A 288,358-nucleotide genomic window follows, 5' to 3' on the forward strand; every position below is an offset into this window, starting at 1 on the left:
CAGCTGGAAGCAGTGCAAGCTGCTAGGCGATGAAATAGAGTAAAAGTATGTATCAGCTACTGAAATAACCTGAATATCCAAAAAGATTTGATACAGAAAATAATCATTACATACATAGGACATTTTATTCCAGCTAACTTGCAGGATACTTAATTACTTGAAATTATGAATTAAATGTTCTAGTACTAATTATTGGCTGATTACTCAATTCTGGAAATCAGGTCTTTGGTTCAGCATATAATAAGAGAGCCAGGTCGAGAAGGCATTACCTCCCCACTCCAGGGCCAAACACTGGCTAATATTTCTCCACCCAAAGGCTGCCTTCTACTGCTACGGATTTGAGATCATTCAGCCATTAATAAAGTAAAATTTTGACTCCCCACCAAATAACAATAATAAATTATATTAAATATAATAAATTACTATTAGCAAAATGAATAAAGCATGCAGAATCCTGATTATACTATTAAGAGCATTTACCATGGAATCAGAGACCCCAGTTTGAATAGTTGGTTCTACTAAGTAGCTATGAGAGCTGGGAAAAATCACTCAACATATCATGTTTCTTCATTAAAAAATGATGAATAACTATACTTTACTCATGGGTTGTTATGAGAATGAAATTGAGTTAATATTTCAAGTTAGTTGGATTTGAGTACATATTGTCTTAATTAATTCATGTGTTTATTCATTAAAATTTTATCATTCTTTAAAGTTTTCTATCCTCTCACAATAACACTGTGAATAGCTTTTCCATGCTTCAGCTCTAAAAAGTGCTTTATTTTAGACAAATTAAGCATATAAGTAATTTGAATGTTTAATTTATAGAAGAAACAAACTAATGAAACTCACTCTTCAAAAATATTATACTTACTATTAACATTCATCTCTTATTAAATCTCATGACCACTTCTCCAAACAGAAGTTTTAAAGTAATTTTTCTTGAACTTCAGTTGAATATGACTCATGAGCAACATGCCAATAGACAGGCTGTGCTAAAGTATATGATGTTTCAGAATACTATTAAATTAGAATAAACATGCAATGAAATAGCTAAATTTATCCTCATAAATAATATAACTGTCAGCAAACTCAATCTTTATTTTTAATAATATGTATTAAGGGATTAGAGATTATTCCAAGCACAATTACAATTTTAGAAGATAGAAAAAAGTACTTCAGGGTGTCCAGTGAATGCCAAATATATATGGCAGTGGGTGAGGCAGTAAATAATACGAATACGTGGAAATAATATGGGCCAATCAAAGACTAAAGAATAGTTAGTCAAGCATAGTATTATTACTGAGTAAAACTTTATTTTCTTATCTTAAGTTATATTCTAGTTGTCTTTCCTGATATTTGGTATTTAGGCTGCAAAATGTTTCTTAAATTAGTTGTAAAACTATATTTCAACCTTTCAGCACCTCAGAATAAAATCCCTACAAAAATCAGGAAATCTATGAATACCTCTTTTTCCTGTGTGAACAGCTAGATAACATGCTTCCTGGAATCTGATTTTAATTTTCTCTTTACATCAACTCAATTCTTCTGTGCTTGTTCGAATTCCAAAGTTAAACAAGTTACTAGTTATGTTTAAATATCTAGAGGAGTGTTTCTTAAAGTATGTTGGTTGTCTTTACCGTATTTATTAGAACCAGCTGGGGTGTTAGTTCAAATGCCAGCTTCCTGTGTTTCACCACCCCAGTCCTACTGTGGGAGGCAGAATAACGACCTCCTAAAGATATCCACACACTAATCCTAAAATCCAGTGACTATGATATATTACATGGCAAGGGAGAATTATATTACATGTACATAGAATTCAGGCTGTTTGTCCACTGACCTCAAAATATGAGATTTGCCCTGACCTGTGTAGTTCAATCGGTTGACTGTCATACTGCGAAGTGAAAGGTTGCTGGTTTGATTCCTGGTCATTGCACACGCCCAAGTTGAGGGTTCAGTCCCACATCAAAGTTTTTATCCCTCTCTTTCTCCTTCCCTTCTCCTCTCTCTAAAAAAATAAATAAATAAAAACTTTTTAAAAATATAGAGATTATCCTGGACTATCCAGGCAGAATGAAGGTAATAAAAAAAAAAACTTTAAAAATGGAATAGCAGGCAGAAGAGGAAAATCAGTAAGAAGAAAATGTGACTACAGAAAAAAGGCACAGAAAGATACAATGTTGTTGGCTTTGAAGATGGAGGACTGGTCCATAAACCAAAGAATATGGACAGTTTCTAGCAGTTGGAAAGGGTAAGGAAACAGATCCTCCTCCAGAGGCTCCAGAAAGAAACATAGGTCCTGCTAACACCTTGATTTAACCCAATAAGACCAGTGTTAGACTTCTAACATACAGAACTGTAAGATAAATTTGTGTTGTTTAAGCCACTAAGTTTGTGGTAGTTTATTACAAGAGCAATAGAAAAATAATGTACATACCACCTCAAAATCTCTGGATATGAGGTCCAAGAATTTGCTTTTTAATTCATTTCCAACGTGATTTCTTTGTACTCTAACATTTCAAAACCTAACATTAGTTTTGAGTTCTAACATTAACGTTGAGTCCCTTTTTAAAGAATTAAAGATATTTTAAAAGAAGGTTAATTTCCTACCTTAACCTTATAGGCAAAAAGAAGGAAAAGAATAATCAGACTTCTGTTTAAAAGATCTACAGACTTGGAGAAGAAATAAGTTGATCGGTTTGTTCATGGGTATATACTAAACACTTCTTACCAGGATTATTAAACACGTTTTAAAAGAATAAGATCTTATGGGAGTTCATTTTGAGGGGCCATGATACTAACTTGATTAACATGTGGCTAAGTGGAGCTGTGAGAAAACATTGGCTATAGTAAGAAATTCTGGGAAATAACTTCAGGTGGTTAATGTAGATGTTGATTATAGAAAGCTTTGTAAGCCAAAGATTTTTGCCTGAACTGTGGACAAATTGTTGTTGAATGGAATACTGTTGGGTGTTTCTAAGCATGGGCACCTGATAAAAATGGTCTTTAAGGGAAATGGATCTGCTACTGTTATGTACAGTAAATAAGGAAAGGCGCTAAGGGGACCATTCGGTCAGGAAGCTTTATAATAACTTATGCTTTTAGTGACTAAGGCTGGATTCAAAATAATGACAGATGCTAGATTAGAGTTGGAGACTCAGGTATGAACTCATGTTTAGATTAGCATCAATACACATAGGTATGTATAGAAATGTTTATGGATGTCTGTATACTCATGGCCTAGCATACATACATATATTTCCTTGCTCATCATTTGAGAGGGTATAAAAGCAATGGACCTAGTAGCACTGGGCATACCCAGAACCCACATCTTGGTTTGTAATATTATTCTCCAATAAAAAAACAAAATAACAACAAAAGAAACAAACTAGGAATCCTTGGAGAAATGGTTGATTCTATGGCTGTGGCAGTGTGAGAGGAAAAATAATCCTAGCCCCCAAATGTCCACATCCTAATTCCCAGAACCTGTGAATATGTTATTTTAAATGGCAAAGAGGAATTAATATAACATTTGGGTTTAACTTTGTTAATCAGCCAACACTAATGTAGGGAGATTATTGTGTGTTTTCAGGGTATGCCCAATGTCATCACAACGGTTCTTAAATGTGAAGAGGGATGCAGAAGTGGAGAACCAGAGAGATGGCAGCTTGAGAAGAAACCAAGCTGATGTTGCTGGCTTTCTAATTGGAGAAATGGGGCTGTAAGTCAAGGATGCTAGCAGACTCTAGGAGATAGGAAAGGAAAAACATAGTTATCCCCTAGAGCTTCCAGAAGAAATACAGTTCTGCCTATACCTCAGTTTTAGCCCAATGAGATGCATCTTGAAATTCGGACCTTCAGAATTATAAGATAATTGTACTCTTTTAAGCCACTAAGCTTGTTGTAAGTTTTTATAGTAGTAATAGATAACTAATACAGGCAGGAAATATACAGGATGAGCCTACAGCATCTTACAGTGCCAGAAGGTAAGGAAGTGTTTAAAACACACACACACACACACACACACACACACACACACACACACACACACACACACACACCCACATACCCCAAGGAGTTATGTCAAAGAAACACAGGAGCTAAGTGAAAGATCTCCCAATGGGTAAAGCTGAAAAAATTGAACAACAAAATAAATAACATGGGGATATATTACAAACCTAAGTGTAAAATAAAGATCCAAGAGCCCATGCTAATATAAGTAGCTCAATTCCATAAATAATTAAACAGCAAAGAATATACAACTGTTTATGCAGAATTCCAAACAATTCTGTAGATGCTCTGTCCTTAAGAAAGGGGATTATGACTACGCACTCCTTAAGTGTGGACTGCACGTAGTGACTTTCCTCCAAAGCATGCAGTATGGAAAAGGGAAAGAGAGAATAATTTTACAGTGCAGAAATCTGACAAACACAATTTCAGCCAGGTGATCAAGGTTCATATGCACAGCAATAAGGCCCGTTGGCAGCATGTACTCTTGATATGATGTGATGAGAATGGCACATTACCTCTGCCATCTTCTTTCTCAAAACTCATTGTGACAGTCTAATCATGAGCAAAACTTCAGAAAACCCCAATTTGAGGAGAATTCTACAAAATACCTGACCAGTAATGCTCAAAATTATCAGGGTCATCAACAATAAGGAAAGTCTGGGAAATTGTCACAGTCAAAAGAAGCCTAAGGAGACATAATTAGATATAATGTGGTATCCTGGATAAAATTCTGAAACAGAAAACCTATCAGGTAAAAACTAAGAAAATCTGATTAAAGTTGTACTTTCGTTAATAATGATTTAATATTCTTTCATTAATTGTGCCAAATGTACCATACTGTGAGATGTTAACAATAGGGGAAATTAGATATTGAGTATAATGGAATTCTCTGTACTCTCTTTGCAACTTTTCTGTAAATCTAAAATTATTCTAAGATTTTTTAAAAAGATTATATTTTAAATTTCAGAGAGATTTTAGAGGAAGAAATGTTTTATGCAAGATCTTAAAGGAAGTAACAACTAGTTTAGCAATTAATTGCATAAAGTAGATGAAAAAATAATGAATGAGTTAGGTTATGCCAGTTTTAGGCCTGAATGGTCAGGAGAATATAATGCCAGTGACAAAGACAAAAATGAGAGAGGAAGCGTGCTGGTAGTTGAGGAAATGATAAGCCTGGAAAACAAAAGATTTGAGACAAAAGTGGGTAATTCAAGTATAAATATAACGAACAACTGGAGATAAAGAATTTGATGTTGGCTGAAAGTTCATGAATGGAAACATAGATTTAAATTTAATCAATCAAGCAGTAAATATACATGAAAAAGCTGCTTATAAGGCCCTGTATAGAGAAGGGGAAGTGAGTATATACTAAGATGCAAATTATTGGAGAATCAAGGCATATGTCAGCATGAAAGTAACAATAAAAAACAATGCAAAGCATCAGATAAGACAAAGCAAAAATAAGCAGTGTAAGGGTTCTGTATAGAGTTCCTAAAAAAGCACACCTTGTCAGTATAAATGAGATTGTTGAGAAAACAGATACTGCTAAAAACTGAATGTTTGTGTCTGCCCAAATTTTATGTGCTGGAACCCTAATCCCAGTGTGGCTATATTTGCAGATGGGACCACAAAGGAAGTAATTACAGTTAAATGATGTCATAATAATGGGCCCTGATCCAATAGAATTGGTGTCCATATAAAAGACACTAGAGAGCTCTGTCTCCCTTTCCCTTCCCCGCCCTGAGAATGAACCTATGAAAAGCCATGTGAGGACATAGTGAGAAGGTAGCCACCTGCAAGCAAGGAGTAGAGCTCTCACCAGAACCAAAGCAACTGAAATTTTATCTTGGCCTTCCAGCCACCAGAACTGTAAACAAATAAATTTCTGTTGTGTATGCCTGTGATATTTAGTGATGGCAGCCTGAGCAAATTATACAGATGGTTGTAAGAAGGTAAATGAGGAAATGTGAACAGGAGAACAGTAAGAAGAAACCTGAGATAATCTAGCAACAGGAAACCAAAGGCAAAGAAGGCTTAATTTATTTCTTTATACATAGTTATTGAGAATTTATCTTGTGCCAAACACTCTATTAGACCTCAAGAATACATAAAAAACAATACACAACTCCTACCTATATAGGACTTACATTCTGCAATGACTCATAAACAAGAAATAATAGACAAACAAATAAATAGAGATCATAAAAGTGCTGTGAAGGGAGATACGATGAAGAGTAATTATATATGGTATAGGTATGTCTTGAACAGTCAAAGAACTTTCAGGAGAGATGGCATTTAAGCTGAGACCGAAAGAATGAAAATGAGCTTGCTGTTCAATAATGCTGAGGTAAGAACTCTGTAGGCAAAGAGAAAAGGAATTACAAATGCCATGGCATCAGAAAGCACTTGGGGAATTTGAGAAACAGAAGAAAGGCCAATGGGGTTGGAATACTGTAATCAAGAACATAATGGAGGTGACTTTGTAGAGGTAGAGAGAAACTACATTATATGGAGTTTTATATGCCAGCCTAAGAAGTATAGATTTATTTGTAAAACAATGAGAAGCTATTGTATAGGTCTAAGAAACAAGTGACAAGGCTCAATTCATATTTTTAAATAACTCTAATTGCTAAGTGAAAAAAAATTTGAATAAGAACAAGAAACAAAGCAAAGAGACCAGTTGGAGAGCTATTTCAAATAGCACAGAATGGAGATTATACTGGCTTAATTTAGGATGATGGTATATATATGGAAGGAAGTGGTAATGTTAGAAACAAAAGAACTGGGTTATAGATGGTATGTGAGGAATTGCAGAGATAAATTAAGGCTGATACTGAAGTTTTATTTATGAAAATGGATGAATGATGGTGCTAAATAGGGAGATGAAGGAGAGTAGGAAAAAACTAGACTTGTGAAGAAAATCAAAAGCTCAGTTTGGGATGGTAGGCTAGAAATTTAATTTTGAAATCCATTAGCATATACCAGGTATTTCAGTTTATAAGACTGACTGAGATCACTTAAGGAGAAAGATCTGAAAAAATTGAAGAAAGGACTAGCTCTGAGCCTTGGAAAGATAAGGAGCAACAGTGAAGTAAGAGGAAAAACAGAAGAGTATGTCACAGAGCCAATGGAAGAAAAAGTTTCCAGGAGGGTGTGTTTGGCTGTGTCAACAGCTGTCAAGGCAACAAATCAGAGAAGAACACAGGAGTTAGGTTTAGCAAGGTAAGGATTGTGAGAGACCTAAACGAAAAGGGTTTCAGTACACAGGTAAAATAGAAGGACACTTAGAAAGTGCTTAAGACTTAATTAGAAGAAATAAAAAGGTAATAATAAGCAATATCACATTCAACATGTTTAACAGAAAGATATAGAGGAACTGGGCAATATCTGCAAAAGAATGTGAGATCAAGAGAATGATCAACAGAGATCAATATAATTTTTTTTAACATGGTACAGGTTAAGTATGTTAATTTGTATGACCTGGAAGACAGTGTGAAAGGTAGAGGAGTAGGTCACAAACCACAAGAAAGAAAGAATTAAATCCACAGAAAAATAGAAGGATTTGTATTTGATAGGGACAGAGCTATTTCCTTTACTTTAATCAACAGGGCACAAGTTCTATTTGGTTAAATTTAGGGTGGGAAGATAAGAGAATTTACCTTTATGGCCTCTACTTTCTTAGTTAAGCTCAGGGAAGGTGTGAGAAGGGAAAAGTAGAGAGAAGGTTTGAAACAGTCATCTGAGAAAGTGAAAAGCAAATTCACTATACACTTGTATGAAGTATGTACATATACTTGTATATATTTGTATATACATATGTATATACTTCATATACAAGTATATGTATATGAAGTATATACAAGTGTATTAATAGAAATAAAGAACAATTTACAGGGAGTTAGCAGTAGAATTGATGAAGCTGAGCATCAAAACAATGATTTGGAACATAGGAAGAAAAAACAACCAATCAAAATGACAAGAAGAAAAAAGAATCCAGAAAAAAATAAGGATAGTGTAAGGAGTCTCTGGGACAACTTCAAGCATACCAACATTCACATTGTAGGAGTGCCAGAAGAAGAGAAAGAGCAAGAAATTGGAAATCTATTTGAAAAAATAATGAAAGAAAACTTCCTTAGCTTGATGAAGGAAATAGACAGCAAGACTAGGGAGCACAGAGAGTCCCAAACAAGATGGCTGCAAAGAAACCCACACCAAGACACATCATAATTAAAATGCCAAAGGTTATGGATAAAGAGAGAATCTTAAATACAGCAAGAGAAAAGCAGTTAGTTACATAGAGAAGAGTTCCCATAAGACTGTCAGCTGATTTTTAAAAGAAACTTAGCAGGCTAGAAGGAGTTGGCAAGAAATAGTCATGAAAAACGGGGACCTACAGTCAAGATGACTCTACCCAGCAAAACTATCATTTAGAATTTAAGAGCAGATAAAGAGCTTCCCGGACAAGAAAAATCTAAAGGAGTTCATCATCACCAAACCATCATTATATGAATGTTAAAGGGGCTTATTTAAGAAAAAAGAAAAAGATTAAAACTAGATAATAAAATGGCAATCAACACATACTTATCAACAATTGAATCTAAAAAACAAAGTAAACAAGAAGAACAGAGACATCGATATAGAGAGTGTTTTGATGGTTACCAAATGGAAGGGGGCTATGCGGGACTGAGTGAAGAGGTGAAGGGGTTAAGAAGTACAAATTAGTAGTCACAGAGTAGCTATGCGGATGTAAAGTACAGCATTGGAAATGGAGTAGCCAAAGAATTTATATGCATGACCCATGGATATGAACAAAGGGGTGGGAATTGCCTGAGGGAATGCAGGATGCTGGGTGGGGGGAGCAAGGATGTAAAATTGGGAAAACTGTAACAGTTTAATCAATAAAATATAATTTAAAAAAGATATTGTCCTAAAGACAAAGCAGGATGACTCTATAAAGAAAAATATATATATACTATTATATAATTTCTAAAATAATTGTCTTTATTTTTTTCAAGACTATTTTTATTTTTTTAAAGATTTTATTTATTTATTTTTAGGGAGAGGAGAAGGGCAGGCAAAAGAGAGGGAGAGAAACACCAATGTGTGGTTGGTTGCCTCCCACGCACCTCCCCACTGGGGACCTGGCCTGCCACCCAGGCATGTGCCCTGACTAAAAATCAAACTAGTGACCCTTTGGTTCACAGGCTGGCACTCAATCCACTGAGCCACACTAACCAGGGCAAATGTCTTTATTTTTTAATTACATACTCCAGTCAATCAAGAACTTTGAATTGTCTAACAGTGCACTATGCTGTATACTTGAGATTAATACAAAATAATATGGAATGTAAAATGTAATTTTTAAAAATTTTTTAAAAATAAAAATAAATTACATTAGAAAAGAATTTTGAGCATATATTACAACATATATTTATTTATAAATTACATATTTGCTACTTTTTGAAGACATTTATTATAAAAGATATTTTGAAAGATGAAAATTTAGTAGAATCTAATGAAGAAAATAAACTAATGAACAAAATAAAAATAGATGCATAGATACATGAAACAGACTGACAGCTGTCAAAGGGGGAGCGGTAGAGGTGACTATATGAAAAAAACTGAAGCAATCAGCAAAAGAGCATATATGCATGACCCATGGACACGGACGACAACAGTGTGGGGATTGCCCGAGGAAGGGATGACTGTGTAGAGGTAGGCAAAGGGGGAAAAAGTGGGGACACCTGTAATAGTATAAACAACATAGTAAAAAAGATGAGAATTTACATGAAATAAACTACATTTAAACCTATTTTATTTTGTTAATATTATAAAGCCTTTTTGGCTCTCACTAGAAAAATTATTAGTAATTATTTTATAATGGAAAATACTTTATTTTTTTAAAATCCTGTTCTAAACTTTGTAACTGAATGATTTCTTTTTTCAAACTCTATGAGAAGGTTTCTTTGTAAGGTCACAGAGGTAGAAGTGAACAGTAGAGGAAATGGGCTCAGGAAACAAGTTACAGAGGCAAAAGAAGGGTGTTTGGAACTTAGGAGAAAGAAAGGCAAAGGTATCACCTGTAGGGAAGAAGAGAGGGAAGGGGAGGGGAAAGGCACAGGCATGCTCACGGGAGGGAGAGCTGCACTGGGTCCTCAGTATTGAGTGTATTTATCTGAAGGTCTCAGGGGAAGAGTCCAAGAGAATATTCAACAGCGTTCCAAGTATGTCCTTTCAGGGCTTTGGTCTCCACTAATTGGTCGGTGCCCGGTCAGGAGTCATTAGCTAGTGCAGCTGGTCCTGATGTGAGCCATGGCATCACTTGTCTGATTTTGCTGCTTTTCTGAGCCTGGAGCTACAACACAACTGAGGCCCAGATGTTATCCCTAGGGGTTAATGTTTAAGGGAGTGATTGTGCAAGGGCCCACATTAGAGTCATATGAGGCCACTCTTTGGCCCCTGTTTCTTTTCCAAGGGGTCTACTGCATGACTAGGGACATGCCAGAAGAGGAAAATTCAGAGAAGTGTTCAAACTGCATGATCAGCGATACGAAAGGTCGGGGTGTCAAAACTGCATGACCAACGATATGCGAGAGGAGGAAAGGTCACCCTAGCGGCAAGGCCCTTGCTTTCCCACTTTGGCCTGTTGGTAGGCCCCCGGGGCTTTCTGCCCTGGTGACCTTCTGTACCTGGCCCATCGTTCTTGCTCTGCTCTTGTCTGTCTAGCTGCCTACCACATTCGCCTCTCAAGCATCTTGAGTCTAAATTCTGTAGGGGAAAAGGGGCACATAGACTCTTCAGGAAGGTGAAGAGGGAAGACGTTTTTCTTCAGAACCAAGAGATCCTTGCTATCTTTCAGACGGATGGTGGGGCCTGGGCATGGAAGGAGGTTGTGATAGTGTCTAGGAGCAGCATTCTCTGAGCGCAAGTAGGGCTTGTGACCTGGTGGAGACAAACTGTGTTACAAATCTCAGTATTATTGGGGCAAAAGCTAGGATAACAAGAATTAGGATGAATGGTCTGGTGAAATAACCTAGTTTTAGTTCTCAATAATTCCAAGTCAAAGGATAGGGAGAAAATGAAACATTAGTTTGGACGGTTTTAGCCAAATATTTAAGAAAATTAGAAAAATTCAGGATCCATTTCAGTTTATGGGTGAAAAATAAAACTTTGAAGAGAACTAAGTGAACTGAAGTCTAATGTTCACAGAGTATAATATGTATTACAGTCTACTGAAATATAATTTTCCCTCTAAAATCACCCTCATTTTTATCAAAGAGCCAAATTAAGACCAATGTATTTACTACATTAAGTCCACTTTCAACTTGGCCTTATTTGCATGAATAGAACAAGAATAGCAATTGATCATGCAGGCTGTCTTAAATCTGCCTTGTTGGGATGTTATAAGGAGCCTTCAGATTGAGCTTTAATTATCCTCTCAGGGCAAAGATGCCAAGCCACACAGGTGCCATGTAACCGAGTGATGTGAAGGTCTGGTACTAAGTGTCATTTATATTGGCGCATGATTTTAACGACTTTTAGCTAAAAAGCAAACTTCACAAAACATTTATATCCAAATTAAAGAAAATAAGTGTTTTGTTGACTGTGTTTACCATTTTTGATACTGACTTTTCAATCTCACCTCCAAATATGCAAAGGATTTCAGTGACTTTTATATAGTAAATTTCAATCTATCCTAACATCAATATGCTTTCTTAAACCAATCAAAAGGTGCAACGTCTTTGTGTTTGCAATAAATGAACTTCAAATTCACTGAAATTATTTATTTGAATAATTTGAAATAAGTTGGAAAATTTTTTTAAGTGTTCAGCTAAGGGAATATTTATAGGTGCTATACTTAATCATTTTTAGCTATAATATCACATGAATATGAATATTTTATAAAAGTTTATATTCAGAATGTTTTCCCTCTGAAATCCCCATCATGAATTCTCTCAAAAACAAGTTAATTTTTCACTAATGCTAAAATACTATTTTTATCTTTAACAGACAGATTAAATATAATGTTTTTTTGTTCTAAAAAAGTGCTAGGTAAAATACGCCTTTTGTAATGGAAAATGATTTATTCATCTTGGCCTCACCTGTCTCTGGGGACGTGATGCAGTTATTCTGACAGCCATTACAGCAATATACTCTGTGGACTTCAACAAATTTCATGTGGGTACAATCTAACAGGACTCTCCTCCAAACCTGGGACTCTCTTTTGATGCTGAGGCTTAAGATATTTCAGGACCTTTGGGTAGTACACATGCACAAGCCACAAATGCAGAAGAATTCATGGGGTGAACTTTTGTATTAGTTAGACTTTCCCAGAGAAACAGAATTAATAGGAGATACATATATGTATATATTTAGATATCTATCTATATTTAGATATCTAGATATCTAGATAGATATCTAAACACACACACGTGTGTGTTTATCTTATAGTAAAATAAATAAATACACACACACACACACACACACACACACACACACATAATGATGGGTGCTAGGAAATCCCATAACCTGCCATCTGCAAGCTGGAGTTCCCAGAAAGCTAGTGATGTAGCCTGAAAGCTTGAGAGCTGGAGAGCCAATGATATAGATTTCAGTTTGAGTCTGAAGGCCTGTGAACCAGGAGCAATGATTGTAGTAGAATGTCAATGTCCCAGCTCAACAGTCAAGAAAGGCAGCAAATTCAACTTTCCTCAAGCTTTTTGTTGAATTTAGGCACTAAAGATTGATGATGCCCAACCAATTTAGGCAGAGCAGCTACTTTAATCAGCTCACCAATTCAAATGCTAATCTCTTCCAGAAACACCTTCACAGACACACCCAGAAATAATATTTAACCAGATATTTGGGCATCCGTGGCCCAGTCCAGTTAACAGATAAAATTAACTGTCACAATCTTTGATTAACAGAAGGTAGCCAGGGATTACTTCCCCATTTCTCCTTCCAAGGGACCCATGAAGGGGAAGATGAAGTTATTTATACAGTCATAGGAGATAATTACACGAGACTGAGCTATGACTTTTGATACTAATGGTGGCAAGCTTGTTAAAGCAACTTCATATTGGCTCTCTCTCTCATTCCCTGCCACACTGCCCTTTCCTATCACTCCTGGGCTTAGAGGATGGCATTGTTAGATGAGGAAGCAACACATAAGCCTTCCTTTTAGGCTCTGAAAGTAAGCAATATAAATACTTTTCTGAGATACGCTATGAACCTTTTACTGGATAAATTGTATCTGTGCCAACACCTCCTCTAATTATATAATATTTCACATAATAAGGAGATATATTCATCTGCTCTGTTCAACCAAGCACATACAAACTATACTATGTGATAATATGACTTTATACAAATGTGGATACCAGTGGAAACTCTTCCACACTATGGGACTCTTTTCTTAATCATACTTCATATACTGTATGTGAAGTGTGAGCATAAGACAAAAGGTCTAATTTGAGTCTGATCCATATATATGGCTCTCCAGTCAATCCATATATTAAACATAAGTAAAGTTTAATCTATCTATTATCTATCTATCTATCTATCTATCTATCTATCTATTGAATTGACTATGCATCCTTTCTTGGGAACATACATCTAATTATAAAAGCAATTGTTCTAGAAGCTCCAGTCAATACCTACGTTGCAACAAATCCCTCCATGGTAGTGGTGAAGTCATCGGACATCTATGTCCCAAACAAAAGAAGAGAGATAGCCCAATAGATGTAAAATAATCTTCACAAATTGTGAAAATTAATTTTGAAGCAGAAGATTTTTCCCAATAGTATTTGCTAAATTCTTAGTTCATATTTAAGTATAAATTAATTGTTCACTGTCTCTTAGATTCCATTGGCTAGAATTTAGTCTTACAGACAAACCTAACTGTAAGGACTGCTAGGTAATGTTTAGTGGTTTGTTCAGGAATTAAAGAAAAAAGAAATAGTGAACACAGGTTAGTCTGCACCAAATACTTCCACGTACAAGTTCTGTCCAGAAAAAGTCCAGCCACTGTTAACATAACAAGAATGGTTTGCGTGGCATCAATGTAACCTGGCAGCCAGGGAGAGTGGACTGGAAGACACATGTGGGAATAATGATGACTTCACTGTACTAGTCAGTGGGAGTGGTAGACGCCTTTGAGTGAGCATGTGTACTGTGTCGCTGTGGCATTCAAAATGACTGAGTGAGTAGAGCAATGAATCTGTATCAAACTTTGCTTTAAGCTTGAACATTCCTCCACAAAAACTATGTGGATGATTCAGAAGGCTTTTGGGGATGATGCAGTGAGTGCAGTGCAGATAAAAGGGTGGCACAAGTGCTGCAAAGGTGATCAAGAAATCTGTTGAAATTGATCCATATTCTGGAACGCCTGTAACAAGCAGAGCACCTGAGAATGTTGAACGTGTACAGGCTGGAATCAACCTGTAAGACTGACAGTGCGAGAACTAGAATCTGATCTGGGGATTCCAAAAACTACTGTGTCCAAGATTTTGACACAGGATCTTGGCATGAAATATGTCATGGCAAAATTAGTCCCACAGCTTCTGCTACCAGAGCAGAAGGAATATTGTGCTGCAGTTGCTAACAACTTGATTCAAATTGCTACTATTGAATCATATTTCCTCAAGAAGGGCATAACGGGAGATGAACCATGGGACCATAGCTGTAATCTGTAAAGGCCCATTTATCCCAATAGAAGTCACCTGATTCTCCTCGCCAGAAGAAGGCACATCAAAGTCGCAGCAAGACTAATACCATGTTAACTGTGTTTTTTATTGGGAAGGTGTTGTCCATCACTAGTACACCCCTCTAGGCTAAACAATTATAAGGAGTACTACCTCAACATCCTTCATCGGTTGAGAGAGGCAATACGATGAAAACGGCCACAGTTATGGGCAACTGGTGATTGGTAGCTTCATCATGACAATGTGCCTGTTCATGCATTGTGTCTCGTGCAGTTTTGGTGATACTTCAGATCACCCAGGTGACTCAGCCCCTCTACAGCCCAGACTTGGTGAGCTATGACTCCTGCTTTTCCCAAAAATAAAATCACCTTTGAGAGGGGAGAGATTTCAGACTGTCAATGAGATTCAGGAAAATACGAAGCTGATGGTGATTGAGAGAACTGTGTGAGGTTCCAAGGTGCCTACTTTGAAGGGAACTGAGGTCCTATGTACAATGTTTCTTGTATCTTCAATAAATGTCTCTCCTTTTTGTAGGACATGGCTTGATACTTTCTGGACAGACCTGGTATGCATGCTTTGTAAACAATTAACTCTTTAGTATTTCTCCCTAGCCTCAAGGAGAATTTCAGAAGTATATATCAGGGTCTTTGTTCTCTGGAAGGCTATAGGAATTATAGGTGTTGGGATAGTGTAGAGATTCTATTTACGCCTACTCTGCCTAAGATATAACCTGTATTTTGTGCTAGATGGTAGAGGAGGTCATACTACAAGTTTGAAATAGTTATGTTCCTTAGAGGAGTTGTTTTTCTCTCTTTGAAGAACAGAGGGCATTGGTGCTTATTCAGATTGCAGACCCCTCAAAAGTTGGTTCCTCCTTAACACCATTTTCAAGTTCATCCTTCCTTTCATTCCCTGATTAACTTGGATACTTATGGGAAGTATCTTAAGCATCATGAAATCAATGTGAAGCATCCACCCCTGTAAGGTCCGTCAAATTCCCTATGTTTTGTGGTTGCTCCTTTTAATTTCTTCCAAATAATACAGAGACAAAGAAAAAAAATCACAGAAGGAAATTTATACAAATCAGTACAAAGTCTTCATAACTTTTGGAAATAAACCAAATACAAAGATTTTTTTTAATAATGCTTACCCCAAAGTGTTATATTTATAAGCTAAATATAGCTTGCTATAATAAGAATGCAGGCAAACTATGGGCTGTCTCTAAATTAAGATGCTAAATGGAAATACATTTATTTCTTTGACTGATAGCCACTCTTTCCCCTGGCTATTCCATTCCTCAGTCCAAAAGTGTATTAAATTCAGAATTAGGAGACTCAGTTTTAGTTCTTACTCTGCCACTTAGTAACTGAATTTTGGCAAACTAACTTCTCTAAGTATATTTATTAATTTGTAAAATAAGGATAACAAGAACTGTTTTTCCTCACCAGGGGGTTATAAGGTAGAAATGAGATGCAATATAAAACAACTTTAGAAATCACTATACAGATTACATTTTTTACATCATCATTAATGGTGTTAGGATCAGACCGACAAGGGTGTTTTCTTATTTCTGACATTACCTCATGTTCTTGGCCATGATTGTTGACCTTCAGGGCATTGTGCCAGAGATACCTTTTTGTGTTTTTATTCCGTTCCTGGTTTCCTGCTAGGATATGTTTTTTTACTTCTGTTTTTTAACGCAAAATTTCATTCTTTAACAAACACATTTCAGTTTGTGATTTTTATTTTTTATACAACTAGAGCTCAGTCACTTATAAATCTACTTTATTAAATTAAAAGAAACAATTTATTTCAAGACAGTTCAATAATTTTAAAAGACTAATAGAATGTTCAGAAGGTTTTGCCAAAACAGAAATCTATTGCTGCATCTTAATTATGAAAAAGAGATTTCTTTAAACAAACTTTAACATGAACAGAGAACATTATATTAAAGAAAATAACTAAACTTCATCATATAATCAATGGTAATGAATAAAATATATATGTAAATCTATTGACATTATAATTATTATTATATAACATTAAGTTTTCCATGCTCACAAATGTTCCTTTATTTTCAGATCACTGCTTCAGAGTTACTGGTTTACTCAGACTTTCCCTAGGAAACAGTCACCATCTGTCTGATTAGTCTGTTTCCTTGGTATCCTGCCCATTCTAGCTATTTAAGTTTCTGCTCTATTTCAAGAAATGCACTCATTAGGATGGTCACATCTGTTATCATTTGAAAAGAGGTGCACATATTCAAAAAACATATAATAGAACCTTGATATCTTGTTAACTATAAACAGGAAATGTCTCCTTTCATCTACCTTACCTTCAACACTAAGGAAGAATGGCAGGATCTTTAAGGTTCGTCCCTCAAATACCATGAATCTAAAAGAAAAAGAAGTACTCAAATAGCAAAATTCCAACTCAAACATTTTCAATATATACACATTTATAAATACATAAAGAAAAATTACCATCTGTTAAAAAATAGTTAACAATACTAGCACAAAGTAACAAAGTCATATTCCATGTTCTTCCCTATATTATCCCCATAACAAATAGAGTCACTAAGTTATATAATTCCCCTCATTCATTAAACAAACATTTACCAAGTGCTTGCTATCATTAGGCACCATGCCAGGCTCCAAAACTGCCCCAGTAAGTCACAACTCCTGCTTTAAGGACCTTAAGACCCAGTGCAGTGGTTTCATATTTCTTTTGGGGGGAGGGGGGAAACTTTAATAAATTCCTACAGAAAGTTTACAAAAATTAACAGGATTTTTGTGTTTTGCCTATTTTTGTATTCTCCAAAGTGCATTCTTTCCAGAATTTTGTAATCTCAAAGTACCAGGACTAGAGTCACTCACCCCATATTAATCCTATATAGTGAGAACGAACTATACTCCAGGCACTGTGCTGAGTATTCTATGAATATTATCTTCAAATCTCACCCATATCCTATGGCAGCTGCTATTACTCCCATTTCACTTACAGGAAGACAGAGTTCCATTTCCAGCAATATAGCAATCTATGTTTGAAAATCTTCCCATCACACACACACACACACACACACACACACACACACACACGCACACACACAAATGCTGGATAAAATGTAACAAACGTATGTTTAAATGCATAGTTGAGCTTGTAAGAAAGTAAAGGAAATTCTCAGAGGTCAAACATGGAAAGAAAACTAAAAACTAGAGCTAAAAATGGGAACTGATGGTGAGGTTGTCTTATTGCAGGGCATGTGATAAGATCTCATTCACTGTAAGCATAAATAAATGGGAAGGCAAGGCTTGGACATGGCAAGGTAGGGGGTTAAACTGAGGCTCTGCAAAAAGATGGATTCAATGGGATCCAGTGAAAGGGTAAAATAGAAAAAAATAACCCAGCCACATCAAGAGACAGGAAATCTTGTTATTTCACTGCATTCTGGGGCAGAAAACAAAGTTTCTTCAGAATTTGCCTCAGATCCTGACTGGTATAGGACAGTGGGTTGGGCATTGTTCCACAAACCTCAGAGTCACAGGTTCAATTCCTGGTCTGGGCATGTGCTTGTTTTTCAGGCCAGGTCCCAAGTGGCAGTGTGTCAGAGGCTACCAGTGGATGTTTCTCACTCTCTTTCTCCCTCCCTTCCCCTCTTTATAAAAATAAGTAAATAAAATCTTTTTTAAAATTATTTGCTTCAGAGAAGCATTCAGATTTGAGACAAGACAAATTCCCAGCCTCAGGGGCAACTCCCTGCCTCTTCCTTATCTAAGGCTTATTCTCCTCTCCCTGTATGTGTATTAATATCAAAGTTAATAATATTTATAGGGAGACTTGCAGAGGAAAACACCAAATCAGTCTATAAAATGATTCTCTTTATCCTTGGTAATTTTCTTCACTTTGGAATCTATTTTGTTTGTTAGTAATATAGCCACTCCAGCTTTCTTTTGATGAGTGTTGGCCTGATATATCTTTTTTACCCTTTTACCTTTAAACTATGTGTTATTATTTGAAGTGAGCCTCTTGGATAGTTAGGTCTTTTTTTTTTAATCCAATCTGTCAATTTCTGCCTTTTAATTAATGTAGAGGGTATCTTTATACAGATCTCTGAATTTTTTTTCTCTCTCTCTCCCCTCATCTGTCTCCATATCTTCCTTCCTTGGTATTCTGATCTGTGAACTCCAGCCTCCTTGGCCTTTCCACATTCCCAGTTCCATCTTCTTACCGCAAAAAAACTGCCAGGCTTCTCCTGTTTACCCTTTTCCTGGAAACCCTTAATCATGGATCTCACTTCATTTGTTTCCCATCTCTCAGAGGCCATTGTCTTTGTTGCTTAATGTCTGTTATTTTAAAAAACTGTTAATTGTATACATTGTATAACTTTGTATACCTTGTCCAGATTTTTAGTTGTTTCAAGCAGGAGGGTAAGTATCATTCCTGTTACTTCATCTAGCCTAGATGTGAATGTACAAACCATTTTAGAAGGACACATCATGCAGGACTCCCACAAATAAAGCTGTGGCATTAAAACACTCTAACAATCCAAAACACATGAGGAAATGATCCATCATGAGTTAAGTCAACAAATACAAAAACCAGCATAGTTAGACAGCAAGAACTTTAGAAAGTAGAATTATTAGATATTGACTACAACATATGTTCAAACGATTCTCTCTCTCTCTCTCTCTCTCTAATATATATAACAATAAAAACTAAAACCCTGACATACTCAACCAGTACCAGGTAATATTGAAAAAATACCAAATAGAACTTCTAGAGGTAAAAATATAGTCCTTAAAATTACGTATATAGACATTGAAATTCATTAAGCTTCCTTTGCCTAAAATCATCTAACTTGAATATGAGTAGATATGGAACACAAGACATTCTCAGTAAAAACAATGCCTGTGATCTTTTTATTATACTGTATTCTGACCTTAGTGGAAAAAAAGAATGAGCAATGAGGGCTTTCCGTAGATAACGTCTTTGATCTAATGCTCACTAATACTTGAATCACTGATAATGAAATTAACATCACATCTTTATAATGACAATCTTAAGGAAGAGTATTAACACATATGCTTTAAAGTAGCCTAAGTAAAGCTCATTTTATTGCACTGAAATGAATAAAACTGGGCTTACCCTATTTCAACTTCAGACCCATGTCAACTTAGAAACACATCTAAAATAAATAGGTACAACTCTAAAGTAAATTAGACATATTCCAATCATTCTTCAAAACATAAAAATCTTTCCCCATCTTCATTTTCCCCAAATTCTTTTCTCTCATGGCCAGAATAAAACAACAACAAAAAATTCCCCTCCCCACCTTCATAATTTTTCTCCTATCAATCTCTCCTTCTGTTGCCACTTCTTTATTATATAAAACAATTCAGACTTATTCCAGTTCCTCTTTACAACTTTGTGATGTACTTGAAAACAATTTTGATTTTTGATTTCTCTTGTATCTACTCCACTATCTTTTTTTATTTTTTTATCAGAGACGAAGAAGAGAAGAATTTAACTTTTGGCTTGAATCATCCACAAAAGAGATATGGCTTGAAAGCAAACCATACCACATTCACCAACCCTTTCCTGTTGTTTTTTTAGTTAACACTTTTGCAGAAGTGAATCCTGATAAAAAGTAAAGCTCCATGACTGGAAAAACTTGAGTGAGAATTCAATACAAATGTGCCTTTCCTGAAAGTCAAGCAGTTTCAGTCTTAGTTCCTTTCAGGTCAAAGATTATTTCAATCTTAGAACTAAAATAGAAATCAGAGGTTTTATATACATATATTTGTAAATATATACACATATATATTTGTTTATTTTTTATCTTGGTGGTTCCTAATCTAAATAGCATACTGTTTTCATTGTAGATTCTAAATTTGCCTTAACAGCATAGAACTATAGTGAAGAGAAAGACCCTTTGTTCACAAAAGAAATAATAAATAGCTACAAAACTATGACATAAGGTCCTAAAGGTTGGGGTGGGGATATCGACTCATAAAAACTAGACACACTAATGGAGTATTGTAAGGCAACTTCAGTTGAATGCAGACATTGTGTTTCAAGAATGTTTGATAGATGTCTTCAGATCCATTTTGTACTGTCCTCCTTTTAGGCTTTTCCTTCCTCTTGGTTGGGCAAGGATTATTTCCAAATGCTTGGAAAATGATAACATTTTATTCCCAGTTGCTGGCTGATATAAATGCATCTCTCTGAGATGAACCCTTCCAGTCTCTTGCTAGAACATCCACCCCTATTATTTTAGGGATCTTTTTACAAAGTAAGATAAAAATGACTAGTAGATGTGTAAAATATCACTCTTTTCATTTGGAATTTTTCAAACATACTTAAAACTATAATGATTAGGATGATAAACCCAGAAGTACTATCTCATCCACCTTCAATAAGTATTCATGTTTTGCCAGTTTTATAATAATTTTATCTAAATTTGTTAATAGGGATGCATATTATTTTAAAGGGGATCTTCTTGTAAAGCTGTGTCCCTAACCTAGATCATAATTGTAAATTGTTGTATCCTTTTTCTCTATGTGAAAAGAATCATGATCCATTCAAAGGAAAGGGGGATACATGAAGCATATTTCCTCTACAGATAGAAGTGATACCTTACTTTGTTAAAAACAGAGCATTTAACTGCAAAAGGCCTCTATTTAACTTTAAAAAAGTGATGCCAGAAATGCCTTTTACATAAAAAAAACTTCTAAAAACCTTGAACAAATCATCATATTTCACATTTATTTATTCAAGTTTCTCTTTTCCTCCTTGGTATTTTCACTTGACAATTGATGTTTGTGTGAGGTGGGGAAAGGAAGAAGTATTTCAAGCAGGTTGTTTTTGATCTCCCATTACCCGAGCTTTTAAATATAATAGGTTTCCCTGAATGTCAAAGATAATTGAAATATGAAAGTTCTAATGTTACTTCCTCCTTTTAATAATTACTCACACTGAGAGTCAAAGGTTTTTTAAAAGCAGTATAAATGCATAATGGGAGAACAAGCAAAGTAAGGACAATACATTAGTGCATAAATAGATAAAGTTATATTTAGAGAGGGAAAAAAAGGTGGATGAGTACTTCACTCCTTATACTAAAATAAATTCCAGATGAATTGAAGATTTAAATAACATAAAAACTGAAACCATAAAAGCACCAGAAGATAACTTGAGAGAATATTTCAAAATAGTTGTATAATAGAGAAGCCTTTTTAACCATGACAAAAATCCAGAACCCAACTGGATAACGTGGCCATGTTTAGCTGCAAGGGCAACTGGGAAACTAAGTGTTTGCCAAAGGGGAAGCGAATTGTTAAAGATTGGCTTGGAGCAGTTAGAATTCATTGCTCACAACTGGGCACATTGTCATCCTGAACAAAATCAAGATTCATTTAGCAAGGAAGAAGGTGGGGAAAGGTTTGTGAATAAAAAACAATAGGTGCCATAAAATGACTGTGTCCTTTCCCTGCAGAATCCTTAAATCTTGTCATAGAATTGTCTAATTGTATCTTCTCATAACATTTTATTTGAACTAAAGAAGTAAAAAAATGCTAATATATCAAAAATTAATCAACAATATAAACTATGAAGTATTTGCTATGACACAACATAAAAGATTTAGAAATACTTGAATTATTGTTATACAGCACATATAACATAGCCTTAATTAAAACCATATGTATCTAGTCTATATAAAATGAAAGAAAACATTATTATTTTATCAATTTATCAAAAAAATTTCAAGTTAATTTAAAAATAAAAATAATTACTATAAGGAATAGCAAATTGTTTTAAATGAAAATATATCACAGAGTTTTACTCAAAACTTTTCTTTGCATCAGATGAACAATATACTATAAAGTCTTCACAGTTCCAAAATATAGAAAATAATAAGTATAATGATATAATCTTCCAATAATTATTTAATTAGGTAAATTTATTCCTGTGATGTTATTATGATTGGTTTAGTAGAATGCTTTAAAAAGCTAAACATCCTTGCCCAAAGAATAAAGATTATGTAAGCAGCATATTGTCTGTAACCTCAGTCAAAAAGCTCCAGGAAATAATCATCAATAAAAAATGCATTTAAGAAACTTCAGGCCAAAATCATGTCATGGTTTGGCTAATGCCAAGTCATAAAAAGCTGGCTATTTTACCTGAGGAAAGCACAATTTTAAACAAGTTAGGCTATGTGCATAAGTCATAAATTTTTAAGTGACTAGAAAAATAATCTGGTGCTGTATTTTTCAACCTACTCTATTTGCTTTGATCTTTCAATAAAAAATCTTTGACATGCTTTTCTAGTTGGTTCAAGCATTTCCAAAAATATAGAAATGTAATGGATATATTATTAACTCAGACATAAAAATATTTATATCAAATAACAAAGTACAAATTCAGAAACATTCATCAGCCTTAGAATATATTAATAAACAAAGGAAATGGAGAAATAGCAAAACTAAAAATATAAAATTTCTTCTTCTCCAGGATATTTCAGGTTTTGCTCTTAAGGTCTTCAACTCATTTGGATGAAGCCCACTCACACTATTGAGGGTAATCTTTACTTACAGCCAATTATTAACCACATCTTCAAAATACCTTCATAGAAACACCTAGATAATATTTAATTAAATAACAGGGTAATATGGCTTAGCTAAAATGAAACATAAAATCAACCATCACAGATAGCAAAAAGGTGGAAGAAATAGTTACATAATGTGGATTTTAAAAAATTTCTGAAAGCTTGAAATATTAAACAAACTAAAAGAATGTACCATATTAAATACTATAAGTTTCACCAACACTGGGTAGACTTGATTTGATGAATATTCATAGGGAAAATATTCCAATCGTACTCCCAATAGTACTCACTGTAAACTAAGTATTTTTCAAGAGTGGGATATGAATTGCCAAGAATACTATTTCTTTCCTTCCTTCCTCCCTTCCTTCCTCTCTTCTTTCCTTCCTTCCTTCCTTCCCTCCCTTCTTTGTTCTATTCTTTCCTTCCATAGAGATGTATTGAGCACTTACTGTGTGGCAAATACTGTCTTAGGCAAGCACAATATGGCAGTTAATATAGGCAGAAATCCTGCCCTCCTGAAGCTTACAATGTTTGTGGAGATAGACAATAAACAAGAATACAAATAAAAATATTCCCTAACTGCCTTGGCCTGGTGGCTCTGTTGGTTGGAGTGTTGTCCTGAACATCAAAAAGTTGTTGGTTCTATTTTCAGTAAAGGCATATTACCTAGGTTGTGGGTTTGATCCCCAGTCAGGGTGCATATGGGAGGCAACCAATCAATGTCTCTCACATCAATGTTTCTTCTCCTGTCTCTTCTCCTTCCTCTCTCTCTGAAATCTATAAACATATCTTCAGATGAGGATTTAAAAACATGCCATAACTTCTGGCTCAGAAAAACACTAAGAAGAGAAATCAAACTGTAAGTGGAGGCTTTTCATGTTTAGAGTGGCTTTATGAGGATATGATATTTGAGCAAACTTCAATGAAGGAAGTAAGCCAGGCAAAGCACTGTTGAAAAGTATTTTATGCAGGGAGTATGATAACTCAAAAAGCTCAGCGATAGTAGGATTCTTGATATATTGAGAAAACAGCAAGACATTCAGTGTAACGGGACTATGGTAGAACGGTGGAGGTGCGTGGGAGGGACTGGTTTATGAGAGAGGAAGAGGCTGTGTCATGTAGGGCCTTCTAGATCATGGGAAGAAGTTTGCACTGTATTTTATGTGATAGGAAGATTTTATGAAGGGATATAAGGTGATTGGACTCACATTTTAGAAAGGTCATTCTGGCTTATGTGTATAGAATGGACTAGAGGAGTAAAAGTAGAAGCAAAAAGACTGCTAGAAGATGGTATTGTAGCAGTCTGGGTAAGAGATGATATTGGCTTAAACTGGGATGGTAGCAGTGAATATTGAAATGCAGTCAAATACAGGATAGATTTTGAAGGCAACGCTGACAGAATGCACTGATAAGTTAAATATGGGATGTGAGAGAAAGAGGAATCAATGATGTTATCAGGTTTTTGACCACTAAAAGACTGGTGCTACTATTAGCTATATGGGGATACTGGGGGAGGAGCTTTTGGTGATGAATTAAAGATTTCTATTTTGGACATGAGATATTCAAAGGGAGATGCCAAGGAACAGTTTAAGCTAAGAGTCTGGGGTTGGAGATTTTTTAAATTTATTTTATTTTTATTGAATATGTTGGGGCGACATTCGTTAAAAGAATTATATAGGATTCAGGTATACACTTGTATAATAAATCATCTGTATATTGTATTATGTGCTCACCACTCCAAGTCTGGGGTTGAAAATATCAATTTGGGAGTCATGTGCATATATACACTATTTAAAGTCATGGATCTAGATGAAGTTATTTTGAAAGAGCAGTAGATAGTAAAGAAAGCCAAGGGTTCTTGTAACACTTAGAACTTTGGAAGATGTCTTGGAGTAATTATTAGTTGTCTTCAAGTATTTTAAAGGCTCTATGTTCAATACAAATTTAGAAACATGAATGAGGACCAAAGTGAGGAAGTCACCAGGAGCATATTTCTGTTCAACAAAGGGAACCACTTTCTATCACTTCTAGCTAATGCTGAGTCTTATGAACATTGATTCACTAAAAATGTTCACTTTTCAACAAGTCACAGCCTTTCTAAAAAGGCCTTTTAAGTTGGGCAGGACTTACAATAGATGAACTCCAATGTCCTTTTCAAGATTTAGGATTTATTGTTCATCCTTAAATTTTTATTTTCATGATGGTCTTCTTTCTGTAACAGTCTTCAGCAGCTACCTTTTTGCCTCAAGATAAAATTGAAATGCCTCTGATAAGGTTTTAAAAAATTCCATAATTTTGAGTGCCAGCCTGTGAACCAAAGGGTCATGGGTTCAATTCCCAGTCTAGGCACATGCCTGTGTAGCAGGCCAGGTCCCCAGTGGGAGGAGCACGAGAGGCAACCACACACTGATGTTTCTCTCCCTCTTCTTCTTCCTCCCTTCCCCTCTCTAAAGATGAATAAATAAAATCTTTTTTTAAAAAATACTTCCATAACTTTGTGCTTTATCTTTTTCTCTCTTTATGAATACAGATTCTCTGCTCTAGTAAGTCTGGCTTCTTCTTTCTCTACCACAGAAAACTGTTCATCATGTATTCTTACCTTTACTTATCCCCTTGCCTGGATATCCAGTCCCTTTTCTTTCACTATTAAAGGAGTTAACAGAGGAAGTTAATAGAAGCTTAAAAAAAAAAACAAAAACAACTTTGTTCCAGGATACAAACTACCTGACTCTTGAACTTCCATTTCAGTAATCTAACATGTTAATGCATGTTAACAATTAAATATTAGAGTTTACATTGTAGTGTATTATTGTTCCATTTCATAAGTTCATAATTTATCCTCTCACTTAAATACACGGATTCATTGCAATAAATACAATTGTTGAGCTCCTACTTTGTTCCATGATCTTGTTATCTCAAATCCTTATATAAACCTCCTAAAGATAGGTAGTTTAGAAGCTGTCAGCACGCCACCTGTATTCCCTTGTCAGTTACCATTCTGGTGCATGGCCATGGATCATTCTTTTTGACTATGTGTTTGGGAGCTTTCTCTTGCTTGTGAGCAAGCACTTGGGACATCTCAGAAGTGTAGGCAGTTAAAGAATCTAGGAGCAGCTTTCGCAAAAGATGGAAGGACGTTGGAGGATAAATACCCCCAGCTTCCTTACTCCTAATGTAGGATAACTCTGAGACTTGATTAACTTGGTTTTCCATAGTTCCCCTGTGGAATTGAGCTCCCTACCCCTTACTCACAGTGGCTACCTATTTGATAACAGATCCTTGATTAGTTTCCTTCCCTGTCTCCCTTTCCTTCTCTGTACTGGAGCTTCTTGGGATCACCACCAATTTACAATCCAGTTCGGGTGTCAGGGTCTGCTTCTGAGGGAATCCAACCTAGGCCAATAGGTATTTGTCATCCACACAGTTAGCAGATATGAAAACTGAGACTCAGAGAGGTTAAGTAACTTTAGTTGATTATATATCTAGTAGTGGCAGAGGAGGGATTTAAATACAATCTACCTATTCCAGCATCCCAGAGTTGGGGCTGATTTACTGTCTTCATTATTATACTGCATCACTCCATAAACACTCAACAAAGATTCAATCAAGTGACTATAAAATCTTGACAAAAAGATTTCAATTCAGTTTAGTCTCACTTTCCCTAATATAATCTATCTTAGTGTTAAATGCTGCATTCATTTATGTGGCTGGTTGATTAAACGTTTTCCGTCTTCCTCATTCTAAATTGTATGCTCCATAAGAGCAAAACAAAGATCATGCGTATTTGGCCACCATTGTTTCCCTGGCACTTAAACAATTTGTAAGTGGAAGCAAAGAAGTAGTGGAAGCCACAAGCAAGCAGGAATAACGGGGTAGGTTGCTTTGGAAAGGGGGGTGGTTGGTACTGGAGGTAGAGTTAGAATCAATAGCGAAGGTGGCTGTGTTGAGCAAAGAAACAGAACAAAGTAGTGACAGGGTACTTGAGTCATGGATATGCTGCCGCCAATAAAGGAGATAATAACACAGTTCCCCTTCTTCAGACATTACCACAAGCATGTCTGTTAGTTCCCTAGAGCTGCTTCTGGATCCTGAACAGTAAGATACTCAAAAGCTTAGAGAGCTGTAAATTGACAAAAATACTGTCATACTTTTTTTTCAGAGTTGTGAAAGAAACAATTGACAAGAAAGTACTTTGACAGGTTTAAAATATTCTACAAATTCAAGCCATGGCTTTTGGACCACTTTTAATAAAACATTTTATCAAATTATTTCTTCAAAAACACTGTTGTAATGTTCTTGACATTTTTTTTGAATATTTCCCATTTGGTTATCAATAAGGTATTTTATGTCCAATACATAATCACTTTTGCTTCTGTTATACTCTGTATTATCTAGCTCAAAATACATGTTAAAAATGACAAAAAATATATTTAGAATCAAACGATAAATAGATACTCACAGAAAATCACTCCCTCTGGTCAGCACTACTCCTGTGACAATATGCATTACTGGGAAATGATGAGTTCTCACCCCAGTCACACCGTTATTAACACTGAATGAAAGTCTTAGCCATTTGTGCTAAATAGCCTTAGTGTATCATAGAGTAGGATACATTAAAAATAAAATGGCTCTAGTATAGCAACATTCCAAAGTACCTATATTTAACAGAAACAAGTTACTGTCAGTGACAAGCCTATACCCCCTTAGCATACACCTGTTCTGTACATGCAATGGCCTCTCACTGCAAACACCAGTAACTTTCTGCCAGAGGGCTTTCTCTAGCCATGGGAGATGCCTGCACACAAGTCCAGAAGTGTTAGGGAGAAGATGCTTTCAGTAGCAGCCCTCAACCAATGGCAATTGGGAGCTTATAAATAAAACCAGTTTCTGTTCCTCAGGTATGAAAACTCCCAGATGGGTTCTGTAGTGCCTTCCAGAGCTCCCAAGTGGGACTAAGCCCCAGTTCCTCTTACCAATATCCTGCTCATTAACACATACTCTGTTGGCTTCCTTCCCTTCCCTATTGTCCAACTGAAATTTCCTGGGATCACATCCCTCTGAAAATGACTTAACATTCCAGTCCTAGTTTCAGAGTGTTTCCCTGGAAACTCAAACTAAGATACCTGGTTTGTGAACCATTACCATTTTTTAAAATGGAAAATGAAAAAGAAGGATATAAAGTTCAATGCACATTTTATGAAGATACACTTATGTAATTAAATTTTTTTTTAAAATCTGGAATTGTTACCTTGCCTTTCTTTTTTCCCCTCCTTTTCTTTGTCTCAACCTCTGTATCCCTCTTTTTTCTGTATTTCTTCCTTGTGATGTCCTTTCCTTTTATAAAATTTAAAGTCGGTAAACTCATAACAATTTAAGTCTCTCAGTTTTTGCTGAGGTCTGCAAAATCCAAAAATTTGAAAATTACTACTTTACTACATTATTATTTTAATGATTAGAGAAACATTGAAGAGAAAGTTAAAAAATAAAAACATATTAAAATAACAGGTGAAGTTGAAAAGTTCTTCAAAGTAACATATGTAGTGAGAAAAAAATTGTTAGAAATATCTTAGGAAGGTAGTTTCTATTAATTTTTAGTAAAGTTATATGTCACAATTTCTTCTGATATACTTAAAACTTTTAACATATTTATAATTTTCTCAACCCAAGGCTTCATTTAACCCTTTCATTGTGTAAATATTTTGAAGACTATTAAAGAAGCTTGTGTATTCAAAGTGCTAGCTAATTTTAGAGGATAAGGGGTTACCAGGAGACTCTTAGGTAGACCTAAGAATGAAACCTGAATTAGAGACTTTCCAGGACAACTGAGGTAAAGAGGTCAAAGGTTAGTTGGATTCTATGACTGTGCTTCAGGTGATATTTCAATTATTGCTGACCTAATCAAAAATGGGAATGAAATGATGAGAAAAATATGGACTGGGGTCTTACTTACCCCGACTACCAATTTCCCTTGACCTAAAAGCATTAGACTTGCTTTTTCTTTTACTTTACCATGGGTCACTATCATTTAAGGGAACCAAGGCACAGAAAGGAAACATAGAAATGTTCCTGGTCAGAGGAAAAGAGCAGACAAAGAAAAACAGACTGGAAATGATGAAGGGAGAAATCTTCTAAGAGAGAATAATGAAAAATCAGCAAAATAAAGAGAAGAATAAGGATAAATAAATAATTAAAAAAATTTTTCTTCTCTTCTCTCAAGAGAAGTCATGTTTAGATCCAACTGCTTTAAGGGCCTTTAACAATATAAAAGTTTAGATGTTCCAAGAGGGCTCCTGATTGTTTTTTTGAAGTTTATTTTACAGCTTCAGAGATTAGACTATTCTTTATTTCTCCACAGTGCTTATAATTTTCATAAATCTTATTTGGTTGTTATGCCACATATCATAACTTCTGCAAAACTATTTACTTTTTCATTGAATAGTTTATTCTAACCTATACTTTCTCAATCTTATTTCCTCAAAACATCTCTCTAATAAGGAAATTTGTGGTCTTGTGATTTTAAGATGAGGCCAACAAATGAAGTAGGGATATTAGGGGTTAGGAATAAAGGCCTTCTTTCAAATTTTGGGGTCAATGAAACCTTTTGACACTATTTACATAAGTTTAGAAGACTATTTGTACGACTAAGTTTGTACCAGGGCATGAAACACAGTTTGGGATTCTTTAAACACAGGTATAAGCCCTTTGTCATTTCTTTATCAGCTTACCCTTTAGAAGCTATTCATACATTTACTCTAAACACCTTGAGTATCTCAAAAATTGAATTACTGACTCAGAATTACCTTTCACATACTAAGGTATCAAAATATATCAGAATATATTATGTTCATATTTGGGTTGCCAATAAAAACAGCATGAACCAAATTCACATTTTTAAAATTAAATGTTCAATTTTTTTTTACTCACAAGTCTTTGTCCAGCAATTTTTGATCATTTATTCTTCATTAAATTCTATGTTTAATTCAATATCTGGTATAACTTTCTTTAAACTACAGATATTAAAGATTGTTTTACTAAAGATAAAAGCTATTTTGAATTTTCCTCTTTTTTTTTGTATATTGTTCTGTTTTTAAGTACCTCCCTGTTTAATATTATCTGTGAATTTAATTAACAGACTGTTTACTTCCCTTTGTTAACTGATGTTATATAACACCACACCTAACACCAATTCCTGCAGAATCCCTGTAAGGCCTTTTTCCACATAGATTTTTCATAGGGTTTTTTTTTTTTTAATTGTTCTTCAGTTTTTGACTCATGAAACTTCAAGGAGTATATCTATGTCAGGAAATTCAGGGGAGAAAAAAAGGAAAAACACAGAAGTAGAAATTGAAGGAGAAATTAGCAGCACAAAAGAAAACATGAGACTATAAATAAGATAAGGACAGAAGATCAAGGAGATTAGGAAAAGAAAAAAGGCAATAGACAAAACTAAAGAAGGTAGAAATATTTAACTCTCCTAGAAAAAATAAAAAGTCACTGAAGATAGATTGATTTGAGATTAAGGAAGTACATAAGGAAGAGAAAAGACCAAAGCCTACTTCTGTCAAATAAAAGGAGTGATTTGAAAATACCTCAACAAAAATTAATGGTAATCTGTTTAGGGGAAAAGGACAGAATAACTGTAAGATTGAATATAAGGCAAGAGTAATATAGATTGATTTGCAAATAGACTTTTAGTAGTTCTTTCCTACCAGTTGAGCAATTCATGTCTGAAGATGTGAGCTGATCTATTCAAGATGTGAGTTGATCTATTTCAGTATTTATTAAAGGGATGGAGAGTTACTCAAAGCAGTTGGCAAGGATGCTTAGCACTGGGCTAGGCAGTAGGACAGATCACAGGTTGTATTTGCAGTATAGAATTGTAGTATTATAATATTATAATATTGTAGACACATGTGTTAGAGAACAATATAACTCAGTATCAGTAAATACTGGTGTCTGTCAAAGAATTAAAGGAAAAAAAAAAAAAAAAGGAAGGAGCCCCGGCCGCTGTGGCTCAGCACATTTAGGGCCAGCCTGCGAACCAAAGGGTCGCAGGTCCAGTTCCCAGTCACGGCACATGCCTGGGTTGTGGACCAGGTCCTCAGTAGGGGGCATGCAAGAGGCAACCACACATTGATGTTTTCTTTCCCTTCTTCTCTCTCTCAAAATATATAAATTTTTTTTTAAAAGGGGGAAGGAGGTAATTTTTCAAATTACAGTAGTGAGCCTGACCTGTAATCTCAGGCAGCATACAAGATGGTGTGTTGAGCACTTAGAGAAATCAGTGATAATCAAGAGCTGCGGATAACCAGCCAGTCCAGCCTCCTACATTCAATGGCTGATAGTGCTAACTGGGGTGGGAATGTTGGAAGTGGGGATGTTAACACACAGTAGGTTTTCCAGCACAGGATACATGTAAATTCATTGCCACTGGGTGAAATAGGTACTTTGATGGTCTCTTCTAACTTTGAGAATCTAAGGTGTTTTTTTTTCCAAGTGTTTTCAGGTAGGCCACTGTAAAACTTCATTATTCTCTTTATATGGAATTACTTCATTATGCACATTCTCATTTCCTAATCTCCTTTCCAAAATAGCATAGAGTTTAGTAAGCCAATGCCTACATCTCTTGCCCACCTACTTAATGAATGACATTGACTTAGCTTTCTTACCCATTTTTTTCTTTTTTAAAAGAAGATTTTGTTTATTTATTTTTAGAGAGAGGGGAAGGGAGGGAGAAGAGAGGGAGAGAAACATTGATATGAAAACACAATTGTTTGCCTCTTGCACACCCCAAACCGGGGACCTGGCCTGCAACCCAGGTATGTGCCCTGACTGGGAATTGGACAGGTGACCTTTTGGTTTGCAGAATGACAAACAATCTACTGAGCCACATCAGTCAGGGCCTCATTTTTCTTTCTTTCAGAGCCATTTTTAGGTATTACATACCTCCTTCCCGATTAGCATGCTGTAATAGTCCTTCAATGTGTAAACTTTAGGCTCATTAAAACATAGATTGCTGTAGTTTCTAATTCAGAGGGACTGAGATGAGGCCCCAAAATGTGCATTTCTAATAAGGTCTTAAGACAATGTGACTAGTCCATGTTCATTCTCTCAAGTGGTACCAGAATGAAGCACAATGAAAGAAGTCCTCAGGATTACTGTTTAATCAAGTGTGTCACTGATTTGGTAAATAAGCTTATGCAGACTTCTAAAGTAAAAAAAAAAAAAATCTTGCATGCTCCTTGCCACCACTTTTAGTGATCAATTGTTTTTTCTCTTGGGCCTTTATTATAGACCCTTCCTATCCCCAGTGTGCTCCTATGTTTGTTTGATCAACCTTATTAGAGAAAATATTGATCTCAAAGATCAATATTTAATGTATTTAATGTGGGATTCTTTCTGGGACAATTTAAAAGATAAGAACAATATATGAATCCATAAGGGCAAATTACCTATACTGTAATTTCAAGCAAAAAGTAATTCTTCCCCTATATGAATACATATAATCGTTTTTATGAATCCCAGTATAAAAGATAAAACCCATGTCTTTGGCTATATTAAGGGTGAGATTTCAATTTATTGATAATGTTTGAACCAACACATAACTGACATTTGTTGTGTTAAGGGTGCCCTGTGTATCACTTGTGCATTGTGGTGCATACCCTACTGTCTTTACATGAAAGACAAAAACACATTGGTGTCCTAAGTAGCACCCCTCCTATCTACATTTAATTAGTGCCCAAAGGGCTTGCAATGGCACAGGCGTGTGTGTATGCGAGCGAGAGAGCGCGCAAGAAGGGGGAGGTGCTGGAATCGGTGAAGAAAACAAAATGTATATAGGTATACAAATCTGACTCCACAACCATTATTTCTATCAAAATTCTCAGCCTCCCCCATATGGCACCCTTTTATCCGTTTGGTTTTCTTGAGTTTTAGAACCTAGTGTTTCATTTCATTTTTTAATTTGTAACAGTCATACAGTGATTTATATTATGCAATGAAAACATTAATAGCACTGCCTCAACCTTCGAAGCTATCCACAACTCCTCCTACCCTGGGTCTTGGCTATTAGGTTTCTGTGCCGCAGAGTAAGGGTGTTTTTGTCTACCAGTCAGGAAGCAGGGAACTGGCTTCGCGGCATCTTTCCTTTTCCCCATTCCTTCCTTCCTACCCTCCTAATCCCTTTCGGCTCCCGGGTTTTCACGAAGCTGGGCGGCGGTTTGCTTAAGAACCCAGACCTCGCTGCCTCCCATTTCGCCCCACTGGCCCATCAAACAAAGCTCAGTGAGACAGGCGCGCGCTGCTGGCAACGTCAAAGGGAATCTAGAAGGCTCGCCACAGGCCCTCTAACTGGAGCGGGACGCCCAGCCCGGCAGCGTACCGCGCGTCCCCGCCGCTTCCTTCCCTCGCGACTCTTCCTTTTCCTCCCTCCAGGCCCAGCGCCCCCGCCCCCTAACCCGCGCTGGGAACGCGCCTGCGCAGAAGCGTTCTCTCCCTCCTTCCCCGCCCTTCCTTCCCTCCGCTCCTCCTCTGGTGCCCCGCCTTCCTTTCTCTCCGTAGATTTCACTTAGAGCTCCAGGTTGCGAGCAGTTCAGTTGCTTTCCCCACTACCCCGCCCCCCTTCCTCTTTTCTCCCCACCCCTCCCGTCTCCAGTCCGGTGGAGGATGAAGCGGCTGCAGTGGCCCCGGCTCCAGCAGCGGCACCGGCGGTGGCTGCGGTGGGGGTGGCCGGAACTCGGGTGGTGAAGGAGTGGTGGCGGCGGCAGCAGCGGTGGCTGAAGGAGCGGTAGCTGCCCCAGCCGCTTCCCTTGTGCTTCCCTTCCTCTTTAGTGCAGCCAGGAAGTTTTTCGCTTCTGTGCATGTGTGTGCGTGAGTGTGGGTATATAAGGTGAAGGTTTGGGCGGCATTTGTGCAGGCGTTGGGTTTTTTTGCCCACTTCGCTTCCCGTAACCCGGGTAGCTCGGGAGCCAGGGCTGTGGCCCGAGGAGGGGGCGCGGCGGCAGCCACTCTCCTTTTGTTGTTGTTTCCTCCGCCTGGGGAACTGAAGGGGGGACGCGCCTGGGTGGGGCGGCTCGGAGCCCGGGCCTGCTGGCCCTCGGGGCTCCCGGGCTAGCAGGGTAAGGCAGAGTAGAGCGGGCTTCAACATGATGGCGGCCGAGGCCGGCAGTGAGGAGGGCGGCCCGGTGACCGCCGGGGCAGCAGGAGGCGGCGCGGCCACGGGCTCGAGTCCCTATCCGGCAGTGTGTCGGGTGAAGATACCCGCCGCCCTCCCTGTGGCAGCTGCCTCCTATCCTGGGCTGTCGGAGGGCAGAGTGGCCGGGACTCTGGATGGCGGAGCGGCGTTGGGGTCAGGATTTTTAGGAGCCGTGTCTGTGGCGGGGGCACTGGGGGGAGCCGGACTGTCAGGGGGAGGTGCTGCTGCTGCTGGCGTGGCCGGTGCTGCGGCCGCCGCTGGATCTGTCGGGGAGATGGCTCTCACTAAAGGGACCAACTCGTTACCTGCTGAGACCTTCGGGGCAGGAGGCGGATTCCCTCCTCTGCCGCCTCCTCCCCAACTGCCCCCTTTGGGCGCGGGCCTGGGTACAGTGGACGAAGGTGACTCTCTGGATGGACCGGAATACGAGGAAGAAGAGGTGGCCATCCCGTTGACCGCTCCTCCAACTAACCAGTAAGTGAAGACCGCTGTTCAGGGACTGGGGAAGCTGGCTTCTGGAAAGAAGTGGAAAACATATATTCATTCTGTCAACTGTGATTTGTTCTGAAAAGTTTTCAAGCTTGAGTTTCCACGCGTAGCGATTTAATTCGACGACTTATCTTCCGTACAGGCATATTCTCTGCCGTCTTTTTATCTTTATTGCTCCTGTGGGAAGATGTAAAGTTTTTAAGGTGGGAAAAATGGGAATATGTGTATCAGGTGAGAACCGGATATGGTTCTGCCCCTTCCAAATTGAGGTGGCGTCCTGGGAATCAGCTGAGCTTGCAGCTACCCAGGCGGTCGTAGTTTATTGTATAGTATTAAACCTGTGTGTGTTCTCTGTTGAAGCTAGATGGTTAGTGAAAAGCTTTGAATATGTGTTAAAATGAGTATTGTACTAATGTCATTTGAAACATGCCTTGGTCGCAGTGCTTTGCTTTTTTGCACTGCAAACCCAAACTTCAGCCTCTTGAAAGAATAACGATGCAGAAAAGTCTTCGGATCACTTACAAAAACGTGGGTCGGCGAGAAAGGAAAGGAGTTCTAATAGGTGTGATTAAAGGCCCACACTTCAATAGTCTCTGTCTGCAACTTGTGCCTTAGAATTCTCGTTTATTATAAATATTAGTGCGATTCTTTACAGTTGAGACTTTGTAAGTAGAATATTGAAGTAAAACAAAATTAAGAGAGTGCGTTCCTTCAACACTTTGTTGGTGGCCAATACAGTATTCTATTTCTAAATTAATTTTGACAGTCTACTGCAGAATATATACAACAAACAACTTTTCTTTACAGAGTTAGTACCTCCCTCTTACTTGTTCCATTCATAAGTGAATATAGGTATGTATTTATATATAAACGTGGATCTTGTTGAGAGGGAAATGTTGATGGGGAGTGGTGTAGTAGGGCAAAACTCGTTTATAGATCTCACATCTGTCCTAATCAGCCTTTAGAATTTGACAACCTTGGTGAGTATCAGAGGAAAAAGATTTGGTTCATCTGCTGACACTTGAAAATATTTTTTACTTTTTTGGGGTGCTTTTGGATGATTTAGAAAGGAATTAAAAAACGAATTAGGAAAAAATTCTGTAATAACCCATTTTTGACTTATGTCTACATCTTTTGATACTTAGGTGGAATTATGTCAGCCATGGTATTATTGTATTCCTTTTATGTTGTTCAGTAGAGGGTTTGTTTTTTTTTTGGTCTAATTTTATTCCAATTTATGTCTGTTGCAGACTTTTCTGAAGGTGTTCTGAGAGTGATAAAAAGCCTAATTTTATACATTGTTTACACCTCCTCAAGGCTTGCTGCAAAAAATCAGTTAAATATAAAATGCCCAGTACATGCACAGCACTATGGTTGTAATAAACAAAGTACAACTTTTTATACTGAAACAACAGAGTCTTACGCCAGTTCACACTGAGTTGAATTAGGCATATTTAGTATATTGTAGTTTTGAATTTTTTAAAAATAGTTTATTTTGTACAGCAGTTTTAGGTTCACAGCAAAATTGAGCAGAAAATACAGAGCCTTCCTATTAAATGTTCTAATAATAAACGTGAATGACTACATACGAAAAATTGTTAGGAGGCCATTGTGTGAGATTTTCATTATTATGTGTACTTGAAAATAAAGATATTTGTGTGACTATGTATAGGAGATTTGTTTTATTTCTAAAAAGTATCCTCCATTTCTAGTATGTTTTTTAAATTTGCCACTGAGAAATGCAAATTTCCCTCTTTTTTTTTTTTATCTTAGATGTCAACCCAGAGTCATTGGAGGCAATACAGTGTAGTGGTTAAGAGTGCAAATTCTGAAGTTAGACAAGATTTGGGTTGGAATCCTGACTGTACCACTTACTAGCTGTGTGATCTTGGAAAGGTCAGTTTCCCCAACTGTAAAATGGGGATAATAATGGTACTTTCCTAATACGGTCATATTTAAGGTTTAATGAGAACCCTGAATATATTCAGTGAGTGCCTGGGACATAGTAACTGTTCAACAAATAAACGGTCTCCCAAAACAACAATAATACAATTTTATTATTATTACGTTGCCTCTGAATTCTATTGGGGACTCCCTTACTAATAGCTGTTTTTAGAGAATGTTTTGAACTCCAAAGGACTGTCTACAATGATTAATTATATTAAAAATTTTACCTTCATAAGGGCTTCCATCAAGTTCAGCAGGTTTAGAGATGAAATTTGTGTTTTCAATAAATTCTACTTTTAAATGAAAGAAAAATGCCTTAATGACTTGGTTAAATAATGTCAAATCTTTCATAAAAGTATTAAAGAAATGGTTTTGGAATAGATTGATACTCGATTACTAGTGGCTGGTCGTCATTGATAATATGGTTTGGAGGTTCAGGTCACATGATAGGAGGGAGGTTTGGGTCACAGGATTGAGTCCATAATGGTTTGCTAGACTAGGGTATCCTGGTCGCAGAATTTAACCTCATATCCTGCTAGTTTGGTGCTGTTGGTCACAAGAGAGTCAAGTGACAATATGTAACTTGACCAGTGCAAATATAATAATGCTATTAGTATTTTGTATCTTGTTTTTCTGTGTGCATGGTGAATCAATCATTAGTCTCATGTTTATTATTGCACACTTTCATTAGTTCGATTAAGGCCAGAAAAGTTGGTATAATTTTAGCTATTATTTATTTGAATATTTTTCCTTTCTGCAAGTTTTGAGGAAAAAATGTAAAAAGAAAATTATTCCCATATATTTTTATGCTACAGAAGAGTCTATCTAAAACCTAACAAATTTCTTCCTCAAGAGAGAGAAAGGTTAAATTAAAGGAGTTTGTCACTGCTACTTCCTATAATTTTACGGAGCTGCTTCTCATGGTTCTTGTTCTTTCTTTCTTCTCTAGAGATGGGGGCAATAGTAAAGAAATATTGTTTTCTTAGTCCACCTTCAACTATATGTATATACACACAAACTATAAGCCTGCAGTAGCATGAGATCCTTGGGCTGAGTCCAACCCACAGATAAATATTGCTTGCTCTTAGTTTTAGTTGTTATCATTTAAAAATTGGAACACTTTGCTTTTCAGAAGGCTCAATTTCCAGCACCACTTGAGAAATCATAGGTTGCTGTTCCTGCTTTGAGAGGACATTGCTGGAGTTGAGTGGAGGTTGTCCCTTTGAAATGGGTTCTGAGTTCTACATTTCCCCGGTTTTTCCACCAGGCCTGCTTTGCCCTTGATATTATTTGCCTGGCAAACCTTACCCTGGACCTAATATTCAGGCTTCTTAGGCCTAACACTTGAAGGAAGAAATAAAAAATATAAATAATACAGTTTATCTTCCCTAAAAAGTCATCTTACTGTCTCTACAACAATAAAATCATTTTAATTAAGTCAAATAATTATTAAAGTTAATGTTAAGACATGTAGCATTCATTTACTTGGTCACTGATTGCATTGTAACTATGGCTGCCATTATTTCTTAATGGGAGTGAGAATTGCAGAGATTAATTATGGACAGAGTGGTTGCTGACCAGGACCCAGATTTTGTACCATAACTGTAGTAGAGCAGTGTAGTAGGTTCTTAATTTAAGAGATTATTATAGCAATGAGTAAGATGCTCCTTTTTTCAATGAGCAGAGACTGAGAGAGTTGTAGATCTTGTAAGAAGTTAAGTAAACCAATTATTTAATGATTCTGTCTAGATTAAGATAAATATCATGAGTGAAGTATGAGCAAAGGGTCATGGGGGTTAAAAGAATACAAAATTTATATAAATAGGATCAGTAAAATCTGAGAGAAAGTAGCAGGTGTATTTTCCTTCCTGCTTAATTTATTTATGTGTATTTTCTGAACCTGAGGTTATTGGTTCCTCTGTCCTTTGCCTAATGATTTTATCAGGTAAAAAAAGATTATGAGTTAAACGAGGATATACTTTTGACTAGTGAAGTGTCCTTCTTACTGAACTCTTAATTATTTACCTGTGGTCTGGAGGGAGGTTGAAGGAGGTGCCTATAGTTACTAAGACTACAGAGCACAGCCAAAAGCTAGAATTGGTTTGGATCATTGACAACCAGACAAAGAAGAAAAAGGGCAGCAGTAAATTAGGAAGAAGAAAGGGAAAACTAAGAGGGAAGGGTGAGGGAGAGGGGAACAGAGAGGTGAAGCGGGTAGATGGGTGAGGGAGATGAGGTAGAGAGGGGAGAGGGGGAGGAGAGGAGTGAGAGAAGAGAAAGGGAGGAGGGAGAGGGAGAGAGAGAGTGAGTTATGTCTATCCATCCATCACCTGTTCCAGCCATCCCAGCTGAGACACCAAACTTATGAGTTAAGCCACCTAGGATGTTCCACGTGTCATCTGTTGGCTATAATATTCAAAATGGCTTCTTAACTCATAAGTCTGGTGCCTCAGCTGGGATGGCTGGAACAGCGGGTGGAGAGCTGGGCATAACTCTCTCCCTGCTGCCCTTCCCCTTCCCCCACCCCGCAGTCCCTCACCCTCCTTTATACCACCCCCCTCCCCCAGCCTCTCTCCTTCGTTAGCTTGAGCTTCTTCACAGCATGGCAGCTGGGTTCCACAAGGGAGCATTACAAGAGGACAAGCTTCTCTGTGTCAGCACTTAAGTCTCTTCTGTTCTTAATGTGTGCTAAAGTTCCAGTGACCAATGTTAATCACATGACCCAGTCCAGATTTAGTATGAGATGTTGGTTATGGCTCGTTGTTCTGAGTATGCAAGGACATTAATAATGGCAGGTGAGATTTCTTGGAGGCATAAAAGTTATAGTGTACCCACGTATTCATTTACATGAAATACCAGATAGTACTAGAATGCTAATGGTAAGGGACGAGGTGGGATTAAAGGACAAGTACTTACAAGTTCTTCCCTTAGGCTCCCGCATGGTAAGTTGTCTTTTGTTTTATTTATTTATTTATTTATTTATTTAAGATTTTTTTTGTTTTTAGAGAGAGGGGAAGGGAGGGAGAAAGAGAAGAAGAGAAACATCAACGTGTGAGAGAGAAACAGATTGGTTGCCTCTCCCATGGGCCTGACTGGGGACAGAACCTGCAACCCAAACATGTGCCCGACTGGAATTGAACCTTTAATCTTTGTGGGAGATGCCTAACTATTTGAGCCACACTGGTCATGGCAGTAAATTATCTTCTATTAAATGATTCAAATATCTGGACAGTAGATTTTGCTTCTTACCACTGTTATCTTAATTTTAAACCAAAAATATTAGGTATGAATGTTGGTTATGGATCATTGTTTGAATATGCAACTGTATGGAAGGTAGATGTGTTATCTTGAAATTACCTGCAACACATTTCATTTGTGGGCTAAGTCAAAAATAGTTGTCAGATACAGTATATCTCTCCATATGTCCAATCATATCTCAGTAGGATTTAGGGTATGATTTTAGGTGTTTTAGTTACTGTTATTTTTGTGAGTAAAACAAACATTATGGGAGACAAAAAGAAATATAAAATAATGTACACTCTAGTTGAAGATGAAGCATTAATGATAGCAAAAGAAGGTAATAAAATTAATGTATAGATTGGAGGATAGTTGAGGAAGAGTTGAAAGTATGAAAGTATATGAAAGAATTATACTGAAATTTCATACCACAATCCTTTTTTACTGAAGATTATAGAAAGTTTGATTAGCTTTTATAGCATTGGTGTTTTATATTATAATCACAAAGAGTGATATGCATAGGTGCATAGTATTTTAGTGATAGAGGAAACGCTCATTGCGTAGGTACAGAAGCAGACTCAGGTGTAATGGCTGGCTTAATTAAAATCTCATAGTTAGGTAGTTTAGACTTGAATAATACGTATAGTTAATTTTTGGGGGGAGGAGGTGGGAAGTCAGAGGCCCAGTGTTGCATTCCTTATTATTTACTATATGATAGGTACTTTACATAGATTATCTCATTTAATTTTCACAACTATATAGTGCAAATAGATATTCACGTTTTTATTGAGAATACTTAAGTGATAGAACTGGAATTCTAATACAAAAACTATGCTTTTTTGTTTGCCTTGCCCCCTTTCAGTACATGTAACATGCGTGTATATGAGCACCCTTACAAAACTAAATATACTTCAGTCACTGGGGGTTGTGTTTCTCCTCCTCTCCCCCTCCAGGAATTCATAGGTTGAAGCCCTAACCTCTTGTGTGGCTATATATGGAGGGAGGGCCTTTAAGGAGGTAATTAAGGTTAAATGAGGCCCTATGGGTGGATCTATAATCCAGTAGGACTGTTGTTCTCATAAGAATAGGAAGAGACACCAGGAGTGCAGGTGCATAGAGAAAAGGCCTTCTTAGTTCACAGTGAGAAGGTAGCAATCAAAAGGCCAAGGAGAGAGACCTCACTAGAAACCAATTCTGGCATCTTGATCTTGAACTTATTCTCCAGAACTGTGAGAAAATAAATTTCTGTTATTTAAGATGTCCACTTTGTGGTATTTTGTTACGGTAGTGCAAGCTGACTGATAACGTTGGTTAATCCTGCATTTTAAAAAAATGGCTGTGGATAATTTTGGAGCATTTTGAGTGTACATCAACTACTTGAGAAATAGGGTCCTCATTCTTTTGTATCCTGGCTCTCACTGTAGGAAAGGAAAATTTAAATCCTTATACTTTACCTTCTTTCTTTGTGAATTAGTGACTTACATCTCTTTTGGCTATATCAGTGTTGAAAGCTGGAAAACATTTAAATGCACGTCTGATCATTATGATGTGAAAAGATTCTGTACGTGGCCATGGATTGGAAGCTCTTATGGGTGTGACATTACTCTGGCAAATTTTCTGTATTCATCCTTGTAATGTACAATATTACTTTTAAATTCCCTTTTTCTTATATATATCTTATGCTAAGGGAATGACCTAGAGGTCTCCCTCAACTCTTTTGTCTTTTTTTTTTTTTCTGTAGAAATAACCCACCAGACTGGCTTCACAGTTAAGAAATAGTGTAAGAATAGAACCACATTTCTCCTCCATCCGTGTCTACCTAAATATTGATTTTTCTCTCAAATATTTTAAACTTCTCATTTTGAGGTAATTGTGGATTCATATTCCCTAGTAAGAAATAACAGATGTGTCCTTCACCCATTTTTTTCTCAATTGCAACATCTGGTATCACAAACAGGGAATGGAAGTTAATAAATACACTTACTTAGATTTCACCAGTTCTATATACACTTGTGTGTTTACATTTAGTTGAATTCAGTTTTATCATGTATAGATTTGTGCAGTCATCACCAAAGATACAGAACACTTTAATCACCACCAGGATCCTTTGTGCTGACTTTTTATATCCAAACTTAACTTCCTTCTCTACTTCCTCCATCTCTAACCCCTGGCAACCACTGATCTGTTCTTCATTTTGTCATTTCCAAAAGATTATATAAATGGAGTCATATAGTATGTAAGCTTTAGGGATTAGCATTTGTTATTCAGCATAATTCCCCTCAAGATCCATTCAATTTGTTGCATGTATCCATACTTGGTTCACTTTTGTTGCTGAGTAGTATTGCATGGTATAAATGTACTACTGTTTGTTTAACCATTCATCCATTGGAGAATATTAGAGTTATTTGCAGTTTTGGCTATTAGGAAAATAATCCTGCTATAAACATTTATGTTTATGAACCCAAGTTTTCATTTTTGTCAGATAAATGCCCAAGAGTACAGTTGATGAATAGCATGGTAATTGCACATTCAGCTTTATAAGAAACTGCCAACTTGTGTTTTAGAGTGTCTGTGTCCTTTTACAGTATCATCATCAACATTTGAGTGATCCCAATTCTCTGTATCCACATCAGCATTTGATACTGTCGCCATTTTTTATTTTAGCTATTCTCATTGATGTCTAGTAACATTTCTCTCGTGGTTTTAATTTGCATTTCCCTAATGTTTCATGATGTTGAAAACTTTTTCAGGTGCTAATTTGTTTGCTATCTGTATATTCTCTTTGGTAAAATGTTTATCTCTGTTGCCCCTTTTCCAATAGGATTTTTTTTTATTGTTGAGTTTTGAGAGTTCTTAATGTATTCTGAAATTAATCCTTTGATATGTGGTATGCAAATATTTTTCCCGTTATGTAGCTTGTCCTTTTCTTAAGAGATTAACAGTTTTTAATTTTGAAGAGGCTTAATTTATTTATACTTTCTTTTGTAGGTTGTGATTTGAGAGGCAAGTCTAAGAACGTTTCACCTAGCCTAGGTCTTGAAGATGTTCTACTATCACTGTTTCTAAAAGTTTTACAGTTTCATGCTTTACAGTTAAGTCCATGATCCATTTTTATTTCATTTTCATGAAGTTAAAATTGAGGTTCATATTTTTGCCTATAGATACCCAATTGCTCCAGCAACATTTATTGAAAAGGTGAATATCCTCCTTCTACTGAATTACTTTTGCATTTTTGTCAGAAATCATTTGGGCATATGTGTGGATTTGCTTTTGGATTCTCTCTAGCCATTTATTGATCTGTGTGTCTTCATCTGCTAATATTATATTCTTGGTTAGTGTAGTTATGTAGTAAGCCTTAATGTTAGGTAGGGTGATTCCTCTCACTTTTCAATAAGGTTTCAGCTATTCTAAGCCTTGTGTCTTTACATATACATTTTAGAAAAAGCTTGTCCATGTTTATAAAAACTTTGCTGAGATTTTCATAGGATTGTATTAAACCTGTAAATCAGTTCGGGGAAAATTGACGTCTTTACTATATTGACATGGTATAGATCTACATTTATTTAAGTCCTCTCTGATTTCTTTATTCAGCATTTTATACTTAGTGGATCAATTCTGTACACATGTTGTTAAATTTATACTTTATTTTCTTTGGAGCAATTTTGTAAATGTTACTGTTTTTAATTTCAATTTTCACATGTTTTTTGTTAGTATATAGAAATACTATTGATGTTTGTATGTTGGTCTTATATCCTGTAACCTTGCTAAGTCTACTGTAGTTCTAAGATGCTTTTTACAGATTCCTTGGGATTTTCTACAATTATGCCAAGTGCAAATTGGGACAGTTTTATTGCTTTCTTTCTAATCTGTATGCCTTTCTGTTTATTTTTCTTGTCTGTAGTGGCTAGAATTTATGCTATTATACTGAGCAAGATTGGTGAGAGTCCTTTGTTATTTGTCTTAGCTGTAAAGCATTTAACATTTTACCATTAAGTATGATGTTAACTGGAGACTCTGGGGGGGAGGAGGAAAGATAGATACTTTCTATCAAGTTGAGGTAGATCACCTCTCTTCCTAATTTACTGAGAATTTTTATTATGAATGGGTGTTGTACTTTGTCAAATTTGTTTTCTGAGTCTTTTTATCTGATCACACATTTTTTTTTTCTTTAGCTTGTTGATATAGTAGACTATACTGATTTTGTAATGTTGAACCAGCCTTACATACCTGGAATAAATCCCATTTGGTTATAGTGTATAATGTATTTCAAACATTGCCGAATTCAGGTTGTTGATAATGTTGAGGATTTTTGTGTCTAAAGTTCATGAGAGAGACTGGTGTGTAGCTTTCTTGTGATAGCTTCGTCTTATTTAAGCATTGGGGTAATACTGGTCTCGTAGTATGAGTTAGAACATGTTCCATCCTTGTCTGTTTTTTGGAAGAGTTTCTGAAGTATTGGTATTAATTCCTGAAATACTTGGTAGAATCCTCTAGTGAAAACATTTCGGCCTGGTATTTCTTTCTTTCCTGATTTTAAATTACAAATTCATTTTCAATAGCTATAGGATTATACATATTTTGGTCGAATTTTGGTAGTATGTGGCTTTTGAAGGATTTGATTCATTGAGCCTAACTTGTCTAATTTATGAACATAAAACTTATTTGTATTATTTCCTTACTATCCTTTTACAGCTGTAGAATATTCAAGGATATAATCTTTTATTCCTGATAATTGATAATTTGTATTTTTTCTCATTTTTTTGTTCTGTCGGTCTTGCTAAAGATTATCTGTTTTATTCATTTTTTTCCAAATGATTAGCTTTTTGTTCCATGGATTTTTCGCTATGGTTTTTTTTTACTCTTTATTATTTTATTATTTTCTTCTGATTGCTTTGGGTTGATTTAGCTCACATTTTTCTCGTTTCTTCGGATAGGAACTTAATATTATATTTATTCGAGACCTTTCCTATTTCCTAATGTAAGCATTTTATACTACACCCTTCCCTCTTAGCACTGTATCTCACATCTTTTGGTATGTTGTCTTTTCATTTTCATTCAACTCTGTTTCTTTTATAACTTTAATTTGAGACTTACTATTTGACCCCATGGGTTATTTAGAAGTGTGTAGTTTAGCTTCCATGTGTTTTGTTATTTACCAGTTGTCTTTCTGTTTCTGATTTCTAGTTAAAGTCAGTTATGGTGGGGGAACATGCTGCTATGATTCCAATACTTTTAAGTTTGTTGATGTTTCTTTTATGGTTCATCTTGGTGAATATTCCATGGGTGCTTTAAGAAATGTATATTTGGCCATTTTTTTTTTTCTTTTTTGCTTGTGAAGTGTTCAATATATGTCAATTGGATCCTTTTATTGTATTTAGAATTTTCAATCTCTGTTGATTTTTCTGTTCAGTATTTCTGTGAGTCTCTGAGAGGTGTATCTTGAAGTTCTTAACTGTAACGGTAAATATGTCTATTTTTTCTTTCAGCTTTGTCAGTTTTTGCCTCTTGTATTTTGGAGCTCTATTTTTTGGTGTATACGCATTTAGAATTGTTTTGTATTCCTGGTAGATTAATCCTTTCATTATTATGTAATGTCCCTCTTTTGTCTCTAGCAACTATCTTTGTTCTAAAGTTTGATACTAATAAATCACTTCTGCTTTTGCTTTGTTTAAGTGCACTTTTTTCCCCATTTTTAAACTTTTTGTATATTATTTTCAGTGGGTTCATTATAGAAAGTTTATAATTCAGTCATTTCAAAATTCACACTACCAATCTCTGACTTTATTTGGTGTATTTTAACTATTTATACTCAAAGCAATTATTGAAATGTTAGGACTTAAGTGCCATTTTATTTTCTGTTTTCTGTTTGTTCTGTTTCTCATTTCTCTGCTTCTCTTTTTTACCTTTCTATGGGTTACTTGAATATTTGTTAATATTTCATCCTGATTTATCTATACTGTTTCTTAAATACATCACTTTGTAGTTTTACTAGTGGTTGTACACTAATGGATATTAAAATATACGTATGTAGTTCATCATAATCTCTTGGTATAAACATTTTATCATTTTGAAGTGTGGAAATTAATTCTTTGGTTTAGATCCCTTTATCCTCCTGCTTTGTTTCGTTTTGAATGTTTCTGCTGAGCAATACATTGAGCAGTTCAGATGCTGTGGATTTTTTTTTTTTATTATGGTAAACTATACATGGCATGAAATTTACCTTTTTAATCATTTCAGTGTGTACAGTTTACCCCTCCCATCTCCAGATCTTTTCCATCTCCCCCAACAGAAACTCTGTACCCCTGTATCCCTTAAACACTAACTTAGCATTCCTGTGTTCCCAGCTCTATGGATCTGACTACTCTAGGTATCTCATAAGTAGAATCATAATGTTTGTTCTTTTTTGATTGAAGTTATTTAATTTAGCATAATGTCTTCAAGTTTCACTTCTGTTGTAACATTTGTTGGAATTTTCTTGACTGAATAGTATTCTAGGCTTATCCCACATTTTGTTGATTGATATGTCCCTCAAAGGACATTTGGTTTGCTTCAACCTTTTGGATATTGTGACTAATGCTGCTTGAACATGGTGTACAAATATGTGTTCAAGTCACTGCTTGGGACTATACCTAGAAGTGGAATTGCTGGATCATGTATGATGGCTGCGTTTACGTTTTTGAGGAACTGCATACCTTTTTCCATAGTGGCTATGCTATTTTTCAGTCCCACTAGCCATGTGTGAGTGTTCCAGTTGTTCTACATAGTCATCGTCTCTGCCCTCCTACTCTCCCTCCTTTCTTTCCTTCTCTTTCTCTCTCTCTTTTTAATAGCTGTTTTAATGGTGTTGAGCATCTTTTCATATGCTTATTTGCCATTTATGTATTTTTGGAGAAATATCTCCAGGTATTTTTGCCGCTTTTTAAATCAAGTTTTGTGGGTTTTTTGTTGCTGATTTTTTAAAATATATTTTGGATATCAATCCCTTTTCAGATAAATGATTTGCAAATATTTTCTTTCATTACAAGGGTTGTCTTTTCTCTTTTTTGACAGTGTCTTTTGATATACCAGAGATTTTTAATTTTCACAGACTCCAAATTTATCTTTAATTTTGCCTGGATATTTATCTTATGCATCAAATACAATTTTAAAATCACTTGAGTAGAAGGGCAGTCTATTGAGTCTTTTATTTTTAGTCATATTTTTGTTTTTTCCATTGTTCGTACTTTTTTCCTGATGTTTGAAGATTTCCTTTTATCATTTGAAGAACTTCTTGGAGAGTATACTTCTAGTGCTATGTCTGCTAGTGATAAGTATCCTTAGTCTTCCTTTACTTGCTTATGTCTTTGTATCCCCTTCATTCCTGAAGGTAATTTTGTCAGATATAAAATTCATGGTTAGCAGTCCTTTTAGCCCTTGAAAATTTTTTTCTTGCTTTTTTCTGACTTCTGTAGTTTTAGATGAGAAATCTGCTGTCATTCAAATTAGTGTTCCCCTATTGGTAATGCATCCTTTCTTTGTGGTTGCTTACAAGATTTTCTCTTTGTCTTTGTTTTTATCTTTTTAATTTTTTTCATGTCTTATTTTTATTCTGAAATGTAAAGCTTTTCTGAATTAAAGTACAGTTGACCTACAATATTGAATTAGTTACAGGTGTAAAACAGTGAGATTTCACATTTATATACCTTACAAAATGATCACCACATAAAATCTGCTCTCCATCTGTCACCATACAAAGTTATTGTGATATTATTAATATTCCCTATGCTGTACTTTACGTCCCCATGACTTATTTATAAGTTTGTACCTTTTAATCCCCTTAAGCTTTTTGCATATACCTCCACTGCCCAACCCTCTGGCAATTACCAGTTTTTCTGTATCTGTGGGTTGGTTTGTTTTGTTTGTTCTTTAGTTGTTTTAGATTCCTCACCTAAGTGAAATCATATAGTATTTGTCTTTTTCTGACTTAATTTCATTTAGCATAATACCTTCTAGGTCTATCCATGTTGTTGCAAATGGCAAGATGTATTTCTTTCTCATGGCCGAATAATATTCCTACGTGCATGTGCATGTGCACGTGCGCGCGTGCGCGCACACCCACCCACACACACACACACACACACATCCACTTTTTCTTTATCCATTCATCTTGTGATGAACACTTAGGTTGCTTCAGTAAGTTGACTATTGTAAGTAATGCTGCAGTAAACATAGAGGTGCATGTATCTTTTTGAATTGTTTCATTTTCTTCAGATAAGCCCCCAGAAGTGGAATTGCTGGGCCCTTCTTTGTTCTATTGTTATATAGCCTTTGTTTTAAAGTCTTTTTGTCTGACATATGTATTATGATCCCAGCTTTTCTCTTTTGTTTATTCCCATTTTCATGAAATATCTTTCCCATCCCTTTATTTTCAGCCTCTATGTGTCTTTCCATCAGGAGTCGCATGTAGGCGTTTTTCTTTTTTCTTTTTTTAAATCCGTTCAGTCATCCTGCGTTTTTTCAATGGAGCACTTAGTCAACGTCCATTTAAAATAAGTATTGATAGGTATGTGCTTATTGCCATTTTAACTGTTTTCATACTAGGTTTATAAGCAGTTGGTCTACTGTTTTTACTATATGTTTGCCCTTACTGGTGAGATTTTTAAAATATATATTTTCTTATTTTTAGTTTTGGCTGTTTCTTTTTTCACTGAAAGAATTCCCTCTAACATTTCTTGTAATGCTGGTTTAGTGATGATGAGCTCCTTTAACTTTTGCTTGTCTCAGAAAATCTTGATCTCTCCTTCAATTCTGAGTGATAACCTTGTTGGGTAGAATATTCTTGGTTCTACTTGTTTTTCTTCCATCATGTTGAGTATATTATGCCACTCCCTTCTGGCCCTCAAAGTTTCTGTTGAGAAGTCAGCTCATAATCTTATGGACATGCTGTTGTATATAACTAGTTGTTTTTCTCTTTCTGTTTTTAAGACTCTCTTTATCTTTTTTGAACAACTTAATTATAATGTGTCTTGGTGGGGCTCTCTTTGGGTTCATCTTGTTTGGGACTCTCTGAGCTTCCTGGACTTGGATGTCTGTTTCCTTTGCCAAAGTAGGAAAATTTTCACCCATTATGTTTTCCATCCCTTTCTCTCTTCTTCTACTGGGACCCCTATGATTCTAATGTTAGTTCGCTTGATGCTGTGCCAAAGGTCCTGCATGCTATTTTCATTCTTTTTAATTCTTCTTTCTTTTTGATCTTCCAATTGGGTGATTTCCACTATTCTGTTTTCCTGATTTCTGATCTATTCTTCTCTGTCATCTGATTTGCTGTTGGTTCCCTCCAGTGTATTTTTCATTTCAGCTGTTACATTCTTGTGTTCTCATAGGTCCTTTTTTAGAATTTTTATGTCTTTGTTCAAGTTGTTGAAATTCTCACTGAATTTATTCATTTGTCTGGAGTGTTGAATGAGCATCTTTATGACTGTTACTTTGAACTCTTCATCTAGTAGACATCTTACTTCAGTTTCATTTAGTTCTTTTCTGGGGCTTTGTCCTGTATTTTTTTGTTGTTGTTGTTCTTGGGAACACGTGCTTTTCTCTCCTTATTTTGCCTGTTTGTTTCTATTTATTGTATTAGGTAGGTTTTGAAAAAGTGGCCTTATTTCTTGTGGGTCCCTTATTCAGAAGATGTTCTCCTTGTCACCAGAGGCACATGCACTAGTGTAGCCTCCTGTTGTGGCTGGGCCACAACTTCTGTGGACACACTGGCAGGCAAGGCTGATCTTTGGCCTGCTGGCTGTGAGGCCTGGCCACAACTGTTGAGGTTCACTGGTGCGCAGGGCAAGCCTTTGATGCGGCTGGCTGCCAAGCCCACCCCTGCTGTTACAGACATTGCTCTGTGCTGCTGCTGAGTGATGCCTTTCACGGGGTATAGCAGGGCAAGAGGTGCTTTGGAAGAATGCTACCCTGGGTAGGTTGTCAGGTAAACACCAGGGTAGGGTGAACAGTGTTAGCAAGGTTATTGGGCAGTATCAGATAATGGCTCCTGCCATTGTCAGACCAGCTAAGTTAAAGAAAGGGGGAAAAATGGCACCCCCTAGCACCTCTGACACAAGATCAAGTTCCAACAGATCCCTGTCCCTCCAGCACACACCCTAAAATTACTCAGTGTATTACCTTCATGTATGACCTAGGTGCTTTTCAAACTGCTGCCTCTGTGCCAGAACTCAGAAAGAGCACAACCTGGGTTTTGTACAGCCCTTTGACTGTTCCAGATGTAAGCCTTGCTGGTTTTCAAAGCCAGATGTTATGAGGGCTCCACTTTCTGGTTCTGGTTACCCAGGTTAGGGCTCAGACCCTTCACTATTTGGGGACAACCTCCAAACAAGTAAGTTGTGGTTAGCACAACCTACTTGTAAGGGGGTTGTGCTCCTTACAAGTAGGTTGTGCTAACACTCCTACTTGTAAGTCACTGCATGAGAAGTGGGGAGTAGGGTACCTCCTGACTAGGCTTAGTCTCTACTCCTCCTACCCATTTCAATGTGGCTTTTACTTTATATCTGTAGTTGTATCAGATCTGTTCTGCTAGTTTTCAGGTGCTTCTCAGAGAGAGGTCTATCTGTAGTTGCAGTTTTGGTGTCAATGAGAGCAGGTGAGTTCAGGATCCTCCTGCTCTGCCATCTTGAACTTGGAGCTAGAAGCCTCGCTCTTGAATGCCAATTTAGCTTGTCTGTGGAAAGTCGTTCCTCATGGCTTGGACACTACCCCCATGAGAAATGTGCCTCTGGATGTTATTGCCTGAGTCACTGCCCCCACTCCTGTGCGTGGGTCTCGTTCTTTGTCTTTGTTTTTAGATGTGTTATGATGATATGTCAAGGGGTAATTTCTGTGCATTTACCTATTTATAGTTTGCTCATTGGAATGTGGAGGTTTATGTTTTTCTTCACATTTAGAAGTTTTCAGCCATTATTTTTTGAACACTCTTTCAATTCCACTCTCTTTTCTTTATGGGACTCCAATGATGTGGATGTCAACCTTTTATTATTCCATATATCTTTGAGATTTTGTTAGTTTCTTTTCAGTCATTTTTCTTTTTCTTGTTCAGAGTGGGTAAATTCTCTTGATCTCTCCCTAAATTGAATGATTATATCCTTTGTAATTCTCTACTATTGAGCCCATCCAGAAGGCCTTTTTTTTTTTGTATTTTGAAGTTTTCTAATTTAATAGATAGTTGTTTTTCTTTTTAATTTCAATTTTTTTGGCTCTATATTTTTGTCTGTTTCAAGTGAATTTGTAATTAATTGATCAAGAGTTTTTATGATGGCTACTTTAAAAATCTTAGGTAAGTCCAGTGGCTTATATAAGTTTTGAAGTCTGTGTCTTTTCTCATTCAAGTAGTGATTTTTTTGATTCTTGATATGATGAGTAATTTTTTTTTATTATATGTTGGGCATTTTCTAAATAATTTTAAAATCATTTTTCTCTTTAAGTATGATTAACATGTTTACTATAGAAAACTTGGAGACTGTTGGAAAATGAAAAGAAATCACTTCTACATCTAAAGGCAGCTACTGTTAAATATTTGTATATTATATACATATCCAAATGGAAATATGTATATGTTCCCTTCCCCCCCAAAATAATGATAGCTAACACTTTTACAAATGAGGAAATTGAGGTCAGGAGAGTTTTAGATAACTTTCCTAGGTGACAAAACTACCAAATGATTCAAATCTAAGATTTTCACCCACAGGTCAAGCTTTTTTTCCCCCCTCCTTTTCTAACTACTTCCAAAAAATTTGTTTCAATAGGAGAATGAACTTCTTTGAGGCAGAATAATCAGTAGATTAATAGACCTCATTGAGCATTTTGCATAATGTTTAATATTCCAATATATGTGAAATAAATAGTTGACTTTTGAACAACAGGTGTTTGACCCCTTGCGGGTACGCTTACATGTAGATTTTTCTCAATAAATACACAGTCAATAAACATACTCCATATCCCCCGATTTTGCATCCTCTGATTCAGCCAGCAATGGATCAAAAACAGTATTTTTGATCTGCTCTTGGGAATCCATATATGTGAGGGTCAACTGGATGCTTTGCTCTATTATTTTATATAAGGGACTTGAGCATCTGTGTGTGTGTGTGTGTGCGTGTGTGTGTGTGTGTGTGTGTGTGTGTGTGTAGGGGGTCTTGCAAACAATCTCTGCAGATACTGATGGGCAACTGTAGTTTTGGGGGAGTCAAAAGTTATAAGTGGATTTTCTACTACTTGGGGTTGATGCCCCTAATCCCCTTGTTTTTCAAGGGTCAGCTATATATTGAAGTATAGACGAAGTGTGTGTACATATATGTATAGATATTTGAATATGTTTAGGTATATATACATGGGAGGCTATTATTTTAGGTAGTAGAGAAAAGAGCTTTGATGCCTCTTGTTATGCATTCACTTATGGATATTTAAATAAGTAAATACCTCCTTAAATTTTAATGGGAAGCAATACTAGGCCTTTTTTCTTTCACAGGTGTTTATCTCCTTTCAAAAGAAATAGGTTGTGTGTGTGTGTGTGTGTGTGTGTGTGTGTGTGTGTAGCTAAATTGTTAGCGTCTTCATTTATTGAGCAACAACTGTATAGAAATTTCAGTTTTTCCACACATTATTTTAAGTCAGTGACTTTAAGGTTGCTTGTCACATAATTAGTGAGCTTGATTCCTCATTGATCGAGTTTTAAGGTAGCTGCATGGATTTAGGGGAAATTCCTAATCACTGAGTTAAATAGTGACTGATTCCATTTTATTGGCTTTTAGTTCCTACTTAAAACTAATTCACATATCTGAAATGGAAAGGCTACTTGCACTTATTGACTTAATGGGACACAGCAGTGGTGATGGCTGGTGGTTAGAGAAATAAAATTTAAATTATAGTAGTTTTTTGGGGTCCTATAAGAATTCTCTACATGTGTTATTGCTGGAAATTCAAGACAAATTAACCACGTGGTTTGATGTTTGCTTTTAGTCATTACGTAAGTTTAATTTTTCATAGAATTTCGAACAAAGGAACTGACACTGACAGGAGACTGTATCCTCTAGTTAATACTAAAATTCTTGAATATCGTGTTTTTATCATGAAGCCATTTTTGAAATAGTTATGAAGGTGAATATACAAAATACCTAATATTTTTCTTTTGACAGTTTTTTAGGGACCTAACCTATGTTATTTGATAAAATAGCATTTAACACAATAGTTTAGTGTCAGAAATCATACAAAATCTTAGAGCGTGGTGTAGAAATAGTACCTTTTAATAAATTAGCATTGATTTTTATGGATATGGCACTATTTGCTTAGTACACAGGGCCTGTGAGTGATTGCAGTAGGAAAAAAATTGAAATATAATAGCTAGAATACATAAAATGGTATGTTTTAAACGCCATGTTATGGAACTTGTGCATTGTAGTGTAAAGTATAGGTATGTGGACTAAATAGAATGTATCCTCTTTGACTTCAAAACAGATTTCTTTAAAAGATTTCAGTCAATTGTCCTTTTTTTCTCCTTCCCCCACTCCAATCTAATTATTTACCAAGATTGTTCGTTTTTGCCTCCTAAATTGCTTTAGAATCTAACGTTTCTTTTATTTCTTGTGACTTCAAACCCTCATTTTCTGTTTCCTCCTTTTGTAGTAGTCTTAATTATCTCACATTTCCTGATCTCTTTCTCTGCCAATTAATAACTTTTTACAAATGGTTTTCAATTTTTTTATTCCATCCAAGTAAAAGTTAAGAAATTCATTTTATACTGTGACACATAACTTGTGTGTGTTTAAACACAAAAATATGAAACCCAAATTGCACAAAAACTTACCCTTTTTAATTACTCTTTGTGGTACATTCTGTTTTCTTTCTAACTCTATTCTGTTTTACTTAAAAAAAAAAAAGAGAGAGGGAGAGAGACTCCCAGCAGTTTGAAAAACTACTTGATATTATTGCAAGGATGGTTTTGTAAAGACAAATGTAGTTTTTCCTGAAACTTTACTGTGAGTCTCCATTATGTAGACAGTAGTAGCTTTCAAACCTGATTTTGACCATGATTTACCAAAAGAAATACAAACAGATAACAGAAACAAAAGTTTAATGAAGCAAACTTACCCATATTACCTGTGATGCAGTCTACTTAGTGTTCTGTTCCTTCTATTTCACCTCCTTAAAAAAAAGTGCAGATTGTGACGTCCTAAGTTGATTTCTTGACCCAATGGCTTGAGACCTGCATATCGAGACAGAAAATTAAAGCTTACTTAATTTTTCCTGGTGCTTTACATCCAAAAGTGCATGATGTCAATTGTCCTATTGATGTACACAAGTTTGAACTTGGTTTAGTGGGATATCAGCAGACTTTGCCATTAAAAAAGATAATTAATAAATAAAATATACCCAGTGACAATAGTACTTATGATTTTTACCCAAATCAACAATTACCCTATTGTAATAGTATTGTAAAATAGGGATTTTTTTTTTCTCTTTTCATTTCTTAGAAATTTATTAGCATTCTTCATTATACTTCCTTATGATTACAGTTGGCTTCCTACTTAGCAGGCTTGCCGGGGAGAGTAAGATGGGAAGAGATATATGCAGTCTTTTATTATTTATTATTAGGAAAACTGTTGTTGTGGTTTCCATTTTAGTCAATTGTAAGTTTCTTTAGAGTGAGTTGACAACCGTGAGACTAGTCACCTCTTTAAACTTGACTAACTTGCACATGAATTGGAGACCCTGAACTTGGCTATTGCTACTTTGGCAGCAAGCAAGCTAATTCTTTCTAGCACCTTACCCTTTTGTTTCATGTGTTTTTAAGTGATCTCTTCAAAATAATAAGGGCTAGGATGATGCTTATCAAAAAAGGTGTCAAATCAATGGTTAAAGGTAATGGATTAACAAGAATGCTGTTTTGAGTAAATTGGTGAATGCTTATAGATAGGCTTAAAAGGAAAAGTGTTTTTCCCCCCAACTCAGTTTTTTTAAAATTAATAAACTTTAGTTTTTAGAGCAATTTTTAAATTCAAGGCAAAATTGAACAGAAAATGCAGATATATTCTTATATATTCCCTGTCCCCATGCAGGCACTATTAAACCTCTTCCACTATCAACATCCTGTAGCACAGTGGTACATTTCTTAAAATCGATGAGTCTACGTTCATCATTATCATCCGAAGTCCGTGGTTTACTCTATAATCCACTCTGGTAGTGTACATTTTATGGGTTTTTGACAAATGTAAAATGACATGCATCCACTGCTGTAGTATCATACAGAATAGTTTCACTGCCCCAACAGAGCCGTTTCTGTATTGCCACCTATTTCTCTCTCCTTCCCCTCCTCAACCCCTGGCAAACTTTTTATTGTCTCCATAGTTTTGCTTGTTCCAGAACGTCGTATAGTGGAATTATACTGTATAATTCCTTCAGTTTGACTTTACACTTAATAATATGTATTTATGGTTCCTGTATGTCTCGTCATTGCTTGATAGTTCATTTCTTTTTAGTGCTGAATATTATTCCATTGATTGGATGTACCTCAGTTTATCTATCCATTCACCCACTAGAGGACATCTTCATTACTTCCAGATTTTGGAAGTTACGAATAAAGCTGCTATAAACATCTGTGTGGAGGTTTTTATATGGACATAAGTTTTTGATTCATTTTGGAAAATTTTAAAGTACACAATTGCTATATTATATGGCAAGAATGTTTGGTTTTTAAGAAACCCCCAAACGCTTCCACAGAGGCTGTATCATTTTGCATTCTCACCAACAATGAATTGGGAAATTGCTGCTGCTCCACATCCTTGCAAGCATTGGTGTCAGTGTGTTGGATTTGGTTATTCTAGTAGGTATCAGTGCTAATGGGTAGATGTGTTTTTTGCAAAAATCTTTTTTCCCATTCTGTGGCTTGTGTTCTCACTCTCTCAACATTGTCTTTCACGGAGTAGAAATTTGAATTTTAATGGAGTCTTGTTACCTATTAATTTTTTAAAAATGAAGAATGCCTTTGGTGGTGTATCTAAAAACTTACCACCAGATCTAAGTTCATTTATGTTTTACTCTTATGTTATTTTCCAGGACTTTAATAGTTTTATGTTTCACAGTTGGTTGTGCTCCATTTTGAGTTAATTTTTATGAAAGATGTAAGGTCTTTATATTCATTTTTTTTCATGTGGAAGTCCAGTTGTTGCAGCACTGTTTTTTTTTTTTTTTTTAACTGTCTTTTCTCCATTCTATTGCCCTTTCTCCTTTGTAAGATGAGTTGACTGTATGTGCCTCTATTACTGGACTCTCTTTTCTGGTCCATTTACTTATTTGTCTGTTCTTTCACCATTATCACCCTCTCTTGATTACTGTGGCTTTATAGTAAATCTTGAAGTCAGGTAATGTCAGTTTTCCAACTTTGTTCTTCTCCTTCAATATTGAGTTGGCTATTCTGGATCTTCCCTCTCCGATAAACTCTAGAATTACAGTTGACCCTTAAACAGCATAGGTTTGAACTGTATAGTTCTACTTATATTGGTTTTTTTTCCAGTAAATACTGTATATACACTTCTATGATTTTAACATTTTCTTTAGCTATAACAGTATGTGATACATATGAACATACAAAATAGGTGTTGATCACTGTTTATGTTATCAGTAAGGCTTTTGGTCAATAGTAGGCTATTAATAGATAAGTTCTAGGGGAATAAAAAGTTGTACATGGATTTCCAGCTGTGTGGGGGGTTAGTACAGCTGATCCCTGTGTTCAAAGGTCAACTGTAGTTTGTTAATATTTACAGAATGGTTTGCTGGTATTTTGATTGGAATTACCTAGAATGTAGATCAAGTTGGAGAAATGATATTTTTAACAATATGAGTCTACCCATGGACATGGAATATCTGTTCATTTTGTTCATCAGAGTTTTGTACTTTTCCTCATATAGGTCTTACACATACTGTGTTAGATTTATACCTGAGTGTTTCTTTTTTTGGTGCTAAGAAATGGTAATGTGTTTTAAATTTCAAATTCTACTTCCTCATAGCAGGTAGATAGGAAAGCTGTTGGTTTCTGTATATTAACCTGAATCCTTTAACCCTGTTATAATCTGTTACTATCAACAGGATTTTTTGGTTGATTCTTTTGGATTTTTTGCATAGACAGTCATGTCATGTGTGCATAGTGACAGTTTTATTTCTTTCTTCCCAATTATATACCTTTTATTTCCTTTACTTTTCTAATCTGTTAAGACTTACAGTATGATGATGAAGAGGAGCAGCAAGAGAAGGCATCCTTGCCTTATTCCCAGTTTAGTGGGAAAACTTCGAGTTTCTTACTCAGTGTGATGTCAGTTGTAGGTTTTAGGTAAAATCTCTTACATGTAAGGTCTTTATCAAGTTAAAGGAAGTTCCCTCATGCTCCAAGATTTTTTAGGGATTTTGTCTTATTAATGGGTGTTGGATTTTGGTGAATGTTTTTTCTTCCATCTATTTATATAGTTATGTGACTTCTCTAGCTTGTTGATGTGTGATGGATTACATTAATGAATTTTCAAATGTTGAACCAGCTGTATTTGCATACCTGTGAAATTTCACTTGATAATGGTGTATAATTTTTATGTAATGTTGGATTTGATTTGCTAATATTTTGTTGAGGATTTTTGCATCAGAGATTTATGGTGCAAAATACACAGAGATGTGTATAGTTTACTTACAATTTCTTTGTTCAGTTTCGGTATTAGGATTATGTGGTGGCCTTATAGAATCAGTTAGAATTCCCCCTGTTTCTTTTTTGTGGAAAAGATTGTAGAGAATTGTTAAAATTTCTTCCTGAAATGTTTGGTGTAATTCCCCAGTGATCCCAGCTGGGCCTGGTGCTTTCTGTTTTGTAAGGTTATTAACTGTTGATTCAATTTTTTTGAATATATATGTAAACCTATGCAGATAGTCTCTTTCTTATGGTGTGATTTTTGGCAAATGGTCTTTTTTAAGGAGTTGGTCCATTTCATCTAGGTTATCAAACTTGTGGGCATTGAGTTGTTATTGTATCTTTAGTATCTTTTTATGTCCTCTCTTTAATTTTTGATATCAGTAATTTGTGTCTTTTTTTTTCTTAGCCTGGCTCGAGGCTTATCAATTTTATTGATCTTTTTCAAAGAACTGACTTTTGGTTTCATTGATTTTTCTCCATCGGTTTCCTGTTCTCAATTTCAGTTGCCAGAAATTGAATTTTGCTTTAAACTTGTTTCTTTTCTTCTGCTTACTTTGGGTTTAATTTGCTCTTTTTCTTGTTTCCTAAAATGGAAGCTTAGATTATTGGTTTTAGATCTCTTCAAATTTATGCATTCAGTGCTATAAATTTCTAAGGACTGTTCACTGAATCTTACAAATTTTAATAAGATGTGTTTGTTTTCATTTAGTTCAAAATATTTTTAAATTTCTCTTGAGATTTCTTCCTTGATGAATGTATTATTTAGAAGGGTGTTGTTTAATCATTAAGTATTTTGTGATTTTCAAGCTATCTTTTTACTGATTTCCATCTTAATTCTTGTTGTCTGATACCAGGCATAGTTTGATTTCTATTTTAAATTTGTTAAGGCTTTTTTTTTTAATGGCCCATAGTCTTTTTTGGTGAATGCTCCCTGTAAGCTTGAGAAGAATGTTATTTGTACAATAATAATGAGAAAGAAGAGCATCAAATCCTACCACAAGGCCATAATAATTAAAACAGTCTGGTACTGGCATAAAAAGAGCAAAATAGATCATTTGAACAGAATAGAGAGCCCAGATATAAACCCATGTCCTAAGATTAATTAATATTTGACAAAGGAGGCAAGAACATTAAAGATATTCTTTTCAATAAATGATGTTGGGGAAATTGAACAGACGTGAAGAAAATGAAACCAGACCACCTGCTTACACCATATACAAGGATAAACTGAAAATGGATTAAGGACTTAAATGTTAGACTCAAAACCATAAAAATCCTAGAAGAAAACATAGGCAATAAAATCTCAGACATTGCTTACAGCAATATTTTTACTGATACATCTCTTGGGGCAGAGGAAACAAAAGGAAAATAAACATATGGGACTACATTAAACTAAAAAGTTTTTGCACAACAAAGGAAACCATCAACAAATGAAAAGACAACCTACCAAATACCAATAAAAATAATTATTTTTGTTCTTTCAAGCTCCTTAGATAGGACAGGATGGCTACAGAGGGCTGGAGTTGAGTAAAGTATTTTCTTTCTACCACAAACAAAGTTGGAGCTGGCTGGAGTTGAGTATTTCCCTTTTCTCAGGTGGGTTGGACTATTCATAAGTAAAATTCAGCAGTTTAGCCTCTTGTAAATTAATTTCTTCCTGGGGCAGGTCTTGTTGCGAACAGCAAGAATGCTCTGATGTCTTTCAAAATGGTTCCTTTCCCTCCCCTGCCAGAACAAGAAGTGATTTTTCTCAGGTATTCACTGTGAAGGTTGGAGGGTTACCCTGCAGTTTTCAACTCTGAGGGTTGGTCCACCCCAATACAGTGATTTACTGCTATCCACTCAATAAGTGTCCACTGTTTTCTTCAGTGTCTCATAGCATTTTGTAAATTGTGTACTACATTGTTTAGCTATGGTAATTGATATGTGACTTTTTTGACAGTTAAATAATTTGGGTCTGTGTTCTTGGAAATCCAGAACACTACAGGATTCTAAGAGTCTTTTCTATGCTAAACAAACTTTTTTTGTTAACTCTGCTTTTCCTAAACTTAATTACATGCTTAGTGAACATTCCTGGTAGGATATGTTTTAAGAAACATAGTAACAGCAAATAGCTAGGTTTTTATCCACCTAGTACTTACAGGGGAAATAATGTAGAGGAAGAACCCTCACTTTGGCTTTGGAAAACCCGAGTTTTTATTTTTAATGCTTTTAGTGAATCATTATGTTGGAAAATTTATTTAATTATGATTCAGTTTTAATTTTGTGAAATATGGTAACTTGTTTCCTTTTCTAATTCACACTGATGCTGATGTTTTAAAATTATCAAAAAACTTGAGTAAAACATTTATGTATAAGGCTTGTATATGATTCCTATGGAAGTGAACATTTGATGCCTACGGGCAGGTAATGTGATTTTTCACAGATATCAGAAATCTGTACAAATATTTTGAACAGTAAATGAATGAAGTACATAAGTGAATGGCTTGTTAATGTTATGCAAAGGTAGTACTAAGAACTTACGTTTTTATGTAATTCTTTTTGCACACTATAATATGCAGCCAGGAGGAGATGATATTAAAGCAAGAATAAGTACATATTTTATTGTTGCTTTTTAAGAGTTAGAGGGATAAGAAGTTTGCTTAGCAGGGAAGGTTATCTTACTTACCAATGACAGAAATATAGAAACATAATAAATTTTTGGATAAGATCATATGCAGTTGTTTTTGAGATAACATCTATACTTCTAATTCTTTGTTCTAAGAAAATTAAAACTGTGTGAGTTTTAGAATAATTATGATAATGGGAGATGAAGAGCCTTTTACAGGAAGAAAGACTAAAATACTACTTTTTATTATTGAGAAAGCTTTAAAATGACAAACATGATTAAAGTTTACATAGTTACTTAATGAAGAAAGATAAGGGAAAAATGGTGACCAAATCCTGAGATGTATAAAAATGCACATGTCAGAGAAGCAGAAGCATATATTCTCATCACATCTCTGACCTCAGCAATCGTGAGTTAGTCATAGAAAGACAGGACAGATGACACAGGGGTAGGACCTGGCTCTCCCTATCTACCTGGGTCACACATTGACTCAGCTGTTAGTACTGACTATAGAGTGTTAGGCTGTTGAGCAGAACATAACATAAATTTGCGAAAGTTACCACTGTCTTGACCAGTGCAAACATTTGGGAGTATTTGGTGTTAAACAACATTGAATCCAAGATGATTCAAAAAATGAGGGGATGGGGGTGCAACAGTTGGGCAGTATACTGTTATGAGGTGTCTAATGTGGATATAACTTTGATTTCCCAAAATTTTATGTGTATAAAAATATATTTAAGCATGTTCCCCTTTAATGTTAAAATTAAACTTTTAGTATAGTTTTTATTTTTAATGACTTTTCTTAAAAGTGTGCTTTTTAATGAAGTTTAACATAAAGTATAGCATCATAACTTTATCTCAATAAATTTTAACAAGTAATAACAACGTATTAGTACAGTTATTGTATTAATAGGTAATGTATATATACTAATACATAGTAATTCATAAGTAATACTATGTATTAATACATATTATTATTATTTACAAATAATACCTATATAATACATATTTAAATCAAGGAACATAATATTACCAGCATCCTAGAAGTCCTTTTGTGAGGAGAAATACCCATACTCCCTCCCCCAAAGATAAACACAATCTTAACTTCCTACATTATAGATTCTTTTTTGGATTTTTCAATTTTATATAAACTGAATTCAATATCAGTTGAATCATATAATATGCACTCTTTTGTGTTATTTACAAAATTTATGTTTATGAGATTTATCCATGTTTCATGTAGCAGTATTTCACTAATTTCATTGCAACTGTACCAGTTTGTTATCCTATTATTGATAGATTATGACTTTTAGATTGTATCCAGTTTTTTTCCTATTACAAATACTACTACTGCAGATTTTCTTGTAATTTTTTTTGTCAATATGTATATATAGTAATGTTAGTTGTATACCTAGGATTACAATTGCTGAGTCATAGGATGTTCATACAAGTTTGGTAGATTCTGTTAAATAGTTTTGCAAAGTGCTTGTACCAAATTTACATTCTCAGTAGCATTGTATGAGAATTGCAGTTACTGTACATTTGTGCAGCACTTAGTATTGCTTATTCTTTTCATTGTAGCTAGTTTGGTGTGTGGGTGATGAAATAGATCTTGTGGTTTTAACTTAGGTTTTCCCCGACATGATGGATGATGACAATGTGCATGTTTTTATATTTATTGACTTACTTGGATAATTTCTTTTGTAAATTGCCATTTTTCTCTTGGGTTTTCTTTTTTCTTACTGATGTTTTTAGTTGTTTTTATTCTGGCTATGAGTCCTTTGTTGGATATATGTCTTATAGATATCAGCTTTGTGTCTTACCTTTTCACTCAATGCTGTCTTTAAGGAACAAAGTTCTTAATTTTACTAAATCAAATTTCCTCTTTATGATTGGTGCTTTTTATTTTCATCATGAATATATCTGCCTATGCTTTTTATAAAAGTTTTATTGTGTTATCTTTTATTTTTAGATATAACATGCCTATGGAATTAATTTTTGTGTATGGAGCAAGGGAAGGGGTCAAGATTCTTCTTCTCCCCCTCCCCTTCTTCCCTCCCTCTCCTGCTTCCCCCTCCTCCTCCTTTCTATTCCCCTCCTCCTCCTCTTTTTTTTTTTTTTTTTTTTTTTAAAATTGGCTCTCTAGTTGAACCAGTAACTAAAAGACCCCTCTGTTTCAGGTTGATCATTGTCATGAATTAATGGCCATCTCTGGCAATCTGTTATATGTCAATTCAATTCCTTTAGTTTGTCTATCATTGCAATAAGTTTCAATAAATGATAGCATAGCTAAATTGTTTTTCTGTAGGACCTGTAGGATTTCTGCCTTTTCATTACTGAAACTGACAATTTATGGTGTTTTTTTCTTTTGATTAGTCTTGCTAGCATCATCAATTTTATTAATCTTTCCAAAAGCCAACTTTTGATTTTTTTCCTGTAGGTTCTAAACATTTGTTTTTGATTTAATTTTGTATTTTTCTTTCTGCCTTTCTTAGGTTTAACTTTTTGTTGTTTCTCTTTTCTTGAGGTAGATAATTATTGTGATTTTTTTTTTTTTAATAAAAGTTAAGGCTGCTGATTTCACTCTAAGTATAACTTCAGCTGCATGCCACAGCTTTTTGTATGTCTTATCCTTATAATTTCTTGAAATACTGTTTTCCTTTGTGATTTATTCTTTGATTCATGGGTTAAGAAGTATATTCTTTAATTTCCAAATAGTTGTATACTGATTTTTTTTTTGTTAGCTTCTTTTATCAACTATTAAATATGTTAGAGCTCCAACCCAATATGGTTTGTATTTTGATGTTACATAATTGGGTATATGCCCTGTTAGCTTAAATTCCTGGTGAATTGGTTCCTTATCTTTAATAATACTTCTTGTCTTAAAATCTAGTTTGTCTGACATAATTTTTCTTTTGATTAGTGCTAGCATGGTGTAACTTTTTAAAAATTCTTTTCAACCTTTCTGTGCTCTTTTATATAAGATGTATGTCTTATTAGTGTTTTATTTATTTATTCTTAAAAATATTTTACTTATTTTTAGAGAGAGGGGAAGAGAAGGAGAAAGAGAGTGGGAGAGAAACATCAATGTGTGGTTGCCTCCCACTTGTCCCCTAATGGGGACCTGGCCCACGACCTAGGCATGTTCCCTGACTGGGAATCGAACCAGCAACCTTTTGGTTCAGAGGCCAGCACTCAATCCACTGAACCACAGCAGCCAGGGCTGTGGATTTTTGTTTGTGTTTTTTTTAATCCGTTATGAACAATCGTGATCTTTTAGTTGTTGCCCTGGAGATGAGAACACATTTCATTAACTTACTGCAGTCTGATGAAAATATTTACTTTTACTATTTCCCTAACAATGCTAAGTATACTTAGAACACTTGAACTCTACTTATACTTCTGCTTTTTATATTATTTTCTTGATTTTTTTCATTGTACATATACTTTAATACTTAGTAGATACTATTTTGTTTTATACAGTCAGTGTTTATTTAGATTTACCCATGTATTTACTCTTTTTTGCTTTATACTGCATTTCTGTGCATATCTATGGGAAATGTTTTTTTTTCCCCTTAATGTATACAACTTTTGGTAAACATCAACTGGAAACAAATTTGCTATTTACCTGAAAGCATACTTGTTTTTGAAAGATATTGTTTCTGGGCATAAAATTCTAGGTTTGCAAGTACTTTCACAATTTGTGAAGAAAATTCATTCATTCATTCAGGGTTACAGTAATTCTGTTGCTAAGTCAGTAAAGATTTTTATTGTTACTTCTTTGAAGATAAGGTCTTTTTGTTCTGGCTACGTTTAAAATTTAGCCTTGTCTTTGGTTTTTAGCATTTTTACCATGATGTACCTACATGTGGCTTTTCTTCTTTATTTTTTTTTTTTCTTTTCACTCCCTTGCTTGAGGTGTACTGAGAGCTTCTTGAATCTGGGTGTTAATAGTGTAACTCGTGGTTAAAGAATTCTGGGCCACTTTCTCTTCAGCTCTTGCTTTTCTTCCATTCTCTTCCTCTCCTTCTGAGAAACTCCACATATATGTGTTAACCTCTTTGAAATTATTTCCAATTTATCTTTTATATTCTTTTTTAAAATTTTCCATCCAGTTTTCTTTTTGTGTTTCAGTAAGGATATTTTCTGTGTAAGTCACTCATTTATTAGCTTTTTAAAAATACACCTAATTTATTAATCTCATATGTTTAGTTCTTAATTTTGTGAATTTGATTTTTTTTAATCATTTGAATTTTATGGTCAAATTACCTGTTTATCTTTTTTTGTATTTTCTTGAATTGTTAAAATTATATATTCAAACTTATTCACCTATTGGCCTGAAATTGGTAATTTGTGACATTTTTCTTACTTTGATCAGTCTTGCTAATAAAAATCTGTTGATTTTATTAGTTTCTCCAATAACTAAACTTCATTTGTTTTGAAATTTTATATTATGCCTTTGTTTTTATACTTTTGCTTTCTTGTTATCTTTTATTGAGTCCTGTCTCTTGGCATGCTGTTAATTTTTAATTTAATTCCAGACACTGTGTTTGACAGTTTTAAGAGGATGATGATCATTTTTTCTTCTGCTTAGCAAATAAAATGCAGTCAAATCACTTTAATCACAAAATTTTCCATATAGTTCCATTTTGCTATGCAGTTTTTTCTGAGTGTCATAACTTTAGTTTCAGAATTCTAAGTAAATGTCTCCAGAGGAAAACAGTACAGTCTGTGGTTCAGGCCTCTTTCTCTCTTTTATGACCAGAATCCTGGCCCTTCAAGTCTCTGTTTCACCAGCTTTGTTAGACTGCCAAAACCTTTAGTGGGTTCTTTTCTCTCCAGTAGGACCCAGGCAGAAGACCTGGGTCTTTTGCAGAAATTCTTAGCCTCTTTCTTTGTGACTATAATCAGCAAATAATCTGAGGGAAAACGTGGCACAGTAGCTGCCAAGTGGCAGTCTACTTGTCTCAAATTTTGGCCCCTCAAATTCTGATTGCTGCAGCAACTTTTGGGTGACTTGAAATGGACAGATTTCTTTTTTTCCCCCTTGTATTTTTTTCACCTTTTGTAGTTGTTCTTGGTGGGAGGATTAATCTGATATAAATACTATTACAAGTATTATGTGAATACCTCTTGTGGTCCACTTCTTCATACCTTTGCAGTCTCACTGTCCTAAGTAACCATTGTTATTTTCTGTGTTAATACATATGTATGTGATTGTTATGAGTGATAAGATTTTTGTTTTCTGATAGGCAATATATATGGACAAAGGGTAAAAATGCACTATGGATAAAAAGGTATAAAAAGTTACTCTTTAGTTAAAAAAATATACTACTGACTTTCTGTTCTTCAGTTACACTTTCTAAGGTCACCTATTTACCACATTTTTATTTATTTATTTATATAACAGGTTAATTTTTCAGAACCCATCTCATACCAGACACTATACTAAATGCTTAGGATAAATAAATAAACAAACATGATGATATGCGCTCCTTTGGAGGTTATGTTTTGCTGGGAGGAAGCCAATAAACATAATAAATAAATACATTGTATAAAATGCCAGAGGTAATAAGTGGTATAAAAAGAAAGGAAATAAAATGGGCAGGATAAAGGAGTATTGGTAATATAAAAGGAGAGGATATAATTTTAAGTAGCATGGTCAGGATAGGACTCATTGAGGAGATTTTTGTAGAAAGACTACATTCGTGTGTTTCTGTGTGTTTGAACTACTTTATTCTTTCAAATATCTACATAATTTTCTATTGGGTGTACAGTATGTAGTCCTGGCTTATCAACAGAGGCTATTGTTTTAAGACCTTCAGTGAATGTTTGAAACTGCAGATAGTACAGAACACTATACAAGATGTACTATGTTTCTTTTCTGTATATACATATGTATCTATGATAAAGTTTATATTATAAATTAGACACAGAACACTATACAAGATGTACTATGTTTCTTTTCTGTATATACATATGTGTCTGTGATAAAGTTTAAATTATAAATTAGACACAGTAAGAGATTAACAACAATAACTAATGATAAAATAGAGCATATTCACATAACTTCTATTAAAATGTTATAATTGTTCTACCAAAATACCTTACTGTACTGTAATAACCTTTTCACTTAAAGGAGGGATTTTATGGCTTCTCTTGCCGTATGCTAATTGCCAGCCTCACTACTTTTGTGCTTGGGGCTATTATGAAGTAAAATAAGGGTTGTTTGAACACAAGCACTGTGATTCTGTGACAGTAAATCTGATAAACAAGATGGCTACTAAGACACTAATGGATGGGCAGTGTGTAATTGTCGATACTCTGGACAAAGGGGTGATTCATGTCTCAAGTGGACATGGTCTGTAAGACATTTCTGAATAATTGCTGAAGTTGTTAAAGATGAGGAACATAGCAAATTTAAGGTAGAACTAAGAAATTTTAAAAGTATTTTAAAGAATTCTATAAGCCTCTGGCTCAACTGAAAAAAGTAGTACTCTAAAAAGAATGAGATTGAATGTAAGCAGCTCTGGCCAGGTGGCTCAGTTGGTGGGAGCATTGTCCTGTACAATAAAGGTTGCAGATTCGATCCTCGGTCAGAGCACATACCTAGGTTGCAGGTTTGATGCCTTGTGGGGATGTGTAGGGGAGGCAACCAATTGATGTTTCTCTCTCACATCGATGTTTCTCCCTCTTTCTCCCTCTTCCTCTCCCTCTCCCTTCCCCTCTCTGTAAAGTCAGTAAACATACCCTCTGGTAAGGATTTAAAATATAACTATATATGTATAGATTTAAGTACATATAAATACATATATTTATATAATTTGTATAAATATGTATATTTTGTATAAATAAAATATATTTATATATTTATATATTTACAAATATATTTGTAAGCAGAAGAAAGAAGTCGAAGCTAGGGAGTCAAATCTGAAACATAGTACAATAAAATTACACTTGAATTATAAATTACTTGGAAAAAAACATAACAAAATCGATCTTATATAAAAACAATGACAATCAAAAATTTATAACTAACAAAGACCGAGTGGACTTGGCATAAAGAAATTGAGAGGAAATAATTAAAATTTTGGTTATAATGTTGGTGATGGCCTTGTCTTCTATGTAAAGATGACAGGCTTAGTTGAGACTGTTCAAGAAAGGTGTTGGAATAGCTCTCCCTGGATTAATACATACTTTTAGTAGGCTTTGACTAGGATATTAGTTCCAAACCCTGGGCTCCTTTTGAGACTCTTTCAGAAGTCTGTAAAGTCAAAAATGGTTTTCATAATAGTAAGCCATTATTTGCTATTTTCACGTTGTTGACATTTGCTCTGATGATACAGGGGAATGGTAGGACAAACTCATGGTACTTTAGCATAAAGTAATGCAGTGGCATCAAACTGCACTGGTTTTGCACTTGTAGAGCAATTAAAAAAAAAAAGCCAGTTTCAATTAGGAATGTCTTTGAAAAGGCAGTAGAAATAATTAATTTCATTAAGTTGTAATCCTTACCTGTGTGTCTTTTTAGTATTCCATGTAGCAAAATGAAAAATGCACATAATGCTGCATCTCTAAGTACATTGTCTTGAGGAAAATCAATGTGTGATTAAGTTGGGAGCTGAACTAGTCCCTTCCTTTATTCATGGCACACTATTTTTACTATAAAGAGCAACTGACAGGTAAACTATGGTGAGTCAGACTTGAATATTTAACAGAAATTTCCTTGAATAAAAACAAAGTTAGCCTCTCACTTTAAGGAAATGAACAGTGTTTGATGTTTTCAAGCAAAATTTGAGCTTTTCAAACAAAATTTCAAATTTTGGAAACCTTGGATCGCAGTTGTGAATTTTCAGAGCTCCATAAATGATTCATGACTTTTTTGATGATGCATATTTATTTCTGGGAGACTTATTATGGCACTATTACACTTTATGATTTTTTCAAAATACAAACATTATTTGGGTGAAATTTGCATACTATAAATTTAGTATACCTTAAATTACACTTATTTACAGACTAAATATAGTTTAAAATACTTTTGCAGCTTATTTTTTCAGAAGACCAAAATCATTTGTGGAGAATTCTTTTTGTGCTCCAAGAAGTTCTAATAATGTTGCAATAAATAAAGTGGCATACTTATATTTAAATTCCTAATATATTTTAAAAAACAAACCTAATTTTATAAAGAGATAATTTTTAAACAATTCAGACTCTTGGACTAAGAAAGATGTCACTTGATAAACAGCTAAAAAATTTAGGTTCATATTTCAATATGTCATTTATTTGAAATGCTGCCAGCCCATAAACTGCGTAAGATATTTTTCACATGTGAAAGTAAAATAGCTAGAATTTGCAACTGACATGGCATTTCACTAAAAAAACAACAAAATAAATGTCTTTATGCAAAAGTCTAGGAAAAAGCAGTGGTCATCTAGAAAGGATATGTAATATACACATGGGCACTTACTATTTTTTATTTTTACCCACCAAAGTCAGGATCAGTTCACTTTTTTGAAGACAGTGCTGCTACTTTCCTCTTCAAGGTTAAACCTGCTACCTGAAAAGAGCCATGACACCTATGTTGGTGCCTGCTAGCAACCTCTCTGATAATATTGATGGTTACTTGTTGGAGGTCCCCTAAAACCACTCTCAGGTTCAGAGATTTTTCAAGGACTAATAGAACTCAGCAAAGCTGTCACACATACAGTACAAGTTTATTATAGTAAAAGGATACAGATACATGAGCAAAGGAAGAAAGTGCCTAAGGCAGAGAGCCAGAGAGACTAAATGCAAGCTGCTGGTTGTCCTCTGCCAGTGGAGTCATACAGTGCTTAAGTATCCCAGCAGCAGTGTGTACCAGGAAAGCTCACCTGACCCTTGGTGTCCAGGATTGTTCTTTGGGTGGGAGGAACCTTGGAGGAGAGAGAGGTTGAACATGTAGGCCTGGAGCCCCCGTGTGGCCGACCTTAATTACTTCATCAATTTGACTCCAGAAGTCATGCTTCTTAGTAAAAAAGGGACATTCTTATTGTGCTGGATATTTCAAGCACTTAGAGGTCTGGGTAGGGGCCAGATGTGCAGACTTTGGATAACCCAGACTGCATAGTGAGGGCATAAAAAAATGTAATGTTTTGGTATTATAAAACACGTTAACACTCAGAAGATTTCATAGCTCGGTGAACCAATCAATATATATTTTTTTAACCAATCAGTATTGCCAGATGATTATTGCATGATGTTATGGAATATGTATGAACAAATAATAGACCAATCAATTTTAATGGAGCAGAGTACGTAATGTTTATTAGTATGGTCAGATTAGACAGGGTGTGGCAAAAGTAGGTTTACAGTTGTATATGAAACAGTTTATTCTTGTATTATTATTTACTAATTAGTGTATTACTTTCCATATGAACAACTGTGAACCTACTTTTACCCCACCCTGTACATTTTATTTGACTTTTAAGTAACTACATTATCAGTCTTTGTATACCATGAACCCATGAACTGAACAGTATACACTAACTGATTGAATACAGGAAGAGATATGAGAATTTATTAATTAATTATAAATTAATTTATCTGAAAGAATTGTATAAAAATGTAAAATAATGCCACTCATTTCATCAACTGTTTTTGAAAATGAAGAGTATGTTTTGTATATTAGTAACTCCATTTTTGTTAATTAAAAATAGTAAACGTTTTAAATGTTCTCAGATTTAATTTCTAATACCATGAATTTTGATGGATATATACACCACATAAACAAATTTCTTTGGGGTCCAGTAATAAAAGAATGAGACCAGCAGCTAAACTAATGGAAAAGTAGGTTTGTAACTAGGATCTTGGATAACTGGGCAGGGATTTGAAGGCTATAATGAACCTCCATTTTCATGTCTTTACTTGTTAGGTCCTGTCAGCCTCATTCTTTCTTCTTAGAGACTGGCTCTTCTAAGTGATAGAAAACATAACAAATAAAACCCTTTTCTTTGATGTTGTCTCCTATAGTTTTTGTCATCAGAGAGTGACTTTTAGTTCTAGTGTGAAAACATTTGAAGTTTTGACTCTGCTTGATTCAGGTGTTCACTGTGGAATGATAGGCTGATTAAGCCAGGTTCTTCAAAGAAAATGCAAAGTTTCTGAGAGACGATATTGTTGCAATTTGGAGAGAACGAGGTCCCAGAGAAAGGGTGTGAGTCTTTTCCCTGAATGTGATGGGTGATGAACAGGCAACTCTCAAATCAGCATCTTTGATTGTTAGCAATCTTTGTGGGTTGCAAATATTGTGTAAACTTAGAGTAGGGGAGGAAAGGGTATTTAGGCGAGGGTACTACATTTCTACAAATTTTTTCTGCTGAGAAAATTGATGTGATCATAAGCATTATATCCAAGCTAGATAGTTTTTAGATTTAAAACATCACTTTGGGCAAGAGTGGTCTTTAGATAATGGAGGAGGTAGATTTTGGTTCTGTCTGTGGCATAGGTATTCCCAGACGGCAGAGTGATTAAAAAGATCTCTTGAATGGGGGTGGGAGGACAATGCAGGTTGAGGAAATAGCTTAAATGGGAGAATGCAAGGCATTCTCCAGTTTGGCTAGATACGTGGATTCCAGTTAGGGATTATGGCTTAAGAATTTGAGCGTAGGCAAGGATTTTTGATTAATTTGTTTTTCTTAACCTTCCACCTGTCAATGCCTACCATGTTCAAAGAATTGTGCCAGCTGCTAGTCTAGAGAATTGTGAAGATGACTTAAACATCCTAAATATCCTCAAGTACCTTTCAATTTAATGGAGAAAACATGTAAAATGACTACATTACAAATAAGATAAAATGTCCAAAAAAAGTATAGTAAATAAGCTGGGAGAATGGTAGAAGACTAATTATAACTGGAGGATCAAGCAGAGGGCACTTGAGCTAGTTATTAAAGAATGGCATGGATTTCCATAGGCAAAGTCCTGCAATTAAGGGCATTTTAAATGAAGAGAATCCGATGATCAAAGGGATACAGACCTGAGTGTGTGTGCTTGATATGTTTTGGAAGTGGCAAGAAGGCCTGTGGGGAATGGAAAGTCATAAAAATTACTAAATTGCAAGTCAATAGTTTGGACTTAATTCTGTGAGCAATGGAACCATTTCCATTTTTGAGTTGTGATTCACGTGTAGCTGCTTCTGAATATTTGTTACAGATGTATAAGGAAATGGAAGAGCAGTGAAACTAGGAGACCTCTTGCAGGAATTGCTACACATGATGAGGAAGGCCACGGACAGTGGGAAATGAAAAGATTAGATAGAGAAAAGGGCATTGAGGGTTTGAAATTTTGAGGCTTTTTGACTGATTGCATATAAAGGAAACAGGATAGAGAATGAATAAGTCAGAGGTAATGAATGATGAGAGGTTTCCACTTGGTCGAACCATATGTAATTGCATTTTTTTTGACCTTAAAAAAACAATAATATATGATTCTACCTATAGCTTGCGTGAGTGAATTGATGTAGCACTTATGTAAAGATGAAAAGCAGGAGAGAAAGAGGTTAGAGAAGGGATGTGGGAAGAATGAGGATGAGGATGAACGTTTTTGTTTGTTTGTTTGTTTTTGATATGTTGGGTTTGAGTTGTCTGTCAAGATACCTAGATTGAAAGATCCAGCAGCAGTCGGAAAAATAGGAAGGTCAACTGAGAAATAGGAGTGAATTATGTTGGTTAATACTCTGTGTCATGACACCAGATGAGTATGATGAATACTTGGCTTAGATTACATAAGTGGTGCGTATCCCCTTTTTTTGAGATTCTAAACAGATTTTTTAAAAATATTATACTAGTTTTTGAGGACATTATATTTGGGAGTTAGGCAGAATAAGGTTTACAAATTATTTAAAATATAAAGAGTTATATTAAAATGGATATATTCTGATTTTCATATTCTCTGTATTCATAAATAAGTTTGATAGCTCAAGTTAGAACACTTGATATGGGAGAGGGTCGTACAACTGCTATTTGTACTATTTTAGTTATTAAACAAGTAGCAGCAGCTTGAGAATAACAGTCTTGTTTTCCATTGTTTTTATATATTAGTAATTAAACAAATTAAATACATTCTAGCATTTATGGTTATTTGTTTTGCTTGAGAAACAATGTTGATATAAAATAGAGTATGCTACAGGTTAAAAAATAAATCTAATTAAAAAATTGAATATGTAGCCTGATATTTTGGTTTCTATTAGTGAAAGTTCAAATTTTTAGTCAAAATTTTCTGTGGCTTCTTAGCTAATTCACTTGTAATTCAATTTATTTGTAATTTCATCAAAATTTAGGAAACATTTAAGAAGTAGATATTCAAATCTATCAAAGTTATACATTTAAACTGACATTTTTGTGTATAAATTTCAGTTATTAATATTTAATTTCTTTGCATTTGAATGTCTTGAGACCAGAGCTATTTATTGGAAAAAACAAAATAGAAGAGTATAAATTTAAAGCAGATATGAGGAATAATTATTAGCTTATACCTTTGCTCTCCCATCTTTAACAAATGCTCTCTAAAGTATCATTGTCCTGGCCATGGTACCTACCTGGGGAACAATTCTTTCTTTGGATGGTTAATATGGGTATTTTATTGAGGATCTATTGGTTTCATAATGCACTTGAAGAAATGTAAAAACTCATGATGAAAAAAATAATCAGCTTTTCAAGTCAGTGAATAGCTCATTCTGATTTTCAGGTAAGCAGTAGACAGCCAAATTTGACCATCACAAACATACTCGAGAATCTAAACCTCTTTTTCATCTTTTCTTTAAATTCTGTGCCCCTTGCCCTCAAAGGGAGGTTGGAGCCTTTATCAATGCCTTTTGAATACCAAGTTGAATAGTTTGTGCTTCATTTGGTAATGGATACATAGCCATTTGTAGACTTTTGAATTATTAGAATGAAACAACTAAGTGTATCCATTAGGAAGAGCCTATTAGGAAGATGAATCTTTTCACTTTTGTATGGAGAGTTAAAACAGTAAGGAAAAGAGGGCCTGAACTAGAGTGATCCGTGTGGGAATGGACAACTGGAGAATAATTTGTTGGCATTAGTTTTATAGGTAGAGAGATAGGAAGGGATCAGAGTTGCTTTTGAATTTTGAGTCTGAACATTAAGAAAGATGCTGATGTCATTAACAGTATAGAAGATTAAAGAGGAAGGTGTGTGTAGGAGTAGTTGCAAATTTTTAAGATTTGGATATTAACCTTAAAGTGAAGATTTTCAGCAGCTACTTGATAACAGAGGCCTTAAGCTTAGGAGGCAAACCAGGTGTAGAGAGAAGAATTTGGGGGTCATATTCATAGATGCTATAGTTGGAACTGAAGAGGTATTGCTATTTCCATGAGTAAGAATTAATAGAGAAATACTAAATTCTGTTGAAATAAATCCATAGGAAATGCCTTAGTTTTTGGATGCCTTTTGGCTAAATTCCATAATATTTTTACCTTCATTAAAAAAATGTTATATAGCAAAAACACCTCGAGTAAGTGCAAAGGGATACAACCAATGTCTAAAACAGTGCCTAAAATATACTAGGCACTTAAAAGATTTGTTGTATGAATAAATGTAGTTTGGTTGGGGTATAGGGTGCATAAAGGAGAATAATGGGCATGTTGTGGAAAACTTTGAATGCTGTGGTATAATACGCGTACCCCCCCGCCCCCACCCTACTCTGTAGAATTATTTATGGGATCAGAGAATATTGAACTTTTAAAATGTTCTTTGAGATATATTTCTGTTGTGGAACTGAAAGAAGTTCAGCAAGTAAGGTTATAAGTCTAGTCTAATTGGAAAACATTTTTTTTCCATTTCATTTGATAAGAATTAGATTTGTAAAGTATATTTTGAAATTTGAAAGTTTAAAGTATTATGTTCCTATATCTATATATAGACTTTTTTTTTTTTTTTTGGCCTGTACTTTTCCCTCTGACTGTGACATCTTTCCCACCTTCTCAGTCCCTTGCTTTCTCCGAATTAGTTGCTATTTATCTTTTAGGTTTCCGTTTAGCAGTCAGTTTTTTTTTTCAGGAAGTGTATACTAAAATCCTAAGACTGATATTTTTCTATATGCCCTCACATTCTAGTACTTAATGTACCAGATTACAATTGCTTGTTTTGTCTCTGTTCCATTAGATCATAAACTTCTATGTCAGTGTTCCGTGGTGTTAATTTGTTTTTCTACTGTGTAGCACAATGCTTGGCATATAGTTTGTTGGAGGTACACTAAATAAAAGGCAATGTAAAATTAAAGTTTGCTTTTAACTTTCAGGTTTGATGTTTTAAAGATATATATAAATACAGGTTAAGAAGAATTTGTAGTTTTTGAGGAATGAAATTATAAGAGATGGCGGATGTAAGGTAGGAACTGATGCTAGCATCCTGCTAGGAGGTTTTGTGTTTTTTCTTATATTTTAAAACATGCTTGATTATTGCATACCACTTTTGGAGAGTGTGTGGCTTTTTCTGCTCTTCACTATATGTTTTCTAGGGTGATGGGAGTTAAGGGTAGTGGTTATGAGAGTTGGTTGAGTGCATTTCAATATAAACATTTGCCTATATAAACTTGGTGTTGGTTCCTATGTTTCATGTATTAGTCTTTCAGTGGACTGAATTTGTGGGTGTATAGAACATGTTACAGTGCTATTTCTTTCAAAATAACTTCTCTTAAATGAAGACTTCTTTTGGATTTTGTAAATATGTTATCTGTGGTAAAAGGAAACAGAATTTCTGCTCTTGCCTTGATCTACTTTGATCTGAAGTATAAAAAGTAAACACGCACATTTAATATTTGTCTGAACACAAATATACTAAAGATGTCTAATATATACATGTGATTGTTTCTTTTTAAGTTTAAGTGGTATAGTTGGTTGAAGGGCTACTACATCTGTTATACTTAGCCTAGTAGTTGTTCTAGTGAATTTACTAGTAACCAAATTTTAGTGTCTAATTAGTGATATGAGTAAAAAAGACTGAATACAATTATTTAATATAAGGTATATTTTCTTTATTCTTTTTCTAAAAAGTCATTTATTTTTCTTAACCATCAATGCAAATTGTATGCCTGTAGGAACTATGATTGTTAAGAGGAAATATGAGGGCTTTAGGAGAATATAGTGGTTGTAGCAAATTTGTGTGTACCTGTCTTAATTAATTCCAGAAAGGACAAGCATGTGTAAGAAAATCTGATTAGCATCTTTGAGAGTTACAGAAAACTTAGAAGGTTATAGTACAGTCAAGCACTTAGAGTCCCAAGTGATTCTGGTGATAGAAGAGATTTCTTGACAATTGGATAACTACATATACATTTCTCTGTAAGAACTTTGGTGCCTGTCAATAACATAACATAAGAGGAAGAGCATTGTGGAAAGTAAAAGTGATCTGCTGGAAACTTCAGTTTGTTTCCTTTTTAGAAGAAGGAAGTCTGTTAATGGTAGCACTATTTTAATTATTTTCTACCATAGTAGACAGTTTCCATTTAAGACTGTCAAGTTAGTTTTAAATAATTGTGCAGTTTGAATGAAATGTCTATTTGTATGTAGATTAGATTGATTTTTCATTGCATAGATTTCTGTATTATTCTTCCTGATTAGGAGAGACCAACTAAAAAGCACCAAAGCCCCTTTTAGGCCTCTCAGATGTTCTCCAATAATACACAACATTATGTTTTAGGAAAAAACATGTTGATTCCAAATTTATAAATGAAGTAATTCCTGCAACTTGTTCAACTTATCCTTTTTATTATTAATTTATTATATAGTTTCATCTCAGATGTTGTGGTATTTTAGATTGAATATTTTCTAAGGGAATGAAATCAAGGGCCATATTTGCTGCTAACATTTCTCAACCAAAATTTGCAAAGCCAGCTGAGAAAAATGTGTTTACTTCTTAAATTTCCTGGTGTTTCCTTTCTCAATCTTTAGGGAAGAAGAGGGAAGGAGGGAGGGAGGGGCTGGGGGAGGAGCGGAGAGAGAGAGAGAAAGAATGAATTTACTTTTAGATAAGAAAACATTTTGGTATGTAAAATGCATACTGTCTTTGCCATCCTCCAAAGAATACAGGCTGGGGCAAAAGTTGGTTTATAGTTGTTAGTATACAAACAATGTATTCTGGTATTTATCATTTTTCCATATGAACAACCATAAACCTACTTTTGCCCCACCCTGTATGTCTTTATTGGGGAAAGAGTGGGGCTGTTTGAAGGTTTCCTTCTAGAGTTGCCAGGAGAAATGAAAGAATTTCCAATTTATAAATACTGTGGTGCCTTCAGTCCAATTAATATGAATGATCAGTAATGTTCTTAAGAGTTTTGGGAGAAGAAATTTTCTTGTAAAATCAGTGCTTTTTAGCAGAAACAAGAATTGGTTTCTCCTGTTCTCTTCCCAAAATTAAATGGAAGAGAATGCACAAGCGGAAAATAAGATAATTGTGGCTTAGGTGATCCTCAAATTAATCATTCATTATACAACAGGCATAAAATTTGTGATTTTTATTGAAGTTGTATTAAATGGTCCTGTAGTCTTTTATATGTATATATGTATATAATTTACATAAATATATATATTAGTACCTTTAATAATAATACCAAGCCAAACTTCTATGAGATAGGTACTGTTAAATACATTTTATAGATGAGGACACTGAGGTTCAGAAATTAAGTAATTTACCCATATTTGTACAGCAAATTGGCAGAGCTAGGTTTCAGACATAGCAGTGGCTCTGGTGTCTTTATACTTTGCTATAGACTCTGTAGTAGCTTTTTTAAAAAAATATTTTTCTTTGAAGGAGTTCAGGACAAATATTTGGTTTATTCTGAGGTTGATAGAGATTATTTTCACTATTGTACAAGTGAGGTACAAAATGTAGTGACTTGACCATAGTTATGGAGACTGTTTCTGGTAAATTTTGTCTCACTGGTCAGCTTAGTCTCTTTTGAAGGAATTTAGGGGGTATCATTATAACGATTTTCTTCGAGCTCTGTCATCTGAAATTGTTTTCATATCCTTTTAGACAAAGATACCAATTCTCAAAGATCAGAACTTGCTTATTGTGGACATTAAAGAAAAGGTTTTTTTTCTCCTTTTTTTTTTTTTTTTTTTTGCATTGTCAGACTGGACTTCTAAAGTCTTTCCTAACATTATGTTTTATGATTTGACATGTCTTCCTTTATTCAACAGATACTTCTAAAATTAATATTAATATATGCCAGGTTTAGTCTGTGAGTTACAATTGCCACAAATAAAAGGAGAGTAAAAAATTTAATTTAGGTGATTTAGCCCATAGATATTTGGTAATCTCATAGGCTCAGAGTATCCTCATACCCCTAATATGACACTTCAGTTACTCTGTGTTCCTTTCAAATATTCTAGATTCCAGTTGCATTTGTGTGTGTGTGGGCGGGGGGGGGGTTTCTAGGTTATTTGAAAATAATCACCATCAAAACTACCATTAAAGAGATAGAATAAAGTTTTGACTGTACGGGCTGAGAGACATAGTGTGCATAATTAAATAAATGTTTCATTTCCTGTATTGATGTTACTGTAATTATTTGAAGTGAGAAAGTGTAGCATTTTTATTAAATTGAATCTTTTAGACAAATACTACTAGGAAAGTTACTCCTTAGGGAGTGTTACATCTTTGGTATGGGGGTTATGTTTTGAGATGGCATATTACCCATTATTTTTTATATAAAATGAATTATATTACAGATTTCACAAAGATGGTGTGAGGTTAAATATAACATATAATGATTCCTGGTAGGTGAAATTTTTATGTTTATCAAAAAGATCATAAGTTATCCCTGAATGGTGTGGCTCAGTTGGTTTCATGTTGTTTCCCAAAGTGAAAGGTGGCCTTTTCCATTCCCCTTCAGGGCAGGTGCCTAGGTAGGTTGATGCTGGGGTCTGGGCAAGAGGTAACTTATTGAGGTTTCTCATGTCGATGTTCCTCTCCCTGTCTTTGTCTTTCTATATCCCTTCCTCTCTCTCTAAATATAAAAATTAAAAATAGAGATTATAGGTTAAAAAAAGGTTGAGAGACGTTTGAAAGTAGACCCGAGGACTAATGCTCAATGGCTATAGAGTTTACTTAGATTCTAAAAATCTGTGAAGTATTTGAATTGAATCATAACACATTGGATTTGAGATTTTTTTAATAAAAGTTTTAGCTGTATATCATGATGCTATATATAATTTAAATGCAGTGATTATTTTTATCTAGTATACTAATGATTTTTTTGATTTCCAGTTTTTTAAATCAGATAAAGATTTCATAGTGTAAAAGTTTAATTGAAGTGCTTTTTATGCTTCAGTAGCAGCTTTGAAGTATCTGTGCAGATACTTAAAAAATGTTTGTTACTATGATTCACATTGATAATTTGAAGTAAACAATAAAGATAATTCAAGAAATTCTGAGTTTAAGACTATTCAGTTTTTTCCCTAGAATAATCTGACACTTGTAACATTGGAATATTTTAACACTTTCTGAGGATCTATTGTTGGACAATTTAATTTCAGTTTATAATTATAATCAAGAATTGAGATGCTTTGCTTTTTGTGTTGGAAGCTTATGAGTTTTTTTTGGCATGAAGGGAGTCAGTAATATTCAGGAAACAAAGCTGTTTCTTTTTAGATTAATGTCTCTGTCTTGAACTTAATACCCATCTTAATGCCAGCATCTTACATAAAAGCACACAGATGTTAAAACTAAAAATCACAAATATCTTTTATGCATCAGTAGAGATCTTTAGTTAGGTCCTTATTATAAATTAGTAATTGTGTCGTGCCTCATGTAACTGTGTATCCCCTCTCGGTGAGTTCACAGGATAAAGGGAATTAAGTAAAATCTTTTAATCTTGATATTTTGCATAAAACGTAGAAGGAACTTAAGAAATACCAAGTACACAAAAGTAGGAACTTCACTTAAAATTTTCTTTAATTTTCTCTTTAATGTGTAAATCTGCTCTGTGGCATAGCTCCAGTGCTTTAGGTAATGAACAATTACCAGTTTTATATACTAAGGAAGTTCCATATATTTTTACAACTAAGTGAACTCTTGAATATCAAAATTTTGTGTTGATCATATATTGTTAAATTTTACTTCTTCAAGGAACTTAAAATGATTATTAGTCTAAAACTTTTCCTTTAGATTAAAAAAAAAAAGCTCTTGAAAGTTAAATTTACTCATAAATAACCTCAAAGGTAATGGTTGAACTGAGACTAGAACTTTAAAGGAATGTAATGTTGATTGTTCTTTCCCTTCTTCTAATACATTTTACGTTTTTTTTCCCTATTAAGTTACAACGAAGTTCTAATGATTTGTTTTTCATTCTTTTATTTCAGTCTTATGCACAGATAAATGAGTTGATTTTTAGAAGAAAATTAAAAATAATTTGAGAAGTTTTCAGTTTTTTTGGAATAAATTAAGGAGTCAAGAATAACATTAAGCTTTTATTATAGCAAGCTTAAAAATAGTCTTAGTAGTTTAGTAGTTTTTACTGACTTATCACTAGAGATTAAATATCTCAGTGTAATATGAATGTTTATTGTTTTGCTTAGAATGGTTCAAGTTAGACTCCAAGTACCAGAGGATAAGTTTGGATGACAAACATATTAAAAATATTTCATAAAAATTACTTTGTAGATTTGTTACCATAACCATATAAGAATTCCAGTCTATTTTTAAGTATGATTCTGTTTATATCAATCCATGAGACTTTTGTAGGCTTAGATTGGTAGCATGGATGATGCTAGTTACAGTCAGTCATTTAAGCAGATCATCTGGTAGTATGATAGGTAAAATACAGTTAAACTGAGAGCAGAAAAGTTAAAATGACAAAAGGTATTATTTATTCATAACATGTTTGTTAAATAAATTTGAAGAGTTGAGTTCAAATGAAGGAAAGAGTCAGCTTCCTTATGAAATAGGAAATTAGAACAGTAGCCATTAGCATCACATTCTACTTTCCTATTCTAAGATAGAAACACTGAAATGGAATAAAGTTTGATTTTCTCACAGGTACCATGTGCCTATGTCAAATCTTGGTTCCATAGCAGGTAGAGAAGTAATAAATTAATCATTTGTTTCCATTTGTCCATCTTAGTCTTATTTTTCTAAGTAAAGATTTGATAGGATTTGATTGTAATAGGTGTATCTTGAACATATGGACAGAGTCCGGCAGTGGAAAGATGGGCAGAAATACAAGAAGTTCATAGGTGAGATGATTAGGCTTATAGAACAAATTAGAAACTGAGTAAATGAGTTTTTTTGGAGAGACTGAAAAGTTAAAAAAAATTGAGTTAAAAGTGGAATAGCTGGTTCAGAGTAAAATTGGAATAGCTGGTTCAGAGTAAAATTGGAATAACTGGTTCAGAGTTACATATAGATATTTATAACCTCCGGTATAATATATTTTTCAACTGCCATTAGTAACTTTACGGTTGCTATTTTTATTCTAATCTCTTAATTTTTCCCCTTAGGTGGTATCATGGAAAACTTGATAGAACTATGGCAGAAGAACGCCTCAGACAGGCAGGCAAGTCCGGCAGTTACCTTATACGAGAGAGTGATCGGAGGCCAGGGTCCTTTGTACTTTCATTTCTTAGCCAGACAAATGTTGTCAACCATTTTAGGTAAGTGTTTATTCCTTTTATGAGGCTGTATAATATAGCTATATTTTGCTGTACTATACATAAAAATACCTGCTTTAATAAAGGTGAATGACTCAGTGACATTTAAATAAAGGACAATGAGATTTGTTTTCAGTGAAATGATTTAATCGGTAATTTAGATTAGACGTTGAATGTTTACATTTTTGTGTAAAAACAGTATTATTACTGGGCATTACTGTGCTAATCCAATATAATGATCACTTTTAAAGTATAAACTCTTTATATTGCAAGGAAACTTTGAGTGGTAAAGTGGAAATACAGAGTAACAGGAAAATACAGGAAACAGTTTTTAAGAGTTAAGATTCATTTTAGCTGTACTGCTCTGAAACTCTTTGCAAACATTCATTTCAATTAAATGGGCATATAGATTTCCAAGTGCATATGTCAAAGTCTGTATGTATAAATATATTTACATATTTTTAAATTTTATTTTTATAGGCAAGATTGAAAAAATTATCTAGTGTCTATAATATTAACTGATGAAATGTTTGTATACCCTTGATTTTTAGATTTTAAAATAAGCTTTAAGAGTACTGTCATACCACATGTAGAATGGAAATTATTATGCTCTATGTAAATATTTGAAGAGGTCTATAAGCTGCTTTTAGTGAGAGAAACCTTATGAAAATTGCTGTTTAGTTTTTAATATGGAAAGTGAGAAGTATCTGAGGATGGATTCACAAGTAATTCAATGAATTATGTAATTGGGGTTTATATTTGAGGTTTATTAGATATTTCCTATCTAATGCATACATATATATTTATTGAAGAAATAACCTCAAGTAATCAGCATATGGTAAAGATATTAATAAGTGATGTTTTAATGTAGGGATGCAGCTAAAGGAGTATGAAAATTATGGATTTATAATTTCTTTATGGAACTTGGTCTTCAAAATGGCCTTTAAAGGTTTTTGTTTTTCCTGTACAAATAGGATTATTGCTATGTGTGGAGATTACTACATTGGTGGAAGACGTTTTTCTTCACTGTCAGACCTAATAGGTTATTACAGTCATGTTTCCTGTTTGCTTAAAGGAGAAAAATTACTTTACCCAGTTGCACCACCAGAGGCAAGTAAAACTTGAATAAAATATCTTTCAAAGCTTTATTATTTCAGTTTACTAATTAGGTTAGCTTTGTTCAGTTTCTTGTCATGTTTAATATAATTCGTTGTATTATATTTTAATTCCAGTTGTAGTGTCAGAGCAAAACTGACAACTTTAAAAAAGAAAGGAAAGGTAATTTTTCTATAATTTTGTATTTAAGTTACTTGATTTTTTATAATACTCTATGGTGATAGCCTAACAGGTATTTTTGAATGAACAAGGATTAATTAGTGATATTACAGCACTAATGCTGAAGTTGCTGCAAGACTCTGTAATGCCTTTTACATTATCAGAGAAAGGTTAATTTATAAGTTCCATATAGTTTATTTCACATTTAATGGTCATTCATATTACTTGATAAAACATATTGGCTATATGTTAAAAGAATTTCTATAAAAACAAGACAGATATTTTCAGGCTTTGGGTATTTAGAGCCTAAGTAGAAAAGTTTGAATGGTCCTGTTGGTTATTATTGGCTTTCACTTTGTGTGGATATACATACTTGATTTGACTTTTACATGAAGAGATTATTCATCTTTTGTAAATTATTATCTTAACGATTTTTAGCCAGTAGAAGATAGAAGGCGTGTTCGAGCCATTCTGCCTTACACAAAAGTACCAGACACTGATGAAATAAGGTAATTTTATAACATACTCTCATTTATTGGCATTTGAAATAGTCACTTGAAAGACTTTGATAATTTATTGCTCTTAGACCAGGAAAGCTTTGGAATTTGAGGAAATAACATGCAGCAAGGTAAAAGTGCCTCTAACATTGAGTCTAATGTTCCAGTACCCCTATTTGGTTTTTCTGTTCAGATTGTAGATTTGGATCAGAGTGGCCAGAGTGCAGATGACAGGAGAAATAACTTAACTTTTATTAGACTATCTCTGACAAAGTAAGGAGAGCTCTGTTATATTTTATAATCTATTTTAATTTTTATTACTACATGACATTTGTGCCTCAACTGTAAATGCTACTCAAATGATTATTAAACTTCTGTTTTACATGATTGGTGAATAATTCAAGTTTTACTAATGGTATAGCTCCATAGAACACAGTAATTTTTTGTTTTTTTTATTTCTATATAATTTTATTATTTAACTTGATACTTATTGATGTCTTTCTATAAGCTATTTAACTTTCTAATAGAGAATTCCTTTATTACTGGTAAAATTTTAAGGCTACTTTGAATAATTACTGATTCTGAGTATACAATTTTTCATTGAAATCAAGGCAGCATTTAATATATAGTGATAACTTTTGAGGGTATTAAAACATTTCTGGAAATATACAGTATTTTAAAAAACAAAGACTTAGGTATCTGGAATCTCCAAATAGGAATTCCTTTTTTCTATAAGTGCCCTCAGGTTAAATTTTTATTTAGTTCTTATTGGTATACCTTTAATTGAGATCTAAGCTAGAAAAGTCAGTAGAAGAGAAGGGAGGAAATATATATAATAAATAGCTGTAAACTACAAATTTAGGCATTTTAGATAATTTGTTAATTTTTCCAAATTTTTCCAGTAGGATCATCTAGAACAGTGTAGTTCTCAAGTGTAATCCATGGAACCTCGCAGATCCTTGAGACCATTTAGAGAGCCCATGAGATCAAAACTATTTTCATAATAATACTGACATCATTTATCATTTGCCTTTTTTACTGTGACATTTATGCTGATGGTACAAAGGTAATGGACAATAAAACTGCTGGTGCCTTGGCACAAATCAAGATAGTAGCACCAAACTCTAGTGTTCTTCACTGCCACAGAGTTGCAGTTAAACAAACAAACAAAAGGCAGTTTCACCCAAGATTATTCTTGATGAGACAGTAAAATAAATATTTATTTTACTAAATTTCAACCCTTGGCTACACCTCTTTTTAATATTCTATGTGATAAATTGGGACGTATACTTAAAGCACTTCTGCTGTGTACTGAAGTTCAGTGTCTTGAAGAAAAACAGTGAGCTCAGAGCTCAACTAGCTGCTTCTTTTGTGCATACCATTTTTACTTAGGAGAATGACTGACAGGCAAATTATGGTTATTTAGACTCAAGTATTTGACCTTTTTTAAGGAACAAAGTGAGTCTGTTACTTCAAGGGAAATACTGTTTTTGTTACTAATGACAAAATTTGAGCTTTCAAGAAAAACATTAAAATTTTGGAAACCCTATGTCTGCCATCAGGAGTTTCATGTCTTTCCAAATACTTAATGACTTTTTGATGAGAGCGGTGGCAATATTAAAGAATGTGATGTTTTGATAGTATATAATGTGTTTACATCTGAAGATTTGCATCTATATAGCTCAGTGAAACAGTATTTTCTTAATGATCAATGCGTAATGTTGCAAAATTATGCACAGGTAAAAGATCCATTCAGAGTATGAGATAGACAAATAGTTGTCATTGGAGTAAGTATAAAAAGTTCACTGATACATGGTTTTAGATTCCATATTACAGCTAACCTTCAAGAAAGTACCAGTCGTTGAGTTTTTGTTATAATACCATCTGTAATTATCTAAGGCTATTAAAATATTTGTCTTTCACTACATATTTGTAAGAAGCCAGATATTCTTCATGTACTTTAAGCAAAGTATCAGATTGCAACAGATTAAAGGGAGAAACAGATACGAAAATTTATCAGTTAAAAGATTTACAAAAATGTAAAATTATAATTGTTTTTCATATTCTCTGTTACTATGTAATGGGGTATATCATTTTTTAAAGGAATTAGTATATATTTTAAAACATTTATATTTTAAATTCTAATATGGTAAATATCATCAATGTAATCCATATAAATAAAAACGTTTTAAGGTATTAATTACTAAGAATAAAGGCATCCTGAGAGACATTCTCAAAATTAGGAACTACTGATGATTTAGGAAGATGAAAATTTAAACAAGTTTCAATTGCATACATTTTAATTTAACAATATAAATATGTATGAAGCTATGAGCCTTTTTAAAATTTGGATATACCTGTAAAGTTTTCTAGGTAAAAACATCTGAAGATTGATGAGATTTAGCACAGTACTTTAACTTCTTTTGGTGAAAAATGCAAGAGAATTCAGAATTAATCTTATGATTATATTTTGTGCTAGTAAGTTTTTTTATTTTAATTTGTATTTTTGTACCATAAAAAGTAGTATAGTTAACAATAACGTCAAAAAAAGAAAGGCTCATGTGACTACTTTTAATAAATAAATGATACCAGTCATTTCTCACTTCTCTTTTATTTCTTGTCTATATGTACTCCCTTTTTACTCATGCATAACTATTTTATTGAATGTTAATTAATGTGGTTGGTTCTAGAAAGGAATAATTTACTTAGTTAAGTGGTAATTTCTGCTTTACTTTGGGCTATGAGCACATGTTGCAGCATGCAGATGATGTTTTATTGAATTGCGCACTTGAAATGCTTATGGTTTTATTAACCAATGTCAACCAGTAAATTCAATGAAATAAAATAAAAGTAAGCTGTTAAAAAGATAGAATGCAATATTCTCTGTTATTCAAATAGAGTACATCTGAAGTATTGTGTTCAAGTTTTCTGTTCTTGAACTTGCCCAGAAACAGTGAAACTTAAGATAATCTAGAAAAGAAGCTCTTTAGATATACCTAATAGAACTTTGGTTGGGAAAATTAAGACAAAAATTGATTAAAAATACATATGACAGATACGGATATTGATACAGGATCAATGATAGCATCCAACCAATTTTGAAATCTTAAGCCTTCAGAGGCATTTGTTCAAGCCTAAAAAAGAAAAGTTCAAGGAATTACTGATGGTTTTATATTGATGACATATACAAACAACACATTCCTAATGTGATTATGTTGAAGTGGAAACCATCTAGATTCCATTGAAAAGAAACTAGGTAGTATATGCATCACTCTACTCAGTAATTGATTAAAAAAATTGTGCATGCATCCTCATAATACATCCCTTGGTACCACTTTTATAGAAAGAATACTGTACTTGTTGGATCATGGATGTCTGAATGAATTTTTAAAAATCTAATGTTTTTAATGAGAAAAATGTTATTTTTTGTAAGCATCAGTGTGGTAAGGCTAATTGTGCTTATTTAAAATAAACTTTCTAATGCAAGTATATCTTGTATATGTGTAGGGAGTTACTTTGTTTATAACTTTATATCTAACCTACCTCTGAAGGAGTAATAACATTGAAACTTAAATTTTCAAGTTCAGTTTTCTTGGAGTTATATCCCAAAGAATGTATTAAGACATAAAATAACTGTTTACAGAAATTCCAGTTTGACTCTTAACAATAATCCAGTAATATAGATAGTGCAGGTACCTTTATTAAATCTATTTTTCCCATGAGGAAATTAATATTCAGATTTTTAATTCTAAAAAGTTTTAGTTGTAGATAATTCTAGAAATAGGACAAATCTAGGGTACTTGACTTTATTTTTATTTTTAAAAATTAATTTTTTTTAAGAGAGGTGAAGAAATGGAGAAAGAGTGGGAACGAAACATCCATGTGCAAGAGAAACATCGATTGGTTGCCTCTTGCATGCCCCCAACCAGGGACCTAGTCAGCAGTCCAGTCCTGTGCCCTGAAAGGAAATCCTACCAGCGACCTTTCAGTTAGCAGGCCAGCGCTCAATCCACTGAGCCATACCAGCTAGGGCTAGAGTATTTGACTTTAATCTGTTGGATTTTCCACTGTCATATTATCTCTGTGGTGTGGTACATGTTTAATTTCCATGTTAAAAAATTTAGTTTCAATAACTTTATAATTGTTCTTTTCAGTTTCTTAAAGGGAGATATGTTCATTGTTCATAATGAATTAGAAGATGGATGGATGTGGGTTACAAATCTGAGAACAGATGAACAAGGCCTAATTGTTGAAGACCTAGTAGAGGAGGTGGTAAGTTTTGTTCTCTTCTTCTCATTCTCAGAATTCAAATTTTTGTTTTTTTGTAAAATTGTGGCACTTGTATATAATCAGGGAAATTATCTATGAAATAATGAATTTTCATTTTTATTTATGAAAAATTTCACTTCACAAAAGGAATTTTTCATTAAAATGTATTTTTTATTAGTAATTGCTATATATTTATAAAAAATACATAGCCAAGCTAGCATGTTTTGATCCAAAGCTGCCAGTTTTCAGGTTTTTGTGCATTTTTAAGAATTAAAAATGTATTAACATTTGTGCTTATTTGTATTTCTTTTTGTCTTAATCTTCTTCATAAATGATATTATGTCACTGATCATTGAATCTCAAATTCTTTATCTTTCAAATATATGTATCATTTTCTAGTAACTTTGGAAAAAGTTATGTTACACATATTTTCACATGGTTCTATATTTCGAATTTGTCTCTTGTTTTTATTGTTATCAAATGATACGTTCTTAGTAACAGTATAATCATGTTTATGCATTTTTAAATAGGAGGTCAGCATTCCAGCAGTATTTGCATTTCAGAGGCAGTACTCAGTATCGCTGAAACATAGCAAACATTATTTAACAAATTTGGACTCCACCTTTACCTTTTGGACTTTCCCAGTGAAATATAATGACTTTCTGTTATCTTTTACAGTCATTGGAGCTACTTCTTTTAAATTATACCATGAACCTGGAATTAAGCTGTGAAACCTGTGCTTTAATTGGTTCCAGGAAGGTGGCAGTAGAAAATATTTTTCTTTGCTATTAGTTCTCTTGTCTGCCTATTCTGGCAGCCAGATCTTGATATGTAGAAGTAAAACTTATGAGGAACAGTGGGAGGAGTTAGGGAAATGGTATGATACATTCTGTACTTGTAGTCATATAGTTACTTAGTTGAAGAGCTAGGATTAGAATTCCTAATCCCTATATTAATATTCTGTATTCTATGGTAGGAGACATATTTATTCCATATAGGCAAGATGTTTTCAAGCTGAAGAAAATTACTCTCTGTAGTGGTTTTACTACAAAATTTCTTAGTTAAAACTTTTATGTTGAATTCTCCTCTCCCTGCTATAAGCCCCTTTACCCCGTTATTCTGGAATTACAGTGTAGTTGAACTTTTCTTGAGCTCTTGGAATTTTGTGTCAAATTTAACAAGATAAACTTTAATAAGGGCAAGTGAAAGTTATCCGGTGAGTACAGAAAAAAAATTGCTCAATTTAACATAAGGAGACATGATCTAATGTCAGTACAAGCAAATAAAAAAAAGAAAAAATGAACAACTCAGTGTGAGTAAACAGTGTGATGTGGCTGTCAGAAATGAATATAGTAATACTTTGGATTAATATGACCTAGTTTCAAGTTAGAGTTATGAACAATTTTTACTCCAATATTCAAAATAATTTTTCATAATGATCTTCATTGGAACACAGTGATTCCTTGTGCCTTGAAAAGCCATTTGGAGATTGTGTAGATTTCAAACATTCAGTTGGTGGTTGGATTTAAGGAATTTCCCACTCTGAAATTCTAATTACTGTTCTCCAAGCACATTGAAACTTTCGTGTCTTAACTCTAGCATGTAAGCCTGTGAGTTGTGTCTGATTCAGTAATGTATCCCCATTGCGTAGAGTAGTGCCTGGCATCAGTAGAAATTCAGTAAATGTTTGTTGAATGAATGATGGTCTCTGTACCTACTCTTTCCCCTTTTCCTTGACATTCCTGCCCTGCTAGGCTGCCTTGTAAAATCGATTGATATTTACCCATTCAGCTCAGGTGTTGTCTTTTCTTTCACAGAGGTTTTATGTATTTCAAGATTTTCTTGGGCTAAGTTGTTTCTTCTTGTGTTTTCCATGGCACCTTAATTTTATATTCCATTACATTGTATAAAATTAATTTATTGTATAAACCTCTTCTGTAGAGATTAACTCCTTTTGAGCAGTGATAATATATTTTGTTTTTATGTTATTTTTATTTAAGCACACTGCTTTGTAATATAATAGACATTCAGTGAATGTTTGACTTTAGTTTGGTTAGGTATTTGGTGAGTGAGAACCAAATTGAAAGAAGTAAATCCATGTTTACTTAGACCATTTTTCTACTCTTTTGTTTCATTATTCAGTAACAGTTCAGTGCCAGGTACTGTTCTCTATACTAGGACTACACTTCAGCATATAGTTTGTACAGGTCAACAGAGTAGGGCAAAAGTAGGTTTACAGTTGTTCGTATGGAAAATGATGCAGTAGTTAACTGTGTTCTGCACACTCACAGCTATAAACCTACTTTTGCCCTACCCTGTATATTCAGTGAAAATTATATGCCCAGCATTTTGCTAGTGGTTGTGTTGGTTTTGGGTGTCGAGAAAGAAGAGCTAAAAGCTTAAAGGGCTAATAGTTATTATAACAGAATGAATAACATGGGAGAAGGTATCTTAAATAATATAAGTATCAACTAGAGTAAGGTAAATTTCAAAAGATGAAGGATGCCCTTTCTATTCAAAGTTCATATTTACATTTTAGGGACTCAGTGTCTCACTTAGGAGGTGGTATTTGAGACAGATCCTGCCTAGATGGTTTAGGTTTTGACTTAACAGGAAGCAGTGAGTGGGAAGGACATTTTAAGTGAAAAAGGACAAGCTACAGTGTTGGGAGAATGTAGATTAGCAGATAGGTAATTATGCGTGATAGTGATATGGATATCTAAAGAGAATTAATAGTATGAGACTGGAAACATAGTCATATGATACAGGAATTCGTCGGTAGTAGGGGGGACATTAAATGTTTGGTTTTTAAAAATTTATTTGTTTTTGTTTGCCTTGGAGTTTTTCATGTAAGGCGGATGCAGATTAGAGTGATGTGATAGAGCACAGAGATAATTATACTAGTTAGGCTACTGCAATAGTTTAAGAAAAGGGAGAAAAAGGGCCTGAATTAGAGTAATCACAACAAGGGAGGAAGAGTAAGGAGGGAGTTTTGGAAAGACATTTCTGGAACAGAAACATCTTTTCTTATATAGACATAACTAAACATGAAGGGCAGTGTAGAGATGTTTGAAGGTAAGATTTTTGTTAATTTTATAAAAATAGATTAATAGTTAATTATATAAAATACTGTCTTAATGTCTTCCCCTTTAGGGCCGGGAAGAAGATCCACATGAAGGCAAAATGTGAGTTTGTGTTAATCATTCAAAGGAAAAAAATATTGTAAACTAATTGGATAACTTTGGCTAAAAAATATTTATAAAATATTAAAATATTTTGGGGCTGACTTCATTTTTTTATTTGGCTCAGAAACTGCTGTTTAAATATTTTCTTTAGGACCTACTGATAAAGTCTTAATTTTAAATAATGAAGCTAGCTTATACCTTTATATAACTTTTATATCACTAAACTCAAGACTTTCCAATAAATATTTCATTAATAACATTATAAATGTCAGAATTTCTCACATTTTTCTTTATGTTCTTATCGATATATTAATAGCATGTTTTGTTTTTATCACCAAAATACTTTCATGTATTTTATGGTTCAAGTATTTTCAGGGAGGCAGAGAACTTTTCTTCAAGATCATGGTTCTTTATCATATTAATAAGACTGTGCACGGACTTTCTTTTCATAATCTTTTAGGCTGATTTTAAGTATCTTGTAGCATGTATACTTGCTACTTGCCACATTTGTCTCTGATATCCCAGAAATTATTAGCTGTAACCAAGAGCTTCTTATGGGAAGTCACTCCATGTGGTGTTTCAGCTTTGCTGTAATTTTATTATTGTCCTTGAAGATCTTAACTCTTAATCCTAATTCTGTTTGACTCAGATTATTTTAATAGACTGTTCATCTTCTAATACCTATTTGGTGGAACTTTTTTTTTTTCCATTTCCATTCTGTCAGCATTAGTGGATGGAGTTTAAGGCTTGCCTCTCAAGTGTTTGCTCATTTTTTTCCTAATCATTTGAATATATAAAAATATTAAACTCAGTGAATGCTTCCTCTTGCAGTCACCTTATTTAGTTTCCCACCCTTCCTTAAGTGAAACATGAGATATTTTTCTGAATTCATTCTCATACCATTCTGTGTAGCTGTACAAATGGGCTCCCGGTGAGACTGTACCTTGTGATCGTGTTAGTTTGGAATCTCCCCACTACCTTTATCAAGAGTTACACATTCTAATTAGTGCCTGCAGAGGACATACAGATAATGTAAGCAAATGAAATAGCTTCCTATTTTTCTCAAATTATAATAATCTTGACCTTATTTTCTCTCTTGATGGAGATCAAGGTATATGGAACTATTTTCCTACTGTAAGAAAACAACACTGCAAGGGTGGTAATAAATGGCAGTTGGCACTCAATCTTTATATTAGGGAAAACTGGGAAGTCGAAAACTAGAAAAGTGTTGGCCTGTAGTGTGGTCCACTCTAACCCATGTGGGAAAGAATTGGGAGTCTGGTGTTGTGAAATTCTCCTGTATTTCTAGAGCAGCGAGAAATCTATATTTTTATCCCTATTAACATGATACTGTATATTTATATAAAAAAAGAAAAAAATGTGAGATGCCAGTAAAATGTCAAATGCTTGTATATATTTAAAACTATATCCAGTTTTCTCATAGCATAAAGTATGAATCCTACCTTCACTTGGAAATGTTTTTTTAATTTAATACCATTGTCATTCAATTTCTTGAACTTTATACTTTCTATTCAGTAGGTATTTAACATAGGCTATATTTGCATTGTTGGTTTATGTATTTGTCAGCTTCTAATTTTTCAAGGTGGAGACTGACAGTGAAATGTCCTCAGTAACATCCACAAGTGGCCCTTTGAAATAAAATAGGTGGAATAACTTTAGCTGTGGTTTTTCCAGCTCCCTATTTCCATTATATAGGTGCCAAGTCCTGATAATTTTATCTCCTGAAACATTTCTTGATTGTGTGCCTTCTTTGCAATATCTTAAACAACTATATTCTTCTTTAGGCCCTTCTCCTTTCTTACCAGGATTTGATGTAGCAATATGTTACCTCCAAGGTGGTCTTCCTTACTGTTTTAGTCTCTGCAGATCCTTTATTCCAATAGCCAGAATCATGGGCCTAAAACACATATATGACTGTATCACTTTTTCACTTAAAAATTTTAACTAGTTCTCTACCATCTTTACCTTAGTAAATTCTGAAAGATTCCTATGATCTGGCTCTTGTGCCCTTTTCTAGCCCTGTCCCTTGTCATTTCTAGTATTATACTATCTAGCTTATAGATCTTCATATGCATAGTATTTTCTCCTTTGCTCAAGCTACTTCCTAGATCAGAATCCCTCCATTTTTTCTTTTCTTTTTTCTTTTTTCTTTTCTTTTTTTTTTTGGAGAGAGAAACATTGATTTGTTGTTGCACTTATTTATGCATTCATTAGTTGATTTTTGTATATGCCCTGACCAGGGATTGAACCTGCAATCTTGACATGTGGGAACGACTCTTTAACCAATGAGCAACCTGGCCAGGACCTCTTCTTCGCTGTTGTTTTTGATTAATTCTTATTTTTACTTAAAGACAACTCATTTTTTACCTTTCCCAAGAAATATTCCTTTACCTTATACATTCTACAGAATTGGTGTCCCTTCTCTGTTATTCCAAAAATGCCCTCAGCACATTGTTTTTATAGTCAAATAGTATTTGTGTTGCTTTTTATTACTAGTATGAGGACTTCCTAAGAAACAGATTTATCTTTTTGTCATTGGTGCAAACCATGTGCTTGAAATATATACATGTTATATATAGGTGATAAATGTATGTATGAAGAAACTCAAATCTAATCCTTTCAGAAAACAATATTGCTGGTTTGTCCTGTAAACTCCATTTGTTGTCCCCCCCCCCCGCCCCCGCCTTTAAATTCCTTTTTTCCCCTTTATCCTAGCTATAAAAATATAGGATTGGCCTTTGAGGTCATTCAATCAACTCTCCCCTGGAATATAGAAGTCTTATTCTAACATTTCTAGTAAACAGTCATTTAGAATATAAATGAATGCAGTATAGAACCTTACTGCCTTTTAAGGCAACCTGGACTGCTCCAGGTGTTGTATACTTTCTTTATGTTGTTCATAGTTTGCATCGAGAGCCCCAGGATATCTGAATTAATGAGCTAATAGTTGACATAGAGTTAAAGAGAGAATTTAAAAGTTTAACATTTCATTCATTTATTCACATTTCATGTGAAAAGGTAAAAATTCAGTTACATTTTAATACATTGATCAGTGATAGTATAGGTGATTTAAAACGGTTTTAACAGCCTCTAAACCTGTGACACTGAATTTTAGACTACTTGCGTCTTTTAGTCTGGTAGTATTTTTACTTTCCAACTTGCTCTTTAAGCCACTATTAAAAATAATAAGACCTAAGAATATATGGGGTAGAAAGGGGTAGAGAGTTGATGTGGAGCTTTAAGCTTGGCATTGATATGTGTTAAGCCGCAATATACATAATAATCCTTCAGGTAAATAAGAGATCTTAAGTTGTTCAATTACTAGTGATTAATTTTTTAAATGAGATGTGTTATTTTTACTTTAAGGTAAAATGCAAATACTTTAATTATTATATGTTACGGATCTTGACTATAATGCCATTTATGATACTTTCTAAAAGCTTATTTTAAGTATACAAATATAAACCATTCTAGCAATCTAATTTGATAGGTCATCAGCTCAAATAGAATTAGGAATACTGTTATTCTTTTCTTTCAGTTCTTGATTATGGTATTTACTCTTTCTTACCTACTTAATCTTATTTTCTGATTTTCAGTAAAGTATGAATCAGCCTTGTTTTGATTCAGAGAGGGAACTTATATGGAAATTCACTTTGAGAGAAATAAGAGAATTTATTCCCATTTTTTTCTCTTTCTGGGTAATTCCGTGGTGGGCTCTACCTGTACCATCCCTCAGAGAAAAGAGAACACTAGCTATGATGTAAGATGTAACAGCTTGTCATTATCAGGATTAAAATCACTGCTGTTTTTATATTGGTAATTAAGTTGGAAATTGTAGTTCATACTAGATAGCCCCTAATTTTTCTTGTTTTATTGAAATTATACATTTATAAAGTGTAGCAATATAGATTTAAAAGAAATTACCACATTTATTTTATTATGTCAGCTTGAATTACATGTATGTTGGATGTTTAGTTTTGATCGTGTAACTGCCAAGAAGACTTTTGATTTACATATTTAATTTGTTCTCTTTTTAAGATGGTTCCATGGGAAAATTTCCAAACAAGAAGCTTATAATTTACTAATGACAGGTACTTGTATATTCACTTGTCTTGTCTAATGTCTTTGTTTATAAAGAAAAGAAAAAACAAACTATCTTGTGTTTTGCCTTTAGCATCCGTTTGATATTTATCCATATTGTAGTTTCTTGCCCAGCACAGAGGAAATGGTATTTTTGGTGGTGTTAGTTGAAAACACATGCAGTGTAACAACATTCAGTGAAGTTTGTTTTCCTTCTTCCTTTGGCCCCTGTTCTTTTCCCCAGAAGAACCACCAGATGAATTTGCTTTTTTTTCCTGAAGTGTTCTAGTCTTCCTCACCACTAAACACATCCCTTATACATACCACTCCACACACACTCACAGGAACATGCAACATACCTTTTTTTATGTATGCCACATACTTTTAAGATGTATTTTGGGAGATCATTTTATGTCTGCATATATAAATTTTTATTCTCCTTTTTAATGACCATGAGCTCTTCGTTGTATAAATACCAAAATTTACGATCGGCCTCTTATAGAGGAATATTATGTTGTTTTCTTTTTTCTCCTTTTTTTTTATTTGCTGTTCAGCTGCAGCATATGTAGTTGCACTGATCTTTCTGCCCTTCCAGAGTTATATAATCGGGCCTTATTTAAAATATACTAATTTTTAACATTTCCCAAAATCTGTGGATATAGAGATAAGCAAAATAAAAATTGACTTGTATGGTGGGTTTACATTTAAAACAAAATCCATCCCGTCATCATCTTAACTATACATTTAAGACTTAATTAACTACCAAATATTTCTTCAGTAAACCATATCATATTAGGATCTGTGAGACAAGCTTACATGTAATCTGTAATTTAGAAGTCTTAGTTCTTTAAAAAACAACCAGAGTTCAGCAGTATGGTTATGTGGTGAATAAACTACTGATTGTTAAATATGTTAATTGAGTTATTTTAAGCCATAAGGCATTTTAGTGTAACTACTACTTTGCTCTTTTGAAAAATTTGAGGCAGTTTTAGAAGTGTTCAATTTTATTGTGCAGATGTAGGTTAAGTAGGTTAAAAGTAAAGATCACGAATGATAATGCTGCATGGTAGTAAATAATGAGACAAATGTTCAACCACAATGGCATGCTATCAACTTTCAGTGGGACCAAAATATTTATTTTAGTGAATGTACTGAATTTTGAATATCAGTTTAAGGGTGCACCACCAAATACTTGTGCTCTTGTTTTAGACATATAAAATTGAAAGGACCTAAACTTAATCGCCTTGCATTAGTTTTTATTTTCATTGGGTTATATGCTCTTTTAAGAAACTGGTGATTTTTCTCCCCTGAAAAGTACACATAAGCACTTGAACAATTTTGCAGTAACTCCTGTTCTTTATATTGAACATGAAATGATAGTAAGTGTCGGCTAGATGATTGGTACTGTTAGTAATTTAGAGAAAAATTACATCTGATATTATGAGTGTTCACTGTGCTTTCCTAAAAGCAATCAACTTCTGATCTATATCATTAGGACTTAGAGAAAAGGCAAATGCATCTTAGTGTTGAGTCACTGCCAGGTGAAGATATCTAAAAGACGTCTCTAAAATTATTATATGTAAAATATTTTCATATTAATTTGCTTCTACCTGACTTTTCAGTACCATATCTTTAGAATGAAATATAGTGCATGTGTACTGATTTTTATAAGGTACACAAATTTTTCAGTTGTTTTGAATCTACCTTTGTAAGCTTTTCTACTATTTTATTACAGTTACTACTTTGATGTTTAATCAAAAGCATTCATAAAGTACAGAGTATTCCTAAGCAAAATTTACTGTAACTTTTTAAGATTTTTATTTTTTAAGTGGATTTACAAACAGAATGTGGCAGTTTCAGCCAGTATCCCCTAACTGTGCTTAAGTTATTTTCTTCAAGTTTGACAGGTATAGACATTATTAACCAGGAGTCACTGCTGCAGACCTCTGCCCTATATGTTTGTTTAATAAAGACAAGCAACTTCTTGGGTAGTTGTGACGCATAAACCAGAAAAATTTTTTGAAAAGTCTTAAAATTATCTTCTATAAAACAAGTTCCTGGTGAAAATTAGTATATATTTATGACTTTTGAATGTACTTTTGTATTGATAATACTTAATACTTTATTAAATTTGATAATTAGGGAATAAAACTAACAGTTTAATTTTTACAGTTGGCCAAGTCTGCAGTTTTCTTGTGAGGCCCTCAGATAACACTCCTGGTGACTATTCACTTTATTTTCGGACTAGTGAAAATATTCAGCGATTTAAAATATGTCCAACACCAAACAATCAATTTATGATGGGAGGCCGATATTATAACAGGTAAGTTGTGAGAAATTTTTTTACTTTTGGCAAAAGTAGTTGAAATCTCTATAATATATCAGATTCAAAATTAAAGTTTCTGACTTTTTAAAATTTAAAGTTACAAAACCTTTAATAATTTAGTAGTAGTCATGGCTAAGAATTTTTTAGACAGTGTCCAACATGAATATAAATTAATAACTTGTTTCCTTCAAACAGGATGTATATAATTTTTTTTATTATTTATGCAGCAAATATGCTAAATCCATATATTATCTGTTGGACAGCAAAACATCTAAGAAAGGAAAATAAATTATTTTAGCATTGAGACATTTCAGTAGAAAAAACATTCTCAAAGAGTAGCTGGAGTCTTACTACAAATGTAATTCGATTGTTCTCAAATTGATATTTCTTATTTGTAATTGTTGGTTCCTATTTCTCACCTTTAAAATTCTAAGCAAGCTCTTTGTTTGTCCCAAAACTCAGAAGGGATCTTAGTCACTTGATTAGGTAAAATATTACTAAAGAAACGGTAAAACAGAATGTCATCCTTTTTATTTATTTATTTGTATAATAGAAGGTCATCCTTTATTTTATTTCTGACTATAAAGGTTTTCCCATACTGGAATTCTAGAAGAGCATTATTTTCCTCTTTTGAAGTTTGCATAAGATAAAATGCCACAGCATCATTATTCCATTTAAAATTTCTCTCCAACTCCAACTTGACCTTTGAGTATATAGGGGTCCAGTAACCGGTTTATCTGGAAAACACAACATAATAAACAAAAAAACAAGTTCTAGTTGCTTGTGTTCAGTGGATAGTTATAAAGAAACAGTTCAAAGATGTGAGTCTAGACAGATGGATCCTTTTGTACACATTACATATACATGCTAGTATGTAATAAGTACATGCTAGTACTTACACATTACAGTCTGATGTAGACATCCTCACTGACTATGTTGCTAGTTAAAACTTGTGCTCTAAACGAAGGTAAATTAATTTTTCCCCATTGTCCAGTTTTGTAGGGATTTGGAATATGTAAAACTATGAATTCAAAATATACACACTTAACTGAATTGATAAATGTCGATCTTGAGTCTTTTAAAAGGTAAAATAATTTATATAGGTTTATTGTAGGGGAAGTTTGTTTAAGACTTGACCTTCCTTATACGCATTCTGCAAAGGTGAAGGTTCTTCCTGCACATGGAAGCAGTCTGTAAAGTACAGTGTAGGGAAAAAGTAGGTTAACATTTGTTGGTATGGAAGATAATACAATAATTAATGAATAATAATACAAGACTAAACTCTGCGTTTCGAATATTGACAACTGTAAACCTACGTTTTCCTCACCATATATATATTCCAACGATTCTGTCAGCAGGAAGAACTATGAAAAAAATCAAGTGATATATATCCAACCATCTATATCTGTATTTCAATTATTGTAGCTGTAGGAAGAACATGAAAAAATCAAATAGTAAATTAAGTGACATGTTGCTTAGGGGGTCCCTAAAATACCCATTCTTCTAGTACACTAAGGGAATGTTTAAAATTCTAGGATTTTAAATATTCAGGATGATAATATGGCCTATTGATAATAGGGAGACTTTTTTTATATTTTAAAAACTCACGTCATGCTAAAATTTATGTTAAAATTTCTAATGTCAGTTATTTTTAGTTTTGCTTATAATATTTCCCAAATATAAAGAATATTCTGTAGCACTTTTAATCAAAGTCATCAGTAAGCCTTTCCTACTGTAGCCATAATCCTACATGTAAGATTTGCCTCTTATTTTTCTGTTTTAAAAAAAATTTGCTTCTGCTTTCACCTGATATTTATGTTTTATAACCTAAGGCTATAAACCTTAGGCTAACCTAAGCCTATAGCCTTAGCTTATAAAACATTATTATTGTATTATAATAAAAGCAGAATATGTAAATGTTTTGGTGATTAAAAATTCTTAAAGTTTACCTGAACTCACCACTTGCTAGTAAATAAATGCCATTTTTCTGTCAAGTCTTCCTTTCAATCTCAGAAATACTCTTAGTAAAAATTTAAAAAGCAGACTTTTAGTTCTTAATAGTGACTATTAAGTATGGTTATGGAAAATTGGAATCTCTGACTAAGGTATTCATATTGTAAACCAATATTGGGAATATTCTTGTTTTTCTAATATAATGTGACTGTTATGATCATATGTCCTATTAATGTATTCCAGTTATTTGGTTTGAAAAAAACTTGCAAATATAAATAATCTTTGCTAACACGGTTTGCCTTTATTTTCAAGATTTGAAATTTTTATGAGACAAATTATGTCAATGTAAGTAATTTTTGTTTTAATAGCATTGGGGACATCATAGATCACTATCGGAAAGAACAAATTGTTGAAGGTTATTATCTTAAGGAACCTGTACCAATGCAGGTCAGTGTTGCTTTTCTTTTTGTAATAATTAGCATTTTATTTCAAAATGCAATTTGGTTATATGTTTATGTACACAGTCATGCATTTAAATTGGATAAAAATTTAAAATTGTGGATTATTCAAATTCTTTCAGAAAGTAAATTGTAAGAGAATCTCTTAGTTTTTATTTATGTTGGTTCTAGATAATTAGGAAGTCCTTGATGGCTTTTTGAGAATAGAAGCAGTGGTGGGGGCAGAAGCCAAGTTGCACTGGGTCAAGGAGTGAGTTTGTTGGAGGCTAAAGTGGAGACAGCAAGGAGAAATCACAGCCAGGCTTATCTAGGTGAGCTTGGTAAGTAAAGAAACTATATAAAAAATGATAGCTGGGAGAAAATGTAGGGCCTAGAGTACATAAGCTCTTTATCTCTTTGTTTATTTGTCTATAGTTTTATGGTAAGAGTTTTGAGCATGTCTGTATAACTCTGAATAAAGCCAGTTATAAACAGGAGAGACAATGGTGGGTGCAGGTCCTAGAGAAGGTAGCGTCACTAAAATCCAGAACAGAGTCGGAAAAATTGGCTTTCAACAAGAGGACTTGTTGAATATTTGTTGTTGAATGCATAGGGAGATTAATTAGCCTCTGTTTCTTTCTCATCATACTTTGCAAAATGTGGTGGGAAAGATAGTAGCAAAAACAGGACATAGTCATGCATTGCTTAATGGTGGGGATGTGTTCTAAGAAATACATTGTTATGCAATATGGTCTTTTTGAGACTGTCAGAGTGTACTTACACAAACCTAGGTGGCCTGCATTGTTGCTGCAAACAGTATGAGATTAAATCATCACTAGAGAAAAGATGTAATAAAGAGATGAGGTAAACATGAGATGTGTGATGCTGCTGATGGCATAACAGAGCGTAATGTGTTACAGTAAACTTTACTAAGTAGAAAGTGTACATTTTAAACAATAAAAGTATAGTCTATTAAATACATAAATCAGTAACAGTTTATCACATGTGCTGTGTACTGTACGTAATTGTATGTGCTAATACTTTTATATGACTGACAGTGCAGTAGGTTTGTTTACAATAGCATCATCACAGACACGTGGTAGTGTGTTACACTACTACATTCTGACAACTACAACATCTATGGCATCACCAGGTGATTGGAATTTTTTGGCTCCATTATAATCTTATGGGACTACTGTCATCATTGACCAAACTGTGGTTGTGTGTGTGGTGCTTGACTCTAATAGCGCAGGGCATAAAGGATTGGGAGAGATTTTGCGTATCCAACTAAACTCGTGACTTGCCGTGTCTCTAATGTCTCGATTTTTTCTTTTCCTAACAAGTTAGTTTCAGATGGTTATACCTAATACTCATTTCAGTTGCTGAGGGGGGACTCATTATTCTAACGCTCAGTATAAACTCAAGAATTGTCATAATCTTGTCACATTTTAATACAGGGGTAGGCAAAATATGTTTACGGTTGAATGGAAAATAATATAAATATAAAAAAATAATAATACAAGGATAACCTGTTATGGTACTCACAACTGTAAACCTCCTTTTGCCCACCCTGTGTATCTAGCTTTATTTCCTCAGACTTTTCTGGTAGAATGCAAGGTCCATAGGAGCAGGGGTTTTCTGTTGTATTCCCAGTGTCTAGAATAGTACCTAACATTAGATATTCAATCAGTCTTTATTGAGAATGGATATCTGCTCTTCAGCAGAAAGTACCCACTTCACTCTCTGTATTATCACTAATGTATCTTGATTTCATTGTTCTTGTTGCTGTCTCAATGTCACCCTCTTCCTCTCTGCTTATCTGAATGCTGCTGGTTTAAGATCTGTCAAGTTTCACTTACTCTTTGACACCTTCTTGATAACTCTGATTAGCATTGGTGGAGTACTTTTGTTGATTGTTCTGGCAGACCTTGGCTGTTCACTGTTCTAATTAGTAACATATGTAAAACTTTGTTTTTGTTTTTTTAACCCATAGCGTTGTATATACTTACTGGAAAACCTGCTCAGGGTGTTTTTATTAGGGGCCAGAGATGCATTTACCTTCAAATGACCCATTCCCATTTCCATATCCTTAATTCTAATACATATTAGCTGTTGAGTTGATGATGATTTTAATTTGTTTCAGAAGTCCACAAAATATGTTGGTTTATAGATTGTCATTTTTTCCATCATGAATTCATGCTTAAAATTTTCTAATTTAATTTTTACAATTAGAAATAAAATTGTGTGATCATAATAGTATGTGGCATCTAGTAAACTTTTTAGTACTTGTTATAAGGTGTTTTTTTAAAAAAATAATTTTGTAAAATATTTATTTATTTTTAGAGAGATGGGAAAGGGGGAGAAAAAGAGGGAGAGAAACATCTATGTGTGAGAGATACATTGACTGCCTCTTGCACACCCCCAGCCAGGGACTTGGCCTGTAACCCAGGCATGTTCAGTGACTCTTTGGTTCATAGGCCAGCACTCAGTCCACTGAGCCACACCAGCCAGGGCTATAAGGTTGTTTTAATAATTACTTCAAATATACAGTGTGCCCCATACTTAAATGTGTTACTGCTTCATACCTGAACAAACCTCAAATTGTTGTTTTTTGCATAAGTGCCTAATAAATGCACTGAATACTTCAGAAATAACTGATGCCAATTACAAAGCAATTTGATTACTACATAAAAACTATTATGCTCTTTGAAGGGTATTAGTTTGGGCCTTGAGTAAAAGTAGATTACAGTAGAAGTTTGGGAATCATGACATTTACCTACTCTTACCAGCATGATTATAACTATTAGGAAAACAAAGACTAGTAATATCCTTTTATTAATGGAAAAACCAGTTAGCTAGAAAATCAGCTCACTTCCCCTGAGATGACCCTGCAAACCCCAGCTCAGAGGAAGGAGCTAGAATAGAAAGAGTAAGAGTCCTAGCCAGGTCTGCCTACTCTGTGTAATGAATACTTTGTGAAACAGACATTAGACAAAAGCAGCAGCCTTTTGAGACACCCCACACTAAAAATAACAGTTTTTGAGCATTATATGTTTTAGGCACTATTTCTTAGAAGTATTAGTTAATGTATTTTTTTTTAACATCTTGATGAGGTTGATCCTGTAATCATAACCTTTTTACAGAGGGGAAACTGAGACCTGAGAGGATAAGTAAATTACTTAAAGAATACCATAGAGGAAGGCCTGGCCCTGAGTGGATCTACTTAGCCCCAACTGGTAGTGAATGGGTTCTTGACTTCGTGTAAGAAAGATTTCACAACACAAGTCCAGGTGACTATGAGGGGACATTTATTAAAGCTGAGGACAGAAAAACAAGGAAGGGCTTAGCATAGAAGCAACAGGAGAGCCTAGGGTGGGCTGCCTTAGTTCACTGGGAAGTCAGGGGAAAGCAAAACTTGGGGACAGGTTGAGGTCATTAGCCTTGAACAAGCTGCCAGTTGCCCGTTCCCATAGAGTTCAGAAGAATGACGCCTGTGGGGAAAGACGTGGGAGAAGAAAAAGGGAGAGGGCGTGGTGAGGGTTGTTCCCCAGAGGGAGAGCACACCCTGGGTCCTTTGTCTTGAGGCTTTTATCACTGTCGTCAGGGCAGCCAGGAGTTGGGCCACTTGTTGCCATGTATAAGCATAACAGGAAGATTTGTGGGGAAGGAAAGAGGTTTTTATTAACAGGATTCAGAGCATTCCTGCTCTAAGCCAACCTCTCCCGCAGAGCATGGAAATTTCTATGTTCCCAAAAAGACTGAAATTCACATCCATGCTCAGAAGTGCTGCACAATTGCTTATTTGTTCTTTTGGAGCTCAGGAGAAACACAGAAATGGGTCTCCGTTCTCAGGCTCTCTCTCTGGTGCACTCCTGTGGGTTTAGCATTGCCATCGCCTCATGCAGTTCTTTCTCTTCCCTGGAGTCTGGGGTGCCCTGCCAGATCACTCCAAATGGTCATGCAGGGAAAGCCCCATCGGTGGGGCCTCAGTGCCTGAGGCTGCCTGCTCTCCTTGGGCCAAGGAACTTTCCCAGCTCACACCTCTCTCAATGTGAGAGAGTGGAAGCAGTCCAGGACCTGTGTGGTGTGCTGGCCAGGGTTGCAGTGTTCTAAGGGCTGGCATCTGGTGATGTATACATCCCAGTGCAGAACTCCGCCTCTTTGAACTGTCTTCTAGCTGAACGAGGCCTAAGCCCCAAGTGGGCTCAGTGTCTGCTGGTCCTGCAAGCATTCCCCAACCAGGGTGCAAGGCAAGGAAGAGAGGGAGACTTCTGCATGCATTCTCCTCTACAATCCCCTGCCAAAATCCTGCATCCTGTGGGAGAGTCCAGCTTTTCAGTAAATGTAGGCCAATGTTGGTCATGCTTGCCACAGGTGTCTTTGCCCTTCTTCTAGCCACCATTTTGCGGAAGGGGGTAGAAATTTCCCAGATGCTCACAAGCATCTTGGCCCCGGGTGGGATATATGGGCCTCTGCTGTGGCTTGCTGACTCCCATCGTACACATGTGTTTTGACGTTTTCGGCCCTGTGCAGCCTCAAGGCAAGCTCCTTCTGCCAGGGTCATGGGCTGCTTGGCTGCCAGGGTCGTGCATGCTGTTTACTGTTGCCTTGTGTAGCTGCCTCCTGTTGCAGCTGTTTCAGTCTGCTGCCTTGGCATTTCTCCCTGCTCCCCAGTGATTTGGCCCAACCCACCCTGTTACAGTCTTGTAGGCAGGAATCTTGGGGGAGGTCTCAGGGAAGGGTGTCAGTAAAATATTCTTCAGTTTTCCAGTTGGGCTCTTTCAGGCTCCTAACAGTCCAGAAGACCATAAGGTCTCCACTGATTGGTCAGTGACAGGGCAGAGAGTCATCAGCCATTGCATACGGCCCTGGCATCGCCCACCTAGTTTTGCTGCTTTTCTGGGCCTGGAGCTGAAAAATAAATGAGACCTAGATGTTATCTCTAGGGAGGTGACCTTTTGTATCTGGCTGTAAATTGCCCAGCCAGTTCATTCAGTTCTCTACCTCAGTTTCCCTATTCCACTTACCAAGGAATTTTTCCAGCTTTTTACTCTCCTGTCTCAAAGACATTCTTGATTCTTCTCTTTTTCTGCTGCACTATATATCCAGACTCTCAAGAACATCATGCTAACTCTGTCTTCATAATATATCTAGAATATGACCATGACTAGAATTTGATTTTCTCTCTTTCTACTTTTGCCCCCTTAACACTTCACAGCAGTCAGAGAAACACATTTAAAATGCAAGTCATATCATTTCAGTCCTCTGTTTAATACTTGCAGGTATTCCTGCATTTCATTCACAGGAAAAACCAAAGTTCTCGTGGCTTACAAGACCCTAGAATGGCATCCCAATACAATTTAGTTGTTTATTATCTCTTTCCCTCATTAGAGTTTAAGTTTCTTGCAGATAAGGATCTTTGATTTGTTCACTTAATGTATCTTAAGAACTAGAGCAATGCCTGGCACTCAACAGACATATATTGAATTAATTTATTAAGTGGAGTCTTTCTAGCCATTAAGTGACAAAGACATTTTCAGTGGAAGTCTAGCTTTGAGACTATACACCTAACTTCAGTGCAAAAGCTTGCTTCAGTGGTTTTCAGACTCTAACCGATCAGATTATCTTCTTCCCTTGGAGAGGTATATAAGACTTTCTTCTCCAGAACTGTGTAGAGTGGGCAAAGAATCCTAGCCAACTACCATCCAGTGATTTACTGGAACTTGGAAAATGAAGTTGTGTTCTTGCCCACCGTGTCTTCTAATATATTAGAATCCTTTAGGATTTGTACATCTGTGTATCAGTCCCAGCTTTAATATAACTTATTAAAGACCTATATAAATTTTCTTGAAATCATATATTTAAATCCAAATGTTCATGTAATATGTCTTAAGTAACAAACTACAAATATGCCCCATTCTGCAGCTACGACTAAATATTATCACTATTGAAATAAATAATAAGTTCAAATATATATAAGTGAGAAAGTATTCATCACTATTAATCATCTGGGCTCAGTGTATCCTTTTTAATTTTTTATATTCTAAGTCATTTTAGAAATAATATGTAGAAATAGGAATAAAAGGATAGTCCCAAAACAACTTTATCAGGAAATTTAATAATAATTTGAATGTAGCAAACTCAAATTTTTGTCCCATCTGTCCCAGGTTATAAAGGCTTATGTACTTGAAATGGTCAGTGTCTTCTGAAGGCAAATAATTGTTCACCCACTGTTATGCATGGACCTGGAACATACCCATTTGTAAACCCCAATTCCAGGTTTCTGATACATTTCTAGTAAGTTCTTGCTTATAATTACTCTAGCTCTTCTTGCACTTTCACTGTCAAAATGGACTAGTGAGTCCAGATTTTAAAGATACCTCTCTGGGTTCTAGTTTATAATTCTTTCTTGTTGTTCCTGTACTTGCATCATCAATAGCAATACTTCTGAAAAATTTGATGGCTCATATTTTTGTTGGGAGAGTACATAAGTTCAAAATATTTTTATGTTTAGGTTGATAAATAAACATCAATTAGAATGATCAGTATGGTGAATTTTAAAAAATTCTACATTTTATGTCTCTTAATAACCTTTTAGATAAAAATTACCTTTCATCCTCTTAAAATCATGTGAAGTAAATCTTGTTGCATAAGCATAAAAATTAAGGGTAGTCTCATTTCCTTTTAGCAAAACAGGATAATCTAAATTCTTGTCATAAAATTACTGGATGATGATATCCTTCCTATTGAGTGACTAACGAATGGGAACACTGTATCCGCACCCCCCCACCCCCAAATATATTGTTTACTCAGTAATTCTTGAGTTTTGAGAAAATATATCAAAGATATTCTGAAGAATTGTAGTCTGAGATTTTGCTTATCAAAATAAATTTTATCATAACATTGGATACCAAGGTGCTGCCATGTGCTTTTTTTTTTCACTCATCTTCTGATTCTTTTAATAATTATCAAACACATTCTTTTGCCAATATTTTCTCTTTGCTGTTATGAGCAGAAAATTGAGTTCTACATTTTTAGTTTCAGTGAAGACTAATGAAAAAACAAAAATAGTCTTTTTTCTTCCTTAAAAGATAATGCAATACTTGGCAACATAGGAAAAAAAAAGCTGCAAAAGGGTAGTGCAATAGAGATGATTTATTTCACTTTCACATCCTCTAGGGCAAAGACTGGCAAACTTCTTCTACAAAGGGCCAGGTAGTAAATATTTTAGGTTGTATAAGCCATTCAGTCTCTGTCTCAGCTGCTAATAATAAACCTTGTCTTTGTAGTGTGAAAACAGCCACAGGATTTATGTAGAGGAATGAGTGTGTGGCTGTGTTCCAGTGAAGTTCTATGTCCCAAAATGATCAATGGGCTGAATTTGGCATATGTACCATGGTGTGCCAACTCTGCTCTTGAACATACTTGGGAGTAGTTTTTGAGTAATCATGAAATGGTTCCTAGGATGGTGAAACATAAGACTGTTTCAAGATACAGGAAAAATAAGATTCATGAGAATCTCATATCCTAGAATTATAAAAGGATTAAATGGACTTATGAAATCTCTAGAGAAAAAGTCATAAAATATTAATCTCTGTAAGTGTAAGAACTGTTCCAAAAACAAAAAAAGAAACAAAAAAACACAACTAAACAACTAAAATTGAATCTAATGTACCCAGATGGTAATATTTGAGGTTGATTTATTTTGGAAAGATGATTAGAAAGGCATTCTTCTCTTTATATTTTTCCTGATACAATTTTTATTGTTGTTTTTATTTGAGAGTAGGGGTAGGTGAGTTACCAGTTAAGATATGCATTCCTAAAATTGACAGTGTTATGTAAAGTCATGCAATTAAAAACCACAGGGTAGTATGAAAAGTGTGGTTTGGGGCACAACACCAAAAACTTCATCAGTGACACTTAAAGATAAGCACTTAATAAAAACTTAGCATAGTTTTTATGCATGCTAAATGGTTAAGAAATATATGAACAATACAGTAAATATGGCACTTTACCTTGAACAAGATCAGATGTGGAAGTCAGCATTGGAAGGGTTTTGAATACTGTGAAGTGACAGAAAGAGGATTATCTGAAATCAGACGGCATAACACTAGATGTGGATGGATGGGTATAGCATATAAGACCTGGGAAACTGAGGGGGATCTGAGGTGTATTTTGTGTATCCCCATGTATCCAAGTTCAGCTGGGTGCAAGTTTTATGCATTCACCAAGTGTTTTTCTCAGATGTGTTTGTACAGAAGCAAACAGGACTTTGCTTTATTCTTAAATTGGTTCCTAATTTATTAGCTGTTGGGACAAATTTATGTTTTGAAAACCTCATGTGCTGTAAAACACACAACAAAAGCAAATTGTACAGTAGTCTCCCCACTTATCTGAGGGGAATACATTCCAAGTTCCCCAGTGGATACCTGAAACTGCAGATAGTACGAAACCCTGTATGTAGTCTTTTTTCCTATACATATATACCTATCATAAAGTTTAATTTATAGATTAGGCACAGTAGAGTTGAACAATAACTAACAATAAAATAGACCAATTATAAAAATATACTGTAATAAAAATTATGTGAATTTGGTTGCTTTTTCTCCAAGTATTTTATTGTACATTACTCACCCTTCTTGTGATGGTGCGAGATGATACAGTTTCTATGTGATGAGAGAAGTGAGGTGAATGATGTAGACATTGTGACATAGTGTTAGGCTACTGTAACGGTTACTTGAACACAAGTACTATGATACCTCAACAGTTAATCTAACTGAGATGCCTAATGGACAGGTAGCAGATACAGTGCGGAACAATGGAAAAAGTGATGATTCACATCCCAAGCAAGATTTCATCATGATCTTCAGAATGGCATGCAATTTAAGACTTATGAATTGTTTTATTTCTTGAATTTTCCATTAAATATTTCTGGACAATGATTGACCCACGGGTAACTGAAACCGCAGAAAGCAAAACCAGAGACAAGAAGGGACTACTGTATTTTTCAAAATAGCGTATTAGTTATCCATGTACTTGAGAAATGGTACGGAAACCTTTTTGAGAATTTCTTTGAAAAGCAAATGATCTCTTAATATATGTGTGTTATATTGTTTTAGATTTTAGTACTTAAAACATTTTCCTAATGTCTAGACAAACACATAATCTGGTTTTTATCTTGTATTTGAGTGGATTTTACTTAATTTCCATCAAGAATTCATGAAACGATTTTAATGCTTTTAAAAACTCAGGAACAAGAACAAGTACTCAATGATACAGTGGATGGCAAGGAAATATATAATACAATTCGTCGAAAACCAAAAGATGCCTTTTATAAAAATATTGTTAAAAAAGGTTATCTTCTAAAAAAGGGTAAGTGTAAACTTTTAAGACTAAAGGTTCAAATTTAGTATTTTATCACTTACAATAGAGGCACTGTAAATATTGAGAATTAAACTTTACCGTTGAGGTAAGTATTTAATAAGTTTGACCTGAATTATTAGTAATTGGCCCTTGTTTAGAACTTTTATCTAAATAGCCTTTAAAATATAGTCTAGATATATTAATCCACATTTCCAATCAGAGTTTTAGGAAACAAGCTTATATATTTCCAACTGTGTCTTTCACTCCTGAGGATAGGTCCAGTGCTAGGTATTTGATTCTTTGCCTTCCCCCATCCTATACCCAGACACCCACCCCAGTTCTTTTTAAAAAGAGAAACTTTTATGGCACTTGGCACATTTATGGTAGTGATGTTTTTATTTTATAGATTTGCCTCATTTTGACATTAAGAAATGTTAGGCGGTTGGAAGGGCACATGGTTAGTGGAAGAGGTTTCCCTCCATCCCTTAAGACTGAAAAAGAATTACTACTAAATAAGAATCTTAAAGAGTTTATCATCAGGAAATTTCTAAAGATAGAGTTTAGGTCCTTTAGTCATTTACTCCGATTCATTAAAAAACAAGCAATATAATAAAAGTCATTTTTCTACAAGTAAATTACAAACATTTTCTCATTTTTATTAGGATTAGTATATTATTTAAACTTTGGAATGAAAATTGAAATATATTTAATTTTTAATAGTTTATTTTTCATTATATTTTTCCATTACCATTTATCCTCCTTATACTCTCTTCCACCTCCATCCACCCCCTACCCCCTGCAGTCATCACACTAAAATGTATTTAATTTTTATTTTCAACAATGATAATTTTTATGATTTTAATATGTATGACTTCACAATTCATCGTTTGGCTAAGGGAAATTTTTTTTTTTTTAACAGGCAAAGGAAAACGGTGGAAAAATTTATATTTTATCTTAGAGGGCAGTGATGCCCAGCTTATTTATTTTGAGAGTGAAAAACGAGCTACAAAACCAAAAGGATTAATAGATCTCAGTGTATGTTCTGTCTATGTTGTTCATGATAGTCTCTTCGGCAGGTAAGAAAAAAATTTCTTTTGTAATTGTTTTATTCATAAAATGGGTATATTCAGATCATTTCAAATCATAGCAAAGCAATTTTGAGAGCCCTAAAATCATCTAAAAATGACATTTACTTTCTAGGATAATTTTTGTCTTCCTTCCTTATCCTTACTAGTTTAGATTAACCTGTGCATAAAATACAACTCTACCGTAATACAGAGAATCTTTGGAATGACATTTCCTGTAGTAAGACTTATCTATTAATAGCGTGTTTCCTCCCTGTCCCTACCACCAGTCTTCTGAGTGACTTACTTTGAGTCTTGTATTCTCCCTCTGTTTTATCACATTCTCTGTTAACTTAGTGTATCTGATATTAGGTATAGTCAATTGTACTGCTCACTTGATAGGCATGTTCTTAAGCAACACGGAGAAACAATTGTAATATAAAAACAATTGTTTTCAGTAGGAAAGATAGTATTTCAGATTTTATATTAAAACATTTTTCTTATTTTAATTTCCAAAGTTTTAAAACTATATAAAATGTATACTCTAACAGTAAATCCTGAACATCACAAGGCAAATACAGCTCTTGATTACATCTAGTTTTTTGCTGAAGTACAGTTGCCTTTCTTTACCTTCCACTGTCAGTATTACCAACAATCCATTCCAGAGTGTTTCTAGATATATTTACCATTGTTTACTGCCTATTGTAATGATTAATAAAGCACAAAGCAGTTATAACAAGTGTTTTTAACAACTTATTTTTCTGATACAGGATGGCATTTCCCTAGGCAAATCTACTTTTATCCTAATTAAATTGATAAAACCTTTTCATTTCTTTTTTCTAAATTGTGTTTCAGAGATCACATTCGTGTTATTTGTGATTTTAGTAGTCAATTTTTAAAAATTGTTAAAAATCAGTTTCTGCAATGCTAAATATTTAGTTTCCATACAGCAGGGTTTTTTGGAGTCTTAGCTAGTGTTTATATTGTGAATCACTAAAACTGGAGTATAATGTGATGTATTTTCATGAATTCATTTGACTTTGATACCCTCCTTTTTTGTTTCTGAACAGTCCTAATATCTCATAAAAATAGTTGTTCCAAAAAAATAACAAGAAAAAATAAGTTTTTGTAAGGCTTGGCTCCTTTTCAACTTTCTGTTTTGCCTTTCTTTGTGTATGTTGGAGTCTTTCTCACATACCAGCTTCCTTCATGGAACCAAGGTGGTAGGTAGAACCAGAGAAAGAAGTGAGCATTTCCTCCAGATCTATTGAAAATCCCAAGGGTGCACTGTTGAGCACCTCTGACAGTTTCTAGTTGTGGGTTACCTGAGAGAGCAAAAGAATGGGATTACCTTCATAAAGTGAGACTATTCAGTGCCTAGCCCTGCTATTGGAGATTATCCCTTTCCCGCCCCCTCCAAGTAGTGAGGATGTTTTACCTTGTGGGGTGTGAAATGGATTTTAGGGAGACAATCACACTGTTCACTTCATAGTTTACCTGTGCTATCCACAGCTGCAAGAGGGGAGAGATTTTGGGGACTAGCTTATTGAGATGAGTAATATGATGGTGGTTTAAGCTGAGTCTTGGAGGATGAGTATGAAATCACTTCTATGAGTAAATTATAGGTGTTTTTACAATATTAGTGGTTGTAAAAGTTATAATAAAAATATTAAAACGTTTTAAATTTCAAAAATTATAACACTTGAAATGATACGACTTCATCAATAAACTGTTCTAATTCATTGTTTTATTGTGGCAAAAGAATTGGTACATAACACTTGTAAACAGAAGGCTCTCTGTAGTGGCCATACTTCAGTACTTCCCCCTGACTTTCTTCTTATAGCACCGAGATACTCTGAATATTACTTTATTCACTAGTTTTAGTTGATCATCAATGAAGTTAATTTTTGTGTTCATGTGTAGAATTTAATTTCATTTTGTTTTTTACATTTTTTTTATTAACACAGAAATTAAAATTGTTTTTATTACCGTAACATATATAATGGATTTCTTGAGGAAAAAGTAATTTTAGTATTTTTTTCATCCTTACATTATGGTTGGCTTTAATGTACAGGTAATTATTTTCCTACTATAAGGCAATTTGGTAATTAAACTTGGGAAGTTATTAAATTCAAAAAATAGAAAGTTTTAATTAAAAAAATTCAGCCCATTTATTAGGCCACTTAATAAGAAATATATTGAATTTAGATAACTAAATCCAGTAAATCTTCCTTTCTTCAGCCTAAATATTGCATAAAAGTTATTGAATAAATGATTGGTGCTGGCGCCATACCACTAAAGAACTGTGAGTGCCAAATAAAAGTTTCTCTTTTCCCCCATCTTTTCCCAATCCCCTCCATTCATAGGTCTGTTCCTGCAGTGTCAGGTTATGCTTGGGAGGCTTGTTAGATCATGCAATTGAAGCTAAAGCCAAAAACTCTTCATAGAACTGGAGAGTTGCTTGTTTTATCAGTCTGCATGGAAACTACCATCTTTATGTTTGAGGCCAAAAAAGCAAAACAAATAGAAGATATAACACTTTCAAATAGTACAGTCAAACCTTCATTCTCCAACAGTGCGGTTCTCAACCAAGTTGTTCCTGGAAAATGTGTCTTGGTTGTCGAACAGAACTTCAGGTCGATTCTCTACCCAACAACCCTTTCATGCTGATACCTGTAGGATCAGTCACGCGTCTCTCAGGTGACAAAGGAGATTCAGTTTTCCAACACATCATTTCCTGAATGCTTTTCTGGAATGAATTTAGTTTGAGATCTGAGGTTCCACTGTATTAGATTGGGTTTGGATAAGATTATCAGTAAGTTAATTGGTGAATCAGAAGGTACAGAGATTACATTTTTACTGCGAACGGATGAAGCTGCAAACTATAGAGAAATACTTCGAAGTAAATTATTGGTCATTCAGAGAAACCAAAAAGATGTTATGGAAATAGTATTCAAGTTTATGATTGATGATGAAGCTTCAAGATAGGAACATTTAAAGGGTTTTGCAAAAACCAAAGGGGAAGAGCTGAGGGAGGGAAGGAGGGAGGGGGCAAGGGAAAGTGGTGGGGGCTAGGCAGAGACAAATGTATTTGAAAAAATAAAAAAAAAATTGTACTGGGAGAGGACACCATTTGAAAAATTAATTACTTTTCAATTTGAATACAAAGATTAAAATAATATAATCATTTCAAAAAAAATTCATTCTGGAAAATAAGCAGTATGAACATGCTCCTATATGCAGTTAGTTCCACATGAAAATGAAATTTTTACATTGAGACTAACAAAATCTGAGCTTTTTGCTGCGTGTTTCAGTTTTATGGGAAGAAATGGGATCAGAATAACGCCCTCCTGTTTGATACCAAAGTATGTAAGCTGTTCAAAGTTTATGACCTAGGAGAAAAAAAAACTTTTTGATGAATGGTTCTCACTTTGCACGTTTATTGAAGAATAGGTAAACTTCCTTCAAATAATGACAGCACAAAAAGATACTAATGTGTTCTGACAGTTTTTGGAATCAAAGCAGAAATTCAACTTTGGAAAAGTGAGGTTAAATATGATTCACTGGTAAAACTTATAATTTTTGAATAATATGAATCTCAAAGAATTATTAAGACTGATAAAGCAACATCTGTATAAGCTTGAGGAAAAGCTTTACAATTATTTTGACATACTTAACATGAACTAGTGCAATTGGATCAAAAACCTGTTTTTATTATGAAAAGAAAGGTAACATTATACTTGCCATTTAAAAAAAAAGAACTAGAGTTAAAGAAAGATCAGATCTTTTCAGTGCAATTTAAAAAGACTGAATTATTTCTATTCTGGTTAATAATATCAAGAAAGGAGTTTCTGTCAGATAGTGAAAAAGCAGTAAATACCCATTTACCATTTGCTACCAGGTCATCGTGTGCTTATTGAATAATGCAGTTTCTTGTTGGAGGTGATCCAAGAATTTGAAGACTTTTGAAAAAGTCATGAATTATATTTAATAATACCAAGTCTAAACTTAATATGTAAAAGTTACATTGATGGGAAGTATCAAAAGTGTAATTTTTAAAAAGTGACACCCCCCCCCCCAAGTATGCCAGTTTACCATCATCTGTATTTTTGTGCGCCTTACTGTAAAATTTTTTGGAAGTGCCAAGAAAGACTGAATGCCAAGGAAAATACCATCCATACATATATTTCATGGAAATGAAAAAACACCTCTATCAGATAATAGGACTAGTGAAAAATAGGTTAATACCAAATTATGTATCGTAAGATGCAAATATCGTAAGACAAAAGGGGAAATTTTCGATAAATGCTGTTATCTTTTTCTTTGTCATGTTATCAAATACATGGCAGGCACTGAGCATTTCTTGATTTGTATAAGCATAGAATCCAGTGTTAGACCTTCAGCATATAAGTGATGTCTAATGTGAAGTTAAAGGCAGCCAGCTCTCTGCAACAGATGTAAATGGTGAGCATGCTCAACCTGTGTGGAGAAATATTGGACAGCTCGTTTGGCTGTTTTCCTGCCTGCTTTTAATTGCGCATCTGTACACATTTTTCAGATTATTTTCAATTTTAAGAGGTCTCTTAGTACTCTTATTTCTTTTTTAAGATTTTATTTAGTTTTTAGAGAGAGGAGGAGGGAGGGAGAAAGAGAAGGTGAGAAGCATCAATGTGAGAGAGAAATATCAGTTGGTTTCCTTTCATGCGCCCTGACCAGGGACTGAACCCACAATGTAGGCATGTGCCCTGACTGGGGATGGAAACAGACATTTTGCATTGCGGGACGACCCCTAACCCACTGAGCCACGTCAGGGGCTTTATATGAAACTTCTGACTCTTAATACTGCTTTATTTTACTTTTCTGTCTAAGTTTCATTGGTTAATAAAATTATGTAGTTTTCAAGTATACATCATTTGTATATTGTGTGTACACCAACCAAAGTCAAGTCTCCTTCTGTCACCATTTATCCCTACTTACCATCTTCTACTAAATAACCATTTCAGGGGCACAAGTTAGAGGCATTTCCGAAATAGAGTTATTGTAATGAAATTTATTTGGGAATTTTTACAACTTTATCATTTCACTGTTGTAGTATTTACTGTTTTATCTTCATTAAGTAAGGATTTTTTTTGCTGGTTATTAAATTTTAGGTTGACACTTACTTCAGCATTTTAAAGATTGTTTTCTGCCGTGCAACATTTTCCTTGTCACTCTAATTGTTTCTCTTTTAGAGAAAGTTCTTTTTCTTCTCTCTTCAAGGTACTATCTTTTATTTTTCTTTGGATGCTTTGAGATTTTTTCCCCCTTATCTTTGATTTTCAGCAGTTAAACCAAAATATGCCTACTGGATTTTCTTTTAAAATTTATGCTAATGTTTGTAGAGCCTCTTCAACCGCAGACTTGATTTTTTATTTATTTATTTTTTTGTCAGTTTTGGAAAATTCTTGGTCAGTAGCTCTTTAAACAGTTCTTTAAAAGTTCTGCCACTTTTGTGTTTTGGGATTTGTGTTACTATGCCTTTTTACTATATCCATGTGTCTATTACGCAATTTTCTACATTTTTATCTTTTTTTTTTCTATGCCTTGGGCTGGATTTTCTTCTGATTTGTCTTTTAGTTCACTAATCTGTTCTTTTGAAGTATAATATATTTATTGAAGTCCTAATTTTATTTATTACATTTTTTTAATTTAGAATTTTGATTTAATTTTTCTTTTATAGATCAAGTTATCTATAAAAAATTCTCTATTTTGTTATCTGTTTTCCTAAACATTTGAATTGCAGTGTTTGAATTGCAGTATTTGAAAGTCATATCTAGCCTCAATATCTGATTACATGTTGTAGGTCTTTTTCCTTTGCCAATTTTTTCTTTTGGCTTTTCAGTCGTTTGATCATTATTCCTGTAATGTTTGGTCTACTTGTGTTTGACCAAATGGTCGACATTATGTATGCAGAACTGTAGAAGCTATGGATAATGTATATCTTCTAGAAAGGACTGTTGTTCTACTAGAAATTTAGCGTAAGGGTTGTTCATCTTGATTCCTTCAGAATTAAGCAGAAATATTGGTGATGGCTGTTTGTTTTTGGTTTGCCCTTATTCAGAAGGCATAGCTCTGTAGGGGACTCAACTGAAAGACTTGTCTTCTAATGCTGAATGTGCTGGTCAGCTTTTTAGCATCTTAGCTGCTGCTTTCTGCTTAGCGTCTCAGCTTCTTGCCCCACACAGTATAGGAATGGACACACACCTTGAAAGGAACAACTGTGGAGAATGTCAGGCTCACCTCACATGATCTTGGCCCCTTAAGTCTCAGCTGCTTTGATTGTTCCTCCAGTGTTTTCAAACAGTTGCTTTCTGTTTTTTGTTTTGTTTTGTTTTGTTTCGTTTATATTTTATGCAGCTGGGAGTTTAGTCTGATACAGTCCACTTTCAGAATCAGAATGTTTTAGTTTACATTTTCCATTATTTTATGGCATTTTCAAAGCATGAAAAGATTGTTCTTTTATCTTTAATAATGTTAAGCTTGTATGTATTCTGGGCATTTTGCTATTGCCTCCTCACACTAAAGTATAAGATATAATCTTTGGTTAAAGCAAGAAATAGAAGTAATATTTATTGACTTTCAAAACATGAAGGCCCTTACTAAACATTTTCAAGTCTAGTTAGGAAGAAAACCTCTTCAAAGAAAGACAAACTATTTGATATTGTACTTACATGCTAATGAATTACAACACAGTGCATACTTGTCCAGTGAAGGACAAGAACCAATATTTACTATACACCACTCTTAAGTTATTTAATCCTCAGAATAAGCATATAAGATGAGTAGATGGTGTTTCCACTTGAACAGATGAGGAAAACTGTCACTTGTAAGAAATTTGAAAATACATAAAACCGTAAAGAAGAAAATTCACATCAGCCACTATCTTTTGAGAGACAAACACTAAAAACATTTTTTTGTTGAAGAACATGTCTAGTCTTTTTCAAGTGCATATGTATGTATATTTTATGTCACCTGGAGCAGTGAGTTGAAGTAACATTATTTGCTTTAAAAAGTATTTGGATTACCTATGTGAAATTCTGCATCAACTTTTTTGTAACTTTTCTATTTGTTATGTCTCTTAAAATGAATTTACACAGTAGTTTAAAAATTTTTCAACATTGAACGATTAATAAAATTTTAATAGTGCAGACAAAAAAGCTTTCTAAAATATATGCCGCTGACATTTTCTTTTTAATGATGACCTGGTACAATTAAGTATTTCTTAAAATTAAGAATTATATTAATTTTATATAACATATTGTGATTTTTTTTAAAGTAGCTTAAGTATTTAGTAGTTTTTGTTGACCTTCCTAATAACTTTTTTATTTGTATTTAAAGGCCAAACTGTTTTCAGATAGTAGTCCAGCACTTTAGTGAAGAACATTACATTTTTTACTTTGCAGGAGAAACTCCAGAACAAGCAGAGGTATGTTAATTGTTAAATATTTAGCCATTGTTTTATTTTTTAAATTTATTTTCAATTACAGTTGGCATAGAATATTAAATTAGTTCAGATGTACAACATAGTGATTAGATATTTATATACCTATGCCTGTGTTTTATTTAACTATACTAGAAAACTATTGCATTTAAGATAAAGTGATAAGAATGTGTGAAATCTAATCATCTTTTTAAGGAATGACAAATTTTATGTGTAAAACATTTTTTTTTGAAAGAAAGGCAGAAAAACACAGTGAAGGGTTTAGGAATGAAAACTCCATTTCAAATGCTGGTGTCATGTTGGTTTAATTGCTGAGACGTTACAAGGGTTTTAAATTTTTTTTAATATAATTGACTGACATTTAAAAAAATAAATAAAATCAATCTGCATTTAAGAAAGAAAGGAGAGAGAGAGATGGAACTGCTACCTTTTGTGACAACATAGACGAAACTGGAGAATATTAAGCTAAGTGAACTAAGCCAGTTGATGAAAGACAAATACCATATGATCTCACCTAGAAGTGGACTCTGTTCAACAAAATAATGAACAAAATAAACCACAGGCACAGAAACATTGAGCAAACTGAAAGTGACCAGAGGGGATGGGGAAGGAGGACAATGGTGGAAAGAAGGGGAAGGGACTAGACAAAGAACATGTGTGAATGACCCATGGACATGGACAACAGAGTGGGAATTGACTGTGGGAGCGGGGGGTGGGGGTGAAATGGGTGGAGGGAGGTAAAGGGGTAAAAATTGAGACAACTGTAATAGACTAAACATGATTTATAAATTAAAAAAAAAAAAGTAAAATTGACCTTTAATACTCTATGATGTTGAGTCCAATTGAAAATACTCATTTAAAATCCTCTCTGCAGAAAGGTTATAGTGTTCTCAGTACAATCAAAAGGTAAGCCAGGTAATTTTGCTAACAAGTGTTATTATCCTTTGCTAATTAAACTCCATATCTAAAAACAGAAGTTCAGTCATCAGAAAGAAAACTGTATTTTAGGAATCTTCTATTTTTCTCTAAGTTTAGATATAATATCTGCTTTTGGCACTAGTCATTGATCTGTGTGCAGTGCCCTTCTAAAAGCCTTTACTAAATTTAAAGTAATAATCTGAAGAAACAATGTTTTAAAAAGATCTTTAAAAATATTTTGATTTCTTTGAACTGTAATACTTACTGGTGTTTGGTGGTGTTTTTTAGAAATATGGCTATATTTCTGCTTGTTCTCTATGGAAGGAAATGGAAGGTGGTTTAAGGTCAAAGACAGTGACTTTGTTGGAAATAGAAGATAATTTGTCAACCCTGGATATGAGGCAGATGCTCTGAAAACTGTGGCTCTTGTCATAAATTATGAAAATATCTGACTAATAAATTATAAAAATATCTTAGACAATGAACAATTATGTTTTATGGATCATAATTGAGTGTTGTATTTCAAATTATTGCAAAATATCTCAAATACTCATTAGCCTTCACATATAAAACCATATTTTATGTGTAGATGTCCCTGATTTTTAGATGAAAAAATAGGGTTGAAAACATTTGGTAAGTTAGACATTTTTTAAATTTTAGGGAAATTGAGTTAGGAAGGAAATTTAAATTTCAATATCCTATCTTCTCGTTATTTTACCATGTTTTTCCTTTTTCTAAATGATGATGTGTTAACATACCTTGATGATATTTCAGTATGTTTATACAGCCTCACTTAGCTGTATAAATAGAACATTTTTTATTATATTTTTATATACTCTTTCTACATTATGCATTTCCAAATACTGCTTCAAGTCCAAAAATACCACTGGTATTTCCAATTTTTGTAATTTCGGTGGCTTATCAGCTCTCTGGTTACTCTCTTCTAATTGATTTTGTCTTAATTTGCCATACTATAAAGATGTTCACTAAACATTGACAGAGTTCAGATTCATTGAAATAGCCCACAAATTAAAGACATAATTTGAATAAACAGTGGTACAGAGCTTTCTCGAAAATGTAAAGCCAAAGTGAAATATTTAAATTTATTTTTGATAAAGTTTTTCTCTGTTTTCTCCAGAGCACTAGACGGCTAAACATTTTAAAATGTAGCTACAAAAAAAGTCTAATGTTATATTTGAAAGGCGTACAAGTAACCCAGATCCCCGTACACATTTCTAGTACTATCATGATTTAAAGTAAAGATTAGAATGCTTGTCATCAAATTAGTTGTTTCATTTCCTATTAGTTTTTCAGTAGGCCTCCCTTCATAAAATACATAATTCATTGTTAAGGTGCCTCAAATATAACAGCTTATCTATAAATAAATTTTATTTTTTTGACTAATTAATGGGCACTCATTGATATACTTAACATTAATTTAGAGATTCTACAGACATACAAATTCTTACAGAAATATAATTTTTTGGTCACTTTTACGTTTTTGGAGTACAGATACATTAAAGTATAGTATACTGTGAGTTTAGAAGGGGCAGTCTCAAGAAGGAAAGAATTATTGATGATTGGAAACTAAATAAACTGTAGTATAGTATATTTCTTTGAACTGCTGTTATTTTATTTATTTTTCTGTAGGATTGGATGAAAGGTCTGCAGGCATTTTGCAATTTACGGAAAAGTAGTCCAGGGACATCTAATAAACGCTTGCGTCAGGTGAAACTTAATTTTCTTTGATTTGTGACTTTCACATTTTGTTTTATTGCTTTGTTCTTTATTTCTAGACGAAGTGTTTTGGGCAACATTACAAACACTTTAAAGATCTTAAGAGAAATTAATCTTGTCAGGCATTTTAAAGCTTCCACTTGCTTCAGGAGCCAGAGAAAGTTATTTCTTTATGAAAAAAATGTTCTTTATATATCTGCGGGGTACTTATCAATACTGTCAGCTTTTGAACACCTATCAATGTTTTTTTTTTTTTTTCCCTTCCACTCAAGAAACTGTTTAGCACTTTTTCTTTCCCTTAAAAAAGTTATTTTGGCCCATTTCAAAAAAGCAGAACTAAAGGTACTTATAGAAAAGATCGTGTTACTTAAAGTACTAATACCAATAAAGTTCTGGGTTTTTCATTTTATAGAAATTGTTTTTGAAACATTATTACATAATTCTTGGTAGTATCTTGTTTGAAACCTTAACATGTCCGATGTGTTCGTTTATGGAGAGTTATGCTGGCTCTTCCTTTCAAGGTGTGTAAAGTCAACTTCATATTTTCCTTTTTCTTCTTTTTTTATAGTTATCCATAGATAATTGGCTAAAAGTTAAGTAATTTTAACATTCTTAGAGTTTTGAGGGAAGTGTGGTATAGTATTTATTGATGAAAGAGACTTGTTTTATTTATGGGAATTTCTAATAAGCTTGGGAATTTCAACATACTGTTCTATTGGAAATAGATAAATGTTAATATTAGGGTGACTACAGTTTATATTCCTAGTAGCCAAAAGACTGACTTCCCAGTGAAATTGAATTACACACATAGTCACTGTGTGTTCTCAAAACATATTTTAACATTTTGTAAGCTGTGGAAAAGTATGTTGAATTTTTACAGGTTGTGTGAAATTTAGCCATTAAATTATTTATAGGTATAATATGATAGAGCTAATATCTCTTGAACCCTTGTTATGTGTCATGTAGTCTGCTTTGTGCTTTACACATATTACTTTGAATCTTTACAATTTGCAGTGTAAACTTTCTCCTCATTTTATATCTGGGGAAGATAGTTCAGAGAAGCTGACCTGCCCCGACTTGCCCAAGGCAAGTAGTAGATGGCAGGAGGGAAAAGTCCTGATACTGGAAGGTAGCTGGTCTGAGTTTTGGCATCAAAACTGACAAATGACCATGTTTTTTTTTTTTGTATTGCACCATTTTCTGTAGAATGAAAAGGTAGACTCTGTTTTAAAACTATTTTATAGCTGTGGAACTCTATAGAAATTAAATCTTCAGGGGAGCATCATGTAATATACAGGATTTTGATTGCAGTTGTGACAGTTGTTTGCTTACATTAGTAAGTGTCCTCTTTTTCATTTTCTCTGGACCATTGTTTTGTAGTGAAAAAGGTATATTTCATTACTTCTGCATGAATATAATTAGAGGAATAACTTGCAAAACAAAATGTATTTAGAGTAATTGCTTTTAAAACCTAATGCGTAATTCTTGAAATCTGGGGTAACAATTTTTGTGCTCTCTTTAGGTCAGCAGTCTTATTTTACATATTGAAGAAGCCCATAAACTCCCTATGAAACATTTTACTAATCCATATTGCAACATCTACTTGAACAGTGTCCAGGTAGCAAAAACTCATGCAAGGGAAGGGCAAAACCCTGTATGGTCAGAAGAGTTTGTCTTTGAGTAAGTCTTATTTTATCATCACATTAAATCATTTTCTTTTACCATATTGCATTTTTGTTCCTTTTTTTCGTGTGTATCTAAACCATCAGAAGAGGATATCAAGTCCAGTACTTTAAAAGTACATACATACTTTTTTCTGTTGTTGGTTCATTTTATTAGTAAAGTGCTATGTCCTTTGTTTTTGACCTAATTATTGATATGAATTAACATTACTCACAATTCCTAAAGCATTTACTAACACACACACACAAAATATTTACAAAGGTTTCCAGGATTTACCTGAAGAGGTTAAAGGTGGTAGGGCAAGTGTAATTTGCTTGTCTATATTTCCGTGTATGAAGCAGTAAAAAATGTTTTGAATCTAGTTGTAAATCTGATACATTCAAGTTGTTTAGTAGCAAAATAGGAACCCTATTGGATACTAGAAAGAAAGGAATTAGATAGTTAGATGCCAGGATATTTTGTTAATTCTTTTTCTCCTTGCTCCTTTAGCGATCTTCCTCCTGACATCAACAGATTTGAAATAACTCTTAGTAATAAAACAAAGAAAAGCAAAGATCCTGATATCTGTAAGTTGATAAAGAAATTTCTTTCTAGAATAAAAGAAAAATGTTTTTATATTTTAAAAAATTCATAATGAACTTAGTCTAAAACTAAAATTAAAGTACAAGTAGTATAATTTGAGGTAGTTCCTTTTTGTCCTTATAAAAGTATTGATATGACTGAATTGTACATACTGTAAAGCTAATAAGTTTTAAGAATAAATTACATATTTGTTCATCCTACCCTCCCTAATGAGTAGGAAGAACAAGAAAATAATAACATTGGTTACCTTTCTGTGGTTCATCCCTTACTCTGTCTACTTTTTAAGTTTTTCTTGCTTTCCTACACTTTTCATGTAAGTGACAAAAAACACTATTTAAAACAAATTTCTTTAAAGCAAGCACACTATTTGTTCATTTTTAGTAGTCAGATCTTCCCAGTTTTTATCTCGCCAGCACATCTTTTCTCAGCCTATTGCTGAAACAGGTGACAGTGGGATTTAGCAATTCACATAGGTGTGAATTAGTTTAATACCGTCCTAAAGTTCAGGCTTAGAGAAACGAGTGTTTTATGTGTTAACAAATAGGTCAAAGCCTGAATTTTTCTCTATAAAATGTTTATTCTGTAATTTTTGTGTTACTTAAATGCTTAACATTTTTTAGTGGTTCCCCATTAATTTTAGGATAAAATCCAACCCCCAGTAATGACACAGAATCCACTCCTCCCTATTTTGCACTCACTGTGTAATTTTTTTATATGCTTCTCTCCAACTATAACAGCTTTCCCATAGCTTTGCATTATCCATGGATTTTCTACCCTACCTTTTACTTGGACTGCACTTGTGTCCCCCTCCCCTCTTTCTCTCTCATTTTCTGTACCTTTATACTTAGCTACATCTCCAGATCCTGTTACAAACTACCTTAAGGGTTACCTTTTGAAATGGATATTTTAACTTCCATGGGCTGAATTAGATATTATTTCTGTGTACTCCGTTATCATTAAGCACTGTTATGGCACTTAACACACTGTACTGTAATTGATTTCTTGCCCTTTTGGCTAGACTGGCACCTCCATGCAAGTCAGAAACCATGTCTTAATCATGTCTGTATCCCATATCCGTTCCTGCAAGAGTCTGACACGTAGTATACATTCAGTAAATTAATGAAGTAAAGCATTTAGTATTGAATTTGTGACATCACTGAAAACTTCTTTCATAAAAAGCATTTAACACTATAGAAAAGGCAAAATATCAGGATAATTTATTTGTGTGACTAATTCATAGTGTCATCTTTTTAAATAGTAATCATTTGATGTTTTTCTATCACAGTATTTATGCGCTGCCAGTTGAGCCGGTTGCAGAAAGGACATGCCACAGATGAATGGTTTTTGCTCAGCTCCCATATCCCATTAAAAGGTATTGAACCAGGATCCCTGCGTGTCCGAGCACGATACTCTATGGAAAAAATCATGCCTGAAGAAGAATATAGTGAATTTAAAGAGGTATTAAATTATTTACCAGTCTAACTATTCTTTTTTTAAGAATTTTATTTATTTATTTTTAGATAGCGGGGAAGGGAGGGGAAAAGCGAGAGAAATATCTGTCAGTTACCTCTCCATGTCCCAACCGGGGACCGACCTGAAACCCTAGCATGTGCCCTGACGGGGATTCCAACTGGTAAACTTACACTTTGTGGGATGACAACCAGCCAACTCAGTCACACAGGTCAGGATCCAGTCTAACTATTTTGGATCACAGCAACAGAAATACTTAGCACTTAATAGAAGATCAGTGAAGTTAAATGTAGTAATTCCATAGTGCAGTAGCACCCTGACTGGCAGAGGGGGTTGAACAGCCTTGTGGTAGTATGAGGTTGGTCTTAGGAGACAAAGATATGTAGGCTACAATCTCATTCTTTTTAAAATAGATTTATTCAGCAGCACATATTCCTAAGAATGTAAAAGAACATATTTTCAGTTAATCTCACTGAGAATGCCCAATGCTGTGTACTTTGAACAATCTTTCTTGATGTCATTTTTAGCTTATACTGCAAAAGGAGCTTCATGTAGTCTATGCTTTATCACATGTGTGTGGACAGGACCGAACACTACTGGCTAGCATCCTACTGAGGATTTTTCTTCATGAAAAGCTTGAATCATTGTTGCTATGTACACTAAATGACAGAGAAATAAGCATGGAAGGTATAGTATGGATGTGTTAGTGTGTTAAAAATCTGGTCAACAATTATATTTTACATATAAAGTATATGTGGATTCTATCTTAGAATATATTAAAGAGTTAAATCATCTTGCAAAATAAGTTATTCTGTTTTCCTTTATTAAAAATTAGTTAGAATATCAGTTCTGATTCTTATGCTGGATATTACAGGCGGCTGGTATTTTTAATAACAAGTTTCTGTCATGGCAAATTAATATTAGAAGTCATAAGAAAGTGAGTCCAGCAACCAAGATTGCTCACCCAACAAGGCTCTCAATTAAATTAAAATGGAAGGTGAAATAAGGAGTTTCCCAGACAAAAGAAGGCTAAAAGAGTACACTTCCACCAAACCTGCACTGCAAAATATGCCAAAGGGACTGCTTTAAGATGAAGAAGTTTCTATGAATACCCAGTTCCTTTCAGAGTTGCCAATACTTGATATTACCAATATTTTTAATACTCATTAATCTGATTGTGACAATGTTATTTTAATTGTTCCTTTACTATTTGTTGAAACTAAACCTGTTTTAGTATATTTCTTGCCTATTTCTATTTTTTTTTTTTAAAGCTTTCAATGACTTTTTGGTATTCTTTACCCATTTATTGATTAAAGGTTTATAGAACTTTTTTTCCTAAAAAAAAACCCAAGAAACAAAAAACCTATTAACCATGTTTTAGATGTGTTGCAAATACTTTTCTATTCCTTGTCTTTTAACTTTTTTATATGTATATTACTATATAGTTAAATGTTTAATATAGTCATATTGTCAATATTTACTTTGTAGCTTCTGGGATTGAATATTTTACTTCAGGTCATGAAAAATATTAGTTCTATTTTCTTCTAAAACTCCTTAGATTCTACATATTGATTTTTAACTCACCTGAATATTTCTTGTATAATGTGTGAAATAGGGCTTTATATGTGTTTTATTTCAAGTAATAGTGGTCTATGCACCTCATTTGTTTAATAAGCCTTATTTTACCCATTGATTTGAAATATCAACTTAATCATACATATATTAATCAGATATATACATTTGTCTCTAGAATGTTCATTATATGTCATTCATCTACTTGATTATTTCTGTGCTGGTGTCATATTGGTTTAATTGCTGAGACTTCATAATGGTTTTAAATTTTTTTTAATATTTTATAATTAATGTTGACATTTAAAAAAATAAGTAAAATCAATATATATTTAAGAAAGAAAGAAAAAAAGAGTGAGTCCAAATCAATGGCTCACGGTGCTTTATGAAGAATATTTTGGTATACCTGCCATGTTCTCCTGTTTATTTTTTGCTTTCTTAGTCATTGCATGGAAGTTGTGTGTCAGCCAAATTGTATTTCTAGATTCTACAGATGGGTAGTTCCCAGTCAGTATAGCTAGGCACATAATGCTTTGTAACAGCTTACAAATCATGTCAGAATAAGCCATTTCCAGCCAGCACTTTAACTCAGTAACAGTGCTTGTTTCTAGTCTTCTCCAAATAAACTGTAAAATCTAAAACTGTTCCCTCCTAATCATAGAAAATGTAAAAATATATAGATTTGTCTGGAAAGATAAAGTGATGACATGTATTTTACACTGAGATTATGTTTTCTGGGCAATGTTTGTGGTTTTTAGGACTTTATTAAAAGTTAGTAGCCATGTTTTAGGCTAATAAATTATATTGGGATTTTACATTTTTATTTGGAAATTAACTCAGATTTTTTCAAAGCGTGGGCTCAGTGGATAGCAAAGCTGGATTCTGGTCCTAGATTTGTCATTAACTGGCCTACTGTTTTTAGACAAGTCACCTAACGATTCTAAGCCCTTTATTTAAAAAAAAAAAAAAAATCTATATATGAACATAGTAGTGTTAATCCCTTCTCCTATTTATGATCTAAAGAAGTTATAGATATAAAAGCCTTTTGAAAAGTTAAGTGTATAGAAATACAGGATGTCATTATAATAAATACTTTAATGCTGTATGCAAGTAAACATACTTAAATGGTTATAATTGGTGAGGAAAAATGACTTAGGGAAAAATGGATTCATTTAATTTCTAATTGGTTCACATTAGTACAATCCTTTACAGATAGTCTTTTAATATATTCATGTAGATGAAGCCACTACTTTATTTCGAGCCACAACACTTGCAAGCACCTTGATGGAGCAGTATATGAAAGCCACTGCTACACAATTTGTTCATCATGCTTTGAAAGACTCCATTTTAAAGATAATGGAAAGCAAGCAGTCTTGTGAGGTAAGAATTTAATGTTTTAAGTATTTGAGCAAAGAGCATATTTTAATAGGTAATGCTTTATAGTTAATTGCATTTTAAGGAAAATATATTAGCTTTCTAAAATTATCAGAGTGGTTATATCTTTTATAATTTGTAAAATGTAAAGCTGATGTTTTTAAAATTTTATTTTTGGATTAAAAACCTCAAGTTGCACAAGAAGTTCATAAAAATATTATTTCTCCTGTTGTACTAATAGTGAAGTATATGCTACTTTCAAAAAGTGTGAATAATATACACTGAAGTCTCTGATTATCAGAGACTTCTGCTGTATAACCTAGGTAAGTTCTGTGTAGCACATCATGATAACATTTAGGTTTGTGTTTGCAGGGTTTTCTTTTGGAGGGAGGGGTAGTATGAGAATCCTCTCAAAAGCATAAAAAAAGATGCATTGTAAATTCATAATAAACTTTCAACATAAATCTCACTTATATGGGTATTCTCTCATTTTATTTTGAAGGTAGATCAACTACAGAAGATATTAAATGTATTTGTAGATCTAATACAAAATTAATAAGAAATTGCTTTTGATAATGTATACTAGGAGCTGTCAAATGTTAATTCTGCCTTAGGTTATCAATATTTACTAATTAATTTAAAGGAAATAAAGTGAAGATCTAGTGTTGAAAACCTGGGGTAACGCCACAGTTGGTCTTAACAGTAAAGGATACAGAAATTCAGCAAGTCTGCAGAGTGTCTGGGTGCAGCTGGCTCCAGGCTGAGGAATTTAGGCATAAATCTACTTTATTGATTCTAGATCAGAAAACTTACATTTCAAGGGAAAAGTTTTGAGAAAGGTTCGTGGTTCTGCTCAGCACATTTAGTATTTTATTAGTCAATAAGTTATATCTCATGGAGAAAAGCCAATCCTTTCTTCAAATAAAATTAAGATATATTTTATAATAACAGTATGATGATCTTCCCATTTAAAAACTCCTAGTATATTTGTGACTATGTGGCCACTAAAGCTGGATTTTTTTGTCTTTTAGTTAATACTATATTTAAAGTCTGTGTAAAAATCTGTGGTAAAATGTGGTAAATGAAGAGAACTTTAATACTGGAATTAATTCCAAAGCAACTGAAAATTGTTGAAAAATCATAGCTTGCTCTTCAATTGAGTACAGTTGAATCTTGAAAAACCCGGGGGGGGTGGTTTAGGAGCTCCCCCCAGCTCCTACCCCACATGGTAAAAAAAATCTGTGTATAACTTCTGACTCCCCCAAAACTTAGTTGCCCCTTTGTATCTGTGGGGGATTGGGTCCAAGACCCCCGTGGATACCTAAATCTGTGGATGTGCAAATTCCCTGTATAAAATGGCATAAGGTCAGTGCATGCAACTGGCCCTCTGCATCCAGACTCCGAACCACGGATCAAAAACTACAGATATTTATCGAAAAAAAGTATAAGTGGATGTGCACAGTTCAAACCAGTGTTGTTCATTGGTCAACTGTAATTGGGAATTAATGTTAACAAACCCAAGGAGTTTCATAGCATAAACAACTTAAAAATTCCCATTTGTACCTCCTCCCAAAAGAATAATACAGATTGAAAGTGGAAAAAGAGAGATCCTTGAAAACAACTGTTTGATTACCTTGATTCATTTGTGCTTGTCATTGCCAAGATTCATTTATATTGACTTATTCCTTCTTCTAGTTAAGTCCATCAAAGTTAGAAAAAAATGAAGATGTGAACACTAATTTAGCACACTTATTGAACATACTTTCAGAGCTTGTGGAGAAAATATTCATGGCTTCAGAAATACTTCCACCGTAAGTGGTGAAATTTTAATTTGAAAAGAAATTGTGTGTCTGCACTTTTTAAAAATTTGTACTTCTAAAACATACAGCCTTTTCCACTGTCCTGAGGTTATCTCTATAGCATCATCCGAATACTTTTTTCATATTTTCCATTAATACAGAAGTAATCTAAAAATGATTAAGATTTCTTCCAAAGTAAATGTAAAAAATTGGTTAAATGAATTAATGATGAAAGCTTATTTGATTTTGTCATTACTTTGAACCAAGTACTTTTTTGGGGGAAAAGACCAGTTGCATTAAAATATCATATATTTGGTAAAATAAGCTTTGGGTATAATGAGGTCAGCATTTTCACTTGTTTTCTGTATTGAGATGACTGTATTATTTTGGCAGGACACTGAGATATATTTATGGGTGTTTACAGAAATCTGTTCAGCGCAAGTGGCCTACAAATACTACCATGAGAACAAGAGTTGTTAGGTAAGGCTGAGCAGTTCATTTGTTACATCACTGTATATAGTACGCAGAGAGTCAAGTGGCTAATTGTTAAAGACTTTTTTCTTTTACTTTTATTTGGGAGCCCTGTTGAAAATTTTGTGAGTTCAGATGGCTCCTAAACTTTAATTTATTGCGGGTCTGTTTTTTTTGGAAGTTACTGTGAGATTACTTAGATATCTTTTGCATTTCCTGAAAACTTAAATATTCATTTACAGTCAGTTAACTATTTGGGATTTTTATTTTATAGAATGAAGTTAAAAGTTATATAATCAAAAAAATCTGTAGCTAACTTTATAGTACTCTTTATTCACATATAGATGTACACATATGCATATACATACATATCTGTAGACAAAGGGAGGGAGAAATGAAGGAGAGGAAGAAAGGAAAGAAAAAGAGTGATAATTGAGCCATTTAGATACTGATTTGTTTGTAACACTTCTGTGACTCTGGACTAATCTGCAACCAGATCCTCTAGTTCTGAAGTTGTGTTGCAGTGTTCCTGTTGCAGGGCATTAGGAGGAATTGCAAAGTTAGTGGCTAAGACAGAACTAAAGACTAAACTTCTAAGACCCAATCTGATATTGTTAATATTACTGCTGGCTTTTGTTAAGCACCCCCACGCCATTCAAGTAATTGGAAATCAGTGAAAAAGCATCAGAGAATATATTAGTCTAATAATGATACAATTTATTATGTAGAACATATACTTCCAGTCATGTTATGTCCCATAAAAAAAATTAGCCAGCCACTAAAAACACCAATATCATCCAGTTAATTTTGAAAATGTGTGTTCATCTTGTCCCCAACCTAAATATTTTAGAAGTGCCTACTCTTTACAGATAAAAATCTTAGAATAATGCCTTAAATATTTAAGAATTCTAAGTTCTGTATTTCTTGGCTTTCATTGTGGACGAACCATAAGCATGTTTCAGCACAGCTATATTTGTGATGTGAATTAACACTTCTAAAAACTTAAGTTTCAAACAAGTACAAGGTCTGTCCAGAAGGTATCCAGGCATGTACTATGAAAAACAGAGACATTTTTTGAAGAAGAAACAAGATACAAGAAACATTGTATGTAGGACAGTGACACCTCAGTCCCCTTCAAAGTAGGCCCCTTGGGGCCTTCCAGTTCTCTCCATCTTCCAGTTCTCTCCATCGCCATCAGCTGCTCCATCATATTTTCCTGAATCTCATCTATGGTCTGAAACCTCTTCCTTTTCAAGGGTGATTTTAGTTTTAGAAAAAGCCAGAAGTCGCAGGGCGCCAAATCTGGGCTGTGCCGGGGGGTGGGGGGCGGGTGTTGAGTCACCTGCGTGATTTGAAGTTTCACAAAAATATTCTGCACGAGACATGCTGTGTGGGCAGGTACTGTCATGATGAGGCTGCCAATCACCAGTTGCCCATAGCTGCAGCCTTCTGAATCATTGAATAGTGTCCATGGAGGAACGTTCAAGCTTAATGCAAAATTTGATGCAGATTCGTTGTTCTACTCAGTCATTTTGAATGTGATGGCCACATAGTACACATGCTTACTCAGCAGCACCTACTGTCCCCACTGACTAGTACAGTGAAATTGTCATTGTTCACAATTGCACATTCCAGTCCACTTTCTTTGGCTGCCAGGTTATATTGATGTCGCCCAAACCATTCTCCTTACATTGACAATGGCTGTACTTTTTCTAGACAGGCTTCATGTATGTATTAAGCAAGCAGAGCAGGAAATTCTGCTATGTGGATTAATACCATAGGGTGTTTTAAGGAGTATTTATGCCGAAGGCGATCATTTCTGCACTTAATAAGCTTTTAAATATATATGTAGGTACCTAGTATCACTCTTAAAACAGAAAGTAGATTTGCACACTGAAATTCTTTTAGGGTTTGATGTTGCCAGGTTATATTTCAGATTCTACGACCTATGTAAGTATGGAAATATGTTCAAGTAAAATTTTTACAAGATTCTTCATAAATTTAAAATAAGCCCAAATTTAAAAACTTAATAATTGTTGTTGTATATTCTGATTACAACAAATGTTAGGAAGTAGCATATTCACTTTCTAAGAGTCCCAAATTAGCAAACTGTCCTATTTTTGGAAGGTAAATGCTGAGGAGTTTGTTATCCACTCTAATAAAGAACAAAAATTATGTTGCTTATTTTAGTCTCTGGAAGGAATATTATAAACTATTTTGGGAATAATGCTTATCTTAATAAGCAGCAAATAAGAGGTCTAGTATTAGTATGGATTCCTCTTAAAAGGAAATTGAAAAAAAGTGTCTACATGACAACATAGTCTCTTGTCAGGCTAGGAAAAAGCTAAATAAGCTTGCAGTTTACATATACATTTTTCCTTATAAAATTAGCAGGTAAAGTCATATATGCTAATGTTGTTAAGCTATGTTCTTTTACACTATTTTTTTTTTTGTTTTGCTATTATTTTGTAATTTGAGAACTTTTTTTACTTAAGAAAGCCTGATGTCTTTTTCCTTATGGCCATAGAAACTTTTCAGCATTCTATTGTATACATTTTCATTTATCAAGGAGTCACTGTTTTCTCTAGTACAGTGGATTCTTATTTTTATATGGCATGTCAACAGAATCAATAGTACCAACTTAATTTATAACAGACTTGACTGGGTTATTCTGTTTAAAGATGGAAAGACAGAGATCAGTTTTAGGACCTTCCAGGATTATGTATCCATAAAAAGGTTTATTTGTGCTCCAATAGTTTTTCCAGAAAGTCTTAGTGTTTTTAAGGACAGTACTTTATCAAATTAAATTTTCAATGTACTACTAGCTTAGTATAAATAAATCGTAGCCAAGACAGTAAATACTATAGATACAGTATAAATCTGCCCAAATTTAAAATCCCAAATTTGGAAAAGTGAATATGTTTAAAAGGAAGATGCATGTGTTCTTAAAGTAGGATACTCTTTTCTTAAAGCTGTGTTTGTGGTTTCCTATGTTAGTTCAAAGTTCATGGTTCTATGAGTACTGAAAATTTTGTTTTAATGTAGCAGTTTTCTAAAAAAAAAAAAAAAATTTCCCTTTCAGTGGTTTTGTTTTTCTTCGACTTATCTGCCCTGCCATCCTGAATCCACGGATGTTTAATATCATCTCAGGTAATCAATTTTTGATAAATTTTGAAATTAAAAAATTAGAATAAAACTTGATTCTGTTCAGTAAGGTTACATGATTTTTTAAGTTTGATTTTTTTAAATATACAGTTATGAGACTTGGTATGAAATATTCCAAAGCACCCATCCATTTCTTCTTCTTTCCTGTTGCTACTTTATCTTTCCCTGCCATTTTGCTTCTTTTACCCTTCCTTCCCATCTAACACCTGAAGCTTGAGATGGTATGATTAGATACTATACATACCATTTTTTTCCATTTCTACCTGTATCTCAAGCTCTTACTATGATGACTTTTTCCGATTTGCATTGTGGCTTTTTCAAGCTGGGGAGAAGAGCTTTTCATGTGCTACAGTTGCAGTAGTGCTCTGTGATTACTTAAAAAGAAAGTGGCTCTCTAGAGATTAGACATTTTCCATTAGAGATTTCTTGCCACCAGTTATATAATCAGCCACGTTTAACTGCAGTAAACCAGATTGTTTTAGTACCTGTACGTCCATTGTGTAATGACTTTCAGATTGTTGAGATTTGGGATATTAAGAAAGTAATAATGAACCATTATTAAAAGAAGGAACCTGAACCATTTTTTAAAAAGATTTTGTTTTTTTAGAGAGGAAGGGAGGGAGAGAGGGAGAGAAACATCAATGTGTGTTTGCCTCTCGAGCACTGCCTACTGGAGATGTAGCCCACAAGCCAGGCATGTGCCCTGACTGGGAATCAAACTGGTGACCCTTTGGTTCGCAGGCTGGCACTCAGTCCACTGAGCCACACCAGCCAGGGCAAACCTGAACCATTTTTATCTTAATAATTTGAAGCTCAAAGTTGTAAAAAGAATATGAAGGAGTATCTTAATAGCCATTCCATCTCTGTTGTTGTCTTCTATCGCTACTGAAGTGGTTAAATCTATGGTCTATTAAAAATTAAGCATTTAGAATTCTTTTGGAGAAATTTTTTAATCTGAATGTTGGCCTCTGAACTCTGTTAGGCAATACTATTTATAGTTTAGCAGCTTAAGATACAAAGAGTACAATTTAAAATCTGGCAGTCAGACTCCCTATTGGTTTTTACTATTAAATATCTTATGTTTCAGGGCTTATATTTAATAGCCGCAGACATTTTTCATTTACATCCTACTGTCTGTATTCTATAAGGAGTTGTTTCCTAACTAATCTTTAAAATATTTTAAAAGTGTATTAAATTGCATGTTTTCCCTTAAAAATAGAACAGTGGTACCAGACTTTATCTTTGTTATTGAGCTTTAACATGAATTATTTGTGGTCAGTGGAGGTCTGGAGCACAGAATTGCTCAGATTGCAAATTGCTAACCTGAGTGGGTTGAAATTAGCTTTGTGAATTGTCACAGAGAGTGTATAGAGTGACAGTTTTTTTAAGAGATAAAAGATTAAACCTTTTGAGGTACTGGGAATTGCTGAGTCTTGTTGTAGTAACCTTTTCACAAAACTAGAAGCACTGATAAATATATTCATTATCTCCCCCTTTATCTCAAGTTCTTTTGAGTTATACAGGTCATAATAAAAATTATGAGTTCTGAATGGGAGAACATTAGTATTTTTAACAGTAAAGAAATTGATAAAGTCCTAAACTTATAATAGTTTTACCTGGAAGTACTTTTGTTGTTGGTCTCATTAGCTCCACCCAATTCTCTTGTAGATTCTCCATCTCCTATTGCTGCAAGAACACTGATATTAGTGGCTAAGTCTGTGCAGAACTTAGCAAATCTTGTGGAATTTGGAGCTAAGGTAAAAACATTGATTCTTTAAAATAACATTTATGAATGAACTTTGACATAATTAAAATAATAAAATATAGCTTAAATAAATTTCACAACAGTGGGTATTTTATACAGTTTATATTTTTGTTGGTATGTTGATTTTTTTTAAAAAGTTTTGATTTTGCATTTTAATAACAAAATTTTTATTTTAGCCATTACAGAAGACTGTATCTTCAATTTCAAATATACTCAGATTCTCCCAGTTCTAAATATAAAAATCAGTCACCATATATTTAAATGCACTCCAATACATTTTTAAAAATTTATTTCACAGTCAACATTCACTATAAATTTTAAAACTTGGACGAGCTTGTAAAACACCCACGTGTGATCCGACAGCCTAAGGACTGTTAATATTCTGGTAGGGATCATACTGTGCCAACTCCTTTTTTCAATATGTAACAAACCTCTTGCTTTACCTGGAAATATATAACTGTTTTATTGTTCATAATGATTATTTAGTATGCTGTCAGTGTAGATAGATGTTAAGTAGTTCTCTATTGGGTATTTAGATGGCTTCTAATCTGTCACTATTGTAAATATTGCTGTAACAAATATATATATACTTCCTTTCAAATTCATCCAGTTATTTCCTTAAGCTAACTTTGGAATAAAATTACCTAGAAGAGTTTTTGCTCTCCACAGCCTGTCTTCATGAAAGATAGGCATGATGTTACTGTTTTATGATTTCACTAATCTTAGAGAAACTGATTTTTCATGTCTGTTATTTTGGAATTGACCAGTGAGGTCTTTATCTCATCTATTGAATTTTTTATTGATTTTAGGAAAGCTTGTGTTAATACTAACCCTTTCCTATTTTACAACATAGCATACTTTCAAATAGGCTTAAGATTTTAGTATGAAGAGCAGTTTATATATATATAGCTTAACTTTTGAATGTATCTGAATCATATTGCAGCCTTTAATTACACTGTATTTTAATTCCCTATATTCTCTGCTAGATTCTAACTTCAGAGTGGGGCCCATGTTTGTCTTGGTGTTTGACAAATAGCTTATCAGTAATTATTTTGAATAAATTACCACATAAGCAATTTGTGTCTGCTAGGTTTTGTGTTCTGATTTGTTCTCATTCCAGAATTTATTCTTTCACCAAAATAGTTTCTCTTTATTGTATTTTTTCCCATGACCATTTCTCCCTCTTAAACCTCCTTCCCCCCCATAATCACCACACTCCCATCCATAGGTCCCTTTTCCTTTTTGCTCCATCATCTGTTCACCCCAGCCACCCCTCCCCCACCCACTCAGAGCTGTCAGCCTGCTCTCTGTTCTTATTTTGTTAGTTCAATGTGTTCATTAGATTCCACATATGAGTGAAATCATATGGTATTTGTCTTTCTCTGACTGGATTATTTCACTTAAGCACAACATTCTCCATCCATGCTGTTGCAGAGGATAAAGGTTTTTTTTTATGGCTGAATAGTATTCCTTTGTGTAAATGTCCCATAGTTGTGTTATCCAGTCATCTACTGATGGACACTTGGGCTGCTTCCATATCTTGGTGATTGTAAATAGCACTGCAATGAACATAGGGGTGTTTATGTTCTTTTGAATTAGTGTTTCAGGTTTCTTGGGATAAATTCCCAGAAGTGGAATCACTGGGTCATAAGGCAGTTCCATTTTTAATTTTTTGAGGTATTTCCATACTGCTTTCCATAGTGGCTGTACCCATCTGCAGTCCCACTGGCAGGACAAAAGGGTTCCTCTTTCTCTACATCCTTGCCACCACTTGTTGATTTATTGATGATAGCCATTCTGACAGGTGTGAGGTGTTCTCTCATTGTGGGGTTTTAATTTGTGTTTTTCTGATGATTAGTGATGTTAGCATCTTTTCATATGTCTATTGACTATCTGTATGTCCTTTTTGAAGAAATGTCTCTTCAGGTCCTTTGCCCATTTTTAATTATTTGGTTTTTTTGGTGTTGAGTTTTATAAGTTCTTCATAAATTTTGGATAGTGACACTCTATCAGATGTATTCACAAATATGTTCTCCCATTCAGTGGGTTGTCTCTTTATTTTGTTGGTTTCCTTTGCTGTGTACCAGCTTTTCAGTTTGATGTAGCCCCATGGGAAATTAGTAAAACAATCCTATTCACAATTGCTTCAAAAAGAATAAAACATCTAGGAATAAATTTAACCAAGGATATAGAAGACTTGTATTCAGAAAATTATGACACTGAAGACAGGATCTGAAGATACGAGTAAGTGGAAGCACATACCATGTTCATGAGTAGGAAAAAATTAACATAATTAAAATGCTGTGTTTCACAGACCTAGACCAAATATTTCAAAATCTTATATAGAACCACCTAAGAGGCCTGAAATAGCAAAAGTAATCCTGAGAAAGAAAAAATTAAGAGGAATCATGTTACCTATATGAAACTATACTATAAGGCCGTAGTAATCAAAACAGCCTGCTACTGGAATAAAAACAGACACATAGATCAATGGAACAGAATAGAGAGCCCAGAAATAAACCCAGAACTTTATAGTTGATTAATATTTGACAGAGGAAGCAAGCACATAAAATGGGCTAAAGATAGTTTATTCAATAAATTGTGTTTTGAAAATTGGACAGATACATGCAGAAAAAGTAAACTAGACCACCCTTATGCCACAAAGAGTAAATTCAAAGTGGATTAAAGACTTAAATGTTATACCTAAAACCATACAATTCCTAGTAAAAAATATAGGCAGTAAAATTTTGGACAATGCTCACACCAGTATTTTTTCTCTCGTTTGTTTCAGGCAAGGGAAACAAACAAGTGGGACTACATCCAGTTCCTTAGTATAGCTGTTTTCTTATATTAGAATGAAAATACTGCCACTGCATGATCAGTTCTCACGAAACATATTGCTACAGATGGTCATAGATTTATAGGAATTCTTACTACCTATAATATTTTCATTATATAGATCTGACAGTGTTTGTTTTCTGATGCATATAGTAAGCTTTTTATTTTTATATTTTTAGGAGCCCTATATGGAAGGTGTCAATCCTTTCATCAAAAGTAACAAACATCGTATGATCATGTTTTTAGATGAACTTGGGGTATGTATATAATTTTTCAAGTACTTTGAGACCTATAGTTAGTATAGGTGAGTTAACTCATTTTAGCAACAACTTTGAGACAGATTTTCTACCCAGAACAAAAGAGCTTCGTATCTTTGTTTACCTTACTTTGTTTGACTATAGTTTTAACCATTTATTCTTTCACTAAATGGTTTATACCAAGCATTCATTATTGGGTTTTTTGGATTTCTGTCATTTTCTAGTTTCTGTTTTGTGTTTCATTATTGTGTTTGTTTTATCTCACTTTTGTGACACTCTTGACACTCTTTTCCTGCTTTAGCTCCTTTTACTTTGCTGCAGTTGTTTGGAATTGGAAACACCATGGATGACCCAGTTTTGACCATGTTCAATACGTAAATTGACCTGAGGACAAGTGTTCCTGTGGCTTTCTAGGAATAAAATACATGGATTTGGTGTTACACATAAGTCAGTGGGGCTACTTAAATGCCATTATGAGCCTTTATAAATAAAAGTGATTATGAAAATAAGAATAGGGGATTTTAAAGAAAATAATATTTAAGACCCCAGATTTCTTAGTAACCTTTACTTACCAGTTATCCATTTTCAGATATTGCCTAAATTGAAAACCAAGTAAATATATTAGCAATTCAGTTCATGTATATAGAAACCAGGAAGGGAACATGTTATTTGTGAATTAAGACAGGTGTATGTCATTAGGGAGTGCTAGGGTAGGAAATTGAGGTGCACACATTCTGCCTTAATGCACTTCAATTCAGTTAAAAACCCAAGGAAGCAATCACTACACCACTGTGCAGTCAAACCTATCAGTAGTGCCTGTGGGTCCCTAGTTCGCAACCTCAGGTATTAAAACAAACAAAAAAAAAACACAACTGTTTAAGAAATTATTTATAGCATAGCTCCAAATAGAGAAATAAAAGAGTAAATGTTAACAGTATCCATCATGTTTTGATATGTGAACTCCTGGGAAGTTTAGAAAACAAGTATTTTTAGTTTCTAAAAAATAAAGTTGGTCAGATTGAAAAACACTTTTACTTAATGTTTAAGAAACTGTATGAACACTGTTTACCCAGTACTTAAGGCTAGCTCATTTTATTTGAAGCCCTATTTCTAGGTTTTCAGATACATGGTTGGGGCTCCATTTTCCATTATCATAAATGTCCACAGTCCAGCTTGCTTTCTTTTTCCTAGTAATGTCACATGTGTAATCTAGCCTTTCAGACTGCTTGGAATCCCAGTGTTCTAATACTCTTCAGTCTTCTTATACTCTTCTTTTCCTTTATTACATGTATAAATCAAATTCAACTCTTGAAGACTTCTCTCAAATATCTCCTTCATGAAGTCTTTGCTGAGCCCTAAACCTGAATTTGTTTTGCATCCTCTGCATGTGTTTGATATATAATCCTGTGTTGCTCTTACCAGTGTTCTTCTGTCGTGTCTACTAGACTGGAAGCTCTCTGAAGGCAAATAACTAGTGTCTTTCATTTATATAATCCTTTATTCACTGAATAAACAAGTGAATAACTGAATCATTTAATAAATAAAAATATATCCTAATTGTTTTTTCATACTATAGAAAACTGTGTTTTGCAGTATGTAGAAATGTATAGAGAATATTGTCACCATTCTGGAGCCCATGTTAAATTTTATTGTAAGGCTCAAAATAGTATCAGTATTTACTGTTAATAAGGTACTGTCAACTTCTTATAGTGACAGTTTATGAACCTTATCTAAAGTCCCGTAATTTAACACTGATGATTTCCACATATTAGCGTTTTGGGAGTAAATCACACATAATAAATTATTGGCCTAACATTAGGGTTCTCATCACACTTTTATAATGTACCTCTTACTATATATGCTGATAAATTTAACAAACTACAGTACCTTAATAATGAAATTTAGTCTGAAAGGAAGAATTTTTTTAGGTTGCATTTAATCCAAATTAGCAGTCAGTACTTACATTATTTGGCGTGTGTTCCAGATTAAAAAAAGAAACTACAAAGTTTAGGAAATCCACCTATTTAGAATAGATATTCTAAATAGTCTGTCTAGTCCATCTACTTAGTAATACTGTACAATGTTCTGCTATGCTGTCGAAGGAAATAACTGGTTTTGATGTGAATACTGAGGTCACAAAATCTATGTTAATCAGAATTAGCACTCAATATTACATTTCAATAAGACTTGGAATTTTAACAGAAATCTAAGAGTATTTCAGTAACATTTTGACAGTATTATATGTTAAAAATTCTAGCATAACCAGTTAGGATCTTTTTAAAAGATACTTTAAGATTTGTATTACTGAATTCAGTTTTATGATTTTCTTAAAGAATGTACCTGAACTTCCGGACACTACAGAACATTCTAGAACTGACCTGTCGCGTGATTTAGCAGCATTGCATGAGATTTGTGTGGCCCATTCAGATGAACTGCGAACGCTCAGTAATGAGCGTGGAGTACAGCAGGTAGGTTTTTGCCCGACTTTGTTGACAATGATGCGTTTAAGATCCTCTGAGAAGTAATAAGTAGCTGAATTATGGTCAACATTTTATCAGTTATTTTACATTTTTAAGAATGAACCAATAATCCAATAAGCGTTCAGCAGACAAGGTTAACAGGCTCAGACTATGTAATTTTGATACTGCAAAAATGGTGTTTATTCACTTCAGTGGCATGTATGAAAATGGCAAATGTGCTAGTCAGTCCGTGGCCAGGTGATTCACAAACTGTCAAACACATGAGAATTATTCAGGAAGTTCAGAATTTCTGGATCTGGAAATATTTGAATCAAGAGTATGACGTTGGAAATCACCATTTCTAGTAAGTTCTTTCTGAGTAGTGTCACCACACTGGCCAACCATTTGCAGGGACCTCAGAGGAGAGATTAAAGGACTGAGTTTTCTTCAACATGAGATTCTAAAATCACATTTAAGATGATAATCTGTCTCAAGGTTCTAATCACTTTAGAAACTTAGGTAGAGTGTGCACTATTACCTACGTGCCCATGGCATGTATAATGTCTCCTTGCTACACTGGGGCTAGGTTTATTATATTACTTGCCTTAACCATTAAATTCTTATTGGAGGATTTGGCCCAATTAAGACTTTTTATGATAAAGTTGCTGTTTTAATTTTAAACCCAATGTTTCATGATTCTTTAAAGTGTTCACTCAGTTGCAAGTTGATTGAGTTTAAGATGTGTCATTTATAAAGATAAATATGTACTCTGGCCTAAGTAGGTAAGAAAATGCCAAACACATGAATTTCTAGTCACTTTGATTTATAAAAATTCTGTCTTAACCAAAATATTACGACCAAGTATATTCAGTCTTTCAGTAACTTGGACAATTTTATGCTTTCAGTACAATGGTAATATGACCTGTTTCAAATCCAGGTTTCCATCCTTTAAATTTCTGACGGAGCTTTCATTCATTTATTATTTTTGTTTTTCTTTGTCTAGCATGTACTAAAAAAGCTTCTGGCTATAACAGAACTGCTTCAACAAAAACAAAACCAATATACAAAAACCAATGATGTCAGGTAGCAGCCTTCACCCAAGTGTTCTGCCTGGATTCAGCATGCCCAACACGGTAATTCACATCAGTATGTCTCCTCTGCTCTTGCCAAAAATAGCACACCTTTCCACATTCCAGTGATGTGTGAGCTATGCAAACAAAACCCTAGATTCTGCTGGTGACTAACTGTGCCAGCATCTTTGTAAGCTATCTGTGCAGGATATTTGCACTTTTTCCATGTATGGAATCAATCTTTACCAACCTCTGAGCCTTGGTGTACAGATCACCTTTCATACAACACAATGACTGTATCTTGAACTTTGAGAATATATTTTCAATACATCCAATTGCCAAAGTTTCGCTGTCTCTTGGAAAAAGAACTATGAAATCAACTGACAAGAAAAAGCATTCTGTCAACAATTGAGTATAACTGGATTTGCAGACTGTTCTTACTGTACCTTCTTCCTGATAGGGAATATGACCATTTGACTGTTCAATGACTTTTATTTGTATTTACAGTTTCCAGAGTTTGCCATTATAATAGGAACAATCTTTGCTGTATACTTTTTAAAAATATTGTGCTATTCTCTTGCTGGAACTGTTGAAAGAAAATATATAGAATGGATCTATTGCTCATCAGCTTTATTTTTTAAACATATTTGTTCACGTATTTGTTCAAACTGTCAAAGACTGTATTTAGATCTCATAATGCTTTTGTTAAATGTTTACAACAGTAAATAGTTTGAATTCAATAAATATTATTGGTCGTTGTACTAATGATCGATGCATGTTACCCATTCAACCATTTTATAGGTTATCAATTTCTTGTGTTAAAAAGAAAGAAAACCTAGAATGCTTTTTGTTGAAAATATTTCTTTATTCCAACTTGATTTTTTTTGGTTATGCAAACCACCTCATCAGTCACTTAACAGCTATCCATCTTTGAACTTCTGACTACTTGTTGTATCTGCTGGGTATTTAGTTTGTATAGTTTTATTTGCTTCTGTATGTGTATTTTTGTGAAGTATTCACAAGGGTTAAGTTAAAATAAAAATGAAGGGATATTAAATAATTGATTACTTCTTTCTAAATACAGGTAAGCATTTAATTTCATTTTCTTCTTATTTAGGGACAATTCAAATTTAGTACCAGAGCAAGGCCAAAAGAGAAGGTGAAACTTGAGATCACTTTTTTTTTAATGGTCTCTTCAGAAAGATTGTATTAATTCATTATGTATTAAGCAACAGTTCCTTCACTCCTATAATTGTGCAAGGGAGAGGGCATACAAAAAGTATGCTGCAGCTTATCAAAGTGGGCAAGACAGCAACCAAGGGAAATACTAGAAAAAACATTTGCTACAATAAAGAAATTTCCTAAAGGCCTATATTCCAAGAGCAACATTTTACTCTATCCCTCTGATTAAAATATGGGAAAAAAGATAACTATTTGAAGGTTTAAAGGATTTCTGTATAGGATAAACTTAATTTCTGTGCAGGCTGCTAGCCCTGGTGTAGCTCTAATCAGTTGAACAAGAGCAAAAAACTTAGTACACTACACTCCTTTTTCTTTATATTAACTCAGTTCCACTTTTCCCCCCCCGTCTTGTGTGTTTTCCTATTACTTTCTCTTTTTCATCCCTCCTGCTTTTCAGGTGGATTACCACAGTAGTATCCTACTTGGTCTCCTTACCTGGTATCACAGGATAGAGGACAAAGAATTAGGGATTAGCAACATCTCCAAAATGCCTATTTTGACAATATGCAGAAAGGTCCAAAACCTAGTGCTCTGCATTTGGACCCCCGCCCCGCGCCCATAATCACACCTCAGGCTTCAGCCATACTGACCTATCTACCACTCCTCAATCTGAAATGCTACTCCCTCTTCTGCCTTTTATTTTTTAACATGTTTGTCTCTTTAGCTAGAATAGGAAACATTTATCTTTGCAGGCTTTGCAATCACTAGCTTGTCAGTGATTAAATAAAACCTCTAATACTGGGGCTGGGTAGGAAAATTTGTGATAAATGTGGACCTTACTCTGATACCAAAGTTTAGTGACCTAAAAAGAGAAAGTAATCCGCAAACAGCCTGCAATAATGTCAGAATTCTGTCAATCTGTCTAGAGGCTAACAGCACTGGTACTTAACCTGGATGGACTGCACTGGAAGACTGACAATTTAGGCTGCTTCTACTTTTGTGAAGTCACACTTCTGTCAATTTTATTCCTCCCATTCAGTGAGGACACTGAAAAGGACAAACTCATACCTAAAATGAGAAGAACACATATAGAGTAAATATTGCCCTCAAATACTAAGATGTAATTAAAATGATACCTACACTCCTATGGGCAGCGCAGCCAAGGACGCATTAACAGTAGAGAAAGGTGTGTATCCAAGAATCTAGATTCAGAGTTTCTCAAAATTCCTTTAACCCAGTGTTCCATAAAATATGACACCCATAATCTGGTTCCAATTTAGAAAATGAGTAAGATTACAGTTTATAATAAACAAATGCTACAATAGCCAACATTTATTGAACACTTAGTATGTACAGGCACTCTTCTAGGTAAACCTGTGAGGAGCAGGTATTATTTTCCCCATTTTTACCTTGAGAAATGGGCACAGAGAGCCTTAATAATTTGCCCAAAGTCACAAAGTGGAGATAGCCATGATTCACACCAAAGTCATTTGGTGCCACAGTCTGTGCCTTTATATTTTTATATTCACTCCTTTCTACCTTGAATATATTTAATCTGAAAAATTTCTAGTAACTATAACACATTTACATGGATTCACTTGGTAACAGGTTAATTATAAAACTGAAACTACCGCTGGCTAGTACCTACCTTACTTTACCACCTTAGGTTTTTAATCTACACACCTACTAAAGACTGCCTAATTGATTTCTTCTTTTGAAAAAAAACAAAAAACAAAAAAACACTTAGAGGCTCTGGCCAGGTAGCTCAGTTGGTAGAGTGCTATCCTTATAAGCAAAGGTTGCCGGTTTGAGCCCTGATCAGGGCACATACAAGAATCAACCAGTGAATGCATAAATAAGTGGAACAACAAATCAATGTTTCTCTCTCCCTAGCTCTAAAATTAATATTAAAAAAAAAAAAAAAAACACCCTTTTGGAAATGTTTTCAGTTACCTAATTGATGAAAATAAATATCTGATACCCTGGGTGACTGAGCTATCAGTACCAAGTAATAGGTGAAGTATATTGTTTAGTTCAGTAGTAACATACAAATAGCTAAGTATATCACGATGCCATTTGAGAAGCCATATATAAAGGTTTCTAGAGAGCAAAAATCATTCCTTAGCATGTTTAAAGCTTACTACTAAGTCTGGTTTTTCATGGTGCCTTTTTCAAAAGTGATGTTTTCTTACATTTTGTTTAAAATAGCATAGGCAAAAAAATTACAGCTTTCACTTGGCTACTATAGAAAGACTAATTTGATATTAGTTACTGGGGGGAGGGCAGATTATCCAAACCAGGTGCTATTCCAGGTCTTTTGGAGATGTTTTATTTCATATAAAGCTGCCCTGGATGAATAAAAGTGTTTACTGTATTTTGATGCTTTCCCATTATTTCATTTTTAAAGAAATTTAAATGCCAGATGTGCTTCATCCTTCTGTTGATTCGTTAGCATTGATATATCAATTTCAAATGGTCAGAGAGAATCTACCAGGTCATCATCAGTCCATTCTTCCTGAGAAGGAAAGAAGACGTAGTAAGGACATATTGTAGTGAAGCATAACCAGTACTACTTACTTCTTTGCCTCAAAGTGTTCTTTTACTATGCCGACCAGAGAAGGTAGATAAAGCAGGAAAATTTGTAGTTGTTTAATCTTACAATATATGGTATGGTCTCACGAGACTACTCCAATGACAGGAATAAAGGTTATAGTTGTGACCTTCTGCCTCTGATTATTCATTTATAGCTCACTTGCCAAGTATTTTTCTTTCTTTCTTTTTTTTTTTTTTTTTAGGAGAATCCTTGGAGAGTAAAAAAAAAAAAATAGAGTAAAAATTTATAGTGTGTATGTCTACCCCTGATGCTTTTTATGACCATAGGAAGGATTCTTCATCAAATATCTATTTTACTGCTTCAGGAAGACTAAGAAGTGAGAAAAAAAAAAATATCCCTGTAGTAATGGGCAGTATGTGAAAGATGCAAAAAGTGAAGGCTTTCAAATTCATATTTATATATATATAAAATGCTTGCACTCTGGAACAATAAAATCTTAACAGTATGGTCACACCAGAATGCACAATAACTTAATCCTGTAACTTAATCTTTACCTTTGGAGAACATACCTCCTCATGTTTGGATTTCTTTGAGACATAATCATCATCTTCATAGCCTTTCCTTTTCTTCCTGTAATTAGGCAACCATAAATAAGCAATCTTAACAACTGGCCACATGACTATAAGATAAACTAGCAAGACTATATGAAGTATTATCTACTGACTGAAGAACAAGGCCTGGATACATGGAAAGAGATGAATACTTCTGAAGACTATCTTTCAAATTCATCCTTAAATTCAATGTAATTCTAATTAAAATCCTAATAAAATTTTTCATGGAACTCATCAAGTCTAACTTTGAGCTAGGAAAGACTATGCAAAAATAGCAAAAGGAATCTGAAAAAGAATAGTGTGGGGACCATGTCTCATTTCTCATCGAAACAACATAGAAAAGCTATGGTAAATAAAAATGTGGTACTGGCAAAGAGTTATACAGATTAAAATGATCAGAGCAGATAGGTAAAAAAAAACAACTATATATAGGAATTTAATCTGTAATAAGTAAGGTAATAGGAAAAATCATGAAATACTAAAAAATGGCTGCCACAACAGGTAATTGATTGGAAAAAAGAAAAAAATGAGATTTCTACCTCAGACCATTCACAAACAATTCTAAATGGTTTAAAAAGCTGAAAAGGCAAAATAAAATATAGATTAGGTTAAGAAAACGTATTTAGATATAAAAGCATAAAGGAAATGATTAAACATATATCGCAAAGTGAAAGAACAGAAAATAGGTGTGTAAAATATAGAACTACAAAGCAATAAAGTAACACCAGAAAATTAGGCAAGGGTTTTAAGTAAGCCAATACAGAAGACAAATGACTGTAAAACATACAAATATGCCTCATAGTAATAAAGGAAATGTAAATTAAAATACAAATATGGTATTTTTTTACCCAGATAGGCAAGAGTTAAAGATTGATACTATTAAATGTTGTAAAATATGTATGAAAACATTAATGAAAAGAAAACTTTCGTACACAAAAACAAGAGAAAAGATTGGCAAAGGTAAATACTGTAAGTTACCTCTGAGGACGAAACTGGGATTTGGGATTTGGTCAGAGAACCTTAGTATACTTGTGCTGATTGACTTTAATGATGATATAGTTATTATGTAATAAAAAAGATGAAAGAATTTTAAAGACCAAGTAAAACACTTTATCCTAAAGTAGTGCTGAGAAGTGTGGTCCATAATGAAACTGTGTGTTTAGAAATTTTTACAGAAATTTGGTAAGTTATGACTGTTGAATCTAATAAAATTTAAGCTTATATTGTATGTCTTTTATTCATTTTCTAGTAATGAATATTTTACTAAAGTAAAGTGAATTTAAAAATAAAAGTCCTTTACAGTTTGCGAAGCACTGCTCAGTGCCCATAGAAATGAAGAATTTGCTTGGCACTGTACAAAGTGGGTGCTAATCTGTGTAAGATGTAAGCTCTGGCAATGAAGAATTTTGCGTGATGGTCCATTCCACTACCTAGCTAGAAGGGCAGGATTAATAGTAGTTCCATGGTCTAATCCAGAGGTTGAAAAAATGTTGGTTGAAAGGCCAGATAAATACATTAGGCCTTGTAGGCCACAATAGTCAGTTTCTGTCAGAATTACCCAGCTCTTCTGTAGTGTGAAAACAGACAATATGCAAACTAATGGGTGTAGTTATGTTCCAATAAAAATATTTCTAAAAACAAGGAATGGACTAGATTTGGCCCATGGGCTATACAGTAGTATGCCAAGCCCCAGTTTAAGCACATTTCAAGTTACTGTGAAAAGGAAATACCAGTACAGTAATTCAGTAGTCCCTCCTTCCTACAGGGGATACATTCCAAGGCAGTGAATGACTGAAACCACAGATAAAACCTAACCCTATATGTAGTGTTTTTTCTATTGATACAATCTATGATAAAGTTTAATTTCTAAATTAGGCACAATAAGAGATTAGCAACAATAACTAACAAAAACAATTATAGCAACATACTGCAGTAAGTTCTGTGGTCTCAGGTCATCTTGTACTGTATGTATATCCAGTGTGGATATGGTGGACAAAGGGATGAGTCATATCCCACGTGGGACAGCACCACAAGATTTCATCACACTATTCCAAATGGTGCACAATTTAAAATTTATGAATTGTTTATTTCTGGATTTTTCCATTTAATATTTTTGGACCACAATTGACAAAAAACACAAAGCAAAGAGGGGAACTACTGTACTTTGATTCATTCAGGTCAACATTCTTTAGTTCTCTGTAACCACTCCTTCATTCTTGTTAGTTACCAAACCCAGGAGCGAAATACACCAATTTCAAGTTCTATGCTAAACCACGATTTGCAGCTTTACCTTCCCTATTACCTGCCCAGATTGCCAACTGTTTAAACTCTTCAAAGATTGGGTTTAAGTCGGTCCTTCAATCTGCAGAGCATAAAGATCCTGAATATGTGATTTCCACATTCAGCCTACAAATCAGTGACAGACATTACAGGTTTTCCTTATGGCAAAGGGAAAAAACAACAACAAAAACACAAAAAATACCCCAGTGTATTTTCCTACCGGTTGTATTCAATGTAAAATTTCACCATTGAAAGAAAATATGCCGAGTTTCCCTAGAGTAGCTAACAGAAATAAGGCTGAAACAGTACACTTGTTCCTTAGATGAGATCTCAGATCTGCAAAGGATCCAAAAATTAAAAGGACAAGAGGTTCAGGGATTCCCATATCTATTTCTGAATAACGTTATCACAACTACTTACGAAACTACATTAAGTGCAAGCTCAGCAGAGTGACATCTCTCCAGCTTCTGTTTCAGAACAGCAACTTCCTCAGGTCTGGGTGGCTCATATTTTTTTACCAAGTTTCTCATGCCTATTGTGGAGACAAGAAAAAAGGATTTGTGTTAAAAAAGCCTTGTTCTCATAAGATAGTTGAATATTTTCCCATCTTGTTATGTAACAACAAAACACTCAACTCCTTTTCAGGATTTGTGTCCTGCTTTATGATACAATGGACGCCATACTTCTAGCTCAAGTAATTAGAGCTGTCTGCTGCTTAGCCCATATAGGTAGCATAAATATAAGCACGCTCTATAATCTAATCAGTTTTAAATCCTACTGTGGTCACTTTTTGCTCAGTTTTAAGGCTTTTTAAAAATCCCTACAATAGGGCCCACATCATTTAGTGAACATGCCTTGTTCCCTGCCATCAACCATACCCTTAACATACTATCCTACAGATGGTGGGTCAAGAGTGTACTTTCTGTATACAGAGGACACATTATAGAACACGCAATAATGGGAGGATACTTGGTAACAATGTGTCAGTTGATGATTCTTCAGTAAAATATGGAACCTATTCAATGAAACATCACCAAGGAAACAAAAACGTCCCTTTTAGGCTAAAGCAAACTACTACGTCAGTGACTGTAAGTGCAGAAACATCCTCTACCTGAACTGTCCGTTTTTCAATGGGAATAAACCAAAGAATATAAATCTCAAGATTTGTCAGGGAAATGATGAGAGATCCAGGGCTTACTATTAGCCACATGTTCCAAATAAGTATGTCACTGACGTTTTTCATAATGCAAATAAAGCAATCTTTTCAACTGAATTAACACTTGTGACTCAACACTCAGGACAGTATCTTTGTTCTGAAAAATTACGAATAAGATGCCTTAATATTGTTAAAGCTCTTGAGTATTTTACCAAGAGCTATTCTTATTTCATATTAAAATAAGTGGAGTAAAATTAAGGTACTGAAAAGAAATCAGTAATAAAACCATCAGCTATAAAAGGATCACAGTGGGTTATCTTTAAGGCCCATTCTACCTAATAAATTCCACCCTAATTAACAGTGGCCAAATCACAATTAGCTTTGGAAGTGAGCCCTCCAAGTGGTATAACTGAAGACCTACAGTTTTATGATTCATAAGTTACAAACCCATTATTTTCAACTAAAAGGGGAAAGCCCTCAAGATCATTTCAAACAGATATCAAGAAATGATGCTTCTATGTCCTGAAACATCTTAACTTTGAAAACAAAAATTCCACCCATTTATTACTATCATCTAAGATCTTCAATCTCATATTTTTTTGGTTTATTCAGCATTTAATTAAACTACAAATTTAATTAACAAGAATATTGGCACAAAAAGTTTTGGAGACCAACACAATTCACTTTTAATTGTAAAGAGTAGCCAGGTAGCCATGAGCATTCTGTGTGACAGGCAAGAATGAAGAACAGAGAGGGCTGGCTAGTCTAGCCAGTCATTTAAGTAGAGGTTCTACTCACCCCCTGAAACAGGGTTTCTCAACATCAGCACTATTGATAGTTTGGGCTGGACAATTCTTTGTTGCAAGGGGCTGTTTCCTGAGGCTACTATTAAAAATCACCACAAACTTGGTTAAGGCTCAAGACAACAGAAATGTATTCTCTTGGTTCTGAAGGTTGGGAGTCAATTCAATTCCACTGGGCCACAATCAAAATGATGGCATGGCCACCCTCTCTCTGGAGGCCCTAGGAGGGAAATCCTTCCTTTCTTTTTCCAGCTTCTGGTGGCTGCCAGCATCCTTGGCTTGTGGCCATTATCACTCCAATTTTCAAGGCTGTCATCTTCAAATCTTTCTCTGCTGTCTTCACATTGTCTTCTGTGTCAAACCTCCCTTTCTGCCTTTCTGTAATAAGTACCCCAGTGATTGTATTTAGGCCTTACCTGGATAATCCATGATAATCTCCCCCTCTCAAGATCTTTTATTATATCTGCAAAAACCACCCCCCAGCTCAGATACATTAAGATTTATAGGTTTCAGATATTAGGACATGGTTATCTTTTTGGGGAGCCGTATTTCAGCTTGCCAAGCGGGTAAACTGAATTTAAGATATTTGGCAGCATTCTTACAACCACTCACTAGATGTTGATAGCAGCCACTACCAATCCCCAAGTTGTGACAGCCAAAAATATCTAGAGATATTGCAAAAATTGCACCCAGTTGAGAACCACAGTTTTTATAATATTAACTGACAAAGTGATTAGCAAATAACATGTTAACTAGTAAAAGCTGATTTATCTATAAAACAAATATTCCAAATTTAAATATTATACTTAAATTGAGTTCCCTTTTGATCTTTTTCAGTGCCTATCACATGTGTACATTTTAAAAGACCCTGTTTTGAAACTCAAACCTTTCTGAATCTGACTATATTTTTACTTTAAGTTCTATATGTGTAAAATTCTGTCTTTTCATGTACTTTCTACTTGTTTCCCACCAATATATCCTTCATGGTTCCACAACAGCATAATTCAATGAAAGTTAGGTATAAACAACCACCTGTTATCTCAAGTTAAATACCAAGATATTTTACGAAGTAGCTTAGTTAAAAAATATTTTGTAAAGTGTTCTTTTACTTACTTTTCATTACATCTAGTAACTGTGACAAGCAAGTTCTGTTCTCTTTTAGCATCAGAGTTTCTGATAAATAACTGGTAAAAAAGGAAGAAAGTTTTAATCTATTGGATACATATAGCATCTTGAGAAAACCTGACAAATTATTCTCTATGCTCATTTCATCACCAGGTCAAATTTAAAATTAATTTATTTACAAAGTATTAAAAACCAGTAACTTGAACTCTACAAAACTATTATCTTTAGCTCTTACAGATTTACAACTTAAAAGATGTTTAATGTTCAAAGTTCATTTAGTACTGTAATATATAAGCTTTTAAAGGTATGAAATTAATAGTAGCAACAGTCATTTCTTTTAGTGCTAAGTGTTTAATATATAAACTTTATGAGTCTGAACCTCATTTTACAGATGAAGAATCTGAGTATCAGGGACAGACAAGTCAGAACCATGTAACTTGCCCAAAGTCATAAAACAAAAAAGTAACAGAGCAAGAACCTGGCACTAGTAAGGATTCCTCTCTCCTTAATACCAAGTCTATGCTAATTATAGTTGTTTTTCTTGGGACTAACAGCTATTCAAACCAGTAAGAGTATCACTCACCCCATGCTTTGTAATTCTATTATATCTTATTTGCGTCGAGCCCCAATCAAAGGTGTTATTACTTTTTCACAAATGGATATAGAGCCCAATTATCTGTTCTTCTCAGAACCAATGACAGTAGTATGAAAATGCAGTTTTTGCATTTAAATGTTAGTATGCTGAGGTTTATGTACCTGAACTTGACCTGTAACTGATAACAGCCCAAGTGAACAGATTCTCAAGGCATAAGTATTATTTCAAACATGAATGTAAAAAAATTAATTTTTCTCTTGGGTGAAATAGTTACAAAAATAGACAGTTCTTTAAGAAATCGTACTGCTATATGTTTTTTAAACTATAAAGATTATTTCAATTATATAACACATTTTAGACAACTAATTTTGATATTACATCTTCATCATTTATTCTGGGAATTAACTTCAGATATGGAAATTAGTAACTCCCTTAACAACTAATACATTTCTGGTTACTAGTAATTCAAAATAACAATTTTTTTTCTTTTCCTGCTTTTCTCCTAAAACTCCTTTTTGAGCATAAAAGTAATGGATTTGGTTCTCCTTTAGATTAGCTTCTCACATTATTTAACTCTGTGAAACATTTTCAAGTTAGCAACTTTTAATCTTAATATTGAATTATTTTAATATTTTGATTTTTAAAAAAAACCGACAGGCAAGCAAGAATATCTAAAAGAAGTTAAATGAGGAAATAAATAAAATTCTAAATTCAGTGAAAATGAAGAAAACCCAGAACTAGCAACAGAATGTCCTATAAGTAATAATCTAAAGCATCATCCAGGATACAAGACAGCACAAGGACTCTCTCTTTTTGAAATCAGTAATAATGTGAAAGCAATATTCTACTTTCCTCCATTCAGGATGGTGGAGAAGGTAGACATTGTCCTCATCTCCTCCAAAGACCCTACCAAAACTACAACAAAATCATAGAACCGTCATAGAAAACCATCTGAAGACTAGGGGAACAGAATTCCTGTAACGGAAGGACAGAAAGAGGAAGCCACACCGAGACTGGTTAAGAGGGGCAGAGACACAAAATGGGCTGGCCCATCACTCGTGTGGTGATTAAGAATTACAAGGGAGGCTTCCATTCAAGGTGGAGGAGTAGGTAAACACGGTACTTGCATCCTCCTGTGACTACATAAAGATTACAACTACAGAACCATCATGGAGAACTACATGAAATCTAGCTGCATATAAGCCCTAGAAATAGGAATACAAAGGAGAAGCCACTCTGAGAGCAGCAGGAGGGGCGGAGATGCAGAACGGGCCGGTCCCATACCCGCATACGGTGGTGAAAAATTACAAGGGATATTTCAGCTGTGGTGGTCTCCCCTGAGGAGTGAGGAGTCCCAGCCCCAAAACAGGATCCCCAGCCCAGGGTTCTAGTGCTAAGAAGAGAAGAGCCCATAATTTCTGGCTGTGAAAACTAGCAGATTGTGGCTGGGTAAGATGGAGAGCTTCTGGGGTCCAGGTGACCCTCTTAAAGGACCTGTTCATGGACTTACTCAGACTCACTCTGAGCCCCAGTGCTGGCAGAGCAGCTCAAAAGGCACCAAGGGCATTTAGGAAGGAGCTGCCTGGCTTTTGGGTGAGGCCTAGAGGAACAGCTTTTTCCCTTACAGAAGTGCTGGCAGAGGCCATTGTTCCTTTGCTGAGCCTTCCCCTTGTAAATGCAGATAAGCATAATGTCCGAGTCTCCATCAACCTAACACTGTTCACCCTGGAAATTTCCTGAGACCCCACCTCACACAACTTGTGGGCCCATCAAGGTACTTCCAGTGGCTTGTCCGCAGACACGTTCTGTTTTGGTTCATGCTGTGGACTTCCCGATATTCTCTCAATGGTTCACAAAGCCCAAACAAGCAACACCTGGCCTCAGTGTGCCACATACCTCTTGCTAACCAGCCCCAGGCCTGGCACTAGCAACAGCAGGACTCAGTTCATAGCCTGGCCTCTCCTGGGCAACAGCAGCACCAGCACCAGTAACAGCCATCCACAGATCACTTTGTACACCACGCTGGGTGGCCCTGGGAAGAGCACAGATGGTAGCTTATCTTGGTCTGCACCTCTTGGGAGGCCCCAGAGGCAGTGCACATGGTAGCCAGTCTCAGACTGTGACTGAGCACTCCATGAGTGACACACTCAAGGGGCAGACTCAATCACAATCAGAGCCATGCTGAAGCACTTTTCTGGCCTGTAAGGTAAGGTCCTGCACAGCAGCTCCAAGACTCTAGTCGTCAATTGCCCTAGAAGTCTCTCTTTCCCATTCACAAACAGCAATCAAGGCTCCACTACAACAGGAGGGTACACACAGCTCTCACAGGGGGCACAACTTGAGTACCCAGCTAGGATGAACTGAGAGGGTGAGCAACTGGGGCCTACAGGACACCTACTACATAAGGCCACCATACCAATACTGGAAGGCATTGCATATCTACCTAAATTCATAGAAACAAACAAGAGAGGCAGTCAAAATGGCAAGACAAAGAAACATGTCCCAAATAAAAGAACAGGAGAAATCTCTAGAAAAAGGGATTAAAGGAAACGAAGGCAAGCAAACTACCAGATACATAGTTCAAAACAATTGTTATAAGGAAAATCAAGGAACGTAGTGAGAACTTCAACAGCATAAAAAAGGATATAGAACAATAAAGAAGAACCAGTCAGAAATGAAGAATACAATTGAAATGAAGAAAATACTAGAAGGAATCAACAGCAGATCAGATGAAACAGGACTGAATCAACGACTGGGAAGACAAGGTAGCAGAAAACATACATTCAGAGCAGCAGAAAGGAAAAAGAATTTTAAAAAATGAGAGGAAAATTTAAGGGACCTCTGGAAAAATATCAAGTGTAACAAAAGCTACATCGTAGGGGTGCCAGAAAAGACAGCATGGGACTGAGAACCGATTTAAAGAAATAATGACTGAAAACTTCCTTAACCTGGTGAAGGGGAAGAAACCAAAATACAAAGTCTAGGAAGTGCTGAGTCCCAGACAAGATGACCCAAAAGAGGCCCATACCAAGATACATCATAATTAAAATGCAAAAGGTTAAAGACAGAGAATCTTAAAAGCAGCAAGAGAAAAGCAGCTAGTTACCTTCAGGGAAATTCCCATAGACTGGCAGCTGATTTCTCAACAGAAACTTCTGCAGGCCAAAAGAGTGGCACAAAATTTTCAAAGTGAAGAAAAGCAAGAACCTACAACCAAGATTATCCTGCCCAGTAAAACTATATTTAGAATGGAAGGACAGGTAAAGAGCTTCCCAGATAAGAAAAAGCAAAGGGAGTTCATCATCACCAAACCAGTATTACAAGAAATGTTAAAGGATCTTCTTTAAGGGCAAGGAGATAAAAAATATGAATAAAACAGTAATAAATACCTATCTATGAATAATTACTTTAAATGCAAATGGGTTATATGTTTCAATCAAAAGACTGATTAAATGGATGGCTGAATACATATGAAAACAAGACCCTTACATGTGCTGTCTACAAGAGACTTACTTCAGATTGAAAGGCATGTATAGATTAAAAGGGATGAAAAAAGATAGACAAAGAGAGACCATAAAAAGAACCAATCAGAAATTTAGAATACAGTAACTGAAATAAAAAATTCATTCAATGGAATCAAGAGATTAGATACAGCAAAGGATCAAATCAGTGATCTGGAAGAGTAGATAGCAAAAAAACACCTGATGAGAACAAAAAGAAAAAAAGAATTAAAAAAAGTGAGGGTAGTTTAAGGAACTTCGGGATCAACATCAAGCTTACACGACTTGCTTCACAGGGGTACCAGAATAAGAAGAGTAAGAGCAAGGGAGGGATTGAGAACCTGTTTGAAGAAATAATGATGAAACTTTCATAACCTGGTGAAGGTAAGAGACATATAAATCCAGGAAGCACACAGAGAACCAAACAAGATGAACTCAAAGAGGCCCACATCAAGATACATCATAATTAAAATGCCCAAAGTGAAAAAGACAGAGAGAATGTTAAAAGTAACAAGAGAAAAGCAGATGTAAATGAGAGCTCCCACAAGGCTGTCACTCTATTTCTCAAAAGAAACTTAGCAGGCCAGAGGGACTGGCAAAAAATAATTCAAGATGATGAAAAGCAAGGGCCTACAACTGAGATTCCTCTACTTGAAGAATAGATAAGTTTTCCAGACAAGATAAAACTAAAGGAGTTTATCAACACTAAGCTAGTATTACAAGAAATGTTAAAGGGAATTCTTTAAGAAAGAGTAAAAAATGTGAATAAGAAAACAGAGCAAAGAAAATAAAAACCCTGACAAACACAATAAAAGCTGTGGCCCAACCAATAAAAAGCTAACATGAAGGGTAAAAGACAAAAGTAGTAAGATCATGTATAATTATAACAGGAAATCACACAAACAGAAATCACACAGACACACACAAAAGTAGTAAAAAATAATGACAAACTCAAACATGAGACCTGGCTGGCCAGGCAGTTCAGATGGTTAAGAGTGTCGTCCCAATACACCAAAGTTGTAGGTCCAATTCTCAGTCAGGGCACACACAAGAATGAACCAATGAATGCTTAAATAAGTGGAAAAACAAATAAGAGGAACAACAAATCTACCTCAAAATCAATTTAAAAAAACTAAAAAGATATATATGAAAGGGGTAAGTAAAAATAGGAGTATTTACAGATTGTGTTCAAACTTAGGCAACCATCAACTTAAAACGGACTGCTGTAAATATAGCTTGGTATGTATGAGGCACATGGTAACCACAAATCAGAAACCTCCAAGAGACATAAAAGAAATGAAGCAAAAACAATCCAAACACAACACTACAGAAAGTCATCAACATACAAGAGCAACAGAATAAGGAAGACATCTATAAAAACAATCAGAAAAGAATAAAATGGCAATAACTACATACTTATCAATAATTACTTTAAATGTACATGAACAAATGTTCCAATCAAAAGATACAGGGTAGTTGAATGGATTAGAAAATAAGACCCATACATATGCTGCCTGCAAGAGGCCCACGTCAGTTGAAAGATACACACACAGACTGAAAGTAAAGGGATGGAAAAAGTTATTTCATGCAAATGGAAACAAACAAAAAAGCTGTCATAGCAATATTTATATTAGACAAAATAGACTTTAAAACAAAGGCTATAACATGAGACAAAGGAGGACATTTCATAATGATAAAGGCAGCAACCCAACAAGAGGACGTATAATAACCAATGCAGAAGTTTATGCACCCCACGTAGGAACACCTAAATATACAAAGCAAATATTGATTGACATAAAAGGGTAAATGAACACTAATACAGTAATAGTAGGGAAACTTAACACCTCATTAATAACAACATATAGATTATCCAGGCAGAAAATGTAAAAGTAAATAGTGACCTTAAACGAAACATTAGACCAAATGCATGTACGGTCATATTTCAATACTCATGGTATTCAGAACTTGTCAAACTCTGTACCTGTCGCATGTTGATGGAAAAAAAAAAAAATGTTTCAGCACTTGACACTTGCTCAGGACTCATCACACTTGCTAGAACTTGTATTAGTCATGACGCCACCCCATACAAGAAAAATGCTTCATAACTTGTGGCTTGCTTGGTACTCCTCAGTTCCAGCACTCTTAATTCTGAGTTCTGGAATAAATTAACAGACAAGTACCAAGGTACCACTGTACTTGACATTTTTAGAACATTTCACGCAAAAGAAGCAGAATACATATTCTTTTCAAGTACAACTGAAACATTTTCCAGGATCAATGACATGTTAGGACACAAAGCAAGTCTTAAAAAATTAAAGAAAACTGAATTTATATCAAGCATTGTCTCCAATCACAATATTATGAAACTAAAAATTAATTATAAGAAGAAAACTGAAAAACACAAACACATGGATGCTAAATAACAAGTTACTAAACAATGAATGGCTTAACAATGAGGTCAAGGGAGAAATTAAATGATACCTTGAGACAAAATGAAAATGACAATGAAAATATAACAACCCAAAATCTATGGGACACAGTTCTAAGAGGGAAACTGACAGTAATACAGGCCTACCTGAAGAATCACGAAATCTCAAACAATATAACCTTGCACCTAAAGGAACTAGAAAAAGAAAAACAAAGCCCAGAGTGAGCAGAAGGAAATAAAGATCAGAGCAGAAATAAAATAGAGTCTAAAAATAGATAGAAGACTAATAAAACCAAGAGCTGTTTTCTTTAAAGAAAATTGATAAAGCTTTAGCAAGACTCATCAAGGAAAAAAATAAAATCAGAAATGAAAGGGAAGTGATGGCTGATAGCACAGAAATACATAGGATTATAAGAAAATATAACAAATTAGATAACCTTCAAGAAATAAAATCTTAGAAACATACAATCTTCCAAATTAATCTTTAATTCAATGTAATTCTACTTAAAATCCCAAATAACCAAGTAATCTTGACAAAGCTGGAAGTAACACGTTACCTGATATCAAACTATACAAGACTATAGTAATCAAAACAGCAATGTACTGGCATAAAAAGACATATAGATCAATGGAACAGAACAGACAGTCCAGAAATAAGCTCACACATACATGGTCAATTAATCTATGACAAAGAAGGTAAGAATATACAATAGGGTAAAGAGAGTCTCTTCAATAAATGGTATTGAGGAAACTGGACAGATATTACATGGAAAAGAAAAATAACACTATACCACTTTCTTACACCATTCTCAAAAATAAACTCAAAATGGCTTAGACTAAAATTAAGGTCTCAAAACCAAAAAACTCCTAGATGAAAACATCAGGGTAAACTCTTGTACATTGCTATTAGTAAATCTCCTCGGGCAAGGGAAACAAAAGAAAAAATAAACACATGGAACTACCTTCAAAGTTTTTGCACACAAAAGGAAACCATCAACAAAATCCTCTAAGAGAAATTTCACCATTGAATAATTTGCATATACACTGTATATGATACTTAAACAGAGTAATCAAACACTTCATCATCTGAGTTGAAAAGAGGCTTTCTTCCCTTGAAGACTGGAAGCCTCACATCTAAACTCCACCGATATCGATTATTTGTATGACTATCGTTTTCAACTATGGCAAGGATTTATAGCTTGTTTATTATATTCCTAAAGTGTAGTACTGTGCATGGTATATAGAAGGCATTCAATAAAGGCTTGCTTAGTAATTAGATAGCTATATAAATCATTTGGGGATTAATATTTATTTTTATATACAGTTGGTTAGCTGTATTTGTAGAGTAGAGGCATAGCATAAATTAAACAAAATACAAGCCCACAAATCCTTATCTTGGATTTGTTTTGAAATTAAAACTGTTCATATCTTACAAAGTTAACCTGGTGTATATAGCATGAATGCAAACTCTATACTCCAAAGATGTCTGGGGCAGTATCCTGTAATTAGTAGTATAAATATTGAAAACTCACCAGAAAACATACTGCCATAAAGTTGAATAAAGACTAAATCATGTCTGCTCATGTTTGCTGCCCCCATTTAAATGGATTTTGACTATAAATGGACTATATTCACAAAATGAAACTTACTTAAAAGCTCATACTCCAGGAGGAAAAAAAATTATGGATGACAGATGACAAACGTGTAGAACACTTCCTCAGCTATTTCAAGAAATAAAATCAAGCAGACTTCAAAGGTCTTAAAGAAATTAAATATAAAAATTTAAAAAGTCTAATTTGCTGCCAGACTGTGCTCGTTATAAATCAATATAAATAATACTGGTATATTTAATCAATCTGTACTCAACATGTAGCTATAAGAATCAAGTGAATTAAATTCAGGTATAGTGCTTATCATAGAACCTCATTATCAGTGTGCATTTATGTACTATTAATATTTACAGCTGCACTGCAGTTCATCTAGACATTCTCTAAAGCATTTTCATTCAATAAAACTTTACTGAATTCCAGTGCCACACACGCTCCACAGCGGAGTAAAACAAGCAGACAATTTTGTGCACTCATGTTGCTTACCAGCTCGCAAAACTTATGAATTCGCCGTGTAGTAACAGCTATATCAGTCTTTTGAAGATCAACTGATTTACTATTCTTTAGTCATCAACAGATCTTCTTAGCTCAAAAACATCATCCTCAACTTTTAAAGATTTCCTTAAAAGGTGATTTCATTTCTTCCCTCAATTGCTCTTAACCTTTCCACCCACAGGAGATATAAAGGACTATATTCACAAAATGAACCTTACTTAAAAAGTCAGACTTCAGGAGGAAATAAATTGAGTAACTGAGTGATCTGAGTCAAAACACAAATTAATACCTTTCCATAGTAATTCCTGCTCTGGATGCACTAGATAAAATGGCGGTCAGGGCGATTTGAGAAGGTGTGTATAAAAGGTAAGCATCCGTCAATGCAACTCTATTAAGAAAGTCATCAGCTGTTTTCCTCAAAATCTCTGGATTCTCCAACATAGGATAGCGGGTCTAGAGAGACAGTTTGCAAATATTATTTATGAGGGTTTAATGAAGTAACAACAGTTCAAAATAGCAGTATTAATCAGAAAGTGCTTAACACAGGATGCTTTTATAAAAGCAACTTCTTTTCTACACCCCAGCAACAACCTTTACAGGCAAGATTATTTTGTATTAACCATCAGAATGCACTGAAAGTGCAGTCGCTATATAAGAAATATATGCTTGAAGATAATATAGCTCAAGTTCCCAGCACAGTACTTGGCTATTCTGATTTATGTTAATCCCTCTTTTTGTCCTTTTAAATAAGGGGAAAGGAGGCTCTTAGAAATACCACTGGGTCTGAAGCCAACCTAAGAAATACATACTTCTAAGTAAATACTTCCAGGCAATCCAGGTGACTCAGATATAAGACATTTAGGAAGCAAAGCACCACCTCATTTTGATTTGAAATTCCTCTTTTTAAATTTATTTTTGAGAAGAGAATGGAAATTAATCTTAGTTTGATTATAGAATTATTTTCAGAATATGCCTAAGAAATATGGAAGTTCCCATATTTTCTGACAATGCTATCCTTTAAGATAAACCCTGAATCCTTGGATGTACTACAGCTATCCACATTCAGGTCCTGAAGTAGCAAGAAATCTTTTCTACAATATAATCTGAAACAAAATACCAGATACAATTGTGCAGTCACATGCAGGTCTTGTCATTATCCAAAAATTCCAGATAAGATAAATTCAGGCATTCCACTCTGACCACAGTGCTCCTTTTCCAAATACATTTGCTCAATTACTTCACAGCTATTCTTTGACTTCCTCCTCAGAAACTTTAGTCCCTTACCCCTCTACTTGCTCCTAGTCACCTGTGTCCTATGGTCCTTATTTCCCTACTGAATTCCTTGCCCCAATATGCTGTTTGCCAACACATTTCTGGCAAAACTTCAACAAGTGAATTCAACAAACCTTCTCTGCAGCCACACCCAGGTTTCTGAGTGCTGCTCGAGAAAACAAAACAACCAACAGGTCTGGTATTATTATTATAAATTAGGTTCCCTAATCTTGGTAGGGCTCTCAACACTATAAAGTTCCAGAGAAAATTTGTTCTATTTTTCAGTGACTGGGTAAAACATTTCCATCTCTCAATGTCTTTAATAATTCTCAGAAACTCCATCACTCTCAGAGAATGATCTCTGTTCCTAACAAAGAACAACACTCTAACTCCTGCAGCAGCCAGATCCCCAGGCATAACACTATCTTCACCCATGCTTTCCTCTTTTCCTGCCTTGAAAGCTATTACGCTCAAGGCAATCCTTCTACCTTACTCCCAAGAGAAACTTGAGCTCCATATTTTCCACTTTTCCCTTTAAGCTTTCCCTCACTACCAGCTCCCCACGTTTCTTCCACAAAACAATGAAAAAGTCCCTTTTCTCTATTTCTAGCAGTTCCTCCATCTTCTCAATAATCCCATCTTTTTCCTCTTTAAAGACAAACTATCTAATCCAAGTTACAAATACCTGTTCTCTCACCTGCTATTTATTCCCCAAATGGCTCTAATCTGTCTTCTTCCTTCACACTCCACAGAGACTAATTTCACCAAGATCACAAATGACTTGTCTGGCACTAAATCCAGCAGATATTATTACATCTACTTTTACTCTACCTAAATTCTAGTGGGATTAGGGAGTTGTGCATACTCCTAAATTTTCTACTTCACTTCTTCAGAAAGTCCTACCTCTCTGGATACTCTTCACCCTTATTACTACATTCTTCTATTTCTCTACCTACCCTTTCAATGGTTCTCATGGCCAATCCACTTTAAATTTTCCTGGGGCAATAATGCCCAAATGTAGCCAGCTTTTCTGACTTCCAGATACAAATGACTACCCACCTAGATGAGTTGCAAGCAAAGGAAATTTATCATGTTCCAAACCGAATTCATCAACCTCTCACCCCTCCGCCACTGACAAATTTCTTTTGCAAATGCTTCCTGTATCAGCTCCCTGTATGGTGTATGACACCATAACACCATGTGCTCAGGCCAGAAACCCAAAGGTTCTCCACCTGTCCTCACTCTCTATATGCAATGAAACCTCAAGCTCCACTGATTCTGCCCTCTATCTCTGAAGTCCAAGAAGCTCTTTTCTGGACCCTCTGTTACTACATGAGTGAAATTAACAGCATAGTAACTGGTATCATTTTACCCATTCTCCACATTATCATGACGCATACAGATGGAGAAATATCTGATGGAGAATGATGCATGAGCTGGAAAACATGACTTTTTTAAAGGTGTAAACGTAACTTGCTCCTCTCCAGACTTAAACCTTTTACTGGCTTACCACTGCTCTACACGAAATCCTTAGCATAATCTCCACAGTCTAGGTTGCCTTCCACTCAGGCATCACTCTGTGGCAGTCTTCTCCCTCTACTGCTAAGCTATTTAGGTTCTTTAGTGCGCCACCGTCCCTGAATCTGGGCCTCTGACCAGAGAAGTCCTACTGGGATGCTCTTTAACCACCGAATCTCTACTCTTGCTATGAATTTCACTTTAAATGACACCTTCTCAGAACTGTGTTCCCTTCCTCTCAATCTGCTATGCCCTTCTAAGGTATCCTGTATGTTCCTCTCTGTTAACACTGAGCATGCGAATAAATTATCATCTTTCCCATTAGACTATAGGTGTATAAAAGTTGAGGTTGGTCTTATTTTCTTCCTGGCATTATCATCAAGCACAATGTTTGGCATATAGAAGGTACCCAAATTTCACCTTTCAGCTGAGATGAATGAATCAGTTTCCGATTCCTGTTTGACTTTACTCAGACAACCTAAGTCCTTTTTCAGAGTCAAAATAAAGTAGCTTAAAAGCTGCTTTTGTTGATACTTTTTTACTTACATTTTTTATGCCTACATATTGATTCCAGTTCACAATGCACTAAAACTAAAAGTCACTTAGCAATCTTCTGGTTTAAAATTAAGAATTTTATGGTTCTTTAAATCAGATCTATGAAGTATACTTCAGAGTTATAAGAGATAATAGTAAGTTTTTAAAAGCATTATTCTAAACTCACAATAATCCCTTGATCAGTATTTGCTGATATACTAAATCAGAAGCTGTGAAACTGCAGCCCAATATTGAGTGAACAAGCTCTCCAGGTGCTTCTGATGTATACTGAAGCTGGAGAACTACTGCCCTAGAGGACCTGGCCCCACTCAAGTTTTAGCTAAACACATGTTGTAACAATTAAGATAATTGAAAGTTATAATTTTGAGTTTCTTTGGTTACAGTATGATAGCAAAGGAGTATACTCTACTAGTTTACTTTATATCAACAAAATTACCTTTAGGTCAATGAGAAAGCCCTCAAAGGGTCTGTAAGGATTGTGAACAATAAGGTGGAAATTAAGTTGCTGTATAAGAAGGAGTTCATATTCCAAAATCTGTTCAAGTGCCTTCTCCTGTCCAAGAGGACTCTCCCGCAGATTTCCAACAAACTGTGGACTAGATACATTGAATTCATCTACTTTGCAGGCCAAAAATGCACAAGTGAGCCTAGTGGAAGATATAAGGAATATAATGAGGGATCTTAAATTCAGATAGAATGCAAGTCTAAATTACCCTTTACTAGGAAGTAATATTCTCTCATACACACATAACTAGGGATAATATACACTTTGAAAAATACCTGAATATTTTATTTCTAAAAGGACATTTTAAAACTGCCTAATATTCACAAGTGACTATGGTATAAAATGGTATACCATAATGGTTTCTGATTCCTGTTTGACTTTACTCAGACAATCTAAGTCATTTTCAGGGTAATTTTTATACCACATGGTATAAAATGGTACCATCACAGGACATCTTTAAAGAGAGAGAAAAGGAGAGAGTGTTTCGTGTTCAAACTTTTAAGCCATAGGAAACTAAAAAATTAAGTTGAACCGTGTAATACTGCAACAGCATTCAACATTAATGACTTAATGGCAGTTTTATAGTGTTCAACCTAAATATCTGGAAGAACAAAATAACTGAGGGATAGGAGTACTTTGTATCACGAAATATAGATGGCAGAGAGAAAAAAATACAACAGCACACACATATGCACCATATGAGCACGGGATGAAACGCAGGTTAAAGAACTACCTTTGTGGAAGACCCATCAGAAGTCTCCAAGGGCATGTGAATAGGAGATTACTAATTTACAAACAAATCTAAGAAACTCATCGCTACTACATAAATTTCAGAATGAGAAACTAGTAATAAAATTACTACAAAAATCAAGAATGGAAGTAACAAGGGCCTGAGCTAGATTGGTACAAATGGGAATGAAAAGTGGAAAAAAACAAAAAGGGACAATGTGATTGACAGTAAGCTCTTCAATAAGCCTCCTATTACTTTCAATTTTATCTTCAATGATAAGCATAGTACTGAGCAGAAACACAAAAACCTTTGTCCAATTGAAATGAATATAGGCTTTGTACTGACTGGATGTAGGAGGAGGTACCACTAGTGATTCTCACTCAGCAACTGGGAGACAAAATGGTAGTATTAGAGAAGCTTGCTTGAAAAAAAAAAACAACACTATTTGGATTTGTACAAGATCAGTTGCCATTAGTATTACATGGAATTATTACAGATATGTAAGGAGTATATTCAGGGATCTTAAGTTCAGAATCAAATGCAAGTCTAAATTACCCTTTACTAGGAAGTCATTCTCATTCTCATTCTCTCTCTCTCTCTCTCTCTCTCTCTCTCTCTCTCACACACACACACACACACACACACACAAACACACATGGAGTATGAAGGTCTTCTTAAATAAAAATCAATAAATTAGACTTATACTCACATTATTATCCGAGGGTGATATTCCATTACTGAATTATTAAGATAAAAACGCTTGAAATACATACAAGCTGTACCCTAAGGTTAAAAAAATATATATATTTTATCAGAATCTATTCACACGTATATGTTACATTTAAAAAATAAAACTTATTTATCAAAAGTGTCATCAAAAATGTTTATTCGCAAAGATATATGTACTCCTATGTTCACTGCAGCATTATTCACAGTGGCCAAGACATGAAAACACCAAAGTGTCCTTCAAAAATGACTGGACAAAGAAGGGTATGGTACATATCTACAATGGAATACTACTCGGCCATAAGAAAAGATGAAATATTACCATTTGTGACAACACGCTAGACCTTGAGAATAAGATGCTAAGCAAAACAAGTCAATCAGAAATAGCTAAGAACCATATGATTTCACTCACATAGGGGATATAAAACTGAAACTCATAGACACAGACAACAGTAGTGGTTACCAGAGGGAAGAGGGTGGAGTTGGTCACAGGAGCCTAATATATGGCGATGGAAGATGATCTGACTTTGTGTGGTGGGCACACAATTTACAGATCATGTATCAGAGAAACGTATGCCTGAAATCTCTATGATCTTATTAATGAATGTCACCCCAATAAATAAAGTTTCTTTGAAAATGTTATTTATACAAAATACCAAAACGTAATTCTTCTTTATCAAAATTAACTTTGATGAAATATTACAGAAACACCACAGCCAGAAGACCCTTTGCTGCCTTTTACCCACCCTGGCCTATCCTTCCTTATGGTTATTAGCTTATTAAAAATATGTGTGTTTATTTTAGAATTCAGAATAACAAAAGTGGCCCAAATTAGAAAAATTTAAGGAGGAAAAATAAAATTTTCACAGCTTAACCAGTCAATCTTGTAAAAATATTGAGTATAACAGTTGGGGCAATAGACCTTCTCCCTAAATTTATTCCAGATCTGTGATACTAACCATGATGACTGCTGCCAAACCAAACAGTAGAAGCAGCAACTGTTTACTGACTGCATCCCATGTGCCAGGCTCTGTGCCAAACACAAACCTACCATCTCATTTTAATCCTTGAAACAGCTGATGAAATACTGCTACCTTCACTTTACAAAGAAAACTGAGTATCAATGAGGTTAACTGACTTGTTCAAGGTCATACATTTTTATAAGGACTCAACAAAACACTGCTTGTACTTTTTTTTAAAATTAATTAATTTATTTGAGAGGAGAAGGGAGAAAAAAAAAAAAAAGAGAGTTGGAGAGACAGCGTATGGTCCTAACTGAACTCACAACCTAAGTGTGCGCCCTGACCAAAAACTAAACTGGTGAGCTTTTGCTTTGCAGGGCAATGCCCAACCAACTGAGCCACACCAGGCAGGGTGAACTGCCTGTATTTTTAACCACTGTGTCATTTGGTTAGAGCCAATGAAATAAACACTTGTGTATTTCATGACTTAAAAAGACTATTTCCTTTTAAATATCTTATGTGAAACAAAAAAACAAAATTCTTCATCAATTATAATTAAGCATGTTGTATAAAGACAAATTCCATTAAGAATTCAGTTTCTTCATCTGAAAAGATCACTTAAACCTATTAGTTATAGTTCTTTTTATCAGAAAAGAACTAAATCTGGAGATAGAAACTAATCAAGAGTATCTAAAATTCTTCCTGAATCTTTGATCTCTCAGGTGAAGGTCTAGTAAACTAAGACACTGTGAATATTCTTTGGACTCAATATTTTCAATAATCTTCAATTTTTTCAACTACAAAAATGGAGATTATTTCCTTGGGGGCTATTCCCTACTTGTCCTAAGTTATTCACTCTGTATAACTACAACTTGAGATAGACTTTCAAGTAAGATACTGTCATATTTGATCTTCAAAACAAGTCTGTGAGATAATGAAAAAAATATTATATATTCCTCTTTTTTCTGTATCTTTTAGCTTTTTAATCTCAGCTTATCTTCTATAAACAAGAATACACACAATAGGGACTGTGTATGTAAATCCAAATAGCCAAAAAATTCTAACGACCTGTTTCTCCTCACCATTGTCCCAGCACAGTAAACACACACACACACACACACACACACACACACACACACACACACACACGATCTTCAGAGCCATGTATCTGTAACAATCACAGGACAATTTTTTACTCAAAGAAAATCTCCAGCTTCCACTTATCAGGTTTCAAAATTCCTTTTGACAGACTTCAGCTAGAACATATGATTACAAATGATGAATGAATGCATCATTTCAAAGGTGTGTTGTGCAGCTGAAAAAGCACTAGTGTTATGTTCTGGTCCTAGTTCTACTCATTAACTGAGAACCTGGAGGAAAAGTAATTTAATTTTTTCTTTCTCTATAAAATGAGGATGTTATGGCTTATCTAACAGACCTCAAAATTCTATGAAATGAGGCTTGAAACACTTTGTAAGATATGACACAGGAATTCATAATACAAGACGGTAATTGAAAAATGTGACAAAAACTTAAATACATAAATTATAAGTTTATATAACTAAGCCGCATTCCTGAATGAAGTGGACACAGGCCTGAATTACAAATTTAGAGGTCATATTTCAGAAGTCAACTAACGGGCACTATATACTTCATTACTACCATAACTTACCACCACAGACCTCGGCATTGCTGGTTTAAACACTGAACAAAATTCCAATAATCTTTTCTCATAGTATTTGCAGAGTGTCATTTCTTCATGAGGCTCAAGAAAGACTGGATCATTTGGAAGAACCTTTAGATCAAAAGTTACAACAAAAGTTCAGTAACTTAAACAATTTTAAAGTATTTTCTCTGTCCAGATTACTTTGTATCTCCAGCCAAATGGAAACATACCACATCTCAGTTTCTCTTTATAGAACTGCTAAATATTACATAAAATAGCTTTAGGAAAATATTTAATAAACTAAAACTAGATGATCATTTCACAGGTTCTCAGAATGTCAGCTGGACATTTGCTTCATCAAGGTATATTCGATCCTGAGGAATGTGCATATGTACTCACAGATATAACGTCATCATTTAGGAAATCAAAAAGAAGATACACACTGCTAATAGTTGGAAACTTTTCAAGGCCACTATCTTTGTAAATCATAAAGTCACACAGGTTGAGGTAAAAAATCAAGTGTCTCAAGGATAATTCTGACTCTGACATTACCTTTCATCTATCTTTGTAAACTCTCTATAGAATACACTATGTACAATTTCACAACAAATATCCCTTGGGCACTGCTACCAATTTAATTACAACTACCAAAATAAAAGATATATTGAAGTCCTAACCCCCCAGTACAGGCGTACCTCAGAGGTACTGTGGGTTTGGTTCCAGACCACCGCAATAAAGCAAACAGTAATCTTTTTGCAGGTGGAGGGTCTTGCCTTCAATTTGTAAAAAATGCAACATCTGTGAAGCACAATAAAGCAGCTCAATAAAACAAGGTATGCCTGTACGTCAGAATATGACCTTATTTGGAAATACGGTCTCTTCAGATGTAATTAGTTAAGGTAAGGTCATACTGCAGTAGAGTGGCTCCTAACCTAATATTACTGGTATTCTTATAAGAACATGTGGCAATACAGAAACACGGAAGAATACTATGTAAAGATGAAGGTAAAGATTGGGATTATGGTGCCACAAGCAAAGGAACACCTGCGGTTACAAGAAGCTGGAAGAGAAAGGAAGAATCTTCTCCTACAAGTGGCAGAGAGCGCCAATGGGCCAACACCTTGATCTCAGACTTCTAGCCTCCAAAACTGTGAAACAATAAATTTCTGTTGTTTTAAGCCACTGTGTGTGTGTTATGGCAGCTCTAGAAAACTAATACAGGTGCTAATTTATTAAGACAGCATGTAATTGTTTTAGGGCAGGAATGTTAGAACTAGATTCCCTGGATTCAAATCCTGGATATGCCACTTATTAGCACTATAGCCACGAGAAGCTATTCAACATCTCTGTACTGGAGTTTCCTTAGCTATAAAGGGAGGAAAACATCTGTCTCAGGAGGTAGCTGTGAGGATTAAAAGAGCTAACACTTGATGAATGCTTAGAATAGTGCCTGGCAAAGAGCGTAATATGCACTACTTAGAGCGGCACAAAAATGAAGTGATATGCAATCAGTGACAAAGGTAAAAGTACAGTATCTCAGTTACAATAGGTCTGAGAGAGGGAATACTTGATGTAGGGAAGCTTGTGCTAGTATGGGTGTTGGAGCTCCTGGGGACAGATTAAACGTAAGTCTCTGGGAGCTAGTAACAGGAAGAACTTGGCTGGCAGGCCATAATCCAAACCATCTTAAGTCAATTGGTTTGTGCTAACGCTCTCTCATCTCCCTCCATCCAATCCATTCACCACCAGGATGCCAGAGGACTTTCTGGTAGAGAATATGATAAGATTAATTTGCTATTTAAAATCTTATAAAGGTCCCTCACCCCTTCAAACTCCTTATTTCCGCCTACGAATTCCCTACCTTCTTCAGCCTTTCGCGCACAAGTGTTCAGCTTCCGCTACACAGGACCTACAGCATTTCAGGAACCCGCCCTGCAACTTCGGAGCTCCCACTTTGCACCGGTGGCCCTGTCACCCTGGAATGTCCTTTCCCCATCTTCTTTGCATCAGTTATTGGGGAAAGCCTTCTCCGACATCCCCTCTTGAAAAGTGAACGGCCCTAGTTCCGTACCACGTAGACATCCTACAAAGTCTCTTTGCCATGTTACTGGTTACTTGTCTGCCAATCGGCCACGGGGTATGGCTTTGTCCGTCTCTCTATGACAACCGGTTTAATTAGAAAACTGCGCGCCGCGTAGGGAGGAGGGGGAAGTGTACAGAGAGCCCTGGGGAGGAGAGACGGAGTCCCCGAAGCTGTTCAAGACTTTAGAGACCAAGAGAGCAGGGCAGCCGACGGAGTCCTCACCTTCCCGTTCGCCACCGCTTTGCATTTGAACTTGCGGTTGGCGTCGGCCCGCAGCCGTGCCAGCTGCTCCTCACTGGCGAAAGTCCAGTGCCGCTTCTGACTACTGTTGTGGTACATTCTTAAGTCAGACTCCAGGCCCAGGAAACCTGGAGCAAAAGAAGGCAAACGCCACAACAGCGTATTGTAAAGGACCTAAGCCAGGACAGCTGAAAGTCGTCTGGCCGGCCGGCGCGCGTGCACTGACGTCACGATCACGTGGTAATCCCGTCCGCAATCGTGTTTCCGGAGCGAGTGGAACCTCCTGCCCCTTTCGTCTCCGCCTATTACTTTGGAGCCTCGGCACTAGCTCCGCCCTTTTCCTACCAAATTTAAAGGAGAAGCGACGGACGGCGGGGCGCGGGGTGGGGGGCGGTCTCCAAAGGAATATAAATTGAAGATATGGAAAGGCTAGCATGAATAACAAAAAGATGGGGTAGTCAGAAGTGGGCAAAGGACTTGAGAAGGTGTCAACGTTTAAGAAGACTTCAGTGAGAAGATAACATTGAGCAAAGATTTGAAAGAGTTGAGGGATTAAGCCTTTGAGTTAGGTGGGAGCGATGGGGCAGATTTAAGAGTCAAGGTCTAAAGAAAGGGTGCTTGGGGCACTCCCCAAAATCTCTGCCTCAGAGATTCTAGAATATGATTGGAAAACTAGAAGCAGAGCACGTGCACTGTTTGTTACTGCTCTGCCACTACTGTGACCCATTCTTTTTCTGTGCCTTTTTCCTTCCTCTTCTGTTGGATTGGATTGGATTCTGCCAATCCTCTCACTTTATTTCCATCTCTCAAATATATATGTAATCTCTTGATGTTTGATAGTTTTAAGGTTTTCTTGAGATTTCCATTTTCGTTATTGCCCCAAGAAAATCTTACAATTAACTATCTGTAATACTTAAGAGATTTGCAATTTTTTTTGTTACTGGTACTTGCAAAATTGCATTTGATACAAAATTTACATTGATTGCAAAACCCTTCACTGGTTTGGTATGTCCCATTTAGGCACACCGTATTCTCCTGTGCAGCATACATCAGTTGAGAAAGATGGATTTACCTACAGCAAATAGTTTTTTTAAAAAAAAACAACATGGATAGAAATGATGAAATGCAAAGAGTTTAAATATTGAAAAGTCCACACAGTTAAAAAGAGGTGGCAGTATGTTTCTAAGTCAGCTTTCTATGAAAATGTTTTTAGAGGCATAAGAAAGGAAGGGAATTTTGGTTTTTTTTGTTTCATTTTGGTGAATGCTGTTAAGGGTAGAGTTTGTAAGAGTTATTTGAATTCCTCAACTTATACAATTTGTGGCTTATACTTTTGGAGATCCAGACACTCCTTGAACATATGTCTGTAACTTGGACTAGTATATTGACTAAGAGAGAATATGAGAATGAAGAAGAACATATGATGATGTTTTCTTAAAAAATAAAAAGCCAAACTGAGAGGTAACAGGCATTTATTTGAGGTCAAAGAATAGCTATTAGGGAAGCACTGATTCAGGCAGAAACCCAAAAAGTGTTCTGATTTATGGGGTGAAGGGGAAGGGTTTTTATGACAAAGGGGAAGGGAAATAATTACTTGAATAGAAAAAAGGAATTTCTATTGGTGCTAATAAGCTGAGTTAATTTTTAGCTGTACATGGTGACACTAATTCTAAGACTGCCCTTAATTTTCAGTCCTTGTAGTCAGGATGTCTGCTTCCCTGTTAGCTATACACACAGTATTTGAAACACATGTTGTTTTGGTTCAGCCCAAAAGGTACTTTGCCCAGATCGAACATTTCAAAGGTTTGAGGAAAATGATGTGCAAGGCGTTTCCTCTGGAATGGCTGCCCTAGCTCTCTCTTAAACGGCTCCACTTAAGTCAACTTTTTACAATGCAAGTTATGAGTCCAATGGATTGTGAATGCCCCCCGATGCTGTATAATGCAAAAGAAGAAAAGAAAAAAAAGAAAGTTACAAAAGAGAGGCTGGAAAAGAATGATTTAGGTAAATGAATGTATACACAAAATTTTAGACCCATGATTTATATATACCATATCAATTCTTTTTATTTTCTTTTTCTGAAAGATATTTGATAACTCCTTTAGTTTTAGGTAAAGGTAAATCAAAATGGGCACTTGGGACAGGTGGCAGAATTTGATTTCCAGGGGGATATGAGTAAAATTGTTGAATGTCATTTAGGAAGACATATGAAAAACCTGGTGTTTCTGGTGTAAGTATTTTTAAAAAATCTTTAGTCTCAGTCTATTAAAATTAACATTCAGCATACTTTTGTGATGTAGAAGAAATTGTACCTAAGTTAACCAACACCAAATAAAGTTGTTGCTGATGCCGTAACATTAACACTCATATATGATTCCTTCTAATTAAGGTGAGCCAGGCTGGATACTGAACTAGTCAATCTGCCTGAGTGGCATTTCCCTGTTCAGCCTGTTGAGCACAAATTTATTTCTTGTGCTATCTCTACAGCAGAAGGCAAACCGTGGCCTTATAACTTGGTGTCTTTACCGATTTTCATGGATAGTTCCAACTAAAAAGTAGCAAGTGTTTCTCTCCACTCATATGTTTTATTTATAGAAAAGTTCAAACATTAAGAATAGAGAGAAACGTATTTCAATATTAATCAATGCCTGGCCAATTCCTTTCTACTCCTTGCTCCTCCCCATTACTTTTATTGTATTTTGATTCTGAAATTGTTTTTATTTTTGTTAGGTTTTTTCTTTGTGTTTAGTGTTTACACTATTACACTTCCCCACCTTTGCCACCCTCCACCCACCCCCCAGTTCCCCTTCTCTCTTGCTGTCACCATGCCGTGTCTATGGGTTATGCGTATGTGTTCTTTCGCTAATCCCTTAACCTTCTTCTTGTTACTTTTAAATAACAAATTCTCTGCTACTAGATGGAGATGTTTCAAACAAACAACACAAAACAGAAACAAAACAAATGATGTATACTTCCCAGAAGAGTAATAGAAAAATTCCTTTGAAAACAAAGATATAAAGTCATTAGGCACTCCCCAGAAATGTTAACAGGAAAGATCATGGTGACTTATTTAAGTACACAAAATCTCATTTATTGTTCTGTGGTTGTTAAATTGTGTTATAGTATGTGTTTTCAGACAAATTAAATATTTTGACCACAGGCATTACCTCAGAATCAAGGGTTGCCAATTGGAGATCAAGTGATGCGGAGCATTATCTGTTGGTCACTGCAGACAGGCTCTCTACGTACCCATGCACCATGCCAAAGTTTCCCGTGAGAGTACTGAGAAGTTCTCTCTCACTCTAGGACAGTTTTCCTTCTTCTTCAGGCTCTGTCCTAGTGATCTTAAAGTTTTGGCATAATAAAGATTAGACTGCTTGATTTTAGAAGTGACGGAAGAAAAGGGAAATGAGAAAGGTGAGGGAGGAAACCAATAAATATGTGTGCAACCTGGAATAATTTTACAGTCTAGTAAGTGGCTTGATTAATTTATAGTCATTTCCCAAACACTTCAGTATATTCATACGTATATAGTTTCTGATTCCAGTGTTACACGGGGAAAAAAATGGTGGTGGTGGGCAGAATAAAACCATAGCTATGCTCACAAAACACAGAGTGTCTTTCTTGCTTTAAAATCTGACATGAAACTGTACACCTTCAGCTACGACATGAGTTTCTGACATTCTAACTATAGCTTTGGAACAATATTAAAAAACAATTTATCCATTTATAATTCTATTTGATATATACAATTAACATTGGCTCTAAAATCCTTTTCTAGTTTTTTTTTTCCCCAGTTGTCAAGTTGGACTAATAAAAGTAACTGCCTGAAGCAAGTACCTAGATTCTCCAAAACAGAGTACTATCAAAGAAAAAGCAAAGAAATAAAAATAACAAACAGTCTATAAAAATGCCCTTGATCTAAATGTAACCCCTCCCAAATTGAAACAATTTTTGTTTTGTCTTAGGACTATCTAAAATTAAGGCATAAAGAGGCTTGACAACATATTGAGGAGTGAATTCTCTAAATTCATGTTCATTTCAGCATATCTTACTAAGTGACCACTCTACTCAAGGCCTGGTACTAATTGTCAGGTATTGGTGATGATGGTGATGGAGACATCAACATGACTATTTTACAGTTCCTACTTCAGGGTCCTTAGAGGATAGTTGAACAATTATGCATTATGCACAAATATAGCCCTCTGTCAATAACAGTAATCTTGGATAAGGCCCCTAAAGGCTAGTAGCTGGTACTAATGTAGATAAGACCCTTATGTGTTTTGAATCCAATGGCAGACCCAGAGACTAGTTTTTTGGCCCCAACCAGCCACAGTACAGTTCCAAGAGTAGTTCTCTTTCTGCTAGCCAGGGGTAGGTGGTCCACCTGAAGGTAATTCCTGTGGATTTTTTAAAAAAAATCACTGTTAATCCAAAAAACAGAGTTGCCCTTCACCTTTGTTCTGCTACAACCTTGATTGGGAATGATCTGTTACCACTTTATCCTTATACCAATTAATTAAGCATGAACACATCTATCATACAAAGTACCAACACAGTTTTGTAACAATTCAACAGGGTGGAAATACTTCATTTGTGACTCAATAGATCTAGTGCTTCAGAGCTCAGGATATGAAATCAGAATCCCAGCCTAACTACTTGCTACTGAACATTCTTGGGAAAGTCACTTCAATCTGCTTTACTCTGAGTTCTATCCTTTGAACAGTGGAGAAAATAGTTGTAGCTGTCTCATAAGGTGGCTGTGAGGATTCAATCAGTCAATGCATGTGAAGATACAGCAGCGTGGCTGGGTTCTACAAATTGTTCAATAAATATTAGATATTACTTCATGGCTATATAGAATAGACTAATTGGAGGATATAACATTTAGGTGAATTTGAATTTTTACTGATATTGAGAGAAGGGGAACTTTAGGTGGATGGGATCTGTTTTGGCAAAGTAAAGGGGCACAAAGTACAAGGTACAAATCTGGAGGCCAGAGAAGATCATAACTTGGTTGGAGAATAACGTGGATTAACTGAGATATGAACTAGTAAGAAGATGAGCAGTGGGTCTTAAATGTCAAGCTGAGTAATTTGTATGTAATATAGTTAAAATTTTTGAGTGGGAGAGTAAAATTGTCAGATTGCATCACTTTAATCTGGAAATGATTTGTGATGTTTTTGATAAGAACTTTATACAGTCCACATTAAAATAGAACAAGGATGTCAATTCTCATGGTGAGTTCCAAATGTCTTCTCTTTGGAGCAATTACATCAAATTCAGTATTATAAAGGTGAATTCCCCACTATGCTCCCAGATAGGTGATGTATGGTATAACATATGCTATATTAGAGGTAATATATTTATATAATACCTTTTTGTTTGTAATTCTGAAGCAGGGTCTGGGAATCTGTGTTTATAAAAATTATAGGTTTGTCTGATGATTAGCATTAGGTTAAGTTTTGGTAAAATTTATAGGACTTGGCAAAATCCTATAGGTTGAATGGGGTGAAAGAAAATAGCAACTCTGAAGCAATGACTTACATATATGAAGAAGCTTAAGAGCCATGAGTGAGCTTGTTAGAATGCAAGCCAGAGGTTCCCATTCAATAGGTCTTAATGGACCCCCAGGAATCTGGATTCTTAAACAAGAATTTTCTTGAGTTCAGGGGTTTTCAAACATTAGTGTTCAACATCCACTTGGAAAGCTCATAAAAACAAAGAATACTGGGCTCCCAGCCCAAGAATTGGATTTCTCACTAGTTCCCAGGTGATGCTGGGAACTTGGATCCACTTTGAGAACTGCTATTTCAGTTGTATCCATGCAGTTGGTTTTTAAAGCCCAGGAGGTGGGAAATGACAGTGCCTTTATCACAGTTGGTCTTCACCTTCTACATTAGGTTGATTAAAGGAAACCACAATTTTATTTCAGGTTACCTTTAATCACTTCTCAGCCTTTTAGCTAAGATCAAATGTAGAATTTCAGGTTACCTTTGTGAGATAAAATAATGAAGGATGTGATGATGAACTCCGTTAGCTTTACCTTGTCTGGGAAGCACTTTATCTGCCCTCCCATTATAAATGAGAGCTTTGCTGGATAGAGTAATCTTGGATGTAGGTCCTTACTTTTCACCACTTTGAATACTTCTTGCAAGCCCTTATTATATGAAATGTTAAAGGATCTTATTTAAGAAAAAGAAGAAGATCAAAACTGTGAACATTAAAATGACAACAAATGCACAATTATCAACAACTGAATCTAAAATTTAAAAAACCAAAAACAAACTAAGCAAACTACTACAACAGGAACAGAATCTTAGGTATGGAGATCATTTGGAGGGTTATCTGCTGGGAGGGGGAAAGGGAAGAATGGGGAAAAAGGTATAGGGATTTAAAGGCATAATTGGTAGGTACAAAATAGACAGGGGCATATTAAGAACAGTTTAGGAAATGGAGAGCCAAAGAACTTATATGCACAACCCATGGACATGAACTAAGGAGGGCGGATCACTGAAGGGAAGGGGAGTACTGGGAGGTGGGGGACAGACAAAGGGGGGGAAATTGGGACAACTGGAATAGCATAATCAATAGAATATACTTTACAAAAAAGGAAAAAGTAATGAAAGATGTTTAATCATTTGTTGGCCTTATATTTATAAACACACAGATGAGCATGGTGAAATTTAATATCCATTTGAAAAAAATTATTAATAACCACATTCCCACTGGCTGAAAAAGGTGGAGAAAAAATTATTCTTCCACAATTGGATTAAAATATCCTTTGTTTATAGAGTAATAAAAACTGCCAACTTCTTTAATTATTATTCCTCAGCTATAGAATCTAAAATTGAGATTATAAAAATAATGGAAGGGCTAACTGGTTTTCAGTAACTTTAGTCCCTCCTCAGTTTTCTTTTCTTTTCTTTTTCTTTAATTTTATTTTTGATTTTAGAGGGAGGAAAAGGGAGGGAGAAAGAGAGGGAGAGAAACAGCAATGTGATTGAGAAACATCGATTGGACCAAACCCTCAACCCAGGCATGTGCCATGAAACGGATGACCTTTCAGTTTGCAGGATGATGCCCAATCACCTGAGCCACACCGGCCGGGCCACCGCTCAGTTTTCTAGGCTAGGGATCAGCCAGCAAACTCTGGCTAACAGACCAAATCTAACCCATGTCTGTTTTTGTATGGGCTGCAAGCTAACTATGGTTTTTAAATTTTTCAAACACTTGAAAAAAAGAATACTATTTAGTGACACATGAAAGTTATATGGAATTGAAATTTTGCTGTCCAAAACTATATCAGGAGATTATATATATATATATTAGGAGATCATGTGTGTGTGTGTGTGTGTGTGTGTGTGTGTGTGTGTAATTTATTATAAGGAATTGGCTCACGCAGTTATGGATGCTGAGAAGTCCCATGATGGGCTGTCTGCAAACTGGAGACACAAGAGACCTGAAAGTGTAAGTTCTAGCCTGAGTACAGAAGAGCAATGTCCCAGCTGGAAAACAGGCAGAGAGTGTGAATTCACCTTCACTCCCTCCTTTTTCCCATTTAGGTCCCAAACAGATTGGGGAGGGCAATCTGCTTCATTTAATGTACCAATTCAATTGTTATCCAGAAACCTTACAGACACACCCAGCGCCATGTCCAACCAAATACCCGGGCACTCCCTGTTTTAGTCACGTTGACACATAAAATTAACTATCACTATAATAAAGTTTGATTGGAACCCAGCTATGCTCATTTATTTACATATTGTCATTGATGGCTGCTTTCATGCTAAGCAGCAGAGATGAATTGTTGAGACAGAGAACAAAAATATTTATATCTGACCCTTTAAGAAAAAATGTTTGCTAACTAACGTTCTAAGAGAGTACTTTAAAATTTTTAATGTAAGTACGCATCACCGAGGGTTCTTGTTAAAAGGCGGAATTTGGTACAGTAGGTAGAGAACAAGGTTCTCCATTCCCGAGGTGGTCCCAGGTGGGGCCAATGCTGCAGGTCTGCAAACTACGTTCTATTTCTCAGTTTTTGTGCTTGTTACTGTCCCTGACTGCAGTGCTGAGAACTTCTGTCTGTACAAATTTCCTTTAGGTCCATCCAGCTTAAATCCTGTTACTTCTGTTACTTTTTTTTGACTGTTCCAGTTTACTGTGATCTTTTCTTCCTCACTGTACTTTGCTTCATTCTTTTGGCCTTTAAGTGTTATTTGTATTGTCTTGTTTGACTCTTTAATGTGTGACTATCTTAAATCACTGCTCCAAAGATTTAAACTCCCTCAAAACAGAGATCCTGTTGTTTAGATGTCTATTACCTATAATGCTCACGTAATACCTTACATCTGGCAAGTATTCTAAAAATATTTATTAAATTAATCACTGTTCCACATTTATAAAAGACAGTTTTTGTCAGCAACATCATTACACTGAGGCAATATTTTTATCCGTTCACATATTTAGACTTAATTTGTCTAATTGGCTTTGATCCATTTCTTTAATTGACTTTGATATATTTCAATGGTGAAGATTATGTTTCTTTCAGAAGAATTTCGAAGTAAAACATAAATCTTTGGATTGATATATTAGATTATGAACTTGAAATTTAAACTTGGTTCAAACCTTGAGATGAAAAGTACAACTTAATTATGAACTGGGAAAGTGCTTATTGAGCAAGTTGTCCAGAGGCTGGAGAATTAGAAATGCAATATTAATATCAGTAGTTTAATAATCTCATTTTCAGAATTTGCTTGAAGATATTGAGAAATTACAATAGCAAATCATGTATGAAAGTTTACAGACTATGAAGATGTTTTATTTTGCCATTAAGAATCATACATTCCAAGCTTTTAAAGAGAATTATGTGAGTAGTTAAATAAGATGAGAACTTCTGCAGTCATAAAAATTAATCAATTTATTTTGCTCTTCTAATCAGTTCAAAATTTCTACCTGAATTATTTAAGTATATGCAAAGAATAAGGATGGTATGATTGATTGTGAAGCGACTTTCAAGGAATACTATTAAGAAAATAATTATGTTTGGCATTTCAAGTACTCAAAGCCACACTCTTTATCTCTTACTCAAAAACGACTATGATAATTTCACTATATAATAGATTTTTAGACTTAATAAATGCAAATAAATACTTTTTTCATAAATGTTGTGCTTAAGGAAAAACAATAAAGAAATTTCATATGTAAAGCTTTATATCAGATTTAAATAAAGTATCTGAGTTCTAAAACTGTTCAGGTGTCAACATATATTTTTCTTCTAATCAACACATTATTTTTGGCTTTTTAAAATTTATTTCTACTAATAGTCTCAGGTTAACAAGCAAACTGGATCAGAAGGAAAAAAAATCAGTTGGCTTGATACATCACCTTTTATCCACATGGTGGAGCCATGTGGCTAGATCCTGGAGACACGGGTTTTAGTACACTAACCGTTTTCAAATAATTTATGGTAAATCCAACCAACCAAATTTCTTGTTCCTGCATTCAGTTTTTTCTCTGGTACTATTAGATTACTTTCTTATCATCTCTCACTTAGCGTAGTGCAGTCTTGTTCCATTCTGGTCTTCCATAGCACCAGTTCCCCAACCTTGGCTTCCCTTGAGAATCAGCTGGGCAGTTTGTAAAAAGCGTTACACTTGGAGCTCTACCAGAGACTAATTGAACAGGAATCTTTGCAGGGTGTGCTCTCAGCGTTGGCAAGTTTCAAGACTCCATTTGCGATTCTATCCTGAAAGAAAGGTTGCAAACCAGTGCCCCATGGTCCACTAGAGATCCCTTTCTAAATTATCAATTTAATCATGTCGCTCCTCAGTTACAATAATTCATTGGATTCTCACTGACTTGAGAAAAAAAAAAAAAACTTCCTTAACGAGGCAAACAGTACCCTTTAAATCCTGATCATTGCATTTCTAGTGTCATCACAACCATCGACTACCCTCGAAACTCACACATACTCAGCCTACAAATTACTTGCAGGCTCCTAAATTCACCGGGCTTTTTCACACTTCCAGGCTTGGCCTCATATTCCTAGCAACTATACAGTAGGCACTAAGTAATATTTATTGAATAACTAAATGAATAATGTAAAATGACTTCATCTTATTTAGGACAGGCATGTTTATTTCTGTCAAACAAATCCCAGTGTTTGCTTACCTTTCAGTAGCTTGGAGTACAGAATGTGGCATTAGATAAAGCAACAAATGCTAAGTGTATTTTAAAGCAGACACTGTGTTCTGCCAATTTACTCCATTCAAAAGGAACATTTCAAAGCTTCTTCAGGAGAAGCTGCTTCTATATTGTACTTATTTTCATTCTAAAATTTTCAACTCCAACATTTGTGGTTAAGTTAACAGACTGCGTGTGGGTGATGATGTTCTGCAGTTATTCTTTTAAAATTAGTACCTCCTCGGACTCACTGGCTATTCATTTAGAATACTTGGTCTTACAACAATTTAACAACTGCATTTTAAAGGCTGAATATTCTAAGAGGAAGAGGTGTGATTTTAGTCAGGGCCACCTTATCTACTGGGCACAGTAGGCACAGTATCTTGTGACCACCATGCTTTCAGGGGACCATGAACATGTTTTAATGTCCTTTAAATCAGAATTAAAAATAGACTTTTAGGTCAAAAATATTTTAATGTAAAATAGTAATATCTTTATCTTTATGTCAATAGAGGGATACAATACAATTTTTTTTTAATGGAGGAAGGCCCATGAAGGCAAAAGTGCCTAAGACCCTGGTTTCAGCGAAACTGGAGAAGAGGCCCCCAGCCCTAAAAAGGCTCCCCATCAGTGCCTGCCAGATGACATAAGTGCTGATAGTCACTACCAGGGCATTTTGGTCTTTATTTTTAGGCCCTCAATATCTATCCCAATCCAATTATTCTTTTTTCAGAAGTAGAGGTATTTGCTAGTACTCATATGTCAAACACCTATAAAATGCCACTCTAATCATCCCTTTAATGGACTTTTTCACTATGGTATGAAATTTTTTATAACCAAGTGAGTCATCTAGCACACAAAAGCCACCTTTTGGAATCTATACAGCTCCATCGTGCTAGGATAAAAAGGTGTCAATACCAGGAATGAGTGCAAACAATACTTTTCAGAAGCAGTCTTCTAAAATGCCCTCCAGTGAAAGAGGATGCTAAAGTTTTCAAGTTTATGAAAATAAATTTTTTGAAAGTGTTAATTATTGCAAAGAGCTTACAGTTAGCCAAAGAGTACCTTTAATGTCAAAATCTGTGATTAGACTGTAGATGGTTGTTATGTGCAATATTAAACAAATGGTATTGCTTTTCTAATGTAAATTCAAACATGCTGCTCAATCAACTAGTGTTTCTGTGACATTGGATAGGCTTAATATAGTTCTTAATAAAAGATAAATAATAAACTCTACTGCCTTTACTGGATTTACCAGGCAATCCCTTTTTGTTGATAAGAATGTTTCAGGGTTGATGATCCTTGATAATTACAAAATGTTTAGAATACATTTCTTGGGTAGATAGAGCATCATTATTTAAACCTCAGTGCCATGCTCATAAATAGTAGGAGGCTCTAAGCTCTGTGGATTCTGCCTCCCTAGATGGCATTCAAGTTGTATACTTAAATAACAGATATTTCTTTGCAAAAATTAAAACAATGATTTTGACAAGGTTAGCTCATAATTTTCAACTAAAAATTGACTCTATTGTCTAATTTATTGTTGTCAATATTTATTTGTTTGGTTTGTTAACATCTTTTTCTTCTTCTTTACTAAGCATTTAAACTCAACATTTAGTAAAGATTTGTAATTATAATATACCATGCCCACAATGATTAATCCAAGGAGTGTGCACATGATATATATTGTGCCAATCCAACTTAAACCTAAGTTAGAGGGATGAGCCCATTTATCTCAAGTGGTGAAGATGTGAGGATTCCAGTCTAGGAGTTGCTAGTTGTGATGATTCAGCCTTGAACTACAAGTTCTAGGCAGACAGATGGAAGAAATAAAAGACAAGAGGGGGAGAAAAAAAGGCAAGAAGCAGAATCCTGAACAGGGCATTTAAATCTCTAGTTCCAATTCCTGAGTTTCTTGAAAACCTTGGTTTTTGCAGTTCCTTTCCTGGGCTCAGTTGATCTTATCCAACCTGTAAATTAATACAATGCCCTTTGAATATATCTGCAAACACACCCACCCTCTCCTTTAACACTCTTCTTATCCTAAGCTTAAATCTATCCATACCTTAAAGTAGAATATTTTAAAATGTTACCTAAGGATGAAACTTCAGGTATATTCATTGGTTAAAAAAAAGTTGAGGATAATAGGATTTTAGGACTAAAAGAGATAATATATATCAAATGTTTGATCAGTGCCTGGTATATGATAATTCAATATAAGTATTAGTTTTTATTTTTTTATCTTTCTTGACTCCTTGTACAACACATGCTTTGAGAACTGTAGTAATTAATACATATGATTATGTTATTTTAGAATTCTTAGCTTTATAAGACAAAAATCAACTTGAATACATTTTCTGCTTAACAGCAAAGTAGCTGTTTCAAATAATGGAAATAGAGTCCAGGGCAAATTTTTTTTTCATTGGGCCCCTGTCCATGTAGTTTATTTGATTTTAAAATGTATTATAAATTTACAAGCCCGTACAATTTATAGTAATATATTGATAAAAATTTGGAACAAGAGTATAAAGATTTTTACATATTTGTTTATTGTTCAGTCAGTGCACCTGAGAATCCTTTGTAGTATCTGCCAAGAACTATGAAGTCTGTGAGAGTTTACCCTAGTTACAATCTCAGAAGTTAGTTTGTTTTTATTTCAAGGATACTAGCAAAAGGCAGGAGACTCTTGGGTCAGAGACAAAGGAATTAATTGTTCACAGCACATACACAGACACAAAACAGCATGATCATTAGCATATTTGCATTAGTTCTCTTTGCCAAGTCCCACCAGGTGGTACAGTGAGTCCTGATGACACCTGAACATGCAGTGGGTTGCATTATAGGAGAGGATCCAAGGGCCAAGAGTGCAGAACTTTCGAACAAGTTGCAAAACATTACAGCAAGCAGCAAGCCACTCAGCCTTACCTCTGCCCCCCAGTCTTGCTGCAGTCACTTTGTTTGTTGTACTTAGTGTCTCTGTGACTAGTTACAGAAACTGATCAATGTCAGAAGATGGATAAACATTGCAATCTGGCACACAGAGCAACACTAGGACTCACTGCTCAGGGCCCATGGCAGAATACCATTCCCAACAATGCGCAGACATTCTCTCTTCCTGTTCAGGTTCAGGAACCATCTCTTCATGTTCTATATTGCCAAATGCACCATTCCTGGCTAATTATATATCGCTCATTGAGAAAAAAAGACATTAACATTGTTATTACTCATAAGATCATAGCTTTTTGGAATCTGCTTATATTGAAGAATATAGATCTTGTTTCTGCAGTTCCCTAAGACTATTTATTTAATCCTGGTTACATGATTACTCATGACTGCAACATTCATAGTGCCTCCCATGATTGCTGGCTTCCAAGGACTCCTTCAAATGTTGTCACTGATTCCTTGATGATGATTACAAATGTAAACCTTATTTAACCTATACAGGAAATCATGAACAACAATTCATTTCTCACTCATGTTAAATGTACCATTTAGAACTTTTTAGTAAAAACATAGCACAATATGTTTTCTAATGATATCTTCTCTTGAACCCTTTATGCTACAATTCTTGCATACCTAGAATGTGACCTCGTTCAGTGTTGACTCCCTGTCTTTTTTCCACACACTGCTATCTATCAGCAGAGAGCATAGTCGTGGACCTTGAGGGAATGGGAGAGCAAAAAAACAGTCCAATTGTGCAAGGAAATCATCTCAGGAGGGCATAGCATTATCACAATGGTCAAAGGCAAGAGCAGTTATCAAACCAAAGCTCTTGGATAAAGAGGGCATCTACACCCAGAGGGCTGCAGACACACGGTATGGAGCCTGCGCAGAAGGTGGGTGAAAGCACTAGGGAACAGTAGGCAGGATTACATAGGGTAAAGCATACCCTTGGATACCAGATCAGAGGTGGCACTGTGGTCAGAACAAGAGTTGAGGGAGAGCTCACTCACAAACCTACACATGTAGCTCAAGTCCAAGGTTCAGGATTGGGTCCTTGGTAACCCACTCCTGAACTTGTCTTACAACTGATGATAATATCAGCCAACATCTGCTGCCTGTAAGTGCCATGACAGTAACCCACTCTCATGTGCTCCTACGAAAAGAAATGCTGTGCTGACATTGGGAGTTAGCATTTGTCAGGCTGCCCTCCTGGAATAGGACCAGCTGTGGGGTAAAGGACATCTCCATCAGCATGACTTCCAGAGCTCCCTGGGGCATTTGGTTGACTTCACACCATGGAAAGAGAGTCAGAGTATTCCCCAAAGTGGAGAAATGGGGACCAAAGCTCTTGTGGTTCATGATTTGAGCTCAGAAAACACTGTCTAGATGACACTTCAAACCATGGCCAGTACCAGGGACCAGAGGGTGCTTTAAAAAATTTAGAGAAAGGTACTCCAAAGTATGGAGCTCTTCTGCAACTAGAAATATGCAAACTTCCATATAGCCTACAGCCTACTCTTTTACTGTTTCAATGCTAACTTTCCATGTTTTTAAGCTTTTAGGCTTGAAAATCAATTTATGTTTGTTCATTCTTTGTACTAGTTCAGAATGTAATGTTAATTGAAAATATTTCTTTTAAAATATTAATTTTCCAAGAGTTTGATGTGCTTTATCTGTGAAAGGAACAGATATTCTGTGTCACTGGGATGAGATCAATTCAGCCCCTGACACTATTCTCAATAAATAATGAGTCAATGTTTCTCTCACTCCTGTTTAAATATTCATATTTAATATTTGTATTTCCTATTTTTACATGAATGACTCAGCTGATCTATATTTGCTAATTAAAATAATTTTGTGGTTAATGAGTGTAATGTGCCTATAATGGGTATATTATCTCATTAAACTACTAGATTAACTTGTATTTTGTAAGTTTGCTGTAATCATACCCATTATTTTATTTACTCTTCACAATAAATGTAGGCCATAAAATTAGCTGTCTTTGAAAGAGAGGAAAGTGAAGGCGAGTGACCAAAGGTGGTGAAGGGTTACATAATTGATGTCACAGTCATGAACAGAACTGAGCTCGCTGGACTCCTCATCTGATGCCCTCTTGCTTTCCTCAGGCAGACCTGTCATGATCAAGTTAGTATTTATTCTAAGTCTTTTTCAATGTTCACTACATCAAAAAAGATAACACATCATTTTTCTTTCTTTCTTGACACCTCTATTGCTTCAAGGGAATATAGTTTTAATATTCAACAGTGAATATTAAATATATCTATTAAACATGATATATGACAAGAAATCTATATCCTGCATTGAGAATTTTACTGTTACCCAACATTCTAAATGCATGTCAAATGCAGTGAACACAGTGGATCTTCCTGCCAGTCACCTTTTAAGTACCTAACTATCACAGCTTTTCAGGGCTCTAGATGGAAGGATTTGTTGTATGTCAGATTTGATGTCCCCATGTCCCTTTCTTAATTCTGAATAAAGAATAAAAAGTATTAGTATCCTTATATGCTTGGTAACATACCAGAACTCAGCTCCCTATATTCAAAAGAAGTGATGCAGTCACAACCTGCCCCTAGAGTTCCATCAAGGCTCTTGTCATTCCACAAGATACCAGGAAATCCGTAGACTCACTATGATCTCTGAGGTGTACAGGATGACTTTACACAGTTATGGGGTGGTACAGCATAGCAGGGTATAGGAGACTCTTACTCTGTTATTTACTAATTGTGGGTTTTGGTTAGTCTACCTGTTTAATGTCCATTTGTACTCACATCAACGTGTAGTTTTTTAAACAGAATTTCTGAAATAAAATCTGTTTATATTCTTTTGAAATTACTTGAAATTTTGGTTTTTTTGACATTTTACTATCTAAGGTTCTAACAATGGTTTTGTGATAGTCCTTGTTCATCTGTAGAAGGTTGGTGAAGAAGTGAATTCAGTGAGTATTGGGAACAGAAATTCAACATTCTACACTCTTGTTTTCTAGTTCTTTCTTCCCTTCCATTTTTGATGATAAATGTTCAGTTTTAAAAACATTTTTCCCACAATATCTAATGTAGTACATAGGAAGAAGAGACATGGCAGACAATGGCATACATTAGAAAAAACAGATACAAGACTTTACCATGATTTTTTTTTTTCTACCACATTCATGTACTTCAGATCCCTTCAGGAAAATGGTGCTACTTGCTAAATCCTCTGCAGAGCATGTATATAGTCCAAGCGGTGCCATAATGGCCCTGCTCCTTACTTCCACCTCACCATCACTATGAACAGTTACTAATTTATATCTGAATTTATTAAAGGGTTGAAGAAAAGTGAAAGCAATGGAGAAAGAATTATCAATGAGTATGTTTAATATGGCTTACCCAGAATCCAAAGGGAAAGCACCTGAAAATTTCCACCTTTTCTGAGGGCCCCCTTGGGAAGGTGTCTCAATTCTCAATCTCATTATATCTCCAGATTCTAAGTTTCTCCTTAGCATTCTCTCCAACTACTGTTAGAAACTTTCTACATTATCCACAAGGATTAATTTTATTCCAGAATTAATTTTCTCCTTCCTAAAATCCTGTTCTTTCAGCCGGGGCTCCGGAAGGACAATTCAGATTTAGCATTCACACTCCAAATCTCATAAACAAAGTCTAGAGTGGGTATGGTCTCTCCAGGCTTTGTCTCTGAAGTCTCCTAAAAGAGTTCATGGGTGTCTTAACTCTTACTGTGCAGTAATTAGCTGTTGAATCATACATACACATACACACTCATGCACACACCCCTCTCCCAGGGCAGACATTCAGGGACAGGAAAGACTAAAGCCATAAAGAAAAGAATTTTCTTCCCTATAATTTTCAAGGCCACCATTATACAAACTTTTTCCTAATATTAATTCTTTTCCTTTGAGCCTCATTTTCTTTTAATTTCCATACCCATATTGTGTCTCCTAAAGCTACTGGGTATAACTAATTTATGTGCTTCTTATGACTGCTTCCTTAGTGTATATAACCAAACCAAAACATGGATATCATTCCTTTTAAATATTGCAACATTATTCTTTTCTCAGGTCTTGGGGGGCTAATGGTAGTAGAGGCAAGACATGGGAGAAAAGTTTTCATTTTTGCTAGTTAGCAATTGTATTAGAACTGAATTGTTTTGGTTAATTATACATATAGAGACACTGTTTGAATTAGTAGACAAATAAAATTTGTTTCTCAGAACTATTGTGACTATTTACATTCTATTTACATTTTTTGTGTGCACTAAACTTGATATTAAATTTAAGCTATGCAACTAGGACTCACCAAACACAAATGTAGTGAAGGGGTAGGAGCAATTATTTGCATTTTGTGAAACAATGAAGTTCTGTTTAATGATAACTTTAATTGTTAAAATAACATTAAAGAAGTAATATATTGTTTGTGAATTAACATGCTATACATTGAAGAGTATTTTCCACTTTTTGTGTGAACTTCTTTTGTAAACATATTACTATTTATTTAATTCTGACATTCATAAACATGGAATGAGCAAGAATGTTGACCAGACAAATGCAAATTGCCTAGTCAGTGCAAAAGAATGATGCAATCATAACTCCAGATAATATCTAATTTTCCCATAGCAAGTGAAAAAATCCTTGAAATTTGGGTCAAATTAAACCTAAATTTTATGCTTGGCCAGAGAGATATAAAGTTTGATATTATATCATCTGTTAAACCTTTAAAAAATGTATATAACATAAAATAATTAAACTTGAGATTTTTACCTTAGTTCTTCTATTCTGGCTGAAGTTTAGATATAAAGTTTGATTATTTACTAAGCTATTGATTTTATAAATTTATACTTGTCTCTCAGTGTCTGCAATAACTGTGTATATATTTTATCTTCTCTTTTCTTGCAGTAATTTATTTTTATGTGAAAAACTTTTGTTCTTTCATGGATATATATTATGACAGCATATAATTTTGAGTGTTTTTCACTTAAATTTTTCAAATTTTAACTCTCTGGCCTTGTAGTTTACATATTCCAGGCAGACACCTGTTTAAATGATTTGGTCTTAATTACAGGATGAAATAGTTTCAGTTTCTGGTGCAACATAAATGACCCTCAGATGTATACACCTTGTAAACATAAACAACAGTCTAAAATCAAATATCCATTCAAGCCAATAACTTATGCTATTTATTAACATAGTTAACTAACATGTTAAACAGTTATAGAAGTGTCTGGTATATAGTCAGAAAAAAAAAATAACAACTGTTAGCCTCAAGGAGTTGTGAGTCTTCTCACTCCATAATTGTAAAATGATAATTTTGAATGATTGCAGTGGTTTTCTACTTAAGCATTATCTGGGGAGCTTCAAAAGTCTCCATGTTTAGGATCCAACCTCAGTGGTATACATAATGTTCTTTTGGAAAATATCTCTGCTAGCAAGCTTAGGCAATTTTTAAAAACACACAGCCACTGCACATTTTGTAGCTATGGAGTAGATTTTATGACATTTGAGTTTATAAAACTAACAAAAATTTATAGGGCAAATAAGTCTCTTATTCTTGATACTTTACATTAGACTCAAGAGATATATTACTTAACCAACATGTTTACTGGGCCATCACATTTTTTATTAGCCTCATCCACTCTTTCTAATATCACCACAGTTGCTCTAGTGGAGTGATTTTCAACTTTTCTTTTTATCTCATGGCATACATAAACTAATTATTAAAATTCTGCAGCACACCAAAAATATATTTTTTTGCTGACCTGACCAAAAAAATAGGTATAATTTTGATTCATTCACACTCGAACGCTATTGTTGTGTTGGCTGTTGTCATTTTTTTTTAACTTGACAATCTAAGGGAAAAGAGGTCAGTGCCCCTGACTAAATAATCAAGTATAGCATGTTTTAAAAATTCTTGTGGCACACCAGTTGAAAATCACTGCTCTGGTGGCAGGAAAAATCATCCAGATATTGTCATGCCAGTCAATCAAATTATTCAATCAAGCATGTTAGGTGATATGCAGAAAAATTAAAAGCATAAACTCAACACTTGCCTTCAAGGGATTTGCAATTTAATTGGGAATATTAGTTACTTTAAAGATATTTAATCAGATAAAAAGACTATAGAATTTTATAATAGGATACATGAGTATTTTCTACTAGATAAATCAATGAAGCCATCTTGATGGAGCCAATATTTTAACTGAGAATTAAAGGATGGCAATATTTGGATAAGCAACCCTGACGTAAAGTACTGCAATAGAAAACACAAATCGTATCCAGTGGATTATGAATAGACTCATCCAACTGATGCATTTATTTACTCAGTCATTTAATTATGTATTAAACAACTATAGATTTGAGTATTGGGATATGCCAGGTGCTCAAGCAGACTCTGAGATAAAATGGTAAAAAAAAAAAAAGACACAGTCCCCAGCCGTCATGGGGTTACAGTATTCAGGGGTGGGGGAATGGGAAACGACACCAGAGCTTGAGGACAGGGACTTGATGTATTAAAGACTTTTGTCTTTATTGTAAGAGCAATAGGAAACAACAGAAGAATTTTAAGCCATAAGGTGACATAATCAGATATGTGATTTGAAAATTATTCTAGCTCTAGTAGGGAGAATGGTGGATTGGTTGGTGATTATAGTGGAGGCTAGTATAGAATAAAATCAAGAGATGATGGTATTCTAGACCATGACTATTGTGGCAAGCTGGGCAAGAAGAAATGTCAAGGATAATTCCCAGTTTTTTGACTTTCACAACCAAATGAATGCTTGGACTATCCACTGATATGGAACATCAGAAGAGAAAAAAACTTAAGGAGAAAATCAGGAGTTCAGTTTGGCCAGGTTCCATCTAAGGTGTCTTTGAGACATCCAGGAGATGACTTTAAATAGACATATACATTTATATGTTTGGGACTTGGAGAAGATATCAATTTGTGAGTTATCTGGTGTGGCCTTCTTTGTTCTTTGAGAATCAGATAATGATTTGGAGTAAGAAATGCAGTAAGTTTATTGACCAGAGTTGTGGAGGGTTGATAATGCCTATTAAAGGCAAAGGAGTGGAAAAAAAAAAAGGCTAGTCATAGACTTGCTTTCACATCATGATGTTGGTGGTCTGAAGCCTGGCAGAAAAGAGGCAGAACTGAGTGGTGAGAGCCTTAGACAATGATGCAGTCTTGCCCAACTCAATGGTGAGCCCCAGATCAAAGATTGGCTATTGGAGCTTCCCTCATTGGGTGGAAATGGCCAGACTCTAGGACACCTACTATACTCAGTTACTGTTTGTGGGCTTTCCAGAAAAAACATAGCTTTGGCTTAAATACTGTGGTATGTTTGGAAAGAATTACAGCTGGAGTCTGTCATCTAACAGTCCTCCTCACTTCTGAATGGATCACAAGTTATTTCTTGAAGGGAGCTCTAAGTAGCACATCTTCCTGGCTGTCACATCTAGTATAAGCGATTGCTGAAGACATGCATGTGGACACAAGAAAATTAAGTGTTAGAAGATGTTTGAAGGAGGATTTATTAAAGAATGACTGTTTTTTTTTTAAATTAATTTATTTACTTTTTAAATACATTTGTCTCTGCCTTCCCCCCCCTTTCCCTTGCCCCCTCCCACGTTCCCTCCCTCAGCTCTTCCCCTTTGGTTTTGTCCATGAGTCCTTGCTATATGTTCCTTGACTTTCCCCTTCCCTTCCCTTTCCCTGCCCCCCCCTTCCCTCTTGTCTCTGTTGATTTCTTTTCCTTTCAGTGTTGCTGGTCATATTTGCCTTGCTTCTTTGCATTGTTGGTTAGGTTCCGCTTATAGGTGAGATCATATGGTATTTGTCTTTCGCCCCCTGGCTTATTTCGCTTAGCATGATGCTCTCCAGTTCCATCCATGCTGTTGCGAAGTTTAGTACTTCTTTTTTTCTTTCTGCTGCATAGTATTCCATTGTGTATATGTACCATAATTTTTTGATCCAATCATCTACTGATGGGCATTTAGGTTGCTTCCAACACTTGGCTATTCTGCATCACTAGCCATTAGAGAAATGCAGATCAAAACCACCATGAGGTACCACCTCACACCGGTCAGAATGGCCATCATAAACAGCTCAACAAACAACAGGTGCTGGTGAGGCTGTGGAGAAAAGGGAACTCTAGTCCACTGTTGGTGGGAATGCAGACTGGTGCAGCCACTATGGAAAGCAGTGTGGAATTTCCTCAGAAAGCTGAAAATGGAACTGCCTTTTGATCCAGCGATTCCCCTGCTGGGACTATACCCTGAGAACACCAAAACGCCAATACAAAAGAACCTATGCACCCCAATGTTCATAGCAGAATGACTGTTTTTAGTTGAGACGTGCAGGTAAGTGAAAACTATGTTCTGAAGTATCGCAATGACAAATAAGAGCTTTAATTGGTACATCTATATGTTTATGCATTTTCCAAATTGTTCTCTGGAGTAATTAAGGCTATTTTTACAAATATGTTTTGTTTAATGATAAAATAAGTTTCAAAATGTGATGAAGAAAACAGAAGAGAGGAGAATGAAAGTAGGTGGAAAATGATGTAACAAGAGTAAGTTGTTTTCAAATATCACATACTATAAAATTATATACACTGAGAAGGAAATGTAAATATGCCTCTGAACTTTCTAATTGCCAATGAAAGAGGAAACATAATCAGCTATGTGATTCACAGTGGCCAAAAGACAAAAATAAATCTATTTCTTAAGAGAAGCCAATTTCTTTTTTCTGATACCATGATGAGGTAGGGTCTTTATAAAGAACATACCACCTAAAGTGATGGGCAGCACCTTTGCAATTATTCTTATAATGAACACAGGAAGGAGTTACATAACTCTGACTCTTAAATTTCCCTCCCAGATGACTAACACATTTCTATGTGGGGCCTAGTGGCAAATTCATTAAGAGGCATAAGAGAATTTAGAGGAATTGTCTTGTAGACAAACCAATATGGATTGGGATTGGAATTTCATAAAATCTGAGAATACTAGTCAGAAGCATTAAGCCACCCTAAACCTGTGGGAACGGCCTGAGGGGCTACCAGTGCACCAAACCAATAATTAATCAAGAAACAAATTTTGTTTCTTTGAGTATACAAGCAAGAGCTTCTTGCCCTAAATATTATAAGCCTTTGACTATGGCTGCAGCAATTTCAGCATTGGAAAGAATTTAAAACATATAGTGAACTGAGCATCCCTTTTTTAAAATAAAATATTTAAAAAGAAAGACCTTAATCTCAAAGTGTTTCTATGACATCTAACCAATGCTATTCTTAGCTTCATCTAGTGAAAGCCTCATATAAAATCTTCTATATTTAATATTTTCTCTTGGATAATTTTTTCTTTGTGTGGTGGTTTTAAATTACGTCGACAAATTCTTTGATTCTCCTTTTAAGAGGTAAAGCTTAATTCCCCACCTTTTCAAGTGACTCCCTTCTAATGAAGAGAATAAATCCCAAGAGATGGTATGTTACAGGGAATATTCTTCTTAAATATATTTAGTAATATGTATATTCTCTTTAGTCAATGGATATATCCTTCTAAGCAGTATTTTTAAAAATATTCAAACTTTTGAAAGCAAAGAGTCACAAGTGATTTAATCTCCTTATTTTGATAGATTGAAAACATTCTTAAATAAACTCATTCATATAATTTCTGTGAATGTCATTTTATGAGGCAGTATGGAACAGGGGGCCAAACCCTGAATCTTATTGGCTGCGTAAATTTGGACAAGTTACTCATGACTGTGCCTCTCTTTCCTTCTCTATAAATGGGGATAATAATAGAATATACCTCAGAAGATTATTGTGGAGAGTAAATAAATTAATTTACATAAAGTACATAAGCTAGTGACTGACATAGTGTAAGACCTCCATAAATGTCAGGGATAAAATGTTTAGATTCAGTAGATACACTTGAAAGATTCATTTTCATTAAATATATTCTAAAAGACTGTTTCTTAAAACAAGTTTTTGATAAATTTGATGAGTCCAACAGTCAATTTTGCCATTTAGGAACTGGTTATTAAGTAAATTAATTTCAATAGGTTAATTTTTCTCTTAATTTCTATGCTTTCTATTAATGATAACTATTTATATATTTACTGTTTGTGAATGTACTTTAAAATTTTATTTCTCCAACAATTATTCCCTAGATTCTTTACATGACTAAGTATGCAGTTACTACTTTTGAAAGGTGGTAATTAGTATAAAAAGTCCTTGAAGGTTTCAAAAAATGGTATTCAGTGCACATATGGTTAGAAGTCTGATTCACTGACCAACCAGAGAAAATGTCCCTGATATTTTACACCTCTAATTGAAAAATGAAATATTAAAAACATATTTTATATTATTTTCAAACTTTTTAATAAAGTTACAGAACTAGATATGGAAGGTCTGAGTTATAAGTGCAGGAATTTGTTAAAGGGAAAAATACAAACCCTGAGTCTGCCAAATGACAACTGATCCAGAGTCGCAAGAAAAATATCTTTGGCTTTGCAGCTTTATACCGTATTTTCTAATTGCATTTAATGGAAAAATTTTTTTCATATTATAATTCTTTAAATTTGGGAATGAGGATACAAATCTCTACCTAATTTGGTTTTGTTGCTAGTCCAGTGTGGACTGGACATGAATTAATAGTTAATAGATGAACAATTCAAGCAGCCTGTTCTAGATTCAAAAATATTCTTAAAGATGGGAATATCATATTAACTGCAGTAAGCTATAACATCCAGCCAGTTCTGCTGATCCCAAATCATAGGATTTTTGCTTTGCAAGGTTCTGTAAATCATCTAGCCTGGACCTTCAATTGAGGCTATTTAAGGGATGTTTTTAGAGACTTCAAAGGCTTCATAAGACCATATATTTGCTAAGACTACTTATTACGGCTAAATCCTCCAAGGCTTTTGAATGTACCCGTGTAGTGAAGAAATTATTCAGCTTGCTGAAGGTCACTTATTAAAATGTGGCTCTGGGCTACTTGGAGAGAAAGAACAGTGTAAAAGACGAGGAAAGGCTGGAGGAGGCTCTCATGTTTAGGAAACTCTGCTGCTGTCCAGGCCGTGGCTTGGGTTGTGCAAGGACGATTTTATTCACAATAAATATGTGGCCAGTCTATCAGAACATGTATTCTGCATATATTCTTCCAAATTATGAAATTGTTTTATGATTTCCTTTAGCCTTTTTTTTCCCTAGTGGAAACTTCGGGCCTGAGGAATTTCACCTAAAGAAATTTATGCACTGCTTATCATAGATACTTATGATTATGTGTAGTGCTTATAAAACTGAGACACAAAAGGTCTAGTCTTGCACTGGTTTAGCATTTCAAGCACACCCGAAACAGGAATTCCAACCTTCTCATTTATCCCTCCTCTCCTGGATCCTCTTATGTTCCCTGAATTCATGCTTCATCTTCCTGCACTTTCCCACATGTAACCTGCCAGACACTTCACCATCTCCCACCACATTCAGCCTCTTGTGAAAGGTAGTTTGTCATTTACTGTTTTTACTGAGTGGATTTCAACCTCTCTCTCAGAGAGCAGGAAGCAGAAGCTATTTGGTGCATGCCCGATGCTCTTCCACTGGGGGATCAGTGTAGGCCATGAGACGGTGAAGGAAAGGGTACCAATTTCACACATAAATTCTTGTTCCACTAGAGGTTTTCTAAAATAACAAACGTTACTACACAGATAGCTTCCTCAAACAGCTCCATTGTTTTCACGTGTCAGCGATTAACATTTGAACCAAACAGACCATAAGTTAATTCAACAATTTTCAACCTCTAAATGCTCTGATTGGTCAAGCACAGAATTGACGCCTCATGATGTCTATGAGAACTGTTACCAAATTATATATTATATTAACAACAATAAAATGAAAAGTCATTTTCATTTGAGGACCAGTGTGAGTAGAAGAAAGACAACATCACGAAGGGCTGCACCCTTGTACCAGATTATGGAGTAAAATGAAAGCAGACAACTTTGGGAAATGTGGGTTGTGTTGTGCAGGGCCCTCGTCTGTGGTGCTGCGGTGCTAAGGCGACATTCTGGGGAGCAGAAGCAATCATGTTTAGACGACAGTTTCAAACGCTACGTGCCTCTTTTTCTCTCTCTCCATTCTCTCCTCTCCCATTGCACAGTAATTAGGTATTTATCACACTTACAGCTAATTTCTCAAATTTTTATGAGATTCCTGTATTTAATATTGTATCACAAGAAAGATAGTCTTTATCTAGGAAAAAAGTGAAATAAAATTAGTATGACTAATAGTAATTTACTAGTTTTCTCTTTGTAATCCTTTAAAAATGAATTTGGATTTCTCTCTAGACTGCATATCTATCTCAGATTCTCAAAGTGGATAATAAAACGGGAGAGGGAAAAAGAGGGAAAGAAAGGGAAGGGTCTAGTCAAGGAACAGGTATAAAGGACCCATGGCACTGGACTACAGGGTGGGGACCACTGAAAGGGCCGATGGGGAGGGCGGGGCATGGGAGAGCAATGGGGAGAAATTGGGACAACTGGAACTGAACAATATTTTTTTTTAAAAAAATGGAATTCCAGAGTCAATTCAGATATGATTACAGAAGGAAAATATGAAGGCATCCGTCTGTTTTGTGAGACTGCCTGCAAAAGCTGTCAAAAACCTGCTGGATGAATTTTGGCTCTGAATGGTCTGATAGAGATTTTGAGACAACTTCCTTCTGTTTTCGTATATTTGATAGATATTTTGCTATTAAGTTGGGGTTTGGTGCTCTGGAATTGCACAGAATGTCACCCTTGAGAGCCCATGAAAACCACCTTTTAAATTAGTATAGTTATCTGAGGAGGTCTTCATAAGTGTTCTGTACAGTAGCAATGTTCAGGGACCACCTTCTGTCATCATTCAAGAAGACACAGAGTCTACATGTTGTAAGGCAGTAAGTACAGTATAAGAGCAATTCCCAGATTTATACAAGAATAAAGGAAACAAATTGCATCTGAATAAAGTCTTTGAGCATAGTCTTATATGAAGCTGTGCCCATTGGTACACCTGGCACATAATTAGCAACTTTTGGTTTATAGTTCTTTCAGGTTAATTTTTTCTGAAAGTATTTTGAAATTTTTCTGGCAGTATTAGTTATGTAATTATCTATTATGTCCATAGCTTTTTTTATATCACCAACTGACTTCAGGATTTGGTAGACATTGTTTATCCTTTGTCTTGTATATTCAATTCAATTTAACAAATGTTTACAGAACACACATGCAATAAATACTAGACAATCAGAGTGAAAGAAAAAAATAGTAGAGGAATAGATTATTTGATGTCTTTGAAATGCACAAATTATAGTAAGTAGAACTGTACCTATCACTGTATTGAATCAAAGCAGTTGCTGTGTATTTTTACTTTTTGGAGTTTGGATTTTTTTGCATTTTTAGAGCAAGTTTGGGTCTTTGGGTTGCTAAGATGTCTAGGGGCAAGCCAATATTGGATTTATAAGAACAGTTGTCTCTGAGGCCTGTGGTTGTTTTACCTGCACTTGCCAGTGTTCTTTTTATTCAGGATGCTCTTATTTGACTAACAAGTCTGTTTTTAGACCTCATCCTGACTCCTGGACCTAAGGGGTCTCAATCCTTGTACTGGTTCTCAGAATCTACTCCAACAAAGTCACTTCACTGATCATACTGCCTGCCAGTGACTCTGCCTCTCAGAAAGATCACAGGGCTCTGTACTGACCCAGGAAGCCCTGGGACTCTGAGCTGCCAAGCCCTGTCCTGTCCAAGCCTGACACATTCTATCCTCCTCTGCAATCACAAGTGTGACTTGGAAATTGGTGTTTTTGCATACTTGTATGTGTGAATGCAGTACCTTGTAGCTGCTAGCACATGTGCATATAGCAGTTTTAGAAGATTGCTTCTGTGTTTCACTTCCCAGAAGTTACTACCATATAGATTTTCTGAGAAATGTGTGTGTAGCAGGATAATATACCAGCTTTTTTTTTCCTTTTTTGTTTTCTGCTCTTATGCCATTCTGTGATGTTGCCCTTTCTTGAGAGGCAATGATGCCAGATAGTGGGATGGACAGGCTGAACACAAGGACTGAAAGGAGGTGGTTTCCCTAGAAACAATACCCATGCAAGGAAGCCACACTACTTATCTACCTCTCATGTCTCTTTCCTCTGCTTTAAATAGCATAGAGGATCTGAATGCTAAGTATCTGATTCTGAATTATTTCTATAGCAAACCAGCACTCTCCAAAAAGAATTTGGAAATATGAAAAATGTGCAATCTACTTTTATGAGTTAATAGACACCTCCAAAATATCTTGTTCCTATCAGCATGTCATTGCTTTCTCACTTTTTGTGACATGAAGCATAGAAATAGTTTTCTCTCTCAAAGACAAAGCAGGTATAGAACTTGCAAAGCCAAATTTTAAAAAATTATTAGAAAACTCCCATTATATCTCTAACCTTTAGAAATTATCCTTTCTACACTAGTGGCCAAAAAAATAATCTGTACATTAGTTGATATAAGAAAGTCACTCTAACAACTTCATTCTAGTTCTTCATAGGGCTTTCATTTAAAAATCTTTAAATTATTCCTTTTTAAACTCTGTACTTATTTTATAGATATCTCGACATTAGAGTATTAATATTTTGATTATTAATAAATCATCAAACATCATGTGCTGGCGAGGTTGTGGAGAAAAGGGAACCCTAGTGCCCTGTTGGTAAGAATGCAGACTGGTGCGGCCACTGTGGAAAGCAGTGTGGAATTTCCTCAGAAAACTAAAAAAGGAACTGTCTTTTGATCCAGTGGTCCCACTTCTGGGATTATACCCTAAGAATCCTGAATCAACAATTCAAAAGAACCTGTGCACCTGAATGTTCATAGGAGTGTTATTTACAATAGCCAGCGCTGGAAACAGTATAAGTGCCCATCAGTAAATGAGTGGATCAAAAAACTGTGGTACATTTACACAGTAGAACACTATGCAGCAGAAAGAAGGAAGGAACTCCTACCCTTTGCTACAACATGGATGGAACTGGAGAGCATAATGCTAAGTAAACTAAGCCAGGCGGTGAAAGACAAATACAATATGATCTCACCTGTAAGTGGAACCTAATCAGCAAAACAAATAAGTGAGCAAAACAAAACCAGAGATATGGAAATAAAGAACAAACTTACCGTAACTAGAGGGGAGGGGGGAGGGGGTAACAGGGAATAGAAGGGGACGGGGCAAGCTAAGGAATGCATATAGAGGACACATGGACATGGATAATGGGGGGGTTATCGACTGTGGGAGTTGGGGGGATGAGGCAGGGGAGAGCAATGGGGAAAAGGGCAGGACAATTGTAACTGAATGATAAAAAAAGAAATACAATGTCAGTCACAAATGCAAGCTATGTACATAATTTAAAATATTCTAATAGTTTTATAAAAAGTAAACAGTAACAGGTAAAATTGTTAATACCTTATTTAAACAAATGTCTAAAATATTACAATTTCCACATATCATCCATATAAAATTATTGAGAATTTTATATTTTTATACTTGATTTTTAACATTCAACTTGTATTTTACACTTAATGACATCTTAATTTTGACTATGTCTAGTGCTCAATAGTCACATGTGTCTACTTGTTACCATATAGTCAGCACAGGTCCAGAACATAAAATATAACCAAAGGCATTTGAGGCTCAGTTTCTTAAAAGTTAAGATGCCGAACCTATAGAAATACTATTTTTCTTAGTAATATTTAAAAGGAATCTTCCTTGAGGTTCTTGGAAAGGTTAATATATTGGGAATGTCTTCTGGATTCAATAATAAGTGCTCCTGGAAAGGTGTTTAAATGATCCTAAGAACTTTTCTAAAGTTTTTCCAAGGCACTATAATTAAGTTAATGATAATATAATTACAGGGCCTAAAAACAAGTGGCATCCCATAAAGTATTCTTAGAAGAAAATCTCTGCTGATTTAGTATATCAGTCTGTTGAAGTAGTATTATAGAAGAATCTAGAATATCTTACAGAAGCCAGGTCGTTGCTGAATTTCTTTATAACCAGTATTTTTGGAATGTTAATGTACACTGTGTGGATTGAGTGATTAAACTGAAGAAATGATTAAGTTTTTCTAAAGGAAGTTTCGTTTTAGTTCCTTGATTAAAGAGAGATAGATACTTGCCTTCTCTGAATGACACTACAGAGAAAAGATAGAGAAAGTAAGGATAGAAGTAGTTATCTCTGACAACTGGCTGAGTCAAGCAATTTTTTTCTTTTTTTTGCCAAGTGTCCTGTAATATTTAAAAACCACTTTTAATTATATAGATGATGTATCATAGAATTGTACACTGGAAACCTATATAATTTTATTAACCAATGTTACCCCCATAAATTTAGTTTAAAAAAAAACACTTTTGGAAAGACTGACAAGCAGGAATCACAACTATTTTTAATAATTTCCATAGATTTTCCTGACTGGTGTGGTTCAATGGGTTGGGTGTCATCCTGCAAAGCAAAAGTTCATCATTTCGAGCAACTGATGGATGTTTCTCTCCCTCTCTTTCTTCCCCCCTTCTCTTCTCTCTAAAAATAAATAAATAAACTCTTTTAAAAATTAATATCCATAGACAAGGATACCATAATTACAAAGATATATAGAATAAATAGGGAACTATTATGTGAGTTCACAAACTAATTTATAAGGTTTCTATTTTCAAAAGAATTAAGACAAGTGTTTCATTTGGAGATTCTGCCCTTTTTATTCATGAACTGTAACAGTGGCCCAGCTAGACTTCCAAGAATCCACTCTCCTTAGACAATGCAAACAAATCCAAATTGTCAATGATTAACAATAACCAATTTGTGAATTAAAGTGAAAAATTTATCTATTGTAAAATGGATCAGACTAATGGAAGAACTAGATTTCTATATATATAGGGGTGAAAGTGGCTTTTAGTCTATTGAAGCAAGCAGCAACAAATAATTTATTATGCAATCATTTGTTTAACTTATTGAACCAATAAATATCTTTAGAGCTTCCATTACATGCAAATTGCTTGTTTTAGGTGCAGTAGGAACCCAAAGATGAGTTAGGGTGTGAGTTCTACACTTAAGGATCTATAATTTAGCAGGGTGGGGTGGGGAGGAGAAAGACCACAAATAGCTATTATTGAGGCCCAGGAATTTTGAGATCTGAAAAAGGAAGATTGGCTTTAAGGGCAGTGGCTGCAAGAGTCAGGGAAGGAAAAAGGGAAATTCTCCAGAGGAAGTGGAGTTTAGCTGGTCCCCAATGAATGCAAAGGATTTTAGTCTCACACAAAAAAAGGATAGAGCATATAGGTAGAAAAAATACTAGCAAAGACAAGGTTCTTGAGGGAATACAGGAAAAATCCGATTTATAATTGGTGCTATAGAGCTAAGCACTTCTCAAAGATTATGTTCTGCATGAAAAGAAGGTTTACCACAATAATAATGATGATTCTATGTTGTTTTCAGCCTCAGTTCAGACTTGACTCTGTGACTGAGAAATATCTTTTGATTATAGCTCCCAGTAAAATAAATTCCTTTTTTTTAAAATTTCAAAACATTTTTACTTAAAAAAAACTACAGAATAAAATGAAGATCTCAAGTATATTGTATTTCCTTCCTAAAAACCTCGGGTATCAAAATGTATATAACATATTTTGATTTAGTAGTAAAGCATTTCTTTTACCAGTAAAATACATTCTATTTGCAATCACAAACATGTACTAGTTTCTTAAGTTTGGTGCTATGTCAGGGAGTCAGATTCATTAATTCATTAACTGGTTTTGTCAATATTGATGTTAGTGGCATTAAGGTTTAGGCAGAAAAAATAAAATTTATATCAAATGGGAGAGGTTAGTTAAAATAATATGAGTTAACATTTAATGTTATCAGTAAAATATATAGTCAATTTTTTATCTAGTAAATTTTGGCTTTAGGTTTTGTATCTGATATTCTACCTATACACTATCTATATCAAATCTATAGGCATTGCTCTTAGTAATTTCTTATGTTACTTATTCATTTAGCATGAACTCCCTCTGCCTGTCCTCCCAATTTGATAAGTATTCAATTTGTTTTATCCTAATTACTCTATGGCTTGATTATATCTAATCATAACATGTAAGCTTTTTGCACCTTTACCACATCAAGGCTAGATAGCAGGCAGTTCAGTATTGATTTATTTTTTATTCATCGTCCTTATTGATATCATGGTGCTAATATTTGGGACTCTTTTTGTTCCCCCCAGTAGTGTAATTTTTCCTTCAATAGGCTAAAACATTTCTTGCCACTGTGAACAGCACTGGTTTTAGATTGGTGAAATACATATAGGTAGCAGATGCCTTCTGTGCCTCATGTCACATCCCCTTAGCCTGCCTCTGACTTGAGGGACAACCTTTGTGGACAGTTTCTATGCACACTTCTACCCCCAAGTATTTATCAGGCCTTTCTGCTTTTATATCTTAGGCTTCTCACAAGCACAGGACTATTCAGCAAGGAACAGGGCAGTGTGGAATTGCCAGGACTTAACTCTCCACTAGTGGAGGACAGGAGTTGATGGACATGCCTCATCCTCCTATTTGTTGAGGGACAGTTGTAAGGTCGTGGTTTCCCAGAGGGTGCCCAGCTCTTTGGAGCGCCAGGTGTCCGCGGCACTAACTAGCCCCCTAGCACAGCCTTTATTGGCTGTCTCTTTTTCCCTGTTTCACTCCCTCATTCTTGTGTTGGGGTAGCACCTCCCAAATAAACCACCTGTGTCTGAGGCCTCATCTCAGGCTCTACTTTGCAAAGGAACCAAATATCGCCATTCCTAAAAAAGAATTAGGTATTTTAAAAAATCAAGGTTGGGTAATGAGGTGGCTAAAGAACTCACATCAGGGCCCTCCAACAGAAATCTGAGATGAGAAACCTGAGCCCTATGTATGTGAATGAACTAATTAAAATACTCATTTATAAATCACTTGTTTTAAACAGGGAATGTATTTCCTCATGGAAATATATCACAATGATGGCTGTGTTTCCAGATAACAGAAACAAGTTAAGCTCATGGATAACTAAAAAAAACCTTAGTAATAAATACAATTCATTTTGTTTTATGGAATGACATTGTATTAGTTTGCTGGGGGTGTCATAATGAAATACCATAGACTGGGTGGCTGAAACAAAAGAAATGTATTTTCTCATACTTTTGGGGACCAGAATTCTGAGACCAAGTTCTCAGCATGGTTTCTGTCTTCTGAGGCCGCTCTCTGTGGCTTGTAGAACGGCCGTCCTCCTTCTATGTCTTCACACAGTCTTCCCTCTCTACATGTCTGCGTCCAATTCTCCTCTCCTTGTAAGAACACTAGTCATATTGGATTGGTGGGTAGGGATGGGTCCCTCCCTAACAACCTCATTTTGCCTTAATTGGAGTTCACCCCATGACACAAAGTATTTAATTACAAAGTATTTGATATATGCAAATAAATAATAAATACCAATGAAATCCCAATTCAATTTAAGAATTAGAACATTGTAAATACTTTTGCAACCACTTGCGGTCTCTTTCCTCTCCTATCCCTTTTCTTCTCTCCAAGGAGTAAACACTACCTTGAATTTTGTTTACTAATTATTTTCTTTTTATTAGACTAATCACATATGAATGAATATGTAATAGATTGAGGTTTCTTGAGCTGTACAGAAATACCTTAATTTGGTATATAGTTTTATGCAATTTTCTTTTCCCTCTCACTCTTGTGTCTAAGATTCATCCACACTAAACACGTAGGTATGGCTCATTCATTTCACTCTTTTATAATGTTCCATTAGGTGACTATACACATACAGAGCTATTCATTCTCCATTTGATAGAATTTAGCCTGTTTCTAGGTTTTTTTGGTTATTAACCATGCTGCTCTTGTTGTATATATCCCTTCACACACATAAGAGAGATGCTCTACACCCAGTAGTGAAATTGCTGGGTTGTAGAGAATGATTACTTGCCTTTACAAGATTGTACCAAATTGTTTGCCAAAGCAGTAGTGCCAATTAATGTTCCCACCAATGGCATCTAAGATTCCTCAATTATTTGGATTATGGCCAATACATAATATTTTCAGGTTCATAAATTATGCCAATGTAGTAGATGTCAAATAATATCAAATTGTGTTTCTAAATTACATTTTCCTGACAACTAAAAATTTTTGAGTCTCTTTTCTTATGCTTATGAACTATTCATGTTTTCTCCCCTATAAAATGCTGTTCTTTCTTTTAATTTTTTAATTTTATTTTTTTCCCCTACTGCTTCTTCTTTGTCTTCTTTTTATTTCTGAGTTTTTTTCTGTAATAGGATACTTATTCTTTTCTGCCTATATTTCTACAAATATCTTCTTGCAGTTTGTGGCATATTTTTATTTTCTTTATATGTATTTTGATGAACAATTTTTTAAATTTTAATGTAGTTAAATTTAGAAGTCTCATAATGACTAATTTTTGTGTATTGTTTAAAAATTCCTATCATGAGGTTGTAATTTTCTCTTAAACTTTTTACCTTATGAGTATTGCTTTTATTGTCTTAAGAAATTCCTTCCTATCCTGATGGCATAAATGTATTTTCTCTAAAATGTTTACGGTTTATCCTTCACATTTATATTTTTATTCCTTTGGTAATGGTTTTTTGAATACGGTATTGATTAGAGACCTAATTCTATTTTCCTTCTACATGGATAATCAATTATTCTGTCAATTTTAGAATGAAGTCACCCTTGCTTTTGCATCTATTGATAATTATTCCAATGGGAACTAAAGCATTATAAAGAGGAGAAAGTATATAAGCAGTTATAAGAATATAAGTATATAAACAGTCAGCAGCCATTTGGCTCTAAAGGAGAAGGAAGTGTGAGTTCCACTACAGAGACAAGCATTTTTTCAATGCTCTAGTGAAAAGGAGATGATAAAAGAAACAAAACAAAAAGTAAAGGCATGTCCAGTTAGGGTGAAGAAAATGAAAAGTATTTTAAATTAAAGTGATTTATAATGTACAGGACTTTCACAAGCATACATCTGATTCAGATACCAGTGGACCTTAACTTAAAAATCTATGTTTTTATGAAGTCCTTTATGTATTGTCTAGTTTAATTCTTTCACTTTGTCAGGCATACATGTAAGACAGAGAATGAAATGACTCCCAAACAATACATGGTGAGTTGGAGGAAAAGCTGTAATTACTGTTCAGATTAGACTTATGAGGGTAGTACATCTATCACCAAATAAAAATGACTGGGACATACATGTTTTTTGTTTTTACCCATCAACACAGTTTGAAGACTTTTTATGACTATTCTTTCTTTTTCTTTTTTTTTCTTTTGCCAAATGTATAGAAATATAAACTGCTGGGCTGATGTAAAAAACATACATTTTGAAAATTTTATTCTTTATGCCTATGCCAAGAGGGAAGTTTACGCCTAACAATAATTCCTTCTATCATATTCCTAGCATGAGCAGATCTCCTCCTCTTTTAAAGCTTATCAGTTTGCTTTACTGTGGAAAACATAAGCAATAAAATATTTCTCTCTTGATAAACAAATTGAACTTTCTCACCTCCAGTTAGCATGAATAGTTTTGTTTGACTACTCACAGATAATAGCTTGAAGATAGCATAAAAGAGTAACCAAAAATGTACATGTTTAGCTTCACTAGTCTTCTTTTATAGTTGATAAAATGTTACAAAACTCACAAGCTATGATCCATATATTTATGACTTGAGCTCCTGTAACTTTATTTTCCCTTGTGGAAAAAAAAAGACAATAGCTATAATAATTTGTCTTATAGATAGAATTTTCATTCTTTTACAGAGATGTTCTGTCTAGCATGTGGGTTACAGCACTTGACTGCCAGGAAATTATTTCTCAGACTATCTACAAAAGTGACTTTTCCTTTATAGATATGCATCAGCAGTTTAGAACTCTGGAGAGAAATTCTTTCTTTCTTCCTTAAAACAAAATTATTTTGCAAATGGCTAGTGAGCCATCAACTTCTTAGGTTTATAAAGTTATATTCAAATTTTATATCTTAATTTTTTGCATCCTTAAAACTGTTTCTTAACATTGTTGCTGCATTAGAAGATGGACCAAAGCCATAAAGTGAAATGAAGTTTTATGGGGAAGTGAAGAACAGGGTGGAGCAAAAAAAGAATGATATTGGTAAGAATTTATCTTTAAATAAAAATTGAAAATAGTGTTGTAATTCCACTTTAAAAAGTTCTTTTGCTTTCACTAATTAAAAATTTTCCCAACTGTATAGAAGTGTAATTTACATAAAATGAATGCATTCATTTTAAGTGAACATTTTGATGAGTTTTGACAAATATACACACCCATGTAACCATTACAATCAAGATACAGAACATTTCCATCATCCCAAAAGATTTCCTTCTGCTTTTCACTTGCTAGTCCCTCCCCTGCTCTCCAGGCAACTAGTGATCTATCACCATTGATTAAATTTGCCTTTTTTAAGAGTTCTCATATATCAAAATGTAGATACTCTTTTGCATCTAAAGTCTTTCACATAGCATGTTTTTGATATTTATTCAGATTGCTGAATGTATCAGAAGTTCATGCCTTTTTATTGCTAAGTTGTATTTCATTTTATGGGTATGATAACTTATTTATCCATTTAGCTGTTGATGGAAAGTGGGTTGTTCTGACTTGAGGCCATTATGAAATAATCTATAGAGTTTAAAGACAAGTATTTGTGTGGACCTGTGGGCCTGCTTCCCTCGCTCTTGAGTGAATACCCAAGAGTGGACATGCTGGACTGGATGATAAGAAGATACTTAATTTTGTAAGAAATTGCCTAACTGTTTCTTACTGCCCACAGTGATTATTCCAATGTATATCCCTACAAACAAAATATGACAATTCTCACTCCATATTCTTGCTTATACTTAGTATATCAGTTTTTAAATATTTTACCTATTCTAATGAGTTTGTGGTAGTATCTCATTGTGGTTTCAATTTGCATTTCAGTAATGACTAAGAGCATTTTGAAAATTTTCTTATCTTTCATCTATTTTTTTAAAGTTCTGTTAAAAATCTTTGCCTAAGTTTAACTAGATTGCTTATGTTTTATTATTGAATTTTAAAGGGTTTTTTTTTGTATATCCTAGAACTTGTTCTTAATAGGATATACTTATTACAAGTATTTTCTCTCAGTTTTTGATGAGTATTTTTTTATGGTGTTTGTCATTGAGTACCAGTTTTAAATTTTGATAATGTCTGATATATCATTCTTTGTTTTTTATGCTTTGTACATTTTTGTTCCATGTAAGAAATTTTCACCAACCTTAGGTTACAAAGATCTCCTGTGTTTTTTTCTAGAAGTTCTATAATTTTGGAGTTTATATTTGCTTCTATGGTCAATTTCTAATTAATTGGTATCACATGAGTCAAGAACTAAGATTCATTTTTTTTCTCCATAGAGCTGTCCCGTTGTTGCAACATCATTTGTAGGACACATTGGATTACTTTCATGCCTTGTTGAAAATTAATTAAGAATATGTTATGTGGGTCAATTTTTGGACACTATTCTGTTTGTGATTTGTCTGTCTATCCTTGTACCAAATACCACATTGTCTTGATTATTTTATAATTAGACTTATAATGAGTGTTGAAACCAGAGAGTATGAGTTCCTTAATATTGCACTTCTGAAAAATTCTCTAGACTACTTTTGGTTCTTTGCATTTCAATGTGAATTTAATAATCCCTTTGTTAATTTTTAATAAAGGCACATGAGAGTTTTGACTGGAATTGCATTAAGCCTATAGATAAATGCTGACCAATGAGATTCAATGTGTCTTAGTTTATTCAGGCTGCTATAACAAAATAGCACAGACTGAATGTCCTATAAACAACAGAAATCTGTTTCTGCTCTGGAGGCCAAAGTCCCAGATTAGTGTGTCTGCATGGTCAGGTCCTGTGTTTGGTGAGGGCCTCCATTGGCTCATAAATACCAGTATTCTAGCTGTATCCTCACAGAGCAGAAGAAGCAAGGGATTTTTCTCAGGCTCTTTTACAAGGACGTTAATCTCATGACCTAATTAATCTCATGACCTACTCACGTACCAAAGGCCTCAGCTCCTAATATCATCACCTTAGGGGATACATTTCAAAATATAAATTTGGAAGAAACACAAGGATTCACACCATAGTACAATCCAAGCCAAAAATATGAGGCATATACATTAAATTTTTCTGGTAGCCTTACTAAAATTATTAAAAAAAAATAACCTGTGGAATTAATTTAACACATTTTATTAAACTCATAAACATTATTTCAGCATGTAATCAATATAAAATTCTCAGTGTGACATTTCAGGGTTTTTTTTGCCGCTAAGTCATTGAAATCTGGCATTTTTGCACTTAGAGCACATTTGAACTCGGACTAGCCACAATTAAGTGTTCAAAAGCCTCATGTGGCTAATGGCTACCATACTAAGCAATGTAACTATAGGCCAATTTGGAAAGAATTAACAGCACCTAGCTGTTAATATTTATCATAACATTTTTAATATATTGTTTTGATTTTAAGTTCAAAATATTTAATTTCTAATAGTTCCTATTTATATTCATTTTCTATTTAGTCCATGAATTATATAGAAGTATGTTAACTTCCAAATATTTGGGGAATTTTCAAATATCCTTCTGTTACTGATTTCTATTTTAACTCCATTGTAGTCACAGAACATATCCTGTCAAACTTCATTCTCCTTAAACTGGACCAAATATGTTCTACCTCAATGACTACCTCCTATGCACTTGACAAAACTGTAATCAGAGACCTCCAGACTTTCTTAAAAATGTTGACTTCTCAGAATTTCAGGGTCCAGAACTCTTAGTCATTTAAGATGCTTACAGTGGCAAGTGACAAAAATTAACTAACAAATATAAGGAATTTCTCATCTCCAGTCCACAGCAAATGAAGGGGTGAATTTGGACTCAGAGATGACAGAATTCATGGACTTAACACAGCCAGGTTCCTTCCGCTCACTGTCTCCTACCTCTGATTCTTCTGAATGTCAGACTTTTTTTTTTTTTCTTATTCCAGGTGAATTTTCTTCATGTTTGGAACATGACTCTAGATCACCTTTGACTAAGATTCTTTCATCTATATAACTCAAAAGGCAAGAGGAAAATCCTGACAATTTCTAGATTCTATTAAGGAGTCCTGTAGTCCAACTTGAGTCACCCATTTTGTGTTGGAAAAATTACTATAGCCTCAGGGATGGAGCAATAAGTTCGTCTCAGGATGAACACCACACAACTTTTAGCTAGGGAAGGGTATACTAATGGTAGTCCCCACTAGAAATATATGGATGGATTGATGAGGGAGAAATTCCACAGAAGAAGGGGTTATTACTATTAGAATAATGTAATAGGGCAGCCTGCTGGTTGAACAAAACAGCTTCTGTACACTATGCCATGCAAGCATTTCTAGACATGAGGGTTTTGTTTGGTTTTCCTTCCTTCCTTCCTTCCTTCCTTCCTTCCTTCCTTCCTTCCTTCCTTCCTTCCTTCCTTCCTTCCTTCCTTCCTTCTTTCTTTCTTTCTTTCTTTCTTTCTTTCTTTCTTTCTTTCTTTCTTTCTTTCTTTCTTTCTCTTTCTTTCCTTCCTTCTTTCTTTCTCTTTCTCTTTCTTTTCTTTCTTTCTTTCTCTTTCTTTCCTTCTTTCTCTTTCTTTCCTTCTTTCTTTCTCTTTCTCTTTCTTTTCTTTCTTTTTCTTTCTCTTTCTTTCCTTCTTTCTTTCCTTCTTTCCTTCCTTCCCTCTTTCTTTCTTCCTTCCTTTCTTCCTTCCTTCCTTTCTTTCTTTCTTTCCTTCTTTTTCTTTCTTTCTTTCCTTCTTTTTCTTTCTTTCTTTCCTTCTTTTTCTTTCTTTCTTTTTCTTTCTTTCTTTTTTTCTCTTTCTTTCTTTCTTTTTCTTTCTTTCTTTCATTTTAGGAAAAAAAGAAGTTTAGAGGCAAGGGGGTAGTTAATTGAATGGTTGTCCTCTTTCCCTTTAGACTTAGGCTTCATCAGTTACACAAGATGTGGAATTAGAAGCACTTTCAAGTCGAGAGCCAGACTCCACTATTCCCATAAAAGTAGAAGATCTGATTCAGTCTCCATAAACAAATACTCAAGACAGAGTCTACTTGAATAACAGCAATTATATTTCAGATAAATGACATAAACTGTTGTGTACTCATGAGCTACCCCTTTTTAGAAATAATTCTCAATTTGATGTAAAAAATTTGCATTTAAAAAATGTCACCAGAACTGCCTTGACTGGTATGGCTCAGGTGGTTGGGTATCATCCTATGAAGCAAAAGGTCACCAGTTCAATTTTTGGTTAACACACATCCTTGGGTTGCAGGTTTGGTCCCCAGTCTCTGGTCAGAGTATGTTTAAGAGACAACAGATGGATGTTTTTCTCCCTCTCTTTTTCCCTCCCCCTCTTATTAAAAATAAATAAATAAAATCTTAAAATCTTAAAAAAAATGTCACTAGACCTTATAATGTTACAACAGGTTTAGTTCATAGACCCTCATGTCAACCAAAGCATGCCATTGCTGCAGGTCAAAGAATATATGACTTTGAAGACTGAACTCTCAATTTAAAATTCCACTTTAATTCATGTTATATTATACCATAATACAAGAAAAGAAAGAGGCTGCATATGTTGTCAAACTTAATGGCAAAAGTTACATAGAATTGGCTAATTAAATAATAAGTGGATTCTGACTTATATTGAGGTGAATGTCAGAATTCATCAGTGTGAGTGTTATTTGACAGGGGTGATAAATCCTGTTCTCTAGGGTTGATATTTCTCAATGCCCTAGTGCATCCTAGGGCATTTTAAATGCACTGGGAGGGCTGGATTAGCAGCAGTCTGATTTAGTGATACCTTTTGGGGAGACAGTCTAATTAGCACGTATCTGGGATATTTAAAGACCTTAAACGGAATTGATGCAAAGTAAAAAAAGATTGAAAAAGTAATATGTAGTTATATACACAAAGACACTTCTTATAAAAGGAGATGCTGATAGAGGCAAGAGTGGGGTAAGAAAACAAAGCTTCTACTGAAAGAGTGTATAAAGATGAGGAAAATGGAGACAAACTATATTCAGGGCTTACAATTCACTGTCAAAACCTTAATAAAGTAAATTTCAACTAGTCAATGTCAACATTTTACAGTAAATCATTGATTTGGATCTTAAATGTTGCCAGGAAGCGAATATTCAGAGTTATTTTATATTCATGGAGTTTTTTAATCGCTCTTTTTTTTTTTTAGCTTCCTCTCTTCCTCCCTCTGTGATATTTTCCATCTGTCGTAACCTCCACTTTCCTATAGGCCCCACTGCCTGAATCTGTTGTGAGAAGTGATATATCACACACTAGCCTGCAGGAAACCATACATGATAATTTATTCTTAACAAAAAAATATAGAAATTTAAGATAAAGAGACGAAGAAATACTGTTTTATTAGTGTTACCCTCCACCCATGTAGCCTTGGCCTCTATGAAGTTGCAGGAATAATCTAATGAAGACTAACCAATCTGATTTGCAGAAACCAAGGAAAGCTACTGACCTCCAGAAATGGAATCATGGTAAAGAGAACATAATATATCAAGCTGAGCTCTCCAAAGTTTCACAAAACTTTATGTAAGCTCTTCTCCCATTGAAATAGTTTTCACCTTGCCACCTCAGTATAGTCTTCTCATCATTAGCAAGGATGGAGGAGGAAGTCTGAAAAGGAGAACTTCACTTCCAATTTGGAGGTAATTGTTTTCAGCAAATGGTGACCCTGATAGTTCCAGCCAAAACACACTTACAGGCTGAAGGACTCTAGTGCCTGAGGCCCAGGGATACCATTCAGGTCATATGTGTTTTCCCTAATATTCAGCACCAACAAATAAGCTGAGCACTAAGAACCTATTGGAACACCATAGAAGATATATGACTTATAAAGAATATAGGTTGTTAATGAGAATGCAACATGTTTAAAGACCAATAGTAATTGTCACAAATGATATCATCTGTAGAGTAAGGGGCAAAATACTGAGGGCATTATTTACAATGTAAGAATAGAGAGAAATTCAGGTCAGAGTAATGAGGGGACGTGAATTATGCACAGTAAGATCTTTGCCTGTAGCCTGGGCACCCGAGATCACTCACTCCAATTCAATTTGTATATCCCCACTTTTAAAACCTTTTCAATAATTTCACCAAGAGCTAAGACTTAGACTTTTTGCTATATTATTCAATATTTGTGGACCTCTATTTTATTTTATTTTTTTATTGTTCAAATACATTTATCTCTACCTTCCTGTCACCACTTTCCCCTGCATCCTCCCCCATCTCCCTCCCTTAATCCTTTCCTACTTTGGCTTTGTCCATGCATCCTTTATACAGGTTCCTTGACCCTTCCCTTCCCTTTCCCTGCCCACCCCTTCCCTCTTGATTCTGTTGGTTTCTTTTTACTTTCAATGTTGCTGGTTATATTTTCCTTGTTTGTTTGGTTGGTTAGGTTCCACTTATAGGTGAGATCATATGGTATTTGTCTTTCGCCCCCTGCCTTATTTCACTTAGCATAATGCTCTCCAGTTCCATCCATGCTGTTGTGAAGGGTAGTAGCTCTTTCTTTCTTTCTGCTGCCTAGTATTCCATTGTGTACCATCGTTTTTGATCCACTCATTTACTGATGGGCACTTAGGCTGTTTCCAACCCTTGGCTATTGTAAATTGCGTGGCTATGAACATTGGGGTTCATAGGTCCTTTTGAATGGGTGTTTTGGGATTCTTAGTGTATAATCCCAGCAGTGGAATCGCTGGGTCAAAAGGCAGTTCCATTTTTAGCTTTTTGAGGAAATTCCAAACTGTTTTCCACAGTGGCTGCACCAGTCTGCATTCCCACCAACAGTGGACTAGGGTTCCCTTTTCTCCACAGCCTCGCCAGCACCTGTTGTTTGTTGATCTGTTTATGATGGCCATTCTGACAGGTGTGAAGTGGTATTGTGGTTTTAATTTGCATTTCTCTGATGGCTGGTGATGCTAAGCATCCTTTCATATGTCTTTGGGGACTCTGTATCTTTTCCTTGGAGAATTGTCTGTCCAGGTCCTTTGCCCATTTTTTAATTGGATTGTTTGTCTTCTTAGAGTGGAGACATGTGAATTCTTTATATATTTTGGAGATCAAACCCCTATCTGATGTATCATTGGCAAATATATTTTCCCATATGGTTGGTTCCCTTTTCATTTTGCTGATGTTTTCTTTAACTTTGCAGAAGCTTCTTATTTTGATGAGGTCCCACTCTATTTTAGAGATCACTCAAATATGCATTAACTTATCTGTGTTTTGAGGAGCAATAGAGTGAGGCAGAAAACAAGATGATTTTCTTATCAATTTTATCAACAGCAGTAGAAGCAGTAGTGGCAGCAACAAACAAAAATGTTTTGTGTTAGTCATGGAGGTTGAGGGGAAGCAACCCCTTAAGGGTCTGTGGTTAATTGCTAAATGTCTTTCACATATGGACCTGTTTGAGTAAAGTAGGTGCAAAACAAAAAAATTACTACCTACTTATGAATGGTACTTTTAAATGTTTATATGTTATGGAGGTCTTAAACACTTTTTACTACTTAGAATTATGGTCTTAATTGTGCCTTAAAAAAATAAGACAGTGTGGTGATTGTGGCGGATAGGAGAGTAGAAGTAGAAGAGGGTATAGGAGGAATATATGGTAATGGAAAAAAATATAGTAAAACAAAACAAACTTCCTCGTATAGTATCTTAACCTAGCTTGTTCATGGCCTCTTAAATTTCTTAAAATTAGAGTTCAATATCTAAAAACAACAACTAAGGAGCCTTCTACCTTTTAAAGGCCACATCTAGTATGAGGTTAAGTCACTGGAGTACTAATTTCTTATCAATTACTGAAAAGAAGAAATAGTTTCTTAAAAATATCTAAGCAAAATTTAATTATTTTGGATAATTGGAACAATTTGGATATCTATAAGAAACAGATTTATTCTGGGCATGCAGTGTTAGTATAGTCATTATTAAACCAATGTAGAAGCTTGATTTAAAGATATACAAAGCACCAATATATTTAAAAATTTTGTAAGATATACCTAGTATGGTAAATAGCCTTCAAAATAAAATGTATACCATGATCTCAATTTTGGTGGGTGGTAAATATATATTTATGAGGTTTGTGTATGTATATGTATATATTTATATATGATATATATGTATGTATATGTGTATATATTTATATATGTATGTATATATTAATACAGTCATGGTAGGCTTACAGATAAACATTATAAATTCTTCTTCTAAAACATATTTTATTTACTTATTTATTTTTTAGATAGATGGGAAAGGAGGGAGAAAGAGGGGAAGAGAAACATCGATGTGTGAGAGAAACAGCAATTGGTCATGCCCCCAACTGGGGACCTGGCCTCCAACCGAGGCATGTGCCTTTGCTGGGAATCAAACCAGCAAACTTTTGATCCACAGGCCAGCCCTCAATCCACTCAGCCAACCAACCAGGGAAAATAAATTCTTTATAATTTTCTTTCTCTTCCTCTAAATTCCCAAAATAAACACATACTATCTTGATGTTGAAAGTTATTAAAAATAAACTTGTTCATGTGTTATCAGTACATATGGGTCGATGAGCTGATATGTAATTTAGTGAAATTGTGGGTAGAGTATGAATTTGTGCAGCAAGCTATATCCTGTGTTCACTGTGAAATTGTACAGCATTAGTAGTACACAGGAATTTTCAGCCACAGTTGCACTTCCAAATCATAATGATACCTAATAGTGTCATAAGCAAAGAACAACAGCAAGTAGATTTATAGAGAATTATCAAGATTATATGCATTGGCAAGCAATTCAGTGGGATTAAAACTAATATATATTTTTAAAAGCTATTAGTATTATGTATATATCACTTATATACATAAGTGATGACAGATTTGGTTGTAATGATAGTGTCTTTTCATTTTAAAATTTAGAATCAGATAATTTGAGCATCATTTAACTATACAAGTAAAATTTCTCACTTATTTCTTATCATGGGTTTCTAGGGTAATTACAGAATAGTTTTATTTCTCATGTTTGTCAAAAGATGCACATCCTACAAAAATAAAAACAAGTATTTTAAAACTCTAAAACAGATTAGGAAAGTACAAATAGAAAATGTACTACTAATTGGAACAACTTTCTAAATTGCTACTTGCCCATATATGTTTAGCTGGTGAAAAGTTTTGCTATGTGAATGGTAACAAATGAGTGGCTGCTGAGACTACTATAAGCAAACGGGTGAAATTGGTATGGGTTTAACATGTATTTGCAAGCATGACTTGAGATACTTCCAAAATTATTGCTTTTATGAAGTATTTGAGTTATGAGGAATAGATCTTATATATTTTTATGTGGTTGGGTGATCAATAAAATGTTGTAGGTTGCAAGTCAGAGAGTTGGAACATTAATTCATTGTTCATAATTTTGAAAACTATAGAAAAATGTTTTTAGAGAAAAACATCCTTTGCAATAGGTTTTTTTGGAAGTGTGTGCAGAATCTTTTCTAACAGCTTTAATATAGCTCAGGAGGCTTACAACAACCATTTACTGTTATTCACTGAAAAATAAATGTCATTTAATAACCACTGACTTATAAAGGTTATTAAGATTGCTACAGTATATATTCAAATTACAGTAACTGGTTCTGATGACTTTGGATAGATTTTTCTGCTTAATAACTTTATTCTGAAGTTTCAACTTGAATTATTTTTTGTGACATTTTTATTTTTAGAAAAAAAATAAGGGAAGCTTTGCATTTTTTTATAGAGAAAATGTAGTGATGATACTTTGTACTTCCTAATTCTGTGTTTGGAGTTGGTCTTCCAGGGTGCAGTATGCTTGTTTACTCATTGGTTGAAAGACGTAATTTGATTAGAGCATAAAACTCAACTCATTGTTTTTCTGGAGCAAATAGTACTTATATTCACTTGTTTATAAGGTGTGATGTTTATACTAACTACATATAGATAAATACTTAAAAATTATCCATATATGAAATTTCTGTATACTAGTCATATTTTCCATTTAAATCTCTAAGATGCATGCCAACATAAACAGAATGGCTACATGATATTAAAAAAAACTGTCCTTTAGGGTTAAGAAAAATTTTACACATATTTTTAATTTTTACTTTCATATTTATTTTTTAATTTTATTTTATCGATTATGCTATTACTGTTGTTCTGATTTCCCCCTTTGTCTCCACTCCCAGCACCCCCCAGTACCTCAGGCAACGCCCCCCACTGTTGTTCATGTCCATGGGTCATCATTTAAGTGCTTTGGCTACCCCATTTCCTATACGGTACTTTACATCCCCAAAGCTATTCTATAACTAACTACCTATTTGTACTTTTTAATCCCCTCATCTCTTCACCCATTCCTCTACACATACTTCCCATCTGGCAACCACCAAAATACTCTCCATATCCATGATTCTATCTCTGTTCTTGTTTGCTTAGTTTGTTTTTTTCAAGTGCTAATAGATATGTATTTTTTGCCATTTTATTTTTCATAGTATTGATCCTTTTCTTAATTAAGTCCTTTTAACATTTTGTGTAGTAATGGTTAGGAGATGATGAATTCCTTTAGTTTTTTCTTGTCTGGGGAGCTCTTTATCTGCCCTTCAATTCTAAGTGATGGCTTTGCTGGGTAGAGCAATCTTGGCTGTAGGTACCTGTTTTTCATGACTTTGAATATTTCCTATCCGTCCCTTCCAGCCTAAAAAGTTTCTCTTGAGAAATCAGCTGATAGTCTTTTGGGAACTCCCCAGAGGGTAACTAACTTTTCTCCTGCTGCTTTTAAGATTCTCTCTTTCTCTTTAACCTTTGGCATTTTAATTATGATGTGTCTTGGAGTGGGCCTTTTTGCATCCATCTTGTTTGGGATTCTGTGCCTCCTGGACTTGCATGTCTATTTCTTTCACCAAATTAGGGAGATTGTCTTTCATTATTTTTTCAAATAGATTTCCAATTTCTTACTCTTTCTCTTCTCCTTCTGGCACCCCTACGATGTGAATGTTGGACCCCTTGAAGTTGTCCCAGAGGCTGATTTTACTATCCTCTTTTTTTTTCTTTTGTTGTTCTGATTGGATGTTTTTTATTTCCTTATGTTCAAAATCATTGATTTGATTCCTGACTTCATCCCCTCTACTGCTGTTTCCCTGTAAATTGTTCTTTATTTCAGTTAGTTTATCCTTCATTTCTGACAGGATCTTTTTTTATGCTGTCAAGGTCCTCACTAAGTTCCCTGAGCATCCTTATTACCAGTGTTTGGAACACTGCATCTGAGAGATTGCTTATCCCCGTTTCATTTAGCTATTTTTATAGAGTTTTGATCTGCTCTTTCATTTGGGCCATGTTTCCTAGTCTCCTCATTTTGGCAGCCTCCCTGTGTTTGTTTCTGTGTATTAGGTAGAGCTGCTCTGACTCTGTGCCTTGGTAGTGTTGCCTACTGTAGTAGGTGTGTAGGATACAGTGGCACAGCCTCCCCTATCACCCAAGCTGGGTACTTGAGGTGTACCTTTCTAGTGGAATAAGTAACCCTCCTCTTGTAATTGAGCCTTGGTTGTTCTTGGCAGATCAGCTGGAGGTATTTACCCATGCCAGTCAGCTGCAAGGACTGGCTGTGGCCACTTACCACCAACCTCTGCCATCCATGGGTGATCAGCTGTGCAGAGGCAGAGAAGCTGGTGTTCTGACGAGGTCTGTAGCTGTCCTCTGGGTGTGCGGGCCCTAGAGTTTCCCAGGTGGTGCAGGCCAAGGCCAGCCACCACCTGTGTTTTGCTCAGGGCCACCTTGCCTGAGCTATAGAGCAATAGAGATTTCTACTACTTGTGATGGACTTGGAGATTCCCAGGCAGAGGCAAGCTGTGAACCCTAGGCTGGCCACTGCTAGTGCCAGGCCTGGGGCTCACTGAGGCCAGCTGTTGCTTGTTTGAGAGGATTTAGGAAGTTGTGAAGCATGAGCAAAACCAGCCATTCATTTGGAAAAGCAGCTTGTGTGGGACCCTAAATTAGATGGGGTGGAGTCTCTGGGGATCTCCAAGGCAGGTCAAACAGTGTTAGCCAGGTTGATGGAGACTCAGATATGTCACCAGCTTTCTGGGTCTGTGGCTCTGTTGGGGGAGGTCTCAGGAAAGGGACAATGTCCTTGCTTGCCTTGATGTCAGACACTTCCCTTTCTCCCTGTATACCATTGGTGCCTTTCAAGCTGCTACCCCAGTACTGGAGCTCAGAGGGAATGAGTCTGAGTAGGTGAGTCCATGTGGGGGTTCTTTAAGAGGAAATTCTTGGAGCTCCAGAAGTTTCTTCCACTAACTCAGTCGACACTGGTCTTTGCAGCCAGAAATTGTGGTGACTTATTTTCCTGTCACTGGAACCCTGGGCTTGGTTGCTTGGTGTGGGGCTGGGATTCCTCGCTATTGAGATATCCCTCCCAAGTTTTTATCCACCACATGTGGATATGGGACCAGCCCGTCCACATCTCTGTCCCTCCTCGTGTGGATGGTTGTGGTTTAATTCCATAGTTGCCAGACTTCCATTCAAGTCACTCTCTGGTGGTTCTGAGTGATGGTTGTTCTATATTTTAGTTGTAATTTCGATGTGGTTGTGCGAAGAGGCGAGTCATATCTGCCTATGCTGCCATCTTGACCACACGTGCACATGTGTGTGTATATGTGTGCATATACATACATACACATATGTATACACACATCTGCTCAAGATACACAAATACACACTTGTGTATATATATGTATATACACACATATATATGTGTATAATATATGTATATATTTAAATGAATGGGAAGATGGCAGCCAAAACACATGACTGAAGTGCTGTGTTCTTAACTCCACTTTAGATAACTACCTTTTCTGAATCTGCAGCCACTAATTTGGTAGAGGGGTGGGGAGATAGGGCTCTAGAAGACTTGAGCTCTTCTGGATGGAGAGGACTATGCTCAAATTTTCCCCTCGGGAAGGAACAATAGCTGGTGGACAAGTAACAAAGAAACATGAAGCAACAATCAGAGAGAATATTTATGCTAATTTTGAATCATGGAGATTTATGTGATTATCTGTAGAGGGTCTATTAATTTACCTAGTAGTTGAGAAGCCACAGAGGAGTCTGATCAGAAAGGTTGGCTCCAATTGTCTCTACCCTGTGGATAGAATGGCTAGAAGACTTATCTTTACAGTTGAGGGATAGAAGGAGAGAGATCTCCTATGTTGTCAGACAGGGTCCTGGTGGCTTGATGGCTAACGTGTAGCTACCGTACACAGGTAGGGACCACTGGGATTACCACTACTTTCGGGATTATGCTGCCTTAGGTACCCCAATGTCTGTCTAAACTCCAGTGAGTAGTCAAAGAAAAATATCAACTCATTTAAGAGGATACCACAGCAGACAAAGAACTAGAAGAAAAACAGAACTATTGGAAGAAACAAATAAAAACTTCAAGTTAAAATATGAGTAAAGTTTAACGACTTAACTTTTCACCCTAAAGGACAAGAAAAAGAAGAGCAAACTAAACCAAGCACTAGAAGAGCACTTCCTCATCATGATTAAGGACGTTTACAGAAAACCAACAGCTAACATCACACTCAATAGTGAAAGAATGAAAGCTTTTCCTCTAAAATCAGGAGCAAGACAACAATGATGTCTGCTTTTACAACTGCTATTTAAAATTTTAAAAAGGCATCCAAGTTGGAAAGGGAAAAGTAAACTAAATTTCCAAGTTACATTATCTTATATATAAAAAATATCAAAATACACACACACAAAAAGCTTACTAGAAATAATAAACAAATTCAGCACAGTTTATGAGTACATGACCATGCACAAAATCAGTTGCATTTCTATACACCAGCAATAAACAAGCTGAAAAAGAAGTTGAGTAACAATTCTGTTTATAATAGCATCCAAATGAATGAAAAACCTTGGAAAAATTAGTCAAGGAGACATAAAGTTTATGCACTGAAGACTATAAAACATTGCTGAAAGAAATTAAGGAAGGCCTAAATGCATGTAAAGGCATTTATGTTCATGAATTGGAAGACTTAATATTGTTATGAGGTCTTTACTACCCAAAGAAATGTATATATTTAATGCAATTTCTATAAAAATTCTAGTGGCTACTTTTGAAGGTATTTAAAAGGGAATCTTCAAAATTCATCTGACATTTCAAGGGGCCCCTAGTAGTTGTCAAACAATCTTGACAATAACAAAGTTGGAAAACTCATGCTTTCTGATTTTAAAATTTCCTACAAAGCTATGTAAAAATATTTTTTGTGTGGTACCGACATGAGAATAGGCATATAGATCCGTGGAATAGATTTGAGAGTCCAGAAATAAACTCATACAACTGTTGCCAATTATTTCAACAATCATACCAAATCTTTCAGTGGAGGAAGAATAGTCTCTTTAACATATATTGGTGGGACTCACTGGCTGGGGAACCTGGCAGCAGGGGGGTGTCCCTGTGGCCAAACCACAAGCCAGTTCCTGGGTGCCTGTGAGGGTCCGTGATTGCGCAAGAATATTCCCATATCCCAAAGCACATGCTTTTAGGTAGCAAATTTAAAAAACCTCATGACAGGTCAAGAAAGAGTGTGAAAAAAAGGAATATAATTATTTTAGTATCCTTCATTGCATGTATTTCCTGAGTTCTCAATAAGCAACCCACATTTTCATTTTTCACTTGCTCCCTCTATGATGTAGCTGATCATGGTATCAGGAAACACAATATAAGAGGATGTGTAACTTATGATTGTGAACAGAGCACAATCAAATGTCACCTTATTTGGGACTTTAGTTTTAGCCTGATTAGTCAGGTAATGCTTTATTTCCAAGTTCATGGACTTGCAAATTTCGACCTTCCTTTTCAAGACAGAGAAAGGCTATCGATAGCAAAGGTTTTGAACAAATTAAAGTAGTTTTAGGTTCATGAGATTGTTTCTTCCTTTCACAAGACCCTTGTTTCATATGAAATTGTGATTTGTAGTTCCTAATTAAGTCTCAAAGGAGATTTTTTATTTAAAAAAATTAAGAAACTATATTTAAATATGGTAAAGATTATCTGTACAAAATTAACAGCAAATATCACTCTAAATGGTAAAAAGCTGAAAATGAAAATTACCATAATTACAATTCAATTTGTTTTGGGGACCCTGGGGAATGTAGTAAATAAGGAGAGTGAGTCCGAATAGAGATCTCGATACATATGGCACTTTAATATATGAAAGGTGGTTTAGAGGAAAGAGTACATTTTTAAGTGGCACAATCGGTTATCCATTTGGAGAAAACCAGAATCATCTCTTACCTTTTGTAAACTACAGAACATCATTCCTACCCTTCACAAGAGCATGGATGGAACTGGAGAGCACTATGCTAAATGAAATTAGCCAGGCAGTGAAAGACAAATACCATACAATCTCATTTCTAAGTAGAACCTAATCAATAAAATAAACAAGCAAGCCAAATATAACAAGAGACATGGAAATAAAAAACAAACAGACAGTAACCAGAGGGAAAGAGGGAGAGGCATAATGGGAAAGAAGGGGAAGGGTCATCAAGGAACATGTATGAAGGACTCATGGACAAAGACAATGGGGGGGATTGAATATGGGAGGTGGGGGTGGGTAGGGTGGGGAGAGTGATGGGTGGAAATGGGGACAACTGTAATTGAACAATAAATAAATAAAGAAAGAAAGAAAGAAAGAAAGATGTAGTGAAAACTTGAATATAAAAGCAATACAAATTTTAAAAGGAAATCTAGGAGAGTAAATGTTAAGGTACTAAAGTTTTAATCAAGATGAGAACACCATTGATTTCTTTTCCTTTCAGTGTTGCTGGTCATATTTTCCTTGCCTCTTTTCATTGTTGGTTAGGTGGGGGGCAGGGAAAGGGAAGGGAAGGGGAAAGTCAAGGGACATATAGCAAGGACTCATGGACAAAACCAAAGGGGAAGAGCTGAGGGAGGGAAGGTGGGAGGGGGCAAGGGAAAGAGGTGGGGGGGAGGCAGAGACAAATGTATTTTAAAAGTAAATAAATTTAAAAAAAAATTAAAAAAAAAAAAGATGAGAACACCAGACCATTAAAGAAAACTTTACCATATAAAAATTTTTAAAAATAGCAATATAAAAATGGCCAATGGACATATGAAAAGATGTTCAACATCACTTATTATCCAGGAAATACAAATCAAAACTCGCACTTCTCAGAATGTCTATCCCCTAAAAGTCAACAAATAACAAGTGTTGGTGAGAATGTGGAAAAAAGGGAACCATGGTACACTATTGGTGAGATTGCAAATTGGTATAACCATTATGGAAAATACTATGGGTTATATAATTTGAAAATTCTCAGTAATTGCATCCCTGGGTATTTAGCAGCAGAAAAAGCACTAATTCAAAAAGATATGTGTGCCCCTATGTTCATTGCACTATTATTTACAATGGTCCCCACTGATAGTTGAATGGATAAGAAAATTTGGTACCTATATACAGTGGGATATCATTCAGCAATAAAAAAAAAAAATCTTGCCATTTGTGACAACATGAGTGAACCTAGATATTATTATGCTAAGTGAAATAACAGAGAAAGACAAATAATACATAATTTTACTTACATGTGAAAAATAAAAAAACAAAGCAAACACACAAAACAAAGCAGAGATATAGGAAGAGAGAATAAACTGATAATGGGTGAAAAAGGTGAAGGGAATAAGAAGTACAAACTTTCCATTATAAAATAATTAAGCTACAGAGTGGTAGTATAAAGCATAGGGAATATAGTCAATAATATGATAGCTTGGCATGGTGACAGACAGTTACTAGACTTTGTGTGATGATCTCATTGGAAGATATACAAATGTCAAATCATTATGTTGTATACCTGAAACTAACATACTATTTTATGCCAATTATATTTTCATAAGAACTTTAAAAATAATACAATAAAAATAGCAAGATACCAAAACCAAAGTAAATACAAGAAAAAATGTGAAAAAAAGATTTGCAAATTAAAGCTTTATTTATAATATACAAAGAACTTATAAGTTAATAACAAAATGAGTAAAAATGGAAAAATGAACAAAGGCTATGAAGGCAATTCACAGACAAGTAAAGTCAAAATTGCTAATAAATAAATGAATATGTACTCAACCACTTTTATAAAAGGAAATGCAAAATAATGTAAAATTAATTTATTACTTTGTATCTGCATGGCAGAAGAGCGATTTAGAGGAAAGAGTATTCTGAAACATTGCTGGTATACATATGAATTATTTTAAGGAAAACTGTTAATATCCACTAAAATTGAGAATAGTCCATGACCCATGACCTTCAAATCTCATTCCTCTCATTGCACACCATAGGATAAAAAGTACTGAAATGAAAATATACACATACAAGAAAATATATATAGTGGCCAAAATATACATAAAAAGGATAATTTCTGAACATCTTTATTATGGAATATCACATAGCTATTAAAAACACTGACTTAGGCCTATACCAGCTATCTTAGAGCATTTCTATTTTGTGTGTGTGTGTGTGTGTGTGTGTGTATATGCAGAGAAATGTGTATATATCACACCCTCAAAATAAATAATGCACATAGTGATTATGTGAGGTCTGCCTGAAAGAAGTCCAGCCATTGTTAATATAATGAGAGTCAATGTAAACTTGAGGCCAAGGAAGTAGACTGGAATGCACATGCATAAATAATGATGATTTCCCTGTACTAGTCAGTGGGGCCAGTAGATGCTGTTGTGTGAGCATGTGTGCTGTGTGGCTATGGCATTCAAAACAACTGAGTTAGTGGAGCAACAGATCTCTATTGAATTTTGCGTTAATCTTGAACATTCCTCCACAGAAACTATTGGGATGATTCAGAAGCCCACAGCTGTGGGCAACTGGTAATTGGCAGCTTCATCACAACAATGTGCCCATTCATGCATCACATCTCATACAGAGTTTTTTGGTGAAACATCAAATTACCCAGGTGACTCAACCTTCCCTTTAGCCCAGATTTGGCCCCCTGTGACTTCTGGCTTCTCCCAAAACTAAAATCACCTTTGAAAGGGAAGAGATTTCAAACCATTGATGAGATTCAGGAAAATTTGTTGGGGCAGCTGATGGCAATTGGAAGTGTGTGAGGTCCCATGGTGTCTACTTTGAAGGGTACTGAGGCATCACTGTCCTATGTACAATATTTCTTGTATCTTTTTCAATAAATGTCTCTAATTTTCATATTACATAGCTGGATACCTTCTGGAGAAACCTCATTGCATATATTATTATATGGGCATTTGTATTTTGAGAAGCCAATTTCAAAAAATTATGGTCTTTTCTAAAAATTACAAAATGATAAAATCTTGTCAAAATGGACACAGACTGCAGGGATGAATTGGGGGAGGTGGAGAAGGGTATGGGGGGATTAATGGTGACGGACAGACACTTGATTTGGGGTAGTGAACACACAATACAATACACAGATTATATGTTGTAGAATTGTGCACGTGAAACCTATATAATTTTGTTAACCAGTGTCACATCAATAAATTCAATAAAAAGGTAAAAATAGCACTTGCTCTCAGGCAAGGAAAGGACTAGCAGTCAAAACACAGATCAGAAAGAGCATGAGAGCATCTGTGAGTAAGCTCATAGGCAGTTGAGAGGGCAGGCAGTACACGGCAGTGGGCTAGAACCGGCCCACCTACAGGGCACCTGGGAGCCAGCAGCTCAGGCTTTCTGAGTGAGCCAGCTGCCCCTCCCAACCCAACACTTCTGGCTGCACAGAGTTGGGGTGGCGTTGGACCTGTTCCGTAGCCGCGAGCTACTGGAGCAGAGAGAGAATGCCTGGGAGGTGTAGGCCCCAGAAACTGTGTCACAGGAGCTGGCCTGCCCGAGGCTCAAGATCTCTGGAGGGAGTGGGATGTCTGCCACCAGCCTGTGTTATAATATAGCTGCAATTCTCTACCCAACACCATCCAGGAAAGATCTGGAGAGAAACTTTATCACAAACTGTCTGAGGCTCTGAAAGGCAGTGGATAGCCCTCACCATGAGAGACTGTGATTTTTGGACAGGCAGAGCATGTGGAGAACAGGCTTCCCAGGGACCAGTGCTATAGCATGGAGACCACACAGATACTCTTTTAAAAGGGGAGCTAAGGCATGACCTGGACCTGGGAGAGACCTAGGGCTTGCACACCTGTACACTGGTGCGGTGGCTTTGCTAACGAAAAACTCAGAGGAGTGGGGTATACTGAGGAGGAACAGGACCTGACCCAGCATGGCTTGTGAGCAGGCAGCTGTCCAGAGTGGAGAATTCAGGCCAGAACCTCCTGCAAGAGAGCAAAAGGCTTGAGACTGTAATGCAGGAGCCAAATGCTTGAGATTTGCTGCAGCCAACCAGATCCCCTCACAGACACACAAGCCCAAACCCACTTGCAGGATTACAGATGCTGAAGATCAGCAAGTCCATGGTCAGGAGTATCCTGTTGTGTACATTTCTGCAGTGGAAAGAAGAAAAATCTCTGCCAGATACTATGAACTACACAGTTCCTCAGGCCCTGATCTACTAAACCCAGCAGAGGAGAGAGAATAGAGACAGGTGCAACAAGGCACTATCTTCCCTCCTGCATAGCTTCTTAACATTCATTTCTTCTGGCAGCACCTGTACAACAGTACACAAGATGTGGTGGGTGGGATGACTCTCAGTCAGCCAGCGGGAGAGAAGGATGCACCAAAGAATGACCCAACAACAACAAAAACCCTGCTGTAACCAGAGAGCCACATAAATGGCATAAAGGGCAGCCCAAGAGCATCAAGCTCAAGAGATCAAGGAGACTGCATCACTGAATCGCAAGATCTCCTACCATATAAGATCACGACATGAAGACAGGAAGTCAAAACAGATCAATCTAATATGCAGAAACAAACAAGAAGAGACACCTAAAATGGGGAGACAAAAAAGCAGTCCCCAATTGAAAGGGAAGGAGGAATTCACAGAAAGACTGCTAAACTAAATGGAGGCAAACAAACTATCAGATGTTGAGGTCAAAATAATGGTTATAAGAATGCCCGATGAGCTCAGTAAGAACTATAAAGAACTCCAGGGAAACTACAAGGAACTTACTGAGAAGTACACCAGCATAAAAGAGGACATAGAAACTATCAATAAGAGACAGGAGGAAATGGAAAATACAATATCTGAAATGAAGAACATAGACGGAATTAAAAGCAGGTTAGATGAAACAGAGGACTGAGTCTGCAAGCTGGAGGAAAAGTTAGGAAAAAATTCCCAGACAGAGCAACAAAATGAAAAAAGACTCAAAAAGAACAAATAGGAGTTAAGGGACCTGCAGAACAACATGAAACGTAATAACATCCATATTATAGGGATACTAGGAGAAGAGGAGGGGCAAGGCATAGAAAACCTGTTTAAAAAGTAATGACAGAAAAGTTCCCTAACTTGATGAGAAAGTCACATAAGCTCAGGAAGCACAGATGGTCCCAATCAAGATGAACCCAAAGAAGCCCACTCCAAAACACATCATAATTAAAATGGTAAAATTCAAAGACAAACATAGAATCCTAAAAGAAGCAAGGGAGAAAGAGGTAGTAACATACAAGGGAGCTCCAATAAGGCCAGCAGTGGATTTCTCAACAGAAATACTACAAACCAGAATGGCAAGAAATATTCTAAGTAATGAAAAGCAAAAACCTGCAACCAAGACTACTCTACCTAGTAAGGCTCTCATTTAAAATGGAAAGCAAAATAAGTTTCCCACACAAAAGAAGGCTAAAAGAATATATTTCCACCAAACCAGCTTTGCAAGACTTGCTAAAGGGAATGTTTAAAGAAAATGAAGAAAAAGAGAGAGAGAGGAACATAGTTACAAAGGTAAAAAATGGCAATGAATAAGTACCTATCAATAATAATCTTAAATGTAAATTGATTAAATGCTCCAATCAAAAGACACAGGGTAGCTGAATGGATAAGAAATCATGACCTACACATATGCTGTCTACAAGATACCCACCTCAGAACAAAAAACCTACACGGAAAAAAAAGGGACGGAAAAAAATATATTCCAAGCAAATGGACATGAAAAATTAAGCTGGGGTAGCAACACTTACATCAAGCAAACAACCAAACAAACAAACAAAGATTTCAAAACAAATGCCATAAAAAGAGACAAAGAAGAACACTTCATAATACATAAGGGAGGAATCCATCAAAAAGATATAACCATTGTTGACATATATGCACCCAACATAGGAGCACCCAAGTATATAACAAAAATCTTGGAGGACTTCAAGAAAGATATAGGGAGCAACACACTTATAGTATGGGATTTTAGCACCCCACTGTCAACATCCAAACAAAGAATCAACAAAGATATTGTGGCACTGAACAGCACTCTAGATCAAATAGACTTAATTGATATATTCAGAACATTTCACCCAAAAGAAGCAAAATATACATTCTTTTCAAATGCACTGGGACATTTTCAAAGATAGACCATATGGTAGGACACAAAACAAGCCTCAACAAATTCAAGAAAATTGAAATCATATCAAGCATTTTCTCAGATCACAATGGCTTAAAACTAGAAATCAAACTCAAGAAAAAAACCCTCAAAAACAATCAAATTCATGGGGACTGAATAACATGCCAATGAACAACGAATGGGTAACAATGAGATCAAAGAAGAAATCAAAACATTTCTGGAAACAAATGAAAATAAACACACAATAGCCCAAAACCTATGGAACGCAGCAAATGCAGTTTTGAGAGGGAAGTTTATAGCAATACAGGCCTACCTAAAAAAGAGAAAAAATTCAAATAAACAATGTAACCCTACATCTACAAGAACTAGAGGACCAACAACAAAGCCCAGAGCAAGTTGAAGGAAGAACTGGATATGTATTATGCTAAGTGAAAGAAGGCAGGTGGTAAAAGACAAATACCATTAAGATCTCACTTATAAGTGGAACCTAATTTACAAAACAAATAAACAAACAAAATAGAACCAGAGACACAGAAATGAGGAACACACTGACAGTGACCAGAGGAGAGGAGGGAAGGGACAATGGAGGGAAGAAGGGGGAAGAATCTAGTCAAGGAACATGTATAAAGGGCACATGGACATGGAGGACAGGGTGGGGATTGACTGCAGGAACGAGGTGGGGTTGTGAGTGGTGCAGGTGAGAACAACAGGGGAAAATTGGGACAACTATAATTGAACAACAATAAGAAAATAAGAAAGATATTAAAATAAATAAAAAGTTAAAAAACAATATACATATGTAAAAGTTGAAATATGAAATATCATTTTTACCTTTGCCCCATGCCACCATTAAGAGTTTGCTGTACATTCTTCTTTCAGTACCTTTTCCACACACACACACATACACACACACACACACAGACATACACACACACACTTGTTTTTCTTTAAACATAGAATAGTATTCTATACTTTGTAATTTTATTTCTCTTGCTTGTCATCTCCTCCAATATAACAACCTAAAGATCCTTCCTCCTGTTCTAATAACCATGTATCTAACTTACTCTTCAAAGACTATTTCCTAAAATGGATGTGTCATAACTTTTTGAATCTCTTCCATCTTTCTGAATAAATAGGTTGTCTTCAATTTTTGGTATTATAAATATCTCTAAACAACATTCTTTCTCCAAAACCTCTTCCTGCCCTCCCGCTAAAGATCACCAGAAAGTAAGTTGTGCTTATTGCTTGCTGCAGTAAGAGAAACCGGCATCATGGAGAACCATAGGGAATCACCGTGAGAGGGGGTTAGGAAGCACTTAGGAAGATTTGGGTTATGATTAGGCAGTTATGGGTAAGATTCTAGAAAGCTGTCTTTTGTTTTGTTTGTTTTGCTTTGGTCTCACTTCATCACAGTCACAAAGTGACCTTGTCTGATATTATTGTTCTGTCAGATTATGTCCAACAGAAGAACACCTCTGTCTAGCTGTAGGTGTTAGGCAAGTAACTAACACCACCGGGGCCTAGCTGTGAGTGTTAGGCCAGTTCCTGCATGTCAGGAGCTGCTTTTCTCTCTCTCAAAATCAATCCTACAGAAATATTTATACAAGTGTCAGGATCAAGGAGTATGTGTATTTTAAATTTTAAAGATATTCCCAAAAGGCTGTACCTACGTATACCTACCAACAAGGGAGGGGTGATGAAAGGAGAGATGGGAAGACCCAGTGGGAAATTTCTTCTAATGAATAAGTTTGCTCAGACCTGATGCATATAGCCATGATGCTTTCATTTATTTCTCTGAAGGGAAAGTAAGTAGGAGAAAAAAAAAAGGAAAGTCTTTATTACCTAGAAACTTAATCAAAGCTTTTTGTCCCTGTCTTTGGACTTGGGTCAGCATGTCAATAAAATGCAAAACAAGAGCAAAAGCTCATGATTTTTTCATATCTTTGTCTTTACTTTTATACAAAATGATGAAAATATTTTGTTGTAAATAATCCTGTTGATATACATCATTCTATTAGAAGTGGAGCCTCTGCCATTTTTTCCTGAGGAAACAGACCTGCTGCTTTTACAATTACAGGGTCTGGCAGAAGAAATGCTGTTGAGTGTGGTTGGTAGGGTAGGTGAATGTCTCACACGAGATGGACAGAAATTTGAACATTTCACCTAAAATATCATATTGTGTGCTTGAGTGTGATATTTTTATGTTAGAGAATTACATGCTTATGATTTTTTAATAAAAGATTTTTATGAAATAAAATGAGGGTGTTATTTGTGCTGGACCCTGTACTATATCCAGCAGTTGGTAGTTTGTTATCACTTTCAGTTTTTAATTGATCATCAATTGCATCTCTTGCTTGGTATTTGACAGGGACCAAGGAAGCAAGAGGAAAGTGTTGTTTCTGGCCGAGAAAAATGAATGGAAAAAAGAGAGCATGAGAATCACATTGCGGAGCAGCACAGAAAGGTATCACAGGCCCAGTAGATAGTCCACAAATGGGAATTAAGCAAAATTAATTCCCTACTGCATAACTCTTTTTTTTTTGGTAGAGAAATTTAACATATCGGCTTGCACTGTATAAAGGATGCCTGAATTCCTTCAGTTTTGGGAATTCAGAAGGGGGAAAAAAGAAAATAGTTTATTAAATATGATCCTGATGCTATCTGGTGTTGTGAAAAATGCTATTTTCCATAAGGGTAACAAAATCTTAGTTTGAGAGTCATCCTAACAACACTTTTGACATATAAGCAGAGATTGCTTTGCTTAATTCTATGATGTGCCAATAATTTTTCTTTTCTTTCTCTTTTTTAGACAAATTAATAGTCCTCATATCACTGCAGTTGTAGCAAAGCAATCACTATACTTAAGGGTTTCTCAATGTTTAAAAATTAATTTTTTCCGCTTTTAATTATCACCTGTCTCCTCTTCTTTTTACTTGGTCATTTATTTTAATTCTCCCCATCATGGTAATAAAGACCTCAAAAATAGACATGAGTTGAGGACTAAGCTTGTTTTATCCTAAATGCTTTTCTAAGATAACAGTCTCAAAGCCTGCCTTACTCTGGCCTTATCCTACCTATTCGTTTTAGAAAACCTAGATACAAAAATGTCTTCTTTCTCTATTCAGGGCCTACTTAATTAACTCTTTTTTTTCACAATAAGTTGGCTCTAAAACTCATAATTTTCAGAGGCAGAAACAAGTTAAAGGATTTTTCTTTTTTTAAACATAACTTTTTATATTTTTATTATGTTTTTGAAATAGATCAGGTATTTAATTAGGCTCTGCATAAGAAATTTAGAACACCAGTTTGTGAGGATAAATCTGACATGTGAGAGCAAACACAGACCAAAGGTGGCCCTGGAGCTGAGGGACAGCTTTGATTTTGAGGGGCAGAATTTGCAAGTCCATCACTTTCTGATCACCCTGTGCTGCTCTGTAATCTAGTTCTCTTTCTCCGTGAAGATCTCCGCCACCTGGAGTCTGGGCCCGCACAGCTTCTAAAAGCAAACATCAGTGAGATGCTGGGATATTCACACCACTGATAGCAATTTTGGTGGCAGTGGCAATGACAAATTTCTTACACAGAGGATCTCAACTGACAGACAGAGATCTAGTGACAAGCAGCAAGCCACTACTCAGCTGCTTCAAGAAAAGGCCCTCCTGCCTCTGCGGTGCCCTGTGAGGATGATCAGGATGAACCCAGGTGTGACGCTGGCTGCAGTTTTCTCACATGTTGACCGACAGGTTTCTTGCTGTGACTCAGCAGCTTTCAAGGAGCAAAGTAGGGTAATACTTAGGCATGTTGCAAACTTTAACCATGTGGATATCGCCATTCTTGTTACCACCAAGTGGTTTTGTGACAGTAGAATGAACTCTGTCCTTTTCTTTCTTTTCAACCCTGGATTTAGCTGCCCAATGCTTCCTCTAGTACATGGCCTTTAGGGAATACGTAGCCAATTGGGGATATCTGCCAATTCCTCTGACTAGGACAGGGTTTCAGTAGCAGTGGGGCTTCCCCTTCTCAAATGTCTTGGCTTTGAGATTACCCTTCTTAACCTGCCACCAGCATTAGCCTCCTTGGCTTCGGGTTTCTTCTTATCCTTTTAGCATTTTGCAAGATGGGCAAGAAAAAGCCTGTTTTTAAATTGTGAACTTGAGTTAATACTTAAGTTGTAGTATATAACATAAAATTTTAACTATTTTAACTGTATAATTTGGTGGCATTAAGTACTAATCAGTTCACTTTAGGCTAGAGATATTATGTATATTGCATCTTGTTTATTTGCTATTTTCGGTTTGTTGTTTCAAAATTCCAGTAAGTTAAGATTCATCATCAGTATTATAAGGGGCTACAAAGCAAAAACCAAAACCAAAACCACCACAACAAAGACCCCTTTGTCCACAGCCCAGACTCCAGGGAAATTACCTACTGATTAGTTTCAAAGAAGGTGAGGTGATGGGATCTCCTTCTCTATGAATATGATGATGGAAAGTGATACCGTGCCAATGCGACTGTTCTTATTCATGGCCCTCAGAAGTGATTTTAACATCTAATCAAAATATTATAAAGTAGGAAGTAGACATTATTTTTCCAAACAGAAAGCATGATTTGCAGGATATTTCTAGCTTCTATTTCTTGCCATTGTCATGTCTTGAGTAAATTATCTTGTAGGAGAAAAGTCCAACACCTCGTGGCCCCCTACCCTAAACTTAGTAAAAGTTTTTCCGATTAAGTGTAGAGAATATTTTTGCCAATAAATGGTCTCAAAGCCAGGTTTTCCAAGTCTCTTGGCATAGCATTTAACCTATTTCCCATTAATTTCAATACACAATGTTTACTCTGAACTCGAGGCAATTAATTTCTTAGTCCCCTGGTTTATTTACTCATAAATAAATAACTGAGTTACTCACTTTTTTAAATAAATAGATTATTTTAGCTGAAAAAATAGAGAGCTGTAAGGTATATTATTTAAAGGAGGTTGATGATTAAAGTAAATGTCTGGGGCTGGTCTGGAAACATATCTAAAGACTTGTCAGCCTCTTGGGCTTGTGTTAAATATATATATATATATATTTTTTTTTTCTCTGTATTTCCACACCATTCTTCACTATAAAGGTTGGAGTCTTCTACTTAAACTTCAGTGATTTCTCACAAGCACAGTAAGCTTGGCCCTTAAACTAATTCATGGAATCTTTTCATGGCCTATAGGCTGCCAAGTTGTTTGGTTTTTAACTTCAGCTTCCCAAGAATGACCTCTTGATTGGACATCTTTTCACAGGTTCAAAGAATTGAAACTATTATAGTGCAAACTTACATGTATGCATTATGTTCACAATCTCTGGGCAGATGGATATGCTCTAAATCACGCTGAGATAATTCCTGCTTGGGATGAGACTATAATGGAGGGAAACCTATGCCCCAATTTTTGCCGTTCAAATTCTTCATAAGGCTTGTTCAGGGTTAGGACTAACATTAGTTCCTTTCACTGATGGAGGTGCTTTTTGCAACTCTAACAGATGGTAGTAAACTCATCAGAGGCGTTCTTCCTTACCAACTTCTTCCAGAATGTCCATACATCTCAGTATTGAATGATGTTAAGAGTTAAAAAGCAGTTAGTGTTATTTTAAAAGGGTTAAAAGTTGTTAAAATGTGTTCAACAATCATTAGAGCAAGATATTTTCTTCTTTACACATAAAAAATCAGAAGAAATTGGCTCTACTAAATAAGAGAAGGAAGGCTTTAAGTGGTGTGGTCTGACAGTAATTTGTATTAGAGTCTAGAAGAGCACATTTGTAATGTCTTGTGGTAGTACATTTATCTCTTGGTGACAGAAGGAATAATTGCTTTAGAGAGCATATCAGTGGCTGTTTAAAAATTTAACTCTTTATCTCCTCACACCTAACGTTATAAAATTGAGAGGAGAAACACATTGTGAGAAATCTAATTCAAGTAGGAACAGTTATGAAATATTGATTACCAGAAAAACATACATGGTCCATTTTCAAGGAATGGTGGGGTAATGAAAATGTTTTTCATTATATATAAATAAATGTATACAAGTATACATTTATTTATGAACATTGCAATCATATATAATTTTCATTTTTTTGCCTGTTTTATCTCTGGAACATGGTTTTCCAGCTAAACATACCTATGTAAAGCAGTTTCTAAAGCAGTTTTTGCTCAAAGATGAACTGTGTCAGAGAAGTTGGCAATTAGGCTTTGTCATTGTTTTGCTTTTCAATTTGACAGCTTTAATGGCTTCTTGAGTAGTAGCTCCCTTTTATCGGTATCTTTGTGTGAAGTCTGTTCATCCTCAGGTCCTTGATTTCCCCTCAAAATATCTACTGATATCTATGTCTCCCTCAGTGTCCAGCCAACATCTGGAGGGCAGGAATCGCATCTCATTGGACCCCATCAAAAATGTTGCATGTTTGGGTACAGGTGATGGGACATCTCAGGGTAGGGGGTCCCAAAACTTATTGTTTAAACCGGCTTGCTTCTGAAAGAGATTAATTATTATGCTGGCATAGCAGGTGTAAACTGTCCAAATTAAATCAGGATGCATTATTACCTTTCTTCAAGGCAACCTGAGTGAAAACAAAGGTAGGACACTACTGGAATCAACTTTTAAAGTGAATTGACTACAGTAGCTCCTCTTATCTATGGGGGATGGGTCTCAATACTCCAGAGGATGCCTGAATTCACAAGCACTGAACTGCATATATGCAGTGATACAGACCTATCTAAGTTTAACTGATAAATTAGGAAAAGAAAGAAATTATCAATAATAAAAAAGAACAATAATAATAATATAGTATAATAAAAGTTATGGGAATGTAGTCTCTCCCTAAAAGAAATCTTATTGAACTGTACTCACCTTTTCACTTAAAGACAGCACTTTACAGCTTCTCTTTGGCTTATTCAAATTGCCAGCATCGTTACTCTAGTGTTTTGGAGTACTTTTAAATAAAATAAGAGTTACTTGAACACAAGGTCTGCAATATTATGACAGCCAATCTGATGACTGAGATGGGACACTAAGTGACTAACTGGTGGAGAGTGTAGGCAGCAAGGATATGCTGGACAAAGGGATGAGTCACATCGCTGGAGGGATAGTGTGAGATTTCATCATGATACTCTGAACGGCACACAATTTAAAACGTATGAATAGTTTATTTGTGGAATTTTCTATTTAATATTTTCAGACCTCAGTTGACCACAAGTAACTGAAGCCACAGAAAGCAAAACCATGGATAAAGAGGGGATGTTGTATTTCTGAATTAAACCAGTAACATATTTTAATCACTTTTATTATTTATAACTTAATGGAAAGTAAAAATTAAACATTAACTATGACTTATTTTGTCTCCCAAAGTGATTCCTCTTTTAAAAGAATATAGGTTGTATGTGTTTATACTTACATATATCAGCATGATGCTGGTATTTATTGACATGCTTATATTTTTTTCTGTTTAAGTCTTTTGGTTTTGCACAATGTAGAAACATATAACTTTGAAAGGGATTGATTTTCTAAAAGAACCAATCATGCTTTGGAGGAAGGGGCTGATTTCCATACTAAAAATTAATTGGTGTTAAATGATATTTAGCTTGTGGCTGATACATAGTAGGCATTCAATAAATATGAGGTGAATGAATAAATAAGTGAGTGATGAATTCCAGCTTAGCTTTCTTTCCACCCCCCCCGTGAGACCTGTGGCTAGCCAGTATTTTCATCTGGTTCATGCTGTTTCTTCAATTTATCGAGGTCACTTTGAATTCTGATCTTTTCTTCCAAAGTGTTAGCATCCCCTTGTAACTTGGTGTCATCTGAAAAATACAACCTGTATGAAATGTGTGACTGAGTTAAGCTAGGAGTGTCATGTTGTTCATTTTCTTAAACTAGAACGCAGCTGGAAATTATTACACAGCTGAAAGCATACTTCATTTCATTCTTATCAGGCCAGCCTTGTCCACATTTGACTGATTTTTTTCTCTTATCATCCATAACCAATTACTCAACTTCTTCACTAAATAAAAAATAAGTTGCACAATAGAGCCTCATGAAAATGAGAGGACAAGAGAGGTAATAGGCAATAGGTAAGGGCATTAGAAAAATACCTTGTAAGCATACTTTATAAATTATACTCCAGGGCATACCTGTTTTATATTTCTCAATAGTCAAGTATTGACATTTAATGTATAGAAACAATCTACTATAGGTAGTCCCATAGAGCAGATGTAAACTCTCAAATACAATTATATAACCTCTCTCAAAAATTTGGTAGACAAATATTTTTCCACTGAGAACTTAATTCTCTGCAAGTGCCATAACCAATTCACTATTTTGTTATCAAGAAAGCTTTTCTTAACATCAAGAAATAATAATAATTTTATCTTATTATTTTCAAAATACTTAGTCTTCTTAAATGCATAAAGCAAAATTTTTTTAAAAACCCAAAGATATATAGTAGGAGATAAACCAATCAGTGACTATATGTGCAACATGAAGTAAATAACAGAAAATTATCCAGGTAATTTAAAATAAAATTTTCTTTCGCCTTGTTGTTTATTTATTTATTTGATAAGTGAAGTCAAAGTTGTCTCACCTGAGTCTATATTTGTGGACTCACATAAGCATGTAAACTACTAAACCAGTGGTCAAATATTAGTGGGTTGTATCTACATTTTGATTTTCCCTTTCTTATTTTTAAATATAAAAAAGACTTTGTAACTTTCTGTTATAGAGAAAAATGTACAGTGTCCTTTACTAACCTACATAATAATAAAAAATTTGTATTTGTACCAAATGATTTTTTTCATTTAGAGAAAACATAGCAATGCAGGTAAAAGATCATTATTCTCATGGAATAAGTTTATAAAAGAATTCCTCTTGTTTACATAACAAGGGGAAAAGAACACCCTTCTGATGATAAAGACCCCACTTCTAAAACATGTTTAAAATTCCACTAGCATGATGTGTTTTAATAGCTCAGGACTGCAGTCTCAACACCTCCTTTGATCCATAAGTGGCAATATGTGTTTATATGAGGTCCAGTTGGTCCAGTTGGCAGTGTGAATTCCCAATGTTGATGATGATCTGTATGTCACAGGCTTCATTTCCAACGATGCTATATGCAAATTAGTTACAGCTTCATGCCAGGGTAGAACACCATTCACAGAGTAATTGTCAGCATTTTTCCTGGTCATTCCATACATGGAATGAAAATAATAACCATTCAGGGAACTATTTCTATAAATTAGCAGAATAAAAGCATTATGTTGTACACATTTCATTTTTTATCACAATTAGAGATGTTCGTTTTTGTTACATATTTATGTAAAAATGGAATTTTAATACATCTTCAATATTTAATCTACTCTGCATTTTTAAACAGTTATTTTACATAGTTTAGTGTATAAGAACTATTTAAAATAAAATAAACTTGTTACAAATTATTTGAAAGTCTTTAAGTGCCATGAATAAAATAAATTATGATTAGATGGTAGGAAATTACTGTTACTGTGGTAGGACATGGGACACAAATGTTTATATTAATTTTTGCTTCACCTAAAAATGTTTACTGTTTCTGAGTTTTTCTTTTGATTTCTGAGAACAGTAGACTTGGACCTAAGCAGGAATAATGGAAGGGATAATTGTTTCTAATGACAAGAGCTTAAAATTCTTAGGGAGGAAAATTTAGCACCAGATTTTGAAAGTCTATGAAGTGAGAAAAAGGTACTAATAGATGAATTAGAAACAGAAAATTTCTATTATAGCATCTGTGGGCTTTCCTCATTCCATTTAAATTTTCTCTCATTTTAGAAATGTAGTGATATGTACTCCTACTTTTCAGTTTCACATGCAAAAATGAAGCAACTGCTTCTCTCCATATGCAAAATGATTTGTAAATGCATTCTGTGAATAAAACACATTAAATGTCATTTGCATATAGTAGGTTAACACATATGAAAAATGGTTCACACAGTACATTAGGAAGGGAATAAACAGAAATGACTTTAAAATGCCTGCTATATTTATAACAATTTAAAAAGATAACAGAGCAATGAATTTCAGGTGCATTGGCTTTAATTCAGTGACAGTGTTTCCTTTGGAAGCCCTTATTTATTACTACTATTATTTTTTTGAAACACTCCTTTGCCAATTGCAGTGCTAAGCTGCCAAGATTGTCAGAGCTGACCAGGAGGTGGAGAGCTCATGCAAATGAGCGCTTCCCTCCGCAGGCAACCCGCAATGACTGATTCAAAGGAACACTTTAACCTAGAAGCTGAGCCTGAGCCGAAAACCACCAGCCAGAAACCACTCCAGTGTTCCGTGTTAGGTGAGAGGTTGCCTTCCAAATAATATTTACCTTCCAAAATTCACGGGCTCTGTTGCCACTGATGGAACACTTCTTTTTCTTTTTCTTTTTTTTAAGGTGGAATCTCCGTACAATAGAAAACAAAAACAAAAAACCTATCTTGAAATTAAATTTCAAGGCAATGTTTCTATTTCTCTCAACCTATATAACACCCATTAACAGGAATATATGTGTACATCTTTATTTCAAGGTTGTCTGACTTATATATGGCTAAGTTTCAGTGTTTAATAATATATTGAATCTGAAATAAATGTTGAAAAATATACAATGTGTAAGCTTCAAAGTTTTATTAGGTTCCCTAGTGTGAGCTGGCGCATGATGTAATTTTCAAGAATAGTATAACAGGAGGATGTTGAATTGGCAAGATGCAAGTCCAGCAGTATATTATAACATCGTCATTTTACCTCAGATTCTGGTTTCGTGTACACTTCCGCCTTTGGTAATTTACATAAACATGTATAGTCTATGAATTATACATAAACCTTATTTTAAATGCAGAGCTTTCAACTCTCACAGTGCACTAGTATACACACCCATTTGATTGGCTCTGCCCTGTTTTCATTACTCGCAATTTCTTGGAACACAAAAGAGGGTGAAGAGGCTGACAGGAATGGACAGTATTTTTCCTTGTGTGTGTGCGTGGGAGGGGGGGAATATTTGTTTCCTTTTCAAGGCAATTGGTGTTGCAAAGTTTTGCCTGTGATTATTGTTCCTAGTTGTTATTTTTTCCAAGGAAGAACGCATTTAAATGTCTGAACCTACAAAACAGCAATCACAATCACTTTATTTATTTTATTTTTAAAGGATGCGGCAGAAATTGTTCTCTATTTGAATAAATGTGAGCACATGGCTATAATGAGGAAGCAACCATTAGGTTTTTGGGGACATCCCAGTTGTACTCAAAATAAATGGGCAATCTTAAAGCACTGATGGAATAGTTAGGCATGCAGAAAATATAAACATTATAGCATTATTATTGTGTTTATTCAAGTAGAATTGAATATTCTGATTAACGTACACATGAGTCCTCTGCTCTTGAGACATTGTGATTACCCTGTTTTCCTATGAACTTATCTATATAAAATAATTTATCTAACAATATAGGGAAGGAGATATAGATATTTTTACAAAGGTGGCAGTACATTAAATAAAAAATAAGACAGTGTGGCATGTACACAGAATTTTAATAAGAAAATATTTTAAACTCTGTTTACTAATCATCCTGTGATTTACTATTTTTAATATTATTATTAAAATAATAATCCTATGCTTTAAAAATACTGGCGTAGTTTTACTTTTTCTTTTTTAAATTTACTTTTCATTGCTTTCATTTATTTTCTTCTTAAGTACCTCCAGTACTTTGTTTCTTTTGCTCCTCTCTGCTTTTCTCCTCCCCCCACCTTTTGCCTAACTTTACTTCATTCTATGTTTTAATGCATTGGTGGACATTATTCATCAAATTATATCTAAAATTATCTTCCCTTTCAGTTAATTCTTTCTTTTAGCTCATTTCTCTTAATATCTAATTAAGCTTTTATGATAATTCCTTTCTCTTGATAAATTCTGTACCACTGCTACAGGAAAATGGATACTTGGTTTAAGTGAAAAAGAAGTTTGTGCTTCTCGACTTACTTTCAGGAGTTCTACCTTTGAGGATGATAAATTTTGATTTCATCTGGCTGGTGTGGCTCAGTGGATTGAGTGCTTGACTGCAAACCAAAGGGTTGGTTCAATTCCCAGTCAGGGCGCATGCCTGGGTTACCTGCCAGGTTCCCAGTAGGGGGCGTGAGAGAGGCAACCACACAATGATGCTTCCCTCTCTTTCTTCCTCCCTTCCCATCTCTAAAAAATAAATAAAATCTTTTAAAAAAAAGACTTTCAGCCTTGGATATTAAAAGTTTAAAATTTTTTATTTCATTCTGTTGCAGGGAGTTACCAAGTTTTTCCTTTGTGGGTTTACATTAGAGAGGAATACTTGTAGATTAATGATCAAAAAAAGTCTTTAGGGTCATTTTGTCATAATTTTATGCATAGCTTGAATATACTGAACATCCATACATTCCACAGCAAAACGAGCATTAATAAATACTAGATAAAGAGGGGTGAAGCTGAAAACTTACATTAATATTCAGCTACTGGAAATTAAAGGGGCCAACAGCAAACTCAAAGTAATGCACTTCACCAAGAGAAGGTGAGGCAATTTGCTTCAGGATTCACTCTGAAAAAGAAAATTACACCTGGCAGACCTTGCTCTCTCATTTAGAAAAAAGATAGAAAAGTTGGAGAAGCATAAGCAAAACTAGTCAATTATATTACCTTGCTTCAAGAGAGTTATTCAACTTAAGTTTAAAATTAAAACTAAAGATATCTATCTATTTTTTTATTTGGTAGTAAACAATACATTTTTGTTCAAATAATACATCTTTGTTTCTTTAAATCTGATTTTGCTTGCTTTTACTAAATAAGTGTGAATGCTTTTAACCCAAACTATTAAACAGAAAAAAAAAGTACTCAGAAAAAAGGCATTTGAGTAAATGTAAGTTTGAGTAAAATGCTCACATCCGCTCTAAAATAAGTCTGCAAAAAGAGAATTCTGTAAGCTAGAACACCTTTTCCACAATGGGACCCTCAAGTTTCCTATAGCAGTCAGTTGGCATATACTAGAATAGATGTCACTAATTAAAAACACCTGGAAGAGAATTCATTTAAAAAAAATTTATTGAAATTATTGGTGTGACAGTTGATAAATATATCATGTATGTATTGTTTATTCATCACCCAAAATCAAGTCTTTTTTCACCATTTATCCCCCCTTTACCTTCTTCTAGTTTCCCCCACCCCCTTTCCCTCTGGTAATCACCATACTGTTGTCTGTGACTATGAGGGTTTTGTTTTGTTTTGCTTAATCCCTTCACCCTTCTCGCATGGCCAGGCAACCATGCTTCCCTCTGATAGCTGTCAGTCTCTTCCCTTTTCTATGAATCTGTTTCTATTCTGTTTGAGTATTTTGTTCATTAGATTCCACATGTCAGTGAAATCACACGGTGTTTGTCTTTCTCTGACCAGTTATGACTGGCTTATTTAGCTTAATATAATACTCTCCATGTCCATCCATACTGCCACAAAAGGTAAGATTCCCTTCTTTATTATGGCCAAGTAGTATTCCATTGTATAAATGTACCACAGCTTTTTTATCCACTGATCTATTGATGACCTTTTCAGCTATTGTAAATAATGTTTTAATAATATGCAGTGCATATATTCTTTTGATTTAGTGTTTGAGTTTTTTTTGTTTGTTTGTTTGTTTTGGACATATTCCCAGAAGTGGAATTGCTGGGTCATAAGGCAGTTACATTTTTAATTTTTTGAGGAAACTCCATACTGTTTTCCACCAACAGTACATGAGGGTTCCCTTTTCTCCACATCCAAGATATAATATATATAGGGAAAACCCTAAAGATACCACCAGAAAACTACCAGAATTGATGAATGAATTCACTAAAGTAGCAGGGTATAAATAAATATCCAGAAATCACTTGCATTATTATACACCAATAATGAAGTGTCAGGGAAACTAAGAAAACAATCCCACTTACAATTGCATCAAAAAATTACTAGAAATAAATTTAACTAAAGCTACAAAAAGCCTGTACTTGGAAAATTATAAGATACTGAAGAAAGAAATTGAAGAAGATACAGGTACTATGTTATGGATAGGAAGAATTAACATCATTAAAATGTCAATACTACCCAAAGCAATATAGAAATCAATGAAATTCCTATCAGAATACCAATGGCATATTTCACATAACTAGAACAAACATTCTAAAAATGTGTATGAAACTACAGAAAGCCCTGAATAGCTGCAGCAATCTTGAGAAAGAAGAACAAAGTCGGAGGAATCGCACTACCTGATATTGAAGTATAGTTCAAGGCCATAGTAATCAAAACAGCCTGGTACTGGCATAAAAACAGACATATTAAATGAATGGAACAGATCTTATTGACCAATGTTACTCCAATAAATTTAGAAAAATAGGGAACCCAGAAATAAACCCATGCCTTTTTGGTTAATTAATATTTGACAAGGAGGCAGGAACATACAATAGGATAAAGACAGTCTATTTAATAAATGATGTTGGAAATGAACAGATGAAAGCAAAAAAAATGGAGGTGAATTTTTTAACTTGGCATTTTATGACAACAAAAAAAGATATTGAGAATGATTAAACCTCTATCATAAAATGAAACTATTTATAACCTAAGATATATTAAAAAGACATCAACTTTTAATTGATAATTATATTTTTAGAAATATTTTATTGATTGTACAATTGTCCCAATCAATAAAATATACAAAATATAAAATTGTATATTTTTCCCTTTTGGCCCCCTCCACCCAGCACCCTCCACTCCCTCAGGCAGTCCTCTCACCTTTGTTCATGTCCATGGGTCACGCATATAAGTTCTTTGTCTACTCCATTTCCTAAGTTGTACTTTACATCCCATGGCTATTCAGTAATTACCAATTTATATTTCTTAGTCCCCTCACCTCTTCATCCATTCCCCCAAACCCCCCTCCCATCTGCTAACCAGCAAAATGCTGTCTGTAACCATGATTTTACCTCTGTTCTTCTTGTTTGCTTAGTTTGTTTTTTAGATTCAGTTGTTGATAGGTATATGTTCATTGCCATTTTATTATTCTTAGTTTTGCTCCTTTTTTTGGCAGGAGAAAATGAAATTGTATTTAAAATGTGTAGGCGCTCCATCAGAAAAATGAGGCCCACAGGCAGTCAGGCCATTGGGCTTATATGCCATTATGAACTGAAGAGAAGGGGCAGGAGTCTGGGACTTCACGTGGGAGGAAGGCAATGCATATGGAGATGGAAATACATTTTTGAGAAACAAACATTTGCTGTGCTATGCAGAGACAATGGGAACAGTGAGGACTTTGGTTTGAGGCCCTGAGAAGTATGGCCTACCACCCTTAGCCCATATTCTTTGTAGATATCTTTGGTGATAGTGCTTTTCCTGGATCAGGGCCTTTATCTAAATTCTTTTAGGCAGTTAAGGGAGACTAAAAGTTCTTCCTGAGACAACGGGGCTCCAATGGTCTCCAGCTCAAAATAATCTATAGGCCATGATGGCACATTCTGGGGAGACTCATTCAGTTATATGTAAAAACTCTTACAGTTATTTCTTTACTTCAAGAATATCACATAAATGAGATAAAATATATGTTAGATTGTTATGAAACTATATATAGCAGTCTAAGTGCCCATCAGCAACGGAATGGGTAAACATTTACACAATTAAATACTAGGCAGCAGAAAGTAGGAACTCCTACCCTTTGTGACAGCATGGATGGAACTGGAGAATATTATGCTACATGAAATAAGCCAGCTGTTAAAAAACAAATACCATGTGATCTCACATATAAGTGATCTTCTTTTTCTTAAATAAGTCCCTTTAACATTTCCTATAATAACAGTTTGGTGATGATGAACTCCTTTAGTTTTTTTCTTGCCTGGGAAGTTCTTTATCTGCCCTTCAATTCTAAATAATAGCTTTGCTGGGTAGAATAATCTTGACTATAGGTCCCTGCTTCTCATGACTTTGAATATTTCTTGCCAATCCCTTCTAGCTTACAGTTTCTTTTGAGAAATCAGCTGACAGCCTTATGAGAACCCCCCTGAAAGTAACTAACTTCTTTTCTCTAGATGCTTTTAAGTTTCTCTATTTATAATTAACCTTTGACATTTTAATTATGATGTGTCTTGGTGTGGACTCTGCATTCATTTTGTTTGGGACTCTGCGCTTCCTGGACTTGCCTGTCTATTTCCTTCACCAAATCAGAAAAGTTTCCTTTCATTATTTTTTCAAATAGATTTCCAATTTCTTGTTCTTTTCTTTTCCTTCTGGCACCACTAACATACAAATGTTGGTTCACTTGAAGTTGTCCCGGAGACTTCTTACAGCATCCTCATTTTTTTTTATTTTTTTTATTTCTTATTGCTCTGCTTGGTTGCTTTTTGTTTACATGTGTTCTATATCATTGATTTGATTCTTAGCTTTATCCATTCTACTGTTGCTTCCCTGTAAATTGTTCATTTCATTAGTATATCCTGCATTTCTGCCTGGCTATTTTTTATGCTGATGAAGTATTCACTGAGTTCCTTAAGCACTATAACCAGTGTTTTGAATTCTGCAGCAAGTAAATTGCTCCATTTTGTTTAGTTATTTTTCTGGAGTTTTGATCTGTTCTTTCATTTGGGCCATGCTTTTTTGTCTCCTCATTTTGGCAGCCCCTTGTGTTTATTTCTGCATATTAGGTAGAGATGCTATGACCCTCTGTCTTGGTAGTATGGCCTGTAGCCTCCAGGGGCATGGTCTTCTCTCTCACTCAAACTGGGTGCTTGAGGTATACCCTTCTTGTAGTTGAGCCTTAGTTGCTGTTGGCAGGTCTATCGGTGGGGGTTTACCTAGGCCAGTCAGCTGCAAGAACTGGCTGTGACCACTTACCATCAACCTCTGTCCTCCATGGAGGATAAGCTGTGCTGGGGAAGGTTGGTGGTGTTCTGACATGGTCTGTAGTTGTCCACTGGGTGCACAGGCTCTGGGGTTTCTCAGATGGTGCAGGTCAGGGTTAACCAGCCCCTGTGTTCTGCCTGGGGCCACCCAGCGTGAGCAACAAAGCAATCTGCAGATGGCTGATACTTTTGCTGGGCTTGGAGGTTCCCAGGCAGAGTCAAACTGTGATCCAAAGCTAGCTGGTGCTAGTGCCAGGCCTAGGACCACTTAGCCAGAGATAGGAGGTTGGGGGCAGTCCTATAAGTTGGGTGGTGAGGAACCTCAGCTAAACACCAGGGCAGGACAAATAGTGTAAGCCAAGTAGATTGAGCCTCAGATATGGCTCCAGCCTGCTGGTTATGTTGCCCTGTTGGACAAAGGCTCAAAAAAGGCACAATGGCCTCTGCTTGCCTTTCTGTCTGGGAGAGAGCTATCCCCCAGGTCTCGCCCTGATGCCAGACACTTCAGTTCCTCCCCCTCTTCCCCTGTATGGGCTGGGGGCCTGGTGTGGGGCTGGGACCCCTCACTCCTGAGATGGCCCTCCCAAATTTTTATCCATCACTCCTGGGTGTGAGACCCACCCATGCCCCATCTCCACATCTTCTGCCTTTCTGATTTGATGTGGTTTCTTTAGTTTTGTAGTTGCTGGATTTCCATTCAACTTGTTTTCTGATGGTTCTGGTGATCTTTGGTCTGTAGTTTAGCTGTAATTTTGACATGGTTGTGTGAGGAGTTGAGTTGTTTTTATCTACACCTCTATCTTCACCAGAAGTCTCCAATAATTATATTGATAATTATATTTTGCTCTTTTTATCTTCCACATTAAACACTTTAAGCACCACTTCTAACAACCTTTACTAGTCTCGCTCTCAGCCTCATTCCACTAAATGTCCTCTTTAATCTCTTAGATCACATTTCTTAATTCCTAATTTCCTCATTATTTATCCTAATTTGGATTTATTTACTTTTCCCTGCCTGGGACCACATAGCTGAATATCTTATTCACTTTTTCTTATCACTATCTGTTATTTGATGTTCCTATTGTTTATTGCACCTACGCAGGAAAACCACTACTATGAATCAAATTTTTAATTAGGCTTCTATGCTATTACTGGTGTAGAGTACTCCTAAGTATATCAGACAGACATATATCAGTCTAAATTTAGTTCAGTCCAAATGAATGGTGTCTAATTTTGCCTGGGTACTTAGTGAAGCTCAACAGTTTTTACCTTGTATGCTTTTTCATTTCTGATCGTACTTTTCTGACCAAGTTTTTTATTGGATTCCTTAAGTTCATACATCCTTTTCCATCCCTTACATATTAGCATCCAGCAGAATTTCATCATGGCCCCTATTTTGTTGTTCTCCCATATGCTTTTGCAGAAGTCCCCATCAACATTTGTGGTTTTGAATTCTGCATCTGTACTAAAGGCTTTCATTTCCACGTCTTTCGCCCTATGTTCAGCTAGGCAGAGCGTCAGATCATGACCCAACGGTCAATATCCCCCAGACTCTCCATATTCAGTGAAATTACCTCCAGAATCATTATCTGACTCTGGGAATTTGCATTCCCCATTTCCCCTCTGCTTTGAACATTTTGACCAAGCACTTACTCCTTTACATTGTGCAGTGTTCAACTGACACTTTTCAGGAAGGATTTTCCTGACCACTCTACCTTTACCTTTTCCTCAACCTCCACAAAAATACTCTCTGTCATATTTCCTGCTTTGTTTTTCTGTATAGTATGTATTGCTCTCTCTATATTTTACTTTTTTTATTTTATTATATACTTTCTCTCCCGTTTCTTCTCTCCCCAAGTAGAGTGTAAGCTCTATGAGAGCAGGTAATTTTGTTTATTTTGTTGAGATATCTCCAGAGCATATTGTAGTGCCTGGGAGATAATAGATGGTGAATTAAGTAGTTGAATGAGTAGAAGGATCATGGGCTTGGGGTTGTAGTGAGTTCAGTAATGACATGCAGAAGATTGGGCTCCTAGTAGGAGAATTGGCTTCCTTAAACTTCAGGAAGGCCTGTAAGAAGGTATCTGGATAAAAGGAAACTTACATGAACCTCTTCTTTGGTAGCTCCTGAATGGGAGGAGGGATAAACATGGAAACATTGGGATTCACATTAAATGAAAGACTATTCATTAAGAAACATTAGTAATAAGGAGGGAAAATAAAGGCTTTTGCTATTTTACTGGGAAATCTTTTGATTTCTTAGTTCTGTGTTGGTCCAGAACCCGTCTGTGGCTCCTGACGTGGTCGCCTCCAGCCCTTGTCCTTCTCTCCCTTTCTCCCCCCAGCTCTGTTTCGCTCCCTCTTGCCTCTGAATCATTTTCTCTTAATTTATTCCTACTAATATTCTTATGCAAATATATTTGTATTACAATAATATTAATAAAATAATATTCTTATATAAATATATTTGTGTTACAATCTTCTTTTAAGAAGATTAATTTGATTAGGCTAATACTCTTCTAGTGTAAGTAATTCAAAAAGAAATTGACTATATCTGCAACCCCACTACTATCTTCTTAAAATAAATCTAACAATCAAATAAAAGCATTAAGAAAACAAAAACTCAATCTAATGATATTTTCACTTTAGCACATTACCTAATTATCAAGGAATTTTTACTAATCTAGAAAGTTGGCTGGAGTCTCTTATGACTAAAAATTAAAGGATATAAATTGATAGTCCTTGTAGCCTCATGGCCACAAATATTTTTTTCCTACGCTGTGAATGTGTAATTCTCTCATGAAAGTTGCTGAGGTATTTGGCTCACTAAAATTCTGTGGAAATGGCTGTTGTAGATTTATTAGGCACTCCATTGAAATGTATTTCCTTTGTGTTTTAAATTAGTTGCATTTTAATGTCATTGAACATGCCCTTGTTCTTATTTCCATTTGTGGTCTTGCATCTAGTGGGAATTTATAGGGCTCAGATTTATTTAAATTATGCTGATATATTTGATCTTTCAACATACAGTGCATGGTAAAAATGGGTGTCTGTCCATATCCAAAGATGAAATATGAGAGTAAAAGGCACACTGATAAATTTTCCACTAAATCAGGTTTAATTAGATATCAAAAAGGAATAAAGCCTGGCAAAGTTTCTACTCTGAGAGTTACAGAGATCTAAGATCAGAAGAAGAAAATAGATATTCAAGTGTATATTATAAAACAAATTCTTGAATTTTTTAATACATAACAAAGCAAGAAAATACTTCTCATTCAGGCAATCCACTTGTTGAGAAGAAACTTCCTCATCATTAATTCTTCCAATTTCACTTTATAAATAGCTTAGGAAAACCTCTCTACCCAACAAAAAGGTTATTAGGTTTGTAAAATATCATCATTCTTGTCTAGATTAGACCCCAAGAACTGTAGAAACGCTATTACTGAACCATATTTAGCATAGCTATGTTTCTGCTTTTGGGATTTGGGCAGAATTTGATACATTTCTAAAGCATTGTGTGTAAATCAAGTCTTATGTTTAGTGCCCTGGGGTTGCTTGCTAATTAAAAAAAAAAAAATCTCAAGAGAAAACATTCATGAAATTAAATAGTCTTTTCTAAAGTAAGTAATAACCTCTTGATTTGTGTTTTGCACACATTAAATACTATTTCATATACTGAGTTTACTTAGAGTGAGATACAGTCTTACAAGTTTCAAGGATCCAAGTACATATGCACAAAAGTTTCCTTGTCACAAAGGCATATACTGTCTTACTTTCTCCACATGTCTGCCTACACCTTTTATCCATCTGCTTCCAAAACATCTGCCAAAGAAAAGTACCACTAGAATAGCTGTAAGCATAGGAAAGTCATGTCAGAATATGTGGAGGAATAAATCTCATGTCTCCTCCTTCCATTTGTTCTACATGCTCACTCTTCACTAGTCTCACGCTTCCTTATATATCGTCTTCTGCCCAGGGATTTAGAACATGACAGACGTGAGTGGAGTTAGTTGTGACTAAAGTTGGTGAAAGTATGCTTGAGGTGCTTTTCTAGGTCTCTTTTCTAATTATAAAAACAAACATACACTGAAATTTAGAGGCCAAAAGATTTGTTAAATATCTTAATTTGATTTAAAAACATAACAGCAAATAATGCAGTGTTTATGATTCAATGCACTGTAATACAAATTAAATACATGGTATTCAAAATGCTACCAAAATGCTAAAAGATCACACCAAAAATATAATGTCTATATTCCTTAGAAATTTATGTAGATAGCTCATTTTACCAATTCCATTATTTCCTGTTCGAGAGAAGTTTCAAAATCTTGTAACTGATTGATTTCACACACTCTTTCTTAAGCTTCCACACCTAGATTTAACTCTCCCTCATATCTCCACAATTCTTTTAAACTCTCATCAATAGTTCTGAGGTTCTGAAATTTCCTCTATCCTTATAATGGCTTAATTTGTCATTCAGCATGATAGCCATACTCATCTTCTAAGCCACCATGGAAACTGCTCCTCTCCTCTAAACTATGTAAGTATTCTCAGCACAGAGCAGATTTCAGACTTGGGATTTATAATTCTGTGTGAGTTTTACTTTCTTAGAATGTTGGATCCATGCTTTAAATCCTATTTGAAGAGTAATTCTCTACCATCTCTTTCTGTGCTAGCGATTCCATCTCCGTCTGGCCCTTCGGGGGGCCGTCCATCAGTCACCCTCGCCTCCCCCAACCCCTTTCATCTTTTGTTCACTGCTTCCTTTTTTCCATCATTCCATACAAAATGAACACTTTTATTCTAATAATATTTACTTCCAGCCTGTTGCCACAAATTAATCTCCATTGTCATAACTCTTTTCTAGCATGTTTATTTAAGGTATTAGCATTTTTTTTGAAATTCTTATACTTATTGCTTCTTATTATCCTGACAGTTCAACACTATTCTTCTGGTTAAGTCCTCTCAAATGTCAAAATAACATTTCAGTGTTTCCCCTCATTTCTTATTCATTCCCAATTTGGGAATACCAAACATTTCTTCTGGGAAAATGCTCCTCCTTTGACTTTCATAAAAATTGCAAATGCTACTTTTCCATATGCTTTTAGTGCTTCATATATGCTTCACACTGGTCTAAGGATTTTATACATATTCACCTGGCTAATTCTCCATTAACTACTCCTATTTCACAGATGAAGAAACTGAGGCAAAGAGGTCAGTTACCCTCCCAAGAACACACAGTGACAGAGCTTGAACTTAGGCAGCCTAGTTCAGGAGACCACTCTACAACTATCCTGTCTTTGAGGTTAGCCTCTCGGCTGTCTTCAATTCACCACTGTTGTGCTATCCTTATTGCATATTTCACAGTTACAAATTATTCATCAATGCATTAGTAAGAATTTCAGTTAATACAGAAATACGTGGAATGAAAAATAAAAGTCTTCTATTATCTTCCTACCCCAATTCCAATGCCACCCCAACAGGAAACAGTTTGTTGTGTGTTCTTTCAGATTGCGTTTTATACATTATAAAGATGGACATGCATATTTACTAATTAAAATTTTTTCCAAAAATGAGATTATATTATATATTTTTCCATGAGTTAATTTTTTTTCATTTAATAATATGGAAATTAGGGAGATTGAGTTTTTTTATTTTAGTACACAGATCTGCATCATTCTACTTAATGACAACATAGCATTCCATTAGATGGAAATGCCACATTGACTGACTTTAAAGTTGTTTCCTGTTTTTTGTTATTGTAAAAAATGATGCAATCAATATTCTTGTGCAAATACCTTTGTGAACATGTCAACAAGTCTCTCTGTAAGCAAATTTCTGTAGGTTGAATTGTCAGGTCAATGGGTATAGTCACTTGCAATGTTAAGTACTAACAAATTTTCTTCCAAAAAGACTGTTATTCAAATTCCATCAATAGTTTCAGAAAAATCATTTCTTCACGGCTTTTCTAACACTTGATGTTACCAGGAGTAAATTTTTCCCCTCAAATGGGAATTGGCATTGGCTGGGTGGCTCAGTTGGTTGAGCATGGTCCCATACACCTAAAGGATGTGGGTTTGATCCTCAGTCAGAGCACATACCTAGGTTGTGATTTGATCCCCAGTTGGGACAGATACAGGAGGCATCAGACTGATCTCTCTCTCTCTCTCTCTCTCTCTGTCCCTCTATCCCTCCCTTTCTCCCTCTCTCTCTCACCTTCTGTCCTCTCTACATATCCCTGGGTGAGGATTTTTTTTTTAAATGGGAAAGTTGTTTTAGTTTGTAATTTCTTGATTTAAGCATATTTTCATGTTTCTTGCCTTTTTATATTATTAGTTCATTTAAATAATTATATCTTTTGTAATTTCCTCATTAATTTATAAGAAGTAGTTAAAATTGTCAATTCTTAGTATGTTTATAACTTTTATCCTATTTTGTTAATTTTTTCCTTTTTTTATAGTTAATATTCCCAATGTTATTTTGTGAATTATTTTGTTATTAACATACTTTGTTTGCTAATAAAGACATTAAAGGTTCTGAATTTTCCTTTCAATTTTGTCTTGTTCAGATCTGGTATATAGCCCCCTTCTCATCGCTACTTACTTCTGAATGTTAAGTGTTTTCAGTTTTAATTCCCTCTTTCACCTCAGAGTTATGAAGAAGGGTATTTACATATTTTTCCAAGAGGGTATATAAAATAATATGCATATAAACTATGAATATATCTGTTTGTTTTAATACATGTACACATGTTTATTTATAGCTTACTTATTACTTGGCTATAATTCCCTTGGAGGGCATTCTAAAATTAATTTCATGTTACTTAAGTTAAATGTTAATTCAATTCCTTGTTTTTGTAAAAATAACCAGATTCTGAATATGTGTCTCCTCAGAATGTCTACTAATCAGAGTCAGCAGTATATTATACTACTGAAGAGGATTAACAAGGAAGGAGGGTGGTGGGCTGTGGTGTACTTCATCATTTAACCCTAGAGAATATCATTTAAAAATACCTTCCCTCCATTAAGAACACCATTTTCACTATTAATCAAAAATAAAATGAATATATTTCATGCATATTCAAGTATATTTTTCACACACATAAAATTTGCCCTTACAAAAAAAAGTTACATCGTTTTGTTTGCACACTGTTTTAGCGTTAAACATTTTAAGCACAAATAAAGTCTCCGTTTGTTCACATGGAATGACAGAACTGAGGTAACTCAGGTTGTTTCTTTGTCTTTACGATCATTGCACCATTGTTGTTTATTCTGAGTCTACTCTTTGAAGGCAGGGACATGTGGTACCTTAGGGGATGTAGACACAACAGTGCTTGAAACAAGACAAAAATCTGCAAGCTTAGGAAATTCTCCTCCAAACAAATGTTCGTGGCTGAATCCACATCTATATGGCAGGTGACTCTATTAATTTTTAAGGAGAATAGAGCATTCCTTATAGAAAAAGTAATAAAATTCTACTAATTTGTAGCTTACATATAAAATTATAAAATCTCAGCCATAATTACAACAGTTGTTTAGAATATACACATAATAATTTGGTGAAAACATATTTTATCACTGTTTAGAATTGCTGGAGCATGGTGATAATAAAAAGCAGACCCACTCTAAGTGGGATTTATTAGTGTTTTGAATTCTCTACAGACACTATACCCCTTATTTCCTATGTGTGCAGAGATTCACTTACTTCCACTGCCAACTTCTGCTGTACTACTAAGGGGAAGAAAAGACACAAACACACAAACAATAAAAGGACAATAAAGAACTGAAGGTTGGTGAAAGCTTTCTAATATAAGATCCTATACCAGACTGCTTTGAAAGAAGTAAAAGTTGCAAAAATCAATGGTATACTCTTCACAATATCATAGCACATTTCAGAAAAATTTGCTAGCATAGCAATTATAATAGCATAAACCATATCTACTTGAAACTTCAAGTTAAGTGACCAGTTAATTGTAAATATCAATATTTAATTCAGCTTAAGAAACTACACTGAAAAGGAAATACATTATATGTATTCTTATAGAGATAAAATTTTCTCCTAGACTCTTACATAACTAGGAGTTTCAATGTGTTTTGAATAGAATAGATTTCTAATATTTATCATTGGTGAGGAGATAATGTAGAAACTTTGAAAACGCCTGTGTCTTAAGGACCTTAAAATAAGGATTAGTAGAATTCACCTAAATTTTTTTATTCTTTGCTTTCAGGATACTTGTAATTTTTTAAATCTTTTTTAAAATTTATTAAACATGTTTATTCTATTACAGTTTCTCAATTTTTCCCCCTTTCCCCGCCTCCACCCATCCCACCCCCACCGCCAATTCCCACAGTCAATTCCCACTCTGTTGTCCATGTCCATGGGTCATTCATACATGTTCTTTGTCTAGTCCCTTTCCCTTCTTTCCACCATTGTCCTCTTTCCCCACCCGCTCTGGAATTTTTTTTTTAATGAGAGAAAAAATTATGCCTCCAGGACAGAACCTACATTCTTCACCCAAAAGTAAAAATAGGAGTTGGTTATTCTTAATGGCTCTGGGGATTTGGGAGGGGCAGGGATGGACAGGAGTTGGGGGAGCCAGAAATGACTGCCCCTTTGGTTTTGAATACTAACTAGTTTCCATTTTCTGCATCCTGTAGTACTTTATTTATTCTGTTCTTTATTGTCTGGAAGGTTGAAGTTCATAATATGAGTGTTTTTTAAAACATCTTATTTACTTATTTTTAGAGAGAGGTATGGGAGGGAGAAAGAAATGGAGAGAAACATCAATGTGCGAGAGATACACTGATTGGTTGCCTCTCTCATGCCCCTAACCGGGAACCTGGCCCCCAGCCAGGCAACCCAGGTATGTGCCCTGACTGGCAACCTTTCAGTTCACAGACTCACTCAGTCCACTGAGCCATTCCAGCCAGGGCTATAATATGAGGGATTCATGTGACAATTGCATGATGGGTTATGTCTTTCTTTACTCAATATTTCCATTTCAGCAATTGCATCATTCAAAGGTTCTCAGTCAGTCTGCATCCTCTATTAGGGAAATTGAATACTGTATGCAGGAAAAATGATACGACCTAAGCTTAATGAGTAGCATCTAAGAACATTTCTGTCACTGTGCTATCATTTGCAACATTATAAACTATGATGAGTTCTATAAAGTCACCATCATGTCTTCCTGTGGCAAATTTAGTTAGATGCCTAGGGTAGGCTCCTTCCATTGTGTACCATAAAAAGGCTTATCTTTCTCTCTCATAAAATATCTTTACTCTGAAAACTATAAGATACTGATGAAAGAAACTGAAGATAACATTAATAAATGGAAGGATATGCTGTGCTCATGGGTTGAAAAGATTAATATTATTAAAAGGGCCATATTATCCAAAGTATTCTAAAGATTTACTGCAATCCCTATCAAAATACCAATGACATTTTTCACAAAAATAGAACAAATAATCCTAAAATTTATATGGAATCACAAAAGATCCCAAATTGCCAAAACAAACTAGGAGGAAAAAAAAAGAAGAACATTGGAGGCATTATGCAATCTGATTTCAATTTTTTGGGACATGTCTCCCTGGGCAACAGCAACAAAAGCAAAGACAAATTGGACTACATTAAACTAAAATGCTTTTGAACAGCAAAGAAAACCCTCAACAAAATGAAAATACAATCTGAACAAGAGAAGACATTTGCAAATGAAATATCTGATAAAGAGTTAAAATCCAAAATATATAAAGAACTCGTATAACTCAACATCAATAAAACAAACAATTTAACAAAAAATGGACAAAGAACTTGAATAGACATTTCTCCAAAGAAGACATCCAGATGGCCAACAGACACACGAAAAGATGCTCAGCATTACTAATCCTCAGGGAAATGGAAATCAGAACCACGATGAGATATCACCTCAATTCTGTCAGAATGGCTATTATCAAAAAGTCAACAAATAACCGTTTGCAAGGATATGTAGAAGTAGTAACTCTCTTGCTCTTTTGGTGGGAGTATAAACTTGTATAGCTAATATGAAAAACAGTATGGATATTCCTCAAAAAAATTAAAAATAGAACTACCGTAAGACCTCGAAATTCCACTTCTGGGTATTTATCTGAAGAAAACAAGAACACAAATTTGAACAGATACATGTACCCCTATGTTTATGGGAACATTATTTATAACAACATAGATATGAAAGCAACCTAAGTGTCCATTAATATATAAATAGATAAAGGTATGATATACATATACAATGGAATATTATTTAGCAATAAAAAACAATGAAATCTTGTCATTTGTGACAAAATGGATGGAACTGGCAGGTATTATGCTAAGTGAAATAAGTCTGACAACTACCATATGATTTAACTTACATGTGGGATCTTAAAAACAAACTAATGAACAAACAAAACAAAACAGAAATAAACTCATAGAGAGTAAACTGATGATTGCCAGAGAGTAGGGGTGGGATAGATGGAAAATGTAAACAGAAACCAGGTACAAACTTCCAGTTATGAAATAAATAAGTCAAAAGATATAATGTACAACACAGGGAATATAGTCAATAATATTGTAGTAACTTTGTACAGTGACACATGTTTACTAGACTTATCATGGTGATCACATCATAAGGTATATAAATGTCAAATCACTGTGCAGTACACCTGAAGCTAATGTAATAGCATATAATGTCAACTCCACTTTATTTTAAAAACAAATAAATAAATTAAAAAAGACGTCACTCCAGTGTTAGCTCGCTAAAATAAGATATTTGCCTGTTTGTCCAGAATATGATACCCAATTTTAGATTAATTTTATTCAGTCTTAACCACCAGACATTTTCCAAAATTATTTCCAGTTGGTCTTCTCATCCCTCATTTTTTATTTCTGTTCAGTGTATCTACAGATGGCTCTCACTTCCCATCATACAGTTATTTGCACCTGAAAATAAACATCTCACTGCAAACTCCATATTGATTCTTGTGCTTTTTTTCCTTCATTTTTTATGTCACTAAGGCTGTGGTGCCTACTTCACCTATTATACTAGATACTTCTGCTTGTCCACAGCAACCACAACTGACAGAAGCTTTGTGGCTTAATATATGAGTAATTTTTATAAGTGATCTGTGTTTAGAAAGTATATTCTTTGTTTTTGTAACAGTAATGCATGGAATACATATTTCAAGAAAGCTAAGATGTCATCAATTATAGAAAGCATTATTTTACGTTCCTTTAAGAGAACCCATTTCCAGTAAAAATGATGCCATTGAATGTAAAATGTATCAGATTTTCAAGACGTAAAAATGTGAAAAAATCCTAAACTCAATAAAAAGGTGTATATTTGACATGATCACTTATTTCATTATTAAAATATTCCATATGATTTCAGTTTTTCTTTTTAAAATTAGTAATCTTCATAAATATGTACAAGTGTCTAACAAGTCAAATTACATTGTCAGCTTTATAACAAAAAAGTATACTGTCCTGCCATGTAGCATCCTAATTCTCAGTCCGCTTCTTCAGGAAGAACTGCATTGTCTTTTTAACTGGTTTATATGTCTAAGTGATATAATTTCTCTTTTTTAGATCTATTTTATTTATTGTTTAATTTTAAGTATAATTGGCATACAATCTCATATTGGTTCTATTAGTTTCAGGTGTATAATACAGTAGTTTGACGCTCTTGTAGCTTATGATGCAATCGCCCCACCACTTCTAGTGATCGTCTGTCACTGTGTGAACTTAATACAATATTTCTGGCTATATTCCCCGTCCCCTTTTCATCTATTTCCCCACTTTCTTCTGGCAACCATCCTTTTGGTCTCTGTTTTTAATGAGTCTGCTTTCGTTTTGTTTTTAATTTTAATTAATCTATGGCAACTAGGTAAAAATATACACTGGAGTAATGACAGTCTCTTCAATAAGTGGTGTTGGGGACACTGCATAGATGTATGCAAAAAAAAAAAAATGAATCAAACTGAACCACTCTCTTCTACTATATAAAAATATAAACTCAGTATGGGTTAAGGACTTAAGTGTAAGGCCTGAAACCACAAAACTTCTGGCAAAAAGCATTGGAAATAAACTATCTGGCTTCAACCTGAGTAACAACATGTCTTTGTGGACATGTGCCCTCAGGCAAGGGAAACCAAAGCAAAAGTAAATAAATAAGACTACATTAAATTAAAAAGCTTCTGCACAAGGAAAAAAGGACTCATGGACATGGACAATTGTATGGTAATTGCTGGTGGAAAGGGGGTATTAGGGGACTAAAAGGTAGTAGAAAAAATGTAATAAAGACTAAATAAAATACAAGAAAAAGAAATAAAATAAATAAGCTTCTGCATAGTGAAGGCAACCTCCAACCAAGCAAGAAGACAACTTACTAAGAGAATATATTCACAAGCAATATATCCAATAAGGAGTTGATATCCAAAATATATAAAAAATTTATACAATTCAATACCAAAAAAAAAAAAATAAAATAAACCATCTGATTAAAAAATGGGCAAAGAACCTGAATAGACACTTCTGCAGAGAGAATGTACAAGCGGCCAACAGACATATAAAAAGATGGTCAATGTCTCTAACTATCAGAGAAATGCAAATTAAAACCACCTCATACCAGCCAGAATGGCTATTATCAAAATGTCACCAAATAAGGTGTTAGCAAGAATATGGAGAAAAAGGAAGTCTCATGCAGTGTTGGTGGGACTGCAAACTGGTGCAGTGCCTATGGAAAGCAGTATGAAGATTCTTCAAAAAACTAAAACTAGATAAACTGTATGACCCAGCAATTCCACTTCATAATTTTTGTTAAGCCAATAGTCAATGTTTCCATCACTACAACTATACAAACACTTTGTTGCTTCACCAATTTGTTTACTATGATTATATTTTTTTCTAGGAGGACACTGCTTTTTGTGGCAGAGGGCAGTAATAATTACTTCATTTTGTTTGTTTCGTTTCTTATTTCTATCACTATTCTCTAACCGTTTTTTTCAATACATCTTTCAAACAACCATCAGAATTTTTTCCTCCTTCATCGCCCTACTCCTTGACTTGGTTTCTCTGTAGATATAGTACACTATTGTCATCTGAACATCTGAACATAACTCTTCACTTCTCTTGAGTAGGAATTTCTATTTCTTTCTTGGTTTACTTATCTATTATTCTCAGGAACACATTGGAGTATCTTTAAAAAGAATGCATAAAAGGTACTTTCTTAAAGGACTGTACTATGAAAATGTTCATGTTATCCTCCTACTTGCTTGATAGATTACTTACTGAACTTTACATTAAAATCTATTCATTCTCAAAATTTGGAAGCCAAGCCATTTTGACCTCTAACACTTGTATGTTACATTTATTTCTTTGGAAGAATTTAAGATCATCTCTTATTAACAGTATTCTTAAATCTCATAAGAAAATGATTTAAAGTGGATTCTTATTCTTTTTGTTGCATTATTGGCAGGCTCTGATTTAGAGATTCATGGTTTTTAGTTCTGGAAAATTTTCTTTTATTTTTTGATTGCTTCTTTAACTCCTTTTCCCCTGTTCCTGCTGGAATTTATATTACTTACACGTTTCTGCATTAATTTTATTTTTTAATCTCTTTTAATTTTTTGTATTTTTTGTTCTTCCTGGGTCATTCTTAATATTTATTTTCTAATATCTCTATTGATATTTTTCATATTTTCACTAGAAAATTTTTTATTTTTTAGAGTCCCTTTTTGTTCTTTCCTTCTTCAGAGAAATCTAATTTTGCTTTATGGATGCAGTAGCATCTCTTACTACTCTGGGTAATATTGTGTACGCTCAATATTTCTTTATATAGAGGTAGCCTAGTGTAATCTCTCCCCCTTTTTATAATAACAACTATATTGAGTTATAATCAAAAACACAGAATTCACCACTCTAAAGCATACAATTTAACAATTTTTAGTATGTTCAGAGTTCTAACCAACACCGCTATCTAATATTAGGACATTTCATTACCTAAAAAGGAACTCCATAACTGTTAGCAGAAAATCCCCATTTTCTTCTGCCTTCAGCCCCTGAAAACCACTTATTTACTTTCTGTTTATATGAAATTGCTTATTCTGGACGTTTCAGTTAATGGACTTAGATGATATGCAGAATCTTATGACTGGAGACTTTCAATTAGCATGATGTTTTCAAGGTACACCTTCATTGTTGTATGTGTCAGTACTTCATTCACTTTCATGGCTGAATATTTCATTATATAAAGGTACCACATTTTGTTTTTTCATTCACCGGTTGATATGCATCTGGGTTTTCACTTCTTAGCTGTTATGAGTAATGCTGCTATGAACAAACATGTACAAGGTTTGGGATGGACATTCAATTTCAAGTCTCTAGGATAAATGCCTCGGAGTGGAATTGCTGGGTCATAGGATAACTCAAAGTTTAACATATTTAGGAACTGAAAAAATGTTTTCTGTAGTGGCTGTACCATTTTTCATTCCCACCAGCAATGTACACCATTTTAAAATTGGGTTATTTGTATTTTAATCATTGAGTTATAAGAATTCCTTATAGGTTCTGGGTAACAGACTCTTACTAGATATGTGGTTTCTGATATTTTTCTCTCATTCTCTGGATTGTCTTTTCATTTTCTCGGTGGCGTCCTTTGAGGTACAATTTTTTTTCTTAGTTTTGATGAAATCCAGTTTATCTAGTTTTTCTTTGATTACTTCATATATGTTTTGCACATCATATCTAAGAAACCATTGTTTTATTCCATGATCACTAAGATATATGTCTGTTTTCTTCCAAGAGTTCTATTGTTTTAGTTTATACATTTAGGTCGTTGATTCATTTCTAGTTAATATTTGTATATGATGAGAGGTACGAATCTAAATTCACACTTTTTCATGTATATCCAATTTCCCCAGAAAATTTATTCAAAAGACTATTCTTTCCCTCTTTGAATTATTTTGGCACCCTTATCTAATATCAGTTGACTATAGATATATAATTTTATTTCTGGAATCTTAGTTCTGTTCTATTGATCTATGTTAATTCTTATGCCAGTATGACACAATATTACTTTACTTTATAGTGAGCTTTGGATTGGGAAAAGTGAGTACTCTAACTTTGTTCCGTTTCATAAAGACTGTTTTGGCTTTTAGGGGCTCCTGTATTTACATATGAATTTTGAGACCAGCTTATCAATTTATATGGGAATTTTTCAGGAGAGCACACTGAATCTAGAAATCAATTTATAGATTATTGCCATCTTAACAATATTAAATTTTCCAATCAATAAAAATGAGCAGGCTTTTCATTTAATTACCTTCCTTAATTTCTTTCCATAGTATTTTGTAGTTTTCAGTGTATATCTTGACTTATTCTGTCAAATTTATTGCTAAGTATTTTTTTCTTTTTGATGCTATTGTAGATGAAATTGTTTAATTTCAATATTAGATTTTTTATTAAAAATGTATGAGTAACACAATGACAACATTGTTGTACATATATTAGTTTCTAAATTTTTTATTTACTTAATATAAAAAACTAGAATGGGAGTGACTAAGTCAATGAGTATGTATCTTCTCCAGTAGTTCTTGAAATTGGGTATATGCTAGCTAACATACACTATTATAAGATATATTTGGTAATCCAGTAATTGTCTAAAGGTTGTTATCCCTGAGTTTTTTCTAATATCTCTATTGATATTTTTCATATTTCAATTAGCAAAAATTTAATTTATAAGGAAATTTAGAGGCTGAAGTTGGATCTCAAAGGATAAAGTAAATAAAGTATGGTGTGTTAAGAAGTAAAATTCTCTTGAAACCAGGGCTAAGAATGTAGGTTTTATTTTATTTTATTTTAACTTTTGTTTTAAATTAATTTATTAGACAATATATTCACCAGTATTTTAGCTCCATTTCCTTGGAGGCAGATCATGAGATGGACATTCTTATATATCTGATTTATTATAAAGTGCTTGCAGCCCTGGCTTGTGTGGCTCAGCTGGTTGAGCATCATCCCACAGACTGAAAACTCACCAGTTCGATTCCTAGTTCAGGGCACATGCCTGGGTTGTGGATTTGGTCATCTCTCTGATGTTTATCTCTCACATCTCTTTCTCTTCCTCTCGATTTCCCTCCCTTCCCCACATCTCTCTCTTAAAAAAAAAAGTGCTTGCACAAAAAGGAGGGTGAGAGAAATAGGAAAGAATAACCTGGACTGGAGTCTGGCTTTAGTTTAATCCCACAGAATCTCTGGTGCACAAACGGTACTGAGTTCATCCCACCACGTGAGACAAGGAGACAACTTTCTGGATCAACTTTCTATCATGGATGGTTTTCTCCATTCTGAGATTACCAAGAGTAGTACTTTAATAGCTTCAATTTTCTTTTTAAGTTGTGTTTTTACATTTATATTATTTTCATAAATGTAAATTATTTATTTTACATTTTTTTCATGTATGAAGTTTCCCTAACATTTTCCCTAACATTGTTTATTGAGTTACAAATCTTTGACATACTACTTTATAATTCAACCTTTACCACACATTAAATTCTCATATATAGTTAATTCTATTTCTGGACTTTTAAAATTTCTTCTATTCATGAGTCACTACTGTACTGTTTCCACTTACATACTTTTACTATATAATTTAATAGTTAACAAGCTAGTCTCCCTTTATCACTATTTTTTATTCACAATTTCTCTGATGATTCTTGTTTATTTTTTACATATGAACAAAAATTGAAATCAGTTTAAAAAAGTTTCCTTTTTATTTTTATTGGGATTGTGATATGCTTATAAATTAACAGAGTTGAAAATATTGTGATATTGAATCTTCTTATCATGATCATGTAATCTGTTCTTTGTCTACCTGTTATATTCTTGACTGCAGTAGCCTTTTAACATTTTCTTTATACAGCTCTTTCTCATTTAATATTGTAGCCTTAGATCAATAAAATATGGCTCTTCTGTATATCCATATTTTATTGATTGGCTTTTGTATAAATAAAAGCCAATCATTCTGTTTATTAATTATCTATCTATCCATCTCTCTGAAATCTCTTATAGTAGTACAAGTAGTTCTATTACATTTTCCAAGATGCAATTATACTGTCTACAATGGCACTTTACCATTTTTTATTCTAAATTGTAAATCTCTTCTCCTTTAATAAACATTGACTAGCTTCTGCAGAGAAATGCTAAGTACCTGTTATCCTAGTGGCCATCTTTGCCTTGATCTTGACTTCTACAGGCATGCTTTAGTGTTTTTCATCAAGGATGATGTGCTCAGGCATTTAATTAGCTTCCCCTTTAAGTGCAGCCTGCAGAGCCAGAGCACCTTCTGGCTGGACTTGCGCAAGGCCATTCATTAGAAGCACTGGCCTAACTATCTTTCTTTGACTTATTTACTTTAGCAGACATAGGGCTCCCGGGGCCCCTTGGATTCCCTTTTTTTTCTGAAGGGAAAAGATGCCTATTTGCCTTCGGAAGATTTAGCACCATCACTGCTCAAGCCAACTGGTCACGTGCCTGGGGAGTGCTGCTCCCTCAGCCCTGGCTCTCTCAATGCAGCTGCACATAGGGAATTTCTGGAGTCTGCCACCACTACCACAGGTAGGTGAGGTCTGGCGCCTGGAGCAGCTGCTGAGGGGGGTCAATAATGGGACCTGAGAGTGTGTGGGGCGGGGATTTGCAGTCTTTGTGTTGCACTTTAATCATTGGGAAGTAGAAGACAGGTGGGGCCTGGCAGGTACATTTCCCTCCATTCCCTCTTCCAGAGAGGATGCGAGGCAGCTTCTCCTTGCAGCCTCTTCAGAGAAGTCCCGTGCATGGAGCTAATGCCTCTGCCACATGGCTCTGCCACATGACATAGTTTCCTTGTCACTCTTGTGAAGCAGTGTTCAGCACTGTCATTCTTCACTTTACAACGTTTCTCATTTTTTCTTACCACACTTTCTTTTTTCTTGTCCTCGCAGTCCTGTAAGGACTCCTCAGATGATATATTAGCACTTGTTCCAGGCTTTGTTTTCTCAGGAGTCCAGGATGAAACACTTCTTTTAATGCATATCTATTCCTAAATCACATTTAAAGATATATGAGTTTGTTATTGTCTCAAATTCTCTCTTTTACCTATAGAGACATGATTTAGTAATTCTAGAAATCAAAATTATTTTTTCTTTGCAGTTCATGTATGGCAAAATTATCTCTTCTATCAGTCAAGGTTCCATCAGAGAAGCAGACCACCTGGAATGACTCAGAATAAGGGGTTATGCAGACTTGACTTTAAAACATTGCGGGAACTTGTAAGAACAGTGCTAGTTTGGCTATTTCTTCTCTATGTGGTACTGAGCCCGAGGACACAGGCAGGCTTTTGGGAAGAAAAGACGATGTGAAATGAGGGGGCAGCATGAACAACCGGACTCCATGAGGAACAAACTGAATCCTGCATCAGTCACTCACAGAACTCCCACTGGCCTCTCCCCAGCTCAAAGCCTTCAACAACGCTTTCACGACAACCCGCCGGAGAAGCTGTTGGTTTGCTTAAGACCCACATTTATACCAGGCCCAGAACTTTGAGAAGCTGAAAGAAAATAGTTGGCTGTAGCTGGAGTAGCTGGAGGCTCTGCTGCTGCAACGAAGTGTGGTGATAGGTTAGTGAAAACTTAAGTGGGCTCCAAACAGGGCCTGAAGTGTATTGACTGCAGACAGTAAATACTGGCTATTCCTTCATTTCTCCCTTCTAGTTCTCATGCAAGTTTCTGTTCTGGCAAATTAAACTAGAAACATTAAGGGAATTAAATCCTGGTGAGTTAATTTAGTTTAGCCAGCTAACTCACTGTAGCACCAATCTTGCATAAAACTGGAACATGGTAACCCTCTCCCCTCAAAAGTATACAATGTCGCATTTTCTACCTTTGGGTGATGTTCATTCTTCACACATTTTCTGATATATTTTAACTTAAATGTGGTGGTATAAAGTTTACTATTAATATACCTTATGTTAGATGATATGAGGATGAGTGGAGGGAAGGGAAATTGGGTAATACACTCACAAATTTATTCATACCGCAACGGGGAAGGGATATTTACAATTATTACATCCCTCATTGTTGCAAATGGTTACAACTATAGTTGTTGCTTATAACAACTTCACAAACTACTTATTCCAAATCCACCTTGCCCTCACTGAGCATCTCAGTTGGTGTGGTTTCCTCTCTGATGGGGTGACCAAAATCTTCATTCCTCAATGGTCTGGGCCCATAAACAGTCCTTTCAATTAGGTTTCTTTCTTCATTGACATTAATGACAGACCATTATAGCATCATTAGGTGCCATTAGGATCTCCTGTATTCCAGACATACTCTTTCTTACCTCCATTGTGTAACCCATTTTCCTCTTGGTTGTCAAAGTAATTACTGCAGTCAATACTATAGCCCTATTCTTTGCCTGTTGATTTATTAACATAGAAGCCTAAAGTTGCCCTGTGTCAATTTTTAACTTCCAGTTAAAAATTGTTGTGTCTTCTGGTGGAAAAATTCTTCCTTTAAGAGCTAAGATTTCTAGACTAGCAAAACACAAATGTGTGGAGATGAGAAACAGAAATTTTGCTAATTTATTACTATTGTCCCCGCACTGTAAGGTATTGCCACCTTACGGGTTCTTAACTGTCTTCAGAAGGTCTTTCCATTGTTCTATTATGTCAGCTTCTCTAGAGACATGGTAAGAGAGGGAATACCATGGTCATGAGTATAATGCTGCACTTTATTTTCTATAAAATTAGTTCCTTGGTTAGAAATGGTGCTGTGAAAAATTCTCTGATGGTTATTGAAGCATCCTGTAAGTCCGCAGATGGTAGTTTTGGCAGAAGCATTGCAGGCAGGGGAGGCAAGTCCATTGTCAGGGTCTATTCCAGTAAGAACAAAGCACTTCCCCTTCCACGATGGATGCAATCCAGTTTAATTAGCCTACTACCAAGAGCCGGCTGGTTCTTTTGCAGAATTAGTGCCATATCAGGGGATCAGTGTTGGTCTGTGCTTTAGGAAAACTGTTCAGCTGTTGCTGTAGCCAGACGGGTCTTAGTAAGTGGAAGTCATGCTGCTTCATTCATGTTAAACCTCCCTACTTGCTCCCATGGACACTTTCTCCATGAGCCTATTGAGCAATGAGTTAAGAGGCTACAGAGGGATGTTGACTGATGTCCTCAGGTGAGGTAAACTACTACCTGATTATTAGAATCTTCCTCTGATGAGGAAGCCTTCCTATGCAATACAAATATCTTCACACAAGTTCCCCATTCAGAGAGGTTTTCCAGTAGTTTTCTTACCAAGTGTCTGACCATTTAAACTGTTAGTTACAGCTCGTGCACTGGTATAGATCTGTATATCTGGGTCTCCCCTATTCCAGGCAAAGCAAACCCTTAGGTGTGCTTAAAGTTGGGCTCCCAAAGGGACTTCCCTTCATCAGACCCATCAGAGCCACCCTGGGTGGGGTTCTGGGGTGGCAGCTGCCACCTTCCAGGTGATGCCTGAATAGTATGCAGAATTATCTGCATACCAACACTGAATTTTTTCTTCATCAATTTGACCATCTTTTTATATCTTTATTAACAATTAGAGTTTTCTCTTCTTTAATTGGCTGTTCATATCCATTGTCTATTTTTGTATTGGTGACCTCTGAATAGTGGTTTTTTCACATGTTCATCTTGACCCTCCTTTTTCTGGCTAATGGTTTAAAAACGTGTTTGATACCCTGGTTGTCAGAATCTTTATGAATAAAAGATTAGAATGTTTTCTTTGCATTTAAATAAGTTTTTTCTTCGATGCTCATTTAATTTCTGGGGTGGAGGTGTGGAGGAGAGTCATCTGCTTATTTAGTGTTGACAAGCAAGATTTCCTGGGAAGGTATATAGAGCAGGCAGCCCCGATGTCCTCCTAACTGCAGAAGTAAATGGGACTTTATTCTAGGCATGAGTAGCTTTAGAGTATTTGACTCCTCAGTGCATCTGACTTTCTTTTTTTCCCTCGGTGTGTCATTGAAGGTCTTAGTTATTTTTTATTATTGCTGTCCTCAATACCCATTGTGAGTTTCTGCTAATAAAGATCGTCCATTATCTTGAGAAAATGATTCTTTGGTTTTATCCTATGCCTAAATTCTACCCTTGCTGCCATTTGGGATCATATTCTGTACACATGGAAAGCAGAACGCAGAAGAGTAGGGCTACTGACTCAGCTGTGCTGAAGCCAGTTCTCCAATTAATTACATTATGATTGCTCCTGATGTTTGCATTTGTTGACTTTGAGCAGGGAGCTTTTCTGTGACCCCCTGTGGTAGAACCTGGACAAACATCCTATATCTAATGCTTGATATAATAGTTTATAAGGATTAAGAGAGTCTTATTTGAATAGAGGTAGTATTAAAGCAAATCCCAGAGAAAAATTACTCTGGATCCATTACATTTCTATATGGTTAAAGAGGATATTTAGTATAACTTTGGGCAAGTTATATAACCTTTTTGTTCCTCAGGCAGGACTTTTATACAGTTGATAGTGTTGATGTGAAATTAAATTATTTATATGTTAGAAGTGATTAGGATTATGCCGAGCATAGATGTGCTCTAAATTATTTTATTATTCTTCTTTATTCACACAATTTAGGTTATATAAATATCTTTGGGTTTGTAACTGTCTATACAGAGGCAACATTGACATTTAAAAAATAATGTTTAAAATTTTTTTGAAACAACCTCAAACTTACAGAAAAGTTGAAATACAATAAAAAACAATTTTTCCTTTGAACCACTTGAGAATTATTTGCCGCTCTGGGCCCCCAAATAGTGCCCATTCCCTGCAAACAAGTACATCATCCCATGTAATCACAGTGCTACCATCAATATAAAGACACTAATCTGATACTTTACATAGGATCCTCAGGCTCCAATCAAGCTTCATCAATTATTGTTGCAATAATTTCCCTTACAGTGAAAGGGTACATTTCAGAGTTACATGGGCATCATGCCTTCTTCAGTCTGGACCATTTCATTGGTCTTTCTTGGCTTTCATAACCTTAATTAACATGTTTGAAAATTGAAGGATCCTTATCTTGAAGAATGTCACTCAGTTTGGTTTTGCCTGATGTTTCCTCATGATTAGATTCAGGTTATACATCATGGGCAGAAATATCACAAAAGTGATGCCATGTTCTCATCATTGCATCTTATGAAGTAGTGCACAAACTTGGATTTGTCCCATTACTCATGATGTTCCTTTGATGCCTGATTAAGATAATGTTTGCCAGAATCTCCCATTTAAAAGCAACTTTTTAAAGACTTTATAATTAATAAATATTTGGGGGAAATGTCTTGTAAAGCAAGATAAATATCTTTTTTCTCAAAAGCTTTTGATTTATTCGTTCATCAGAATCAAATGCGACTTCCTATTTTATTCAATAGCATATAATCTACTAGTATCAGTATTTGGTGCTAATAGCACCCAAAATTTGACCATTGGGAGCTCTTTGAAGCTCACTCCTGTGTAGTTTTTGACAGCACTCTGAGAGCGCTTCATCGCTTTCAGAACAACACGATGTTTCAGGCCCATCTCTGCTTGTCCTCTCCCAGCCCTGGGACCAGACATTTTTCTTAGGAGCCCTGGTTCCTTTACATGAACGATGACATTCAAAACCAAGATCTGATGCTAGCTGTGCTCCATTTGGGGGGGATTCTTAGTTCAGAGAGCTAAGAAATACGTGTATATATTATACATACATATATTTATTTCTATTTCTACTTTTATAAATTGAAAACCAGTAGGGCATTGATACCCCTGATACCAGATCAACATTACAGGGCTCAATATAACACTTTTTTTCCTTTTCGTATTTGCGAGTCCTTTTTCTGACAGTGAGAGATTTGGTTATGTGTGTTTGTTTTAGCATTTCCTTTGTGAGCCATGTCCCGTGCACGTGCCCGCCCCATCTGACTGGCCCTGACCATCTGCTGGGACACCCTCCTTTCCCTCCTCTAACTTCAAACCCTCCGCTACTCTGAATGGCAGCACAGGAGCCCTTCTGACCTGACCTGGGCCCCGAAACTCAGTCTGGGCCAATTTTCCACCTCATGGGGATCCCCTTCTCATCTCATGTAGGCATTGATCCTTTACATAGGGCCTCTGCCCCAACTCCAATCCCACGTAGAACCCACCTAACGGCTTTTGTACTGAATTGTTCGAGGAGAGAAAAAGCAAAGAGAAGGGGAAGCTCCTGAGAGGGCTTTGGCCAAAAGAAATATGTGTGGGGGCTGCCAGCAAATGGAGTGTTTATGGATGAAATCATTCACTTCTTACAGCTTGTGGTTACATGACCATTGGGGCCCTGGTCCTCACACCCCAGGGCCTGTGACTCAGTAGAAATATCCATGAACCTGTGAAGTTTCAGCTCTAGTTTTGTTTCCCTCTTCTTTCTGAAACCTGGGGATTCCCCTTGTTTTCATATTGAACTTGACTCTGCATTTACAATTTTGGTTATAATGTATCCAGCCTATCTATGAGTTTGTAATGAGAAAAATGTTTATTTGTATTGGTTTGGCCCACCATGCTGCCAGACATCCCTTTGATACAATTTTTAAACATTTTTTTCTGTCAGATTTATGTGATTACTTTCTAAATGATATCTATCAAAGGACGGAAATAGAGGATGACAGATGTTTCTATTTAGAATTTATCAAAAATGTTTCCAGCAGGTACTATATTTAGTTCCATTATCAAAAAGGAATTTAGCTTGAAGCTGTATCTTTTAAATGGAACAACATGGTATAGTAGGCTAATGGTACACCTATCATTGCAGTTTATAAATCAGTATGGAATAATATTTTGAAATTTTAAAATAACATGGAAGGTTTCCACCTTCACATCAAGGCTCTTATCCAGGCAGAGTCCCCATGGGCAAGAGGAACGAGAGCAGAGAGAGACATTGCATTTTTGATGTTTAAGTTTCAAAATCCGTGGTGTAACTTTAAGGGAGAAAGAGATGCACTTATATTATATTATATTTGCTCACCCCTCCTGACTGAATGGAGACTCATCTCTCCATAAGCGGATCTTTGAAAGGCAGCAGCTACTGAAAGTGGTTATTGAGTCAGAAGTGAGAACACATCCTCTGCCTGAGTAATCGCTGCTCTGCGTCAGAGGAAGCCACATGGTGGCCAGTCGGACCCTGCATGCCCTCTAGGCTCACACACAGGAATGCTGAGCCTTGTCTGTGCTAATGACATATGCCATTGTCCTTGCTGATGCTGTGTCATGAGGACAACATCAATTTCTTTTTGAGTGATCTGAGGCCACTTACGGACCAGTCTGTCCCTTCATATCAGAGTGTGAAGTCAAGCTCCTAAGAACATTTGTTCAGATTGCACACCACACAAGGAGCCACACCTACAGGCACACTGGGTGCCTGGGAGACATCTTACTAGTTGGAAAAATGTTTGCATTTTTATCATAACTTTGTGGTTTCCACATATAAGTGATCTGTATATTTCTTATAATGATCTTACAGCAGATGGCAGTAGAGTATATTCTTCTAACAAATTCAGCATATTACAATAATTTTCTGACAAATGAAAGTAAAGTACCTTGTTCTAATAGAATTGATATTTGTTTTTTTTTCCTGGAGAAACATACCTAGTAATTGAAAAACTTTTGATACAACAATATTTTAATAAGGAGCCTCCGCTCCTTTCCCACTGGTGTTCTAAATGGTCTCTTAAAAAATAAATTAATAAATTCTTTTAGTAAGAGTATACTGGCTAATAAGACATTTTTTCAGTTACTATTATCTGCCATTTGTTTACTGTTTGTTTTTTTTTGGATTTGTATGACCTTTATTTTATACAAACATACCTTGTCTATGAAAATTGAATAGAAAACACTAAAAATCTACCCATCACTTTTTTATTTTTTTAATTAATTAATTTATTTTTTCAAATACATTTGTCTCTGCCATCCCCCTACCACTTTCCCTTGCCCCCTCCCTCAACTCTACCACTTCGTATTTGTCCATGAGTCCTTGCTATGTGTTCCTTGACTTTCCCCTTTCCCTTCCTTTTCCCCGCCTCCCCTCCCTCCTTCCCTCTTGTCTCTATTGGTTTCTTTTCCTTTCAGTGTTGCTGGTCTTATTTTCCTTGCAACAAAGGGATGGCAGTAGAAGGCATAACAACAACAAAGGTATTGTTGGTTAGGTTCCGCTTATAGGTGAGATCATATGGTATTTGTCTTTCGCTCCCTGGCTTATTTCACTTAGCATAATGCTCTCTAGTTCCATCCATGCTGTCACGAAGTTTAGTAGTTCTTTTTTTCTGTCTGCTGCGTAGTATTCCATTGTGTAAATGTACCATAATTTTTTGATCCAATCATCTATGGATGGGCATTTAGGTTGCTTCCAACACTTGGCTATTGTAAATTGTGCTGCTATGAACATTGGGGTGCATAGGTTCTTTGGAATTCGCGTTTTGGGATTCTTAGGGTATAGTCCCAGCAGGGGAATCACTGGATCAAAAGGCAGTTCCATTTTCAGCTTTCTGAGGAAATTCCACACTGCTTTCCACAGTGGCTGCACCAGTCTGCATTCCCACCAACAGTGTACTAGTGTTCCCTTTTCTCCACAGCCTCGCCAGCACCTGTTGTTTGTTGATCTGTTTATGATGGCCATTCTGACCGGTGTGAGGTGGTACCTCATGGTGGTTTTGATCTGCATTTCTCTGATGGCTAGTGATGCCGAGCATCCTTTCAAATGTCTCTGGGCCCTCTGTATCTCTTCCTTGGAAAAGCGTCTGCCCAGGTCCTTTGTCCATTTTTTGATTGGATCGTTTGTCTTCTTGGAGTGGAGTCGAGTGAGTTCTTTATATATCTTGGAGATCAAACCTCTATCTGATGTATCGTTAGCGAATATATTTTCCCATAGAGTTGGCTCCCTTTTCATTTTGCTGATGTTTTCTTTAGCTGTGCAGAAGCTTCTTACTTTGATGAGGTCCCACTTGTTTATTCTTTCCTTTATGTCTCTTGCTTTAGGAAACATATTGGTGAAAAAAATTGCTGCATGGGATATCTGAGAGTTTCCTGCTAATGTTCTCCTCTAGGACTTTGATGGTGTTGCGACTTCTATTTAAGTCTTTTATCCATCTTGAGTTTATTTTTGTGTATGGTGTCAGCTGATGATCCAATTTCAATTTTTTGCATGTAGCCATCCAGCTCTCCCAACACCATTTGTTGAAGAGGCTATTATTGCTCGATTTTATGCTTCTGCCCCCTTTGTCAAATATTAGATGCCGAGATAGACCTGGGCTTATTTCTGGGCTTTCTATTCTGTTCCACTGGTCTATGGGTCTGTTCTTGTGCCAGTACCAGATTGTTTTGAGTATAGTGGCTTTGTAGTAGAGTTTGATGTCCGGTATTGTGATCCCTCCTACTTTGTTTTTCTTTCTCAAAATTGCTGCGGCTATTCGCGGTCGTTCATGGTTCCATATAAATTTTTGAAATGTCTGTTCTATTTCTGTGAAATATGTCATTGGTATCTTAATAGAGATTGCATTGAATCTATAAATTGCATTGGGTAGTATGGACATTTTGATGATATTAGTTCTTCCAATTCATGAGCACGGTATATGCTTCCATTTATTTGTGTCTTCCTTAATTTCTTTCTTCAGTGTTGTATAGTTTTCTGCGTACAGGTCTTTTACCTCTTTGGTTAAATTTATTCCTAGTTACTTTATTTTTCTTCTTGCTATATCAAATGGTATTTTTTTCTGATTTCTTCTTCTTCTATTTCATTGCTGGTGTACAAAAATGCCTTTGATTTCTGAATATTGACTTTGTATCCTGCTGTTTTGACAAATTCACTTATTAGGTTGAGGAGTTTTTTGGTAGAGTCTACAGGGTTCTCTATGTACACTATCATGTCGTCTGCAATCAGTGATAGCTTTACTTCCTCCTTTCCTATTTGGATGCCTTTTATTTCTTTTTCTTGTCTGACCACTATGGCTAGGACTTCCAATATGATGTTGAAAAGAAGTGGTGAAAGTGGACATCCTTGTCATGTTCCTGATCTTAGTGGGAAAGCTTTCAGTTTTTGCCCATTGAGTATGATGTTGGCTGTAAGTTTTTCATATATGGCCTTTATTACGTTGAGGAATGCCCCATTTATTCCCATTTTTCTGAGTGTTTTGATCATAAATGGGTGCTGTACCTTATCGAATGCTCTTTCTGCGTCTATCGAGATGATCATGTGGTTTTTGTCCTTTCTTTTATTTATGGGATGTATTACATTTATTGACTTGTGTATATTGACCCATCCCTGCATCCCTGGGATGAATCCCACTTGATCATGGTGGATAATCTTCTTTAATGTATTGCTGGATGCCGTTTGCCAATATTTTGTTGAGGATTTTAGCATCTATGTTCATCAGCGAAATTGGCCTGTCGTTTTCTTTCTTTGTAGGGTCTTTATCTGGTTTTGGGATTAGGGTGATGCTGACCTCATAAAAAGAGTCTGGGAGTCTTCCCTCCTCTTGGATTTTTTGGAATAGTCTGAGAAGGACAGGGGTCAGCTCTTCCTTAAATGTTTTGTAAAAGTCTCCTGTGAAACCGTCCGGCCCTGGGCTTTTCTGTACCTGGAGTTTCTTGATGACTGCTTCAATTTCCCCAGCTGTTATCGGTCTGTTCAAGCTTTCTGTTTCTTCCTCCTTTAGTGTTAGAAGATTATACTTTTCTAGAAATTTGTCCATTTCATCCAGGTTTTCAAATTTCTTGGCATATAATTGTTCATAGTAGTTTCTGACAATCCTTTGTATTTCTGCGGTATCAGGTTGTTATTTCTCCTCTTTCATTTCTGATATTATTTATTTGGGTCCTCTCCCTTTTTGTCTTGATGAGTCTGTAAAGGCTTGTCGATTTTTTTTATCTTTTCAAAGAACCAGCTCCTAGATTGGTTGATCCTTTGACTTGTTCTTTTCGTCTCTATGTCATTCAGTTCTGCTCTAATCTTGACTATTTCCTTCCTTCTACTTGCTCTGGGATTTATTTATTCTTGTTTCTCCTGTTCTTGAAGTTGTAGTGTTAGGTCTTTTATTTGAAATGTTTCTATCTTTTTTAGGTAGGCCTGTATTGCTTTGAACTTCCCTCTCAGGGCCACCTTTGCTGTGTCCCATAGGTTTTGGACTGTTGTCTGTTCATTTTCATTTGTTTCCAGAAATTTTTTGATTTCTTCTCTTATCTCATTATTGACCCATTCATTGTTTAATAGTGTACTGTTCAGTCTCCATGAGTTTGCAAGTTTTTGAAGTTTCTCTCTGAGGTTAATTTCCAGCTTCAAGCTCTTGCGGTCCAAGAAAAAGTTTGGTATTATTTCAATTTTCCTGAATTTGCTGTGGCTTGCTTGGTGCCCTATCATGTGGTCTGTCTTTGAAAAACTTCCATGAGCCTTTGAAAAGAAAGTGTATTTTGTTTCTTTGGGATGTAAGGTTATATATATGTCAGTTAAGTCTCTTTGATTCAGTGTGTCATTCAGCTCCACAATATCCTTATTGATGTTTTGTTTGGAAGATCTGTCCATTTTTGACAGTGGGGTGTTGTAATCCCCTACTATCAGTGTGTTGCTATCTATATCTTTTTTGAAGTTGTCCAACAATTTCCTTATATACTTGGGGGCTCCTATATTGGAAGCATATAAGTTTACAGTGTTGATGTCTTCTTGATAGATTCTTCCTTTAAGTATTATAAAGTGCCCCTCTGGGTCTCTTTTTATGGCCTTTGTTTTGAAATCTACTTTATCTGATACAAGTATGGCAACCCCTGCTTTTTTTCTTGCCCATTTGCTTGGAATATTTTTTTCCATCCCTTTACTTTCAATCTGTGTAGGTCTTTTGCTCTGAGGTCGGTCTCTTGTAGGCAGCATATGTGTGGGTCATATTTTCTTATCCATTCAGCTTCCCTGTGTCTTTTGATTGGGGCATTTAGTCCATTTACATTGAGAGTTATTACTGATAGAAACTTACTCATTTTTTCTCTTTGCACCTGTGTTTTTTCTCTTTCTCACTCTTTTCCTTCATCCTCTTAAACCAGTCCCTTTAGCATATCTTGGAGTGCTGGTTTGGTAGAGATGTATTCTTTAGCCTTCTTTTGTCTGGGAAACTCCTTATTTCCCTTTCTATTTTAATTGAGAGCCTTGCTGGGTAGAGCAGCCTTGGTTGTAGGCCCTTGCTTTTCATGACGTGGAATATTTGTTGCCATTCCCTTCTGGCTTGTAGTGTTTCTGTTGAGAAGTCAGCTCCTAACTGTATCAGAGCCCCCTTGTACGTTACTTTCTCCTTCTCCCTTGCTGCCTTGAGGATTCTCTCTTTGTCTTTGAAAGTTGCCATTTTAATGATGATGTGTCTTAGAGTGGACCTCCTTGAGTCCCTCTTGAGTGGGGTCCTCAGTGCCTCCTGGATCCATGAGACCCTTTCTCTCCTCAAATTGGGGAAATTTTCCATCATTATTTTTTCGAGGAGGTTCTCTATTCCTTGCTCCTCCTCTTTTCCTTCTGGTATCCCTATTATGTGGATATTATTGCGTTTCTGGTGGTCCTGCATTTCCCTAAATGCCTCTTCATTCTTTTTGAGTCTTTTTTCCATTTTTTGTTCTTTCTGGGAGCTTTTTGCTACCTTATTCTCCATCTCACTGATTGGATCCTCGGCTTCGTCCAGCCTGCTTTTGATTCCTTCGACTGTGTTCTTCAATTCAGAAATGGTATTCTTCATATCCTCTTGTGTCTTCTTGATAGTTTCTATGCCCTTTTCCAGGTTGGTATAGTTTGTTGTAAGATCCTGATAGTTTCTCTGCAGTTTCTCATAGTTATCTTTGAGCTGGCTGAGCTCATTGAGCTTCCTTAGAACCATTGTTTTGAATTCAATATCTGATAGTTCCCTTGCCTCTATTTCATTTAGCTCTCTCTGTGGGGAGTCCCTTTTTCCACTCATTTGGGGGGAACTTCTTTCCTTCCCATTTTTGTGAGAGTCTGTTAAGTAATTTCCTTATTTATTTATTTATTTTTGCTTCTGGTTCAATTGGGCTGTCAAGATTTCCTAACTTTGTGAATTAATCTTCTATGGTAGTAGGCAGGTCTTTTTATTTATTTATTTGTTTGTTTATTTTTTCTTTAGTTTTCTTTCTGGGCCTGCCTCTGATGATGTCAGTTGTTGACCCTATATGACCTTGGGTCATTTGTTTGAGCCTTCCAGGAGTCTATTGTCTGTGTCTGACTCCTACTTTTGGCAGCTCTGTGACCCCTTCAGCCAGGGATGCACTATTTCTGCGGACCACTCTGCACTCACAGAGGGCGGGTCCTTTTATTCCTGCCCTTGCCGATCTGCACACTCCCTTGCAGGCTCCATCAGTGCCAACCTGTGGGAGGCCTCGCCAGCCCACGCGAGCCCTCGCCAGCCCACGCGGGTCCACACACACGCTCACCAACCCTCGCCGGCCACTCGGCCCAAGTGTGCGCACCTGCACTGGGTGGTTTTGGGCTGTCTGTTGTGTGCTTTCCAGCTTTTGGCTCTTTGGGGGTATGGCTTATTCCCGCACAATGGAGACTACGGAAAGGAGGAGGAGTCGGGACTCCCTGGTCCTTCTCCTGTTCTTTCCCCAGCGCCTCCGTCTCCAGTCTCTCCTCAAGGCTCTCAGTGCAGCTGTGTGACCCCTTTGGCCGGGGATCCTCAATTTCTTCCAGCTCCTCTACACTTAGCCCCCTAGCTCACATGCAAACAAGCTGTGTGTGGAGCGCACAAAAGGCAGGTGAATTGATTCCCTTATGACTCAGGGGGATGGTAGCTGCAGAGTGGGAGGTGCGTTATCACCGGGGCTCTGCTGGCTGCCCTCTCAGTTCTCTTCACAAAGTTTTCCTCACCAATCTTTTCCCAGGCACCAGCCCACCCTGCTGCCGCCTGTACCCAGAGATCAAGGAGGGTGGCTGCCACTGCAATTTTTGCATTGGCCCTTTAAATGTCTCTTTGCATCCCCAGCCACCTGTCTCTGGCAGAGAGCGCCCCTAAGCTTTTCGGGGTTGCGTTTTATCTGTGTGTTTTCCTGGTTTTAGGTGCTGTAGTCTAGGGGTCCCTGTTTATGATTCAGATCCCGTTCTTCTCAGGGGGATCCAACTGGCCGTTTCAATGTCCCTCTGGTGCTGGTGCCTGTGGGCACCCAGCCCACCCTCTGGAGCCTCCACCACATTTCTCACCCATTGGGCCCCAGAGTTGAATCCAGTGTCTGTCCGCGGCTCCAAGGCTCCTCTCCCGCTATCGTTCCATTGTTCTCCAGGTGATTTCTCCACTATTTAGTCACAATTCCAGTTGGCTCTTGGGAGGAGGTCAGCGTGACTCCCATTCACCCCTCTGCTATCTTCCTCCTCCCATTTGTTTACTGTTAACCATTATTTAAAATTCACAGGTACCTCCACATAACATAAATCAATATGAAATAATCTAATACATTAGCCATTAATAATCCACAAATTTGGTATTAGCTTGATATAAATTAAGGAGTGTAAAATGATGCTTAGCTAATTATATTATAGAAATGGATTATTCTTACTATGGAAATTTAATATCAAAGTTAACTGTTAAAATTTAGCCAAAAAGTTCATTTATTTTTTTCCCATGAAATAAAAAACATGTTTTTCATTTTCATGAATAACTTTATTAATTTGGATATTTTGAGTATGTCAGCTATCTCCCGCTATTGGCCTCTAGTGGGTAGAGGTCAGAGGTGCTGCTAAACATCTTCCAATGTGTAAGACAGCACCATAGCAAAGAATTATTTGGCCAAAATGTCAATAATACCAAGAAACTTTGCAAACCACTTTTGAAATGTTTGATCAACCACAGCATCCTCTCTCTATATTACACAAATCTTTTTTTGCATTTCAGTTGCATTTTTATCTTTCTTGATATAATAAAGCATTATGCAGCAAAAATGTTACATATTTTCTCCCATCTTTAATATTAAAATGGCTGCACAAAAATTTGCCACTTTGATAAGTCATTTTTTTAAATGAATGCAGATATGACAGCTGTCACAATACAATCTAACAAAATTATTTTGAATGAAGTTAAAGACAACTAAGCAATGCTAGAGCCATCACTAAGAAAAGAACTAAATGAACTTTTTGGCCAACCCATACATTTTACTTTAAAAGCTACTAGTTCTAAGACAAAATACTATCTCTTCATTAAAAAATGCTTTACAGACTTCTGGTCAAGATGGAGGTATAGGTAAATATGCCTTGCCTCCTTGCACAATTACAGAAAAATTACAAGTAGACTACAAAACAAATTATTGCCCAGAAACATCAGAAAATGCAGCTGCATGGAAGACCAATAACCAAGAATTTACTGAATGCAAATTCATCCAAAAGGACAGGAGGAGCAGAGACATGGATATGGGCAGAGAGGTAGAGAGGCTAGGAGAGGTGCAGAGACACAAATGGGTGGTCCCACATCCTTGTGTAGTGGATAAAAATCAGGAGGGATACCTGGAGAGTAAAGGTTTCCAGCCCCAGACCACAACCTGGGTTTCCAGTGCCAGGAACTTAAGTCCCCAGAAGTTCTGGCAGTAAAAACCACTGGGGTTTGTAGCAGCGGAAGAAACTGGGGGACTAACAGGAGACCCCTCTTAAAGGGCCTGCAACAGACTTAAAACTTATGCAGACCCACTCCCTCTTGGATTCAGCACCAGGGCAACAGCTGGAAGGGCACCAGTGGCATATGAGGAGAAAATGAAATGACTGGCATGAGGGCAAGAGTTGGGAGACAGCTTCCTCACAGGAAAGACTCCAGAGGCAAGGTGGGCATTGTTTCCCCTCCGAGCCCTCCCACACACAGAGCCACAGAGCGGTGACATGGGTTGCCTCTCCTTGGTGATTATCTGAAGCTCTGTTCCTTACAACTTGCAGGTGCACTTTTCTACAATAGGTCACACTACTAAGACAGGAAGTTGAAACACCTCTGCCTAATACACAGAAACAAACACAGGGAGGCTCCAAAGTGAGGAGACAAAGAAATATGGCCCGAATGAAAGAAAAGAAAAAAAAAACTTCAGAAAAAGAACTAAACATGGAGATAAGCAAACAATCAGATGCAGGGTTCAAAACACGGGTTATCGGAATGTTCCAGGAACTCATTGGGAACTTCAACAGCATAAGAAAGACCCAAGCAGAAATGAAGGTTACATTAAGTGAAATAAAGAAAAACCTACCGGGAAACAACAGTGGAGGGGATAAAGCCAAGAATCAAATCAACAATTTGGAACAAAAGGAAGAAAAAAAGTATTCACTCAGAACAGCAAGAAGAAAAAAGAATTCAAAGAAACAAAGATAGGCTAAGGAGCCTCTGGGACATCTTAAACCTACCAACATCCAAATCATAGGGGTACCAGAAGGAGAGAAAGAGCAAGAAATTGTAAACTTATTTGAAAAAATCCCCAATTTGGCGAAGGAAATAGACTTACAAGTTCAGGAAGCACAGAGAGTCCCAAACAAGATGGACACAAAGAGAACCACACCAAGACGCATCATAATTAAAATACCAAAGGTTAAAGATAAAGAGAGAATCTTAAAAGCAACAAGAGAAAAGCAGAGAGTTACCTACAAAGGAGTTCCCATAAGACTGTCAGCTGATTTCTCAAAACAAACTTTTTAGGCTAGAACGGACTGGCAAGAAGTGTTCACAGTGATGAAAATAAGGACCTGCAACCTAGATTACTCTATCCAACAGAGCTATCATTTAGAATGGAAGGGAAGATAAAGTGCTTCCCAGACAAGATAAAACTAAAGAAATTCATCATCACCAAGTCATATTATATAAAACATGAAAGGGAATTATATAAGAAAAAGAAGACAAAAATTATGAAAATTAAAATGGCAATAAATTCACAACTATCAACAACTAAAAGACAAACTAAGCAAACAAGCAGAACAGAAACAGATATGGAGATCATTTGGAGGGCTAATCAGTTGGGAGGGGGAAGGAGGAGATTGAGGGAAAAGGTACAGGGATTAAGAAATACAAATTGGTAGGTACAGAATAGACAGAGGGATGTTAAGAATAGTATAGGAAACAGAGTAGCCAAAGAACTTAGATGTATAACATATAGACATGAGTTAAGGGGAGTATTGCTGGAGGGAATGAGGGTATCAGGTAGAGAGAGGTAAAGGGGGAAAACTGGGACAACTGTAATAAAATATATTTTAAAAATGCTTTACTATATTGAAAGAATGGTATGGTCTTTCTATGTGGTCCACAAACCAACAAGATTCGAATCCTGGGAGGTTGTTAGACATGCAGAACCTCAAGCCCTGAAACATAAACTACATTTTAACAAGATTCCATGTGATTTATGTGCATATTAGTATTTGAGAAACACTGTTCTAATGGCATATATAATTTGGACAATTACACAAAAATAAAATACTACAACAATATAAGATGTACAATTGACATTTAACAATGACGATAGTAAAGGAGTGTATTATTGATGGGATGTTGATATATATGTATGGAATTTAAAAAACTGCTGTTGTTTTCTAAAACATGATATGACTCCTGCTGAAATGTTGAAATACATTTCCAGTAATCATTTAAAATACAGATTTCAAAGTACTTAGTTTTGTATGTATTTGAATTTCCAATATCATTTCTCATTGTAGAATGTTGTATCTAAAAACTACAAATGCTACAAGGAAAAATGAGGAAAAAATGTTTCTATGAGTTACCTTTTCTATAAAAATTAAGATACTTGAACAAATAAGCATCAAAACTGCTACAAAAAATATTGTTCTATGAAAGTGAAATTACTTTATAACAAATTATTATACCCTAATGATTTAGCCCTTAATTCCCAATTTTCTTTTCCCTTGATTAAATTATTTATTTTGTGTAATTTCTATGAAATGAGCTTGTTGTTATTATTTTAAAATAAATAATATACTCCTCTAAAACTTCTCTGCTTAAGAAAGAACACTTTCCTTTTTCCATTCACATGGGGTCATGGCAAATGTTAGTAATGTCCTGAGAGAACTAGTTGGACATAGTTAGGAAAAGAAAATTCCTTGACATGGCCATGGCCATCCTAGAGGGACTCAGCTTGCTATCTCTGTCTAGGTTAAGATAGTGGTAGCCCCACCCCATTCAACAGAGTGAATATAATTCATGAGTATACACTATGGTAACTACATTTTACTGCTTTGGGACTGTTAGTGCAACAGTTTCTAAGACAGTCACTTTGTTTCTCTCTGGTGGCTTTCCTCTTTGTGATTAATCTCACTGGTGGAGGTGGGCAAAGCAGGAGAAAAGGGGGACATCTGTACGATTGTCAACAATAAAAAATAAATGTGTGTGTGTATACATATACATATATACATACGTGTGTATGTGTGTAGTCTGTCCAGAAGGTATGTATCCAGACATGTAATATGAAAAAGAGACATTTACTGAAAAAGATACAACATACAAGAAACATTGTACATAAGACAATGACTCCTCAATTCCCTTCAAAGTAGGCATCTTGGGCCTCACACAGTTTTCCCAATAGTCATCAGGTGCCCTGTTGAATTTTCCTGACTCTCATCAATGGTCTGAAATTTCTTCCCTTTCAAAAGTGATTTTAGTTTTGGGAAAAACCAGAAGTCACAGGGAACCAAATCTGAGCTGGAAGGGGCTGAGTCACCTGGATGATTTGATGTTTCACCAAAAATCTCTGCACAAGATGTGATGCATGAGTGGTCACATTGTTGTGATGAAACTGCCAATCACCAGTCGCCAACAGCTTTAGGCTTCTGATTCATCTGAATAGTTTCTGTGGAGGAATGTTCAAGCTTAATGCAAAATTTGATGCAGATTCATTCCTCTACTCACTCAGTTACTTGGAATGTGATGGCCACACAATACACATGTTCACTCAGTGGTGCCTACCACCCCCACTGACTAGACTGAAGTCGTCATTGTTCAGGCATGTGCATTCCAGTCCAGTCTCCTTGGCTGCTGCCAGGTTATACTGATGTCATGAAAACAGTTCTTGTTATATTAACAATGGCTGGACTTTTCCCAGACACATATATGTGTATGTATGTATATATATCTATACATACATATATTTGTATCTACATATACATATGGGGGGAGGAGGGGGTACTGAAAGACAAATTAAACCCTTGGGTTAGTTAAATGCTTCCTACCCTGGTTTATTCACAAGGACCAAAAAGATCTGAAATCTGAAATTCTACAGTGATTAGAATCTTATCAGAAGAACTTCACCATGATAACAAAATTCACTTTAAACTTAAAAAAAAATTTCACTTACAAAAATAAGTTTTTCTGAAATCAATTACATAAAACAACATTCTGATTAATTTCAGCCACCACTTGATTCTCTTTAATATGGTGTGTGTGCAATTGCTTGCTTGTTTTGTTTTGTTCGTTTTATTATATGAACTTGATTCTTGAGGTACTAGGTCATTTTTTTTCTCTAAGTGCTTTTGAAAATCATGCTGAGCATTGTAATGTCAGCCTGCACATTAAAAAAAAAAAAAGTTTGCATATAGCCTTTCTTAGGCTCACTAAGAAAAATGAACAAAATGAAAAAGGGCTTTTAGAAAACCTTAATAAGAGGAGTGCAAATTTATCACACGGAGAACTTGCTTCACTGGAATGCGGCGATATGTCCATTGGTCAGTCTCATTCACATGAGAAAACTCCATTACTTGCTGTGAGCAAGAAAAAGGTTACCTGACCCAACTGGAGAGTATTAGCTTTTTTGTTCAGCTTTCAAAAAATTGCTTTGCCACTTAGGTCAGCATCATGATGTAAATCTTAATGAAAGTTTCTGAGACATGAGAGTAAATCAAGCTGTTTGGCCACCCTGATGCTCTCTTAATCTCCTTTCTCTTGCTTTATTTCCTTCAGTCAGGTTTAGGGAGCACAGGTCTCAGTGGAGACCCATTGCAGAGTAAACGCCACTCCATCCAGTCATCATGGCCCTTTCAGCACCCGAGGCTGAGGGAGGATCCCAGAGATTCATACACCAGTTCTCTTTGTGGAATAAAATTTTTTAAAAATCAAGTTTTCCTTTCATATAACTTGAGTTTTTTTTAATGGTATTTTAGTTGGTATCCTAGGTCTCTATTGCACATGAGTAATTGAATGAGATTGTTCTTTTGAAATAAATGTGATCTGGGTTATTTTAATTATTTATTTTAATGGATTAGTAGGAGGCATAAAGATACTAAACAAGCTAATTAGATTGTTTGTCCAATTCCTATGATCTTTATAGGCATAGCTATTGAATTAGACTCTGCTTTTTATTAGAAAAATGAATTACTTTAAAACACAATAAGGCACTTAGATAATCTAGGTGAAATCCCAGCAAGCTTGCAAAGAATACAATGTTTGGAATCATTTTTTCATTCATTCAATCAATCATACACAGGGTACAGCACAGATAATGCCCCCAGTTATTACATATAAACCTTTTATTACAAAATCATAAGCATATAATTCTGTAATATAACAATATCACACTCAAGCACCATATGACATATGAAATACTTAAATTGCTGTCCATCTCATGTGAGACTTTCGTGTACCTACCAACCACACTCGATGGTGTTACTTCTGCCAGACCCTATACACTTGACAACTACCTACTGAAAGCCCACTCAATTATTATGAGTATGTTGTCCTTTTCTTGCTACTGGGGACACTGTGGTGAGGAAGACATATAGGTTCCTTACTCTCATGGAAATTATGTGAGAGTGGGGAGAAAGAGAAAACAAATCAATCATTTTAGATAGTGGTAAATATCATACCAACTAATTTGTATTTTTAGAATATCATCAGAGAAATGTAACCTTTTAGAAGTATACATAAATTTTTTAGATGTCAACTAAATTCTCATTTAAATCATTGATTTAAAGATTTAAAAAAAAATATGACTATCAAAATGTGAATGGACCAGCATAAAATATAAACACACTAAAAATGTACTTCTGAGAAATAAGTGTATGCAAAATTATACTGTACATCTTAGGGAAAGTGTGTTTATTTAATGATCTCAAACATTTTAGAGTCACTGTAAAAGTAAAAGACTTTCCACCAGTTATTTCTCAAATTAATTAGGCTTTTGACTGCCAGTTACTATGCCATAGTTGAGGTGGGGTTTTGGGCATGGGAAGCATTTTAGAGCCAGCTAGAGGGTATCAAGGCAGAAATGCCAAGACACATGCTGAGTGGCTCCCACACTTCTTTCCCTGCAAACCCTAATCCTCAATCAGCTGTGCAGCAACATCAACACTGGTGCAAATACAAACACAATGTTTTTCTGTATTCTAGAGAAACCTGATGACTGGTAATGAGGTTTTGACAAGGTGATAAACAAGATGTGTACTGAAGATAATGGAATGTTAGGCATTGAGGGAAAATATTTTAGGAAAAAAGATGAAAGAAATGGCAAGATAGAGGAAAATTGGTAGAAGTACGCATTGCTAATTTTTAATAGATATTCAATGTATCATTTGAAAACTTCATGGTGTATTAGTCATATAACAACAGACCTTGCAGCAAACTGTATTTGGGGTTTAGTCATAAATTCTGGGGACAACATTCTAAATTCTCTTACCTCAACTCATAACAACAAACCTCCCTTTTCTTTTCCCTTGGGTCCTAGAGAAGTGTATTTACTCTTTACAAATGAATTTCAGAGTTAGCAGTATATATTAGTTCACTAGTGTTGCCATAACAAAATGCCACAGACTGATTGCTTATACAACAGGAATTTATTTTCTCACAGTTCTGGATAACAGAAGTCCAAGATCAAGATTTAGATTCTTCTGAGGCTTCTTAACTGGTAGATGGCTGAAATTTTAGGTTGCTGGCTGTCCTCACATGGCCTTTCCTCTGTGTGTGTGCATCCTTAGTGCCTTTGTTAATCCAAATTTTCTCTTCTTATAAGGACACTAGTCAGGTTAGATTAGGAACCTCCCTGATGGCCTCTTATTAATTTAATCATCTCTTTAAAGAACTTAACCCCACATATGGTTACATTTCAAGGCACTGGGTATTAGGTCTTCAACATATGAATTTAGGAAAGACAGAATTCATCCCATAATACAGTGACACAAGTATATTCTATAGTAGTATGCTAAATTTTATTTTCATTTATTATAGTATGCAAGACAATTTGCAGTCAAAATATAGCATTGTTTAGTAAACTGACTCTAGAAAAATATTTATTTTGATTTGTCTGAAAATTATAATTAACAAAACTTTCTAAGAGGTTTTCAGCTTCCTCTTAGAATATAGCATAGTTTTGAATAATCTCATTTTTTTTTCCTGGAAACTCCACAAAACAAACAAACAAAAAAATTCACAATATTTTTTTTAACAAATCAAGGTGAGGGAGAGAAAATACTTGCAAACTCAAAATTATTTGCAGGGACTTCAAAGGCAACTAAGCTGATCCGGGAAGCAGGCCCACCTGAGAGGCTGTGACAGAGCTGCGAGGAAGAAAAATAAGTGCGGAGGGTCCCTGCTATCGCAAATCTCATACTCACAAGTTTACAGCAAAGAGTCATCCAGGAAAGGAAGGCCCTATCTTGAGAGTGAGATTTAAGATTGAACAGGACATGATATCCAGGATTGTTAAAGATAGAAAGATTAGAAAGTTCCAGCTAGAGGGCAGATAGAAATCATTTGAAAGACAAGGATTATTCATTTGTGACAACAACCTAGAAAGAAACCAGGGAAATCGAAAGTTGACAGTGAAAGTCCTCCAGAGCCTGATTAAATCCTAAGGGGCAGTGGAGGCCTGTCTTTACAGAAGCCCCATATAATGTGGAAATGGCCGTTGTCTGGTGAGGTCCTTGACTAGTGAAATCTGGAAAATTATCCTAGCCCTGACAAATATTTTTAATATTTTTGAAATTTTTATTGTATTTTTTCATTACCATTTAACCCCCTTATATACCCTTCCCCCTGCAATCACCACACTGTTGTTCATGCCCATTAGTCCTTTTTCTTTTTTGCTCTATCCCTCCATTCCCTAACCTCCTCCCCACCACAGCTGTCATCCTGCTCTCTATCTATGAGTCTGTCTCTTTTTTGCTTGTCGGTTCAGTTCATACATTAGATTCTACATATAAGTGAAATCATATGGTATTTGTCCTTCTCTGACTGCCTTATTTCACTTAGCATAATCTTCTGGAGGTCCATCCATTCTCTTGCAAAGGGAAATAAAAAGTGGGCAGTCTTCCATTCAAGATGGAGGTGTAGGTAGACATGCCTTGCCTCCTTGCACAACTATAAGGAGGATCACAACTAACCTCAAAACAAAAAACACCCAGAACTGCCAGAAAATCAAACTGTATGGAAGTCCAACAACCAAGGAATTAAAGAAACCATATTCATTCAGATGGGTAGGAGAGGTGGAGAGGGAAGCCGGGGCAGAGAGGACACAGTGTGGTGGTGGCAAGGTGTCAGCAGCCAGTGGCACATGAGGTCTCACATTCAAGTGTGGTTGATAAAAGTCAAGGGGACTACTTGCGGATTGAATGATCCTAGCCCCAGGCCAGACTGCACAGTTCAGGGATCCAGCACTAGGGAAATTGAGCTGCAATAACTTCTGGCTTTAAAAACTAGAAGGGGTTAGGGTAGCAGAAAAAACTGCCAGTCTCTCAGATTTGTTTAAAGGGACTGCATAGTCCTAGAATGTACACAAACCCACCCACTCTGGGAACCACCACCAGGCCAATAGCTAGAGGGGCACCAGTCACATATGGGAAGTGGGTGAAGTGACTGGAAATGGGGTGAGTGCTGATCAAGACTCCAGCAGCCAGGCAGAACACTGTCACCTCTTCAACTCCTCCCCCACATGCAGAGCCACAAAGAGGTGAAGGGGCTTGCCCCACGCTGGCAATTACCTAAGGCTCCACCCCATACCATGTAACTGGTGTGTCAAGGCAGGGAGTAAAAGTAGCTCCACCTGATACACAGAAACAAACAAAGGGAGGCTGCCAAATTGAGGAGTCAAAAAATATGGCTCAAGTGAAAGAACAGAACAAAACCCCAGAAAAAGAACTAAATGAAACAGAGATAGTCAACCTATCAGATACAGAGTTCAAAACACTGGTGGAAACAATGCTCAGAGAACTCATAGAGTACAGCCAAAGCATAAGGGAAGAAATGAAGGCTACACTAAGTGAAATAAAGAAAAATCCACAGGGAACCAACAGTGAAGTGAGGGAAACCAGGGTTCAAATCAATGATTTGGAACATAAGGAAGAAATGAACAGTCTACCAGAACAGAATGAAGAAACAAGAATTCAAAAAAGTGAGGGGAGAATAAGAAGACTCTGGGACATCTCCAAATGTGCCAACATCTAAATCATAGGGGTGCCAGAAGGAGTAGAGGAAGAACAAGAAATTAAAAACTTATTTGAAATATTGAAAGGAAGCTTCCCCAATTTGGTGAAGGAAAAAGACATACAAGTCCAGGAATCACAGAGAATCCCAAATAAGATGGTCCCAAAGAGGGCCACACCAAGGCACATCACAATTAAAATGCCAAAGGTCAAAAATAAAGAGAGAATCTTAAAAGCAGCAAGAGAAAAGCAGAGAGTTACCTATAAAGGAGTTCCCATAAGACTGTCCACTGATTTCTCAGAAGAAAATTTGTAGGAAAGAAAGAAGTGGCAAGAAGTATACAAAATGATGAAAAGCAAGTACCTACAATCTAGATTACTCTGTCCAGAAAAGCTATCATTTAGAACTGAAGGACAGATAAAATGATTCCCATACAAGGTAAAGCTAAAGAAGTTTATCATCACCAAGCCCTTATTATGTGAAACGTTAAAGGGACTTATTTAAGAAAATGATGATCAGCATGGATGGAACTAGAGAGCATTATGCTAAGTGAAATAGGCCAGGGGGTGAAAGACAAATACCATATGATCTCACCTATAAGTGGAACCTAACCAGCGAAACAAAGATGCAAGGAAAGTAAGACCAGCAACACTGAAAGGAAAAGAAACCAACAGAGACAAGAGAGAAGGAGGGAGGGGGGGCGGGAGAAAAGGAAGGGAAGGGGCAAGTCAAGAAACATATAGCAAGGACTCATGGACAAAGCCAAAGTGGGGAAGGATTGAGGGAGGGAAGGGGGGAGGGGGACAGGGGACAGTGGGGGGGGAGGAGGCGGAGACAAATGTATTTGGAAAAATAAATAAATAAATTTAAAAAATGTTAAATTTCCATTTTTAAACAGACCTTTAATTTCAACACTTTGGGGGATGGTGTCAAAATAAACCTTTAAAAAAAAGAAAAAGATCAAAATTATGAACATTAAAATGACAACAAACTCACAGCTATGAAAACTGAATCTAAAAATTGAAAACAGAAACAAACTAAGAAACCAACTAGAACAGGAACAGAGTCATAGATATGGAGATCATTTGAAGGCTTACCAGCGATGAGTGGGACAGGAGAGAAAGGGGACAGAGGTACAGGTAATAAGAAGCTTAATTGGTAGGTACAAAATAGACAGGGGGATATTAAGAATAGTATAGGAAATGGAGAAGCCAGAAAACTTATGTGCATGATCCATGGACATCAACTAAGGAGGGATTGCTGGAGAGAAATGGGGTACCAGGAGGAGTGGGAAAGGGGGAAAACTTGGGACAACTGTAATAACATAATCAATAAAATATACTTAAAAATAAAAAAATAAAATTTAAAAAATGGGCAAACGCAGGAACTTGGTGAGCTGTGAGTACAGGGAGAAGCCCAGCTGCTCCTTGAGGAGATGCCATTGCTCCATGTGGCTGCCCAGAACCATGCAACACTTACTGCAGCACTCATGCAACTGCTGCCGCTTCTCCTGCAACCTGTGGGATGTATCTGCTGGGGAGGCAGCCATGGGCTTGGGGCCTGCTGGACACATGTGAGCCGGCCTGACTGGCTGTTTCCAGCCAGCCCCCACAGTCGCAGCAGGGGATGAATAGGATGGAACTGCTGCCATAGCACTCACTAAAAATGATGGGAGGAACTAACTTCAAAAGATACAGACTCTGACCTTCATCATCCCATCATCCCTTCATCATTCCAAGAGATTTGCTGACACTCAACCATAGAACAGGGATGACATAAAACCAGGATGATGAAAACCAAGATGACACACACCAGACCATCACTTGACAAATTTTGAGGTCCTGATTGGAATGGACTGTGCTGGTCTGCACAAAGAGAACTTCTGAATCCTCTCCCCTTGATCTCATTGTTCTACTTTCCCTCTTTTTCCTTATAAACACACCTGACTGCACTGGTCAGTGAAGATGGACAAGAGCTCCCCATCTTCTCAGATTGCTGGTATCTGAATAAACCACTTTCCTTTTCACACACACACACACACAAAAAAAAGAAGAAGAAGAAATACAAAATGGGCAAAGGGCCTGAATAAACACTTCTCCGAAGAGGACATACAGATGGTCAATAGACATATGAAAAGATGCTCAACATCACTAATCATCAGAGAGATGCAAATTAAATGCACAATGAGATGTCACCTCACGCCAGTATGGTTATCATCAATAAATCAGCAAACAAGTGCTGGAGAGAATGCGGAGAAAATGGAACATCTTTGTACTGTTGTGGGGAAGGTAGATTGGTGCAACCACTGTGGAAGGCAGGCTGATGCAGCCACTATGGAAAACAGTATGCAGATACCTCAAAAAATTAAAAATGGATCTTTGATACAGTGATCCCATATTTGGGAACATATCTAAAGAAACCCAAAACTCTAATTCAAAAGAACATTAGCATTCCTATGTTCATTTCAGCATTATTTACAATCTCCAAGATATGGAAGCAGCCCAAGTGCCCATCAGTAGATGAGTGGATAAAACACCTATGGGACATTTATACAATAAAACACTACCCAGCCATAAAAATAATAAAATTTTACCCTACACATAATTTTAAAGCTCCAGAAAATTTTTAACTATTCAAATAACTATTTATAGCATTCATACAACAATATTATAAAAATGTATAAAGTAGCATGACTTTCCTGCTGATAAGAGTGTGCCAGAAGATAGTTAAGATAAGGTAGATGAAAACTGTAGCCAGCATACCAACATGAAATAAAAAGAAATATGAAGCCATAAAGAAAAATTTATGAAATAAAAGTAGAAGATCTCAGGAAGATAATAGACAGGAGAAAGATATAAAACTAAAACTGGAAGAACTTGGTATGGAAACAGAAGAAAAAGTTAAAATTTTGGAAAAGTAGAGATTGTTTGCACAGAAGCACTATAAGGGAAGATAGAAATGTAAAAAAGAATATGAATAAAATGTAGTAAAAATAAAGAGGTAAAAATTACAGGAAATTGCTAAACTATATAAATCACAAAGGAGAACCAAAAAAATTAATAGTTGGAGTCCCCTCAAAAAGGTACAAAACAAGACAAAACAACTATAGAAAACTACAGCTAAATACTTTCTTAAAACAAAACAACTTGAAATTTAATTGGAAAGGGCACACTTTTAGCAGCTCAAAATTGTCCCAAAATAATCCACATAGACACATTGTTTAGTAAAACTGTTGAACTTTAAAGAAAAACATGTCTAGTTAAAATTACAATTATCCAAGGAAACAATAAGTAAAACCCTTGATTTTTATATTTAACCAACTGTGCTTCAAGTATAAAGGCTATAGTAAAACAATTTTGAATATGCAAGAGCTTAAGAAATATTAGGGAAAGAGGTGTGGGGGAAGCAGAGACAAATGTATTTAAAAAGTAAATAAATTAAAAAAATGTAAAAATTAAAAAAATAATAAAAAAAGAAACATTATGTAAATAAAATGTTTTTGTGGAAATTACTGCATGGCAGACTCAAGTAGTCAAATGATAAAGAATAAAACTTGGGCAAAAGGGCTAATAGTTTTAGAATCTTTAGAAGGTTTCTAAAGCTATAGTGAATGTCCTACTGTATGAACATATTAAAACTTTTAGCTAAAAGTTCTGGACAGTAGAATATGGAGACTAACAGATGATAACTATAGTTGTATACTTAGGAGCTACACTACTAATTATAAAAATGCTCTACTACTGTCTATAAAAGTTCTATTGGTATATTGAGCACTTCTTGGCTTTAGAATATTTTGAATAACCAGAGAATTTAGAGTTTGCTATAAATACATCAGATTTTTAGATCAATTCACCAAGTTTTCTGCCTTGAAGGCAGCATGCACAGGGAAACATTAATACACAGGAAACATGGGCTTGTGATCTTGTCTGTGATCTTACCCACAGGCAATAAAATTTAGAATCCATTAACAATTGTGAATCTTGGTTTTCATTGTAAGGGAGTCATCTACTTGATAAAATATTACTTTCTATTTCTAATGGAGAATAATTTAATACTTTAGAGTATACTAGGTGAGACTGAAAAACATCAAACCTGAAAGAAATCAATTGATTAGGCAAATATTAGTGGTGATTTAACAAACTTATAAGCTCTTTGAGTTGAAAATATTTTGGTGTTAGCTTCTACATTTATACAGCAATAGCATATTCCTTTTTTCTCTACCTTCTTACTAAATTACAAAATAAACTACACTTTGAAAAATATTCTAAAATAATACAAAGACATAATTTTAACACATATTGGAAAATTTTTTAAAATGATACCCAAAACAGTACTCAAAGCAAGAATGACAATAGCTCTTTAGTCAATG

General features: G+C 35.2%; 2 protein-coding genes across 5 annotated transcripts; one reads left to right on the forward strand and one right to left on the reverse strand.

The window, feature by feature from the left end:
- The first annotated feature begins 33,807 nt into the window (after positions 1-33,807).
- RASA1 (RAS p21 protein activator 1) lies at positions 33,808-145,001 on the forward strand. Of its 3 annotated transcripts, XM_054578571.1 has the most exons (26): positions 33,808-34,987; positions 81,002-81,154; positions 82,126-82,265; positions 82,869-82,935; positions 87,078-87,195; positions 90,346-90,377; positions 94,437-94,489; positions 96,651-96,801; positions 99,126-99,204; positions 108,446-108,566; positions 109,477-109,633; positions 116,999-117,086; positions 119,670-119,747; positions 121,279-121,436; positions 121,929-122,005; positions 123,307-123,479; positions 124,019-124,178; positions 126,298-126,440; positions 128,130-128,245; positions 128,627-128,713; positions 131,787-131,854; positions 133,538-133,626; positions 136,652-136,729; positions 139,063-139,197; positions 140,192-140,321; positions 144,635-145,001. In XM_054578571.1, the coding sequence occupies exons 1-25, from the start codon at positions 34,464-34,466 to the stop codon at positions 140,273-140,275; spliced, it is 3,129 nt and encodes a 1,042-aa protein (XP_054434546.1). In that variant the 5' UTR covers positions 33,808-34,463; the 3' UTR covers positions 140,276-140,321; positions 144,635-145,001. The 3 variants fall into 3 exon arrangements, with proteins under 3 accessions (XP_054434546.1, XP_054434545.1, XP_054434547.1); XM_054578570.1 differs by lacking the exon at positions 144,635-145,001 and having other exon boundaries at positions 140,192-141,009; XM_054578572.1 differs by lacking the exons at positions 136,652-136,729; positions 144,635-145,001 and having other exon boundaries at positions 140,192-141,009.
- CCNH (cyclin H) lies at positions 143,754-169,074 on the reverse strand. 2 transcript variants are annotated; one of them, XM_054578574.1, is made up of 9 exons: positions 168,834-169,074; positions 166,535-166,657; positions 163,884-163,957; positions 162,376-162,586; positions 158,884-159,047; positions 149,958-150,028; positions 147,306-147,417; positions 144,564-144,624; positions 143,754-143,955 (listed from the first exon to the last, which is right to left on the reverse strand). In XM_054578574.1, the coding sequence occupies exons 1-9, from the start codon at positions 168,948-168,950 to the stop codon at positions 143,917-143,919; spliced, it is 972 nt and encodes a 323-aa protein (XP_054434549.1). In that variant the 5' UTR covers positions 168,951-169,074; the 3' UTR covers positions 143,754-143,916. The 2 variants fall into 2 exon arrangements, with proteins under 2 accessions (XP_054434549.1, XP_054434548.1); XM_054578573.1 differs by having other exon boundaries at positions 144,549-144,624.
- Positions 169,075-288,358: the final 119,284 nt, after the last annotated feature.

Source organism: Pteronotus mesoamericanus, unplaced genomic scaffold (genome assembly GCF_021234165.1).
Source record: "Pteronotus mesoamericanus isolate MK-2021 breed Mesoamerican mustached bat unplaced genomic scaffold, CSHL_Meso_final contig_50, whole genome shotgun sequence".
NCBI classification, from domain to species: Eukaryota; Metazoa; Chordata; class Mammalia; order Chiroptera; family Mormoopidae; genus Pteronotus; species Pteronotus mesoamericanus.

Excerpts from the sequence above, each read along its gene's own strand:
- CCNH (XM_054578573.1), bottom strand. The coding sequence starts at position 168,950 with ATGTACCACAACAGTAGTCAGAAGCGGCACTGGACTTTCGCCAGTGAG. Across the intron at positions 159,048-162,375 it reads GCTTTCTCATTGACCTAAAG|ACCCGCTATCCTATGTTGGA; the intron begins GTAATTTTGTTG and ends CTGTCTCTCTAG. Across the intron at positions 144,625-147,305 it reads CTTGCACTTAATGTAGTTTC|GAAGAAAAGGAAAGGCTATG; the intron begins GTAAGTAGTTGT and ends GCCTAATTACAG.
- RASA1 (XM_054578571.1), top strand. The coding sequence starts at position 34,464 with ATGATGGCGGCCGAGGCCGGCAGTGAGGAGGGCGGCCCGGTGACCGCC. Across the intron at positions 96,802-99,125 it reads GGAGGCCGATATTATAACAG|CATTGGGGACATCATAGATC; the intron begins GTAAGTTGTGAG and ends TTGTTTTAATAG. Across the intron at positions 126,441-128,129 it reads AAAGCAAGCAGTCTTGTGAG|TTAAGTCCATCAAAGTTAGA; the intron begins GTAAGAATTTAA and ends TCCTTCTTCTAG.